The sequence below is a fragment of the Cervus canadensis genome, chromosome 22, assembly GCF_019320065.1.
Source record: "Cervus canadensis isolate Bull #8, Minnesota chromosome 22, ASM1932006v1, whole genome shotgun sequence".
In the NCBI taxonomy this organism is placed as follows: Eukaryota; Metazoa; Chordata; class Mammalia; order Artiodactyla; family Cervidae; genus Cervus; species Cervus canadensis.
Window position 1 is genome coordinate 42,313,374 of NC_057407.1, and position 275,278 is coordinate 42,588,651.

The window sequence follows — 275,278 nt, forward strand, 5'->3', positions numbered from 1 at the left end:
GAAAGTGAGGAAGAACTAAAGAACCTCTTGATGAAAGTGAAAGAGGAGAGTGAAAAAGCTGGCTTAAAACTCAGCATTCAGAAAACTAAGATCATGGCATCTGGTCCCATCACTTCATGGCAAATAGATGGGAAACAGTGAGAGACTTCATTTTTTGGGCTCCAAAAGCACTGTAGGTGGTGACTGCAGCCACGAAATTAAAAGACTCCTGCTCCTTGGAGGAAAAACTATGACCAATCTAGATAGTATATTAAAAAACAGAGACATTATTTTGCCAACAAAGGTCTGTCTAGTCAAAGCTATGGTTTTTCCAGTAGTCATGTATGGATGGATGTGACAGTTGGACTATAAAAAAAGCTGATCGCCGAACAATTGATGTTTTTGAACTGTGGTGTTGGAGAAGGCTCTGGAGAGTCCCTTGGACTGCAAGGAGATCCAACCAGTCCATCTTAAAGGAGATCAATCCTGGGTGTTCATTGGAAGGACTGATGTTGAAGCTGAAACTCCAATACTTTGGCCCCCAATGCGAAGAGCTGACTCATTGGAAAAGACCCTGATGCTGGGAATGATTGAAGGCGGGAGAAGGGGACAACAGAGGATGGGATTTTTGGATGGCATCACCGACTCGATGGACATGAGTTTGAGTAAACTCCGGGAGCTGGTGATGGACACGGAGGCCTGGCGTGCTGCGGTCCCTGGGGTCGTAGAGTCCGGACGCAACTGAGCGAACTGAACTGAACAGTACTAATCTGTTAAAAATACTGAAATATTCACAGATTAAATAATAAGATGTGCTTTAAAACAATTCTTTTGGATGGGGAAAGACTGACTAAACAGGATAGATTGATAGTATTTGGATTATTGTTGACACAAGCTAATGGATACATGAGGGTTGATTATACTATTCTCTCCATTTCTGTGAATGTTTGAAATGATCTGTTAAAAAAACAAAAATAATATGGGACTTCTTAACCACAGAATTTCAAGCCAGTCATGATCCCCCTCCCCGCTCCCTTTTCCTTCAATAAATTGGGTTGACTATTGCAGCATCCTCCTCTCTCTCTAATGGTTCATTTCACTCTTCCGCGGTTTTTCCGTGGTTCCTTCCTCCTCGTTCCCGCGCTGTCCACCTCCCCCCACGCAGTCCCAATGGTTTAGCCCGGTTTTCCGGGGGAAACCCCGTGGGGCGGAGCAGGAGGCTTCTGCGAGTGGCCGCGGTCCCCTCCCCGGAGACCACTTGGACCGCTCCGCGTCGGGGGTGGGCGGGTAATCTTGGGGCAGGACGCGAGTCTTGGGCTCCAATTGGTCAGTGCCGGAGTAAACATCCGTCTGGGTGGGGCGGGACCGGAAGTGTAAGGCGAAGGCGGCGGCTGAGGCGGCTGTGGAGATTCTGGACTTGTACTTGGTATCTGCAGGTGCCATGTGCTGGGCTGAGCCGCGCTGAGGGGGACGCGGGGCGCTGAAGGGGACGGGAGGCTGGGCCATGGCTGGCGCTCGGGCCGCCGCTGCTGCCTCGGCGGGGTCCTCGACTTCTTCGGGCAGCCCACAGCCACAGGAGCCAGGACTCGGGGAGCTGCTGGAGGAGTTCTCCCGGACTCAGTACCGGGCCAAAGACTGCAGTGGGACGGGCGGCTCTAAGGTGAGTACGGAGCAGCAGTGAGCACAAAGAGAAGGTCCCTGCCTTGGGAAGTAACTGAGGAAAGCCTAAGGTCAGGGGTCAGAGGACGGAAACAGAGGGAAGTTCCCAGGGTCTGGACTTGGAGAGTAAGGGTCCGGGTTTAAAAACCGAAAGGAGGAACTGGGGTCAGAGTGAACCAAGGAAGGACGACATTTTGGTTTGAGACAGAAAGGTTGGAGGCCAGGGATCAGCCCTGAGAGACCATGTTCAGAGATTAGAGAGGGGGAGCTGAAGGGTGGGGATAATTCTCTTGCATCAGGTATGGGGACAAAAGCCCTCAATTCTAGACTTTTTAAAAGAGGATTTCTGCAAGTCAGCCAGAGATTAGAGTGAAGGGGCTGGAGGGGTGGTGCAGAATGCAGCAAAGAGGTAAACCGAGTTGTGTTGCCTCCTTAAACAGTCTCAGCATTACTTAGAATTAGATCCATCCCTTTCCTTCTCCCATAGAGTAGGAAGACAGCCCACACTCTCTATTCCCTTATCAAAAGCAAGTCTTAGTTCCTCTGTTTTTCTACCCTTGGGATTCCCTTCAGTCTCCTTATTGCTAGACCTGGAAAGTTTCCAGTCTGGTCACGCCATTTCCATCTTAGGCACTGCCTGGCAGTCTGATGGGAATCTTGCTGACTCTACCATCTTTCATTCCTCACGTGGTTTTGGCAGGTGTAGCATCAGGTTTTCCAATGGAATTCTCTTCCATGCAGGGCCATGAAACTCTGGTTTGGCTCCATACCATCAGCATCACCTGGGGTGTTTACTAAAAATAAAGGTTCCTTGGTCCCACCCAGCCCTACAGAGTTAGAATTTCTGAGGTTGGGAACCTGGAATTTGTAATTTTTAATAGGCTTCTTAATGATGTTCATGTCCCTTGAAATTTGAGGATTCCTCATTCCTGTGAGTTTTTCCCACTCCATTGGTCTTTTGGGTGGTTACAGGGTCAGTGGTTTTCCTGGGCCTCTTTTCATTTTACACACCCATGAAGATCAGTGTTGTAAAAAGTTATGTCTGACTTTCACTCCAGCTGGCCTTAAACTTTCTGATCTTTTGCAGGCTTGTTGAGATGTTATAGGTTTTATGTCCTTCTTCTAGGGGGCCTTTCCCGAATTGAGCAAAATAAGAGCAGTTTTAAGGGAGCTGTTCCTTCTATTTCATAAGCAAATTGTAAGGAGACACCTTTGTCTGCAGCTTCTACTCATGACATTATTTAGAGCTTCTAGGTACTGTTCTCTGACTGGAGAATTGAGAAGCATCTGGAGCCAAAGGAAGATAATGTATTGATGCTGGTTAAAATAACCTAGAGCAAAGGTTCTTAAAATACTTAGGGATTGTGGACCCCTTTGAGAATCTCATAAAAGGTGTAGTCCTCTCGTTGGATGCCTAAGAAACACAGTTTCAACAACATTGAGGGCTTCAGAGTCCCTCCCTGCCCCCACCAAAGTTTGTTACATGAGTTCATGAACTGCACGTTTAGGGCCTATGATCTAACAACAGGTCTGTTCCTTGTATTGAATTATAGAGGCACACGATTATCCCCAGAGATTTCTCCAAGGCAGGACCCACCTAATTCTCAATCCTGGAATCTTCTTTATGTTCATATCTCCTCCTCTGTGCAGGTTGAGCGCATTGAGAAGAGGTGTCTGGAGCTGTTTGGCCGAGACTACTGTTACAGCGTGATCCAGAACGTGAATGGGGATATCTGCGGCCACTACCCACAGCACATCGTGTTCCTGGAGTATGAGAGTTCTGAGAAGGAGAAAGACACGTGAGCATCATGTCACCAAGGCGTGCCCTTCTGGGAAGGCCTTGACATCTCATCCCCAGGGTCAGGAAAGTCTGTCGTTGGGCAAGGCAGACTCACTTTTCCCAGATGTTAAAGCCTTGTTGGCATCCTGATAGCACAGCATAGAAGAAGGAGCTGGAAGTCATGGTCCTGGACTCCTGTTTTACTCTCACCCTATTGCTCATTGTCCTAAGACAGCTGACTTCACGCCTCACCTCCCTGAATCTCAGTGTTTCCTTTTTTTAAGAGTGAGTGGGAGGTATGCTTTGTGGACATGCTTAAGCACACGTACATGTATAGAGCTTAAAAGCCTGAGGTCAGTGTACTTGCTGGCTGCATCACTAACTTGGGCAAGTTGTTGAACTGCTTTGCTCTTAGTTTCCTAATCAGTCTCTACCTCTGTTTAGAAAAGTGGCTAGTGCAATCCCTGCTGATAAATGGGACTATTCCAAGCGTGATGTGTGTGCTCTAAGAGTTAGAAATAAGTGCTACTATTTATTGCTGCTGCTGCTGCTGCTAAGTCGCTTCAGTCATGTCTGACTCTGTGCGACCCCACAGGTGGCAGCCCACCAGGCTCCCCCATCCCTGGGATTCTCCAGGCAGGAACACTGGAGTAAGTTGCCATTTCCTTCTCCAATGCATGAAAGTGAAAAGTGAAAGTGAAGTCGTTCAGTCGTGTCCGACTCTTCGTGACCCCATGGACTGCAGCCTACCAGGCTCCTATATCCATGGGATTTTCCAGGCAAGAGTACTGGACTGGGGTGCCATTGCCTTCTCTGACTATTTACTGAGGACCTACCAAAGCCCAAGTGCTTCTCCCTAAGGTAACAGTTCACCAGGTACTAGTGACACAGAGCACCCAGCACAGGATGCAGCCCGTAGGCAGTAAGTAAACGGTAGCAGTTGTTGGACACTGATAAGTAATCAGGCTTATTACTTATAAGGCTTATAAGTAATAATAAGTACTTATAAGAGGCTTATAAGACTCTAGGAAGTGCTTCATGTTAATCTCAAAGTTTATTCTGCTAGACTTCCTGCTTGCTGTTGATTTTAAGGTAATTCCAGGAGGTGTTGCCAACAATATCTGAAACCCTGGCCCCAGGGAAGCGCTGTTATGAGAAGGGCTACAGTAGAGTCATTCTCCGGGGTGCAGCAGGCCATCATTGCTCACAGCACTGCTCGGAGCTCACTGGCTAGAGATTCTGAGTCCTGGGCTCCAGAGCCACTGGATCAAAATCGCAGCATAACAATACGGCCCATACATACATAGAGGTTGGAGAAGTGCTGCTGTAGACAAGTTGAGGAGAAGGGTAGATCCTGCCTGTTGTGTGAGTGTTTGGGGAGACCCTATGGTGGAGATGCCTTTCAGCTGGAATTGGACAGACAAGTAGGAATGTCCCTTAAATGTCCTTAGTTAGGGACTAGCTTGTATGGGGTCTTGATCTTTGGTCCAAGGAGTATGGACTTGTGGATGTTAGTGGTTATTGGGCTAGTACCCTCTGAGCACTCACTGAAATCACAGATTTCAGGGGCCCTAAATCAGAATTTCTACATCACAGAGAGCTTCCTAGATGAGTCCTTTGCTATAGCCTGGAACCACAGGGAGCCAGAGAGGGCTTTCACATAGAGAAGTTTGCTCATGTGTAAGATGGGAGATGTGTAAGTGTGCCCTCTAACCAGGTTGAGGTGGAGTTCCCTGAGAAAAAGGAACATATTGGGGGAATTAATTGTATGTAGATCATAGCACTTGTATGCCTGCCTCTTCTTTCTATCACTGCCAGAAAGCTCCCACTTTGCCTAGCAGAGTCTCACCTTCCAGGCCAGGACCACCACAGTATATCCCTAACCCTAGAGGAGTTACAGTCTGTTTTTACTTTTCACTTCTTGCAAGGCCTCAAAGTGATACTAAGTGGGCCATGTCTGTTGAAGAGAAGGGAATATGTGCATGTGTAGGTGAGAAGAAATAGAACTTTTTGCTTCTTTACATGCCTGAATTTGGTGTTAATATGACACTAAGTTAGACTGAGTTGCACAAGGTAGAACTAGATTCAGGAAGTGGTTTGGTTCTATTAACCCACCTCCCCAGTTTTGCCCATCGTCTGGGAATAGAAGCCTGGATGGGGCTCTCTTAATGGCCAAGACATGTGTTTGTCAGTAAGACAAACTACTGCCATGGGACACATCTCAGAGATCTAGTTGGAGACCCTACCAGAGAGATGAAATCCTTACCTTTATGTCTGGTGGGTAACACAGACCAATAAGTGAGCAATGCCATTGTAACAAAGGCCAGAATTAGGGCAAGTATAGGTGAGGCATTGGGAGACAGAGTAAAAATTCTGCACTTGATAATTCCCACTGGTGTGTGAGCATAGGGTAGCAGGGTTCCCTCATACTACTGATTTTCAGACGCCAGCTGTATGTTCTACAGTTCAACTCAACTCTGACACCATCTACCCAGAGATAGCTTCAGATCTACAGGTTAAGGGCTCAGTCCCACAAGACAAACATAAATATGTAGCCCACTTTCATTCCTTCAAATATGAGTATCATGTGTCAGACACAGCCCAGTGCTTAGCACAGTAAGAGGAAGATTCTAAGGCCAGGAAATAATAAAAATAAAAACAGGAACCACTGAGAACAGAAACTGAATTGGTTCTTTGCGTAGGGGACACAGGACAATAAAGCACCAGCTAGCCTAATGAAAAAAGTATGCCTTCCTCCACATAAGACTGCCCAGAGCCCTGAGGATGGAAATGCTGGCATGTTGTCTCCTTTGGTTTTGTGGAGCATTTGTTGAATGGAAGTATTCAGACTGGGAGACTCAAATGCAGTTTCAAGGCATTTAGAGCTGCTGGTGTGAGCTCAGAGTCAGTTAAAGCAGAAGGTGCTGGGACTTCTGGGCTCCCAGTGCAGGGGGCCTGGGTTCAATCCCTGGTCAGGGAACTAGGTTTTGCATGCCATAACTAAAGATCCCACATACCTCAATTAAGACCTGATGCAGTCAGATAAATAAAAATAATTTTTTTTTAAACTCAGCAGATAGTGCTGACCTCATCTATGCAAATGACCGGGGGCCACCAAAAGGTGGGAGGAAGACTAATGTAAGCAGTATTATGTGTATTTTTTTTATATTCTGTTGGCATCTGAGTTTAATTAGGCAATTATTTTGTACTCAGTTGCCTTTTTATTTCACAGAGTGAGGGGAAGGTGGTAGAACTTGGTTTCCAGTGAGCCATGTTTTTTCTAGGGCCTGACTGATTGGCCTGTGCCCGCTTCCCTGGTAGCTCAGCTGGTGAAGAGTCTGCCTGAAATGCAGGAGACCCCAGTTTGATTCCCGGGTCAGAAAGATCCCCTGGGAAAGGGATAGGCTACCCCCTCCAGTATTCTTGGACTTCCCTCATGGCTCAGATGGTAAAGAATCCACCTGCAGTGCCGGTGACCTGGGTTCCATCCCTGGGTTGGGAAGATCCCCTGGAGGAAGGCATGGCACCCCACTCTAGTATTCTTGCCTGGAGAATCTCCATGGATGGGGGAGCCTGGCGGGATACAGTACATGTGGTCGCAGAATCGGAGATGACTGAGCAGCTAAGCTCAGCACTCTGTACATACCATGAGGAGGCACTCCAGCCTTCTTCCTTCCTTCAGAAAAGAAAAAAATCTTGGTCGTAAAAATAACATGGGGACTTCCCTTGTGGTCCAGTGGTTAAAACTCTGAGCTTACACTGCAGGGGACACAGTTTTGATCCCTGGTTAGGGAGCTAAGATCCTGCATGCTGCACAGTGCAGCCAAAAACAGAAAGAAAAGGGAAAAAAAGTCTTATGTAGTCACTTCTCTATTTGAATTATAGTAAAGATGTAATAAATTTGTGACTTAAAATGCTTAGTAAAAATGGGCAAAAAATCTTAAATCATACCTTGCAGAAACATACACCATGGAAAGTTTAAGTCCTCTTCCTTTATCCTCTTGTTTTCTTTCTACAATCACCAAACTGCTGAGCCAAGTTATATTTTTATTATTATTATCTTTTATGCTTCCTGTACCTGCTTTCTCTAATCTGTATCCTCAGATAAGAGGATTTTTCAGTGATTATTTCTTCAAATAATTTTTCTCTCCCTGTCTCTCTTCTCTTTCTGAGACCCATATAATGCAAATGTTAGTACATTTGATGTTGTCTTAGGGGTCTCTTAAGCTCCTCTCATTAAAAAATTTTTCTTGCTGTTCTCATTGGGTGATTGTTATTTTACTATCTTTCAGATTGCTCATCTGTTCTTCTGTATCATCTGATTTGGTATTTATTCTCTCTACTGTATTTTTTATTTCAGCTATCCTGTTATTAAAATCTGATTGATTCTTATTTTTCTGTTTTTGGTTTTTTTTTTTTCTTTCTTTTTTTTGGATTGGAGAATAATTGCTTTACAGTGTTCTGGTGGTCTTTGCTTTGCGTCAGTGCAAATCAGTCATAATTATATATGGTAGCGCTAGTGGTAAAAAGTCTGCCTGCCAATGCAGGAGACATAAGAGATGCTGGTTCAGTCCCTGGGTAGGAAAGATGCCCTGGAGGAGGAAATGGTAGTCTGCTCCAGTATTCTTGCCTAGAAAATCCTGTTGCAGGAGCCTGGTGGGCTACAGTCCACGGGGTCACAAAGAGTCGGGCATGACAAGTAACTTCACACAGGTGCATGCACAAACATATATATATATCTCCCCTCTCTCTGGAGCGTTTCTTCACCTCTGCATTCCGCCCCTCTAGGTCATCACAGGGTCCCAGGCTGGGCTCGCTGTGTTACACACCAGCTTCCCGCTTGTTATCCATTTTACACGTGATAGTATATATATGTCAGTGCTGCTTTGTCAGCTTGTCCTACACTCTTCTTCCTGCTGCTTCCACCAGATCGTTCTCTATGTCTGTGTCTCCACTTCTTCACTGTAAATAGGTTCATCAGAACTATTTTTCTAGACTATATATCAGGTTTTTATTTGGAGACCTTGTTTTAACTTCAGTTTCAAGTCCTCACTTGATAGTAGTTATTTTGTTAGTAACTGGCTTGAGAATATATCTATGAAGGCTACTAAGAAATCAGCAGTGTTTTCAGAAGACTATATTTTTATTAATGCCAACGGAATTTAGATATGCTTAAAGAGATACCAGTGGTATTTAGGAGTCACTGAACTTACTCCTTCTGAAACAGTTATTTGTGTGCACGTGTCATGCAATGACACTAGCAGGACTGGGATGTAGGAGGGATGACGCCCTCTCGGACTCAGCCTGGAAACTCAATCCTTGTAAGGAAGGAGCTTGACTATCTTCCTTCCTTTTCCTCCATTACTCTGCATAGCCGGGAGAGCGTCCCACTGTTGAACTTCCTGCCTCCTGTTTCTCTTGGAACCAGAAGTCCTTACTGGCTGATGTGGAGCCTTTTGTTAAGAATCAGTGGGTGAAAAAAAAAAAAAAAAGAATCAGTGGGTGAATCTGTGCGAGTAGACCCTTATTTTAAGGGTCTGCTATAGGTGTGACTTGCTTAAACTCATTTCTAAATGTGTTTTTTTGTGTGTGTTCTAGAAGCTCCCTTAGCAGAGCTGGGTGCGTTAACTTCCATGCTTCTCAAGGCCACGAATAGCTTCTCTTTCACCACCTTTGTTCCAGCATTCCCTGCCCTGTTGACATTTTAGACTGTTAGTGTTGGTTGAAATGTTGATGATGTATCAGAGGCTCATAACCATATGGAGTGTGAACTTCATCATATCCTGCCCTCTGAAAGATCACAAAGATGGCCTCATTATTGCCAGAGGGTCCCCAACATATTTGTCCAACTTTTGGGGTGAAAAACTGAGCACCCTGGAAATGATCAACATTCAGTTTGCTCCCTGTGTTTCTTCATCTTCAGTACCATGTCTTCAGAGTTGCTCACTTTTTTGTTTTAATCTTAAAGGTTTTGAAATCAGGATGATTGCAGTTTTAGTACCCATAATCTAGCATTTTTTTTTCTTTTCTTGAAAAGCTTAAAATGTCTGTGATCTAGAATTTAGAAATCTGAGCATTTATTCAATTTGAAATGAATATTTACACACACACACCCCTGGCACGGGTTACACAGTACTCATGCACACGCAGCCTAACCTACCTCTCTTGCCTTGTGTTAGGTTTCAGAGCACCGTGCAAGTGAGCAAATTGCAGGACCTCGTCAACCGCAGCAAGACAGCCAGGTGCAGAGGACGGTTTGTCTGCCCGGTGATCCTGTTCAAGGGCAAGGTAAGACCTCCCCATAGCCACTCTCTCCCTCCCTTGGAGGTACCTGGCTTAATGCAGAGTGTACAGTTGTCTCAGCAGTGGCCACAGGACAGAAAAAGGTCAGTTTTCATTCCAATCCCAAAGAAAGGCAATGCCAAAGAGTGCTCAAACTACCATACAATTGCACTTATCTCCCATGCTAGTAAAGTAATGCTCAAAATTCTCCAAGCCAGGCTTCAACAGTACATGAACAGTGAACTTCCAGATGTTCAAGGTGGTTTTAGAAAAGGCAGAGGAATCAGAGATCAAACTGCCAGCATCTGTTGGATCATCAAAAAAGCAAGCGAGTTCCAGAAAAACATCTATTTTGCTTTATTGACTATGCCAAAGCCTTTGACTGTGTGGACCACAACAAACTGTGGAAAGATTCTTAAAGAGATGGAAATACCAGACCACCTGACCTGCCTCTTAAGAAACCTGTGTGCAGGTCAGGAAGCAACAGTTAGAACTGGACATGGAACAACAGACTGGTTCCAAATAGGAAAAGCAGTGTGTCAAGGCTGTATATTGTCACCCTGCTTATTTAACTTATATGCAGAGTACATCATAAGAAATGCTGGACTGGATGAAGCACAAGCTGGAATCAAGATTGCCGGGAGAAATATCAATAACCTCAGATATGCAGATGACACCACCCTTATGGCAGAAAGTGAGGAAGAACTAAAGAGCCTCTTGATGAAGGTGAAAGAGGAGAGTGAAAAAGCTGGCTTAAAACTCAGCATTCAGAAAACTAAGATCATGGCATCGGGTCCCATCACTTCATGGCAAATAAATGGGGAAACAGTGGCAGACTTTCTTTTCTTGGGCTCCAAGAAAAGTCACTGCAGATGGTGACTGCAGCCATGAAATTAAAAGACGCTTACTCCTTGGAAGGAAAGTTATGACCAACCTAGACAGCATAATAAAAAGCAGAGACATTACTTTGTCAACAAAGGTCCGTCTAGTCAAGGCTGTGGTTTTTCCAGTAGTCATGTGGATGTGAGAGTTGGACTATAAAGAAAGCTGAGCACCAAACAATTGATGGTTTTGAACTGTGGTGTTGGAGAAGACTCTGGAGCATCCCTTGGACTGCAAGGAGATTCAACCAGTCCATCCTGAAGGAAATCAGTCCTGAATATTCATTGGAAGGACTGATGTTGAAGCTGAAACTCCAATACTTTGGCCACCTGATGCGAAGAGCTGACTCATTTGAAAAGACTGTGATGCTGGGAAAGATTGAAGGTGGGAGAAGAAGGGGACGACAGAGGATGAGATGCTTGGATGGCATCCGATTCAATGGACATGAGTTTGAGTAAACTCCAGGAGTTGGTGATGGACAGGGAGACCTGGTGTGCTGCAGCCCGTGGGGTTGCAAAGAGTCGGACACGACTGAGCGACTGAACTGAACTAAACTGACAGTTGTCTTGTTGCCAGGCAAGTTTAGGTGGTTACCGGGTGCCTGGTGTGGTGGGAAGCAGGCCAGAGAATCAGACCAATTCCAATGCCACTTTTTTCAAGGGTGAGTCTAGGTAGGAAAGGGATGTCACAGCGGAGGACTCTACCCTGTGTCCTGGAGCCCTGCTGCCTAGGCTCTGATCCCGACTCTGCTGCTTCCTGCCTGTGCAAGACCTCCATTTCCTCCTCTGTCAAATGGACAAAATAATCATGCCTACATCACAAGCTTATGAATAGATTAGATCAGATAAGTTGTTTGTCCATTCTTTCAGTATTGTAATTTACCAGATATTTATTGAATATGTATCATATTCAGGCCTTAAGGTACCTCAGCATATATGATAAACAAAAATTTGCACCTTTATCAAGCTTATATTCTATTGAGTGTTGTTAATTTGGTACCCAAATAGGGTCTCATTTCACCTATTTTTATAATCCTTTGATTTATTAGATATTCCCGTTTTGCAGATGAAATGAAGGCTCAAAGTGGTTAAATAACTTCCCCAAGTTTACACAAGTTGAGAGCTGAGATTTAAACTTACTGCAAAACGCCCTCAAGTTACTACACTGTAGTTTAGGGCCTCATAATGTGGTATCAGAGGAACCCACCAAGATGGGCAGTGGTGTGGACTGACAGGCATGGCCTCATTAAGTGAGCGGGACTAGGCTACGAGCTTTGGAAGAAGAGTGGGAGGGTATTCCAGGCAGGTACCTGCCTGGGGACTTACAGTGAGGCAGGCATGAGAAAGGCTGGGAGACTACCTCATGGGAGTGGAAGTAAGTGGCGGAGCTGAGGTTAGAAGGGACTGAATGCTGGAGGCTCGATGCTGGCTGAAGTGTTTGCATTTGCCAGACAAGCCTCTGTGATTTCTGGGCAGAGAAATATAGGATACAAATATCATTTTGAGAAAGATTAATCTAGAAGAAGCAGATTACTAGCTTGGAGGAGGGGAGGAGAGCAGAAATGTCTGCCCCCTATTCTGTTCATCTGGTAGGTACCTGCGTGTGCTGTGGTCCTGGCGCCTCTGGGACTTTAGTTCATTCTCCCAGCATGAAGGCAAGGGCTGGGGCAGGGCAGTGGGAAAGAGAAATGCTGGACTGATTCCTCTGCCTTTGTGCCTTCATGTGACAGAAGAGATAGGAAAGGAGAAACAGCCACAGACTTTCATAGGGTAGGTCTGTTTTCTCTCTTCTGTGCCTTTCTTTCGTAAAGTGGAAGAAGGGCGAGTGTGACAGGTGAGTCAGGAAGCCACAGACCTCATGGAGTTGGTCTGTTTTAGGGGAAAGTATGTCTGGGAGTGAAGTTCCGGAAATTGATCATCTTGAAGCTTGTTTATTCTCCCTTCCCCCTTTGGAAAATTCCGTGTTGCTCTAAGCTCTGACACCTCCAGTTTAGATAATTGCTGTGTGGATCATAGTGTTTGTCACTAGAAATTATGTAGGAAATACTCAAACCAGTGCTTCCCACAGTGTGTTCCATAGAACAGTAGTTTAAGGATATGCTTGTGCAAAGCATTCCCTCTCAAATAAGATTGAGAGACATTGCACCCTAGATTCACCCTGACCCCCGAGCTCCAGATTGAGGAGGTACATTGGTAAGCGTATGTCAGTGTAGGAAAGGCTCTAAGAAGTCCTGAAGCAGAGGAATCTGTGTGGTGTTGTCAGGTCTGTTCTTTCTCACTCTGCAGACCTTGAGGAGGGAGTTTCCAGAATGCACTTGGGAAATTGCGGTGAGACTTGAGAGAAAGAGCCCCAAGGCAACACATTTCAGAGGGAGGGTGAAGAGTTGGAGGGATTATTCTTTTCTTTTTTTTGCTGTACCCCAAGGCTTGTGGGATCTTAGTTTCCCAACCAGGGATCAAACCCAGGCCTGACTGACAGTGAGAGCATGAGAGCTCTACCTGCTGGACTGCCAGCAAATTCCTTTGTTGGGGGCAAGGGTGGTATTATTTTGAGGAGGCTTTGACGCTAAGGGCTTCATCATTCATCCTGCTTTCTTCTCCATTTGCACCTTCTTGTCTGTTGATGTGATCCCATTGTGTTCCCTGTAGCTTCCCCTGACTCAGTCGTGTTCACTGGCTTAATACCTACTTACATGCGTTTTATTCCTATTGTGTTTGAAAATCTGCTGTCTCCTCTCTGCCGTAATCCCTATGAGGACAGAAGCCGTGTCTTATTACTGCTGTCCTCCCAGTGTCTAGCAGCTGCCCACCCAGCTGGTGTGGGCAAGCTCTCTAGGAAGACACTGCTCTTGGGTTACACAGTAGTGGGCTCTGTGCTGGGTTCTAGGGGGACAGGTGACTGAGACAGTCTTGTCACCCTGGAGCTCAGTGAGTGGGGAAGGCAGAGCTATGAACTTGAGGATCAGGAGATGAGGAAGAACAGGAGAGGGTCTTCTATTGTGAGGTGGGCATCTTGTCCTCAGGTGGGTTTCCCAGCAGGCCCTAACGAGTTTGGTGACAGCAGCGTTTTCTGTCAACATACCCAGCCAAGCTGGGCCGGGGAATGTATGCTCAGAAGTGCCAACTTCCTGCTTCCTTCCAAACTCAGTCCATTGTGACTAGTGCAGCTTAGGAACTAAATGTCTGATTTTGTTTCATTTCAATTAATTTCCATTTTATAATTGAAGCAATGTAGAAATTTTTTTGATTAAACACAATTTTCTTTTGAGGTAGGACTACATTACCCTTTAAACACTGAAAATCATCCTATTTGAGATGTGCTGTAATTATAAAATACATGTTGGATTTTAAAGACTTAATCCAAAAAATGTAAAATATTAATAATTTAAAAAGTGATTATATGTTGACATAGTAATATCTAGGGACATATAGGCTTTAAATAAGATATATTATTAATTTTTTAATAAAACTCAGTTCAAGCATTTAAGAGTAAGCTGTTCTCATGTGCCATTTTCTTCCCCATCACTTGTATCTGGTTTTTAGGCAATTAAAATTGGAACAGCTCCTCTTTCTCTCTGTTTCCTCCCTTAAGAAATGGGGAGCAGAGATCAGCTGCTTTTATTCTGCATGCCAAAGTTGGTACTACATTTACAAATCCTACAGAGCCATCTTCCTCATGCAACATTAGAGGTCACTCCTGATTAGGTAAATGGATAGCTTTCTGAGTGTATCCTGCTTTCTCAGTGAAGAGCTAAGCTTAAAGTATGGAATTGGTGGGCTGTGCATTGGAGCCGTGAAGCCCAGGAGCAAGGTCAGGCATGGACCCGCCCATGGGGTACGGCTTCCCCCAGACTCCAGTTCTTGGGACCTTCCTGTGGAGGTTGGTGCTTCACTTGGGAAGCCAGCCAGTCGCCCATCCTCCCCCACCTGTTGAGTCCCCTGGGCTGGGTGTGGCTGCCTCTGTGACCAAAAAAACAGGGACGGATCGAGGGGATTTGGGGAAATTGGGGAGCAGAAAGAAGAATCTGAGCCTTGAGAAGAGCTCTGAGCTCAACAGCTCAAGAGGGGATGTGTGTCTGCCTGAAAAAGATTTAATAGAAATAATGGAAAGAAGAGTGAGATTTGGTGCCACAGCTTGGATGATGGGGGAGGGGTACATGGTAACATGAGCTGGTCAAACTCAAACAACCACCCCCCGCCCCACTTGTTTGCTCATGAATCAGACCTCCCCCAATACCATTGGAATCTTGAGGGTCCTCAGCCTGAAAATGGACACTCCATTGCTGCAACTTCTAATTACTAGGCTGGTCCCTTCCGAGTAGAGGATGTTATTTGAGGCTGGAGAGGGATCTGTGGATGAATTTGGAGCTATAGGTAAACTCTGGCGTGTACATTTTTATCCGGAGACAGTTTGTCATTATCATCAGATTTGCAGAATCCTTTTGGACCCAGAGAAAGTGAAACATTCCCTCGTGGAGTGCATCCTACTCAGGCTAGCAGGACTCTGCCCAGGCCCTTCTTTACAGGCTTCCAGGACAGCCCTACCTCAAATGCGTTCTGTCCCAGCACTGGCAAAGCGCCCCCCGGATTGTAGCAGGTTGTTCTTCTATCATTTGCCGCCTGTCCTAAGCTGCCAGTGATGACCTGCCAGTTCCTACCATGCCCCTTTCCTGTGGCAGCAAAACTGTTTCTTTCCCACTGTCTTACAGGTGGAGAAGGAGACGCCCTCTAGCAATATTGTACAGTCTTCCAAGGACCCTCCTTATACTGCCAGGCTGCATGACCCAGTCAGAAATTTCCCCCCTCCCCCAGTTTAATCTCCCAGCCACCCTCACTGCCTCCCTCAGCCTGTAGCTAAACCCTGGGGTCACCAGATCTCAGATACCTCTTCCCATTCCCCCACCCCTGTTGGATCTCATCAAACACAATTTTTAAAGATTCAGTCTTAGAATCAGGTAGTGAGAGGCTTCCCTGGTGATCCAGGGGTTAAGAATCTGCCATGCAATGCAGCGGACATGGGTTCAGTCCCTGGTCTGGAAGTTGAAATCCCACACGCGGCAGAGCAACTGGGACCTGACACAGCCAAATAAACTTTTTTTAAAAATTAGATAATGAAGTTCACACCTATTGCCTGGTTTCTAGAGTTCTAGCTCTTGCAATGCTGCTTCAGTGATGAGCAAAGAGTAAAAGCATAGTTAAGCACAGTTATACAGTTACTATATTACTTTAGTACGTAGGAAAGAGAAGGCAAAATTTCTTTAAAAAAAAAAAAAAAAAAGCCCCCAAACGTTTCTCCCTTAATTGACCCTCCTGCTCCAAAGGTTTCCCTTCCCTGCGCTAAACAGTTGCAGTGACAGCACACAGGCTCTGGAGGGAGGTGGGCTCGGTCAGATCCCAGCTCACTCCTCACTGTGGGATCTCAGGCACTGCTTCATCTCCCTGCGCCCGTCACTCTTTTCATCTGTGACGCAGCAGCGGTGCCTGCACCCAGCCACTCTTCCCTCATGGGCTTGTGAAAACCCAGTGGAAAGGTGGTGCTTGTGTTTCACCGACATACTGACATGCACATGTGATAATCGCCAGGTCTTAACCCAGGTAAGACCACTTACACATGACAACCACTGAATCTACCCATTACCATTAGTGACACTCCGGTGCCTCTCGTTTGGGAGTGAGAACCCCTTGACAGAGGCTGTAGGTTAAAATCTAGGCTTGCTTCAGAGAGACTGCTGTCGCAGTGGCCCTGATGCTGAGAAGACTTTGGGCAGCACTCCTGCACCCATTCTGCTGGTCTGGAATGATCAGAAGAGTTCCAGGGCTTCCCCCCTACTGTGTGCACTTCAGAAAACCACCTGACTGTTGGTCAGAGGGTACAAACTTCCAGTTGCAAGATGAATAAGATCTGAGCGTCTGATGTACAGCATGGTCGTTATAGTTAATAACGCTGTATCGTATACCTGAAAGTTGTAGAGAGAGATGGTCTTAAATGTTTCCACCACACAAAAAAAAGAAATGGTAATTATGTGACCTGATGCAGGTGTTAGCTAACTCTGTGGTGGTAATGGTTTTGCAGTATGTTAATGATGCAAATCAGCATGTTGTGCACCTTAAACTTACACAATGTCGTGGGTCAATTATATTTCAAGAAAGCAGGGAAAAGTAGAACCAAAAAACTCCAGAAAACCATCTGACCCTGAAAATGTGATTTCTCTCCCAGCACATTTGCAGGTCAGCCACACTGGCTGGATGGGGGGAGCTGTATGGACGCACTGGCTACAACTATATTTTCTCAGGTGAGCCTTGAGCTGCAGCCTCTGTGACTAAGAACAGGAGCCCAGTCATGGAGAACAGCTACCCAGGGCCACAGCGGTGGTGGTGGTTGTGGGGATGGGCAGCAACCTGGGGCGGGGGCAGGGGCGTCTAGAGCCCCTCCCTTCATCATCTGAGAAGATGCTTGTGGTGAGAAGAATGCCAGGCATGTGGGGCATCAGGTCCTGGAAAAGGGAGGAGCATGGTCCTTGGGGTGGAACCAGGGGTCAAGCAGCCCTTGCGTGGAGCCCCTGCCACACCCCAAGTGCTGACCGCAGGTTCCTCCCACAGGGGGTGCAGACGACGCCTGGGCAGACGCGGAGGATCTCACGGAGGAGGACTGTGCTGTTCGGTCAGTGCCAGGCAGTTACGGGTCTGGGCATGGGTGAGGGGCAGGTGTGTGACCAGTGGTGGCCATTTTCAGCTGATGGCCGTGACATCATCAGTGGTCCAGGTGAGTGGATTGGCTTCCTTCGTCCATATCCCTGAAACAGAGTGGTTGAAGTCCGCCCTGTAGCCTCACTGCAGCTGACTTTATGAACTACCTGAGCAGTCTGTCTTTATCCTGGCTGCTCACCAGGACCCCAGAGAGAGTGCTCCAGTCCTGGGGTTCCTGGCACTGCAGGCCCAAGACATGGCGCAGACATCTATGTGTCTTCAAGCCCCATGGTTTCCAGGATGTTGATGTCCGGCCTACCAGGTGATGCCAGACACACTTGGCCTGGGGACTGTGGTCAACACATCGGAGATGCGGGCACCAGGAGTTCCGCAGCTGGGTGATTGGCGCCACGAGGGAGTACAGCACAGAGGAGTGCTTTAGGTCCCCTGAAAGGGAGGGAGGGGGCTGGCTCCCACTCTTCTACCTCCTTCCTAAATACTTTGTAGAAAATGACAGTAATGGTGTTTTGGAAAAGCTCCTTTGCATGGTCTGTGCCGCATGGAAAGTCTTTAACTGGTGTCAGGCATCTCTGGAATGCACATCAGCACCCTAGTCAGATCAGCTGCCCAGAATCACGGCTCGGAGCTTGAAAAGGCATCTCGCTGTGCCCAGCTTCTGCCTGCTGGTTCCACGAGCAGTGGCTCTGGCTTGCACACAGGAATGTTTGGCTCTTCCCCCGAGATCAGACGACCTCTGCCCCAGCCAGGCTGTCTTCCACATTGCGCACTGTTCTTGGCGAGGCATCTGCTGGGTTCAGCAAAGCAGTGGGCATTAAAAAAATAACGGTGACGGTTTATTTGTTCTACTTTTGCCTTTATCTGTATGACTGATCAGAAGCAGAGGGAATTCACTTGCTAGTATTTTACAGTCAGTTGATAAAATAGCTCTAAAAAGTCCATCTCCCAATGAGAATTCCAATCTGTTACATTTTGAGCAAGTCATATGGCTAAAAATGGTCATAAATGGGGGAGAGGGAGGAGGGTAGAGAGAGATAAACTCTAATGGAAGCTCAGAGACTCGATCAGCCACCAGCCTCCTGCTTTTTAGAACTCGGAGATTATCTTGAGTCTTCTGGCTTAATGTCAAGCAGCACCAGAAAGCCCTTTCCCGCCCCAGCTGCATATTGCTTCTCTTTGAAATGTGTCCCAGAGAGCAGGATAATCTCTTGGAAAGTCACCTTCCCTCACCTTCACTGGGACCGCTGTCCTGTCTGGCCCTCCCAGCCGCCCTGTCCTGGAGGAGGGAAACAGAAGTGCTCCTGTAGCTCCTGGACTTCCGGGAATGGACACTCAGTGCAGCTTCTCCCTCTGGCTGTCTGTTTCAGAAGTTCCGACACGCATCTCTTTGATAAGGTCAGAGGCTATGACATCAAGCTGCTCCGGTACCTGTCAGTCAAGTACATCTGTGACCTGATGGTGGAGAACAAGAAGGTGAAGTTTGGCATGAAGTGAGTGCAGGGCACCCCGCTCCAAGTGGGTGGAGGCCATGTCTTCACAGACTCGTGGGCTCGGGGATGGTGCAAAGCAGTCACCAGGGCACACTGGGTGCCAGGCCTTGAGCATCCTCTTCCTGTATCCTCACACAGCCCTCCCTATGAGGAGGTTCTCTTGTCCCGCTCATGCAGGGGAGAAACAAGCCAGAGAGGTTAACTCACTTGCTCAGGGTGGTCCAGTAGGCACCGAGGGAGCCGCCAACGTCTCGCGTACTCTGCTGCCGCTCCGCCATCTCTGGTGGATTAGTATCTCTTTTAAAGTGGATCCAAAAAAATAAGGTGGATCCAGAAAATCAGTATTCACTCAATTTTTATATGCTGAACCAAGTGTTCAGAGGACAAAGAAAAATGAGAAAAAATGGAGCCTGGGTTGGGGTGATGAATTTGCGGAATTTTCCCAAAGTGTAGCTTGTTTATTTTTTTTATAAAACTGACCTTTAATTATGCCATGTTTATCTTAGAAAATAAGCCACGCTGAGGCTAAGTTATAGCTCAGCTGTCTGTAGGTCCCCCTGTCCCTCCGTCATCTGTCAGAGTAGTCCTCCGTCTGTCAGATGCTGCGGGAGCATCCTCGCCTGACACTGGAGAAGACGGTGGAGAGGAGAGTCCCCCTCGGGGCCCCTCCTGAGCAGCGTCTCGGTTGTTTTGCTCTTTTCTCGCTGCGCTCTCAGTCAGGGCGGCTGTGCTTCCTTCATCTGGGAGGCTGATAGAGATTGTGGTTCTGTGGCTTCAGGTCCCACCGCAGGTGCTGTGGTGTCGGGGAGTCAGTGCTCTCACCTGATGACTTCGGGTAGGCAGCAGAGAGGTCCCGTTCATAATTGTTCAAAGTAAGCCTGGCTGAAGGGCCTCATCCCAGCTTGGAGAGAGGTTTCTGTAGCAGCAGGGTTGTCTGAGGCTGTGGTGGTGCTTGTGGGGACTGGCATGCGTGGGTTGTGATGCCGTAACACGTTGTGTCCTGTCTTGTAGTGTTACCTCCTCCGAGAAGGTGGACAAAGCCCAGCGCTATGCCGACTTCACTCTCCTCTCCATCCCGTATCCAGGTAGGGGCTCCTTCCAGGGTCTGGTCAGGGGACAGGCTTCCCAGGACTGGGGCTCTCGTGGCCACCTGCAGGCGCTGGCCACTCAGGTGCTCAGGTGCCCTGGAGCTCCCCGGTAGCATGCACTGCTGCTCAGTGTGGGACAGTGTGGTTCCCAGTCCTTGGCCCTCAGCTTAGGGTAGGACACTGTCCTGGCACGGGTTTGCCCTGGGAGGGGCCCAGGGATGGAGTCCAGACTCAGACCCAGCCTCCTGCAGCCTTGATCGAGTCCTTCACTGTGCCAGTCCCAGGTTTTCTCAAGCATCACTGGAAGTTGGTGAGGCTTAGCTCAGGGTCTTGTCGGATTAGGTGAAGTCAGGTTGATCAGCGTGCTCTGTGCCACTAACGTGCTGTTCTTGGGGTCAGCCACCAGTTGTGCCGTGCTGACTGTTACTATGGTGACGTTAGCGCTCTGTCCTCAGTTGGATGTGGTTGGTGGTCTCACCACATTGCAGAGCGCTGTGGTGAGCACGCAGCTGGCTGCATGTGTCTCTGGCACAGACTGTATGCAGTCTGTAGCCAGGGCAGTGTTCTCTGCACTGCATGGGTCCATTGGTAGCATTGTAGCCTTCTAGCAACACCTGCTTGTTCAAGGAGGTATGAGAGCCCTAACCTCAGCGCCAGACTTTGTGAACAGACAGCAAAAAGTGAACTCATTGTCCTTAAAACCTCTCTCCTGCTCCTCAACACTAGCCCTGCCTTCGGTCCTGTGCTGGATCTGTCTCTTCATCTTGGAGCCATGGGGCCAAGGGCAAGAGCAGACTGGTGACCCCAGGTTGCTGTCTAGCCACAAGTCCTTCCCTAGAAACTCAGGTTCGTCTGGTGCCTGGTGTGCAGAGGGTATCCTCATCAGTGTGAGCTGGCGGTGCCTGAACCGCAACCGCCAGTGGCCTGCTGTCTCACTCTGGCCTCATTCAGGGACTCTCCTCCCTCTTCTCTGCCGGCTCAGCATGTGGTGGCTTGTAGGACTGGGCGTGCATCTCAGCCACAGCACTGTGTCCTTGAATAAGTCCCCTAACCCTTCCGAGGATAAATGAGGATAACGCTGTTTATTTCTGGGTGATGTGCCAGGTCCAGCCCTGACAGGTGCTCGCTGACACTGGGCCGAGTGACGGGTGCGTGGGAGGAAAGGCTTGTTTTGGGCAGATACTGAACGGTTACACTGATGCAGTGGGCTCGGCAACATCAGAGCTGTCAAGAAGATGTCCCACCTGGGGGTCTGCATGAGGGCTTCCATAGTGTAGTTTTCAGGTTGGTTTTCAGACCAGGCTCCCCATTCTCAGGAGATGCTTCGGGGTCCCCAGACTGAAGTATTCTGCCTAATGGGAGAGCTCTCTGTTGGCTGAGGACCCAGGCATCAGCTTTCTGTATTTGTATTCAGGTTCTCAGTAGGACTTGGTTTAGAAAAAATTGTTTAGCTCCAAAACAGTGGCACAATATCCTTTCTGCTGTCATTGGGCAACTTGTTATAAGACTCCTGAAACTAACACCATTTGACCCAGTTATTCATTAGGCTGTAATCCAGCCAGCCTGGGCCTGCAGATGTTCATCACATGAGTTTATTTTTTTTGCCACACAGCATGTTAGTTCCCCAAGCAGAGATTGAACCCATGCCCCTGCATTGGAAGGCAGAGTTTTAACCACTGGACCGCCAAGGGAGGTCCCTCATCATGTCCATTTATACCCAGCGAAACATGGGTAATGTTTTCATTAATCAGAATAACAATTACATAAATAACAGCACAGCCACCCATAGTATTGTAGAATGAGATATTACACAGTCATAGAAAAATGCTTAGGCATTTTTCTTAAGCACAATACAAAATGAAATAGTAAAATCTCAACTGTGTGAGAGGAAAGTGCTTATACAAAGGATAAGAAAGAAATATGCCAAAATGGTAAGATGATACTATTTATCTCTGAATTTTTTTCCGTCTTCTTCCCAGAATATCATGGACTGGATCTGATAGTCGTGTGTGTGTGTTGAGGGGAGAATAAGGGGGGTGGGTAATCAATAAAAATTCAGAAGCCTGGGGTGGGGGAAGATGCCATGTGAGGGCACAAGAGAAGCACCTTTTACTTCCTGTGCTTATGTTCTTGAATTTCTTCATCTGCCTATATTACTTCATAACAAAATGAACATTATCCAGATCAAGTCCTGAAATGCACTCTGCTGCCATTTTGGGGGTCTCTGTTGCACCCTCTGATGAGTTTGAAGCCCAGACAGGAACTGTGGTGGTATCAGTTCTCTGTTAGACTAACTTAGGCTTCGACTGGCCCTTGAAAATGAGAAGTGTTCTGGGAGCACTTCCCTCAGGCCCCAAAATAGACGGGGCTGAAAACTCCCGAGCACAAGTCTAATTTGTTTTCTTCTCGAGTGAGCGCCTGCTCTCTCTTCACTTTTGGTGCCATCCCTTTGCTTCTCAACAGGCTCAGAAGCCCGTTGAGGTAATGAATGTCAGGCCTTGCCCTGGGTACCGAGGCTGTTTTAATTCCCTCCATTTCTCACAGTCGATTGCTTCTGTATCACACGCTGCTCAGAGCTGGCCCTGGAGCCTGCAGTGTTGATTTGAGTGCTTGAGTCTGAGAAAGCAGAGCACTTCACGGGAGCTCTGAGGAATAATTGGTGTCTCTTCTAAGCCTGGGCTGATAAGCTCAGGGCCTCTGTCTGATATTTATATTTCTTCTTTCTCCCAGTGAGGCACCCAGGAATAGGCTGAAGTGTTAGGGCTGAGTATTGTTGCCTGACTTCCCCGTCTACAGAGGGGCCTGGGGACTTAGAGTGAAGGAGGACAGAGGTGGGGGCTGGATAAGAGCCACGTCTCCAGGACACAGCGGCTCCGTCTCCAGATTTTTCCCTCGAGAGGAACCTTTCCTTTGTTCCCTGGGATGACCTCAGGCTGAGCGTGGCCCAAGGAGCTGGAGAGTTCCATGAGAATGTTTATGGCCTGTGGCTACCTTGACAGAATTCAGGCAGTTGTTCTGTTGCCTTTGGGGACCTCCGCAGAATTGGACCTGTGGCCAAAGGCTTGTGTCCTTCAGAGTTTGTGTTGGCTCCGGCAGAGGACCTGCGGAATGCAGGAAGCCTCCCGCCAAGCCCCCGGCCCTGGCCGTCCTGGCCGCGTGGTGAGGGCAGGCCTCACCCCCGCTGGATCGAGCGGCAGGGCTGCGCGGGGGCTCTTGCTTCGGCTCCAACAGGAAGGTGGCCCCAGTCTGCTGCTGCCTGCGGGCTGTCGGTGCTGCGCCAGGAGTTCTGTGTGTTACTCCGTTTCGTCCTTGACCACTGGCGAGTGAGAAAGTCAAGGCTGAGAGAAGGTAACTCGTTCATGGTCACAGAGCTAAGCTGAAGGCTGAGGCTTGAGGCTGGGGACGTTGGCAAGGCCCTTTTCACTCGTTTTCTCTCCGTTCCCGAGGTCTTACCTTGGTGGTGGTTCTTACCTTGGTGGCGTTTCACTTGTCGAGATGGGCGTGTGTCTGGAGCCCCTGTCCCAGTTCAGACACTGTCCATGGTCCTTCCCTGCATGTTACAGTGCTCAGTCCTCACTGAAAGCCTGTGGGCCTGCTGTAGGCAGACCTCATTTTCCTGCTCTTCAATTTATTACTCTTTACATAACACATCTTTTATAAACTGAATGTTTATGGGAACCCTGCATCAAGTCTGTTGGAACCATTTTTCCAACATTTGTTTACTTCATTTCTCTTTGTCCCATTTTGATAGCTTTCATAGTACTTCAAAATTTTTCATCATTACTACATTTGTTATGGTAATGATGATCAGCGATCTTTGACTTTACTGTTCCAACTCATTGTAGGCTTAGATTTTGGTCAGCAATTTTTAGGAATAAAGCTTTTTTTTTTTTGGCCACACCATGTGGCTTGCAGGTTGTTGGTTCCCCAACCAGGTGTTGAACTGAGCCCACGGCAGTACTCTTTTGAGTCCTAGCCACTGAACCTCCAGGAAATTCCCTCAAGTATTTTTTATATTTAAGGTATATTGGTTTTTTTAGACATCATGTAATCTCATTTAATAGACTATAATATAGTGTAAGCATGGCTTTAATGTGTACTGGGAAGCCAAAAGATTTGCATGGCTTGCGTTATTGCAGTATTTGCTTTATTGGAGTAGGAGCAGGGTGATCTTATGTGACTAGATAAGTTGCTGAGAAAGTGCTGCCAGGGTTCAAATTGTAAGTCCCGCTTTTGTCCTCTGGTTGTTGGCACTTCAGGGGCACATAGAGGAACCTGAAATGAAAGGAGAGGTGACCAGCAGCCACTGAGCACAGATGGAGAGAAAGAGAGGTGTGCAGGCGGGCGGGTCTCACCAGGAAGGGTCTGTGACTGGAAACCGGAGGAGCATCAGAGGCGCCCGCCCGCCCAGTCCAGTCCCAGCTCGTGTCAGCTGGTGGCCACCTTGGTCCTCCAGCACCCAGGGGTGTCTCAGGACACAGGGCCGGGAAGAGTGGTGTTGTAACTCTGCCCTTCTTTTCCAGGCTGTGAATTTTTCAAGGAATATAAGGATCGGGATTACATGGCTGAAGGGCTCATTTTTAACTGGAAGCAGGTATGAACAGTACCACTTGTCAGCTTGGGTCTTCTGTTCGTTTGTGAAGGGAAACCAGCTAGAAAATTTTGAGGGGAAAACAGCTATCCTTTTCATTTCTTTTCTCTTCCCTGAATGAGTCTCATTTTTTTTTCCTCCCTCTTCTCCTTATATATATACATGTTTAAATTCTTATCACATACTGTTCTCTCTCCCCCTTTAGTTTCTCCCTTTCTTTAAAAAAGTTTTCAGGGAAATGGTAGGAGAAGTGCTTCATCTTTGCTCCAACACCTTCTGTGGGAAGATGGGGCAGCCTTCTGGTCCTCCCCAGTGGGTGGGAGTAGCCCAGGAGCTGCTGGAGGCTGATTCCAGTCCATCACCTCTGTCTCAGAAGCAAACACTCAAATGGCCAACTGAAAAACTCCACTTGGCAGCAATAGCTGGTTCCTTTGATTTTTTAATCTTTCCCTCTCAGGGTGGCCCAGGCATCTGGCTCAGAGAAGGCGAGCGCTGTCGGGGGACACCCTGCCTGCCCATGGTAGCCACAACTTCAGGGTCTCTGCCTGTCACCATAGCGTCTCCTGGTGGCCAGCCTGTGTCTCACAGTGTCTTTTTGTCCCCAGGACTACGTCGATGCCCCTCTGAGCATCCCTGACTTCCTGACTTGCTCTCTGAATATTGACTGGAGCCAGTATCAGGTGAGGGGACCCCTGGTGCCCACCCCACAAGCCCCTCAGGCAGAGGTCTGAAGGCCTGGCTCACCTCCAGTCTCTGACAGCCTAGGAAAGGAGGAGCTGTTGTCTGACTCTCTCTCCTGATTTGCTCTTGGCCCAGAAAATCAAAGCTTTCTGAACATGACTCACTGAAAGATTTGCATCCACCAGGGGCTTCTGTTTCCAGAGGAGGACTGCATGGAGTTTGCTTTTCCGGCTCTGGGACTTAGTGACTTTTTTCATTTTACCTTTTAAATGCATGTTCCATCAGAGGAGGTGCAGCACTCCCTGACCTGATTTGCTCATAGAAACCTGAAAGTTGTTTCCATTGTGCATCTCTCTTGTCACTGTCTGCCGTGGAAGGGGCACCAATCTTACTGGATGAACCCATCTGTCTACCATGTCTGGCCCACACTGTACAAGCCTGTGGCCCATTAGCAGTCTCCTTGCCACCTGCTTCAGCCAGGACAGGGAGCCTCATTCTGCCCACTGCCTTCCCCACACCTATTCCCTCTGCCTGGCTGGCCCCCCCAGGCTCCTCTTGCCTGGCTGACACACTGCCTTCAGGATTTGGCTTGAGTGTCCACTCCAAGACGACTTGCCTGATGGGCCGCCTATCCCCATCCCTGGGGAGTTGGATGCTTGCATTACATTCCCTTTAATCCCTGGGCATGTCTGTCTGGGAGTTTTCCACTGAGCTCTAGTTACTGATTTATAATAGAGCTGCTTCCCCATCTTCTGTAGACTGAACACCAGGAGGATGGGGAACCACGGCTTGTGCATCCTAGAACTGAAAATGGCCTGGAGCCAGAAGGCTGAGCCGTTGAATACCTAGAAAACATTCTGCTTCCGTCCTCTTTTCATCTTCCCCCGGGTCTGGACAGTTCCCATTCAGCCTTGAGATCTCCCTCTCCCAGAGGCCCAGCCCCACCCCGCCCCCACCCCCCCGTTACACAGCTCTGTGTTCCAGTATCACCTTGGACTTTGTTATCCTAGTAGCAGATGGTCTGTAAAGGCAGAGGCCATGCTTTCCCTGTTTTTTTCTTGTACATCTGCCCCCGGACACAAGGCAGATGCTCTGTAACTATTGGCGTGAGCCAGTTATAGGCGTGTTGGGTCTTCTCTGTGTAGGTGTTTTTTGCAAGAGAGGGGACTTCGGAAAGAGAGCCGATAGGTTGTTTGTTGTGTCCCAGAAAGGTGGAACAGGCTGAGGAGCCTTGTTCCCTACTGCCAGGCCCCAGTCTGCCCCAGACAGGCGGCATGGCCAGAGAAAGTGGCAGGCCTCCTCCTGAATCTGCTGTGTGCAGGGCCCTCAGGCAGGCCCCACCCCGCCACCACCTCTCTCTCTGCTGGCACCATGCTTTGCCCTTGTGCATACGGATCTGAGAACCACCTCCTCACCAAATTCCCTACAACTACATCAGTGCTGTCAACTGTGTTGACAGTATTGATGCTGCCAAGGAAGTCTGTCTCTGGGAAGGGTCCCTTGTGTTTAGTGTAAAGAGGCCCTGGGTGTGAGCTCCTTCGGCTGTTCTCACGGGGCTGTGTGACCTTGAGCCAGTGACCTCACTTCCCTCTGAAAGCAGAATTGACAGCAATGTTTCAGAGCTGTGGTGAGGTTCAGATATGATCACTGCATGAAAGTGGTTAACGGAAATGCCGGACCAATTTAGTGATGATGATTAGGGGGCGACTCCTGGCTTGCTGACTCGGGAGTGAGCACTCATAAAGCCCCAGGCATGAGGGTAGGGGGCAGGGCTTCCCCCAGCCATGCCTGCTGTCTGGTGTTGGTCAGCCAGTTGGCCTCACTGCGCTTTGCGTCCTCTTCCTCAGCCAGGTATGAGCTCGGTCCTTTCAGCCCCTGCGCTGACTCTTCATCTCCCAGGTCCACCCATCACCACTCCCTTCACCCTCTGCCAGGTCACCCAGGCCCGGGGCTCTGGGCCAGGCCTCACTTGGCGATCTGCACCTACAGTCTTTCCCAAGTGTCCGGTCAGGTGGACACCTGAAAGTCAAGCTGCCCAAAATGGAATTGTCAAAACCCACAGCACTCCCAGGCCCTCCACCATTTACCCAGATGCTCAAACTCAAAATGTTGGGGATGGTGGTTCTTATCCCTCACATCGATGACTAGTTCCCATCAGTTCTCTAAGTCTCTGCCCCAGGGATTTTCTCCAGTCCTTCCTGCTTCCGTCTCATATCACTGGCCTAATGCAGGTTACCATCATCTAATGACTGAGAGTAGGGCCACATTGAGGGGCAGCCGACTGGAAGTAAGGAACGTAAAGCATGTGAACAGGGCCTGGTAGAGAGCAGTACTTAGGTGACGGGCCAAGATTGTCATTGTCACTCCGTCCTTCCAAATTCCATCTGACTTTTCCTGTTATCCTCAGAAGTCCAAGGACCCTCACATGGTCCACCAGTTCCACGTGGCCCGAGCTTGTTCTGGTGACTCATTGGCTGTCCCTTCCCTCTCCTCCAGCCACCCTGGCCGTCTTCCCTAGGAAAGATGCTCTCCAGCTTTGCACGTGTTGTTCTCTATGCCAGAAACACTGGGTGCTTTCCTTAAACCCTTTTCTCACATGCATGTCACCATCTCTAAAAAGCCTTACCTAATGGTCCCCGAGGATCAGGCTAGGCTCACCTCCCATTACATGGTTCCACAGCACCTTACAGGGCTTCTTTTAGTCAGCACGCCTGCAGCAGTTCACTTTGCCTTCCCTTCCCTGCGTCCGCGAGAGCTGGGGTTATTGTGTTCACCGCTGTGTCCCAGGGCCAGGCCCACTGTGGTGTTCACAGCAGTGTTCCCAGCGCACGAGGAGCAGTGCTGCCCTCTGAGTAGCCGAATGGAATGCCCTAGAGCTCTGCTTTTTCATTCTGTGCCCAAAGACCCCTTCCAGCCACTGCTTCTCCTCACACAGACCCCTGACCATGAACAGGCAGTGAAGGAACTTTCCAAGGGTACCTCCTAGTCCCTAAGCACTAAGCCTTATAGATGCAGAGCCCTCATTGGACTTGGTCTAGGAGAAGAGACAACAGCATAATTGTCATCTGTGTAGAAAGATTATTGGCCTATGGCTACAGAAGAAGACTCTCTATGTAGATAATGGGGCTAGGCCTTTGAAGGATGAGTAGGAGTTTGGTAGCCAGGGGAGAGTACTCCAGGCATACAAATGTAAGCTAGATATGTGGTACTCGGCTCTGCAGCCGGAGGCTTTTTCACGGCACACGTCGGGTGAGTCAGAAATGAGTGTAGATTTTCATGCATTTCCAGGGTCCTCTTCACATTCTATTCCTTCACATTCACATTCTTCACATTCTCCTTAGACATTGGTTTCCTCACTCTAGTATTTGAAGAAATAGACATCACAGTGTAGCGTGTGACTGACCACAGGCCTGGGTCCAGACCCCAGCTCAGCTTAGCTGTGTGATCTTGGGCTTCCACCAACCCAGGGCTCCCCAGTCTGTGGTTCCTGCCCCCGCCCTCGGTGCCATGGCCAATAGCATCTGCTGGCGCTTCCTGGTCATTGGTGTCCCCTTCAAACAGCTGCTGTGGTTGGGGGGCCCTGCAGCCTCGTCCTTGGTGGCCCCCTGCCATCTCCTGGCTGCCGCAGCCCTCCCCCAACCTGTCCAACCACCCTGCGCATCTGCCGCGAGTCTCCTGCCTCTCCTGCTCTTCCTCCCCTGGGATTCACAGTGAGGAGGAAATCTGGACAGTGGTGTGTCTGACACGTTGAACCAGACAAGCAGAGAGACCCCTAAGCTGCCATGGGTAATAACTTTATTAATGTGGCGCTGCAGCAGCTTTCTCTGGAGCCACTGAAAGTGGGTCAGGACTCTCCAGGGTCTGTGGGAGGGTCAGGTAAATGAGCCTGTTTTAAATTCCTGGGAAAACCATTCCAATTACAGGTGCTGTGTTCACCCTCCCCGTGGGGGCACTCCTGCTGGCATTCACCGCGGCCTCTCTGCACAGCCAGACGCTGAGAAGCAGTTGTGTTGCGAGACTGTCCCCAGCTCGGGGGGGAGGGGGCCACAGAACTGGGTCAGGCCCCTCCGTGGAGTCCCGGACTCCAAAGTGGGCTATTTCTCAGAGTGTTTAGTTTAGACCTTTTGTTTGGGCTAAAACAGAGGTTCCGATCTCTAATAAGCTTTTGCTTATTTTTTTATCTCCTGCCACATGGGCCTCCTGTTTTAAAAGTTTTGTCTGCCAGACTGCATTTGTTATTCATCGAAAGACAGTATAGTGAGTAGCAGTAAAGAAGCGATTGATGAGAAGGCAGACATTTTCCTTAGTTTCTATGATGTAATGGCAGATGAAGTGGCTCTTGCCGTTTGGTGATAATGGCCACAGGCTCGAGGTTCTTTGTTGACTTCTGTTAACTCCCTGGACAGCCGTGCTTGGAGCCCAGGACTCAGAGGAGGTTAATATCCAGCTGTTGCTAGTGGGCGTGGGGGTGTGGTGGCCCGGGCCGCTGATGGCTTCCCCTTCCTCACTCTCCCTTTGGGAGGGAGCACCCCGAGGGTGGGGCCCGTGGGAAAGGGGGCGGGGACATGTGAGAGTGAAGTCACAGTGCGTCTGGGACGGGGCCTGTGACCGTGAACTGGGGTACTTCTTGCCCCAAAATAACTCTTATTAGTCTTTTATTTTTAAAATATTTTATAAATTCTCATTCTGAGTTAAATACCTATTCCTGGAATCCTTTTCTTTTTCTTTTCCAACAGAGTTGGGACCTGGTGCAACAAACACAAAACTACCTGAAACTGCTGCTTTCCATAATTAACAATGATGGTGAGTCCGCTCCAGCCTGTCTCAAGCCCGTGGATGTTCGGGGTGTTCCCAGATCTTGACAGCACCAGTGTGTGACTATTGGAGCCTTTTGCTCTGTGGGAGAAGGATATGGGGATTGGCTTATCATTGGCCTATTTATTCCATGTCCTCGAAACCCTATAAAACAAAGTTATGAACTTACAATCTGAAGCACACACAGGATGTTCCTACACTGGCTCAGCTGGCCTTTGAGCTGTGACCCTCAGCCTTTTGTGTGAGGCTGCAGTGGCCTCTTCCAGTTCAGAAAGTTGGGAGAAAGTCAGTCTTGGCCTCTTCTTGGTCACACACAAGCCCATGGCAGGCCTGTTCTCCAGATGGTGCTCCAGCCAGTTTGACTGTTTTGATTGGATGAGCCCACAATGCTCAGTGTCCTGGGGCAGTCTGACTCTGACTTCTCCTTATCAGTCAGGACTTGTGTGAGATTGCACTTGCTTGAACAACATAACCAAGAAGGCCGAAGAGCAGAGTCAGGTGACAAACAGCAGAAACAGTCTCTCCTTGTCTCATATCCACTGTTTAGTTAGCTCAAAACCAGCAGTCGTTTCAGACTTGTCTCCTGCTGTCTTAACTCCTCCAGAAGAGAGACACGGTCTCTGTCCCAGAGCTCACACTCATTGTCTTCGTTTGGGTCAAGTGCCCATCCTTCAACAGTGGTGGGGTTGGCGGGACATCCCATGCCTGCCCCTGGAGCTATGCTATGGTTCTGGGGTATCCTGGATCTCACCCCAGGCCTGGGCGGTGGCACAGCCCCTTCTCATCAGCCTGTGTTTGCTTTTCTCCCGGGCCACCTGTCCTGTGTTTCTGCGTAGACGACAGCGGGCTGCTGGTGCACTGTATCTCAGGCTGGGACCGGACCCCCCTCTTCATCTCTCTCCTGCGCCTTTCCTTGTGGGCTGTGAGTACACATGGGCTGGGCTGGGGGTCAGGGAGCCTTCAGAGGCCTTTCCAGGGTCTACTCTTGGGGAGCGCTGAGTCTGTCTTCAGAAGCAGAGAGGATTTGGCATGAGGGACCTCAGGTGTCCAGAGCAGGAGTTGTAAAGTTTGACCCTCTTCCTGGGCTGTGGGGCAGCCTGGTTGTCAGGGGGTTGTGGGTGTGGTTCAGCCCCTGAGGCCAGGAGGGGGCCTCTGTCTGATCTGGACACGTCTTTTCCAGGACGGGCTCATCCACACGTCCCTGAAGCCTGCTGAGATCCTCTACCTCACAGTGGCCTATGACTGGTTCCTCTTTGGGTGAGCCTTCGGGGGATGGACGGCAGGCTGTGGGGTGGGGGCAGTGCCTCAGGAACCAAGTATGTGCGTGGGTGCGGGGGCTCCTGTGACAGGGTTGAAGGTGAAGACAGTCCCACCCGCTTGGGAAGACAGGAGGCACTGGTCAGGCCCCCCTGAGGCTGTGGGGCCAGAGCCATAGGCTCTCCCCGTCCTCCTGCCTGCCTGCTCCTGGCTTTGACTTCCTTGCCTTCTTGTTTCAGGCACATGTTGGTAGATCGACTCAGCAAAGGAGAGGAGGTGGGTACTGCTCACAGTCCACGAGCACGTGTCAGGGCTCTGCGAGCTCTGGCTCCTGTACCTCCCTGGAGAGGGACAGGATGGCGGTCTGTTTGGTGTCCACACTTTGGGAGCAGTTCCTTGCCTGGTCTGTGCTGGGGTCAGGCAACGTGGCAGGAAGAAATCCAGCCCCACAGCCCCCCGTGATGCACCTCAGTCCCCCACTCTCAGGAAGGACACTCACCTGTGACCTTCATATGTCAGTCCTCGTCCCCTTTCTCTGCCATCCTTTTTACGGCTGACCTTGTTTTCTGCACTCAGCTTTGGAACCAATTTACAAGTCGTTGCTGTGCCCCTCACCCTTACAGCTGAAACACAGAATCTCTTCCCTGGCCTCTGTCCTCATCACACCCACTCGGCACCTTTAAGCTCTAGGGCCATCCGGGCAGGCAGAGTCGTGCCTCCTCCTCACCACCAGCCCAGGCCCAGCCAGGGGCCCTGGGTCCCCTTCCTGTCTGGGCACTGTCCCTCCTTCCTCCTCTCTGCCCTGTCCACACAGCATCCTTTTTGTAACCTTCGCCTTGTTACTCTTTTTTCAGCCTATTTTCCCTATATGCAGACCTAGAGTCAGACTTGAGTGTGAACCCTAGTTGTGCCACTTATTACCTGGGTGACCTTGGAAAGTGTTATTAACCTTGAGTCTCCTGGTGTCCATCCTGCCGCCTCACAGGGAGAACGAGTCCAGATGCCCAGCGTGGGAGTTGCACGCAGTGCTGTCTCTTTCTCCACACCCCCACCCCCCATTTTTTTGAAGCATCCTTCTCCCCTCCTGAGGCTGCCTCTTTCTGGGATCTTATCTTGCACCTTCTTCTTTTGTTCCTCCCTCTCAGCTGCTCCTCTCCCCTTGCAAATCTCTTCTGAGCACTTATCGCATCTGCCAGAACTGCAGAGCTCATAAGCCTGTTCCTCAGAGGCCTCCGTGAACTGTCAGAGGCGGTGACTTTGGCACGGAAGGTTGCACACTGAGCCCTCTACAGCCTCTCGTTTTGAGCCGTGCCGGTGCCGATGCCCCAGGGCCTGCCGCGCGCCCACCGCCACGCTGTCCCCACCCGCTGAGGCAGGCCAGGTTTCACCTCAGGGACTGGGCGGGGGATGCGGCTGAGCCCAGTGGATTCTGGATTCAAACCCTGGCCATGTCTTAGTGTAACCAAGAGGGTCTCCTCAGCCAGGAGGGTGGGCAGAAGGTGGGCTTTTCTCTTAGCCCCCCTCTCCTCCCTCCCACTTCACACACACAAGATACCAATACTTTAAAAACATGCAAAAGTCTGGGACTTGTTAAACAGCCCTCTGTACCCTTCCTTTGCCTTTGAGATTCTCCGAGCACATTAGCATATTAAAGTCTGAAAAGTCTGTAATGATGACAGCTATTTCATTTTATGTAAGAGGGAATTTCCTGGCAGTCCAGTGGTTAGAACTCTGCGCTCAGGACTCCATGCCTTCATTGCTGAGGACCCAGGTTCAATCCTTGGTCAGGGAACTAAATTCCCACAAGCCAAAAAAAAAAAAAGAAATTATGTAACAAAGTTTTCAAACTGTACTGACCTTGGCGCCCTCCTTCCTCTTTTTGAGGAAATCTTACGGGGCTCTGGGATACTCTGTAGGTGTTTCTCCCAAGTTAGGGGTTGATGGACCACACCTTTCAGAATCACTGCAGAGACAGTGCATTGTGTGTACCTCGCAGAGGCTGGATGGACGTGGGTGCTGGCTGGAAGCAAAGAGGGCGTTTGCCCACAGAAACAGGGATGTGGATGTGGGGCCAGAATTCAGGGCCTCCGCCTGCTTTGGCCCGCCTCAGCCTTCATCCTGACCCTGGTCTCTGAGCAGTGCAGTCTGTGGGCCTGAACCACACTGTTCCTGAGTATTTCCCCTACGAAATCTGATTCCTTATCCTTCCATGGTGTTCCTGCTGTGTCTTGCCTCCAGATTCTCTCTCCCAGCTGTCCTTCCCTGTGACCCTGTCTGCATGGTGTTCTCAGGAGAGACTGAGGGGGAGAAGCGGCTATTATCTTCATCCTTTTCAGTAGCTTGAGAACACATGTGTTGAACTTGAAGATGGTTTGAAACATCCCTGGCTTACCCTCTAGTGTTCTCAGGAAGCAAACATAGTCCCTTCCTTCCTTGCCCAGCCCAGGCACGCCTGCCTGAACTGCTGTGCCCTCTCTAGCACCCATTCCGCTTCCACACCAGAATATCTGACAGGGTCCCCAGAGCAGGGCTGCTGTCTGGCAGGGGTGACCAGGGTCCCTGGATGCCCTCTCCTGGGAGTCTAGCCACCTGAATCCTTCTCCCCAGAGAAGACTATCTTCTCATGTGTGCTGGTTTTTGGTCTGTTTCTTAGATTTTTTTCTTCTGCTTCAATTTTTTGAAGCATATCATCTCTGAAGAGTTCTCTGCTCTGAAGACACAGAGGTAAGGAGAGACCTAGTCTTGCTGGAAGGCAGGTGCACTGCGAGGGGCCATGCTAGGGCGGGTGGTCTCCCCGCCCTGCTTCCCCGCATGCTGGGCAGGCTGGCCTTCCATCCCTGCCTTCCTTCTGAGGGCATGTAGGGGTAACTGGGGAGGGCCAGAGGGTGAAGAGGCTCATCTTGTGACTAGGGGTGCAGGGCACGTTGCTGGAGGGAAGGGATGGGGAGACCCCCAAGCTGCCCATGCCACCACCTCTGAGGCCAGAATTCTCCCTGAGTTGCTGCAGAGGTGTGTCTGTGCAGCCCCCCACCACGGAGCAGTGTGCTCACACTTTGGCACACACAGGGGTCTAGGCCTGGTGATTGCTTTAGGACCGCTGTGAGGGTTGCTGTCTATGCTGTGTTCCCTCACCTTCCAAGTCCAGGCCCCTAATGTGTTGGGCCAGACTTGACCTCTGAGGGGCCATGCTGACAAGAAGCAGGCTTTGCTGGCCTCCCAGAAGTGAGCCTTGGCCTTTTGCAACAGGCTAGGTAGGACCTGTCTCCACTGAGTTCAAGCTGCTTTTCCAGTTGGGCAGCATAGTGGGAGACAGAGGAGACCCCCAATCCAATCTGGAGCTCATTGTTCTGGGTTCTGTTTATAGGAGGAAGAGTTTGCCAGCTCGGGATGCAGGCTTCACCGTGGAAGATATCTGCATGCTGAGTGAGTTATGGGCCCCGGCAGACTTTCTCTGTGCATCTTTCTGAGTATAGACCACATAGGGATTGTTTGTTCTAGAAACTTCTCTTTCCAGTTGCATGGTGTAAAAGAGGTGGGGGACCCCTCATAGGTGAAGATAACGTGCTGACTGATGGTCCTGGCCTCTTTTCAGGGCGGAAGGACCGTGGCAGCACCACCAGCCTTGGCAGTGACTTCTCTCTAGTCATGGAGAGCTCCCCAGGAGCCGCCGGGAGCTTCACCTATGAGACTGTGGAGCTGGTCCCCGCAGGAGCACAGACTCAGGCAGCTTGGTGAGGGCCAGGCTGGAACTGAGCTTGCCAACAGCTGGGAGCCAGGGCTCCAGCTCCAGGGAGCCCCAGGAACAAAGGGGCCCCAGCAGTCGGCCTGAGAGCTCAGCTGCCTGCCCTGCTGTCTCTGCTGGGCCTCAGAGGCCAGCCATCTGGTTGGGGAGGGATGCTGCCATGCTGGCCCAAGAGCATCAAGGGCCAGTGTTCCCTGTGGGACAAAGGAAGAAGCTGCAGGGCTGGGCAGATGGGGTGGGGTGAGGGGAGGGTGTTAAAGGGACTTCGTGGGGGCACTCCCTTGTATCAGTTGCCTGGGAGGTGGGGCCAAGCTTAGGAAAAGAAAGAAGTACAGAGTACGAAATGATGGTTGCGGATCGGGAGCTTGTTTGACAGTCAGCTCCTTTGAGAATCAGATGACTTTTCTCCCTAGACAAAGGGCTCGAGATTTTGTACAACACTTTAACAAGTTTTAAAACTTGTTCAGAATCTGTTGCCCAGCATGTGCAGTGAGGCCAGTAGGTCAGTATGTTTGGACACCATAGTCCCTCTGTGAAGACCCAGCTCTCGCTGCCCATGGCCAAGCCCAGGGGAGTGCTGAGTGTGTCCACTCTCATGTGGTGAACTTTTTACTTTCCGGTGAAAGTAAAAACGGCCCAGAGACTCAGCTCAGGTGAGCAGAGGGTGGGCCTGAGGTGGTCCTTCACCAGCAGCCCTGTCTTCCCACCACAGGAGGAAGAGCCACTCCTCCTCTCCACAGAGCATGCTCTGGAACCGGCCACAGCCCTCCGAGGACCGCCTGCCTCCCCACCAGGGTCTGGTGGAAGCCAAGTCCTCCAGCTCCTCATCCTCGAACCATTCTGACAACTTTTTCAGGATGGGTAGCAGTCCCCTGGAGGTCCCCAAGCCCAGGTGAGGAGCTCCAAAGTCCTTCCCTCTTGATAAGGCTGGAGCATGGGATTCCAGGGCACGAGGCCTGGTAGGTGGTATATCCAGGAGACCAGAGGGGATCGACAGACTTGCAGGCTCCCCCACTGTTTGGAGGATGGGTTCATGTTTGGGTACAGAGTGAAAGCAGGTTCACAGAGCAGTCTGAGACCCCTCCTTCCTGGAGCCCTGGCTTATGGGGAGTCGGGAAGGTGGAGCAGTTGTGATGTGATGGACAGGGAGTCGGGGCGGCCACCGCCTGCTGCCTTTGCCAGGTCTCAGCCCCTGTGAATGCCACATTCCGATTAAAGAGACGGAGCTGGGTCCTCTTGAGTTGCTTCTGGCTCTCCCATTCCTTGTCTGAATTGGCGGGGCACGGAAGAGAATGGACAGTAGGGAATCAGGGTAGATGTGTGTGGCTGGGGCAAAGCTCATAAGATGTTCACCCAGCAAGAGAGCAACCCAGCCAGGACGGACAGGTGGGCCTGGAATGTGCTGCCGAAATGATGTTTCTCTGGTGAGATTAAAGCTGAGCGCCGGGCAGGCTTAGGATTGAGGGATGGCCTGGCATTTGGGGAAAGGATTTCCTCACTGACCTCATACCTTCCATGTCATACAGCCAAGGAAGAAATCCTGTGATTTATTTTGTTTTCTAAAGCCTTGAGAATGTCTGGTCCTTCTGGAAAGAACAGAGCAGTGTGCGACTTGAGAGGTCCTTAACAAATGCCATGGAGAAAAGACCTTCAGCAGAAAAATCATAAGTGTTAAAGTCCACTCCAGATTCAAGTCCAGCTCTGTCAGATTTTCCAGAATTTCAGGTCTTTCCTTGTAGCAGACATGTTACCAAAGAGGAAACTGAGCCCAAAGGTGGCAAACTTACTATATAAGAAAAGACCTGAAACTTTGGAAAATCTCCTTCCTTCGCCATCCTCTGGTTTTTCCTTTCTGGGCAAAGACAGGCACTGGAGGAAGGTGGGGAAGCGCACCCTCCCCTCGCAGGCTGAGCGGGTCAGCTCTAGGCGAGTAGGAGCTGCACTGTCCAGAGGGGTCACCTCTGAAGGTGAGCCCTTCAACTCCGAGCACCGCCATGTCTGCCAGGGCTGTAGCTGAGTCTGGTAGGCAAAGGCCGCAGCCCCTCTGTCCCCACGGGTTGGTGGAGGCAGCTGAGCAGAGGTGGCACCCGGCAGATAAGCCCCCCCGCTGTGCTCGCTCACATCCTTGGTGCCACCCCGTGTCCCTGTGTCAGCTTTCCTCAGGGCTGCTGGGGGGCTGCTGCGGCACGGCGTGACCCTCACTCTTGCAGGCTGGAGCTCTTGTTCACCATCCCTCCTTTTCTGCCTGTGCAACATTGCTGGACAACTGGGAAGGAAACCAGAAGATTCCCCTAGACTCCTGGGTCCTCCTGGTCTTAATTGTCCAATTGTTAGTGCTCCCCTACTGAGGCAGTACCCCACTAAACACCTTAGCTCTTTATCATTTTCTTCTTCCTGACATTCATTCCAATTTTGTGATCACTTCCCCTCTGTCTCCCCATTGGTTATCCGCCTGCACTGGGCTCAAATGCTTATGGTTGGTCCAGGATGGTCCAGAAGGCTGAGGAGGATTGGGAGGCTTGGGGGTGTCCTCCTGAACTTGGGACCCTGTGAGCTGCAGCCTGGCGGAGGCGGCTGGAATAACTGGACCAGAATGGGGCACAAGGCCTTGGAGAAGCATGGGGTGGATGGCTGTGTGGGCTGTTCTGACGGCTCTGCTGGGCTGTTCTGGCGGTGCTTGCTTGTAGCCAGGCTGGACTAGGAGACAGAGTTCCGGATTGGATGCTTGTTTGCCAGGGGTTTTGAAAGACTAGATTCTGATTTGGAGCATTCTAATTATAATTATGTATCTCCATTAACATTAAAATTAATTTAGTCTTTCTTATCTTAAAGTGCCTGAGGGATCCTGTCATTAGCTTTCCTGCTAATCTTCAGTAGCAATAACCAATCAGCTTTTTAATGCAGCAGGAGGAGCTGTGTGGAAAGCTATGTGTGACAGCCAAAATTCCCCTAATAATATGAATTCTCTGGGTTTCATATGCTGCAGAGTCCTAAATTCTACCAGTGTATCTTTTTTTTTTTAATTAAATTTTTTCTTATTTTTAATTGGAGGATAATTACTTGACAGTGTTGTGTTGGCTTCTCCCACACTACCATGTGTGAATCGGCCGTAAGTGTGCACTGGGCTGGGCTCACTACACAGCAGCTTGCCACGAGCTGCCTGTTTTACACATGGCAATGTGTATGTTTCAGTGCTCCTCTCTCAGTTCTTCCCACCCTCTCCTCCCCACCCACCCCACCCCCAACCACGTCCATATTAGCATAGCTCGTTTAAGGTAGGACTTGCTGGGAAAGAAATTGGGGGAGCTTTGTCCAGGGTTAAGAAATAGGTGTCGGGCCAGGAAGAAGGTTCTGTGGGGTGCTGATTCTGATCCAGTCCCAACCCCGTACCCCTCAACTGGTGGCCCTTTTGTATCCTTAGTTGTCACTACAGTAGCTTCTGAGTTGTGTTTTTGGACCACTGCTAAATCTCTTATCATCTGCAGGGCTGGGCTGGGAAGAGGCAGGACGCCTCCCTGAGGCCTGGTCAGTAAGGTGCCCCTCTCCGTACGGTCTTGGTCTCTGCTCCAGGGCCAGACATCTCGGGGGCTGGGAATTGCTAGCATTGCACCGTCCTTGCCTGGGGTGGGAGGATGCTATCGCTGGGCCCAGCTGGAGGCCAAGCTGCCTGAAGAGCAGGTGAACTTGCCTGAGGGACTTCCAGCAGCCTGGTTGAATGGCTGAGTGACAACATAGGCACCAACTCTGCTCCCCAGATAGCCACTCCTCCCCCATCCTTCCCCACCTACTAGCTGCTTGTTATAAGCAATGGACTATGTCCCAGGCTGTGTTTCATGAGGTGGGGAAGCCAGGTTGCTTTATGTGACACATAGGGTTCCTGTCCCATGTTTGATGGGTTCTTGCTTGGGGCTACAGGTCCAGACCAGGGATGAGTGGTGAGGAGCGTTAAGGCATGGCCAGCTTGAGACTGAGATGGGTAAGAGAAAACTTGGAGCCTCAAAAGTCTTCTCCTTGGGCTGCTGCAGGAATGCAGAGGTCCCTGGTTCACACACACACACACACACACACACACACACTTGGGCTGCTGCAGGAATGCAGAGGTCCCCCTGGATCACACACACACACACTTGGGCTGCTGCAGGAGTGCAGAGGTCCCTGGTTCACACACACACACACACACACACACACACACACACACACACACTTGGGCTGCTGCAGGAATGCAGAGGTCCCTGGTATACACACACACACACATACACACACACACAGCAATGCTTGAAGTCCAGGCTGGGGGAAACTTGATGATCTTTCAGATCTGATAAATCTTGTCCTAGCTGTTGCTGAGTTCGAACACTTCCCTTCTGAGCTCATTTTTTTCATCCCGTCATTAAAGTAGGAATAGTGATCTTTGTCTTCAGAAGTTTGGGCTTAAGTGAGGTGACTTTGGAAGCACTGTCAGCTTTACCAATTTCCAGTTTGAGGATGGCTTGGCCCCATGTCCCCTCCAGTCCTGTAGGTAGATGGGTGGAGGTGGGTGCTGTGTGTACTTGAGTTAAGGTGTAGGGCAGAAGGGCATGGGGCTTATTAAAGCTGCTTGCGTTACCTGTGCACTGGGGCTAACTTGAAGGTTTTCCCTCCTTCTTTCACTTGGCAGGTGCAGTTGCTTCCTTCTGGTGACTGTTTCCTGTCATCTTTAGGGCATCCCCTCTCACCAGCTAATTTTTTTTTTTTTTCACCAGCTAATTTAAATTGGCACTTACGAGTACCTCTGTGCTTCGTATAGCTCCTTGCTCTCAAACCCAAGAACTCAGTGGTTATGTTACTATGCAACCCTTTCTTTGACAAAAGCCTCAAATAGAAAGGTTCATTTGGAGCCTGTGTACTCAACTCTTGAAAAAGATGCAGAAGATGGTTGGCTGCTTGCTGAGATTACTCTGTGATCCCTGGGATCATGCATCCTGTTGCTATTTATGTGGCCTACTCCATGCCACAGCTGTCCCCTGGCTGCTTCAAGCATGGCTCTTGCCTGGCGGTGCTGCCTGCCTGACAGGGGAAGTACAGGGAAGGTAGCCTAGAAGACCAGGAGCCCTTGCTGGGAACCTGTCTGTAACCACATTCTACCTAGCTGTCTTTTTCCCATTGGAAGTGTGAGTCTCGATAGCCTTGGGGAGTGGGGTTAGGAGCATGGAACCCCCGTGTTCCTTGTTCTAGACGTCCCTCATCCTGCCCATCCTCCTCTATTTCACGTTACTTTCGTTCCCTCAACACTTTGCTGTCTAACAATTGTTTTCCCCAAAACTGGAAAAGAATGCTTATCTTAAACTTGGAGCAATAGATGAGGTTTGTGGAGCCAGGCTGACCTCAAGAGGGGTTGCACCGACATGAGACTCCAGCATGACCCAGAGAAAGCACAGGACTGGCCCCAGACTGTGGCCTGCAGCTTACTCTTAAGTGTTAGTCAGCTGTTTGATTTATAAACAGTTAAGGATCACCAAAGATACAGCATCTGGCCACCAAGCTTCTCCACCTGGGAAGAAGGAAGCCCTGCTCTGTCATCACCAGGGCTTCCACCAGGTAGCAGCCCACATCCTGTCCTCATCCACACCCTGTCGTCACATACCTTCCAGGGTAGACCAGGAGCAAGGAATATGGCAAGTCCCTGTGTTTCAGGAGATTCCAATTCATGGCAGCTTTAATATGGACAGCCATCTGTTTTCCCTGGTCTCAAGGTGATTCTGTTGTATGACAAAACCGTAATCAAACTTGGCTCTAAAAAATAAAAATCTCTTCTTGTACTCACTAAGTGTGGTGGAACCTTGGGCAAGTGTCTTCCCCTGTCTGGGCTGCCATTTCTCTGCCTCTAAGATGGAGATGGTTTAGGATTAGCAGAGATGTAATGCTGGCCAGAGCTGCACTCAGTTTGACCGCTGCTTGCGGATAAAGCTGGCCTGGGGACCCAGGGGACTATCACCTCAGTCTAGGAGTCCTTGACACCAGCCAGCTGGGTGGGCCAAGGTCAATTCATTTTTCAGTTCCCCACCCCCTAGACCACGATTCATGCCTCTGCTCCGTTTCTGGGTCCCTACAGGAAAACCTTCTGCTATTCTTGAATTAAAGGATAAAGGGTCAAGCATCAAAGATGATGCACCTCTGGGGACAGGGACCTGGTGTAGCTGATGGAAGGGCCTTGTCTGATGTTTCCCTATCTCCTCCCCCACCCCTACCGGCTGGGCCACTGTCCAGAGACGGCAGAGAAGGCTTGGCTGTGCGTGGGGAGCTGGTGGCAGTGGTATATTCCCAGTGCAGCTTTCCTTTCCCCACATCCCGCAAACCTCTGTTTGAAAAAGGTCTGGTGAAGCTGTCAGGTTGGCTGCCTGATTCATCCCTCCCCTCTGGGCATAGCCAGTGAGTTTGCTGGGTTGATGCTTGTGAATACAAACTTTGGCTCCTGAAAGGCACTGCAGAGGAAGAGGGTGGGGCTCAGGGCACCCGTCACCCTCCTTTTCAATCTAGGTCACCACGTCCACCATCCCCAGGAGACTCATTCTCTCATCTCTCCGATAGGACCTCAGTGATCCTGGGCTCTGCGTTGCCCACCCTGCCCGTCTCCATGCCAGGAATGTGAGGTGATCCTGCCTCGCTGGCTCCTGGAGCAGTCTTGCTCCCCTCCTTGTGGTGCTGTTGAGATTTTCCTTGTTCGGTCAGGCAGAGCAGGCACGCCCTGATCCCTGGCTTTGGTTGCTGGCTCACCTTTGTCACCATGCTTTGCTCTTGTTCTTTTGCTCCTGTGAATCTTTGCATGAAGTATTGTCCTCACAGCTAAGCCCGCCTTCTGGTCTTGACTCTTCTCTCTTGGTCATAAGCTATGCAGCAGTTTTTGCACTTTGGGAGAAAGTGGTTGACTCTACTGATGCTCTTCCAATAGGCCCCTGTGGCCAGGTCCCAGGGCTACCACAGCCCCACCCCCACCCCAACTGTTCCAGGGCCTCCCCTGTCAGGCACATGACTGACTACATCATCTCCCCTCTCTCTCCTCTTTGCCCCAGATCAGTGGACCATCCCCTGCCCGGATCCCCTCTCTCCACAGACTTTGGCAGCTGGCAGATGGTAACAGGCTGTGGCAGTATTCAGGAACGGGCTGTCCTGCACACAGACTCCTCTCTCCCTTTCAGCTTCCCGGATGAGCTCCCTAACAATTGTCTGTAAGTGTCTTGCTTAAGAAGACAGGATGCCCCTTCCCCTGCCTGTGTCAGAAGCCGGCAAGCAGTCAAGTGCTGGCCAGGAATGAGGTGGCAGCTGGCCCCAGGGAGCTGGCCTGGGCTCCCTGCCCCTCCTGAATGTCTCCACTACGTATACCTCACTGGTCTTGCCCCCTGAGGTGTGAAGGGGGCTGATGGGCTGCTCAGGAAGGGTGCTGGAGTGTGTTCACTCTCCCCGGCCTCTGACACCCATCCATGGGTGTCTTGGGGCACACCCCTAGGGAAAGCTGGCTGGACTCTAACTATAGAGGATGCTATTTCGGTCCAAGTCTTTGCCTGACATGAGAATCCTTTGAAAGCAGAACAGTGGGGTAGTGAAGGTGGGTGTATGGTGGAGACAGAGCCAGAATGGAGCTGGGTTAGCCCAAGGGCTGCGCTCCCAAGCAGAACCGAGGGTTCCTTGCTGTTCCCTGGCCCCTTTTGTCATCTGCTTTTGCCTCTGGTCAGGAAAGAATATTGGACGGGCATACTAAAGCCCACGCCTATAAACTCCTCTCCCTCCGAGGCTCCAGTACTGGGCCTCCAGCTCAAGCAGTGCATCTACCTGAGCAGCTGCCTCTCAGGCTGCCCTGCCCTCTGCCTGCTCTGCTGTTTCACGGGTGTCAGATGGCAGGGAGCCTCCGGTGGCCTGGGGAGCAGGATCTGCTTCTCGGCTGTGGCTGCCTGAGGGCCTTCAACTCCCCACCCACCACTGCCCCCGCCATGGGCTGAATGAGCTTCAGGTGCTAGGTGGTCGTCACCACCTTCAGGATCAGCTCATACTCTCCAGTACTGACAGGTTGGAGGCAGGTTGCCCTTGGAAGCTGAGACAGATTCTGCCTAGGGCAGGCAGGGGCCAGACCTTGGGATTCCCAGATGGTCCTCGCAAGCCCTGGCCCTGCAGCTCAGGAGTAGCCCAAGGACTCCAAAGGCCTCTAGGGCTTGGCACAGCCTTCTCTATAGCCACTCCCTTAAGCCAGAAATAAGATCTCTTAGAAAAATTAAAGACATAGTTCTCTTCGTGTTTCCGTAGGCTCTTGCTATTGAAGCCAAACACCCTAGGAGCTGCAGGAAGCTGACATCTCTGCCGCTGCATAATAGCACCCTCACTTACCTGGCATTAGCCACTGAAATGGGCAGCTTCAGCCCTGGATCCTGTAATTAATGCCTTAGGTAGTTCTCTGTGCTCCCAGCCATTCCTCAGGTTCTGGGTGGTTTCCCAGAGGAGGGCTAGGTTCTCCATGATCCCATGGCCTCTGAGATTGCAGGGTGGGCATGGGCTCAGGGTTGATAACTGGTGAGATCACATAGTATGTGGGTTCAGTGCTTTGGCTTTGGTGTCAGAGAGAAATTAAATCCAAATCCCAGCTGTTAGGTTTACAAGTTCTGTCTTGGGGTTGAACCCTTGACTGCTGTGAGCCTGCTCGCTCATATCTTGAGAGGGAATGACACTGGAGGAGCTCTGCCCACCTTGTGTCCTCAAGCGGATCACATCCTCTCTGGGCTCCAGGTATCTTGTTTCTAAAAGAGGTTGTGATCTTTTCCCTTTCTGCCTCCCAAAATAGGGGGCAGTGAAAATGCACACATATGGACCTTCAGGTAGTCCTGTGAATATGAACTACTAATCTGAATTTCTCCTGGTTATATGCTCTGAGGGAAAGCTAAAGAGGCACACATGGTCTCCAGCCTATGTGAAAACTAATTAGGAAGTAAAGAAGATCTAGGGCCTCGAATCTCCCCCACATGCCAAGAGAGACTTGGGAGTTGTTCATGGTATTGCAGGAGTCCAGGATCAGCCTCACTTCTTTGTGCTTCTGCTACAGTTATTTGACTTTTCTTCGCCCTAGAACTTGCTGCTACTTCTGCTATTGCTGGTGTTTCTCTCTCTCTCACACACACACACAAGCACACATAAACACACCCCACTCCCAGCAGTCTACTTTTCCGGGGTCTGTTATCTCCATACGTAAGCCCTGGACTGTCATTTATCCTCATACCTCCAATGTGCTCCCCAGGCCCCAGGTACCAGTCATCTGGACTTGGGAATTGGGGATATCGCTGCTGCTTCTGACAGATTCACAGGAAGAATTACCCAGACGTTGGTCTCTTAGGGGAAATTTTGGAGGGAGTTGGTGTTCAGGGCTGGTCTTGGTGCTTAGGTGGATAGGAACGTGAGAGCTCATCTCATGTAGGTCTGTGACCTTTTCCCTAATTCCATCCCTCCTGCCCCTAGACTTCATAACTGAATCCAGAGGTTGTGTGTGGTTGGTACCTCAGCCCTTTTCTATGAATGACCCTTCAGGTTACCAGATAGTCTCATGTGGAATTCACACTTTTTGTTACCCTTTTTGACTTGTGATAAGCGCCTGTAGAGGCCAGGAAAGGAAAAGTAGATAGAATCAGAAAGGAAATCCTGCTGGAAAAGCCAGCCCCTTCCTAGAGGTTTCCCTGGGAACTGCAGTGACTAAAGGTGAGGGCTCTGGCCTCTCCAGGTAGGAAGAGCAGCCTGAGGGAGAATTTAAGATGTGAACAGGACTGAATGTTTGGGGCCTGAACCGCACGGGCAGCATGGCCAGGGGCAGATGCTGGCCTTGTACTGGCGAATGCAGGACAGCCAGTGGGGCGTAAGGACGAGAATGATGGATCCTGCCCCGGGATAATGCATTAATTCTCTCTTTCCCTCCCTCCCCACAGACTTACAGCCCTGAGTGAACGAGAGACCCGGCTACAGGAGGTGCGCTCAGCCTTCTTGGCTGCATATAGCAGCACAGTGGGGCTTCGTGCAGCAGCCCCCAGTCCCTCTGGTGCCATCGGTGGCCTGCTGGAGCAGTTTGTCCGTGGCGTTGGACTCCGGGGCACCAGCAGCAGCACGTTATGAAGCAGCCAGCCCACGACAGCTTCCTGATCCTCTCTCACCTGAGTGGAATCAAAGCCATGCCCAGCCAAGGGGTGCTTCAAGGTCGGGGGGAACTTCCCTTCACCATCATGCACACGGCAGCCCCGAAGCTGAGCAGGACCGAGGACGGGGTTCTCCCACCCCCAGCTTCCTGACTGGTGTCTGCCGACCCACTCGTCACTGCCTCCCACCCACGTTAGTCTTTGCCAGGATTCCTGTCAACTCTCAGAACTGTGTAGCGTTTCCCTGGGGTCTTGGGGGAGGAGACCTCCAGTTTCCATTCTTGTGTCCTGGGGAGGAGGGGTCACCTGCACTGAAAATGAGGCAGTTTAACACAGATCACAAAATGAAATCAAAGTCTTTTTGAACAGCTACTTTCTTGCATCATCATTTGGTTGCTGTCTTTGTGGAGTTGATTAGAAGGTTCTCACTTTGCTTCCTTTTGCTAAAAGAAGGAGCTTTTATAGGGGGGATGGAGGAACATAGGAAGCAGGAAGAGATTGGAGACTTGGATGTGCCTCTTAATTCCTGAGCCATGAGAGTCTCCAGTGAGATGGCAACATATAGCAGTAGGCTGTTAAGGTGGGAACAGTGGTCCTCAGGCCTGAATGGGCCCCAGTCACTTGGGGAGCCTGTTGATCCATGCAGATTTACAGGGCTGCCTGAAATTTAGACTTGAAGTTGCTGAGTTCTTCATTAAGCTGGAAAAAGAGGTGGGGGGAATCTTTCTTTTTTTTTTTTTTGGCCATGCCCTGGGATTTTAGTTCTCTGGCTGGGGGTTGAACCTGCACCCTCAGCAATGAAAACGTGGGGATTCCTAACCATTGGACAACCAGGGAATTCCCAAGTAATCTATCATTAACAAGTTCAGCAAACAGTCTGCTCCTGGTACAGGTGACCTGCAGGCCCTGCATTTGGTGAGGAATTGGCTTCCAGGGCCTGGAAGGCAGTAGGTGATATGGGGAGGGTGAACCTGGCTGACCACCACCGTCATTTACTGTGTGATCTGCAGTGAGTTGCATCCTCACAGAGTGTCTTCATCTCGAACACCATGAAGTCATGTGGGTTCAAAGACATGGACAAAAGGTTTTGCACAGTGCACCGTTTACTGACCTCTGACTCTAAACACAGAAGAGGTCATTAGTGTGAATGCCCATAAGAGGGAAATAATACCAATGAACATTTCTTGAGTATTTACTGTTTATAATCCCCTACGTTAAATCCTGTTTATAGGTTATCTTGATGAAATTTTACAACACCTCAAGTATGTGCTATTATGGCCATTCTTAGCAGTGAACTGACTGAGCCAATGAGATGTTGTTGAGTAACTTGCCCAAGGTCACACAGCTAAGGAGAACAAATGTGTACCTACGCCTATTCAGAGACTGAGGAAGGGCCGGAGTGGCAAAGGGAAGAGCGGATTGTTGAGGGGCAGTTCAGGAAGAGCAGTCTACCCCGGTGCCCACTAGGTATCCAGGATGCCGGTCAGCATCCTGGACAGCGCTCGTGGGGGCAGGCCTGGCTCTCTCCTCGGGGAGATGCACTGGGAGGACTCTCCCACCTAGTGAGTTGGAGTTCGGATCTGTGTAAGGTTCCTGGCCTACAGGAGGCTGCTCCAATGGGGTGGGGGCCCCCCGCGGGGCCGGGCGGGGCTGCATTGCCATCTGGAGCCGCTGCGCGGCCGGCCACAGTGAAGGCGCGAGCAACCAGAGCGCACGCAGGGCTGGAGGGAGCACAGCCTCCGCCGCCACCGCCGCGGCGGCACATGGGCCGGCCCCGCCGTCGCCGCCGCCGCCACCGCCGCCCCTAGCAGCCCCCGTCTCGCAGCCTCCCGCAGCTCCGGCCACCCGACCAGCCATGTCTTTCAGCGGAGCCTCCGAGCGCAGCGTCCCGGCCACCAAGATTGAAATCACCGTGTCCTGCCGGTGAGCGGGCCGTGCTGGGGAGGGCTTAGGCATTGCCCCAGCACCACCCAGTTCAGGGGCTCAGCGCGAGCAGGGGGTAGACCCCAGGAGAAGAAGCATCCGGGCCGGGGAAAATCGCGGATGCAGACTCAGGGGAGTTGCTAGCGGACGCGGGGAGGGGGTTCCCTTGAATAGCCCCAACCACAAAAGAGGGCTCAGCCTGCAGCTTGAAGGGATGGGTCGCGGGGATCCAGTAGGATCTGCGCCCCAGCAGGGTAAAGTTCTGGGGGCTAACCCTCTTTCCTGGGCCCTTACAGGCAGTGTGGACGCGTCCAGTCGGCAGAGAAACAGCTCTTAGGCTGAGATTTCCGGTGTTGTCCAGGGTGCTGATAACGCGGGACCCCGGCAGGGTGTAGTTACGGGGGAGGGAGGTGTGATTTGAACCCCGTGCCTCCCTAGGTGCCCACCTCTGGGTAGGGTACCGGCAGTGGGCTCCAGGATGATCCACTCGCTGTCCGTCTGTTTGTCTCTTTCTCTAGAAACCTGCTGGACCTCGACACCTTCTCCAAGTCCGACCCCAGTAGGCGGCACCAGGGTCGGGAGGGAGGGAACTTGGGGTCCGAGAGCACCTGAGGGGCGGGGAGGGGGCGGCGGGCCGACCTGACGTCCTTCCCTCCCCGCCCCCGCTCCCGCTCCCGCCTGCAGTGGTGGTGCTTTACACGCAGAGCCGGGCCAGCCAGGAGTGGCGGGAGGTAAGTCCTAGAACCCTCACCCAGTCCACGGCCGTGCCTGGGAAGCACCTGTCCCCTTTAGCAGGCCCCGTGCTGATTGTCCACTCCCCATTCAGTTCGGACGGACCGAGGTGATCGACAACACACTGAACCCAGACTTCGTGCGCAAATTCGTCCTCGACTACTTCTTTGAGGAAAAGCAAAACCTGCGCTTCGATGTGTGAGCCCCGCCCAGAAACCCGGCTTGGACCTGCCCCAACCTGGATCCGCCCCCCAGCGGGCCCCCCCCCCCCCCCCCACCTGGCTCCACCCCCAGGCCCAGTTCGGTGGCACTTTGAAGGACTCCTCTCTAGGCTTAGCGCCGCCCCCAAGTCTAGGTTGGCCACTCCCCAGGCCTAGTCCTGCTGACAACCCTTCTCCTTAATTGGCTCCGCCCCTTTCTAAGTCCCACCTCTGAGGTGACCCTGCCCCCAGCAGGCCCCGGACTTGACCTCGCCTAGGTCTGACTCCCTCTGACCCCGACTCCTGTCCAAAGGAGGTCCAGGTTGAATTCCGGTACAAGACTGCCCCACCCTCCACCCACAATTTTAACCTGGACTCGAAATCGGACCCCTTTTCCAGGCTCTCTCCCACCACCCCCGCCCCATGTTGGTCCCACTCTCTTCCCAGGTACAACGTCGACTCCAAAACCAACATCTCCAAACCGGTGAGCGACCGTTCCCTCACGGGCAGGCTGGGCACACAGGCGGCGCTCACTGTGTGTTAAACGACCCTCCTTAGAACCCTCCTACCCCTCAAACCCGACTCGACCTTCTTCGGCCCCGAACCTGCCCTCCCTGCCCTCCTCTCCTGTTCCTGCCTCGGTTTCCCGCCTGTGCCTCTTACTCACTGCTACTCTTCCTTCTCGACTGCTGCTGGGACCCTCAGAAGGTGAGGCTGAATGGGGCTGGGCGGGGTCAGCGTGTGGTGTGTGTGAAAGGTGAGGGGTGGGATGGTATCTTGGCAGGGTAGAGGCCGTGGGCTCCAGATATCAGGACCAAGAAGGGCGGCTTGTCTGGCCGAATCCCTCCTCTGAAGCCCTGGCTGGGTGGTTCCACTGCCTCCAGTCACAGTGGTCAGTGCAGCATCATCACCAGGGCCGGGCTGGGACTCTCACCACCAGCCGCTCCTGTCCTCGCTGACTCTGTATCCCCGTGCAGGATTTCCTGGGCCAAGCGTTCCTGGCCCTGGGAGAGGTGATCGGAGGCCAGGGCAGCCGAGTTGAGCGACCCCTCACGTGAGCTGAACCTGAAGGGGAATGGGGGAGGGGCGGGCCTCCGAATTCTCCTAAAGATGCAGCTGACTGTGTATTGTTGGAGGCTGGGATTTCCCTGGTCAGGTACCTTCAATGGCTCCCATCACCTCCTGGGAAAATCCAATCTTCAGGGCTTTGCTCAAGTCACTCTCAGCCCTGACATATCTCCTCTCTCTCTCACTCTCTCTCCTCACTCTTTTTCTGAATCTGATTCAACCTTTAAGGTCCACTTCCAAGTCTTCCTCACTAAATCAAGTTCTCTGGAATTTACATTACATTCACTCACTAAATATTTATTAGCACATTTTGTATGCTATACCCTGGGCTGGGTACCAAGGATTTATCCATTCCACAAACACTACTGAGCATATACTCTATATGAGCCACTGTTCAAGTGGCTTGGGTTGCAGTGGTGAACGAAACAAAGGCTCCTGCCCTCAGGGAGCTTATGTAACAGAAGAGGGAGAGAAATAGTACAAAACTGAAATAATAAATAAGTAAATTACATAATGTCCTAGAAGACATGAAGTGCTGTGGAATGAAAGTAGAACAGAATTAGAGTGACCGGAAATGCAGGGTGATGGGTGCTGCAGTGTTCTACAGGAGGGCTGAGGAGGCCTCATGGAGAGGTAACTTCGGAGCAATAATCTGAAGAAAGTAATGGAGTGAGCTGTGCTGATATCTGGAGGAGGGATGTTCCAGGAGAGGAAACTGCCTGTGCAGAAGTCTGATGTGTTCAAAGAGCAGCACGGAGGCCAGTGTAGGTGGAACTGGGTAAGCAGTGGGGAGAAAGGAGGAGGTGAGCTTGGTGAATTCACGGTTAGGGCCTGGGAGCCACTGTGAGGACTTTAGTTTTTACTCTGAGTTGGGAGTCAGTGGAGAGTTCTGAGCAGAGGAATGCTTTAACTTGCTTTCAAAGGATGCTGCTGGGTTGAGACTACATCCTGCGGCGGGGGGAGGCAAAAGTGGAAATAATCTACGGTGCCAGCAGTGAAGGAGGAGAGAATTAGTTAGATTCTGGATATAAATTGAAGATGGAGCAGCAGATTCCTGACAGACTGAATATGGACGTGAGAGAATAAGAAGAGTCGAGGATGACACCAAGGCCTTTGGCCTGAACAAGTGGAAAGATGGAGTTGCCATAAATAGAGATGATTTTTTTTTAGGTGAGGGAGGAGTAAGTTGTGGGAGGAAGTCAATGAGGAGTTCAGTATGACGTATTGAATTTCATAAATTTTTATTAGACAAGTAGATGTGTCAAATAGGCAATAAGAAACATAAATCTTACATGCTCTTTTAGGACATGAGATTAGATGAGATCACTAAGGGAGTGAGGAGAGAGAGAGAAGACCAAAGACCAAAACTCCATGTGTTGGAGCTAGGAAGGGAGACTGAGAAGGAGCATTAATGAAATGGGATAACCGAGAGTGGGTGGTGCTGTCCCGGAAGCAAAGGACGTGCATCAATGACAAGAGAGTGGCTGATCATGTCAATGCCGTGGCAGTCAAGAAAGGTGAGGATTGGGAACTGGATATTGGGTTTAGCAAGACAGCAGTCGCTGGTGACTCTGCTTGTCAGAGTTTTGAAGAAGAGGTTTGGATAACAGCCTGGTTAGGGGGGTTTAGAAGAGAATGGAAGGGAGAAATGGGAATTAGGAATCTTTCAAGGAATTTTACTGCAAAGAGGAGAAGAGAAAAGGAGGGGTGGCTGGAGAGGGAAGTGAGATCAAGAAGAGGTTTGTAATATTTTAACCTGAAAAAAATTATATCACATTTGTATGCTAATAGGAATGATCTAGTAGAATCTGAAAATCTGACATAATACAAAAAGGGAAAGAACTTCTCTGGTGGTCCAGTGGTTAAGACTCTGTTTCCAGCACAGAGGGTGTAGGTTCGATCCCTGATCGGGGAACTAAGATCCCACATGCCTCATGCCATGATCAAAAAAAAGGGGGGGACAGTTGCTGGAGTGATGTCTCTGTACAGGCAAGAGGGAGGGTGTGGAATGTAGCACACAGGGGAGGGATAAATAGGCACATGGTAGTCATTTATAGCAACGGTAGGAAGGCCTCGTGTGGGAGAAGATACTGGAGGCAGGGTAGGTGTCTGGTGGGTCTGTGGACACTGTCTTCTGGTTGCTTCAGCTTTGTCAGTGAAGTAGGAAACAAGGTCATTGGCTGAGAGTGAGGATGGAGGAGGAGGCTTTTTGGGTTGAGGAGAGAGGAGGAGGAGTGCAAGTGCCATCTCACAGCACTGGAGAGTGAAGGGACTCAGAATGCACAGTCTGATTAAGGACCTTCTTGACCCTTTTGGTCACACATCTAAAATGAGTGTGGGTTTTCCTCTGGCCATATCCAGTTGCACAGGTGTGGTATGGGTTAGGCAGAGAACTGAATTTAATTCAGGCTGTGGTTCTGCCAAATAAGTAGACAGAAGTGAGAGAAGGGCTAGGGGAAAGGAGTAGGATGCAAGGGAGTGATTATTATAGTCCAGAGTGACTGGAATTCACACTGGGTGAGGAGATGAGGGAGAACATAAAGGAGAGAAAGAACAGTGAGAAGGCAGTAGCATCAGTGACTCGCTTCTGGGTGTGCAGGTGGAGAGTCCCTGCACTCATTACACGCTATCTTTTTAAAGCACAGAGAGTCAGAGATCAAAAGAGCCAACGAAATGGTTCAAATTCTCATATTAAAGATGACGAAAATCACATGGCAAGTTGGAATCAAAACTTGAACTGAGAATACTCCCAACCTAGCTTCCTCTCTGTCACACTTTGGCTCTCCTGGAGTTTAGGGTTGGCAGGCCCATATCCACAAGGCCTCTGACTGCTTGGAGACCCAAAGCAAGTTGGGGATGGGTGTCCAGGCATATGCAAGTGTCCCTTCTTGGATCAGAAGAGGATAAGGCTGCCCTGGTCTTTCCGATCTCACTCTTCACAATCTTCTGAAAGCACAGCATCTTTGACCTAACAAACCAGTCCTTCTGCCCCAGATCTGGGTAATAATTGCTCTTCCTCATTCAGGACTGTTGCATCACATCACGCTCTACTTGCCTATTGGCCTTGACATCCCACCTGCCCCTGGAAACTCCCTGAAGGCAGGGTCTGGCAGAGCTGGAAGGTGCCAACTGGCCAAATTGTACCTAAAACAATGCCTGGCATATAAGCAGAGTCTGCTTTGAGAAACAGAACCACCTTCATATCTACCAAGCTTACCAACTGCTTTTTATTCCATACATTCATTCTGATCTTTTCACAACCCTAAGAGGTAGACAAGATTCCCATTACATAAAGAGAAAACCAAGGGCCCAAGGAAAGGAAAAACAACTTGCCCAGAACTCTAAATCCTATGTTTCCCATGCTACCATTATGAGATGTCCACACAGGCTAAATTAACCCCTTCCTTCCAGACCAGAGACCCTCCCCAGTCCAAGTCAGGTCCTACCCCACCAGAGATGGAAACACTCAGGACAGTCAATAAACGGCAAACTGAATCCCCTGGCCTACCCAATCCCAGATTGGCCACCCCAATCCTTGTTTCCTACTCTCCCCCCTCACAAATAGGCTTTTTCTGCTTCCAGGGGTGTACCAGGCAAGAAGTGTGGGACCATATTGCTGACTGCAGAGGAGCTTAGCAATTGTCGGGTCAGTAAGGGCCACATGCTAGACCCAGGAGGCTCTCTTCTCTCCCCAAACTCCCTTTAGTGGGCTGTCTCAGTCTGGGGGCAATTCGAGCATCAATAGTCCAACCTCATCCACAGGATATTGCCACCATGCAGCTGTGTGCAAACAAACTGGACAAGAAGGACTTCTTTGGGAAATCAGACCCCTTCCTCGTGTTCTACAGGAGCAATGAGGATGGCACGTGAGTCACTGCTCCCTCTATTGCCGTGGGCCCATGAGGGCTCTTAGGCTGGGACATCGTAGACTCCATCAGGACCTGAGCCCAGAATTCACTTAAGGCAGCACCCAATATGTGCTTAAACCAAGCATATCAGGCCCTGTCTCTGGGCTCAGTCCTACCCCAAAGGCAGGTTCCAGTCCTCTTGTCCTCTCCAGGTTCACCATCTGCCACAAGACAGAGGTTGTGAAAAACACACTGAATCCTGTATGGCAGCCCTTCAGCATCCCTGTGCGGGCCTTGTGCAATGGAGACTATGACAGGTCTGCGTCAGTATAAGCTAAGGAGTAAGGGGACAAGGGTGTGAGAGTGGGGTTCTTGGGCTGAAGAATGAAGGTAGAAGTGCCATAATAGCACTGGAGGATCCTGCTCAGTGAGACAGAGTTTTGGACATGGAGATGGGTGCCTGGGAAGGCAGATGGATAGCCACATGGATGAATAGGTAGATGGACAGATGGATGGGTGGATGGATGAATGGATGAAAGGGCAAATCAATAAGTGGATGAGCAGATACATGGATAGATAATCAGGTGAATGGATAAACTGGTGCATGAATAGATGGGTATGTGGATGGATGTATAAGAGGACCAGTGGGTGGGATGGATGAATGGATAGCAGATGAATGAGTGAATGGACTGCTGGGTGGATTAGTGGATGGATAGACGATGGGTGGATTAATGGATGGATGGCTAAATGCATGAGAGGCTGGATGGGTATATGAGAGATCCATGGTTGGTTGGAGAGGCAGAGGGGTGACTGAAAAGGTAGGAGGGTAAACAGGTGGAATGACAGGTACATTAATGGATAGACAGATGAACAGGTGGTAGAGGGAATGGATGGGTGAGTGTAAAGTAGATGGATAGGCTGACCATATGAATTCACAAATGGGCAGTATGAAGATAGGTGAGTGGGCCCATAAATAGATGGTTATGTAGACGAGTGGTTGATTAGATAGACAAATACCAGATGGCTGAGTGTTTGGTTGGGTAGATGCGTGGAGATACAGATGGACGCTTGTATGTATCAGTGAGTCATTGAAGGGCGGGATGTATAGTTATATGGGTGATAGAGTTTAATAAGTAATTGATTGGTAAATTTGTATGGGTAAAAGGGTGATTAGATAGCAGGATGGATGGTTGAATGAACTGCTGCATAGGTCAGTGGCCATAAAAGATGACTTAGGCATAGCTGTTAAGAACATGGTCTTTGAAAAAAAAGAAAAAAAAAGAACATAGTCTTTGGAACCAGGATGTCAGAGTTTAAATCTCAGCTCAGCAATTTACTTGTTATGGTCCTTAGTCAAGTTACTAGTTTCTGGGCCTCAGTGTCCTTATTCAAAAGTAATAATAGTATTAATACTTGCTTTATAGAGTGCTTGTTAAATTAGTCAGTGAAAGTGCTGAGAACAGTGCCTGGAATGTGTGTGTGTGTACTCAGTTGTGTCTGACTCTTTGCGACCCTCTGGACTATAGCCAACCAGGCTCCTCTGTCCATGGGATTTTTCAGACAAGAATACTGGAGTGGGTTGCCATCTCCTACTCTAGGGGGTCTTCCTGACCCAAGGATCAAATCCACATCTCCTGCATTACAGGTGGATTCTTTACCTATTGAGCCATTGGGGAAGCAAAGGAATTCCCTAGTGGTACAGTGGTTAGGACTCTGCATTTTCACTGCTGAGGGCCTGGGTTCAGTTCCTGGTCAGGGAAATAAGATCCCACAAGCCATGCAGTGTGGCCAAAATATTTTTTTAAAATCAGTAGTAAAGAATAGTAATAGTGGTACAAATAGCAGCAGCAGTAGTAATAATGATAGTGTCAGTAGACAGCTGGGTACATTCGTGGACTGATAAATGGATAAGACAGATGGGAGGAAGGTTGACAGAAGGACAAATGGATGGATGGAAGGATGATCTGTGTATAGTCAAGATCATCTTGACTAGATGGGTGGGGGTGTCTCAGATTTATCCTACAAACCTAGCCTATGTTTATCTCCTACTTTTCAGAACGGTGAAGATTGACGTGTATGACTGGGACCGGGATGGAAGGTAGCACTGCCCTCTCCTATAATTAAACCAAACAGTTCCCTGAAATATGTAGCACTCTCGCTAGGAACCCCAGAGTAGCCCTGGGAGCCAGAGATGGTGACGACAGATGCCAGGTCCCCTCAGTTGTCTCTCGGGGACACCGTCTCTTCCCTTCTCTCCCTCTTAGGTTGGTCTCTCTTCTGACCCAAGGCCCAGTGCCTGGCAGACCAAGTAGCGGCAGGGGATAGTGAGGGTAAAAGATTGGTCTCAGGGGTGGCTCCAAGCCAGCAGCAGTCGCTTACCTGCCCCTGGCCTTATTGCAGCCACGACTTCATCGGTGAGTTCACCACCAGCTACCGAGAGCTGAGCAAGGCCCAGAACCAGTTCACCGTGTATGAGGTGAGAGCTCAGCCGCGCCCAGCTTTCCCAGGCCTCCACCCCAAGTGCGCTCAGTCTGTGCTTCCCTTCCCCTGTGTCCCACCATCACCGTTACCTTACTGCGCTTAGGTACTTAACCCTCGGAAGAAATGTAAGAAGAAGAAATACGTCAACTCGGGAACCGTGAGTACTCCCTAGAGCTCTGGCCCTCTGTGGATCCTTCCGTTTCTGTCCCCAGAATGGGGACACACAGCATGACCACTCGGTGAGGGTATGGGAGAGCTATGGGTGCAGACTACTTGCACATAGTGATGTTGGATACAAGGTGGCACCATTTCAGTTTTCCTTTTGTTTTGTTTTTTATTCTTGTTTTTCCCCTCACCTAAGGAAATTTGTTTGATCTTTAATCTTGCAGGTTTTTCTGGGGGGGAACCCTAAGTTTTATTTCATGATTTAATGTACTTTTGGAAACCCAAGTATGTTTCTGATGGCTTCCCCTCTTGCCCTTTCAGAAATCGGACAGGGTGGGTCAGGGGCTGGAGTTGAGTGCCTCTTTCCCTTTCTCTAGCGCAACCACCCTTTCCAAGTAGCAGGGCTGCCTCTTCTGTCCCACAGGTGACGCTGCTCTCCTTTTCTGTGGACTCTGAGTTCACTTTTGTCGATTACATCAAGGGAGGGTGAGTCACAGCCAAGCTCTGGACTGAAAGTCCAGCAACGAGTTTCTCCCAGTTCTGAGCCTCAGTTTTACTCTTCATTAATGGTCAGGATCCGATGAGATCTTGAAAACACGTGGCAGACTATAAAGTGCAAAGTGCTGTCCATCGTAGTTCTCTCCATAGGGCTGCCTTTCAGCCCTAGCTTCCAGCCCCCCTGGGAAGATGACAGACCAGTGGTCTCCCGTAGCCTTACTGCAGCCCAGACAGAAGATATGGCTAGGCAAGAGGGAGAGGCCAAGAGAGAAGGAAAAGACAAGCAGGCTGTAGGGGACATTTTCCTTAGTTTAGTGGATGCAAGCAGACCTCAGAAAGGTACTTTTTTTCTCTAAACCTGATTTTAATGTAAAATGGAGATGTTAATTACTACTTTAGGACTATAGTAAGGGTTAAATTAAATTATGCATATTATGTCATGAGGTAGGCATTTAGGAATAAATGGGGCATGTGGGAACACACGCCCCAAAGTGTGTTCCATGGGCCAACAGCATCTGCCTCACTTGGGATTTTGTTAGAAATGTAGAATGTCAGGCTCCACCCAGACCATCCAGATCATAATTTGCCTTTTAACACGACTCCCATGTGATTCAGATGCATACAAGTGTTTGAGAAATCCTGGTATAGTAAGTATTAGTCCCTCATTTCTCAATCCATCTATTTCCCCAACAGGACACAGTTGAACTTCACAGTAGCCATTGACTTCACAGCTTCTAATGGTGAGGCATGGATGGGGGAACAGGGTGTGGAGGGATTCTAAAGAAGTTGTTAGGGATAGGCCTGAATTAAAACCTGGGAATAAGAGTTAACCTATCCAGGAAGCCCAGCCTTGAGGCCAGGCCCAGTCAGGCTAATACTGGGGCAGGAGTGTTGTGGAGGTAACGGTGGGAGAGTACAGAAAGGTAAGTGGGTAAACGGACCAAAGAAAATTGAAAGGATAAATAGCTCTAGGTAGCTTGAGAAGTGGACGAGTAAATGAATGGATGGGAGGGAATAGAAGTGTACTGACAGATGAACAGGTAAATGGGTGGATAACTGTGTGGGTAGATAGATGAACAGTGTGAGCCAATGGGTCTGAGTGAGTACAATAGGCTGAAGAGGTGGATGCATGAACTGGCATGTGGGTGGACAAATGGACAGGTGTTTAAACTGGGAAAATAGATGAGTGGACAGGTGGATAGTGGATGGATCCATATGAGGACAGACAGGTAAATGAATGGGATGAATAGAGATGGATGAATGAGTAGATGGACAAAAGAATATGGTTATATGGATGGATGGGAAAGAAAGAGAAATGGCAGGTGAGCAAGTGGATAGATGGCAGGTTGGCTGGCTGGATGCACAGGTGGGTGGCTAACTGGATAAGAAGATGGAGAAGCAGATGGATAGAGGTGAGTAGGTAGATGGATTTATGGCCAGTGGATGGGTGAATAGATGTATGAGCAGGTGGATGAACTGATGGATAGATATAGGGGTTCGTACATGGATAGTTTGAAAATGAACATTTGGATGACTGAGTGAAATAAGAAGGAGTACATGGGTAAAGAGGCTTCTCTGGGGGCTCAGTGGTAAAGAATCTGCCTGCCAACACAGGTGACATGGGCTCGATCCCTGGGTTGGGAAGATCCCCTGGAGAAGAGAATGGCAACCCACTCCAGTATTCTTGCCTGGAGAATTCCATGGACAGAGGAGCCTGGCGGGCTATAGTCCATGGGGTCATGAAAGAGTCGGACATGACCTAGAGACAAAATACCAACAACAGCATAAAGAGTGGATGAATGGATAGGCAGCGCATAGATGCATACAAAGACAGGCAGGTGAACAGACAGATCATCAAGATGACCATGAGGTGGGGCTCCTGTTTCCTTACAGGGAATCCCCTGCAGCCCACCTCCCTGCACTACATGAGTCCTTATCAGCTCAGTGCCTATGCCATGGCCCTCAAGGCAGTGGGAGAAATCATCCAGGACTATGACAGTGACAAGCTCTTCCCAGCTTACGGCTTTGGCGCCAAGCTCCCTCCAGAGGGACGGATCTCCCACCAGTTCCCCCTGGTACAGTATGGGCCAGAGCCTAGACTCCACACTCTGGAATCTGGCCCACCCAAGTTGACAAAATTTTTCTGCTTAGATTTTCTTCTAAGGGTCAAGGACATGCAGAAGAGCAGGATCTAGGGGAGGGTGGCAGAGCAGGAAGGGGAGCTGGGTTGGAGTCTGGAGGGGAGTATGAAAGAGCGGTGGAGAAAGGCAAGAGTGAGCTGGGATCAGTCCAGCAGGGCATCTTCCCTGACAGAACAACAATGATGAGGACCCCAACTGCGCGGGCATCGAGGGTGTGTTGGAGAGCTACTTCCAGAGCCTACGCACAGTGCAGCTCTACGGGCCCACCTACTTCGCCCCTGTCATCAACCAGGTGGCCAGGTAAGGAAACTGGATGGACCTGGGGGAAATTAAGGGGACCAGACAGGGGATTGACTTCCCAAGGATAGTGAATTTAGGCTTTGGGGAAAGGGCGAAAGTTTCAGTGTTGGCCAAGCTCTGGTATGAGGAGGTTACATAGGCCTTATTCTGAGGCAGAAAGAGTGTCAGTGAACTGCCCCAACCCCACTTCCTGGGAACAACAAACCAGGCCTCATGTTTGGGGAAGAGAGAAGGACCTAGAGAACAGTGGATAAGGCGCACGCTTTGGCATCAAACCTGGGAGTGACCCTGGGTCCACCAGCCACTAACCTCATCTGACCTGAAGCAACTTAACTTCTTTCTAAGCCTCCATTTCATCCATGTAAATGGGTATAATAATGGATGATAAGAGCATCTTACTTTTATAGGGATATTGGGGATTTAAAATTAGGTAACAATATAAGAATAATTAGCACAGTGTCTGGCCCATAGTCAGTGCTCATGGTAGATTAAAATGAGCTCAAGTTGTAGATTAACGATGAAGAGTAACTTCTAAAAATAGAAGAGTAACTCCAAATTTTCAGAATAAAAACACAAAGCAAAGAAAATCCAACTTACATATCAAATGATTTTTAATGCAAATAAAATAAAATGACTGAACTAAAACCGAACATATGTCAATGAATTTAAGTTGGATAAATTTACCTATTAAAAGAAAAAGTTTCTCTGATTGAATAAAAAATAATAATTCTACTATATGCTAAGGGCTTCCCTGATAGCTCAGTTGGTAAAGAATCCGCCTGAGACCTCGGATTGATTCTTGGGTCAGGAAGATCCCCTAGAGAAGGGATAGGCTACCCACTCCAGTATTCCTGGACTTCCCTGTGGCTCAGCTGGTAAAGAATCTGCCTGCAATGTGGGAGATCTGGGTTTGATCCCTGGGTTGGGCATATCCCCTGGAGAAGGGAAAGGCTACCCACTCCAGTATTCTGGCCTGGAGAATTCCATGGACTATAGAGTCCATGGGGTTGCAAAGAGTTAGAGTTGCAACTGAGTGACTTTCACATACTTACTATATGCTAAATAGAAGAGACCCATGTAAAACAAAATACCTCAGAAAACTTGAAAGTAAAAAGATGAAACAAAAAAAACAATAAAAGTGGAAGAATTTCAGGGAGATATATATATCCAGAGACTCCCTTTTCCTCTAATAAAGATTAGTTTATCTTCTAATTCATCATGAGATAATAGTTTCTTTAATTACAAAAGTAATGTAACATTGCTGTTGAAATTTTAAGGATGGAGAAATTAAATAAGAAATGACCCAGAAAATGGCCCATGAGAATGTGGAGATACATACATATATATATATATATATATATATAAATAAAACTATATATATTATATATACAGTTATATATATAACAATATAACTATATATATGTGTATATATATATACATATATATAGTTAATGATAGTCTTTTCCTTATGTAGCCATAATGGCAGTCAAATTTGATGTAACATTTCACTACTGATCTTTTCACTTAATAATGGGACCTAAGCACATTTTCTTTTGTTATTGCTGTTAAACAGATTTAAACATTATCTTGGGCAAATTCACTGATTCACTCATTCATTTACTGATTCAATGAATATGCCATAAAGAAAAATGTAGCATGAATGTGGGCTGTAGAGCTAGACTAAGTTAATACACCCACTCTACTACTTAATAGCTGTGTCACTTTGGGCAAGACTCTGAACCTCTCTGTGTCTCTTTCCTCAACTATAAATGAGAATAATAATAGCTACATCATAGGGCTGTTGTGTGGAGAAGGCAATGGCACCCCACTCCAGTACTCTTGCCTGGAAAATCCCATAGACGGAGGAGCCTGGTGGGCTGCAGTCCACGGGGTCGCGAAGAGTCGGACACGACTGAGTGACTTCACTTTCACTTTTCACTTTCATGCATTGGAGAAGGAAATGGCAACCCACTCCAGTGTTCTTGCCTGGAGAATCCCAGGGACAGGGGAGCCTGGTGGGCTGCCGTCTATGGGGTCGCACAGAGTTGGACACGACTGAAGCGACTTGGCAGTAGCAGCAGCAGCAGAGCTGTTGTGAGGACTAACTTAATATTCGTCAGGCACATAGAACAGTGCCTGCCACATGGTAAGTGGTATAGGTGTGAGCTATTACGATTATTATCATTATTACTATTCAAAGGGCATCTGCATGTGCTCAGATATCTGCTGGGGCACTGGAGACTCAGATGAATCAGATCTAGTCTCTGCCCTTGAGATCTCCCGCCTTGGCTCAGGAGACAGAAATATAAATAAATCATTACCTTCTACAGGCCAGAGCTTCCCAGACTTTTCCAGCAAGTCGCCTATTGGCAAAGGCAAACAACTGCTTCCCCTAGGGGTAACTGGGGGCCCGGTTGAAAGCAGCCAACCTGAAAATGTCTTTGAAATCCCCATATTTTATCTTAACAATTCATGCAGATTTTACATGCTCTGACATTGTGTCCATATTTGCTATAATTTAAGGTGTGGGGAGGTGTGTTTTAAGTATACTTAGAGACATCTAGCTTTATCCACCAGATCATATAGTGTAATGGGTGCTTCAGGTATCCTGTGACCTTGGGTTCCCCTTGGCATACATGTTGGTACACTCAGGGGTGTAAGAACCCATGAAGGGCATGCAGCCCATCTTGGTGGGTGGCATCCAAGAGACCCAAGGCAGCCTAGTTGTGGAGGGACCTGACTGCTTGGCTGGGTGCAGAGGGCAAACTGGACTTTATCAGAGGAAGACGTGCAGAGCAGGCCTGGTGGCAGGAACTGCATGTGAAGAGCATAGAGGCATGAAGGGGCAAGCTCGGTAGACAGTGAACAGTACACCTAGATCAGAATGTGCAGTGTGCATGGAGGAGTAGCCAAAGAGCAGGCGGGAATGAAGCCTAGAGGCATCAAGAGCTCAGGCTTTAGGCTTAGTCTGTCAAGTGTGGACTGGGGCCCTGGCTTCACCACCCCTTTGGAATGTTATTACTCATGCCTGTACACTTCACTTTGGAGTAACAAATGTGCCCACCTCTTAGAAGGGTGGTGAGGATTCAATCACGTCACATATGTCAAGTGTGCAGCCATGATTTTGATGATCACAGATGCCGCTTCGTTGTCTGCCACCCCACAGACAGGTGGGGCACAGACTGGCTTTCCCTGGCCCGTCACCCAGCTCCAGGCCTAAATGGCCTTGGGGGTGCCAGGCTTCTGCAGGGAGCCACAGATGTGCCTCTCAAGTCCCCAAACCCTTCCGCTCCACCCCTCAGTGCTCCTGCTCACAGATCCCTTTGTGAGGGTTACCCATTACTCTGACCTCCTCCGTCTTCTGTAGTCTACCTGCAGCTCCTCGAACACACTCTCTATCGGTTTGCACACGCCATTCCTTCTCTCTGGAGACCCTCCCTTTACCCTCCCCCTCCCCCCACCCGACCTCTGCCTCCACCTCATCCTAGCTAACTCCTACTCACTGTTCAGGTCTTAGGTTAGACCTCATGTCCTCAAAGCCCTCGCCTCATGGCATCGCCGTGCTGTAAGCATCCGTCTCCCCCAGGACAACAGCCAATTCTCTGCTGCAGGCTCAGCACCAACTTGGTGCCTGACACACAGCAGGTGTGCAGTGATTATTTGCGGAATGAGTGAATGACAGGAAACGGGGGCAGCCCAAGCCTATAAAGAGGCCGCAGCCGGAATTCAGGAAAAGAGCAAGACTGCTAGGGAGGATCATGGCCCATGCCCACCCTGGGCCCCGGGCAAAATGAACTGTAGCTGTTTGAATTCTCCACTCCCACTATGCTTTCCTCTGGATTTTTTATATCAAGCTTAGATAGCAGCACTGTCCGACAGAACTCTCTGCAGTGATGGATGCAATGATGGAGATGTTCTGTGTCTTGTGATGTCCTGTATGGTAGCTCCCAGCCACATACAGATGGTGAGCACCTGGAGTGTTGCTTGGGCAAACAAGTAACTGAGATAATTTTATTTAACTTAATTTATATAAATTTCCATATGAGCTGGGGACTGTCTTACTGATAGTGCAGCTCCATCCTTTCCAATCCTCACAGGGCTTGAGACTGGAAGAGCCCGCGTCTGCCTTGGCCTTTGTGCTGTCTGAGGTCTTGTTTCTCTTATGTATAAAATAAGGGGACTGGTCTCAATGACTTCTGAACTCACTTCAGATCAAAAAATCTTGGGAGTCAAAGACTGATAGTGAGAGAAGGAAAAAGACTCTGGGAGCAGCTGTTACACTGGCTGAGGACCCAGAAGCCTAGGCAATGGCATATGATGAGCAGAAGGGAGAAGGGAGGAGGAGAAATGGGTGAGAAAGGGGAGAAAGAAGGCCTTCAGTCTTTGGTCTTGTTCTTGTATAAACACCAGGATCACTCCAGGGCCAACAAAGTCCTGTGTGATCTGGGCCCCACCCCATTGCAATCATATGGTCCACGCTGCTCCTCTCACTTTCTGGACTCCAGACAGGGTAGACTTCCTCCAGTCTCATTACAGGGACTTTGTCCATGCTGTTCCTTCTATCTGGAATGACCTCCCCCTCCCCTTCACTTAGCCTCCTCTCCCTCCTCTTCTCCTTCATCCTCAAACATTGTTTCCTTAAAGAAGTCTTCATTGACCTGGGCCATGTCAAGATCCGCTATGGGATGCTGTCATAGCAGTAGCTTTTCCTCTCCTAACTCTCCTCACAAATGCAATTCTTTAGCTATTTCTGTGATTGTTGGTTCACTGTCCATTCTCAAGAGGATTTGGGGGACTGTTTCTTTCTCACAATGCCTAACATAGCCTACCTAACACAGTAGCTACCATAGTAAATGCTCTGTGAGTGTCACTGGAGGGATGGTCGGAGGGGGCAGGCAGCCAGCTCTGGGGAAGGAGCGTGAGCTTCTGAAGCCCCAGTCCTTGTCCTCTGCTTACCGGACCGGCTGTGGATGTTTTAGGGATAGACATTTCTTTGGACTCTCTGGGCTTTCAGCTGAATTCTGATCTTAGCCTCTCCCCCAGGGCTGCAGCCAAGATCTCTGATGGTTCCCAGTACTATGTTCTGCTCATCATAACTGATGGGGTCATCTCGGACATGACACAGACGAAGGAGGCCATCGTCAGTGTAAGTCTGAGGAGGTTCGGCAGGGAGGGGTCACTGCTAATAACTGTCCAGGGGTGGAGATTTTGCCCTACATGCAAGCTAACAAGTCAGGCTGCCAATTTCATGGATGCTGGCAGTGGACACAGACTTCTGGATCAAAAGCAAAGGTGCGTGGGACTTCCCTGGCAGTCCAGTGGTTAAGACTCAACACTTCCACTGCAGGGGGCATGAGTTCAATCCCTGGTCGAGGAATTGAGATTCCACATGCCACTATTCCCAGCAATAGCAACAGCTCAACTATCAGCATTGGCTCTGATTCACTAAGTCCCACTTCCCAGAAGATAATGTGCCAAGGGCCAGATGACTAGTGGGTTGTATTATGGAACAGAAACCCTGAGTGTAGAAAGCCTAAGCCTTTTATCACGGGCAGTAAGCATGCCTGCCCTTTGTTCCAGCAGGAGACATTTTATTATACTGAACAGTAAACAAACCCACCCTTTGCTGTGTATAGGAAGACCCTGTATCTTTCAAGGCTGTTACATATGCAGACATACTTGAAAAGATAGTCTGGCACAAAGAGAAATCAGTGCCTCTGCTTGTAAGATGTGCCGAAATATCACACACAGAGAGAACTGTCCCCCAACAGTCACTTCCCTTGTTATGGCTGCTCACCCCAACCAGTTACCCTCTTTCCCCTCATAGGCCTCATCACTGCCCATGTCTATCATTATTGTCGGTGTGGGACCGGCCATGTTTGAAGGTGAGTAAGAGGGAGGTTTTCATGAGTGGGACCAAGAACTGGGGAAAATAGAGGAGGATCTGGGAACCCAGGCCTGTCTCATAGAGAAGATAGGATGGATGCCTTTGTCAGACCTTGGCCAAGTCAGACCTTCTCTGAACCCATTTCCTCATGATAACCAAGGTTGTTGATACAAATACTTCCCTCCTGGGGTTCCTAGGATGATGGAATGCCTGGGAGGGAATAATAATAACTCCATTACAATGCTTAATATCTGTAGGACTTTGATACAACCATTAGGTGGTCTCTTGATGACTCCAAAGGGGAGCCAAGAGGCAGAGGGTAGCATGGGTTGTTGTGGGAAAGGCCAATCAGCTGAGGGGTGTCTTTTCTGCAGCTATGGAAGAGCTGGACGGTGATGATGTGCGCGTGTCCTCTAGGGGACGCTATGCCGAGCGCGACATCGTTCAGGTAGACCTGATATCATGGGGTCAAAAGAAAGTCATGGGGTCAAAAGAAAGTCATGGGGTCAAAAGGCATGGTGGGAAGGAGGGGCTAAGTTAGCAGCCATTCCCCTTTACTGCCTTCCTTTCTTTTTTTTTCAATTTTTATTTATTCATTGGCTCTGCTGGGTCTTCATTGCTGCATGCAGGGCTTTCTCAAATTTATGGGAGTGGAGGCTACTCTCTAGTTGAAGTGTGTGAGCTTCTCTTGTTGCGGAGGTTGGGCTCTGTGACCCGTGGCCTCTAGACCATGGGTTCAGTAGTTGTGACGCGAGGTCTTAGGCGCCTCAAGGCCTGTGGGATGTTCCTGGACCAGGGATTGAACCTGTGTTCCCTGCATTGGCAGGTGGATTCTTAACCACTGGGCCACCAGCGCAGTCCCTTTACTGCCTTCTTAATCACTTACCCTTCTTCCCTTCACTTTCAGCCTTCCTACATTCATTCAACAAATTCTTTTTGAGAAACAGGCAGGTTGCTGCAGCCATGGTGGATTCGTAGTGTAAGAGATCCCCAAGGCACCTGCCCTCTAGTGGAGGCAGCCAATAATAATGGCACAGTTCATTAGATTGTGCTAAGTGCTCCAGAGGGACAGCAAATGCCACAGTAAGAGTCTGTAACTGGGATCTGATTAGGCAGGATTGTCAGGGAAGGCTACTACGAGGAAATGACATTGGAACTGAAATCTAAAGCAAGGTATAAGCATAACAAGCAGAGAGCAGCAGGTGAGAAGGCCTTAGGTTCGAAATAACTGGCCCAGTCGTGGAGAAGGCAAGAGGCCTGAGTGGCAGGGTCACAGCAGTGGGAGGAAGAGGAAGGCAAGGCCCTGCCAGTCATGGTGAAGTCTGGGGCTTTGTTCTGAAACAATCAGAAAGCTCTTGAAGGACGTTAGAGAAGTGAGATGGTCAGTCTCACATTTGAGACATGCAGAGAGGCTGCAGGAACGTGGACTGCAGCAGGACGAGGGAGAAGGCAGGGAGATCTGTTAGTGAGGAAGCCTTCGAAGCAGTCCAGGGATTTGGATGGGAATAGGAGCGGTGAGGATGGAGAGGAGAAACAGGTTCAAAAGACAATTTAAGAAAAAATGTATGAGAATTGAATATTTGATTAAATGGTGACAGGGAGTCAGGGGGGGCTTCAAGAATGATTCTTAGTTTCCTAGACTGAGCCCCTGGTGAGTGATAGCCTCACTTACTGGGAAAGGAAAGGCTGAGGAGGGGCAGATTTGGCAGAAAAGCCTAGAATTCAGCTGTAAACACACTGGGCTTGAGTTATCCAAGACAAATGAAAGGGGATGTGATATGGGCAACTAAGTTGTGACTCTGGGCCTTAAAGAAAAGAAGGTAGGGATGGATGTATAAATGTAGAAGTTATCAGGGAACAGGGTCTTTTTTTTTTTAAATTGAAGTACACTTGCTTTACAATACTGTGTTAATTTCAGTTATGTAGAATAGTGATTCAGTGCTTTTAGTTTATACTCCATTTAAAGTTATTACAAGATAAAAGCTACAATACCCTGTTACACAATTTATCCTTGTTTCTTATTTATTTTGTCTATATTAAGTAGTTTGTACCTCTTAATCCAGGGAACAGTTTGTAAATATGTTGAAAGTGTATGAAATCACCCAGGAAGAGAATTAAGAAAGAAAAGGCATCAGATTTAGAGATTAGGCAGACCTAGAGCATTGGGGTTGGTTCAGGAAGGCATCCAGAAAGGTAGAGAAAATCTAGAAGAATGTGATGTGTCAAGAGTGGGAAGTGTTCAGGAAGACTATGGTGAAATGTAATGGAAAGCTCAAGGGGAGTCAGCAAGATATGTGACAATCATTGCCTACTGGACTGATTGGGGAACATGGTGCTGTTGACTTCGTTAGCAAGAGCAGTTTCAGTAGACTGCATGAAGCCAAATTAGAGTGGTTTAAGGGTGAATAGAAGGTGGGAAAAAAGTGGGCGGGGAGAAAGCAAATGTAGAAAGTTCCTCTAGATAAAGTGGGAAAGAGAGTGATCCTTAGAGATGTTAGGGGTCAAAGAGGAAGCCTCCCCCCTGCCACCTTCCCCAGTCCTCTCTCTCCTGGCCACCCACATCTGATCGTGCCTGTCGCAGTTTGTCCCATTCCGAGACTATGTCGACCGGTCGGGGAACCAGGTGCTGAGCATGGCCCGACTTGCCAAGGATGTGCTGGCGGAGATCCCAGAGCAGCTACTGTCCTATATGCGCACCAGGGACATCCAGCCTCGCCCGCCACCCCCTGCCACCCCCAGCCCGACACCAGCTCCAGAGCATCCCTAAATAGCCCATCTAACCAATGCCCAGCAGTCTGCCTGCCTGCCCACCCATTGCTTCTGCTCAAAATCAGAGGCACCTGGAACCTTGGACCTCATTGGGAGGGCAGCTTGGAGGATCGGTATTGGCTGGTCGAGCCCTCTGCCCCATCACCCACAGAAGGGCCTGGCACTGTCACCACCTCCCTGCCTTCTTGCCAATAATAAAGCTGATCTTTACTCCACTTCTGTCTCATGGGTCTTGGGGAGGGAGGCTGGGACGCCCAGGGTCTGGGACACACCAAGAGAAAGATGGAGCAAGGACAGCTTCAGCTAGGGATCATCCCCATCCTAACACACATTCATCTAACCCTTCTTCAGATATTCTTCAAATACTTTAAGAAACAAGTGAGTCTTTATGTGTGTACACTTGCCCTGAGGAGAGAGGCCCGTAGCTTTTATCAGATTCTAAAAGGGATTCTTGACCTCAAAAGGGGTCAGCTTTAAGATGATTCTGTATAAATCTGCTCTAATCCATCTAGTTCAAGTTTTTTGAGTAAGGATATTTAAAAAGCTGATATTTTCTTTGAGTATTCACTACATATCAGACATTGATAAGTAATTTACATGCATCATCTTATTTAATCCTCACAGCAATCCTGTGAGATAAGCACTGTTTTATCTTTTGCACATGAAGAATCTGAGGCTCAGAGAGGTTAAGTCACTTATTAAACAGAACCCAACAGTTTGACTCCAGATGCCAAGATGTTAACCAGCAAACCTCTTCCTGGAGTGCCAAGATAAATTAGAAGTTTCCAGATGTTTTGGGCTTTGCCCCAGAACCCTGGCAGACCCTTTCACGCTCCCCGTTGATGGCAAAACTGGATAGGCTAAGCAACAAGTACTGTTTTACAAGTAGACTCTTCTTGGCACCAAGTTCTCAAAAGCCCCCCCCCCCAAAACTGACAATAGAGTTGTCGAGCTCAGCTTTACAAATAAATAATATGAGATAGGAAGACTTTAACAAATTACCCAAGTTCGCATAGCTACTAAGAGACCCAGTCACATTAAAAGTAGCTGTTTTGACATCATGAAGCCTTTCCCCGCCTACCTACAAGGTTCCAGCGTCTGAATCTTATTTTACTGACACAGTCCGTTTTACACCCAACCAGCATTTTGCACCGCCCCCAATCAGGCCGCTACTTTCAGATCCACACCTTTCCTCAGCCCTGCCCTTTTACCTTTTCCAAGCCCCGCCCTTTCCCTTCAGCCTCGCGTGGCTTTTCCCAGCTCTATCTTCTCCCCAGCCCAGCTCCAAGTTCCAGGCCCATCCAAAGCCCCACCCTTTCTCTTCTGAGGCCCCCCTCTTCTGTTTAGTCCCACCCCTCACCCCCAGTTCAGTCCCTATTCTCCTTACTGGGGCCTGATTTACAGATGGCCCCGCCCACTCCCCGCAAACCCCGCCCCATAGATTGGCTTATTCTCTTCCAGCCCCGCCCCGCCCCTACCCATAACTCCCGGTGCCCCTTAGGCTGCAGTCCGCGTCCCTCTTGCTCCTGGCCCTGCCCCCAGCCCCGCCCCGAGGCTCCGGCCCCGCCTCGCCGCCTTCCTCGGAGACCAAGGCCAGGTCCCTACCGCAGCCGCGGCGCCAGCAGGAGGGAGGGAGGCGGGGGAAGAGGCAGAGGGGGAAGGGAGAAGGGCGGGCTCCTTACGCCCAGTCCCGCGCTCACCGTCCGTGCCGGCAGATTCGCTACAAACGGCCCGACCACTCCGGATCCCAAGTAGCGCAACTTCTGTCTCCAGAAACTCAGATCTAAGATGGAGGCGCTAGAAAAGCCCTGTAAGGTGTCCAGGGGCCCTTCCGAATCCCAGAGAATGGCCTCTCGAGCCTCAGCGGGCGGGCGGGGATCTGTGGCGAAAGTGCAGCTCGGCAGCGCCGCGGCGCCAAGTTTACCCTGCGCAGACGCCGTCGCCGCTGCTGCTGCCGCCGCCGCTGCCACTGCCTTTGCCGCCACCGTCTCCGCCGCCGCCGTCCCCGCGCTGCCTCCGGGAGCCTCCATTGTTCCGGCGGCGCCGGGTCCCCAGACCCGGCAACCTAGGGGCCTTCGAAAGGGGCGGCGGCCGCCGGAATTGAGACGCTCGGGCGCCAGCGGGACTGGGAGCGGCAGGGGTCAGCGCGGGAATCCCAGGGAGCCGGGCCAGAGCGTGGGGCGGCAGGGGGTCGGGGTGGCGTGGTCTGCAGTCTCCGGAATTGGGGCTCTCCCTCCCCGGCCCGTCTTTCCCCGCCGGCCTCCCTAAGTGGGGTCGGAGCCCCGGCGGGCGTCCCCGGCGATGAGCCCGGACTCGAGGTGGCCGGTGAGTGTGGGCCAGGGACCAGGGCGGGAGTGGCAAGCCGGGAAGGGGTAGGCTAGTTTCGTGGGGCATGCACTGAAACTGCCCAGCCCGAGGTTCGGGCCACTCCAGCCGGAAGAAGTGACAGTGCATTCGCCCCCCGCCCGCATCCCTGGGCAACAGTGTATCCCTTCGGGGCTGCCTGGGTCAATAGCAGGAGGAGAGCCTTGTTCAACTTGTACACTTTGATCAAGGGGAAACGTCGCCGCATCCGGGAGAGGGCTGCGGGCACCGCCTGGGCCTGGCCTGATCGCTCTGGCCTCCGCCCCCTACTTCCTCCAGCCCCCTGAGAGCCTTAGGCAGATGCGGTCGTCATACCCCAGGGCCTGGGGCCCTCCCCACGGACTTTCGGGTCTAAGTTTCCGTGTCTCTTCTCTGCGCGTCTGCTGCTGAGTCCCAGCGGAACATTTGCCGGGGGCTCTGTGCTGCTTCGGGAGCTAGAGCAGCAGAGCTGCAGCCTTCACCAGGGACTCATTGAAACAGTAGAGTTTGTGCTTCTGATTGGTTTGTTTCAAGATAGCCACAGGTAGGAAGTAAGGGCAGTTTAAGTAGTTTTAATGAAATGGCAATCAGGGGTTTGGACAGAGGCTGGAGCAGTTCACTGGCAGGGTTAAGTCACAGGAGACAACTCTTGTTAGTCAGGGAGCTCAGGGTGGCTTTGCTTGGAATGGTGCCCAGCCCATAGTTAAATTGTTGAATTCAGCTGGGCCTGGAGAAATTGGGGCAATCTCTGACCAAGCTGGGCTTCCTGGGGGCTGGTGCCATCTGCTGTCTCCACTCACCCAGGAACACTGGAGAGAAGGAAGGGAGGGCTCTAAGGACCAGCATGGAGCTGAGTGTGCCTGGACTGCCATGTTCCTGTTTGTACTGTTAAGGCCTGGTGTCATCCCCAAGGCCAGGGCATAGGCTTACCCTAGAGGCCTCAGAAAGTCAACCATGTATTTCTGCTGGAGTCCAGGACCAAATCATCTTGGCCACCAATTCAAACTTCCACATGGGCTGACACTAGCCTTCATCCATCTCCGTCCCTAATCTGGTGATCCCTTCATTTAGCTATTCATTCAACAAATTATTCATTCATTTGCCAAAACAATATTGCATGCCAGGTTCTGGGGCTACGGAAGTAGGTAGGCTCTCGTGTCTGCACTGTACAGCTCCCAGTCTAGTGGAAGGAGACAGAACTTTCAGTGTGGTGAGTGCCGTGGTGGAGGTGAGGATGAAATGCTGTGGAAACACAGCTCTCTGTGAGAGAGACGAAGAAATCATAACAGAAGTGACATTTGAGCCATGTTTTGAAGAATGAGTAGGAGCTCACTAATCAGGGAGGGTGGAAGGCATTTTAAATAGAGATCATTTTGCAGGAATGAGAGCTGGTAACATTCAGGGAATGGCAGGTTGCCCTGGTTAGACAGAAATACAGCTATAACTGGTGAAAAGAAGGATCTAGAAAGGAAGACTAAGGCCACAGAATGAAAGGTACACCCTGACTGTCATCATAAGGAATGTGGATATTATCCTGAAATCAGTGGGGAGCATCAGGAGGCTTCTAATCAAGACACTGATATGATTAATGCTACTTGGTAGAAAGATCATTCTGGACACGTTTATGTGAGATAAAGCTAGAACTGAGACACAGGGCAGAATGATCAGACAAGAGGTAATAATGCCAAGACCATGGCCATGGTGTGGACGAGATGGCATTTGGATCTGCTGTAGAGGTTGGCTGGCCAGGACCCTTGGGGAGAGGGAGGGCTGGAGAGAGCGGAGTGGGTGGCCCGGGCCTACGCTAACTGATCTGTACATTCTAGATGTGACAGCATGGGGGTGGACTTTGACGTGAAGACTTTCTGCCACAACTTGCGGGCCACTAAGCCACCCTATGAGTGCCCCGTGGAGACCTGCCGCAAGGTCTACAAGAGTTACAGTGGTATTGAGTACCATCTGTACCACTATGACCATGACAACCCACCGCCCCCACAGCAGACGCCACTCCGAAAGCACAAGAAGAAGGGGCGCCAGTCACGCCCAGCCAACAAGCAGTCGCCCAGCCCCTCAGAGGTATCCCAGTCACCCAGCCGTGAGGTGATGAGTTACGCACAGGCCCAGCGCATGGTGGAAGTGGACTTGCACGGCCGCGTGCACCGCATTAGCATCTTTGACAACCTGGATGTGGTGTCTGAGGATGAGGAGGCCCCCGAGGAGGCCCCTGAGAACGGCAGCAATAAGGAGAACACCGAGACACCGGCCGCTACTCCCAAGTCAAGCAAGCATAAGAACAAGGAGAAACGCAAGGACTCCAACCATCACCACCACCACAACGCTTCTGCCAGCACCACTCCCAAGCTGCCAGAGGTGGTCTACCGGGAGTTGGAGCAGGACACCCCTGATGCCCCGCCCCGGCCGACTTCCTATTACCGGTAAGGCCACCTCCACCTCCCAACTCTGGAAAACTGGTCAAGCAGGGCTTAGGAGCCAAAAATAGGTGACAAGCAACAGATAGGAAATGGCAGAGGTGAAGCATAGCAGCAACACACTGGCCCTGCCAAGGCAGAAGTGCCCCAGCTAGTGGTGATGGCACTTCCGTACACTGCCACATGCCGGGCCCTGCCCTGGGTGCTTTATAGCCATTCCCTGTCGTATTCTCACAGCTCGCTCAGGTAGGTATTATTCACGGGTGAGGAAACCACAGTCCTGAAGAAGGACCAGACTTATGAGCAGTCACATGCCAGTAGATAGCTGAACTTGGATTCAAACCCATACTCCTCTGACTCCAAAGTGGCACTATTTCTACAGTATCAGAGGGCCCATTTGTTGTTCTTGACCCTTTCTACTCCATCACCGTGACCTTGGGAAAGGCATCTGTCTGGCTTTTGGTGTTCCAGTGACCCCATCTACAGTGCAGAAATAATATTCCTCTGCTAGCCTCAATGTAGAAGACTAGGGACATTGACTTCATAGAGTCCTAAAAGCTATTTGTAAATCTGCATACGTAATTTCCCCGTTACTTGCCTGGTTATTGTCACCCGTCCTTCAGCATGCAGAAGCAGTGTTTTCATCACCTATGTTTCATACTCCTCCAAGAACCCTTTTATTTCATTTAACTGTTTCTTGGTATTCCACTTCCTTCTAAAAATTTGTCACAGTGGCTCCTAATAAAAATCACAGTTGAAAGGCTAAATTCCTTCAACATGAGGTAAAAAAAATAGAGTGGGGGAAGTATGGTGGTGAAACTACATTCAGAAACCCTAGCTAAAGGATGGAATAAACACCAAGTGTGAAACTTGTTTCTGAGAGTCTTGGCATCCAAGTCAAAGTGGGCACTTGGGTGAGTTAGTTAAGAAGCTGTCTTTGGTATCAGCTAATCAGAAGGCCTGATCTCTGACAAGGACTTCTTAGAAAGGTTTTTATGTGAAAGGTAGTTTTTACCAAAAGTGCAATAGTAAGTACTAAATCTCAGTTCTTTACAAGCAAATTTTGGGGAACTCAAGTGATTTTCTTTCCTCTCACCTCTGTTCACATGCCAGCCTGTCTTTTCCTCCCCTCTTCCATTCTTCCATCTGTCCAGCCCAGCTCCATGTCCTGGCTTTTCACCGTCTCTCTTATCTCTTAGTGCTCACTGCCGTGCCCACCTCCCAACGCATAGACCCCTCTCCCCTCCTGATTCTTCAGCACTCTCTGCTCCCTGAGGCAGCACAGCTTAGCTCCTGTTCATTTTCTTCCTCCTTCCGCTCAGAGTCGCTCTTCCCTCCTGTGGATCAGATCTGTTCTCCAGGCAGCGGCTCTCGGCTGGCCCCCTGCCATCAGTCGGGAGGTGTGTTGCATGGAATTTGTTACCACTGCTAGCAGAACTGCCTGTTTGGGAAATTATTTACTTTTTATGTAAATGTGAGAAGATTCGAGGTCATCTCTCTAACAATACCACTGCTCTTGCTCGCATCTGATAAACTTTGTTGAGGGGGAGAGGGAGGGTGGAGTGTCAGTTGGTGTGTCGGGAATCGCACATGACACGCAGCCTACCTTATCTGCGCCACAGCCTGTAATCTGAGTGTACTGTGGGAGTGTGCTCTGCACCATCACACAATGTACGCGTGTCATGGCAGAGAAAAGGCTGAGAGCTGCTGCCAAGGCCTGGAATGGGCCAGATGGTTCACACTAGCCCTGAGCCACACCCTTTTTCAAGGATGAAGATGTTGCAGTCACCTTGGGGACGAGGTGAAGGGCTAAGCAAGAAGCTGCTTCTGACAGACACAGCACTTTAGTCTCTCTTCCCTTCCACTCTCAAAATGTCCTTCGCATGAACAACACTGACTGCCTCTTTCTGTGTGGTTAATCAGATATGGTCCTTGCCTCTATCCAGTAGTGGAGGGGTTAAGACACAAAAACAGTTATAATGCAAGACAGGGTCGGGCAGAGCTATACCAAAGCTAATAATCAAGCTAACATGTATTGAGTACTTGCTCCAGGTACTGTTCTGAGCACTTTATATTAACTCATCTAATGTTCCGAACAGCTGTGTGAAAGAGGTTCAGGTTAGTATCACCACTTTACAGATGTGGAAACCAAGGCCCTGAGAGGTTAGCTCACTTGCCTGCTGTCACCCAGAGCACAGCTCCGGAGCCTGTGCTTGCCTGGCCTGCTCCAGCTAGCAGAGTCACATTTTCCTTATGGCGAGCAGAGTGGAGGCCCGGGAACTAACATTTATCTAGGGCCTGCTATGTACCACTTGGTTTAGTCCATTCATTTTTGTAATTGCATGTAATCCTGACGTCTTAGGAAATGAGGAGTATTATCCTCATTCTCTCATCAATAAAACTGAGGTTTAGAAAAGAGCAGGGATGTCCTGGATGTCCCACAGTAACAGAGCCAGGACCTAACTCCAGATGTGTTAGAGGCCAAAGCCATGTTCTTTTCCGTCGTTGCTCCCTGTAGCTTTACGGTGGCAGAGTCAGGCCACCTGGAGTGCACACAGCAGGGGAGTGGGGAGCCTGCTATGTACCCCAGCGCCTGGAGCCGCCCTGGCTGCAGTCCCTCGGGCCCAGTGAGTGCTGTGGAGTGGAGTTTGAATCCTAGCTCTGCCACTTGCTGGCTGTGTGAACCACCTGTGTGGGGCACTTAACTTCCCAAAGCTTCCGGTTTCCTCCTCTATAAAGTGAGGGCAAGAAGAACATTGACCCAAGGACTGTGGGGAAGATAACTGTGATAACTTAGCGCAATGCCCGGTCATAGTAAATGCTCAGTAAATATTAGCTATCCTGACTGTTATCTCCCAAGGCTTTCCAGAGAGCAAAGAGTACCTAGATTCTGAGGGAGCCCTGAGCTGCTGCTGCACCAGCTGGGAGAAGATCTACAGCAGCTCCATTCAGGACACAGCCAGCTGGTACTCACACAACTTAAATGTAAATTGGCAAGTGAAAACTGAGGACCTTCCTGCCCCCGACTGCTTGTACCATCACCCAGACCACTGCAGTCACGGGTCCTAGCCGCCCCATCCTTCTCCCTTCAGGATCTTGCTGAGCCTCTGCATCTGAAAGGAGGCAGTGTGGCAGCTAGGACGTGAGCTTTGAGCTCGGCATACTTGGGTTCATATCCCAGCTCTTCCACTTTCTCACAAGAGAGCCGGGCCAGGTGAATTCACTGCCCCAAACGTTAGGTTTCCTTTTCGGCACAACAAGAATGATGACAGGCCTTACGGTGCCTGGAGTAAAGGTGAGGCTAGAGTGAGACAACATACACATCAAGGCCCGGGCCTGGAACAGGGTGAGTGCTCGGCAGATGTAACTCACGTTCTTTAAGGGAGGGAAATCTCAACCTTCTGATGCCGAGCTGCTGTGTGCACTGCAGGTATATTGAGAAGTCGGCCGAGGAGCTGGATGAGGAAGTTGAGTACGACATGGATGAGGAGGACTACATCTGGCTAGATATCATGAACGAGCGGCGGAAGACGGAGGGTGTGAGTCCCATTCCGCAGGAGATCTTTGAGTACCTAATGGACCGGCTGGAGAAAGAGTCGTACTTTGAGAGCCACAATAAAGGCGACCCCAATGCGCTCGTAGACGAGGATGCTGTGTGCTGTATCTGCAATGACGGCGAGTGCCAGAACAGCAATGTCATCCTTTTCTGCGACATGTGCAACCTGGCCGTGCACCAGGAGTGCTACGGTGTCCCCTACATCCCTGAGGGCCAGTGGCTGTGCCGCCGCTGCCTGCAGTCACCCTCCCGCGCTGTGGACTGCGCCTTGTGCCCCAACAAAGGTGGTGCCTTCAAGCAGACAGATGATGGGCGCTGGGCCCATGTGGTGTGTGCCCTCTGGATCCCCGAGGTCTGCTTTGCCAACACGGTCTTCCTGGAGCCCATTGACAGCATTGAGCACATCCCGCCCGCACGCTGGAAGCTGACCTGCTACATTTGCAAACAGCGGGGCTCAGGGGCCTGCATCCAGTGCCACAAGGCCAACTGCTACACAGCCTTCCACGTGACGTGTGCCCAACAGGCTGGCCTTTACATGAAGATGGAGCCTGTGCGGGAGACAGGTGCCAATGGCACCTCCTTCAGCGTTCGCAAGACCGCCTACTGCGACATCCACACACCCCCAGGTTCAGCACGCCGCCTGCCTGCCCTGTCTCACAGTGAAGGGGAGGAGGATGAGGAGGAGGAGGAAGATGAGGGTAAGAGTTGGAGCTCAGAGAAGGTCAAGAAGGCCAAAGCCAAGTCCCGGATCAAGATGAAGAAGGCGCGGAAGATCCTGGCAGAGAAACGGGCAGCGGCCCCCGTGGTGTCTGTGCCTTGCATTCCACCGCACAGGTACGGGGGGAGCAGATGGGCGGGCCAGGGAGGGAAGGAGCCCTGTTGGAGACTGACAGTCCCCTGAGTGGAGTGACAGGCTTGGGTTTTCTTCTTCCTGTCAGGAGCTACCTAGAGGTGGTGGTTGTTTTTCATATCAAAAGAGATTAGCTCTAGCAGGTCACCTGACTTTGACGTTAGGAACCAGAGACTTCAGCTCTTCTCTGGCCGACTGGGCAGGTGTATTTGAAACTGCCCTCCATATTGCTGGGGTGGTGTAAGTTAGGAAGACGGTGGAGTAGCCACCAGCCACAGTGGAAGAAATAGTCTGACTCTGAAGGGAGAACAGAATGGAAAAGAGGGAAGGAAATGCTCAAGGAGTTGTGATATGGCCACAACTGAGGGCTGTGAGCATCAGTTACTTTTCACTTTCTCTTGTGCTACCTAGACAGTTTCCTGTAGGTGACTGCCATGTTGTAGTACTTCATCTTAAAACCTTCCCAGACTCAGCCCGAGTTGGGTGTCCCAGGGTCAGTTAGAACTCGGGGCTGCAGTGACAATAAGCAGTCTTAGGGGCCAGGCTCACTCACCTCCCCGCCACCGGTGAACAGGGTTAGTACTGGGAGCTTGGCTTCCTGTCTCCTGAAGTGCCCTTGACATCCAGCTGTGTTTGCTCTTCTTTGCCCTAGCCCAGTGTCACAGGCCTTCTTGACGATAGATTTATTCCCTATTCAGCCCCACGCAGAAACTCTCATGAGCCAAAGTCCCCTGTTCTCCGTGAGAAAATCAAGGCCCAAGAGGTTTTTCTTCTCTTTGCTGTCCTGTTTCCCAGGCTCAGTAAAATCACTAACCGCCTGACCATCCAAAGGAAGAGCCAGTTCATGCAGAGGCTGCACAGCTACTGGACGCTGAAGAGGCAGTCGCGGAATGGGGTCCCGCTGCTGCGTCGCCTGCAGACCCACCTGCAGTCTCAGAGGAACTGTGACCAAGTCGGGGTACTATGTCAGATTCCCTGTGGGCTCTGGGAACTAATGCCTGGGGGATGAGGACAGAGACTTACATTGGCTTGTTTTTCTGTACCACCCAGCATGTGGGATCTTAGTTCCCCAACAAGGGATCAAACTCGTGCTCCCTGCATTGGAAGCACAGAGTCTTAACCACTGGACCACCAGGGAGGTCCCCAGAACAGAGATTTGTGACTGCAGTTTCCAATGCCTGAGGGCTTGGGCTGTTTGTTCCTTTAAACTAGACCTTAAATCAGGCTAAGGATGAAATCCTTACACATTATCCTTCATGCATTATTCCTTGTGTTCATCCTTTCATTCACAACAAGCATATACCAAGCACCAACTCTGCTGGGCTCAACAGACACAGTGCGTTGCAGAGTTTCCACATTAGCTGGCGAGCCTACCAAGAGATCACTGTGCTCCCAGCTTTGGCTTTTCCTGCCCTTGACCCAAGTTTCCTGGGCTCTCGTCACCTCTGGCTCTCTCATCATCTCCTGATCCCCCTTTTGCCTCTTCAGAGAGATTCCGAGGATAAGAACTGGGCCCTCAAAGAACAGCTTAAGTCCTGGCAGCGGCTTCGGCATGACCTGGAGCGAGCACGGCTGCTGGTGGAGCTGATTCGCAAGCGGGAGAAACTCAAAAGGGAGACGGTGAGTGTTCCCGGACCAGCTTTTCTTTATAGTGGAAAAAACAGACCCAGGAAAACAGAAAACACAGAAAAGTGTGCGTCCCCTGGCCGGGAAGGGATGCAGCTAATGTGAGAGTCAGGTAACCTGGAGCTCGGTTTGCTCGCAGGCTCATCAGAAGCAGAATGTCACAGGAGAGTTTTATGAATGGACTCCTTAATGATGTGATGCAGGTCGCTGGTTCTGGGAGTTCAAGGAAGGGGAAGTCCGCAGTAGTGAAGTGCACCCAGTGGTGTGGGGTGGGGAGGAAGCGAGTCCCCACACCAGCTACAGTCACCTCCCCTGACCCCTCCACCAAGGGACCAGCCTGGGCCTGGCTGATGGGGCCTTATGTCTGTCAGATCAAGGTCCAACAGATCGCCATGGAGATGCAGCTGACCCCCTTCCTCATCCTCCTTCGAAAAACCTTGGAGCAGCTCCAAGAGAAGGACACGGGCAACATCTTCAGCGAGCCGGTCCCTCTGTCTGAGGTAACCGAATTGGACGAAGTAAGAATCCCTTCCCCTCACTCCACCTTCTTTCTGTTCCTCTCCCAGATGGACCCTTGCCGCAGGTCTGGGCCGGGGGCTAGGAGGGGACCATGAAGAGAGGGGCTGGCGGCTCTGGGGCTCCGGGGTGAACCGGAGCCACAGGCATCATCCGGACTCTGTCTTGTCCCTGTCGTACCTCAAGGGCCCAGAATGGGAGGCAGTCTGCACTCCTTCCCCAGAGGCAGGGACTGAGTCTGCCAAGTGAATAAGCCCAGGGCAGGAAGACACTTTCCGGGTGCTGAACCCTAGAACGGAGAATTTAGAAGGCTCAGCACCTAAAGAACCATCTCTGAAGCCCTAGGTCCTGCCTGGCAGACTCTTCTCTCTAAAAGGTATAGAATGAGAGGCCTGAGGCAGCAGCCTCCTTACACGGCTTACTGAGAAGTCAAAAGAGCTAGAGGCATGCAGGGTGGTGTTACTTCCAGAGGACCCCCTAGCCGTTTTCTTATTAAGACCTCATGTGGCTCTAGGATTTGGCTATAATTTCATTACTGTTTTCCAAGCAAGGAAAAGAAGGCCCTGCGAGGCTAAGAGGCTTGCCAAGGTCACACAGCTTGTGACTGGAAAAGTCCAGACTAGAATCCAGCTTTCTTTTCCCCTGTGCTATATGCCTGCCTCTGACTATAGTAGGAGGAGGTTGCTGGATGCATTTCAAGGGAGGTTGTTAGGAACGGGGTCAGGGGGAATGAGGAACATACCTCCACTTAGCCACCTCCCGTGTTCTCCAGGTACCTGACTACCTCGACCACATCAAAAAGCCTATGGACTTTTTCACCATGAAGCAGAACCTGGAGGCTTACCGCTACCTGAACTTTGATGATTTTGAGGAGGACTTCAACCTCATCGTCAGCAACTGCCTCAAGTATAATGCCAAGGATACCATCTTCTACCGGGCAGCAGTGCGGCTCCGTGAGCAGGGTGGCGCGGTGCTCCGCCAGGCCCGGCGCCAGGCAGAAAAAATGGGCATTGACTTTGAGACGGGCATGCATATCCCCCACAGCCTGACTGGAGACGAGGCCCCACACCACACCGAAGATGGTGGGTGATAAGTCACACATACACGTAGAGGCCAATGCCAGGGATGAACAGCTTTCCAAAAGTCCCCTCCTGGGAGCAGGCAGTGTAGGCAGGAAGCAGCTAGTCTGAGCAGTGGCAAACTAGCCCCAGGAATGCTCTCGAAGCCAGACTGGGTGAATGGAGAGCAATCCCCGCCTTTCTACATCTTGGTGCTACTATTTTACAGCCGTTCCCGGTGAGAAGCGGAGGGGAGAAGAGTGACTTTCTGGTTGCCTGCCCAGGTTCACGGGGCCCAGCGGGCTGCCCTGAGACTGACCTCTCATCCCCTGTTCCCACCCCTCTGCAGCAGAGGAAGAGCGGCTGGTCCTGCTAGAGAACCAGAAGCACCTGCCAGTGGAAGAGCAGCTAAAGTTGCTGCTTGAACGGCTGGATGAGGTGAATGCCAGCAAGCAGAGCGTGGGCCGCTCTCGGCGCGCCAAGATGATCAAGAAAGAGATGACGGCACTGCGGAGGAAGCTTGCCCACCAGCGGGAGACTGGACGGGATGGGCCTGAGCGACACGGCCCCTCCAGCCGGGGCAGCCTGACACCCCACCCAGCGGCCTGTGACAAGGACGGGCAGACAGACAGTGCCGCCGAGGAGAGCAGCAGCCAGGAGACAAGCAAAGGTCTGAACCCCATGGCATGACGGACCCCAAGGCCAGCCAGACTGGGACTCTGCAGCACACTCTCAGCCCCTGCCACCCCCCCAGGCAGAGGTCCCTCCTGCTCAGCTAGCTGCACTTTCTCCCTCCTTCCCCCTTCAGGGGCCTCTTAGCTGCCTCTCTCTGGCTATTTGTGTGAGAGACAGTGTTCCCAACTCCCTGCCCCCCAAACGATCTCCCCTACTCTAGCTGAAGTTATGTCCTATATCCCTAGGGCCTACCGTAGACAGACGCCCTTCCACTTCAGGCCCCTCACCGACTCTCCTTCTCTCTTTCTCTGCTCCAGGCCTGGGTCCCAACATGTCCTCAACCCCCGCACTTGAGGTGGGCAGGAGAACCTCAGTTCTGTTCTCCAAAAAGAACCCGAAGACAGCTGGACCGCCCAAGAGGCCGGGCCGGCCCCCCAAAAACCGGGAGAGCCAGATGACCCCCAGCCACGGAGGCAGTCCTGTGGGGCCCCCCCAGCTCCCCATCATGGGCTCCCTACGTCAGCGCAAGCGGGGTAGGAGCCCTCGGCCCAGTTCGAGTTCAGACAGCGACAGTGATAAATCCACAGAAGACCCCCCAATGGGTGAGCCTCACCATCACCCAGCCCCTCCAATAGAGTGAGCAAAGCTGCCCTCCTTCCCAGTATAACTCCCACCTAGCCCTTCATTTGCCCTTAATATATCAGAGCTAGAAGGGCCCTTAGGAAGCCTGTCAGTCAACCTCCTCACTTTATAGCTGGGGAAACTGAAGCCCAGAGACACTAACCCAACCAGATTCCCATCCAGGGTGCCCTCCATTTTATCACTTCACCTTTTCTCTTCTCACTCTCCTTGGGGAAATCTCCTTTAAGCCACTCGTGTCCTAAGGCTAGTAACTGCCAAGGGAGATGCAAGGGGTGGTGCAGGGCTGTGGCCAGCAGTGGTGGACACTGCACAGAGCTGGCTCTGCTGGCCAAGGTTGGAGGAATTTTCCAGCACAGAACGGAAAGCCAGGCTCTGAGTCCCTCTTACCCTGGTAGATCTCTGATCTGCATCTTACTGACTGATTCCTTCCCTCCTGCCCCACCCCCAACCAAGACTTACCAGCCAACGGCTTCAGCGGTGGAAACCAGCCAGTAAAGAAGAGTTTCTTGGTGTATCGTAATGACTGCAGCCTTCCTCGGAGCAGCTCAGACTCAGAATCCAGCAGCAGTAGCAGCAGCAGTGCTGCCTCCGACCGGACCAGGTACCAGCCCTCTAGGTTTAAACCTGCCTCCAGGACGGCCTTCCAAATTTCCCTGTGGGGAGTGTGGTGGCAGCCATCTCCACCTAGGTTAAGATGGCTCAGACCAAAGGTTCTCTGCAAAATAAATAGAACAGATGAGATTGTCACCATAATGAAATAGAGGGGACCATCCTTGGTTAAGTTCATGCTTTAGAACAGAGGGCTTCCCTGGTAGCTCAGATGGTAAAGAATCCACCTGCAATGTGAGAGACCCGGGTTCGATCCCTGGGTCAGAAAGATCCCCTGGAGAAGGGAATGGCAACCCACTCCAGTATTCTTGCCTAGGAAATCCCATCGACAGAGAAGCCTGGCGGGCTACAGTCCATGGGGTTGCAAAGAATTGGACATGATTGAGCAACTAACACTTTCACTTTTCACTTAGAACAGAGTGCATAAACTGATTTGTGGTGACCTGGATTTGGCCTACAGACATATTTTGTTTGGCCAGCATGATATTTAAAAAAAAAACAAACCCAGAAGTGCCACATAAAATTCCCAGTTTCTGTATTCCCTTTAAAAATCAGACCTAGCAGTTCTGGCCACTATTGCCTTAAGATGGGGCATACACTCATCACTACTGCTGTATCCAGCCCACTTCAGTCAGATCACCCCCAAATCCCTGAGGGCACTTAAGTCTGAAATTATTCAAGTAGCCTCTGCTTTCCAAAAGTCTTAGACCTTAGGGGCCAAGAGAAGACACCACCATGCCATTCCCCACTCTCACCCTCCTCTTGAGTTGAGCATCCCTTTTGTCCACAGCACAACGCCTTCAAAACAAGGCCGGGGCAAGCCCTCCTTCTCTCGGGGCACATTCCCAGAGGACAGCAGCGAAGATACCTCAGGCACTGAGAATGAGGCCTACTCCGTGGGCACTGGCCGCGGCGTGGGCCACAGCAGTAAGTACGCCCGCCCAAAGCCAGGGGTGCCGGGGGCCTGGTGTCAGGGCCTTGCCAGACCCCTGGCTGCTGATCCGTCCCCTCTCTCCCATTCCTGTGAAGTTGTAAGGAAGAGTCTGGGCCGGGGAGCTGGCTGGCTATCAGAGGATGAGGACTCCCCCCTGGATGCTCTGGACCTGGTGTGGGCCAAATGCCGAGGGTATCCATCGTACCCAGCTCTGGTAGGCTTCTGCTTTTCTCGTCATACCCCTTGTCTTCCAGCCCCAAGACATACACTCAAAAGCAGCAGACCTCCTACTCTCTGCTGAGCTGCAGAGCACGAGTCTTGAGCAGATAGTCACTCAGAGGTCCCTCGTTAGTTTCTCTATCCATCCCTTTCTCTTCTCTTTGCCTCTTGGGCTCTGAAATAGTTCAGCATGGGAAGAAGCCGAGGGTCAGGATTGCAACCCTAGTTAGATGATTACATTTTTCTGTCCCCTCTTCAGAGGTAGTCTCCAAATTCTTGGATAGGGTAAGCCTGGGGGAAGGAGGAGACTGAACTAACCAAGGTCTTATTACACCCTTAGATCATTGATCCAAAGATGCCCCGGGAAGGTATGTTCCACCATGGGGTTCCCATCCCTGTGCCCCCATTGGAGGTGCTGAAACTTGGGGAACAGATGACCCAAGAAGCCCGAGAGCATCTCTACCTCGTCCTCTTCTTTGACAACAAGAGAACCTGGTAAGGGAGGAGGGGAGCAGTTGATGTGACTCACAGCCACAGATGCAACCCTGGCTATTGGGGGCAGGCTGCCAGGAAACTCCAGCACTGACAGCCTGGGCGATCATAAATCAGTGGGGGAGGGACTTAGATCGCTGAGCAAAAGGGTTGTGTTGACCAAGAGTCTGAGAGACTGAGTGGGCAGCAGCTGACAAACAGCTGTAGCTAGAAAACAGAGGACCATGAGTGACTGTGAAAAATGTAGGGGTGGCTCCACACCCAGACTAAGGTGGCTTCTAGATTTAGTTTTCCCACCTCTGCCTCCATGGTGACAAGATGTGGGGGATAAAGCAGACATAATCACTGGGTGTCTGAATCCCTGTTCTGTCACATTTACAAGTGTAGTCGTTTGTTGTTGTTAATTGTCTGCGGAAGATATCTAATGTCAGTTAAGTCTGCCTGGAGCCCATGGGACAAGGTATCTATTTCAGGCTAGGTCACGGTTCCTTTTTGCACTCATAAATACCCTGTGGTTATCCCCCGGTGTGACTGTCAACTGGGCTGTTTTCATCACTAGCCTGTGAGCAGTTCCTGGAGGGCAGGGACTGCATCTCTCGGTTTCTGTAACTCCTACCAGAGCCTGGCCCAGAATGGGCCCTTAGGAGTTTCTGAAGGAAGTAACAAGTGAGGGAGGCTGGTGCTTGTTGTCCTCCCAGAGATAAGAGATGACTTACTTAATCCTCGTCTCATCCTACAGGCAGTGGCTGCCCAGGACTAAGCTGGTTCCTCTGGGCGTGAACCAGGACCTTGACAAGGAGAAGATGCTGGAGGGCCGGAAATCTAACATCCGCAAGTCAGTCCAGATAGCCTACCACAGGGCCCTGCAGCACCGCAGCAAGGTGCAGGGCGAGCAGAGCAGCGAGACCAGCGACAGTGACTGATGCTGCCCAGCCCAGCCTTCAGCGCCCTGCCGCCTCTCCTCCCCGTGGCTCACCTCCTGGAGTGGCGCCAGCCTCTGCACTGACTCGTTCCTGGTCTTGGGGCCAGTCTCAGGGGAAGCTGGGTGGGGGAGGTCCCTCCCGCCCTGAGTGCAGCTGGACTGTACAGAACACTCCAAGGGCCCCTGGGGGCTCTGCGCAATGAGAGGGGAGGTCCCACAGGCCAGAAAGCTCCCGAGATCTCGCGGCATTATAGTGCAGGGTGGTGGGCCAAGGTTAGGACACTGTGTAAAACAGGCCATCCCACCACCTCTGCCTACTCGTGCCGGGAGAGTCCCTAACTGCCTAGTGGCCTGAGGCCCCTGAGGTGGTGTGGTGAGCGGGCATCCGCCCAGCCTAGCAGTGGGACTGATGTCTGTCCAGCCCGGAAGAGGGGCACTAGGTGACCCCCTCCCCTGCTGTTGTAAATACTGTAATTAGCGGAGAATTTAAATTATTCTCATTTGTAACTGCGTTTCCGGGTCGCGCCAGAGTCATTTGGTACTAAAAAAAAAAAAAAAGACTGGGGCCTGTCCCCACTTCCCTTCTTCCCATAGATTCCCCCACCTTTCAAACTGGTTTGTATTTATTTCAAAGGAAGAAAATATATTGATTCTTAGAAAATAAATGGTCTGTTTGGAATTCTTGGTTCTTGCCTTCTGCCAGGGCAAAGGGATGAAAAGGGAAGCTCTGTCCCTCAGGGATGGGAAATAATTGGGCTCAAGTGGTTGCTGGCTGTTGCATTTGTAAGACAAAGATAATATCACAGCTCCCATTCCCTGTGTATTTCACTGACTGGTAGACTGTGCTGAAGCACCTTTAGATCCACACTTTTGTATAGTCCTTGCAGTAACTACGGGGAAAGTTAACAGGATAGTTATTTCCATAAAGACACCAAGGTTTAGAAAAATTAAGTAACTTGCCTAAGTTCCCACAACAAGGAAGCTGTAGAGCTAGGATTTGAATAAAAGCCTGTCTGCAAAGCAGGTTCTGTAACCAGCATGCCAAACTGCTGGAAGGGAAGAGTTTAGTGCCCATGCCTTCTTGAACTGCAGATGCTTCAAGTCCTTTGCCCGTTGGATGGTCCAAGTACTTCTTCAGAGTTACTATAGCTGTGACCTTCCCCTGTTTAGCTAGGACTGAGCAGGAGTGCAGATTGACTCTTCATTCATTCCCCACCTTGACACCTTCTCTTCCACTTCAAACACTGACTGGAGGAATGCCCTCTTAAGTGCTAGGCATCTGAGGGCTGGTGTCCTACAGAAGAGACAAGCACAGGAAGCAGCCCCAGGGTCTTGCAGCTACTGAGCTGAGATGCTACCAGAAGGTTTACAGCCTTCTGTTAGATACTGTGTGGGAGAGACAGATAAATCAGCTGCCAGTCTGTCCGTTAAGGAATCTGCAGGCTGATCATTCAGATACAATAACCAAGAATCACTATGCTAGAAGGGGAGAAACCGTCCAAATAACAGTTCTTGTCTGTGGTTTTTGTGTCTTTCTCCAGGAGGGAAGAAGTTATATTGCTACATCTTCCCTGGACTAGGCAGCCGGCCCTGGCAACGGGGCTGCCCTGGGGCCACAGAGTTAGTGGTCCCGGGGCCTCTCTGGGTTGCTGGGCGCAGTCCTGGGGGGGCCTATAGAGGCCCCTTTCGGTAGGGCTTTCAGGTGGCTGGTGACGCCAGATGGGACAGTCCGCGCAGAATCCTAGGAGGCAGGCCTCTGATGAGGAAGTCAGTGAGGCCTAAGGTTGTTCGGTGTCGAGGCTCTGGGACAAGCGCTTGGAGGGCGGAAACTCAGAGAGCGAGGGAGTAGGCAGATTCCTCGGGATCCAGACGCTGTAGAGACATCTCGGGCTCGGCTGGCCCGGAGCTGCGATCCGGGCACGATTCTCGGTGAGGGGGATTCAGGGTAGGCAGACTGATGAAAGCGAGGATCAGCCAGAAGAGGCTCGTTGAGAAAGGCCCTAAGGATGCCGGGGGATAGCACTTGGTTCTGCGGGCGGGTAGGCCCTGAGGGATCGCAGGGCTCGGAGGAAATAAGGCGGTGACGACTGTAGCTTGAGGGCGCACTGCGCGTCTTGGCCGCGGAGCGCGGGGATGGGACGCGCCGGCGTGCCGAGGGCAGACAAATCCCACAGAGGAATGGCCAACAGCGGGCAGCGAGCCCAGCGCGCGCCAACCGCTGCAGCGCCTAGAAAGGCCCGCCCACTCGCCGCCACGCCCGAATCTCATTGGCGCCTCCTAACTCTCCGCGGATTGGTTACCTCTGGGTCCAATTAGCCTGGCCTGAGCCCTCCTTCCGGTGAGAGCGGTCTGCCCCCAGAGAAAGCGGAAGAGCGCGTTAGCGCGCGCTTCACAAAGTCCCGGTAGTTTGAGGGACTGGGTGGTGTGCCTAAAGCCTATGAAGTGCGGGAGGGTCGAAACAGAGTGAAAGGGAAGAAGCGTTGAGGGAGCAGGGCCTGCGCGGAGTGGAGAAATTAAATAAAACTGCGGGCCTTAAATTAAGAGGCTAGGATTTGGTGGGTGAGCCCTTGAGAGGCGTGGTCTTTGGGGCGAGGTCTTTTGACAGGTAGAGCCCCTTCCGAGTGAGCCGGCCCATCGCGGGGCGGGGCCTGGCTGGAAATGTCAGTCATCTCCCTTCTGCCGGGTAGCATGAGGCATCGCACTCTAGCCTCCTTCCCGGCCCTATGGGCCTCCATCCCCTGTCCACGCTCTGAACTACGCCTGGACCTGGTTCTGGCTTCTGGACAGTCTTTCCGGTGAGTGACCCTGGCTCTTGGCTCCTCAGCACCGCAGGCCTTGGGTGCAAAGGAACGTTGGGGGTGAAGGAAGGGTACAAAAGAGACCGAAGCACGAGTGATGACCCTGTTAACTCCTTTATAAGGTGGAAATAATTAGCCTGCGCGGTGCTCTTGCGAGGATTACATAATATAATTGATGTAAAAGAAAGCACTTGTGTTTTGCAGTTCGTGAGTCAGTTTTGTATATGGAGCAGTTATAGGATAGGAGGGCCCCAAAGGGTGCAGAAAGGGGCACTGATTGCTAGGCTGCCGTATGCCTGGGGGCGCAGGTGGAGAGAGCAAAGCCCTGCGCACTGGAGTGGCGTGCTGGCCGACCAGGTATGGACCCTGACCCAGAATGAGGAGCATCTTTACTGCACTGTGTACCGAGGGGACAAGGGCAGGGTTGGCAGGCCCACACGGGAAGAGCTAAAGGCCGTGCGACAGTACTTCCAGCTGGATGTCAGCCTTGCTCCACTGTATCAACATTGGAGTTCTGTGGACCCCCACTTTCAAGAGGTGGCTCAGAAATTCAAGGGTGAGTACAGAGCCTGAGGCAGAGGTTGGGTTGCTTGTGATTTGGTTAATGTACTAGGTTTCACCATCTGTAAAATGGGGATTATATCTACCTCAGAATTTTATGAGAATTAAAGATGCTAATACATATAAAGTGCCTAGAATAGTGTCTGACACACAGTAATTATTATTACTACTGTTAATGTCCTGCTGACCACCATAGTGGAGTGATGGGAATATTGAGCCAAATCCTGGCTGTGTGATCTTGGGCTGGTGACATCGTTCATTCTGTAAATGTTACAGAGCATCACCTATGTGACTGGGAATACCACAGTGAACAAAACAAATCCCCAACCTCATAGTGCTTACATTGTGCGTTCTTGTCTGTGGAATGGGATAATAACACGGACCTCACAAGATGCTGCAAAGAATGAGAGCTCCATTGTTACTGTCTTTAATAACGCTGTCCCTCATTGCCCTAGGCTCCCATTGGAGCCTAGGATCTGAGGGTAAGAAGAGCTCACTACCAACAGCAGGTGATTTCTCATTTCCCTACCTTTCTGGTCCCCAGGTGTGCGACTCCTGCAACTGGACCCCATTGAATGCCTTTTCTCCTTCATCTGTTCCTCCAACAACAACATTGCCCGCATCACTGGCATGGTGGAACGGCTCTGCCAGACCTTTGGACCTCGGCTCATCCAGCTTGATGATGTCACCTACCATGGCTTCCCCAGCTTGCAGGCCCTGGCTGGTGAGTAGCTGGGTCCCTGCCTCCAGGCCTTAGGACAGCTTTCAGGGTCTGTTGAGTTCTCCCATAATGCCTTTCTTCCATCTCACAGCTTCCTGCCTTTTTAAATACTGCCCTCATCCAAAACCACCCTGCCTGGTCTGGTCAGCCTCAGTTATACCTCATCTTCCCTGTCCCTGAAATGTCAGCACTTCAGTAGTATGTGCTTTTTGTGCATGAGTTCAATGGCTCATCAGAAGACATCTGTATACAGTGTACAGTAGTTTGGGCTTAAGATACATGTTCTAGAGATCGCCTGCCTGGGTCTGAATTTCCGCTCTGGCACTTGACTTCTGTCTATATGATCTTGAGCTCATTATATAGCCTCTCTGTGCCTCAGGTTCTTAATCCATTGACTGGGATAACAATAGCTCCAACCTGTCAGAGTTTCATGAGGGTTGAGTAAAGGAATGCACACAGTGCACCTAGCATAGTGTTTGGCATATAGGAAGAAAGCAGAAAATTCAAATTGTTATCTCTGCTGTGAACCCAACAATTCTGCATCCCAAAACACACATGTTCTTCATGGGAGCGCTGTGAGGGAAGTAGTTTACAGAGGCAAGTACATCAGTTGGCATTTGTGAGAGCCAGGCTGGAGGAAGTGCTTAGTGCCTGCATGGCAAAGACACAGCCCCCGCTGGAGAAAACAGGATGTCCTGGGTGCTTAGAAAACCCATCTCAGGTCTCAGCTCCCAGCTTAGTAGTCATAATACCTCTGGGAATTCATTCACTTCTCCAAGCTTCTCTTGGAATGGGAATGTGGGTTTGTGGAACGGGGATGACAGTTTCTATCCAGAAGGGTTTAAGGCATGAATAAGGCAGTCATCTGAGCCACCAGGGAAGTCCTGAGTTTCCCTGGTGGCTCAGACTGTAAAGCGTCTGCCTACAATGCGGGAGATCCGGGTTCAATCCCTGGGTTGGGAAGATCCCCTGGAGAAGGAAATGGCAACCCACTCCAGTATTCTTGCCTGAAAAAATCCCATGGACGGAGGAGCCTGGTGGGCTATAGACCATGGGGTTGCAAAGAGTCGGACACGGCTGAGCGACTTCCCTTCCCTAAGGCAGTCATGAGGTAGTGCAGTGCAATGGGTTAAGAGCACCGGCTCGGTGTCCTAGACCTCAGTGCAAGGTCCCATCTCTGTCATGTCCTTTCTTGAGCAAGTTACTTAACCTCCCCTAAGCACTCATTTCCTTCATCTGTAAAGTGGGAAGAACAGTAATATTGTCATCAAGGTCCTTGAGAAAAACATAATAGAAGCTGCTCCTGTTATTATGACTATTATTTTATTTATTTTTTAGATAATTTATCTTTGTCTGCTCCGGGTCTTCATTGCTGTGCATGGGCTTTCTCTAGTTGTGGCAAGCAGGGCCTACTCTTCCCTGGGGTAGTTGAGCTTCTCGTTGCGGTAGCTTCTCTTATTGTGGAGCACAGGCTCTAGGACTCGTGGGCTTCAGTAGCTGCGGCTCTAGAGCACAGGCTCAGTAGTGTGTTACACAGGTTCAGTTGCTCTGTGGCATGTGGGATCTTTCAGGACCAGGGATCGAACCCATGTCCCCTGCATTGGCAGTAGACTGTCAACCACTAGACCACCAGGGTCTAGTGTATTATTTTAGATCATGTGTATGCCCTGTGTATTATTTTAGATCATGAATGTGAATTCACACCCTTTGGAAAGGTTAAAGAACTCAACTGAGGAGTTCCTCCACGACAGCAAGTCCTTCTCAATCCCTGCTCCAGTGCACAGCACATAGTGCTCAGAAACATTTGTAGAGGGGCAGAAGAACCCAGGCTTAACCCTTTCCTTTGTATGTGCAAGTGTCCTAGGGTCTCCCAGAGGATGGCAAGGTAGGAGAAGGGTACTTAGGAAAAGCATACCTGTCGTTTGCAGGGCTCACACACTAGCCTGATGACAGGAAGGATTTGAGAATGTCTGACCCCTGTTCTCCCCACTCCCCCACAGGGCCAGAGGTGGAAGCTGAGCTCAGGAATCTGGGCCTGGGGTACCGTGCCCGCTTTGTGAGTGCCAGTGCCCGAGCCATCCTGGAAGAATGGGGTGGACTTCCCTGGCTGCAGCAGCTGCGCAAGGCCCCCTATGAGGAGGCCCACAAGGCCCTCTGCACTCTGCCTGGAGTAGGCACCAAGGTGAGGCCCAGGGTTGAGGGGGGCGGGTAGAAGCTACTCTAACTACCCATGAAGAGAGTAGCAGAGGAGGAGACAATGCAGTCCTGAGAGCTGGGTGTGGGCTTGGCTTCTGGAGACAGAGTGGGAGGGAGAAAGGATACCAGCAGATGTTTTATTAGAAAAAATGTAGAATGCAGAAAGGGTATAAAAGACATTGCTTTTTGAATGCATTTTTAGAAAGACCATTTGTTCAGGTACATACACACACTGCCTTATGTGTGCAGAAATTTCTGGAAGGAATCACAGGAAACTCAATAGTTGTTACCTTTGGGAAGACAAATAAGATGATGTTTCCAACTTTTTTTTAAACACCATACCATGTGACATGCAAGATCTTAGTTCCCTGACCAGGGATTGAGCCCATTCCCCCTGCATTGGGAGCTCAGAGTCTTAACCACTGGATCACCAGGGAAGCTTTCCACTTTTCATTTTGTTCTTCCCTTAAAATTATATGTACTTACAGAACTTTTTAAAAAAATTTTTTATTAAAGGATAATACACCTTCTTGTTTAATATCAAGAACGGTTAGGTATCAGAAAGATGATTGGAAATTTGGTATTTATTGTTTTCTTTTTTATATTTCTCTGTACTTTAAAAATGAATTTTTATTTAAATTACTCTTTTTAATAGGCTCTGAACTCCAGCCTAATATTAAATCTTGGTTCTGAGTCTCCCTGTCTGTGTAACTTTGTCCAACTCACTTCGCCTTTCAGGACCTGTTTTCTTATCTACAATAAACCTTCTTTTCAGGTTATGATGAAACTGGCACACATAAGATGTTTACCCAGTAGCACTCTCGTCACAGCTGTCTTTTAAATTATTAATAGAAAATATAGTAAGAGTGTCCTCAGAGTGGAGAAGGAAGCATCTGGCTTTGGGACTAGAAGCAGGTTGCTGACTGGACCCTGCCATTCCTCTGTGGCTTACTGTCTGTCTGTCAAAGGTGGCCGACTGCATCTGCCTGATGGCGCTAGACAAACCCCAGGCTGTGCCCGTGGATGTCCACGTGTGGCAGATTGCCCAACGTGACTACAGCTGGCACCCAACCACCAGCCAGGCCAAGGGCCCGAGCCCCCAGGCCAACAAGGAACTGGGTAAGGAGAGAGAGTGGGATGTCAGGGCTGGGATGTGTGGGCTGGGGTGGTAGAAATACACCTCTCCCTAAAACCCCACCCTTGTGGATAGGGAGCACAAGGGGCCATTTAACGTCACCTCACCACTTCTGGTTTAGGTAATTTTTTTTTTTTTGGTTTAGGTAACTTTTTCCGGAACCTGTGGGGACCCTATGCTGGCTGGGCCCAAGCAGTGAGTGGCTTCCCCTCCATCTCCAGTCCAGACCCCATAGGACTTCTCCCTGGCCCTGACCTATTTTCTTCTACCTCCATTGCTGTCCCAGTTGACCCTAAAGGACTCTCTACCCGCCCCAGCCCTGCCACCCATGAACCCTTCCAGCTGCCCACACTGTCCCACCAGTCCTGAGCCCTGCACCCCCCCCACTCAGATGCTCACCCCTCTCGCCCCAGGTACTGTTCAGTGCTGACTTGCGCCAACTCCACCGAGCTGAGGGGCCACCAGCAAAGCGCAGAAGGAGGTGCCCAGGGCCAGAAGGCTAGGGGGGCACGGAGAAAGGGATCCCTGAACACCCCTCCCTCCTGCTCCCTCCTGCCCGCCCCCATCCAGTCTCATGTTGGAGAAGGGACTTCCTGCAACTACCTCAGGGGCCAGGCACCCTCAAATCAAGCAGTTTGCACCAGCATGTGGGGTATAGGTTGTCTGAGGAGACAGAGCTGCCTGTGGTTTTGATCTCTTCCCTTTATTATAAGAAGGAACAATAAAATAGAAATATTTGTATGGAAAATGCAGTGGAGGGGTGGTACAGAAAGGGGTGTGGAGGGGGTGGGCAGGGTACCTCCCCAGTTCAGGGAGGGAGGGGGAGCAGGCCATCCCCAACCCTTCCTGCACAGCAGATCCTGACCCTGGATCCAGGCCTCTAGAGCTGGGGGTGCAGAGAGGGGGACAGTTCTGGGCTGGGCTCCACACAGCAGTCGCGACAGCAGCAGCCAGCCACCGGCCCTACATGGGAAGAGAGAGCGGAGCTGATCACAGGAGCAGACCTCCACTCCAGCCTGGGCCGCTCTCCACGGACCTCCCATGCCCTTGCACTGAGCCCTGTTCTCACCCCCGGCTGCTGGTGCCAGGAGCTCGCCACGGCTCGCTGTCTGTCCCTGCCCCTCCTGGCTGGTGCCCAACTGTAGCTTCCTCATGTGCCTCACCACAGCTGTGGCATTGAAGGCTTGCTGTGGAGAAAGGCAGAAGGGACTTTTAAGACAGTAGGAGATCGTGGGGCAGGGTCTGGCAGTAGAATTCTTAATAGCAGTTCTGTTATTTTCATTCAAGTGATATTGGTTGATCCCTAAAACCCCCTGAAACCTCTACAAGACTTCATTAAATTATATTCAATCATATTATATAGTTACACACACATACACACACAGATATAAAATGTATATATGTAGACATGTATAATTTTTCATATAATTCACATTCACATAATAGTCAACACTTTGTATAGCATTGTGTGTCAGATACTGTTCTAAACACTTAATAGATCATTTAATCTTCCCGAAAGTCTTTGAGGTGGGCACTATTGGTGTCAGCATTGTCAAAGGAGGAAAACAGGCACAGAGGTTAAATGACTTGCCCAGGTGTGTATCATTCTCTGTTCAACCTGTCTACTGATATGTCCGTCAGATTTACCATGTCCTAAATCAAAATCTCTCCCAAAACAAGTTTCTGGCCCCAGGATCTCCATCTGTACCATCATCCACCTTGTCCCCAACCAAAATCTTGGGCGAGCCCTGGACCTCTCCTCCTCTCTCTTCCAGCATCCATTCTAACATCACTTCTTGTCAGTTCGGCCTCCCAAACAACTCCTAGTCCAGTGTTCTCTGTTCCCACTGTCACTGCTCTGATTCAAGCCCTCACTGTCTCCTGACCACATCTCTGCCACAGTCCCCTAAAGGGTCTCCCGGCCTTCACCCTGCCTTTCAGCATCTTGAGAGCCCCTTGTAAAGGTCAAGTTTCAGCTGAAAATCCTTCTGGAGCTCCTCAGCATCCTTAACATCAAGTCAGTGCTCTACTGTGGGACCTGAGCCCCCAGGCAGCCTGGCCCCGACCGGTCTGCAGCCTGGTTTCCTGCCTATAGCCCCTTCAGTCCCGCCAGGCTTAGCACCTGCACTGCCTAAATGGCTGTACTCTCTTCTCCTGGCCCTTTGCACCCTGGTTCCCTCTGCCTCAGACCGTATTCTCCTGTGCTAGGCTAATTCCTACTCCGCTCTCAGGCCTGACCAGTCTGTCAGGCCATGACCACTTTACGCCCCTTCCAGGACCCCATAACTTGGATTATGTCTCCTTGAGAAGCATACACTGTTCTCCCTCTAGTCTTGAAGATCAGGGACCATCACTGGAATAAAGTAGGTGTCACAGCATTGCATGAATGAATGAGACCCTTCAGTAAGCATCCCTGAGCATTTACTGTGTGCCCCACTTGGTGTGAGCTGGAGGCTAAACGGGGGTCGTGGGCTCACCTTCCACTTGCTTTTGGCAAAGTTCTTCTTGATCTGCTCGCTCACCGACTGGTGAATATTCTTATCTAGGGCAGTATCTCCTGCAATCCTAGGACAGGTGTGTGTAGAGGGCTGTCAGTGAAGGGAGAGGCAGGCCTAGGGGACCCAGACCCCATCCTAGCCCGAGGCTTGTGGGATCTCTCACCAGGGGTGCTGCAAGGCCTGCTCACAGGTGAACCTCTTCTCTGGATCCTTCTCCATCAAGTGCCGGATGAAGTCTTTGGCTGAGCCCCCCAGACAAGAGCAAAGACAGCATGGCAGTGCCTGAGAACACCCCCAAGATAGAACCCACCCCCTCAGGTCTGGCCTGGCATCAAAGCCAGATCTGACCATGCACTGTCCCACCCCACCTGTACTCTTTCTCTAAGCCCCCCAACCCAACCCAGCTCTCCAGCTTTCTCCCTTAAGAATAACTTGTTCTTAGAGAAGATTCACACTGACGTGTAAATGATTGATAATGGCTTCACAGCTTTGCCGCCTAACTGGAGGCACAAAAGGACAGATGAAAACATTAATGGTGGTGTTTTAGGTACTAGGAAATCAGTGTGGGGAGGTAGTCTGAAAAATACTATGTCTGACCAGGGGCCAGGCAGAGAAAAGCACCCAGGGTGAGGTGTCTGGTCTTAAATTCAGTGCTTAATCTGGGGCTGGGGAATCTGGTGAAGTGAGGAGATCTTCCCCCCACCCCCCCTCTCCAACCCCCCCCAACCCCCCACCCAAGCAGATGAAGCAGGGACTGGAGGTAGGATCAGGGGAAGAAAGCAAAGCCCCAAATACCAGAGTCAGAGATGTCATCCCAGTAAGGAGAGTCAAACTCGTACTCGGCCTTCAAGATCTGTTCAAAGAGTTTGGCATCATTCTCGTCATAGAAGGGAGGATAACCACAGAGCCTGGGCAGGGAGAAACTCATTCTCATTTCCACTGTCAGTGTACACATTGGCTCCCAGATGGAGCTTTGGTGCAGTGTTGAGCTTCAGACAGGACCCCCAGGAAGGAGTTCCCCTTCTACAAAATGGGGGATCTAGCTCTCTGCCTTGCTCACTCCTGTCTGACCCCACTGGCTTTCTACTCCGTACTGTGCCACCATCTGTCCTTCCTCAGGGCCTTTGCACTTGCTCTGTGCTCTCTCTAAACCACTCTCCCCGAACACTTTGAGTGTCTGGCTCCCTCACTTCATTCTGGATGCCACTCAGGCCACCTCCTCAGAGAGGCTCCTGACCTTATCTAAAACAGCATCCATCCCATCTCCCTACCCTGCTAGATTTTTCTTCACACATGTCTCACCACCTGCCATTATTTTACAGATTTATTTATTTGTTTATTTTCTGTCTCCCCTACTACTAGCATGTCTGCTCCCTGAGGGCAAGCACTTGGTCGCTTTTGTTCTCTGCTCAATCCCCAGTGCTTGGCCACAGTGGCCAGAAACATAGTCTCTACTGAGTGAAATAATACAGCCATTAACTGGTAGAGAGAAATATGGATGGCAGGAAGGAAGAAATGGCACAGAGGAAGAAGAGAGCAAAGGAGGGGAGAGGAGAAGTCTGGAGTCATATCCGTAACATCCACGCCCCTACTCACAGGATATAGGCGATGACCCCAATGGACCAGCAATCCACAGCTTTGCTGTAGGGCTTCTGGGCCAGCACTTCAGGGGCTGTGGAGGGAAGGGGACATGGTATTAACAAATCTCTGCCCTGCAGTTCCCGCTTCTTCTCTGCCCACAGCCCCAGACCAGGGCCCTCCGCACCCACGTATCCTGGGGTCCCGCAGGCCGTGGAGAGCACACTGCCAGGGTCTTCCATCTTGGAGAGGCCAAAGTCAGAGATCATGATCTTGGAGTCTTCATCCAGGCTGTAGTAGAGCAGATTCTCTGGCTTGGAGGGTGGGAGGGAGGGAAGGGAGGGTTGGAAATGGTCAGAGGCTAGCAGAAGCTTCTGCCTCCACAAATACCCCAATGAGCACCCCCAAAAAAGCCACTGTAGTTTGACAGCTGCCATCTTGGCTGGAGGCACAAGAAACTCAAGGAGGTTCTCAAGGAAGCTAGAAGTTCCAAAAAGGACAAGGACCTCGGGGGTATGGGGGGTATCTCCTATAAACCTCAGGTGTGTATTGTGAAGCCCTGAAGAATTTTTGAGCACCTACTATGTGCCAGATCCTGTGCTGTGCTTGATTTCAGTTCATCCTTACCACGTCCCTGCCAGGCCACTGTGAATAATCCCTCTCTACAGATGAGGAAACAGATGCTTTGAGAGGCAAAGTGACTTGCAGTAGGGGATCTATAGTTAGGCAGTGGCTGGGCCAGAATTCAAAGTCAGCTCTGTTTCACCCCAGTGCTCTCCTCCTAGAGCAGAGTGCAATGTACCACCAAACATGCACCTCATCATCATCTCTGAGGTGTAGGGCTTTGGGGGTTGCTGGCTTTCTTCTTTGTGTTGTGCTGTCATCCAAGTTTTCTACAAAGAGCAAGTGGGAGTTTTAGTATCAGAAAAAACCTAAGATGTTACTGGGATAATCACCTTTGTGTTCATCTGAGTGTCAGAACTGGAATGGGCAGGAAGCAGTTTAGGGCTTATGCGGTCAGACAGAAAGGCCAGGCTCAGCAAGGGGTTGAGAGGTACCCAAGGTCACAGAAGTTTGTGGAGGCCCCACCCTTGGGTGCCCTAGCTCCCCACACATCCTCACACCCACCTTGAGGTCTCGGTGTACGATGCCCAGGTCATGCAGGTACTTGACAGCATCCAGCACCTGGAAGATGAGGCGGCTGGCATCCCGCTCCGTGTAGAAGCCTTTTTCCACAATTCGGTCAAACAGCTCACCGCCCGACACCCTGCAGCCAGGGACAGGGCAGTCTGGCCAAGACAGCGGTGGATGCAGAGAGACCAGGGAGGGGGCAGCAGGGACGGGTGTGAGAAGGGCTGACTCAGGGCCACTCACAGCTGCATGATGAGATAGAGGTGTCCCCCACTCTCGTAGATGTCATCCAGGGCTACAATGTTGGGGTGCTTGATCCTGAAAGGAGAAATGAGGTGGTTCAGAGCTGACAGTTCAGCCACCTCCCTACTCATCTTAAGGAAACACTGCCTGCAAACCTGGGCAGGATGAGCCAAAGATCTGGGTCCCAAAGGGAAAAGCTGCTTTACCACGATGTGTTACAGTGTCACGGGAGGCAGCCAAGCATGGAGGTTAACACGGCTCTGACATCGCACAGACCTGAGTCCTCATCTGCCTCTGCCACATGCTGTTGAGGGCAAGTCTTCTCACCTCACAGTGCTGACTGCTATAGGATTTTAACACTTGTCTGGGTTTATAAATCTGCCAGCCTCTCCCATCAGCATGTCACCTCTATAAGACCAGCAGCTTTATCTTGCTGACCACTGTTCCTCCATACCTGGTGCAGACTGCTACTAAGTCACTTCAGTCATGTCCGACTCTGTGCGACCCCAAAGATGGCAGCCCACCAGACTCCCCCATCCCTGGGATTCTCCAGGCAAGAACACTGGAGTGGGTTGCCATTTCCTTCTCCAATGCATGAAAGTGAAAAGTGAAAGGGAAGTCGCTCAGTTGTGTCTGACTCTTAGCAACCCCATGGACTGCAGCCCACCAGGCTCCTCTGTCCATGGGATTTTCCAGGCAAGAGTACTGGAGTGGGGTGCCATTGCCTTCTCCGGGTGCAGACTGAGTGCTCACTAATATTCACAGAATTGAGTATAACCTCTCCAGGCCTCGGTTTTTTTTAATCTGTAATATGAAGCCAGTGATAGTACTTCCCTCCAAGTATTGAGGTGAGGATCACATGAAGAAATGCAGGGAAGAATCTTGGCACAGTGCCTGGCACACAGTAAACACTCTAGAAATGAACCAGTGATGGTGAGTGAGTTTAATGGAAAGCTTGGCTCTGCCACAGACTTGCTGTGTGACCTTAGGCAAGTCCTTTGTCCTCTCTGGGCGTCAGTCTTCCCAACCCAGTGGTGGAAATGATTATTTCGTCCCTGCTTAGTGTGGTGGGAAAGCTCAGGTCAGAGGCTGTAAGTGGAGATTCTAAATGAGCTTTCCAGTGAGAACAGCAGGTTTCCCATCAGCATGAGCAGTTCAGACACCATCTGGTTGTTGTCAGGGCATCAGCAGATGAGTGTTTTTAAACTTGTGAGGTGGTGTAATATGTGGGGCAACTTGAGGTAGGTCTAGAGATAGCATCAGCAGAAATACATGGGTTCAAGACATGTTCAAGGATTGACCTTTAGATCTAACTGGACATTAAACCATTGTAAAGAAGCAGTGGCATCTTAATTACATCTGTCATGTTTGCTCTCGTGCCAGGCACTTGAAGTAAAGGACCTCTAATGCTCCCCCCATCCAACCAAGTGGAGATAATTACCCCCATTTACAAATGAGCAGTTTGAGGCTCAGAGAGGTTAGGTGATTTGCCCAAAGCAGAGAGAGGAGGCGAGTGGGACAGTTCAAGACAGGGTTGACCCAGGGCAGGGACAGAATATGCTCCACGCACTTGTGTAGGACAGCGATCTCGTTCTCCATGCTGCCCTCCTTGCCCTCCAGAGCCTTCTTGGCGATACATTTGATGGCCACCAGCTTCTGAGTCCTCTTATCTTCTGCCAGGATGACCTCGGAGAAGGCTCCTCTGCAGGGAGAGGGGATTCATGAGATGGAGAATCGGAACCTCAGCTTCCCTCCAGCCTCTCCATCCCCCTATGGGTTTCGTGACCATCCCCAGGACAAGGAGGTGGAACGAGCCTCCCTCTATCACCCATTCACCTCTCTGGTGCCAGAGGTGCCCCAGCCTAGCCAATGAGAGTTGTCTATCCCCTGGCCACAGTAACTGGGTCCTGTGATGTAAGCCAGGTTACTGGCACTTTGAGAATGAGGTGTTCTTTCCTGCTAAGTTGGTAGGATGTAAGCCTGGAGCTAGTGGTAGTCATCTTTGCCACCACTTGGGAAGAGAATGAAGCCAACACAAAGGAAATCAGAGCTAAGAAACAGTCAAAGACAGTTTCCTGATAACATCATGTGAGCCCCTGTACCCCATACCTGAAGTTTACCCCCTAGGCTTTTTGATTATGTGCATGACTGATTCATTCCTTTTTCTGCAAAAACCCAATTTGAGTCATGGCTTATTTAACACCCTTTAGAACCATGAAGAACATCAGCATCACCTGGTAGCTTTCCAGAACTGTGGAATCTTGGGCCCCACCTTAGACTTACTAAAATCAGAAGCGGCATTTTAACCAGATCCAATATTTAGGCCACCTGATGGGTAGAGCCAACTCACTGGAGAAGACCCTGATGCTGGGAAGAATTGAAGGCAAAAGGAGAAAGGGGCAGCAGAGGATGAGATGGTTCAACAACATCACCAACTCAATGGAGATGAATTTGAGCAAACTCCAGGAGATAGTGGAGGACAGAGGAGCCTGGCAGGCTACACACAGTCCATAGGATCACAAAGAATTGGACATAGAGACTGAACAACAGGTGATGTGTATGCTCACTGAAGTTTGAGAAGCAGTGCTTTCAAAGAGACTTAGGAGCGTACTCATTTTCACTAAAGTTCACTGGTTAACGAATGAGTGTTGACTAGTGCTCTCTAAAACTATTTGCTTTTCCTGGGACAAGAAGTCATAGTCAATGAACAGCATCTCATGGTGAAAACTCAATCATCAGACTAACTAGTGACTATGACAGCCTCATTGCTGGCTTCAGTCTTGTCCCTCTTCAATGTACCCTCTCTACTGTGGCCAGAATGACCATCCGGAATTGCAAATCTGCCACAAAGTCTTAAATGTTATCCTGTGGCTCATGAGATTAATTCCAGCCTCTATAGCTTGGCTTTGAGGCCTTACCTGACCTGTTCCTCTCTTTTCCTCAGTGTCTTCCACTCCTCCCCCCAGCCTCTGATTATAAGCTCCACCAGACTCTGTCTCTTTCCACACATAACATACCTCTGAGCCTTTGTTTATGCTATTCCTCCTGCCTGGAATGCCTTCTCCCAGTCTGACAAGTACTCTCCTACCCATCCTTCAATCCCCAGCTCTAATGCCCCCTTCTCTAGAAAGTTATTCCCCACACAGAAGCCACTGCTCTCTGGGTTCAACAAAGTCCTCATTTGCGAACTTCGCTAGAACACAGCACACACCCGGTTGTCATTTTCCGTGAGCCTGTCTCCCTCATATGTTTGGGATCAACTTGAGGGGCAAAGATCAGGTTTGAGTTATTTCTGGATTCTCACCATGGAGAACAGAGCCATGCCCAGCTTCAGTTCCAAAACCTAGGCCAGAACCCCCAGTTCTTGGCAGTCAGTTTAAAAAACTGGCTCCTTCATTCTCGCCTACTTTCTTCTTGTCACAGGGACCCAGAGCAAGAGCAGCCTCTGTTCTACCCCGTCAGCCAGAAGTGAAAACTCCGGGCCACTCGGGCCATACAAGGCCACCACAGAGCCTGGGCTGTAGGAAACAGGAAGCAGAGATCAAGTGGCCAGAGGAAGCACCACCCTGGACCCAGCCTCCCCAGCCAGCCAGGCCCAGAGTGAGGACCTTCGCCACCCCACCCCCAGCTCAGGGACAGCTCCCCCTTCTCTCCTGCCTCCGAGACTCACGTTCCCAGAACATCGCGGAAGTCGTAAATGTCTCTAATGTCCTCCGCCTGCTTCCAGCTGGGGCCTTCCACTGCCCCTGGCATGGCCCACTGCCCCCTGGCCACAGCCAGGGCTCCTGGGAAAGGGAACGGAAGAAGACTCAGCAGGGCTCAGACTTCCTTGTGGGAACTTAGTGAGGGCCCCATTGAGCACACATGTATTCATTCCTTGATTTACTCATTTGACAAAATCATCCAACATTCATTCACAGGCCATGGGTTCATTCAGCAACATCCATTCATTATATCCTTAAGCCTAGAGGAAAATCCTTCAGGTGGCAGCAAAATTCTTTGTTCAGTAAAGTCACTCATTCATTCATTCAGCTCACCTCCCAATTTCTCCCTCTCTAAATCCAAACAGACGAGGGGACACTGAACTCTAAGAGGACACCAAAGAAGACCCCAGAACAATTTGTAGAGACACACAGCCCCGGAGGATCCCCCTGTCCCCAGAACTAGCGATGTCACTGCCCCACCCCGGGAATTGCTGGAGTGTCTCCTCTCCCTCCTCCTCCCTTGCCAAGCCTCTCGGAAATCAGGTTTCCGGCAGCCTGGGCTTCCAGCAGTATCTCAGCCACGTTTTTAAATAGCTCCTTCTGCACTGTTGCCACAGCAACAGCAGGCACAGCTGGAGCTACCCAGGCCTCCTGTTACCCCTCTCCGTCCTGACTCCCCATCTGGGTCCCAGTAGCCTGAGAAAGGGTCCCCCGCAACCTGTCCCCTACTGGCTTCATCTCACCCTGATCAGCCTATACTTTTACTCTGCTGAGACCTCTGTCACAACCAGCAGTAGCGGGTGAGCACTCTCTCCCCAGTTATCAGACGGAGAATGGGGAGCTGAAGTTGAAGATAGATAGGATTTGGTTGGAGATGGATAGCTGCCCAATGAGGCCCCAGCTAAGCTCACTGAAAGCAAAAGCCTTGGAGGGCACTGCAGCCAGACTAGGACCCATCCAGAAAACACAGCCTCTCAATCCCATCATAAGCCCACGGAAAGGGAGGTCAAAACAGCCCAGTGTGCTGTGTGACCTCAGGGAGGGCACTTTCCTTCTCTGTTTCTTCTGCTGGAAAAAGAGGGGAAGGTGCCCTAACTAGAGCCCATGGTGTGAGATTCCACTCTTTGGATGGGACTTCGTTCCCGGGGGGCCTGACCACCCATCCCAGGGGCAGAAACTTCTAGGAAAGGAGACTTGATGGTAAGCTCCAGAGGGCAGAATTTTAAAATCCATCTGGAGGCCTGGTGAAAAAAAGAAAACCTCACAGTTCCACACATATCCCTGCACCAAGACCCACCCACAACCCTGAAACCAGACGCCTGCCCCCAGATCCGCACACTCCATCTCCAGATGAGTCTCTGATCACACATGTACACCCAGACATCAGCCCACATCAACTCACTCCCCCAGACACCCTCACACCCAGACATCTCTCCCACACCCCAAAACACATCCACACACACCAGGACAAGATGACACCAGACAGAACAGATACACACACACATACCTACCTCACCTGTATACCAGATCCTGGATTCCTCACACCTGTCACCCTGTAGCTCGTGTACACCCCGTTCAGTGGCTCAAATCATGTCTGAGTCTTGTGACCCCATGGACTGTAGCCCACCAGGCTCCTCTCTCCATGGGATTTCCCAGGCAAGAATACTTGAGTGGGTTGCCATTTCCTTCTCCAGGGGATCTTTCCCACCCAGGGATTGAGCCTGTGTCTCCTGCTTGGCAGGAGAATTCTTTACCACTAAGCCACCACAGAAGCCCTCCTATACACCCTAGAAGCTCTTAAACTCCAAATCCTTATACATCTAACTCCAAACATCCTCAGGACACAACTATATACCCCCCAACTCTGACTTACTATCCTTTGAGCCAGACCCCAGCACACACAACAGTTGGATATAGTCTGCAACAAGAACACGGATTCCCAGACATCCCCACCCAGACGGATACCCTTACACACCAACATGCCTGCAACTTCACATTTGATCCACTTGCCTGTGCTAAGACATTCGCACACCCCTAAACGGCTGCCACACATCTATACCTCCAAATGCTCAGTCCTTCCACAATCAGGCCCAGCTGAAGCTGAAGGCAGACACACACACACATCCCTCCTCACCTTCCTCTTTCACCCGCTCAGTTTCCCACTGGCCACCTGGCACCTGCTGGGCCTGGGACAGAGCTGGGAGAGAAAGGCCCTACCCTGCCCAAGTAGAGTCCAGCACGCCCAGGCACCCCCTCCCATCCTGGGGAGAAGGTACCCAGAGGATGGGGGGTCCCGCCGCCCTCCGGCGCCCACGGTCGTGGGCGGGTCGGCTCCCGGGCGGTACCTGCGGCTGCCCCGCCGCGGGGTTGGCTGGGAGGCCCGACTTGGCTGGGGCCGAGCTCCGGCCGCCGTCCGCCGCTGCTGCGCGCCTGGCCCGCCAGCCCGCTCTCTCGCTGGGGCTCGGTTCGGGCTCCGCTGGCTCCCTCCGCCCGCCTGCGGCTCTGATGTCAGTGGAGGAGGAGCCTGCGGCGGAGGGACTGGGGAGGTGAGGCCCCGCTCCGGGGCTGGGGAAGGGGCGCCCGGGGCGCGGAGGAGCCCCTCGGTTCAGTCAGCGCAGCCGCTGGACTCGTTCTATCTTTCGTCTCCCGGCGGGGTCCCGGTTTCGCAAAAGGAACCACTGAGGCATAGAGAGATGAAGGGTTCAGAATCAGCAATTGGTCAGAAGCAGAGTTGAATTCGAACCCGAGTCTGCTGTCTTCCGAAACGGAAGCTGACCGTTTTCACCCTGTCTCTAGAAGTTTCTTTGAGACCAGTTCTGTGAGCTTCCTTAGGGCTGAGCTCTGTCCCCCTCCCCTCGCCGCCCCGGGAATTAGTCCCTGGGAAGGGCTTGGGAGACTGATGGGGGTGGAGGAATGGGGCCGTAGGCAAAGGCCAGCGCAAAAGTAAGCAATGAAGGGAAGAGAGGCAGTCGTAGGGTGGGGGCCGCATTCCACTGGCGGGAAAACTAGAAGGTCCTTCTCTTAGGAAGAGCTGATGCTCTAATTCCCTACACCTGCCAGGCAGAACAGGTGTGGTGCCCGGAGGGCCTGGGGCGGGGAGGGGAGGGGAGGAGGGAGAGTTAAATCAGGATCCCGGGGGAAGTCGGCCAAGGAGGGCCACGTGACGGGGCCGGCGCCCGGGGCCCGTGGCTCAGGGCCAGGTTGGGGAGGGGAAGCCCGAAACCGCTCCGGGCCGGCAGGCAGGGGGCCAGAGGACCTGACTGACGTCATCCTGTGCAAGGCCTTCCTTGGGAAGATGGTGGGGCGGGGAGGAGCAACTCCCAGGAAGTCGGGGTGGGCCTGGACTGGAGCCAGCCAGAGGAGCCAGCCTGAGGGCCCCCGACCATCACGACCGAGTGCTGCCCCCAACTTTTGAATTCCCGCTTTTTCCATCTGGAAATCGGGAGTTGTGCGTTAGTCGCTCAGTCAGTCGTGTTGACTCTTTCTGACACCATGATTTGTAGCCCGCCAGGCTCCTCTGTCCATGGAATTCTCCAAAGAACACTGAAGTTGGTAGCCATTCTCTTCTCCGGGGGATCTTCCCCACCCAGGGATGGAAGCCAGGTCTCCTGCATTGCAGGCAGATTCTTTACTGTTTCAGCTATGGGGAAAGGACGAGGCTTACCCCCAAGTCAGTTCAACTGGTTTTTCCCTCTCTTATCCTAAAGACTGTGTTCTAGGGTAGTCAGTTTGTTATGCCTGTTTTACGGGTGAGGGAGGAAGATGGCTGAGGTTTCTAGGACAACTTACCTGGGTCACACTTTGTCTCCCTGAGTCTCAGTTTCCTCATTTGGAATATGGGAATATTGATGACTGACTCAGAGTGCTCCCGAGAATTCTATGAGCTGATGAATGTGAAGTGCCTGGAATACCATTGGGATTTAAAATATGACAGCTAAAATTTACTTTTACTTTAGTATAAACAGAGGCTCAGAGAAGGGACCTGATTTGTCTGGGAATAGGGGGCTAAGGGGCAATTTCCTTCCCCCACATCTCCGTTCCACCGGTTAGATTCTTTCACTTGTCAAGTGACAGAATACCCACTTAAGCCAGCTTCACCAGAGAGATACCTAGGGCTTAACATAGCTGAGGCAAGAACACCATGGCTCAGCGTCAGACTGGAACTGGAGACACAGTACTTGTAGGGTTTGCTTCCTCTCATCTCTCCTTGTCTTGATTTTTCTTTTCACTTTGGTTTCCTTTCCTCTGCAGAGTGATCTCCTCTACCTGGCAACAAGCATGGTGTGAGAGCCCCAGCTTTCCAACTGAACCCAGCAAAAGAGGAGCTACACCCAGTTTCGTGTATCAGTTTCAGGGAAGGACTATGATGGGCTCTGCTGAACTGACACGCCTCTGCTTTCACCCCTGAACCTGTTGGCAGAGGAATAAGGTACTATACAGGGTAAATGTACTGTCATGGGCAGCCCCACCAGAGTCACACGGAATGAAGACGGCTATATTGCCCAAAGGAATAGCAGTGCTGGGCAGGCACAACCAAAATCCATCCCAGCCCTGCTCCCATCAGTCAGAAAAAAAAAAATCAGTTAATATGTTTTGTTACGTACTCTTCCAGACTTTTTATAATGTGTATACATATACCCATTTCCTCCTATAGCCCCCATCTCCAATGAGCCCTCATCTTCAATGAGCGTATTTCAAGGTACTAAAAAAGTAAGTCAAGGAAAGTCAAAATATATGGAAACAAGAAAAGAAAAAAGTAAAGGAAGTAATTCCCTTCTCTCTGTAATTAAAAAATGACATAACAGCTCAGACATTGCCATCAGTTCTTGAATCCAACAGAAAATTAACCATTAGATGTGTGAATGGTCTTCTGAGATTAGAGAAAAATGGAAGAAATCACAAGGAAAAGATGGACAGGCTTATGTGCAAACATAAAAACCTTTTTTATTGAGGTATAGTTGATTTACAGTGTGTTCATTTCTGCTGTGAAGCAAAGTGATTCAGTTCAGTTCAGTTGCTCAGTCGTGTCCGACTCTTTGCGACCCCATGGACTGCAGCACGCCAGGCTTCCCTGTCCATCACCAACTCCCGGAGTTTACTCAAACTCATGTCCATCGAGTCGGTGATACCATCCAACCATCTCATCCTCTGTCGTCCCCTTCTCCTGCCTTCAATCTTTCCCAGCATCAGGGTCTTTTCCAATGAGTCAGTTCTTTGCATCAGGTGGCCAAAGTATTGGAGTTTCAGCTTTAGTGTCTGTCCTTCCAGTGAATATTCAGGACTGATTTTTCTTTTAGGATTGACTGGTTGGATCTCCTTGCTGTCCAAGGGACTCTCAAGAGTCTTCTCCAACACCACAGTTCAAAAACATCAGTTCTTCAGCGCTCAGCTTTCTTTGTAGTCCAACTCTCACATCCACACATGACTACTGGGAAAACCTTATATATATGTGTGTGTGTGTGTATATATATACACACACACACACATATATACTTTTTTATATCCTTTTCCATCATTCTTTTTATATTCTTATCCATTTTATCATAGGATACTAAATATAGTTCTCTGTACTATACAGTAGGACCTTGCTGTTTATCCATTCCATATATAACTTACATCTGTTAACCCCAGCCTCCATTCCACCCCTCCCCTCCCTGCCTTCCCCTTGGCAGCCATGTCTGTACCCTGTGTCTGTGAATCTGTTTCTGTTTCATAGATAGGTTCATTTGTGTCATATTTTATTTATTTATTTATTGGCTGTGCTATGGCACAGTTTGCACGATTTTAGTCCCCGACCAGGGTTTGAACCTGAGCCACAGCAGTGAAAGTGCCAGTTCCTAACCACTGGACCAGGGAATGACCAGGAAATTCCCTGTGTCATATTTTAGATTCTACATATAACTGATACTATATTTGTCTTTCTCGGTCTTAATTAACTTACTGTAATAATCTCTAGTTGCATCCATGTTGCTGCAAATGGCATTATTTTGTTCTTTTTTATGGCTGAGTAGTATTCCATTGTATATATGTACCATGTCTTCTTTATCCATTCATCTGTAGTTGGACATTTAGATTGTTTGCATGTCTTGACTATTGTGAATGGTGACATAAGGGTGCATGTATCTTTTTGGATTAGCTTTTCATCTGGATATATGCTTAGGAGTGGGATTTCTGCATCTTACAGTAATTCTATTTTTAGTTTTCTGAGGAACCTCCATATTTTTTTCCATAGTGGCTGTACCAGCTTATTTTGGAGGTTCACTTTTGTCCACATCCTCTCCAAAATTTGTTATTTTAGAGTTTTAATAATGGCCATTCTGACCGGAGTGAGGTGGTACCTTGTAGTTTTGATTGTATTTCTCTAATAATAAGAGATGTTGAGCATCTTTTCATGTGCCGGTTGACCATTTGTATTTCTTTTTTGGGAAAATATCTATTTAGGTCTTCTGCTCATTTTTCGATTGGATTGTTTTTTGTTGTTGAGTTGCATGAGCTGTTTGTATATTTTGGAAATTAAGCCCTTGTTCGTTGCATCACAATTATGAAAACATTCTTAACTTCTGTTGTTGGAAACAAACTCAAAACTCTACCTTATTCCAAGATCATAGCTAACAGTAAAAGGCAAACTTCAGACTGAGGAAATGTTTTAGTGACAATGGGTTAATATTTCTATTATGTAAAGAATACACAAAATTGATAACTAAGAACCCAATAAATGGTCAAAGGAGACAGATGAAACACAACAAACATGGAATATTCTCTACCTTGAAAGTAGTCAAGGAAGTACAAATTAAAAGAAGAAACCATTTATAGCTGATGTTAGTGTGAGCAATGGGTACTTCAGTATTTCTGGTGGAAAAATGACTTGCTAAAAATCTTTCTTTTGGAAAGCAATTTGGCAGTATGCATCAAAAGCTTAAATTAAAAAAAAAAAAAAAAGCTTAAATAATGTCCAGCCTTTTGACCCAGGAATTTCTCTTCTGGGAATCAATTTCAGGGAAGTAATCCTAAATTAAGGCAAAGCTATGTGCTCCAAGATGTTTGAAGAAATATTTTTATAACAACAAAATTTAGAAGAAATTACCAAAAAGAGGATGACTAAAACATATAAGGTACATCTACCAGATGTACTACTTCACAACTTGTAAATTGATGGTACCTGCAGCCTACTTAAGAGAGTTTTCCTCTCCTTTTCTAGACATTAGGTCCCCAAGGACAGCACTTTCAATATTATTTCTCCTTCCATTCTTGAAGGCCCACAAGTTCTAGTCAAGCCCCACATTTGGGGTTTTCCTCTGCCTCTGTGGTGCCTACCCCTACTTTCTCACCCAGGAACAGCCTATCTTTAGAGCCTCAGAGGTCCCTCTGCTGTTTACCAGATCTCACTAATTTCTCTTGGCTAACACAGGCATATTCTAGGGCACATATTCTTGGCCTTTCGCTGATTCTCATCCCACAGAACCTAAAATTTTGTATATGATGGTGCTGGCCAGCCCAGAGAGGGATGTTTATTTATTTATTTAGCTTTCTGAAAGATCTTTAATAAGGTACCTTGGGAACTCAATTCATTAAGGAAAAAACTAGGTTGGTTTAACTATAACTGATGTTTCAGTGCAGCTCCAAAAGTCTTTATAAATACAGTCATTTGGAGAGGTGGTCCTGGTCCTGGATCAGATTATTCCTTGTGTTTCTGAGAACAGTAAGAAGGGGGAGAGTTGTGATGTTGGGAATATGCTGCTGCTGCTGCTAAGTCACTTCAGTTGTGTCCGACTCTGTGCAACCCCATGGACTGCAGCCTACCAGGTTCCTCCATCCATGGGATTTTCCAGGCCAGAGTACTGGAGTGGGTTGCCATTGCCTTCTCCAGAGAGGGACGTTTAGAATAAGGCCTCTAAGGTCTAAGAGCTGGCTTACAACACTGACTCACACCAGCTATCTGATCTGGCCCTTCCCCTTTCTGTATCCTAGTTTCCTCATCTGTAGAGTAAGGGTAACAGTATTGCCTGCTCTGACATAGAGTTGTTGAGAGGAGCAAATTCATGTGCAGTGCTTGGCACCACCCTAGCTTCGGGGTCCCTTGCATAACCATTCTCCCAGAGTTGTTTTAACAGTATGTCCTGAGCTTTCATCAGAGGTTGGGATAAGAAATCACCATGTGGAACTCAGTCTCCTTTTCCTGTCACATTTATGGAGAATATTATCTACACATGACTCCAGTTGAGAAATTTCACCAGCATGACAAATTATTAGAATTTTTGTCAGTAAAACTGGGAGATGCCCTTTACTCTGATATCAAATGTTCTGAGACTGATTCATCATATTTCCATTTTGCACCTTAGCTTCCAGGAAGCTTAGAGCTAAATCTAATGGTTAATGACCGTGACGCCATTAAACCAGATGGGCTAACTTTATGAAACTCATTAGACACACCCTCAGTTATGTTTTCCCAAATTCTTTTGAAAAAGAAAGAGACGAAGGGAAGAGAAGGAAGCCGGTATAGTTCAAAAAGAGGGCTTGGCATGCCCCTTACTTTATCAACTAGAACATAGGTTTGGTTTCTCTAGGAGACACCCAAAATAATTGTGACTTAAAATAGAAATGTACAACCATCTGGTTACAGCAGTCTCAGGCTGGTACAATGACTACAAGGTAAGAGGAACCCTAGCTTTTTGTCTTTATACTCACCTGTTCCTATGGTGTCTTGGACCACATGTTTCGAGAAGCGTGGCCACCATGCCTCATCCCAGCCGTGGGGAGAAGGGAACATGGAAGGCACACCCCTTGGGATTCAAGCCCTCATAGTAACACACATCTCTTCCACTCACGTCTGTCAGCCAAAACTTGATCACATGATCATACCTAATTGCAAAGGAAGCTAGGATATTAAGTCTTTCGGAGGCACGTGTCCAGCTAAAAATCAGGAGTTCTATTACTATAGAAGAAAGGGAGAATATATTTGGGAGGACATCTGCCAGTTTCCGCCACATCCTCCATCTCAGATGTGATTCTTTGCACATGATTGCACTCCTGTCCACCCTCACCCCCTCTTTTCAGTGCAGCCTCCCTGCTGCCATCAGAGAACTTCCCGTTTTGGAGTGCTGTCACGGCACTGCCCTGTTCACAAACCACCCCTGACTCCCTACTGCCTAGAAGAGTGACGCCCAGACTGTAAAATGCATCAGGAATCACCGCAGGGCCTGCTGAAACAGACATCTGGGCCCCCCCTGGAGCCCTGCTGACTGGGTAGATCTGGGCCCTGGGAATTTGCATCTTTATTAAGTTCCCAGATGCTGCTGATGTTTCTTGTTCAGGAACCACACTTTGAGAACAACCACTGACCTTAGGAATAAAGCCAGTGAACCTTAACCTGCCATTCAAAGCCTGTCCCAGCCTGGTCTCAACCTACTTTATGCCTCATCTCTCATCCTTCCCTCCCCCTCCACACATCCAGGGCTCCAGTCACACTGAAGTTCTCACCTCTCTCTAAGCAAGCCAGCTGTTCGCACCTCTGTGCCTTGCTGTTCCTTTTGTCTGGAATGTCTTCTGACCCTCAACTTCCTTTCCACGTTCTCCCCAAAGTCTTTCCTCACCCTCTAAATGAAACGGAAGTGTTAATTGCTCAGTTGTGTCCGACTCTCTGTGGCCTCTTGGACTGTAGCCTGCCAGGCTCCTCTGTCCATGGAATTCTCCAGGCAAGAATACTGGAGAGGGGAGCCGTTCCCTTCTCCAGGGGATCTTCCCTGACCGAGGGATCAAACCTGGGTCTCCCAACATGGCAGGCAGATTCTTTACCGTCTGAGCCACCAGGGAAGCCCTCTGACCCTCTGAGCTGTTATTAAACCAGTCTCTGTCCCAAGTCCGTGCAGATTTTATACATTCTTCTGTCTGCTTTTATTGCCTTGTGTTTTGGTTGTCTGCTCAGCTGCCTCCCATTGTCACCCACGTGGCTTTTAGCCAGGGTAACAGGATCACTGAGTAAGGAAACAAAAGAATGAATGAGGAAATGGAGGCAAGTAGATAGAGCGATAAATGTTTTTATGAAGTGAATAAAGAGAAAAAGCAGTGAGTGAATTAATACATGAACAAGTGAATTATGGTCTGTTTATGCTTAGTTCTCTCCTTTGAGCCCTGAGCCACTCATCAGGAAAGGAATTTACTCTCTGACCATTTTTCCACAAACTTCCAGCCATTGCTTCCTTCTTTTTTTTCTTTGGCTACACCCTGTGGCTTGCAAGATCTCAGTTCCCCCGCCAGCAAATGAACCCAGGGGTCACAGCTGTGAAAGCCCAGAATCCTAACCACTAGGCCACCAGGGAATTCCTCATTGCTTCCTTCTTAGCAGAAGTCATGTGTGACCTTGCATCCCCCAGTCAGTTCCTCAGAGTGCTCAGGAGCTGAGAAGGCCTGGGGACCCACGCTAGGTCATGTTCCCTACGCCAGGGTTTAACCTCTACCCAGTCCTGTTCTCACTCACCCTGGTGTTTCTGAAAGTTAATTGTAAGGCATTGGGGACTCAGGCTAAACAATGGTAGTGGATGATTTTCAGGGCCAACACACAAAAGACATGTTTTTACCAAATTGGTGATAAGGGGTCACTGTCATTTCCAGTTAAAACTGTAGCCTAGGGAATTCCCTGGTGGTCCAGTGGTTAGAATTCCACACTTTCACTGCTGGGGCCTGGGTTCAGTTCCTAGTCGGGGAACTAAGATCCCACAAAAAATAAAAAAATTGGAGGCTTGAGGTGCCGAAACTAATCTCTCCCTTCTCAAAGGGAACCCAGCTTTCCCCAAAGCCCATAAAGGAGGCCTTCTTTGGCTCTAATGGACATGGGTAGGCCATCAGAAGGGACTCCCTGTCCTGTTGTGGTTGTCACCTGTCACTGGTACTAGCAGGGCTGTAACCGTTCTTGCACTGATAGCCTCAGAAGGCAGTGAACCTTTTTGAGCCTGGATGTCCTCCTCTGCAAGGTAGATGTTACTCCTCACCTTGTAGGTGTGTAATGAGCATCAAATAAGACATGGGAGCGAAGTGCCAGCATAGTACCAGGCAGAAGGTAGATGTGCAATAGAGAATAACTAGAATTCTCACAACCGATCCTTGAAAGTTCCGTTTTTTCCCTGATGAACTAGGCCCAGTCAGTCTTCTAGGGTTTTTCCTTCTATTTATAATGTCTACCTTCCCCTCCCCCAATTCTACCTAATCTTGGGACCTCAGCTACCATCCTTCCTCCTCTACAAAACCGTCTCTGTTCCTGGAACACTGTGCTAATGACGCCTACTATACTTATGGTCTGGTCTAATGGACATGGAAATGAGTCGTAACTAAGAACAGGTGGTCTGTAGGCAGGGCTTCCATGTATGGCCGTACAGGTGCACTACCTAAACCTAGAAGTACCATGCGCAGACTCTAAGGAAGTGGGGCCCTAATGTGTCATAGAGAGACTCAGTGTGCAAGTCAAACTGACTGAGCTTGAAACCATGCTCAACCACTAATCCACTACTTGAGCAGGCAAGGTATATCAACTCCTAAGACTTAAGTTTCCTCATCTGTGACTGGGATATTATTAGTACCTACATGAAGGATGTTTGAGAAGATTCAATAGCTTAAAAATTTAGCAATGCCTTGTACAAGGCCGAATTTATTGAGCACTTAATTTTAGAAATTAAGTGTGGGTGTTTCTCTCTCAGAAGGCTGTACAGAACCTCGGGGCAGTGAATCACTGAAAATCTGCAGCAGCACCTCCCCCACCCCCCCACCTCCACATAGCAAGAGGCAGAGCCTCCCTCACACTGTCCTCTCAGGACTGCACGCCACCCTTCTTTTTGCCAAAATCCACTTGTATGAGTCACATCTGTTCTAGTTGACAAATGACAAAGCTCCAAAGTAGATTAGCTTAAGCCGAAAGAAACATTTGTGGGCGAATATAACTGAACTCCAGTGGAGGATCCAGGGCATCAGCTGTATCGTTTGAGAGCTCTTGTCTTCCATCTCCTGGCTCTGCTTCCTGAATTGGCTGTATTCTCAGGCAGACTTTTCCATGTGGCAGGAAAATGGGTTACTGTGTGGTTCAAGCTTATATTGCGTTTTTTTCACTCAAAAAAGTCCTCCTTTCTTTCAGCATCCATAGAGCAGTCTTACGTAAGGCCTCTGATTGGCCCAGCTGTGGTCACTTGCCCACTCTTTGGACCAGTCATTGTGGCTAGAGGGATGGCAGACTGAGATTGGCCATACTGGTGTCACGTGTCCACCCTCCTCTGACAGCCCCACAGAGCCAGGTGGAATGGGAAAAAGGCGGCTCTCTAATAGGAGAGGTGTTGGCCGTCCTGGCCATCCTCCTTTAAGGCTCTATTCATAGGTCACTTCCTCAGGGAATCTCTGCAACCCCCCCTCAGATGTGGACCTCAACCTTCCCACAGTAAATTGCAAATTATTCTCTGACTCTCTGACACCGAAGTTTAGGAACAGTTGGAGACAGAGACAAGACTGTTTATTCATCTGTTCTACCCTGTCTCCCCACTGCCTTAGGCTTAGTGGGAAAGCAGACTTCTTTCTCATGGAGCGTGGTTTAAACACATTAGAGTCATCCCTTGCTAGTGGCTGGTTCAAGAATGGGCATGTAGGACTGAGATTGGGCTGGTGAGACCTAAGGGTGTCTGGGAAAGGCTTCTTGCTCTTTGGAGTTGGCCGTGGAAGCCAGCTGGTGCCTTCCTGCCCTCTCGTGCTGGACAGAAATAAGGAAGCATTTGGCCTCCATCAGCTGCTACTGGCTGCCACTGCACAGCAGGAAGGGAACCTACTTCAGGCAAAAGCTGCCACCACGGGCGTGTGGAGATACCCGGCCCTTTGGTCAGCCAGGGCAGAGGGGACGCCACCCTGCCCCAGGAGCACCAAACCCCTAGCTAACACGTGTCTTTACTGTCAAACCACCCTGAGCTGAGATGTTACCTGTGGCCACAGGTATCTTCAGAAAGTTCTCCCTGGATGGATGACCTGGGTGAGTGGCCACAGGCTGAGAGCCATCGAGCATGCCCTAGTCAACTCTGCCATTCACACCAGTTCCTCTCTACCCCACAGTAACAGACATGCAGAGATTCTGGGTGCTTTTTAAAAAAACCATGTTTCAGTCTCTTTATTCTTAAGTCTGCACTTTACAAAACCACAAGGGAGAAGTCCTTGAGGGTGAAAGGGGTGGGGAGGGGAGGGGGTGAGGATGACCCAGAAATGAAGCCCCCCTCTCATTTGGGGGACCAAGCAGAGACTGGGCCCCAGGCCAGCCCAGCAGGGCCTCTCATGTTCTGGCTGTATAGAGTTAGGCCAGAAGATGTCAGGGAAGGGCCCAGCCTCTAGAGACTGCTGCCATTTGACATTAGCTAGGCAGCCACAGGCCGAAGCTTCTGGAAGCCCAAAGGAAGTGGGCCTCCCCTTCCCAGGCCGGGGGAAGGCGGCCTGAGCAGGGGTGACAGCTACCCGTCCAGCAGCTTCAGGATGCTCTCACGCTCCTTCAGAGTCTTCCAAGCTTGGTCTTTCTCCTTCTTGGTGGGGGTCCGTTTCTTCTGCCGGGCAGCCATGATCTTGCGGAAGGCATCCATGACCTCATTGTCTGCCATGCGGACCCGCTGCCTCAGCTCCTGCCGGCTCACTTCCTCCTTCGCCAGCCTGTGGGGACCAGCCAAGCAGATGCTGTGGGAAGCCGCCCCAACAGGGGCTCCTCCCTCTTCCAGACTGAGCCCATCTGCTACCCAGGGACCCATGGACCTTTCCGTACCAAAAAGCAAAGTTACCAAGCCACACTTACGTGGTGCCCTGTGCCAAGTACTGCCTCTTCAAAGAGAGTATTTCAATTAATCCTCATAACAACCTTGTGAGGTAGGTACTACTATTATACTTGTTGCCAGTGAGGAAACTGAGGCTCAAGGAGGGTAAGAAATGCCCCAGGATCCCACAACTAGTGAGCAGGAGATGTGAATCAAGGCAGGCTGGCTCCCAACTATCTTTAAAAGGTGTCCTGGTGCCAGCAAAAGACCTGCTTACTTTGGCATCCAAATTCCAGAGCCACCTAAGGGTCCAGGCAGCCTGAAGTCTACAGGAGGCGAGTGAGACGCCAAATTGATGCCTCTGAACTGAACTTGACCTATCAATTCAATTGATGGTGGAGCTAGAAGGTCACTAAAGAGATCCACGTAGTCTAACCTGTTGATTTTTCAGAAGGGGAAGCTGCTGCTCTGGGCAGATGCCTTGCAGCCTGTCCACGCAGGGCTGAGGGGTACACGGTGGGCCTTCTGACAGCCAAGCTAGTTCCTTCACTGCCCCTGACTTCCACGTCTGCACAGCCCCACTTCTCTCTCTCCCCCTGCCCTCACCCTCCCTTTCTCTGTACTCTTTCATCTGTATTTTCCTCTTCTTGCCCTTGAGAGGGAACTAGAAAGAGGCTTTGGACTCAGCCTTGGGCTTGAGTCACAGCTTGGCTGTTTGCTGGCTGTGTGACCTTCGACAGAGCACTCATTTTGCTGGGCCTTTATTTCCTCATCTGGTGCAGAGGGAAAACTACCAGCTGCTCTCTGGGCTGTAGTGGAGATGAAGTAAGAGGGCAGACATAAAACCCCTGGTACGTGGTAGACACTCAGTACACCCTCATCCTTAAATACCCCAGCAGCTCAGCTGGGGTATCGGCAACTTTCTCTTCTAATGGTGCATGTCTTTGCCAACCACTCATGCAATGACCATAAGCCCTTTGCCCTGCCTCTCCTCCTAACCCCCAGCACCAGGTCTAAGAGACAGGCAATCTGGCCAAATGGATGAGTGTGCCCTGCTCTGTTGGGGCTCTGTGAGGTGAAGACACAGCACCTGCCTATAAGAAGCAAAGGGACTTAGTTGGGCTGTTTGTCTGTCTCCCCAATAACATGGCAGCACCTCCCGTGATCTCCCTCTGGTTACCGCCTGTATCCTTGTTGTGACCAATGCAAGGCAAGATGCATGGGAGTGAATACAAAATGAATGACATTGTACTTCAACACTGGTCAATTCCTGGTGAGAGGCTGATAATCACAGATGCCCAACTGAATGTTAACAGCTGATAATCTGAGGTAGAGAGTATATTGGTGTTTACTGTGCTAGTCCATCAGATTTTCTGCGTGTATGAAATTTTTCACTATAAAACTTGGGGGGAACAAAAGGTCTCTGGTTCGATCCTGAGTTTTGGCGCCAAAAACAAAGAACAAGAATTTTAAAAAAAGCATACTTTGGGAGAAAAAGAAAATCAGCATGGAGAGACTTAAAAAATAAGCCACATGACAATGTGAGTATAATTAATATCACTAAACTGTACACTTAAAAATGGTTTAGAGGGTAAAATTTTGTATTGTTTTTACCAGTTTGAGGTATATAAATAACTCACAGATGCCTCAGCTCTAGTCAGTGGAATTAGAATGTCTGAGATATAACCAGTGAGGTGGTGCCCAGCAATGACTTTTTTTTCAAAGCTCCTCAGGTCTTCAGAGGCCCTGCCAGGTTTGGAAAGCCTGTCGTCAAGCTCCCAGAAGGTGACCCCTGTGGCCGAGGCCTCACGGGCCACCTCCTGGCCCAGTCCTCCCGTCCACACTCACCTCAGCAGGTCGTGCTTCTTGGTGCGATTGTGGGCACTGAGCGCCTTCAGCTCAGCCTGCCGCTTGCGCAGCTCTGCCAGAACCTCGTCCTCCGAGTCCTCTGCGGGGCGGTCCTCAGATTCCAGCAGACCCTGGGCGATCAGCTCCTCCTTGATTCGGCTCTCCAAGGACTTAGTATGTGGCACGCTGCAGGGGGAGGCAGTGCTCAGCTCACGGGCCAGTCTGCGGGGGCCCCCTCTGAGGTGCCCAAGTTAGCAGACACCTTCCCTTCTCTCTGGGGCCCCCTCTCTGTCTATCTACATATCAAAATACAGAGACAGACACATTTGATCTTGTTTCAGACACAAGCAACAGATATCAATATATTATGTAAAATAAAATACGGGAAAACCTCTAATGCTAACAACCTAGAGAGAATTATTATTTTGTTATCTGTTGTTATTACATGCCATTTTCTTTCCATATGGTATATACATAAAAATATGTATTTTATGTTACTATTATATAAACACTATACGTATCCTAGATTGTGTTACATATTAGTCTCACTTTTTTTTTTTTTAAATCTTTTGGCTATACCTCACGGCACTGTGGGATCTTAGTTCTCTGACCAGGGATTGAACCCGCACCCCCTGCACTGGCAGTATGGAGTCTTAACCATTGGACAACCCGGGAAGTCCCTCTTCCCACTTTTATTATGGATTATTTTAGCTTCTTACCCACTGTGTACACACATTTAAATATATCTTAAATAAAAATAGGGTCATATTGTGCTACAACTGATGTTTTCCACTTATCACTCTACTGATCCCATCTTTTCATGTCAAATAACTATATTTCTCTAACTTGATTGATAGTTGCAAGTTATTTCATCATATGGAGTTACAACGAGTTAGCCAGTCAGTCCCCTCCAGTTGGACATTTAGGTTTACAGTGAGAACAGGGCCATGATGAAAAGCCTGAACTAAGTCTGTGTATGCGGAAGTGCTGGGCCAGCCCGCATATCTGACTTCTATTGGACTTTATCAAAATGTCCTCAGTCTCTCTATGAATATAAAGACCACCCCATGTTGGGATTGACAGAAGTCAACAGAAGCAGAGGCCAGGCTGTGGAGTGTGGACAGGATGTCACTCACCTGAAGGGCTTGTTCTGATTGCGGGGAGAGGTGCTTGCCCCATCCGCCCCCGATTCTTTCCCAGACATGTCTGGAATAGGAGAGTCCTCCATGGGGGAAATAATATTTTCCTAGAAGAGCAGAGAGATGTCAGAGGAAGAAAGAGCTGTAGTATTACCATTTTCCTGCTCCCCTCTAACCTACATGGACAGTCTTCACATACCGGAAATAATCTTTTCCTCTTTGCATTCCACCCACTCTGGGAAGTCTTCCCAAACTGGCTCCAAAAAGCTTTGATCATTTTATAAATTCTTGTTTTTGTACTGATACAAAAGGGAGCACAGAAGAGTGATGGCAACACTCCACAGCAGTAATGAGAAGAACTAGGGCTCGTTAGGCATTTGCAGCACACCAGGGGCTGTGCTGAGGCTGCTGGCTGTCCAAAAGCCATTCTCGCCTTTCTTCCACAGGAGCTAATGGCTGCCCAGATACACCCCACTTCCCAGCCTCCCCTGCGGTCGGGGTGTTCATGTGACAAATACTCTCCAGTGGAAAGTGATTAGAAGAGATAAGAGCCACAGCAGCAAGACCTTCACACACTCCTCCTTGCTCTCTTTCTGTGGGCTGGAGTGCCAGTCACATCTGGAGTGACCCTGTGCAGAGCGCATGTTGACGACAGCAAAGTGGGCTTCCCTGGGGGCTCAGTGGAATGCAGGAGACATGGGTTTGATCCCTGAACCAGGAAGATCCCACATGCCGCAGAGCAACTAAGCCTGGGCACAACTACTGAGCCTGTGTGCCCCAAAGCCTGTGCGCCACAACAAAAGAAGCCACTGCAATTACAAGCCCAAGCACCCCAACTAGAGAGGAGCCCCTGACTGCCACAACTAGAGAAAAACTTAAGCAGCAACAAAGACCCAGCACAGCCAAAAATACATATATACATTTTTTCAAACAATTAAAAAGCCAGCAAACCTGGGGTCCCTATCTGATGGTGTGGAACGGAGATCTCCCCCAACCTCAACTGACCTGGAGCATGTGACCAGAATGCTCCATGGGAGAGAAAGATGCTATTGTGTTTGAGCCAGAGGGAAAACTGAGGCTCATAAGGTGAAGAGACATGCCTTGGGGTAGCCATTGGGCATAAAGAAGGGACGCTGAACCTGGGGTTTGAATCTTGCTTCTGCTTATTAGCTGTGTGATGTCAAGAAAACAGTTCCCTTTTTTGAGCCTCAACCTTGTTCGGTGTAATGTGGGGTTAACCACTATCTGCTTCTAACAAGAGGATGTGTAGAAAGCCCTTTGCACAGGGCCTTTCACTAATGCTCCAGAAAAGGAACTGTGGAGTAGTGGCTACCCTGGAGGTGGGAGAGGTTAAACACTGGGAGGGGCACGAGAAGGCCTTTAAGGATACTGATGATGTTTTATTTTGTGATCTGGGGACTAGTTGTACAAGGGTGCTCATTTGTGAAAATCGATCAAGCTGTACGTTTATGAGCTATGTACCTTTCTAATATATATAATATACTTCAGTAAACAATTAAACTTTGAAACAGAGTGATAGTGGTTCCTGTTTTGCGTTGGGGGTACTCACCTCCACCAAGGCCTGCAGCAGGCGCTGTGTCAGGGCACCAAAGGGACACCCGTCTTCTGGCTGCTCATGCTGGGCCTCGGACTTCTTCAGCAGGGCATCCACATCTGAATTGGGCAGAGACACGGTAGACTGGTGGGCTGAAGCTCTGGGAACTCAAGTCCTAGCCTGTGGTGGGCACGGAGGTGAGGGACTTACCTTTAGTGTCCAGTTCAGTCAGGGGCCCCATGAGGCCTTTCTTCTTGTCAGCCACGGCTGCTGCCCGGGCCCCGTCCTTCTGCTCCTCCAGCAGGTCCTCCTGTGCCCAGCGCTGGGAGTAGTGCTTCCCCAGGGGCGGAATCTGTGGGAGACATCCCACCCAGCCCCGGAGAGATAAATACAGGCCAGCGATGCCTGGGGTGTGGCAGGGTCTCTCTGTGCACCTGGAACTGCCAACAGGCTCTCTGTTCACCCTCATTCCTTCATTTATCTGTCTCCCGAGTATCTAGCCCAGGGCTGAGGCCTGAGCCTCAGGTGAGAAGAGATACAGGAGATAAAAATCTCTACACTCACAGTTTAGTAGAGAAGCCAGGTACATAAACAACTACAACACACAGAAGGCAACACAGGAAAATTTCCACGATGTAAGGTGCAGAATGGTGTGTATACACAGACAATTTCAGTTGACAGCTATTATCTCTAGAGAGAACTACAGGCCTTAAAGTTAGAAGTGAGAGAGAAATAGCTTATGCACTGTTTGAACTTGTGACTGCCTGTATAGATTACCTTTTCAAATAAGTTTTTTAAAAATTCAGACAAGTGGAGTGACGGTAGGTTACGGTGTTGTGGCAGTGCAAAAAAGACAGACCAACCTCCTGCTGGGAAACCTGCAAAGCCATTCTGGTGCAGGTTACGTGCAATAAGGGGCTGGAAGGGTGTTAGTTTGCCAAGGGGAGATGGGCATGTGCAGAGGCCCAGAGACCAGAAAGGACCCTGTGTGAGCCGGGAGTGAGGGTAAGGTGCTTGGTGGGGCTGGCAAATAACAGCAGTAAAGAGGTGGTGTGGCCAAGGAAACTGGACAGGGGCACCTGGGCTGTGCTACCAAGGACTGAGGCCTGGACTTGAGTCTGTGGGTAATGGGAGCCACAAGAGGCTGTGTTATAAGCACCTCTGATCATGATAGCGGACCTAGGGGAGAACTCCCCTCCAACATTTTTCTGTATTTTCTACACTTTCTTTAACGGAACCTCTTTTATTTTCATCACAAAAACTAAAAATAAAAAACTTCTATATATTAAAAACATTAAAAAAGGGAGGGGGGATCAGGATGAGGAACACATGTAAATCCATGGCTGATTCATGTCAATGTATGGCAAAAACCACTACAATATTGTAAAGTAATTAGCCTCCAACTAATAAAAATAAGTGGAAAAAAAAATTATAAAAACATTAAAAAAGAGAGAGAGGAACTCCCATGGTGGTTCAGTGGTGAAGACTGCTCACTTCTACTGCTTGGGGTGCAGGATCGATCCCTGATCAGGGAACTAAGATCCCACAGGCCACGTTGTGCATCCAATAAAAAAGGGAGAGAGAGAATCCCTCTAGAGGGAAGCAAGTGTTAACAGGCTGTAAAGGTAAAAGCTGATGAATTTTTGAGCCAAAGCAAAGGGGATGACAGAGACAAAGGGAGGACCTCACTGAAGAAGATGCCTTAAGATGTAGCAGGGTAGAAGGGAGGAAGCTGAGAGCTAGAACCTGGGTGTCTGAATGGGTTAATGGAACTGTCAGGAGGCTGGGGAGACAGAAAGAGGAAGATGATATATAGCTGTGTGATCTTTGATTCTGAGGCATCTCTGAGCCCTCTTGTTCTCCATCATGTCTACCTAGGCCTGGGGTCTTTACCTTGTAATGTTCAGCCTCATCTTCTGGGGGTTTCAGCAGCTCCTCTAGCGTGCGCACTTCCTCACTGGTGATATCAGCACAGTATGGCTCCACCGAGGCCCAGAATCTACAGAGAGAAGCAGAGCCTGAGGGGGTGCCCCCTGCCCCACTAGCCTCAGCCCCAGGCCCCTCCACAGCCTCCAGTGCTCAAATCCCAAGGCCCATCTATGTTCCCGGGCCCAGAACCTGTTGGGGGCGTCATTCTTGGGGATACGTGGCACATCAATTGGGTCATCAGTGAATTCATATTCCTGGATCTTGGGCTGAAGGTTTTTGGATTTGGGTCGCCCAGGGCCAGGGCCAGGCCCATGTCCCGCCTTCCCTTCCAGTTTCTGCTTCTTGGGCTTCCCATGTTTGGGGGGAGCTCCAAGCTCATGGTCTCGACCCAGCTTCAGGAATCGTCGGTCACCTTTCTTATCCTGCCAGTCAGTGAGGATCTGAAATTCAAAGACTGTCACTGAGGGTGAGAAGGAAAGACACAGGACAACTCCATCTCCCCATAAAAAATTAAGATCTGGAACTCAAGAAGGCTCTAAGTCTCTCCCCTTCCTCCTCTTTTTATCTAGCAAACTCCTACTCATACTGCAAAACTCAGCTCCTTTTCTGTGCCCATCTCACAAGATTTTTTCAAACACTTGCCATCATTCCATTCACTTGTCTGTACTGATTCACCCCTGCAGCACCCAACCTGGTCACACAGTGTTTAGCAGGTCAAACAAGTAGATCACATGGCAGTGCATGTTAGCCCGAGGAAAATATGCTGGCAGTAACTTTCTATTGAAGGCACGCGTGCCTCCCAGCAAACCTTCACCTCAAATGTCACTGTGACTAGGAAGCCTTTTCTATATCAGCTATCTAGCTTCTTAGATGCTAAAAGACAACCAATTATGCCACAGCCCCACTCGAAAAGCTCCCATGGGTTCCCAGGGACCACAAGTTAATTTTATTCATCTTCTGAGGTTCAGTTAAAATGGCATCTTCTTTCTATAGGAGTCTCTGGTACCTTGCACCCCTAAGCCCAATCGTGTCATCTGGTCATAACTAGAATAAACAGAGTACCTTGTCTCTTCAATAGGACTATAAGCTATTGGGGACCAGGAAGTTCATCTCAGCCATTTCTGTTCCCCAGGTTCTGGCAGAGCACCTGGCACCCAGGGCTCAGAGGATGTTTATGCCATAAATAGAAATAATGAGAGTCAGACCAATAAATAACATTTGACATGCTTACTTAGTGTCAGACGTTGGGCTGAGCCTTTGCAAAAAATCTCTCTTAATCCTCACAAAAGTTGAGGGTAGGTCCTATTATCCAGCCCACTTTGCAGAAGGAGGACTGATCTGCAGAAGCAGGCGGTTAAGTTTTGCAACGTCACACAGCTCAGAAACCGCAGGATTCAAATGCAGGCCTCCCCTTCCAGTTCCCCCAGTACTCCTAACAAAAACAGCAATGCACCTGATATGTGTCTGACCTCCCCTTCCCTTTAGCTGGCACACTCCCCAAGGCCAGAACTGTCCTAATTAACTCTACAGACTCAAAGCATTGTGAGGAGTGGGGGTCCCTAGATGCTTAGTGAATAAGAAATCTCACAATTTAGAAGGATCATGCACTTTCTTGCATATTTTATGTGTCACACAAGCAATGTCTGGGTCTCTCTCTTCACCCCTGGGATCCTGTAACCTGGGCCTCAGCAGCTGAGGCTAACTCAGTGACACATCCCATAACTTGTCATAGTCCATCCCTGTAGTGGACTGTAGTGATGTCCCCTCTGTAGGGTATCACCTGGGTTTCAGCCTCAAGCACCCGCAGGCGCCGGCTGGCAGAGGAGAGCAGGGTCTCAAGCTCCAGCTGCAGGGTGTCCAGCTCCTCGATGCCGATGCCGTCATCCTCAGAGCGCGCCAACACCGCGGTGTAGCGGGGACAGACCTTCAAGTGGTCCACAGACTTGAAGTCGTGGAACTGCAAGGGGCAGTCCTTCAGCTCACTCATGGCTCAGGACAGGGGACCCTGTGGAGCCGGAGAGGAAAGGACCATTGATGGGGGGAAAAGTGGCACTAGAGAAATCCAAGGGCTCCTTCCATCCAGGGACAGCTTCGGGGAGAGTCAGGCTTCAGCACCCTACTGACAGGGATGATGGCTTAGCTCCTATTCTTTTTTTCTTAGCTCCTATTCTCACAGCACCTACTGTGTGCCAAGTGAGGCGCAGACATTCTACTGGCTGCTCACTGAATTCCTCACTCAGCCCCAAGAGCAGGGACCACACTCATTTTACAGATGAGGAAACAGACTTTGTAAGGATGCAGCAGGTCCAAGCTTACCAACATGCAATTTGAATCCAGGTAGTTTTGAATTTGTTCACCTAACTGCCATGTTATACCATACTACTATGCTTGTCTTTCTGATGCTCTTCCCTTCACTTCCACTCTTCTTGGGTTCTGCTGAACCCAGAGTTCCAAGCATCCGGTACTTATGCTAATATTCTTCGTGCCTCGCAGCCTCTTCCTGTCTCACCCCTCCCTACCTCTGCCCCTTCTCTTTGGCCCAGATAGTAAAGAGATACCTGGATCTCTGGACAGCCAGATACAGTGGGATTCAAGCCCAGGCTTGACCAATGTCTATGTAGCCCTGAACATGTTAATTAACTCTGAGTCGGTTTTTCTATGCGTAAAATGAAGACAAAAGGAAGCCTGAGTCTGTTTTTCCTTAAGTCTGAATCTGTAAAATGGGGTAATAATGGTACCTACCTCCCTGGGATGTTCTGAGGATTTAGAGTTGATGCCAGCCAAGAGCTCAGTTCAGTGCCTGGCACAGGAAAAGTGGGGCTGGTTAATGGCTGACCCCACCCATGGATGGTCCCAATGTTCCGCCTTCAGGATCCCAGTCCTCTAAGGATACCCTACCGCGGCCCCCGCCCCCTCTACCTCCTCCTTGCTGCCTCCAGCGGCCCCGGGGCCGCGGGAGGGGCGGAGAGTTCCGGTCGGTGAGAGCAACCGCCCCGGAACTGGCTATGTGAGGGCCCCCTGCAGTTGACAAGGGGGCGGGAAGACGCGAGTACCAACCCCAGTCTTTTTTGAGGGGGGGAGGGTTGCGGGCAGCGAGCTAGCCCGCTGCAGGTGGGATGCAGAAGGTATGCCCACGGGCGTACCCTAGGGAACCGCCCGGCGCTGGAGGGCGGGGCTCGGCAGCCAGGTTTTCGGCCCGGCAGTTAGTCTCGCCGAGCCCCAAAGGCTGCAGGTAGGAGGGGCCTGCAGATAGGATGGGGGCGCAGAACCGGAAGGATCGAAAGGCTCCTCCGCCTTGCCTTGCCCTAATATGGTGCCCAACCTGAGGTCGGGCTGCACCATTGCATGACTATGAGGGAAGACGGCGGGAAAAAAGACGAGAAAGCCAAAGTTATAAGCAAGAGCTCCATGGGGAACGGGAGAAGCTTGAGTAGTGATTTTAAGCTTCAGGAGCCTAAAGCTACTAAGACAGTGCTAACGGGAAAACTTTCGAGGGACCAAATGTTCTTAGCCTCGCCCTCCCCCGCTCGGAACACAGATGGCACGGTCCGGACGTCCGGGCGGAGACTGCGGCTGCGCTTCTGGGGAAAGGGCAGGCGTCGCGGGGCTGGCCACTTCCGCGCTTCCGCTTTCCGGCCCAGCCAGCGCCCGCGATGGTGAGAGAGCAGGGCCTCGGGCCAGGGACCCCCGCTGTTCTGCCTCTAGGCTCTGGGTCTGGGGGAGTTGCGACTTTGCAGCGGAGAGGCCCTGGGCCGAGGGATGCTGGGGGTGCGGGGGTACCCTGAGGCTGAGAGAAAGAGGGCGGGGCAGGGGCTGAGGTGAGGAAGGGGCGAGCGGGGGACGCCTTCGTAAGAAGCAGGCTTTGAGGCTTCCTATTCTGTCCTTTGAAGCTGGCGGGGGATACTGAGGCAAGAAGGAAGCCGGAAGTGGCTCCTCCTCGGTTTGTGGTAGCGCCTCGAAGGCACGTAGTAGGCCTTATAGCCCGTAGTAGGGCCGCTGAGGCATGTAGTAGGGATACCTCCCTACCCAGAGTAGACCTTCACTAAATACCCTCTTTTCTTTCTCGCTCGCTTGATCCCACAGTTCTCTGAGGAAGCCTCCCTACTTCCTTATCCCACTCCTCATGTTGCCACCAGCTCTTACTTTTACTTCACTGAAGGATCTCTCTTTTGCTGCCTCCACGCAGACCCCTTCCTGGTCAGAATTCAACCGTATCAGCCTTAATATGGAATGTTAAGCTCTGATGCCGCTGACCTTTCCCTTTCAGGAAGTCGTCCCTTTTGATGATTGTGGGTTTTTCTAAACGTCAGTTGAGTTTGGCTCACTGCCTTCCCCTTCTTTATCCTCTTCCTGTCGATACCTATTTAATGTAGAGGTCTTCGTGACCATATAATTTATGATGACTCCTAAGTCTGCCTTCCTAACTCTCTTTCAAGGTTCACCTGGATATCTTGAAGACACCTTGAAATTAGACATCTGAATTAAAACTCTTCTCTCCCTAAAGTTGCTTGTTCTCTTGTATTCCTTATTCTTGCTCTCTGTTTTCTTATCCCAGCTAGAAACCTGGGATATTCTGTTTTTGTTTAACTGAGGGGATGCCTCTTGATTTTTTTAAACATCATACTTGTTGAAGTGTTACACGAGAAGGTGCTTACTCCATTTGTGAAAGGGCAGACGTCATAGGGTTGACCACCTAAAATGCACCTTTTTCAGATTTGCTATGAACTTTGACAGATACAATCTTGCTTTTCCCTCATTGCCCCAGGCCAGGCTCTCATTACCCTACTTAAATAACCCTCTGCTGGCTCTGTCACTTCCCTCTCCTCCAATCCATTCTCCACAAAGTCTGCATACAGCTGTAGTTGTGTAACTTCCTCTCCAGAAAGCCCCAGAAGTTCCTTACCACTTTTAAGAGAAGAGCTAAACTTCAGTAGCCTGGCATTTGAGATTCCTCATGAATCTCTGGACCACCATTTGCAACCTCATCCATTGAATCTAAAATGTTTCCTGGCAACATTGTATTCATTACTACTTTAATACCCCTATTTGTTACTCTAATCTTGTTATTTTTTCATTCATTCACTTACTGTACAGAAACTGAGTAAGACAGTGTATAGGAAAGGTACTGACTGAGCAAGTTGCAGGGTATGTAAATTTGAATAGAATAGACACGGTCTGTTAACCATGGAGCTTTCAGTTCAGTAAAGGAGAAAATTACTTTTCTTGGAGCTATTTGAAGGGTGTATCATTGTAAATTATAATAAGTGCTATGAAAAGGGAAGTCAAGAAGGACCTCTGAGGAAAGAAGAGGCCTTCTCTGAATAAGCCAAGATCTAAACGATGACTTAGGCAAAGAAGGGGGAGAAAAACCTGCAAGATAGATGGTTCGGCATGTGTGAAAGCCTGGGGTGAGAAAGAACTTACCTAATGCAAGGAATTGAAGATAGTCCATTGTTTCTAGATGCCATTTCCTCTCCCGGAAATATCATTTTCGCTTTTATCATTATAAAATCCTCCTAATCGTATTTCCATTTTCAAATCAAAACCAGTTTCTTCTGCAAATATGATTTGTAAATCTTAACTATTTCACATTGTACCCATTGTATCATAGTTACTGTCTGTCTCCCTGACCCGGTTGAACTGTTTAAGGATAGAAATGGCCTTAGTCATTGAATTCCCAACCCCTCGTGTGCCTGGCACACTATATATACATTTGTTGACTCAAAGGGCAGATTGAAGACAGTCATTCACCTGTGTGCCTCTAGACCAGAGTTTCTCAACTTCAGCACTATTTGGGGCTGAATAATTCTGTTGTACATTGTAAGCAGTATCCCCGACTTCTGTCTATTCAATGCCAATAACTCCTACCCAGCCTCAGTTGTGAAAATGAAAAATGTCTTGCCATTGCCATATGTCCCCTGGTAGGCAAAACGGTCCCCTTTTGAGAACCACTGTTCTAGACTTGAAATGAAAGATGTCTTGAAGGCCTAGTCTGTTATGTTCACTGTTGTGTCTGAGAGCCAAGGACCTCAGTACTGCCTGGCTCCTGTGTAGCTGGACTATGGGATCAGTGGATTTTGTGAGACAGATTCTGATTGTCCCTTGGGCTTTTCCTCCAGACTGCCACTCTCCGCCCCTACCTGAGTGCCGTGCGGGCCACACTGCAGGCTGCCCTCTGCTTGGAGAATTTCTCCTCCCAGGTCGTGGAACGACACAACAAGCCGGAAGTAGAAGTCAGGTATGGGAGGAAAAGGGGTAGGGGGTGATGGATGCAGCACCCAGAGATGACTGTTGTCAGAGGGGGCCATGAACTTCCATTCTGGAGTTGTCAGAACAACTACAATTCACATTTTTTGTCTTGCTGCCAGGTAAATGATGGTTCCCAATTTGAAGTTCAGAAAATGGGGTCTCAGTGGGTTGACAGGGCAAAACTCAGGGGAGAAGCTACTCTGGAGCCGAGATTTGCTTGACACAAGTTGTGACTTCTCAACAGAGCCATTTAGGAAATATCTCCCAAGGAGGTACTGAACCCTCTAGCAATTTAAGGAGAAGACTTAAGAATTGAGTTATCTGAGATGCCATCTCTGCTCTTCTCAAATTTGAAGATCAAGGATCCCTCCCCTCAAAAAAACAAACAACTGGACTCCCATCCCCTACTACAAATATTCCATACTTTGGATTATTTTATCTGATTTATGTTTTGTAAATAAATTTTTCTTTTTCCCCTTTGACATTTAATGTGGTACATAGACAACAGAGATAAGGATTGTTACCACAGTAAATTGATATGATTTGAATGTAAGAAAACTGACATGTTAAAATGTGCCCTGTTATGCTACTTAACATATATGGTTTCCAGTAGGCTTTTTTTTTTTCCCACTAGGCATTTTTAAAGGATAATAGCTCACAGACACCACCAATACAGTTAACTACTGTCAGAGGGATTCAGAGGCATCAAAATGGGAACTGAGTTGAGAGGGGTCATAATTTTGATTAAGTGAATTATTCTGGATTGATTTTTAAAGGCGGCCAAACTGTTTGATTTTAGCTTGTTCTTATCGATAAGGCAGGCTCTCTCATTCCCTAAACAGTGTATGGGTTTGCCTATAGTTATGAAAATAGGAGCTGTCATTTGTAAAGCTCCTACAATGTGCCAGGCCCACTGTAAACTTGACCCTTTTTGATCTGTCTCCAAATGAGGAAGTTGAGATTCCAACAGGGTAACTTGCCCAACAGAAGTAACAGGAGGCTGAATTTCAGAACCTTTTCACACTGACTCCAGAGCCTGTGCTCTTTCTGCTGGAGAACATGCTCTCTGGCCCCCTTCTTGGAGCACCCCTGCTTGTGAGTCTCTTATTCCTTGGACTCTGTGGTCCCAGATAGTGATTCTAGAACCTGCCATGGAGTCTCCCTGACCATTCTGTTCTTTTATAGTACAGAGACCTCTGTCATTTTGTGTTCTCAGAAGTAGCAAAGAGCTTCTGCTACAACCTGTGACCATCAGCAGGAATGAAAAGGAAAAGGTTCTGATTGAAGGCTCCATCAACTCTGTCAGGGTCAGCATTGCTGTGAAACAGGTGAGCTCACCCCAGATCCCCTGCCTCCCTGGGGAGGCCAGGGACCCCCCATGTAAGAGGTCAGAATGCCAGATTCAGGGTGCAAAGAAACCCAGGTTCTCTTTCCAGGAAATAATTTGCTAAACTTATCAGATTAGTAGAATAAAGGAAAATCAGCCTTATCTTCTAGGCCTTGCTCTGGATTAGACAGCAGGTAATGTAGCAGCCAAGGCTATGAGCCAGTTTGGTGTCAGATCATAAAACTCTTCCTCATGAGTGAAGAATAAGTTCAGTTCAGAAAAATAAGTAATAGTATCAATTTGATAGCCATAAACTCCAAAAGTGAGATTTAGGGTAAGAAAATGAAGTGTAGTTTCATGTTTCTTCAGTGTTTCACAAATGTCTGACATTCTTACTACCCCCATTATTTCTTCCATGTTTATGGACCACTTGGATACTTCTTTACTTAATAGATTTCTTTCAATTAACTTATTTTCTTTTACTTAAATTTACCATAAAAAGAAAAACAATATGCCTTGCCAAATTGAGGACAACACTAAAATACAAGCACATTGAAAATAAAGCAGAGTCACACTTTTGCCTCCAAAAAGCTCTATCCCTAGGGCCTGCTCTTTGTTAAAAGGGGAGATTAATAAACGTTGGGGGCTGTTAAAGTCTTGCCAGCCCGTGATACAAAATTCTGTCATCAGGAATATTGAGAGTTCATCAGGGAAAAACTTTGGGGATTGTTTGATGTTGTTATTAAAGTGGTGACCATCTAAGGTCATCTGATATTCTTCATAGTGTGTATCACTGACTGGAAAATGTAGCACTAGTGAAATGAGACTGGAAAGGGCAGATTTGAATATAGATGTGGATTCTGGAAGGACTGGATAAGAGATTGGGGCTTGCCAGGACTTCCCTGGTGGTTTAGGGGTTAAGACTCTGAGATTCTACTACAGGGGACTTGGGTTCAATCCCTGGTCTGGGAACTAAGATCCTGCATGTCACACAGTGTGGCCAAAATGTATTTTTAAGTTAAAAAAAAAAAAAATGGGTTTGTCAGAGTTACCTTTCTGGAATGGTAAAGGCGAGATCATGATAATGCCCCACTAAGTTGGAGGACTCTAATGTAGTGGACCCTCCTTTTAGCTGGCAACCAGTTACTGCATGACTCAGACTTCAATACCCAACCCCAGTGTCTCCAGCGAACATGGGGGAAATCGGGGTCAGAAGACCAGGCTACAAATTTCTGTTGGCCTTTAGGGAATGACTTTAGGGAAACACATTTCTCTTTTGCTTTTACCAGGCTGATGAAATCGAGAAGATTCTATGTCACAAGTTCATGCGCTTCATGATGATGCGAGCAGAGAACTTCTTTATCCTCCGAAGGAAACCAGTGGAGGTCTGTGATCCATGTGTTGGTAATACCCAGAATTCCACTACTGAGTCCACTGTCAGTGGCCTGGAATTGTTTCTGAAACTGGGATTGCTTGCTCCCCCAGCTGTAGGGCACCCACAGCCTGAGTTGAGAAAAGAGTAAGGGGAATCAGCTTAGGAGGTTGGGTCTGTCTCAGCTGTGGAAAAGGCAAAAAAAGATGAGGCGCGTTGCTCACCTTCCCAGAGCCTATAGTGTGTGGCAGAAAGGGCATGATGAATCAGAATTCTAAACTCTGCCACCAACTGAGTCAGTCTCTCAAGGCCACAGTTGACATGGGGTCAGTTTTTGCCTGACTGTACTCGAGTGCTTGCTACAGATTCTCTGCCTGCTAAACTCCTGCCAGTGAGTAAGCAACTATCATGCAGAGCAGCAGACACCATTGTCAGACACATTAGTTGTTGGCCAGGCTCGCCCTCATCCTGAGCTGAAAATCTCTCCTGTTGCTAGATCTAACCTCCAGGGCCACCAAGAATAAATAAAATTGCTGTTCTACATACAGTCTGACCCATAATTAAAAACCTCAATCCTTCCTCCTCCCACAGCATCTTCTTCTCTCTCTGGACTAAATGGTCCTGTTGTTTGAGATTCTTCTGTAACAAGATTTCAAGTCCTTTCACTCTCCCTTGATTCATTCTGAACACAACTATTTATACCACAGATAGTCTGCCAGAGATGTCTGACAGACAAAATTTTCAATTGGGATCAGTTGATTCAGCTGTTAGTTCCTTGGATCCAGCATACACGTCCCCACCAGAGCAGATGGGCTGCTGCCTGAGGGTGTGTAGCTTGGGAGAAGGTCAGCTGGAAGCGTGTGGCTGAGCGACATGGAGGGCCTGGCTAGTGAAGTGCCCCAAGATGCTGATTCTCTCCCTCCTCTCCACTGTCTTCCTTTCCTAGGGGTATGACATCAGCTTTCTGATCACCAACTTCCACACAGAGCAGATGTATAAGCACAAGTTGGTGGACTTTGTGATCCACTTCATGGAGGAAATTGACAAAGAAATCAGTGAGATGAAGCTGTCTGTCAATGCCCGTGCACGCATTGTGGCTGAGGAGTTCCTCAAGAATGTAAGTGGAGTGTCCTTCCTTGTTTCCTTTCAGAAGTAGAAAGACCTAAAGGTCGTGCTGAGAACTTAGCATCTGGTGGGGAAATGGTGCCAACTGTGTGTAAATATTTTCTGAGGCTTTTAGGAACTCTGGTGGGCAGCAGGTCAGCCCCATGCCTTGGTGTGGGAGGGCCCCGAGATTCATCTTGGAGAGCTATAGGGCATCTCCAGGGCCCTAGGCAGTGCCTCTTTTAGTCATTCATTTCTACGTCTCAGAATGTATAGAGTCCTTCCATGAATCTAGTTCCGTCCCCGAGTGAGTCAAGTTAAATCCACATGTGAATTTTCTGGGAATGTAGGGCAGTTAATCATAGTGTAATTCCACTTCTCAAACAGACTCGAATAGTTTCCTTTAGTGTCTGTTTCTCAGGCTTAAAGTCATGATTTCTTCACTCTGTTTTCCATCATTTTCATGGCATCAGTCCTACAGATCCCTCTTCAGTTGTTTGTGCCTTCCTGACAGAAAGGACTGCAGCCTTCTGAGGAGGACAGATTGTTTACATTGATGAACTGATGACACAGTTCTTTTTTAGACATTCACAGCGTGCCGCCTTTTTTTTTCCTTCTTTTTCCAAACAGTCTTTGGTTTGTTGACATGTTCCACTCAGAGTTGACTATGATCCCTAGATGGTAGAATTAGTGTTTACTCCTACCCGTGCATACAGGTCCAGCCCAGAAGAAGCTCAGGCTCCTAAAAATGGAAATTACACCCACTTCCCCTGGGCCTTAATTATACTGAGGGCAGCCAATGTACAGAGTATGTGTGCTGTGCACCCAGGGGGGCACACTTGGTCAGGTCACACCGGTGGCAGAGTCAGACCACCTTTGTGTGCATCCGGGCCCACTGCCTCCTCAGGCATCTTACAGAACTTCTTGACTAAGCCTCAGTTTCCTCGACCCTGAAATGAGACTGTTAATTAATATATACCTTTTCAGTGTAGTTGAGCATTAAATGAGGAAATTTGTATAAAGCCTATCACTTGGTACAAAGTAAACTCTCCCTGTATTATAGCACAAAGGTTATATGGCCAGGGCATGGGGGCGTCTCTAAATTCAACTGAAGAAAACGAAAAATAGTTTTTGTCCCAATTTAATATTTGGCTCACTCATTCAGTAGTCATTTAGTTGTTATAGTAATTGCATTTCTATAGTAATATAGCTGAAAAAGCACGTATAAGTATCTCAGGGGGAAAAAAAGACTTCCCATGTGGTCCACTGGTTAAGACCCTGCACTTCCAATGCAGGGGGCATGGGTTCCATCCCTGATCAGAGAACCAGGATTCCACATGCCACATGGCACGGCCAAAAGAAACATCCAAAAAGCCAAGTATTGGCAATATCTCATTTAACACCTAAAACAATCTTTGAATCAGATGTTATCCTCATTTCATGGATGGATCAGCTGGGCTCGAGGTCGTCACATGTTTAAAGTGCCTCAGCCAGTAAGTGAGGGAGCCAGGACTCAGCTTTTCTGACTCAAAGATCTGAGATGGTATCATGACATCCAGCAGGGGTGACACACTCAGCTGCATGTGAGGCTCGGGCCATTATGTGCATGAGTGAGGTGGGTTGTGTGGGGACCTAGGGAGCACATGCCTCACCCTAGGAGGGTCACCACCGTCCAGTGCCAAAGAATCTCAGAATCTGGATTTGTGTGCAGTGTCTTCTGTATTTTCAAGTTTGGCTAATTCATATTCATAGCAACTAGTTCATAATCTTTTAAACACTGTGAGCCAGACAGTGCTCCTCTTTGGGCTGAGTTCGGCACGTGGGCCAGTAGTCCACAACGTCTGGTCTGTAAAATGTCCAGGGCGGGTCTGGGCACTGTGGGGGATATTTGAGGGCACAAAGCTTGTCCAGTGCCTGTCCTGCTTGGCAGACCCCTCAGAGCTTGACGCAAAGCACCAGCTCCTGAGTCCCTTTCTGAATCCCCAGGCATTTGCACATGAACCCCCATTTCTACAGAAGGCAACCTCAGTTCAGCAAGCAAAGCACTGTGACAAGGCTTTTTGGCTGCCTCCATGGCAAAGCCAAGGGGAGCTGTGGAGGAGCTCACATCACCTGTAATTTTTCTGCCTTGTCTAAAGCTAAGTTTTAGGGCCAGTGCCTGCTGATTTGAGACCAACTAGCGCATACCCACAGGGTGTCCTGAGACCCAGTCCTGCCCCACAGAAATGTGAGTATAGCTGCAGCTCACAGATCAGCCCCCCTCCCCAGAACAAGCCTGCCAGGATACAATAATAACCATTATTCACTGCCTCTTGGTTCTCTTGACAGTTTTAAACCACCTGGCTGGATCTCGCGGCCTTCCCCCTCAGGCTCCCCCGTGTCTCTGTGAAGTCATCCTGGAGTTAACTTCCCAGAGCAGCAGCGGTGACGGCGGCAGCAGCAGCGGAGGGGAGCTGGGTCAGGGTGGGCATGAGATGCGGGAGGGGGGTGGTGTGCTTGCTCGCTGGGCCACAAAGCAGCAGTGGACCTGCCCCGAGGCCACATGTGCCTGGTCAGGCTGGCTTCTGATGTTCAGTCCCCTGGGCTGGGACAGATTTTTTTTTTTAACGTCTTGAAACTTAAAACTCTGTGCTTGTAGGAGACTGTAACCTTTTTGTCTTTTTTTTTTTTTTTTTAAAACCAACAAACAATCTCCACCTCCAGTGGCTGTGACTGGTCCCAGTGATTGTACCGTATTGGTCGCTGTGGGTCTGGGCGGGCCTGGAGCCAAAAGGCGACTACTGTTCCTCCCCGGAGCCATCCCAGGTGGGAGGGAGGGAGGTTTCAGACTTGTGTTCCTCTCCCTCGTCCTCCTATCTCCTTAGGCTCAGTAGAAGCGGTGGGGACCCTCTACCAGCTTCCTGAGCCCTGCCTGCAGTTGGCCACCCAGCACTGGTTGAGGACAAGGGCTGGACTGGTGGCCACCAGCCACGCCTAGGAGCTGGGGCCTGGAAGCTAGGCAGCCTTTGGCCTCAGGGGCCGCTTGGTGCCCTCCCAGCTGAGAGGGGTCGCTGTTTCGCCTTGTCTGTCAGTGCAGTGCCTGTGCTAGAGGTGGAGAGGTGAGTCCCCCAGAGCGTCCCTGCCAGGGCCTCCTGCCTGCCCCGGCTGCTCCGCTCCCATGCTGGCTGTACCTTTTCTGATTCTGGTGGATCCTCCCTCCCCTAATTAAAGTCTCTTTTTGCCCCTCTGGGGCTGCATGAGGTCTGTGCTCTGTGTGTATATGTGATGGAAGGAGGCGGAGCTGTTCCTTAAGACCATGTGGCAGGCGCTTGGACCTGGGGGTCCCCACCACAGACAGCCTTGTGATTGGCCTCTGGACAGTAGCCTGCTGGAGGGCCCTAACCCGAGAGACCCATTGCAGTCCAGCTCCCCCATTTCTGAAACCGCTCTCTACCTGTATAGAGCTTTGACCCTTTTCACATAGTGAGCTCATTTGGGCTAGAATATAACATCAGAGAAATAATTCCATTTCACGGCTAAGGAACCTGAGGTATCATGAGATGCAGCAGCTTGCCGCAAATCTCCCAGCTAGTGAGCAAGAGGGTGGAATTCAGATGCAGGACATCTGCCTCTACCTATGCTATGATACTGATCACTAGCCACATGTGGCTATTTAAATTATTACAGTTAAAAATTTTAAAATTTATTGCCTCAATCCCACCAGTGCTCAACACTTAAATGCTACTAATGCCTACCACTTCACATGGTTTTAGATAGAATATTTCCATCATTGCAGAAAGTTCTGTTGGACAGGATGAAATTCTCTTAGCGACACCTTGAAGTGAAGTTAAAAAAAAAACACAACTTATGTTTGAGTCCTATTCTTATGAATTTGAGCAAGTTATTTATATTCTGTGCCTCAGTTTCTTAATCTATAAAGTGGAGATGTCAGACACTACCTGCCATTACAAGTAGTGAGTAAACAATGACTGATCTTTCCACCAGCCCAGTATCCAAGCTATTGGTAACTTCCATTATGCTGGTTGTTGGGAGTGACCTTATCCCTGTCTCAGAGAGACTTGGGGGCCAGTGGAAGTGTTGAGTATGTAAATAAAGAGGTGCATTGAAGTGTTTCATGTTCACTAATGGAAGTCAGTGGGAGCCCACAGTGGGGTGTCTTTATGGAAGAGGATGCCAAGAAAAGTTTGAGAAGGGTTGGGCTTTGCTGAGTTTTGAAAAGTTTCTTCTATATGGCCAAAAGGGGTCTCTTGAAACAGGACAAGGTAGTGTTTAAAGGAAGGAGGGGTTGGGGGTGGGGACAACTTGGACTGCTATCATCCCCTTTATGACATTACCTCTGTGACCTGCCCCTCCTGTCTTGCAGAATTAGGTGTGCCCTTCTGTGGAGCACATGGCCATAGCCTAGCTTTACAGTGATTGTTGCCCACGTGAAGGTGCGGTGAAGCTGGACATCCACTAGAGTATGGCAGCTGCTCACTCAACCCTCACAGGACAGCAATGCCTGGGTGAGCCAGCCAGAATTCTAATTTGTCACGGATCCATCTCCCAGGGTTCAGAGCTAAAACCAAATTTGCCGGCTGATCAGAACAGACTGGATGGTCTCCAGTCAGCCAGTCCTCTCCTGAAGGCATACCTTTTGTTCCCAAGAGAGAACTTTTGGGACTGCTCAGTCACCAGCCGCAGGGTTGAGAAAGTTAGGGTTGACTAGAGAGGTCTGTGGAGGACCCATCTTCACTTGTGTGAGCCAATCTACCAGTGACTGACAGATCTGGGTTCCTGGACTCTGCTTGAGAGGGCATTGCTAGAGTTTGCCTCTCACACTGTCCATTTGGTACCTGCCTGACTGATAGGCAGCCCTTATGAGTGATTATATGGACTTATGTTTAATAGTGTTTCTGTTTAAGAGTGGGGCTTTGGAGTCAGACCTGGGTTCCAGGGCTGCCTCTGCTATGCGATTTAAGACAAATTATTTAACATCTTGGAACCGTATTTATCTCACCTGTGACATTTGAGTGTGTAACAGTTTTCGTACTACCTCCAAAAAGGTTGCTTACAGTCTTGTCTTGAGGGCTGTTGCATAACTTGTTTTTTTGGTAGATTGAAACAATGATACTTATTTTCTGTTTCCAAGTGCTGTCTTTTTTTTGGTGGGGGGGCGGTCTGGGGGTTCTGCCCTTTTATTTTCCCCATAATACTGCCCTGGCTTTCAAATCTACCCCCAAGGACCTTACCCAAGCTCCATCTGCCAGGAGCTGCAGATTAGGTCAGCTTCCTTTTAGTTCCCCAGAGTAGTTCTTACCCTCTCTGGGCTGTTGCAGAGACTCCTCTCCCTGGAATGCTGTTCCTCCCTTGGCCAACTCCTCACCAATTTGCATTCAGTAGGTTTCAGTTTAAATGTCACCCCTTCAGAGAGGACATCATTGACCACTTTATCTGAAGTATAAAACACCTGTGTTATTCCTCTGTTGCTTGCTTTTTGTTTCTCTTCACTGGGCAGTAAGCGCCATGAAATCAGGGACCATCTGTAGCTTGTTCTTCTGATCCCCAGCACCTAGCCCACCACCTAGCACGTGGTCTTCGCTGAATACTGTGGAATAACTGAAGCCCCAGGAAGCGCTGGATAAGGAGTCAGGACCCTATTAGAAACTGGCAGGGCAGCCAGTGCTCTATGCTTCCAGCTTCAGTGCCCCATTCATGAAGGGTGTGGGGCAGGTAAGGCCCCGAGTTTGGCCCCGCTGGAAGTAGCCCCCGGAACCGCTACCTGAGGCCTGATTGTGCCAAGGGAATCGTTTCTAAGGCGACAAAAAACTGAGGGCGGGGCCTCAGAACGGAGGGTTGCGGGCCCCCGCAGGGCGCTCCCGCGAGACGCGACTGCGCGCAGAGGGGAGGCGGGCTCTGGGGCCCCGGGAATGCGCGCGCGCGCGCGGCGAGGGTCTTATGCAGGGGCCCACCGCGGCGCTGCTCCTGAGGGCAGGGGAGCTGGGGGCCGCAAAGCAGGACTCCACCGCCTGGTTTCGCCAGGAGAGGGGCCCCGTGTGCACCTGGCCACGGAAGCCGCAGCCGCTCGAGCTCCGCGCCACTTCCCCCGCCCCATGGCCCAGGGCACGCCACTCCGAGTTCCGGCTTCCAGAGGAGGCTCCGGCACACGGCCAAGACTGGGTCTGCAGTCCAGCCTCAGCGCGCCGCCTAGACTGCGCCCTCCAGCCCTCGGCCCACGACAGCCACGCCCAGGGCGCCGAGGATCCCCGCCCCGCTGGGCCCTCGGCTTCCCCGGCCCAGGAGCACGCCCCGCCCCAGGACGGTGAGGCCACTTGCGGCCGCCCTTCCTGGCCCAAGGCGAAGTCTTGGGGCGGACGTGAGAATCCAGGGAACCGGAGAAGAGCGGTAGAGGATAGGCAGCGGGATGAAGGGTGGAGAGAGAAGGGGTGCCTACTCCACGCCCACTCCGCATCTTTCTGCAGGTTCTCTCGTCCTTTGGCGAGGATTCTCCAAGGCGTCTCAACACATGGGCCGGCTCAGAAACGCCAAGATCCACGTGGAGAGAGCTGTCAAGGTCGGAGGGGGTTGGGGGAGGGGCTAGAAAAGGCCTGGAGGGTGGCTCACCCTGCCTCCTTGCACTATATTCTCCCCTGCTTAGAAAATAAAGAAGAAAAAACCTTGATCCCACGCCTGTCTTCAAATACTTCTCCAGTTTTCAACACGCTGTCCACAACCAAAATTCTAGGCAGAATTCAACTACTTTATCTGGGTTTCAGTCCTCAGCCCCCACCACGCTGGGTCCCTATCCTTCACCACTCTCATCAGGAACCTCTCTGGTTAAGGTCACTGGTAACCTCTAAGGAGCCAGATCCACCAGTCAGTCCCTTTTCTTTCCTGACCTTGGTTTGGCACCTGTGTCATTCTGCACCAGCACACCTTTCCTCTTGGCTGTCTGCACACTCCTGCTTTTCCTTTCTCCCTCCCAGGCAGCTACTTTTCAGTTGCCTCTGAAGACTTCCCAGGACATTCCTGTTTCCCTGGATCCCTCTCTACACTTGTCGCCTTGGCTGTGAGTTCAATCTGTCCTGCGCCCTTTTCATTCTCTCTCCAGCCCAGCCTGGCCTCCGTGGATCTAGTCCCCCACTTGATATCTCCATCGAGGGAACATCAAAGCATCTCAAACCCATGTCTTAGACCATACTCTTCATTTTCCTGCCCAGACCTGTTCTTCTCCCTGCTCTTTGGTCTTTTCCATCTCCCAGTTGCTCGGGCCAGGAAATGTGATCTTTCTGTTCCCTCAGTCACACATCTAATCCTAATAGCAAAACTAGTCTCTATTTCCGAAAGGAATTTCAACTCCCACCTTGTTCCCATCTCTGCTGGAGGCACCTAGAGAAACCACAACAGCCTTCTCACTAGTCTCCTTGCTTCCATCCTTGCCATCTGTTTTCCATAGGACAGCAAGCCACATTCAACAGCCTCCAACCATGTCACTCCCTCCCTTCACCTTATTGCTTCACGCTGCTCTTAATATAAAATCCAAGTTCATCCCATTTTTCTACTTGTTTACAGTCTGTTTCTCCTACTAGAATATATAAATTTCATGAAGGCAGAGACCATAGCTGTCTGACTCACCATTATCTCCCCTGTGACCAGCACTTAGGCTATACTTACTGAAAAAGTATTTTTCTGTCACCTTATAGCAGAAGAAGATCTTTATGATCCAAGGTCGCTACCCTGTGATCCGGTGCCTCTTGCGCCAAAGGGGCTGGGTGGAGAAGAAGATGGTCCATCACTTGGGTACCACTTTGCCACAGCCGCACAAGGATCTGGACAGCTCAGTAATGGGTGACAGTGACACGACTGAGGATGGTGAGATATCCCTCCCTTCCCACAGGCTGCTTGAGTCCCTTTTCTTTGGTCCCACTGTCCCAAGGTTGAGGCTTTGATGTGGGGCTGAGGGGCAGGGACCGGGGCCTTCCCACACCTGGGCTCTACATCTACAGAGGATGAAGATGAGGAGGAGGCATTCCGGCCACCACAGCTGTTTGACTTCGATGAGTTATTGGAATTTGATGACCTACATGGGACACATGCTCTGATGGTAAGGATCCAGCGGGCTGGATAGGGGTCTGCTTCTTTCAAGAGAAAGCACTAGAGTCCAGCTTGGTGACCCCAGACAAGCCGTTTTGTAAATCTCAGTTTCCCTATCTGTGGTAAAAATGATTGGTTCTCTAAAGCCTAGGTAGGCCAGTGGAGTGGTGAGTGACACAGATAAGGCTGGCCTGGGATCAGGGCTCTTTGCCAGGTTGTATCAGAAGCTGGCACAATCTCCACACCTGGTAATTTCCCCCTTCCAAATAAAACCCCATCTTCCTCCGTTGTTGGCAAGTGAAGGTTAGAAGGAAGGACTTAAAAAATTTTGAAAGAGGCTGATATGATGATGGGGAGGATATGTGTGTTGAGATCAAGACACTTGGCTTTGAATCTTCGTACCACCACTTTCTGAGTTGAACTATGCCAAACTGCCATTTTTGTATGTCAGGTGAGGTTGAGGACATTCCACATGGTCCAACATTGTGAACCTGGGACAAGTCCCTGAGCCTCAGTCCCCTCATCTGTGAAATGGGGATAATGGTAGCACCTACCACATAGGGTTATGGTGAGGATTAAATGAATCGACATGGAAAGCTTAAGCACAGGGCCTGACACATGGTGTTACTGGTTATCAGTAATCCTTCCTCCCAGAGTTCTAGGAAGGATGGGGAGAGGTGGCGCTCACGAGAAAACTTAGTCACATGCTCTGTGACCATCAGCTTAGAGTCACTGCCCTGCCACTGAGTAAGTCACTAATGGCCGAGACCCAGAACAAGGTGTGGCATTCAGTTGTGGAGTTTAGTCACAGCCTAGGGGCACCTGGTTGAAAGAGCTGCAAGCCAGCCTGCTCTGTTCACCAGTGTGTGCCCCAAAGGGAAGAGATGTCTTTTCTTTTTTTTTGTTTTTGAGATGTCCTTTCATAACTTACAAAAAGATGACATGTGAGCTAGAGGCCCCCTTGGGAGGATCCTCTCTCTCCATTCACCCACCTTGCTCAGCACGGCAGGGAGAAGCTTCCTCAGGCCTTGTGGTGCCCACATCAACCTTCCCTGTCTCCTCCCCTCTCCCCAGTCACGTATGGTTCGGAACGAGATCCCCTACTTCATCTGGACTACTCGTCGGGACATCCTGGACTGTCGCTTCCTCTCCAAGGATCAGATGATAAACCACTATGCTCGGGCAGGCTCCTTTACCACAAAGGTGAGCTCTTCAGAGCGCAGGCATGGCAGCTGCCAACCCCCCAGCTCTTGGGCTGGCAGTCCCTTTTTCTGCTCTCTTTGTCAGTAAGAGTTCTCAGGAGGTGGGGAGGTACGTGGTTCAGTTGGATTTGGACGCACCTGTGTTCAAATCCAACCTGTGCAGCATGTCTGGCACATATAGACACGGTGACTAAAATAGACTCCAGGAGCCAAATGGGGTCTAGAGTAAGAACAAACACCATAGCCAATGACTATGAGCAGGGGGACCCTTCTCTCCTAAGCAGAGACTGGTTGATGGTTGATGGTCTGGCTGATGGTTCTATTATATCTTGTCTTGGTTAAGTGACTTCACCTCTCTGAGCCTCAGGCTCCTCTTCTTTAAATGAGAATTCCAGTAAGACCTATTCTCTAGGGTTATGGCAAGAATGATAGGCTTTATAATTGGGACCTGCTGGTCTATTATTAGTGTGGACTGGGAAGGAGTTCTCAAAGAGGCAGGTATTTAAGGATGCGAAAAGGTGGCTAGAAGGATGCAGGGAATTCTGGGCAGAGGGAACCACATGGGCAGCATGTGGAGGTGGATATGAGCCTAGCAAGTGGGGCAGAGGCTCTGAGCCTGTCCACGCAGCATCCCCTTGAGCTCTCTGGGTGGGTGCCCAGTGTGGAGAGTCCCTTGGAGGCCCCCTGGGCAAGTCCCACCCCACCCCCTCAGCGGCTGACTCCATAGGTGGGTCTGTGTCTCAATCTCCGGAATTTGCCGTGGTTTGATGAGGCTGATGCCGACTCCTTCTTCCCGCGCTGCTACCGCCTGGGGGCTGAGGATGACAAAAAGGCCTTCATAGGTAAGGAGATACCATCCCCATGCCTGGCCCCTCAAGCCAAAGGAGGAGGGCTAAAGCCCTGGCTGGTGTTAGAGAGCAAAGGGCCTCTCTCATGCCGTCATCTACCCCAGCAGATTTCCTTCTCCATCCTCAACCCTCATCTTTCCCGTATGTGCCTCCCTTAATGAGCCCCCTACCTTGGTCACCCCAGACCTCCAGAAGAGCTGACATAGTTTATCTTATTTTCTAGAGCAGGTTCTAAAAGTTAGTCACTTAATTGAGTTTGGAATCCAGAATAAGTTTCAATCCCCTGTCAGATTCCGCTGACTAGATCGGGTTCCAAGTCTAGTTCCAAGAAAAGTTTCTAGACTTTGGGGCTCACAGACAGAGTAGGCTCCAACTCCAGCACACACTCTAAATTCAGGTCAGAATTTGGATCCACATTAGACGCTAGGTTTAAATTAGTCTCCAAATCCTATATAGCTAGGGGCCAAGGTCTGGTTCTCAGGCTAGAATAAGTATCAAAAGTGGATCAGGACATTGTAAGTCAACTATACGTCACATAAAAAAAATAAAAATTCACACACATGCACAATAGGAAAAAAAGGTGGATCAGGAACAGAGGAGGAGAAATCAGACAGGAGAATCACGCAAGATTCTGAAGGTGGAATATGAGCCAAGTCAGGTCAGATTCTGGGGCTCATTCCACAGTGGAAACAGAAGCCAGGTTCTAAGTGGGGTTCTAGAGTCAGAAACAGTAGTCAGGTTCCAGATCCAGAGTGGGGCAGGTCATGATCAGGTTCCGGAACCAGAACAGGCCCGGAGCCTAGGGGCTGAGGAGGGTATCCCCTGCCCCGGGAGCAGAGGACTTCTGGCTGACAGCTGCCCGCAACGTTCTCAAGCTGGTGGTAAAGTGCGAGTGGAAGTCAAACTCTGTCGAAGAAGAAGAGGCCCCAAGTAAGTACTGTGGTCACCTCTGCTCCCCTAACCATTTATCCTCCTACGCAGCACACCTCACCCATCTGTCATGGTATTTTTCTCATCCATCTGCCCATCCACCACCCCTTCCTACCCACTCTTCCGTACATCTCCCCTTCTTTCTGTCCACAGTCTGTTCATCCATCTGCTTCCCTACTTACCCACCCATCTCACATTCACCTACCCATCCACCCATCCATGCATTCATCCTTCCCCCCACTGTTGATCTGTTCATTCACCTCCTTCTGTCAACTCCACACTGCCTATCAATCCACTCCACTTTCCTGCCTATCTACATACTTATGCTTCCACAGACCCACCTCCCATCCATGTACTTCTTTTCCATCCTGCCATCCACCACTTAATCTATCCTCTGGCCCATCCACTCATCATTCTTCTGTCCCACCCACCCACTTAGCCACATGTCTTCCTATCTGTTTGTTAATTGACCCACTGCCTCGCTCGGTTCTCCGCTGGGCTTGGCATGTGGCAGAGTGCTCTAGAGAGGACAGACTTAAGAGGACATGGTCCGTCCCTGCCTGTGGGGAGCTCAGATCTGTGAGGAGAGGCAGCAGTAAAACCATGTAGTTTGATGTGGTCTGAGGACCGCTCGTGCCTTGTGACGGGGGACCCAGACAGTCTCTCCCTACTTGTCGGCTCAAGCAGCTGCTGGCCCTTTCCCTTTCTGGACTTAGCTCCCACCTTGCACTTCCTGTCCTGTAGCCCAGAGTTGCCAGAATTCCTCAGGGGTTTGGTGAAATGAGAGGCAGCTCGGCTGTGAGAAGGAAGCCCTGGCTCCTCCCGAGGGACACCTCCCTGGGGCTGTCTCCTGGTGTGTCAGGAGCGGGGCTCAAGGAGCCTCAGGTGTGTCAGAGCCCCCAAGCACAGAGAGGCTGCAGGTGTGTCTGCTGGGGCTCTAGGCGCTGAGATGTTTGGGGACATTGAGGGTGAGCCTCAAATGAATGACAGGTCCTGCACAGTGAGGGGCAAGGGCGAGCACTGGGACCCCAGATGAATTTAGAACAAAGCCCTGGGTGAGTGACAGGTTCCACAGCAGTAGGGGCTGCAGGTGTATTTCAGGTGAAGTCACGGGTAAGTGACAGGCCTTGGGGCAGTGGGAGCCGTGGAGTGTGAGATAGTGACAGCCCCCACCCCTACCCCATCTCTACAGGAGACAAGCAGCCGAGGAAACAGGAGAAAAAGCCAGCGTCGGTGTCCCCAGAGTTTGTGGATGAGGCTTTGTGTGCCTGCGAGGAGCACCTTAACAACCTGGCGCATATGGACATCGACAAGGACGTGGAGACCCCGCTCTACCTGAGCCCCGAGGGCTGGTCCCTCTTTCTCCAGCGCTACTACCAAGTGGTCCAGTGAGTGCCTCTGCAGCCCGGGCCATGGGGCGTGCTCTCAGGCAGCTTTCATGTTCATAGCTGATGGTCAGGGACAGAACCTCTCTGTCGAATGCCCACCGCCCCCAGCTCCTCCCCAAGTCTCCCTGTTTTCATTCACCCACTATTCTCCTTCAGAACCCTCAGGAGTTCTCACTGCCTTCATATCAGGGTCCTGACTACTCTTCCCCAGATCCCCGGTGTAGCATAGTGACTAAAATCATGGCCTGTGCTGTCAGACAGATCTGAGTTCAAGTTCTGCCTGTCCTATTTCCAAGTTCTGTGACCTTGGGAATCTCACTCACCTATCTGATCTTTGCTTTTCTCAAATGTAGAATAGGTTTAAAAATAATGTCTGCCTCAAAGGTAGGATTAGGGTAATTTTTATGATGTGCTCAGCACTGACTCATAGTATTCATTCACAAAGTAAGACTTGTTAAGTCATTTAGGTTTTATCCTAGAAACCAGCATTTCGCAAAGCCTATTATATAGAACACTAGTTCTACATGCTGAAATGGAGTTTATGAAAAAAGGGTTTTGTGGTCAGTCACATTTGGAAAACACTGAGTGGAACAAAGTTAAAATAGGTTTCCTTGACACAGGACTTTTCAGAAGATGGTGTAAACTCCCAAGAGGGACAGAGTATGCAGTGTATCCTGTACTTACGTGACCCCAGCCCCCTGCCCCAAGTATCCTTAGTGGTTGTATTCGCAGGACATTTTGGGGAAAGGTTCTTGAGCAGAGGAAAGGAGTATTGAGACGGGCCTGGGCCTGTTGTAGGGAGATGCTCTTCAGCACAGTATGTAGGAAAAACTGGCAGGAAGAGGGCCTGAAGGCATTTACTGAGCCCTTCCTATGTGCCAGGCATCGTGCCAGACCCAAGAAATGAAGCAAAATCCGTGCCCTCAGGAGCAGACAGCTCAAGCAGGGAGACTTGCAGCAAGTCAGGGGGCGGGCTAAAGGCCTCAGGTGGCGTGATGTTAGAATAGAAACGAACAGGCAGATTTAGTGATTGATAGGGGACACTGAAGAACTAGTAAATGAACTTTGAACGAATGACTTAGCCAGCAAACCCACATCATTGATGAATAACTCATTTGTATCTTTTTTTAAACACTAGAGAATGAAAACTAGGTGATCCCATACTTTCCCCTTAGCTGCCAGAAAACATAAAGCTGCCCTTCTGAAATTAAGAATCACTGGGGGACTTCCCTGGTGGTCCAGTGGCTAAGATTCCAAGCTCCTGATACAGGAGGAAACGGTTCAATCCCTGGTTAGGGAACTAGATTCCACATGCTGCCACTGAAAGAGCCTGCATGCCACAGTGAAAGCAACTAAAACCGAATACAGCCAAATAAATTAAAAATATTAAAAAAATAATGTCAGGACTGAGTTATAATAGTCGGTGGAAATAATGTCAGTCCTTTGCATTTCTGGATGTGGGGCAAGTCGAGGGCTGAAGGAACCTCTCAAAAGCAGGATTAGGAAATTTCCCTGGTCATGCAGTGGTTAAAACTCTGCTTCCAATGCATGGGGTGCAGGTTCAATCCTTGCTCGGGGAACTAAGATCCCACATGCTACATGAAGCAGTCAAAAAAAAAAAAAGTTAATTAAAAAAAAAAAATCAGGATTACATAAAATATTACCTCATGTAACATTGCACTGAATTGTTAGATCATTAGCATTAATTAAGTCAATATTTATTGCTGCTTCTCAGCTTTTAAAAACAAATCCACAGCTCACCAGCCAGGCTTCTTTTTTCCCCCTCCCCTGACCACCAGATCGACTTTCCACAGAACTGCTGGGTTTTTTACTAAATATAAAATCATACTGTCAGCCTGAATATGCTTTTTCAAATTGCATGTGTCCCTGCCACTGCCATGGACACTTTCCTGGGCCAGATCACAGATTTGCTCAGTAGATTCTTTATGCCACGGCCACAGAAACGTTTCCAGCAAACCTTGTGGAAAAAGAAGAGCCCAGGAATCATGTGTGAAAAAGAGGCCTTGCCGAGACCCCTCCATCTGATTGTCCCTGTTCCCAGCCCTGCCCAGCTGCCACTGCTGTGCCTGCCTTAGTAACGGAGATAAGTTCTCCGTGGCTGGAGACATCCAAGAGGCTCCAGCCTCTTTAATGTCCGAGAGATGTTAAAAGAGAGGTTACCATCTAGCGGAGGCTTCCTTCCTATTCACTCAAAAGAAAAGAAATGGGAGAGTTTGGCTGAGGCCACCATCTGGGATATTTTGTGACTTGGTTTAGTTTGAGGACATTTCGTGTCCTGTAGGGAACAGGTTCCTTTTTGTCCCCGAACTCTTACCCATACAGCCCAGTCGCTGCCAGAGACTTCCTTACTCAACCATTCATTCATTTAACAAACTTCTAGGGAGTACCTAATAAGTGCTGGGGTACTACTTGGGGATGGGAGAATAACAGAGAATAACAACTACAGAAATTATTCCTGGTCTCATAGAGTTTTCATTCCAGTGAGCAGAGACAGGTGGTGACCAAATAAGTGTAGGTGTCAGGTGGTAAGTGATGAGAAGAGAAATAAGTCTAGGAGATGTATGATACAGTTGTGCAAGAAAAGAATTAGATGAGGAAGGGGCCCGCCTACCCACCAGTGTTAGGTTAAAGATTAGGAGAGGAGTGAACTGCCAAAAACACTTGTGGATGAAAGATTCAGGCAGGCTAGAGTTTGCATCCTGGCTCAGCCTCTTAACTCAGTGTGTGGCCTTGGGCACATCCCTTAACCAACCCTGCAAGCTTCAGTTTATACTTCTCTAAGATCGGACCAATAACATCTCCTTGAAGATGGATTAGTGATAATGTATATAAAGCCCTTGGCACAATGCCTGGCATGTAGAGGTGCCTCATCATTTGATGCTGGTATGATTAAATTCTGCCAAAGAGCAGTTTTAATATAATAGAGAGAGAGGTGGCAGAAGGTGGAGTACTGGAGTGGGAGGGGGTACGGTAGGTAGAACGTACCATTCCAGCAGTCAGGGACAGTGCCCTGGGCAGGGTGGATCTGGGGCACAGCCTGAGGGCGGGGGTGGAGGATTGGGAGAGCCCTATCCAGGTCTCGAGGGGAAGTGTGTGACCAAAGCTGGTGGGACCATGGCCAGGGGGCTTGTGTCTCCCCTTGCCTTGTTCACCAGAATGCCCCCAGGCCCAGCCCTGCCCAAGTCCCATCATCTCCCCACAGCGAGGGGGCAGAACTCAGGTACCTCGACACTCAGGTCCAGCGCTGTGAGGACATCCTGCAGCAGCTGCGGGCTGTGGTGCCCCAGATGGACATGGAAGGAGATCGCAACATCTGGATCGTGAAGCCAGGAGCCAAGTCCCGTGGACGAGGTGGGGGTCTGCCCCTGCTTCCCCGTACCAGCACCCTACACCCTCCCCAACCAGAGGCTCGGGATGTTAATAGTACAGCCTCTGTTGGAGCCAAACTGCCTAGGTTCGAATCCCAGCTCTGCTACTGATACACATTGTGACCTTGAGGAAGTTATATCACCTCTTCGAACCTCAGTTCCCTCATCTGCGAGGGTTGATGATAATACCTCCTGTGAGGCCAGAATTAAATAAGGTAGTGCATGTACCACTCAGCACAGTGCCAGGCACAGGAGCCACCCCATGAATGCTGGCTGCTGTGATGACAGTAGGGCTTCCCTAGCAGCTCAGCAGTAAAGAGTCCGCCCGCCGATTCAGGAGATAATGGGTTCAATCCTTGGGTCGGAGAAATCTGCTGGAGAAGGAAATGGCAACCCACTCCAGTATTCTTGCCTGGGAAATCCCATGGACAGAGGAGCCTGGCGGGCTACAGTCCATGGCTTCGCAAGAGTTCAGACACGACTTAGCGACTAAACAGCATGATGATGATGCCAGCGCGTCCTCTCCTGCCCTGAGAGTTTAGGTTAACGCTTTAGGCAGGCCTGGTGGTACTCACTGCCGTTACTTGTTGTCTAAGGGCTCTCCGATTTGACTTAGGCATCCTTGTATGGTGTGGAACAGTGGTTTAAGGGTGTGGATGCTGAGAATCAGACTTCCTTAGTTCAAACCCAAGCTCTGCTCCCTAATATTTGAAAGAGCTGGGGTAGGTTAATTAACCTCTTCTGTGCCTCATTTTCATCCTTGGTAAAATGAAGCCAGTAATACCTACCCAAGAGGATTACATGAGTACAACATGGAAAGTGCTTTGATCCTATGCTTTTAGAGTAACTGCTATGTAAGTGCTGTTATTTTTAGCCACTATGTTGACTGCTCGGCATGAATGGAACTGAACAGGGCACCCAGCAGGCTGGGATGTTGCATTAGCCCAGCCTTTAAAAGATCGTTAAGGACTTCTGAGATATAAAAAAAACAGACTTTTGGCAGCAGATCACTTCACATACTGCCCTTGGGAGAATTTGTTCGTGTCCTAGTGAAGCTGTTGCAGCTTCACATGCTGTGGGACACTCTCTTGGGATGTTTCTCTAAAACTAGCATCACAGTCTTTTCTTCTTCTGTCTTGGAAATTGTTTTGTTGGTTTTTTCCAGGATTGAAAATACATATTTGTTATTTTTTTTAAAAAAAGATAAGACAGTACAGAGAAGTGGAAGAAACCAAGGGTGCCTTTGATTTCACTGAGATAACTACTGTTTACCTTGTGGTGTGTTTCTGTACTTGGGTCTATGCATGTTGGGTGTATGTGTGTTTTATTCTACATAAGAGCATACTACTCTGTAGCTTCCTTTTTTCATTATTTATCTTTCCATATCACTGAGTATCACTTGTTTTCACCTTTATTATTTCTTAATAGATCTTAGAGGTCATTCCATTTCAGTACATCTAGATCTGCTTCCCCCTCACCCCCATTTTTAGTTTATTGTTATAGTCACTTTCAAACATATACAAAAGCATAGAGAACAATACAGTGAATTCCAGTGTATTTCAATGTTTTCTCTCCATTTTTAGTAAAACTTAATTGAAATATGTATACAGTCCATTGACAAGGGTACACATTGTGAATATACAATTCAATGAATTGTCACATAGAGAACACACTCGTGGAAACAGCACCCAGATTATGAAATAAAACATTACCTTTACCCTAGAGGGCCCCGTGCTACCTCCTGGTCTCTGCCTCCCTGCAGTGGAAGCCCTTATTCTGACTTACAATACCAAGGATTAGTGTTGCCTGTTTTTGAATTTTGTATAAAAGTACAGTATATACTTTCCTACCTCATTCTGTCTTACAGCTGCACAGTCTAATCTTATTTATATGTACTCTCATGGTTTTACTTAATCCTTTTCTGTTGGATATTTAGATAGCCATCAGTTTTTTCCCTATTTATTTGATTATTGATTGGTTAATTGCTGTTAGCAACACTGATGAATATCTTGTGCAGACATCTTTCCATTTATAGTAGCTTTTCCACTTATTTCTTTAGGATAAATTCCTAAAAATGAAATTGCTGGGTCAGAGGTCATGAACAGTCTCAATCTGTGGCTACACAAGTCATCATGATATTGGAAATCTTAGTAATCACTCTGGGCTTTAGAGAAAGAATCTGGCCTGGGAACCAAGAACAAGTTGTTCTGTGCCATTGGCAGGCAGTCAGACTGTTTGGAGGACCAAGCAGTGAAGAAATAAGATTGATTTGTGAGTGTATGTGTTTGTTTGCAGTGTGATTCTTACTGTAGACCCTTGAACAACATGAATGAACTGCATGGGTCCACATATATGCAGATTCTTTCACTTTGTACCTACTTTAGTAGTACATGGGAGAAGGCAATGACACCTCACTCCAGTACTCTTGCCTGGAAAATCCCATGGACAGAGGAGCCTGGCAGGCTGCAGTTCATGGGGTTGCTAGAGTCGTACACGACTGAGTGACTTCACTTTCACTTTTCACTTTCATGCACTGGGGAAGGAAATGGCAACCCACTCCACTGTTCTTGCCTGGAGAATCCCAGGGACGGGAGAGCCTGGTGGGCTGCCGTCTATGGGGTCGCAGAGTCAGACACGACTGAAGCGACTTAGCAGCAGCAGCAGCAGCAGTACTACATGATCTATGGTTGAATCTATGGATGCAGAAGCATGGATATAGAGGACTACTGTAAAGTTATACAATAATTTTCAACTGTTTAGAGGGTTGGCACGCCTAATCCCTGTGTTGTTCAATGGTCAGCTGTATTTATCAGCATTAAAACGCCTTATTAGCATAAGATGCTTAACTTCACTTGTTACAAAACAAATAAAATAAGATACCATTCTACCTAGGAGAATGGCAAAAATAAATCATCAACAGTGTTGGTAGTATGTGGGCAAACATACAGTCTCATACACTCTTACTTGAAGTGCAAATTGATAGAACATCTTTGTTCTGTAAAGTGAAAAAATGCACATACGCTTTGAGCCAGCAAATCTATAACTAGAGATATTTTTTATAGGTAATTAATAATTATGATGAGTTAACATTTACTGAATGCTCACCAAGTGCCAGGCACTGTTCCAGTCCCTTAGGATGTTTAAATGCATAGAATGCTGTGCAACTGAGGCAGACACAGACTCTCCCATAACTTGTGTGTCCATCCATAGCACCTGGAAGCAGCACCTGGCTTCTTTGGAGCAGGAAATGTGTGTGTGTTTTTTTTTAAATTGTGTACCCTTTTGTACTGTCTACTTTTTGCCTGTGCTCTTTTATATTCTGTTAGTTATTATGAAAAACTAAGCAAAGTCATACATGTATATGGTTTTAAAAAGGCCCAATACTGTTTAAATTTTTATATGTGTATATATATATATATATATATATATTCCTTTCCATAATCAAAATTGGTTAATTTAAAAAAAAAATCCTTGGCAGATTCTCAGCTTTCCCAAAGGGAACATGGAGAAAGGCAGGCTTACCCACTCAGGCCTATCAATCCTTAGGGGATGTGCGCTTAGGAGGAACTGTTCATAGTCCCCTAGCCCATCTCCCAGCCAAAGCCTGGCTTGATCCCTAACCAGCCCTGTTTCCCTCTAGGTATCATGTGCATGGACCACCTGGAGGAAATGCTGAAGCTGGTGGACTGCAACCCCATGATGATGAAGGACGGCAAGTGGGTGGTGCAGAAGTATATCGAGCGGCCCTTGCTCATCTTTGGCACCAAATTTGATCTGAGACAGTGGTTCCTGGTGACCGACTGGAACCCACTTACCGTGTGGTTCTACCGTGACAGCTACATCCGCTTCTCCACACAGCCCTTCTCCCTGAAGAACCTGGACAAGTGAGCCCCCCACCCTCAGTCCCCTCAGTCCCAGGAGCTCCTAATCTAGTCGGGGAGCTGGCAAGGAACAGTACTTCCAGTGCAGTGCTGGGCTCCAAACACAGCCTTTGCAGGCAGGCAGGTCCGTCATCCATCCACCCATCCTTCCACCCAGCAGATGCCTACGGCACGTGTACCCTGTGCCATTCACTGTTCTAGGCACTTGGGACACAGTAGTGAATGAAATGAACCCAGCCCTCAAGAGTTCACATTCCAGCAGGGAGAAACAGACAAGCTGTGAACATAATCAATAAAATCATCAGTGGGTTAGAAGGTGATACGTGTTATGGAGAAAAGATATAGAGCAGGGTCAAGGGGGCTCAGGAGAAATAGAGAGGCAGCATTCACTTGGGGTGGAGAGGAAGCCTGTTGAGCCCTGGATTCAAGTTCCTTCTTTGCAGCTTCCAAGCTCTATGACTTGGGTCAAGTGAAACCCTGTTTAAGCTTCAGTCACCACCATCTGTAGAATGGAGCCAGTAACATGGAGCTCATAGCTGTCAGTTAACTGCGTGCTTGCATGTGACGAATGCTAAGCACTTCATGTATATGACCTCAGACGTTCATGAAAACCTGGCCAAGTGGGTACTGTTACTACCTCCATCTTTTACATGCTGAGAGGAGCACGCAGCTTAAATGAGTTATATAAGATTTTACCAGTCAGTGATGAAGACAGGACTTGAGCACCTGTCTTGGTGGTTACGGGCCCCGTACTCTGAGCTACCTTCTTCCAGGCACTGGGAGAGTTAACTGTGACCCTGTCACAAAGCACTTCACCCTGTGGGCCCGTACCTAGGACCCTCAGAGAGGCCCTGAGCACAGACTGGTAGCGGCCCTAGAAGACGGCAGTGAGGATTTTGTCAGCTCACGCTGCACAGTGCAGTGTGCGCGGGGCTGGTTCTGGGGCTTGCCTGCCCCCCAGCGTCTGGGCGGGTGGGGCACGGGGAGCCGGCCCTCAGCTTCCCGCTCTCTGTCCTAGCTCTGTGCACTTGTGCAACAACTCCATCCAGAAGCACCTGGAGAATTCATGCCACCGGCACCCGCTGCTGCCCACAGACAACATGTGGTCAAGCCAGAAATTCCAGGCCCACCTGCAGGAGACGGGGGCCCCGAACGCCTGGTCCACGGTCATGGTGCCCGGCATGAAGGCCGCCGTGATCCACGCCCTGCAGACCTCCCAGGACACCGTGCAGTGTCGGAAGGCCAGCTTCGAGCTCTATGGTGCTGACTTTGTGTTCGGTGAGGACTTCCAGCCCTGGCTGATCGAGATCAATGCCAGCCCCACCATGGCACCCTCCACGGCTGTCACTGCCAGGCTCTGCGCCGGTGTGCAGGCCGACACCCTGCGTGTGGTCATCGACCGGCGACTGGACCGCAACTGTGACACAGGGGCCTTCGAGCTCATCTACAAGCAGGTGAGGTGGCCAGGCCCAGGCGGGACCCAGGGAGGCCTCCCCATAGTAAAGCTCAGGGCTCTGCAGTCACACAAACCCGGTTTGGGTCCTGGTCTTGCCACAGTGAGTGGGTACAGACACTCCACCCTCTTGAGCCTCCATTTCCCTGTCTGTAAGATGGTCATGCTGTTACCATCTTTCTCCTGGGGTTTGGTGGATGAAATGAGTTAGTGTGTTGGATAATATTTCTAGAGGCTGGTAGCATACTCTTAGAAGCATAGACTCTGAAACCGTCCTGGGTTCAAATCCCTGCTCAAATAAATAACTCCTGTTCCATGAGGTTCCAGTAAAACAGCAGCCCTCAAAATTATAGAAGCCCTGCTGTTAACCAGAAGGCCGTGCAGCTCTGTCTTTTCACTCAAAATGTGTTCAAGACTGAATCTTGAGACCTATAGGTATTCTCTTGGGATGCTTAGAAGATGTGTAGCTGCTTTAAAGGGCCTAATAGGCATGGCTTGGATTTCTCTGAAGTTTTCTGTTTGTTTTTGTCTTTTTAGATATCACTGACATACAACATTGTTAGTTTCAGATGTACAACATAACAGTATTTGTATATATTGTGAAAAGATCACCACCATAGGTCTAGTTAACATATATCATCAAACAGTTACAAAAATTTTTTTTCTTGCACGAGAACTTTTAAGATCTACTTTCTCAGCAACTTTCAAATATACAACATTATTAACTATAGTCATGATTCTAAACATGACTTATATATTTGTAACTGAAAGTTTGTAATTTTTTATTCCCTTCACCCATTTTGCCCACCCATCTGTTCACTGTATCAGAGCTGTCTGTTCTCTGTATCAGTGAGTTCAGTTTGTTTTTGATTTTAGATTCTGCATATAACTGAGATCATACGGTATTTGTCTTTCTCTGACTTATTTAACTTAGCATAATGCACCCATGGTCTGTCCACGTTGTTGCAAATGTCAAGATTTCATGATTTTTATTTACTTTTTTGGCTGCACCACATGGGATCTTAGTTTCCCAATCAGGGACCAAACCGATGCCCTTGCAGTTCCCCAACCAGGGGCCAAATCTGTGCTCCTTGCAGTGGAAGCGTGAAGTCTTAATCACTGGACTGCCTGGGAAGTCCTGAGATTTTCTTCTTTTTAATGACTGAGTAATGTTCCATCATATAGTTATATATACACATTTTCTCTGTTCATCTGTCAGTGGATGCTTAGGTCACTTCCATGTGTTGGTTATTATAAATAGAGCTGCCGTGAATATGGGCTTACAGATATCTTTTCAAATGGTTTTTCATTTTCTTTGGGTAAATACCCAGAAGTGGAATTGCTGGATCATATGGTAGCTCTGTCATTAACTCCTTGAGGAACATCCATAGTGTTTTCCATAGTGGGCACACCAAGTTACCTTCCCACCAACCTGCACAAAAGTTCCCTTTTCTTTACATCCTTGCCAACCCTTGTAATTTTTTGTCTTTTGGATGATAGCCATTCTGACAGGTGTGAGGTGATATCTCTTGTGGTCTTGATTTGCATTCCCCTGATGATTAGTGATGTTGAGTACCTTTTCATGCACCTGTTTCATGTATCTGTATGTCATCTTTTGAAAAATGTCTACTCAGATCCTCTGCCCATTTTTTAGTCAGATTGTCTTTATATATTTTGGGGACTTCCCTGGCAATCCAGTGGTTAAGACTTCACACTTCACTGCAGGGTGTGTGGGTTTGATCCCTAATTGGGAAAACTAAGATCCTGCATGCTTCATGGCATGGGGGGAAAAAAAAGATTGTCTTTATATCTTTATATGTTATTAACCTCTTACAAGTGATTTGCATTTTCTCCCATTTGGTAGGTTGTCTTTTGGTTTTTGTTGATTTCCTTCGCTGTTCAGAAGATTTTTAGTTTCTTTATTTTTGCTTTTGTTGCCAAATCCAAAAAATCATTGCCAAGACTGAGTTAAGGAACTTCCTGGCTGTTTTCTTCTAGGAGTTTTATGGTTTAAGGTCTTATGTTCAAGTCTTCACTCCATTTGAGCTGATTTTTCTGTATGGTATAAGATATAGTGATTCGGTTCTTTCTTTTGCATGTGGCTGTCCAGTTTTCCCAACACCATTTATTAAGTGACTGTATATTCATGCCTCCTTTGTCATGACTTAATTGACCACAAATGTGTGGATTAATTTCAGGGGTTTTAATTTTGTTCCGTTGATCTGTGTGTCTGTTTTTATGCCAATATCATACTGTTTGATCACTATAACTGTGTAATACATTGATTTGGCCAAAAAGTTCATTTGAGTTTCCATATGTGCTTGCGGGGGGCGGGGCGGGGGGGAACTGAATGAACTTTTTGGCCAACTCAATAGTTTGAAATCGGGAAGTGTGATGCCCCCAGCTTTGTTCTTTCTCAAGATTTCTTCAGCTATTCGGAAGTCTTGAGTGATTCCATACATCTTTGGCGATTGATTTTTCTATTTTTGTGAAAAATGTCATTGGAATTTTGATAGGAATTGCATTGAATCTATAGATTCCTTTGGGTGTTATTTATTTGTGTCATCTTCAGTTTCTTTCATCAGTAGTGTACAGGTCTTTCACCTCCTTGGTTAAATTTATTCCTGGTATTTTATTTTCTTTGATGTTCTTTAATCTCTTTAAGTTAGAACAGCCCCACTGCTTTTTTCTCCACCCATATTTGGATCTTTTGAAGGCACAGACTGGTTGTTTTATGGAACTGTCTCACATTCTGGATTTACCTGATTGTTTCCTCATGGTGGTGTTTAACTTCTGTTATCTGAATGTCCTATAAACTAGAAGTTAGGTCACACAGCTTGATGAGGTTCAGATTACACATTTTGTCAAGAGCACTTGAGAGGTGATACTGGGTGCCTCCTACAGCATCACAAGGCACCCATTGTCAGACTGTCTCGTGATTGGTGATGCTAAGTCTGACCATGCGGTTAAGGTCATGCTATGAGATCTCTGCATGGTAAGTTGCATCCTTCGCTTTGCAGTGATCATTTGCTTTGTAAGATGATTCTTTGGCAGTGTGCAGATGACACATTTTCCTGTCATCCTTTTCACCTACTTGTTTTGATTCTTGCCTATTCTGTTAGAGTCACAGAATGGTACATTGCTATTTCTATCATTCTTTCTGCATTTATGAGCTGAGATTCTTCCATAAAGGTGAGCTTTTCTGTATCAGCTGGGCTTCCCATGAGCTCTGATATCTGTTATTTTTTTTTATTGAAGTATAGCTGATCTACAGTGTTTTATTAATTTTTCTATACAGCAGAGTGATTCAGTTATACATATACATACATTCTTTTTCATATTCTTTTCCTTTATGATTGATCCAAGGATACTGAATATAGTTCCCTGTGCTATACAGTAGGACATTAATATCTGTAAATTTTTAAAATACTTATTTATTTATTAGGCTGCATCATGTCTTAGTTGTGGCATGTGGGATCTTCATTATTTTCATTATGTTTTGCGGATCTTTTGCTGCAGGGCACAGATTCCTAGCTGTGGCGTGCAGCCTCAGTGGTTGCGGTCCAGGGGCTTCGTTGTTCCATGGCAGGCGGAATCTTAATTCCTTGACCAGGGATTGGACCCGCGTCCCCTGAATTGCAAAGCAGATTCTTAACCACTAGACCACCAGGGACATCTCCTGATATCTGTATTTTTAACAAGCTCCAAATGACACTGATGTTTAGATAGGTTCTAATGAGGATCTGTTGATGACATGGAAAACCCCTCAGCCTAGCTCTAGGTTAACAGGAGTGTTCCTAGCAAGATACAGGGGCTCTTCTGTGTCCAGTGCAGGAAGTACAGCTCGGCTTAATAGGAACCGAACATGGTCCATTCTCTCTGCCTCCCTCTGTATATTTGCAACTTCATTCTCTCCACAGAATGCTTTCTTTAAGGTTCTGCTTCCCTTGGTTCAGACGAGAATTTAGGCAGGCTCCAGGCCTCTTATCTGTCTGGGTGTTGTAATTCACATGCTCTCAGCAAAGAATCTGGCTCATCTCAGGAAGCTGTCCATTGACAGCAGCCGGTGGAGGAGAACACACACATTCCCAGCCTGGGAGTTGAGGAGGGCAGCGGGGTGGAGGGGTGGAGGTGGGGGCCTGGCTAAGACCACCCCCAACTCCGCTGGTTTATTCATCTCAGGGGCTCTGTAACCCTCCAAGTACTGATTCAGACCCCTTAGAGGACAGAGACGGGCTTTGCATTTCTCAGCCCAGAAATGTCTCCTGACCAGGTGCCCCAGAAGTTAATTCCATCTACCCCTGCCCTAAGTCTTTCTAGACCTAGGATTCTAGCACCACGGTCTGAGCAGGCCTTGTCTCCCCTTCTTCCCCACAGCCTGCCGTGGAGGTGCCCCAGTATGTGGGTATCCGGCTTCTAGTAGAGGGCTCCACCATCAAGAAGCCCCTGGCGATGTGTCACCGGCGGATGGCGGTCCGCCCAGCCCTCCCTCACCTGCTGGCCCCGAGAGGCCCTGGGGAAAGCAAGGACTCAGGAAGCCCCGCCCACAGGTCAGCTTCTAGGAAAGTTGCTGGGGCCAGAAGCCTGGGGCACACTGAGAAGCCAGATCCCACTGCCACCACCTCAGCCCCTGGAAAGGGGAAGAAAGGCAAGGCGAGAAGTGCCACAGCCCAGGGCCGCCCCAGTCTCCGGAAGTGGGACACCCCCAGCACGAGGATGGGCTGCCTTTTTACCATGACCTTAGCTAGCAGGGACAGGCATCCCCACTCTTTGAACAGATCGCCATTGAGTCTGAAGAACCCGCAGGCCCTGAGTAAGACCCTTCCCCCCAAACACCCCAGGGCCTCAAGACAACATTTCCCTGTTCTCCAAGCCCCTCCTGACCACCTGGGTTTGCCCCCACCCACAGCCCCACCAGAGAGTCACCGGTAGTAAGTAAAAGCCACTGCTTACAAAGTATTTTTAAAAACTGCACGACTGAATGACTGTGATCCACCGCCCACAAAGTAGTCACGTGGCGAGGCAGCTGTACTCATTTTGAAGATGCCAGGCCCAGTCCCAGGTTGATCTCACTCCAGAGCCTCAACTTTTCCTGCTGCAGTATTCTGTCTCTGCTGCCGTGCAAAGTTGCCTCTGGGGGAAAGGAACTAATATCTGTACAGCACAAAACAGTTTAAACTGTGTCACTACCGGACCAGCTCCTTTAGTTCTCACAGCCTAGCGAGGGAGGTGCTATGATCCCCATTTTCCAGCCGGGGTATCAGGAAGTGTAAGGAAGTTGCCCGAGGTTGCACAGCTCAGAAGGGGCAGAGCTGGGATGCAGACCCAGGTCTGTTGGACTTCATGGCCTGTGTCCTTCCCATGGCCTCTGGAGAAGGAACGGGGTGGGCTCCATCTGCACTCATCTCCCCCTGCCTCCCCGCCCTCCACGCACACCTCGAGGGGCAGCTGGTCAGCCTCAGCCCCTCCCCAGCCCCTCACGGCCCCTCTTGCTCCCACAGCCCCTTACCACTTCACAAGCCTCCACAGCAAGGCCCAGCTGCCTTCTCCCCATGTGCCCTGGCCCCAGGGGCAGGTCCTCAGACTACAGCACAGCAAGCTGGCGGGCACTAAGGCCCTGTCAACCACAGACAAGGCCTTGATGACTCTACCAACCGCCAAGGTTTTGATTTCCCTCCAACCTAACCCTGAGCTCAAGCTGGCACCCAACGCCCCGAAACCAAAAAAGGTGGGCCTCAAACCGTGACCAGTATCCCGCTGGGCAGTGCTGGCTACCCGGGTCAGGGCTGGAGGGCACAGGCAGAGGGTAGCCCCCAGGCTGGCCTGTGCCCCAAGGGAAGGGCTTGCATCCCTCAGGACCCCCTTCCCAAACAGATTCCTGATCATCTCTCCTCCTTCTCCCCTCCTTTCACACGGAGGCTCTTGCTCCCCAGCGCCTTCATGGTCCCCACTTTGGAAGTAATGTGTGGTCTCAACCCTTTGAAGACGGAACTCTTCCTAGCATCTATAGGAAGAGCAAGACCAAAGGCAAATGCAAGGCCAGACTCTGTGACAGACCAAAGGCCGAGACACACCTCGTGACGACACGGAGCCTTCCAGGACCCCTGGCCCTTATCACAGAGCGGGGTTTGGAGGGCATAAAGGACACGTGGCCACAGAAGCACTTGCTTCCATCATCACCGCCCTTACCCTGGATGCAGCGCCAAATAAAAAAGAGCAAATGAAGTCTTCAAGGCTTGGCTCCTTTTCTATTGGAGGGTGAAGAGAGGGTATAGTGTGACCCTGTACTCCAAGGCCCAGGAAAAGAGCCAGAGGCTGTCAGCATCTCCCCCCCCAAGCACAGCCCCGCACTCCCACCCAGCGACAACAGGAGACTCAGCCGAGAAGAGTGGACCTTGCCAAACCCCAGCCCCTCTCCTGAGGGAGCGGGCCCATCCCTTCCTCTGCAAGGGGCCAAGGTCACCTCAAAAGGAAATACCCAACAAGCCCCTCTCATCTGAAAAAAGCTCAACATTCTTTAGTTATAATGGGTTGAATGTTGGTATGTCTTCCTATAACCTGTGTGGATATGTCTATTTGGAAAAAAAGGTCTTTGCAGATGTAAGTTAAAGTACAGATTTTGAGAAGAGATCATCCAGATGGGGCCTCAATCCAATAACAAGTGTCCTTACAAGAGACTGAAGAGAAGACAATAGAGGAGGAGGCTGTGTGGAGAGAGGCAGAGGTTGGTGTGATGCGGCCACAAGTCAGAGGGTGCTTGAGCCACCAGAAGCTGGACGAGGTAAGGAAAGATTCTCCCGTAGAGCCTTTGGGTAGAGGACAGCCCTGTCAACACCTTGATTTTGGACTTCCGGCCTCTAAAACTGGGGGAGAGAATCTATTTTGTGCTATTTTAAACCATTCAGGTTATGGTAAATTTTTTTTTTCTTTCCTGTTTTTTGGCCGTGCTGTGTGGCACACGGGATCTTAGTTCCCCGACCAGGAATTGAACCCATGCCCCCTGCCGTGGAAGTGCAGTATCTTAACCATTGGACCTCCAGGGAAGTCCCCAGGTTGTGGTAATTCATTGCAGCGGCCCTAGGAAACTCACACACTAGTCAAATCAAGATAAATACACTCTGATGCAGAAATTATTGCACGGCTGAATGAGAAAACGCAGACAGGCAGACCCACAGCAGCACTGTGGTCACAGCGACGACCTAAGTGTCCATTAACGTTGGTGGATAGACTGCAAGCCCCAGCATTCCAACTCCATGCCACACAATGGATGCATTTCCCAGGGTGGAGCGAGAACAAGTCACAAAAGGATATATACAACACAGTTCCATTCCACAGGAGTTTGAGAAACAAGCAAAACAAAATACATTTTTTAGGGATGCATGTATATGTGGTAACACTTTAAAAAAACAGACAAGGAAAGAATTCTCTCAAGTCAGGGGGAGTGGTTTCCAACTGTGACTATACAATAGTGCCCATTCTGGAGCTTTTAAAAAAAAACGATATCTCCATCCCAGACTGGTAAAAGTATCTTAGGGGTGTAGTCAGGGGAGGCATGGGGATTTTTTTTTTTTAAGCTTTCCGAGGGGGCAGGGTAGAAGGTTCTAATACAGGGCCAGGGTTGAGAACGGCTGTGTTCCAAAATAGGAGAAAGATACCTCTGTTTTGTGCCAAGTGGTTATGTGAGTGTCACCTGCCAGTTATTCTTTAAATCACAGAGATGTTTTACGCACTCTTATGTTTGATATGTTACATGGTTTTTTAAAGTAAAAGATCTAACATCTAAATGAGTAGTCAAATTCATGGAGACAGAGAACAGTGGCTACTGGGGCTGAGATGGGTAGGGGATGGGCAGCTGGTGTTTAATGAAAACAGAGTTTCCGTTTGGGTGGACGAGAAAGTTCTGCAGTTAGATGCAGAAGATGGTTGCACCACCATGTGAATGTACTTAATGCCACTGAACTATACACTTAAAAATAGTGAAGATGGTAAAGTCTACTAAGTGTATTTTAGCACAAATTAAAGAAAAAAAAAAAAACTCTTTTAACATTTTCTCAGCTAGAATTGGGTCAGAAACAGCCAAACATAAAGACCACATGTTGAGCTCGGCAGAAAGCACAGTCCATGATAAACATTTTCTTTCTCATCAAATCCTGAAAATGATCCTATGAGGTAGGTACTTTTATTATTTCAAGCCCAGAGAGGTGAGGTCATTTGCCCAACACCACACAGCAAATGGCCTTAGGATGCAATCTCAGGTCTATCCCACTAGAGCGCCCAGCATCTGACACGTGGTCTGACTGTATGCTGAGCACTGACCACACTCTTGGGCCTGACCGCAGCCCATTCGCCTCCCACCCCAGCTGCTTTCCAGCAGGACTACTGGTAGTGGAGCCCCAGGCACTGCAGGGTCCTGGAGAAGTAAGAGGGCAGAGGAGCCAGAAGCTCAGTGGGTGGGTCCCTGGGCCTGGCGCCTGGGAGGTGAAGACAGTGCAGATGGAGGTGCAGGGGCAACCGGGCGGCCTGGGAGGGGGTCAGGCAGAGGCGGCCGAGGAGGGCTTCATCCAGGACCTGGGGTTGGAGAGACGTGTCAGCATCCAGCCAGGTGAATTCCAAGCAGCACTCAGCAAAACAGGAGCGAGGCAAATACTTTGTCCTCCCTCTGCATCTGTGTTCTGCATGCCTCTGCACATGTAAATACCTTCACACTCACACACTCACACTACAGCATAGACCAGCTAGGGGTCACCAAATCAGCTTCCTAGGCATTTCACTAAACTGCATTCCCCAGCCCCTCCTACAGGCTGGGGAGGCCGTGATTGAGCCCCACTCAGCGCAACAGGAGTGTTGAGTATGTGTCCCGCTTCCTGATGTGGCCCGAGAAACCGCCCCCCACTTCCACGAACCTGCCCTGTCTCCTCTGCTGACCAGATGGCAGCAGCCAGGGGCCACCCAAGTGACTGGAGCAAAGCCTGCCCCTACCCCATCCCATTAACTGGACTTCACACAGAAGGAAATTGTTGTATTAATACTCTGGTACTTGAGGTTTTTCTGTTAAAGCAGATAGTGTTACAAGAATACACACACACAAACTCTTACACCCGTTACAGAATGGCAGACTTAGAAGGACCTTTAAAAATCAGCTGGTTTGATTTCCTTATTGAACAGAAGAGACCCATAAGAGAGGGTGTCACTCAGGGCCACACAGCAAGACAGGGGTACTGGTAGCTTTGGAAGCCCAAATTGTGTAGCTGATGTCTGGAGATGCTATCCATCCCTCCACCCCCACAAGCCCCAGCCCACCCCAGAAGGCCGCAGGCAGGTGAGCTTGGGTACCTGTCTTTGGGGCTTGGTGCTCTCGACTGGCAGAAGAAAGCGCTGGCCCAGGACACTGCCCACGCGGGCAGAGTATGTGTGATCCCCAAGCACAGGGCAGAGCTGCAGGGCCATGTGTGCCTGCAGCTGGCTGGGAAACACTAGAAGACAGGAGAGAGGGGACAGTTGGCAGGCAAGCAGTTCATTCCGTCCCACCCAGTACTGCCGCGCCCCTCCCCCACCATGCTCTGGGGCAGTGCCACCCCCATTCTCAGATGGTGTGGTTTCAGTGAGGTGGACACTACCACCCCAGCCTCTGGAGCGAGGTCGGGGCAGGCAGAGCTGTCATGCCACCAGCTTTGTGGGACTCATCCATGAAGAGACGCAACCCTGAATTTTTTGTGATGCTTCTGGGAATGAAGAGCACTCTTTCCTGCTGTGGAGTGAGCCTGGAGCTGCTGGAGCGCCTGCATCTGCCTCCACGGGGGACAGCTGCTGCTCCTACGGGAGGAAGAAGCCAGCACGCGGGAGGTGCAAAGAGAGGGAGAAATGGCTTTCTGATGACGTCCTCCAAGCCTGGATGCAGCCAAGCCCGAACTACTTTTTTTTTTTGGCTGCACTGGGTCTTCACTGCTGCATGTGGGCTTTCTCTAGTTGTGGAGAATATGGGCTTCTCATTGCGGTGGCTTCTGTTGTGGAAAATGGGCTCTAGGGTGTGCAGGCTTTCAGGAGTTGCAGAACGCAGGCTCGGTATTTGCGACTTGCTGGCTCGAAGGGGCGAGGGCTTCAATAGTTGCAGCACAGGGGCTCATTAGTTGTGGCTGGTGGGCCCCAGAGTACGCACAAGCCTGAACTTCTAAGTTATATGAGTCAATAGGGTGATACCAACTTGAACTTGTTTTGGGGAAACTTAATGGGTATGAAATGGTTCACATTAAACTTACTAATACTCCTGAAAACCCTATAATGTGAGACCTAGCATCATTCCACCTTGCAGACAGGAAAACCGAAGCTCAAGAAGTAACCAGCCCACCACAGACTGGGATTCAAACCCAGGAACTGTCCCGTCTACTTTCATGTCTGGCAATAGGGTGGATTGGATAATTTAAAAACCCATCTTTTACTGACCACCTAGAAACACTGGAAAACTGTAACAATCATCCTTTTAAATACACAGCTGGACACGGAAAGTAAAGTCCCCTGGATGAAAATACAAAAAACAAATCCAGAGCACAAGAGAGTCAACATTTCTCCTCTTCTAGGGGTATTTCCAATCTTGGGGCCAAGGGGGCTTGGGTTTAAGTAGTGACAAGGGGCCACGGATGAGGCTGTGGTGCCCAAATGAAATCTGAGAGGCTACATCTTCCATGCAAGGGTGGACTAGGAGAAAAAGCCAGCCACCAAGGAAGGCAGATGAGCTCTGTAGGTATGGATGAGGGGAATGAAGATGATCTCCCAACTGTGAGCTGCTCTCACACAGGGTTCGGGTTCTAATACCACTTGAGTGATCTGTGAACTTCCAGCTGAGGTGTTAATCTCTAGATCCTGAAGCAGCGATGTGAGCCCACTCAGCAGAAGCAAGGCAGAACCTCTCAAGTCCCCACCGCCAATGAGGCAGTAAAGGATTTCCACAGATGAAGACCCAGCACAACCTGAACCACAGAGCAATGAGACATTCCACCAAGGGGAGCAAGCCTGCGGAAATCACAACAGAATTAGACCCTTAGAATCTCAAGACAAAAGAATTATAGAAACACCACATAGGTGTGCTTTAAATGAGTAAAGACAAGAACAAGTAATGAGAGAGAAAAACAGATGCCATCGCTAATTGGGTTCAAGGCTAGGAGAATGGATGGATGACAAGCACAGGGAAGGAGCTCATCAACAAAGAGGCTTGCCCAGAGCATGGACCTTCAGTTGATGTGTGTTCTTGGCCATTTGGGATTTATAGGTAAAGAAAAAGCTGACAGATCAGCAAGAGAAGGTTGCGAAGCAATCTGAAGACTGACCAGGTCATTTAATTCTTGGAAAAACTTGAGTCAGTGGCTGTTGGTCACCTTTACTTACTGGTGTGAAAAATAAAACCACAGGATGGACCACAGCAATCGGTGAACAGACAAAACTTTAAATCAGAAAGGCAGGGTGGTGGTCCATGGTATGTGCCATAAAGGTGGTTAGATGTGTAATAACTTGATCTCAGATCTCAAAGGATCTGAGATTCTTTGAGATCTGAGATTTTAGCATCATGCTTTATTGGGTTTGAATACTGTTCTCATTAGTTTTATTACAGTCTAGACAAAAATGTTAGGACTTTGGGAGTTCCCTGGCAGTCCAGTGGTTAGGACTCTGCTCTTCCATTTCTGTGGGCCTAGGTTTAATCCCTGGTCAGGGAACTATCCCCCAAGCCATGCCATGCAGCAAAAAAAAAAGGCTAATTTAATAAGAATGAGCAAAACACTGGTTAAAAAATGCAGGCAAGGGCTTCCCTGGTGGTCCAGTGGTTAAGAATCTGCCTTGCAATCAATAGACACAGGTTCCTGGTCAGTGAAGATACCACATGCGGCAGAGCGACTAAGCCTGTGTGCCACAACTACTGAGCTGCAACTAGAGCCCGTACTCTGCAACGAGAAGCCCCGGTGATGAGAAACTCGACCACCACAACAAAGAGAAGCCCTCACTCTGCAACAGGAGAAGCCCACGCACAACAACAAAGACCCACCACAGCCAAAACTAAAAACAAATAAATCAGTCTTTAAGAAAAATGCAGGCAATAAGTCTAGAAGTATTCTAAGAGTTCATTTACCTTGCAGTTGGCAGGATTGAGTCACGATTTTCAGGCTGACTTGTGCCTTTGTGTGGACTGGAGGAAAGCACTGCTCCCTTGCTGGGTGCAGTCCTGCCAGGGCCCACATGTCAGCAGAGAGAATATGGGCTGGTCTGTAACAGAGCTACCTGCACATGGGCAGCCCTGGCTGCCTGACTGTTAGACAGGAACACTCACACCTTTTGAAGACCAAAGATTGTAAATAAAAAATTTTGGGGGGGAGGCTATTTTTGTTAAAAGCATTATGCAAATTAAAAACAGTTTGACGTGAAAGAAAAAAAGATGCCTTTTTTTAAAAGGCCATCTTTATTTGTAAAACAACCAACTTGAATTTGTAGACACAAACAGTACAATCAATGGGTAGGCTAAACTAGCAGGTTAGATTCAACTGAAGAGAAAATTACTCAGCTGGAAAGTACATCTGAAGATTACCCAGAATGCGGAAAAGATAGACATGAAAAATATGGAAGCAAAGTTGAGACATAGCAGGTGAATGAGAAACTCAGACGCTATCAGGCATTCAAAAGGGAGGATGCAAGAGGCACAACATTTGAAGAACTTTTCAGGATGGATTAAACAGGTTAATCTTCAGATTCAGCAAACACACTGAATCCCAAGAAATAAAACTAACCCCCCCCCCAAAAAAAAACTAAACCCACACACCTGGATTCATCACAGTGAAGCTGCTGCTGCTGCTGCTGCTAAGTCGCTTCAGTCATGTCCAACTCTGTGCGACCCCATAGACGGCAGCCCACCAGGCTGCCCCGTCCCTGGGATTCTCTAGGCAAGAACACTGGAGTGGGTTGCCATTTCCTTCTCCAATGCATGAAAGTGAAAAGTGAAAGTGAAGTCGCTCAGTCGTGTCCAACTCTCAGCGACCCCATGGACTGCAGCCCACCAGGCTCCTCCGTCCATGGGATTTTCCAGGCAAGAGTACTGGAGTGGGGTGCCATTGCCTTCTCCGCACAGTGAAGCTAGAGAACATCAAAGGTAAAGAGAAGATGCTGAGAGCAGTAAGAAAAAAAATAGGTGAGTTGCAAAGGGGTGACCTTCAGACTGACAGGAGAAGCACTGCCCCCTCCAGGTGGAGCTGGTCACATACATCCTTGCAGTCCATCACAGACTTCCCAGGCTGCCACTGAAACTACCACCTTCCTCCCATTCCCTGCCTCCCCAACCAAATACAGTTTGTCAAGTCTGGCTGGGGCTCCAGACCCACCTGTCAGTGGCTGCAGCTGGACCAGGGCACAGCCAGAGCCCGTGGCAACCACACGGAAGTGGCTAAGGGTCTTCTTGACACCTTCCATGATGTCCTTTCGGGATGGGGAGTGCACTGGAACAACCTGTGGTATCAGCCCCCAAGAGTGAACAAGCGTCACACACACCTGGGAGCTGCCCCCCAACCCTCCCTGTTCCCACCAGGCTGAGGACAGGGCCACAGTATAGGCAGTGGTCATTCACCTTTTTGGGGCATGAAGGGCCAGCCACCCCATATCTATACCCTTGACTCTTCTTGAGGGGTATATGTCTGAGGGTCCCCTCTTCCCCACCCAGGCCCTGACTCACGAGATGGACCCCATCAATGTGTTCCAGTTTCAGAGCTGCTTGGATCTTCCCTTCAGAAGTAACTGGGATCCCATCAGTGACAGCACTGAGAAAGAGGCAGGAGGAGGTCACAGAGTTGTTTGCTGGGACCTCCCCGCTGCCCTGGAGCCTCCCAGCCCTTCTCACCAGTAGGTGGCTGTGGGTCTCCTGGCTCTCTGTGAGTGAGTGAAGAACTTCTGGAGGCGGCTTGCTGTCCGGGGACAACTGGAGAGGAGCACAAGCCCAGAGGCCTCCCTGGAGAAAGGAGACAAATCACAGAAGTTAAAATCCCCTGGGATCACCCGCAAAAAAAGGAGACCCTGAGAAGAAACACGGACCTGCTGAAGGCTGAAGAGAAACATCTGGACTACAACAGAGACCTCCTCCTGAGAAACAAGTAAGTCTTCCCCGTGTTTGATAATAAGGGTACAAAGCTTAAACGTGTTTCTCATTTTGCTCTGGCTCCCAGGGAGCTCAGAGCCAAACATCATAACTTACCACCAACTGCTTGACTGTCTACCAGTAGGCACTCTACTAGGAATTTCACATATATTAGCTATTAAATCGGTTTTTCTGGTGGCTCAGATGGTAAAGAATCTGCCTGCAATGTCAGAGATCCGGGTTCGATTCCTGGGTTGGGAAGATCCCTTGGAGAAGGGAATGGCTTAATTCCCCACAAACAAGCTTATGAGCTTGTGCAATTGCAGAAACATCTTATCTCAAGCACCATCTCTAACGATGGGTATTAGAGGAAAGAATATCACAGATCCGTTAACAATGCTGGCTATGAATACTGGACTGGAGAAGTGACTATACACTAAGCACAGATGTTATGAGCTCTGTTTTGTGATTAAAGAAACAGGCTCAGAGACACCTACGATCAGTTTGTGCATAAGGATTTGAACCCAGATCTGTCCACTTCCTCCTCTTTTTCCTTGTTTCCTACCTCTGTGATCCCAAAGCAGCCAGTGGAAAATGTCTGTTTATTTCTAAGTAGCTCTGCCCCCATCCCAAATAGATGCTTATCTTCCTACCTTCCTATCACCTCTACCACTTACTTCCCAGATGCTCGGACAACCTGGAGCTCCTGCTCCCCGAGCCCCAGGGACCAGCTTAGTTCTGGCAGCACTGACAGCAATGTCAGCTCTCCTGGTTTTCCTAGGGAAAAACAAAAGGAAGACTACAAGTTGCTCTCAGAGACCACATCCCTTCTCTTCAATATTGTCTGCTCTCAGACACATCGAAACCCCCCTCACTGCATCTCTTTTCCCTGCCATACCTGTCACTGGCAGACCGTGTGGCTTGTTCAATGTTACCAGAGGTCCTGAAACATATAATACATAAACGTCAGCAACAGCGAAAGCAGTTTACAAAGACTTTCTCAATTCATATTATCATGTGGTCCCCACACAACTCTCACACAGGAGTTATCAACCACACCCTGAAATAAGCTTCTTTCTGAACCTTGCATATGCTCAGCTTGCTGCCTCAACCTCAGGACCTTTGCACTTGTTGCTTTCCATGTCTCAGATTTTCATGTGGCTTGCTCTTTATATCATCATGGCTTCAATGTGATCATCACAAAGAGGCCTGAGTCTCCAATCTGATGTCTGCTCCTTTCTTGCAGATCCCTACCATCGCTGTTTTATTAACAGTACCGATCACTAGTAAGTACTTTTTTCATTTATTTTCTGGTTAATCATTTTCTCCCACTGAAATGCTGGCTCCCTGAAGGCAGGAACCATATTTATTTTGTTCAGCAGTAGACAGCCATGTTCTAAAGCAGTGCCTGGAACACAGCCTATGCTCAATATATAGCTGAGAAAATTCATAAGTCACTGGAGACTGAGGCATAGAGACATTGTTATTTTCCTAAAGCCACACAGCAAGCTGATTACAGAGCTAGATATGACTCCAAAGCCCGTTTTGTCCCTCAATATATTAACACTTTACTGAGAGCCTACTAGTGCAAAGCTCTCTGGTTATTTATACTCTCCCTCCCCACAGCTGTATCCCATGATGCTGAGGCAGAGAGAGTATCTGGCTGGTCCCAGCTAGTGAGGTTCGTGAGAGGGAGAACCAGGATTTGACCCCACAGGTTTTAGTAGGGTACCGAACCAGAGCCTCAGAAGGCTCAAGTGAAGATTCCTCCCCTTCCGGGTCTCTCGGCACCTGTCCCTCCCACCCCTCACCTTTACGGTCCACCACAGCCGCCCTCAATACATCGACCAGTTCTTCCCGACTGAAGGTCTCCGGTCTCAGCAGTCCTGGGAAAGGCTGGTCACCCGGGGGATCCGACGGTTTGCTGGCGCCTCGACGTTGCAGCTGATGCCTGGGAAGGTTAGGTAAACAATAGGGAAATCACTGCTTCCGGGGGTGCCGCTCATTCTTATCTCCACACACATCTTCCCAAACCCTGCGGCTGTTTTTGAATGCTCCAGGAAGCCTGGATTGAGCTTCCCGAAATCTCAGGTTCGATTGGCCCCAATGTACAGAAAAGAGAACTGAGGCTCAGAGAGGTCGACGGCTAGTTTAGTATCACACATCAGAGATGAATTAGAACCCACATCTACCTAACTCCAGATACCGCACACAACCTCCCCTAGCCCGTCTCCCTTCTACACAAAGCAGGGCGGGGGTTGTGTAATTACAGGGCCTTGGTGCCAAAGCCTGCGGCTGTGGGCGTTGCACGGATCCCCAGACCCCGCCGCCAGCCACCCCAGGCCTGACCCAAAACCCGACAGCCACCCATCTCCGGAGCGAAGACTGTGCGCCTGTGTCCGGAAGGGCTGCCCCGGGATCTCCCACAGCACGCTGATTGGTCAGATTGACTGTCAATCGGAATAACGAGGCTCCCGAGTGGTGAGAAAGCGGAGTTTAGCTTTTACCCGGGAAGGAAATGCAGACGTTCACGATCTGTGACTTTGAGGAAACCGAAGCACAGAGCCGAGGAAGTATTTACTGCAGGTCAGAGGACCGGTGTTAGGACAAAGCCAGGTTTTCTGCTCATCATTGCAATTCTTTGGAGTCTTCTGACTTAAAAAAAAAAAAAAAACCCGCCACTGTGCACAATTTTGTAAGGCAAATTGGAATAAAACAAAATCCGCACTCGTTTGTCCAGTGAACCTACTTCAAAGAATACAGCCTGGTGCATAATCCAAAAGTGAAGAAAAAAAAAAAAAAGGCCAAAGGCAGAAACAGGTTCACTACAGCATTATTTATAAAGGTAAAAATAAATCTCAAAACTGTAAAATTGTCCTGTGATTAGCTGCATAAGGACATAAATTCACCCATTCAACATTTTTTGAATGCTAACTCTATGCTATGCCTTGGCATTTATGAACTGGAAACAGATTAACAAAGAGGCAACTAAGATCCTTCATGCCAGGGCATGCAGCCAAAACAACAACAAAAAAAAACTAAGCCAAAATATAAAAGACTATGATTCATTAAAAAAAAAATTTTAAATAATAAAAATAAGTAGAAGTAAAAGACTTTAAAAGACCGAATTTAGTTACATGACCTTTCGGAAAAGTCTGGTTCACAATGACAAGGGCTGGAGTGGGTGAGGGAATGAGAATCTACTAAAAATGGGCATAAGGGAACTTTCTGGTGTACAATGATTACATATCTGTATAAATCTGCCAAAAACTTACTGAACTAAATCCCTTAAAAGGGTAGATTTTATTGGATGTAAATTATACCTCAAGAAACTTAATTTTTTAATTCAAAGATTTAAGTAGTCAATTTTTAAAAATAATTTTTAAGTTGATGTGTTGTATTTTCATTTTTATTCAGTTCAAGAAGTTTTCTTTTCTTTTTTTTTTTCCTTTGGCACTACGGCATGAAGGATCTTAGTTCCCTGAGCAGGGATGAAACACACCCACTGCAGTGGAAGTGTGGAGTCTTTTAACCACTGGACTGCTGGGGAAGTCCCTAAATAGTCAATTTTTAAATGAATCTGCACAAGTTCAGACAGGACTGGCAAGAAATTTGGCAAGGATGCAAGTGATTTTATTTTGTTTGGGGCTAAGACATAAGTGTGCTGTGTCAAAAGGCCCCACAGTATTTTAGAACCCCTCTTCTGAAAGATCTCCTGTGCATTCATAATTTGCAGCCTGAATAAAGATGGAGGGAGAGGACACAACCTACTTTGCCGACAGCAGACCTCTCCTCCACTGGCCCAGCTTGGCCCCAGGGAGGGCCATTCCCCGACTTGGACTGGCCCCTGGCCCTGCTTGAGGCTTGAGCTCCCTTGCTCTTTGGAATTTTCCCTCCACACGCCCCAGCCTCATCAAAGTCTGCCCTCTACTGTTCACTGCCTAAAACTGATGTGACTCCGTTAATCTCCAAGCTTCCCAAAGGAAAGAAAGAAACCTAATTTTCCCTAGGCTGAGAGGGCCCAGTGCAAAGAAACAGTGATCAGCCATTTAAGACTCACATGTGAAACTCAGATTGTCAGGAGGAAGGTAAGTTGGGACAAATTCCAAACTTTAGCCACCTCCAGCCCAATTCAGTTTATGACTAACTTCAGAAGAAGAGCAGGGAGGCCACAGACTCAGCAAGAGTTGAAAGGGAATAGTTTCTCTGCTGATGTAAACATCATACCTCATGCCAAAGGCCCACCCCATGGACCCAGGACAGTACTGAGCCAGCCCTCCAGCCATAAATGCAAGAGCAGGAAAGCCCAGAATAGAAATGTTCTTTGCTAGCTCTGGCAGCTTCTCCTACACATGGCTGCAAGGTATGGGTTGGCTGCAGGGAATGGGTCAGCTGCCAGAAATAACCCTTTACACTTTAACTTTGGTAACACAGGCCTTTGTCTTAGTATTTAATAAACCCAGGTAGGTCTTATAGTTAGTCAGAAATGACACGTATTTGAGAGACAGACTAAAGCACATTCACCTAAAAACTTAGCCTTTCATGCTTGTCTTGTTTGAGTTGCCCGATAATGAAAAATGCCACCTTCACTGAGAAACTAATACTTTGTGGCTACCCAAGAGTGCATTTTGAAATCCTAGGATTGAGCATTCTGAACATGAAAGAAAAACTGTCTAGCAAGGTAGGACGGCTTCGATGGAGAGTTGCATTGCAGATTGACTAGTCCTGTCCCACTTACACACTTAACAGATTGTAATAAAATATAACATTGAGAAATTAGAAGAGTGCCTTCATCCCACCCTCCCAATCAAAGCCCTTCTTCTTTTTAAAAAAATTTTTTTAAAATTGAAGTATAGTTGATTTCAAGGTGGCTCAGTGGTAAAGAAATCTGGTTGCCAATGCAAGAGACACAGGTTCTATCCCTGAGTGGGAAAGATCTCCTGGAGCAGGAAATGGCCACCCACTCCAGTATTCACACCTGGAAAATTCCATGGACAGAGGAGCCTGGGGGCCCTCTGGGGCCAACAGGATCACAAAGATTTGGACACAGTTGAGCACAAGCCCATAGCTGATTTACAGTGTTGTGCTAGATTCTGGTCTACAGCAAAGTTATTCAATTATATATATTTTCAAGAATACATATCTAATATATATATATATATATATCAGATTCTTTTCCATTATGTGTTATTACAAGATATTGAATATAGTTCCCTGTGCAGTAGGACCTTGTCATTTATCTATTTTATATATCTGTATATATGTATCTGTTAATCTCAAACTTTGCATGTATCCCTTCCTGCCTTTACCCTAACCATAAATGTGTTTTCTTTTTCTTTTTTAAAATTTCATTTATTTATTTTTGGCTACACTGGGTCTTTGCTGCTGCGTGCCGTCTTTCTCTCGTTGCGCTACAGGGAAGGTATTCTAACTGCGACGGCTGCTCTTGTTGCAGGGCACAGGCTGTAGGGTACCCTGTCTCAGGAGTTTCAGCTTCTGGTCTCTAGACGGCTAGCTCAGCAGTTGTGGCACAGGGGCTTAGTTGCCCCTAGCCTGTGGAATCTTCCTGAACCAGATTCCAGCCCATGTCCCCTGCATTGGCAGATGGATTCCTAACCACTGGATCACCAGGAAAGTCCATAAGTATGTTTTCCATGCCTGTAGATCAGTTCCCGTTTTGTAAATAAGTTCATTGTATCATGTTTTCAGATTTCACATATAAGTGATATCATAACATTTGTTTTTCTCTGTCTGACTTACTTCACTTAGTATGGTAATCTCTAGGTCCATCCATGTTGCTACAAATGGCATTATTTCATTCTTTTTTATGGCCACATAGTATTCCATTTTATGTATATACCACATCTTTATCCATTCATCTACTGATGGTTACTTAGGTTGCTTCCATCCCTTGGCTATTGTAAACAGTGCTATTATGAAAATAGGGGTACGTGTATCTTTTCAAATTTTCCATCTTTTCCAGATGTATGCCCAAGTGGGATTGCTGGATGATATGGTAACTTTATTTTTAGTTTTTTAAGGTGAAGTGAAGTGAAAGTCGCTCAGTCGTGTCCAACTCTTTATGACCCCATGAACTATACAGTCCATGGAATTCTCCTGGTCAGAGTATTGGAGTGGGTAGCCTTTGCCTTTTCCAGGGGATCTTCCCAATCCAGGGATCAAACCCAGGACTCCTGCATTGCAGGCAGATTCTTTATCAGCTGAACCACAAGGGAAGCCCAAGAATACTGGAGTGGGTAGCCTATCCCTTCTCCAGAGGATCTTCCTGACCCAGGAATCAAACCAGGGTCTCCTGCATTGTAGGCGGATTCTTTACCAAGTGAGCTATCAGGGAAGCCCTTGGTAAGGAAACCTCCCTACTGTCCTCCATAATGGCTGCACAATTTAAATTCCCACCAATAGTATAGGAGGGTTCCCTTTTCTCCATACTCTCTCCAGCGTTTATATTTGTAAGCTTTTTGATGATGGCTATTCTGACTGGTGTGAGGTGATACCTCATTGTAGTTTTGATTTGCATTTCTCTAGTAGTTAGCAATGTTGAGCATCTTTTCATGTGCCTATTCGCCATATGTATGTCTTCTTTGGAGAAATATTTGTTTAGATCGTCTCAATTTTTTATTTTTTTTTCTGTCGAGCTGTATGAACTGTTTATATATTTTGGAGATTAAGCCCTTGTTGGCCTCATTGTTTGCAAATATTTTCTCCCATTCCAGAGGTTGTCTTTTCATTTTGTTTATTGTTTCCTTTGCTGTGCAAAAGCTTTTGAGTTTAATTAGGTCCCATTTGTTTATTTTTGCTTTTATTTCCATTACTCTAGGAGATGGATCCAAAGAAAATATTGCTGTGTTTTATGTCAAGGAGTGTTCTGCCTATGTTCTCCTCTAGAAGTTTTATAATGTCTAGTCTTACATTTAGGTCTTTAATCCATTTTGAGTTGACTTTTGGGTATAGTATTAGAGAATGCTCTAATTTTGTTCTTTTACATGGAGCTGTCTAGTTTTCCTAGCACCACTTAATGAAGACACTGTCTTTTCTCCATTGTATATTCTTACTTCCTTTGCTAAAGATTAATTATCTGTAGGTGTGCAGGTTTATTTCTGGGCTTTTTATTCTGTTCCATTGATCCCTATGTCTGTTTTTGTGCCTATTCTGTGCTGTTTTGATTACTGTAGCTTTGTAGCATTGTCTGAAGTCTGGTAGGGTTATGCCTCCAGCTTTATTCTTTTATTGCTTTGGCAATTCTAGGTCTTTTGTTGTTCCAAATCAAAGCCCTTCTGGTAGGCAAATTTACTTGGAAACTGTCACTTACCATCTTGGTTACACAGTTTACTTAAGTCTAGTACTAGTTTCAGAATTAACTGCAATTTTGTTTTTGTTTTTTTTGTGGAAAAAGTGCTATTTCCTATAACCCCACATTATGGAGAATGGTTTGACAACAGAGTTCTGTCTTCCCTTAGACCTTTCCAGATAGAACCCTACTCTCACCTTGCAAAGAACAGAAGCACAGAAAATATATCAGCATATATAGTTTATTGTGACCTCTCTAACCCACACAAGTGGGTTGACTCAGGAGCATTTGAGATGAGAGACCGGGAGGCAGGCAGTGTAATGAAAGTAGCACGTGAAGACAGCTTGCTGAGGGGCAGCCTCCCTGCCATTGCCTGCTAGTGACGAGTCTTAGTCCGCTAAGCTACCTGGGGCCTGGAGCCAGGCCAGGCGAAGAGCCCTCCTTTCTCCTTTGGCTGGCCCAGCCCAGGTTTCAGGCCCTTCCCCCCACTTCCTCATTCATGGTCCCGTAGAGCTGAGGGAGATGTGGGAAGGTAAGAAGCTCTCTAAGCTGCCAGGCTTGTGGGTGCTACCAGCTGAGCATGGGGTCCCCAGTCTGGTCCTTGGCTGGGCTTTCACTGCAGCATCTTCAGACTGGTTGGGATGAGGGATGTGGCTTTGCCCTTGGGGGGCTGTCCCCGCTCTGTGGCATCCAGGAGCTGCTGCAGGTAACAGGAGGTGCCGAGCAGCATGTGGCCTGTGGCACGCATGCCGAAGAGGGCCCAGCGGAGAGCTTCCCTGGGTGGAATGCAAAGGTGTTAAGGTCAGAACACCAAGAAAACCCCTTCCTGCCTCCTCTAAATGCCTGCTCCCCCAGGCTCTGTTTCATAAACTGCAGAGTGAGGTGCAAAGAGAACAGATGTTGCCTTCCCTCAGCAGATGGGACAGGGTCTGCCTTAAGTGAGATGTCTGCGTATTCTCCTGCAAAATTCAAACTCCTTTAATCTTTCTAATATTGTTGATAACTTTGGATCAGCCAGATGGATCTACGTCACATAACCCTGCCCATTCACCACCTCTGTTCTAGACAGAAGTGTTACCAAGACATTTGTAATCTAGGTAGTTTTCAGAGTGCTGGATGTGAAGATCTCCCTGCCTGGCGCTGCGGTGCAAAGACAGCAGAACTCCAGTCAGACAGGCTTGAGTTCTCACCCAGCCTCACTGGCTGCGACTAGCTTGGCAAACTGCTATAGCTCTGGGCTGCAGCCCCCTCATCTGTGTCACACCACTTTGATCCCACACAGGGTTAAGGAGGTTGAAATAATATAAATCGTTTAATACAGGGCCTGATGTGTAGAAGAACAGGGGAGATGTCGGGTCAAGACTAGGTGGTTGAATGCTTGACTACTTTAACCAAATTCTTATCCAGATCTGTTTGAAAGAGGGTCACCACGGGTGTCTAGTCCTAGCAGGGAGAAGAAAACAAAAGGAAAATGAATTCTTCCTGGCTGATATTAAAATTTGTCTTCTGTTAACCTTCATTCAATAAATGAAACTTATGATTGAGGTGGAGGGGGACAGAAAGACAGTTTGAACCATGAACATCTGTACAGGAAAATCCTTCAGAAATGTAAAGGCTGTACCCGAGAAGAATACCCATTTCCCAGATTAGAGATCTGAGGCTTCAAACTAGCCATCTGGACATAGATAGGAATGAAATTATGACACATGCTACAATATGGATGAACTTTGAAAACATGATGCTAAGTGAAATAAGCCAGACACCAAAGGGCAAGTATTGTATGATCCCACTTACATGAGTTACCTAGAATAAGAAAACTAACAGAGCCAGGAGAACAGAGGTAAGTATGGCTGGGCAGGGCGGACACAGTGAGTATAATAATGGGTACAGAGCTATAGTTTGGGATGATGAAAAGTTCTGGGAATGTATGTACAAGTGACCATTGCACACTATTATGAATGTACTTAATGTCACTGAATTTTATACTTAAAAAAAAAAAGTGGTTAAAATGGTAAACTTGATGGTATGTCTATTTTACCACCATTAAAGAAAAAACACTTACTGACACCCTTAAATCATTCCAGGGATTCCAGCTTGCTATCATTATTGTTTTTCGGTACCAGTATGCCTTACTATGTTTAGGTCAGAGTCCCACTTCCCCTAGATGGACAGAGTTTAAAGACTGAAACTTCTTGCTCTAGATTTTGCAACCTGCAGACTGTTGGCAGCAAGCCCAGACCAAGAGGGGACATGATATGGGGCAGGAGGAAAATGGAACGTCTTGCCACAGAACCAGGCCTGAGCCTGCCGCTGAGTGTCATCTGTGGCAGGCAGAACCCCGCAGCCTCAGGTCCCTCATTGCAGACTGGAAATGCAGAGAATAAACTCGGAAAGCCAAGAAGGTCTGCTATGCTCTAGCCTTATACCTTCTGGCAGAACTCTGGAGACCCAGAGGAGGATTTCTCAGAAGCCCACTGTGAATGACAATTCATATGTAACTTCATTGCTTCTCCCATTATTTGAATTATTGCTGTGTTACCAGCTGACACAGCATTCTCCAAGGAACTGGAGGCTACAAAAATTCTTGCCCTCTGGGCGGTTGCTCTGACATCTTGTTTATCCCTGCATCTCTAGCTCACAGCATAGGGTCAGGCACACAGAGAGTGCTCAGTAAACACTAAATGAAGCAACTGGGAAGCGGCATCTGTCAGAACTAACTGGCAAGAGGCCAGCTTTGTGGTTTTGAACTAGTTGGCTACATTTGCTTAATGGGGTAAGAGTTCTCTAGAGCACCCCTTGGAGCAACTGAATTTGGGAACCACCACCATAACTGTACTTTAATTACATATTCCCATGCTTCCTTCAATACTTGATTAGACTTTCAAAAGTAAAGTAAAAAGATTTTTTTTAATTTATTAGACATATAAATGATGATTACCTATAAATGGCAGATTAATTCTGATCTATGGAAGGACAGTTATTTCATCCCTCCCACACCCATGGAAAAATCCAGGTTTGTATTTATAAATTTAGCTCAGCATTCTTGATGAATCTATACATGGGTGGGATTTTGAACTGATTGTAACTTCTTGCTGGTTCTCTCCTTAATTGGGTTCAGTAAAATTTTTGACACATGTTCACTTTTTAAAAGTCAATTAGAGGATTACCTAGGAAAAGTTACTACTTGAGGTGAAAAATAATTAGTTGTTATAGTGGAAGGTGATTAGGAAAGCTAAATGTATCCAGATTCCACCAGCAGGAGTGTATGAATCCCTTTGGTATACACTACTATAAACTAAAACATGAACGCAGCCATGAAGTCCTAGACAAATGCTAACTGTCATGGTTTGTCAGCATCAACACCAGTCCCAGGCTCCCAGAAGGCTGAGGGTGCACGGGAGAAGATAGGGCCGCTCCCATTGCTGTGTACCCACCCCAGCCCCAGCTAATCCCAATTCACTCACGTCATGATGCGCTTGGCCCCGGAGCAGTGCAGATCATAGGAGAGGGAGTATGTGCCATAGAGAGTTGCCTTCACGTTCAGGCAGCCAATGAAGTCCTGTGGGTTCACCTTGTATAGGTCGAAGGTTACTCGGGCCACATCGATCTTGGCAGGCTTGCGGGAGAGGGCGAGCTGGTACCTAGTGCTCTGCATCAAGACAAGCGTGTGGTTGGCATCCCTCAAGGATTTCTCCTAAGCTCCCAATATTCTCCCACGCAGGTGGGATGTCACCTGTTCTGATGGGGGCTGCCATTTCTGCCCCTTGTGGAGGACCATGAACACGGTGTCATCTGCCAGGGATTGGAAATACTCTTCTGTCTCTACAGTTGTGCCATCTTCCTCCAGCACCAGAAAGAAAGGCTTGTCTGCCAGCATCAGGGTATCCCGGACCTGGGGAATAAGGTAAGTGATGCTCTTGCCGTCATATGTAGCCACAGAGCTGGTTGCTGCCAGGACAGAATGAGTGAGCCAGGTTTTATAGGATGGGACTGAAACCCAGAGTTCTTGCTGTGGGGTCACCATCCAAAGAACCTATGTCATGGTATTCCTTATCTGACTTCATGGCTAATATTCTAGAATAGTGCTGTCCAATAAAAATATAATGGGAGTCACATATATAACTTTTAATTGATATTCACATGTCATAAAACTCACTCTTTGAAAAGTACACAATCCAGTGGTTTTTTACTATATTCACAAAGTTCTGCAGCTATCACCACTATCTAATTTCAAAACATTTTCAATCCCATTTTTACTCAAAGAGAAACCTAGTACCCATTAACTGTTACTCCTCATTTCCTCACCCTTGGCAACCTCTCCTCTTCTTTCTGTCTCTATGGATCTGTCTGTTCTGGACATTTCATATAAATGGCTTCTTTCACTTAGCAAGTTTTCAAAGTTAATCTGTGTTTCAGCACGAATATTTACTTTTTTATGGCTGAATAATATTCCACCAAATAGATATGCTACATTTTTAATCCATTCTTCAATTGATGAACATATAGGTTGTTTCTACTTTTTGAGTATCATAAATAATGGTGCTTTGCACTTTCGTGTACACATTTTTGTGTGACATATCTTCTCAATTTTCTTGGATATATACCTGGGATTGGAGTTTCTGGGTCATGTAATAACTCTATGTTTACTCTTCTTAGAGAACTACCAACCTGTTTTTCAAAGCAGTTGCATGATTTAATATTCCCACTAGCAACTTCTCCACATCCTTACCAACACTTGTTATTATCTGTCTTCATTTTAGCCATTCTAATGTTATGAAATGTTTTTTATTTTCATTTTCCTAATGACTAAGGATGTTGAGCATCTTTTCATGTGTTATTAGCCATTTGTACATCTTCTTTGGAAAAACATCTATTCTGATTTTTTGCCATTTTCAAGTAGATCCTCTTTTAAGAGTTCTTTATATATTCTTGATACTGGACCCTTATCAGATATGTGATTTGCAAATATTTTCACCCATTCTGTGGATTATCTTTTCATTTTTTGTTAGTGTCCTTTGATGCACAAAAGTTCTTAATGTTGATAAAGTCCAACTTTTTCCCTTTGGTTGCTTCGAGGTTTAGTGCCATATCTAAGAAACCAAGGTTATGTACTCTTATTCCTATGTTTTCTTCTAAGGATTTTATAGTTTTAGCTCTGCATTTAGGTGTTTGATCCACTTTGAATTAATTTTATGCATAATATGAGGGAGGGATCCAACTTGATCTTTGGCATTTGCATAGCCCATTGACTCTGCACCATTTGTTGAAAAGACTACCCTTTCTTCATTGAATAACCTTGGCATTCTGTCAAAAATCAATTGACCACAGATACATGGATTTATTTCTGGACCTTCAGTTATATCCACTTGATTCGTATGTATTATGGGCTAAATGGTATCCCCGTGAAATTCATATACTGAAGTCCTAATCCCAAAACCTCAGAATGTGACTATAATTGGAGATAGAGTCTTTACAGAAGTAATTACATTAAAGTGAGGCATTAGAGTGGGCCCTAATCCTAATGAGACTTTAAGAAGGAAAGGTGTCTTTATAAGAAGGAATGATTAGGGGCTTCCCTGGTGGCTCGGTGGTAAAGAATCCTCCTGCCAGTGTAGGAGGCACAAGTTTGATCCCTGGTCCGGGAAGATCCCACATGCTGTGGAGCAACTAAGCCCATGTACCACAACTATCAAGCCTCAGCTCTTGAGCAACTGCTGAAGCCCCAGCACCCTGGAGCCCATGCTCTGCAACAAGAGAAGCCACCATAAAGAGAAGCCTGCACATCACAGCTAGTGAGTAACTCCTGTTGCCTCAGTTAGACAAACACCTTCGCAGCAACAAAAACCCAGTGCAGCCAAAAGTAATAAATAAATAATTTTTTTTTTAAAAAGAAGGAATGACTAGGATAAGTTACTCCCAACCAAGTGGAGGGGGAGCATGGAGATGGGGAAGGGTGTCATTCTTGCCCACTGTTACTCCCACCCATCAGTATTATGTGTCCTTGGTTTCCTCTCTGGAACCTTACTGATCAATAGTTTTCATTTTTTTTTTCAATTGAAAAAAGTTTTTTTTCTCCATGCTAAGGGGCATGTGGGACCTTTCCCCCTCCAGGGATTGAACCCAGGCCCCCTGCATTGGAAGCACAGTCTTAACCACTGGACCACCAGGGAAGGCCAAGATTTCCTTTCTGATGGCAACTTCAATAGGCTGATGGTGCCCGTCTGGAGTCTGTCTGTCTGGTGACAGGAAGAAGGCAGTGCATTACCATTTGATACTAACAATAGACCAGTGGTATTTTTCAGAGCATGTCTTTCTTATGAACTCAATCCCTACTGAAGTCCTACCTCATGACACCAAGGCCAGAGGCAGCTATCAGCTGCCAACTCTCAACCAAGGTCCCCATGGTGAGCTGTGTGGAGGCAGGCCCGCCCCTACCTTGACATGGAGGTCTTCAAGACTGTGCGCCATGATGCCCTTCCTCACACTCCGGTCAGCAGTGGTTACTCTGCAGGGCCGGGCCCTGGAGGCCTCTGCACTGGGCTCCGACAGCTGCTGCTGGGTCACCACCGAAGTGCTCACTGCCGTGTACCTGGGAGTCATTGGGAGCATCAGCATGAGCTGTCTGCTGCCTTCCAGCCCTTCCACCAGAGGGTAACTCACTCCCCAGTTCTCTAGGCTCAGCTCAGCATGCTCCTCTTCCCCTGTCATCCACCCAGTCTGCTCTGCCTAGTCTTCCTCAAAAGCCTGCTGGATCAGTGCATCTTAGACTTTCGTGGACATATATGTCCCCTGGGGATCTTGTTAAAAATGCAGGCTCCAATTCAGTAGGTCTGGGTGAGGTCTGAGATGTTACATATGTAATGAGTTCCCGAGTGACATTGATGCTGCCGGGTCTCAGACCGTGACAAGTAGCCAGTGACAGAAGGTGGCCCAGCCTATGCCCAGTTACTACTTTCCTCTCTCGGCCTCCTTCTTATCATCTGTAATGTGAGATGAAACGGCAAAGCTGAGGTCAGGATAAGAGAGTTTTGAACTCAGATACACAATGGAGAACCAAAGGACTGCAAGGAACCTAGGTTTTGGAGTCAGGCAGACCCAAGTTCAAATCTTGGCTTCACTACACATTTGCTCCAAGAGAGTGCCCACCCTGTGCCTCAGTTGCCCTGCCTATTAATCTGGCATAATAATCCCCGCTTCTCAAAGTTGTGGTGAACTTTAAGTGAGATCAAGAATCAAAACCTTAAGCAGTGTCTCCATGTTTCTACTCAGGGTGTGATAGGAGGATTGGGAGGAGGCAGCAGCCTTAATATCTCCTGGGGACTTGTGGAAGGATCCCACTCCAGACCTCCTGAATCAGCGTCTGCATTTGAAAAGATGCCCAGGTGACTTCTCTATCAAGGTCTGCCCTACAGAGCACGTTAGTTCTCCTTCCCTTCCCCACTTGGCTCTCCTCACCTGGAGAGGGACTTAGGGTAGAGAAGGCTGAGGGACTTCATGGCGTATTCCATCCTCGTCAGCTGGATAGTGTTGGGCCTGGAAAGGAAGCAGAGATAGCCCATTGCAGGGGATGAGAGGCTTCTCTCTATCTTTTTTTTTTTTAATGTTATTTTGGCCACCTCACTGGGCATGGGGGATCTTAGTTCCCTGATTAGGGATTGAACCCCACCCCCTCTGCAGTGGAAGTTGGGAGTCTTAAACAATGGATGCCAGTAAAGTCCTCTCTTGTTTTTTGAAACAGTGCAACCCCACCTCCATCCATCAGGCCTCCACTCTGGTTTCCCCTCGCAGCTCAAACACACCTCCCCCAGCCCTTCTCCTGTCCAACCCCAGTAGACCACTGTGACCAAGTTGGAGACCCCCTCAGTGCCCAGGCTCAGCCCCCTTCAGCAGCCATGCCTCCCTCCCCGGCACCACTCACTCCATGTCTCTCTGACCCCTGGTTCCCATCACACTGATCGGGGAGCCCAAGTCGAAGTGAAGAGGCCCTGCTCAGTTAGTTTCCGTCCTTGGGGACAGAGTCCACTTTATGCTGGCAGGAAGTTAGTCACACCACCTTAGTGCTGGGGACCTTCCCTCACCTGTCGTCCGGAGACCTCCCAGGCCAGGCACCCCGCAGACTAAGCCTGCTCTTTCCAGTGGCTCCTTGAGCAATCCAAACCCCTCCGAAGGCTTCCCACTGGCCAAAGGGACTTTCTACCATGGTGGGTTCTATATCTGTTCTAATACTGGAGCTGCTACCCTAACATGGCTATTGAGCACTTGAAGTGTGCCTAGTATGACTGAAAAGCTGGATTTTAATCTTATTGAACGTTAACTGATTTAGATGTACACAACCACCAGGGCTGCGAGCTGCTGGCAGCCATTCTGGGCAGCACAGCTCTAGCCGACAGCCCTGGGCTGACCTGCCAGCCCTTCTTTCCTGAGCCTGCCTGATCCAGGCCTTCCTGCAGCCAGTTCCTCCACCAGCAGTGCCTCCCTCCAGCCCAGGGCTAAAGCTTTGCAGCCTTGAAGGCTGAGTTTCACTGCATTCTGTGATCGCTCACAGAATTTCCCCTCCATCCTGCACTTCCTTCTTCCCAGCCAGGTGGGCCTCGGTGTCCGCTTCTGCCACACTCCCTCCAACCTCTCCCTGGGTGCCTCACCCTGAAATGCTCTCCTGTTCCCACCCCAGCGCAGACCGCAGACCAGGCCTGGTGCAGAGCAAGGGGCTCAAGGAGTATATGGAGCACAGGCCCCTCCCTAGTCTTTCCTTTTGACAATGTGGGGGCCTCCCCAGGCCAGCCTGACTGTGAAAGCCCTCTGCCCCGACTTAGCACTTTCCCCTTCAGCTTGCTCCAGCCTCACTCCTCACCCCCAATCACAAAACTGCCAAGCCCCACTTCACCTGTACTCCAGGAGCCAAAACCAAACCTAAACCCAAACAAAAAAACCCAGAATATAAAACTCCTTACCTCCAGCTCACAGCCTTTTAACCTTCCAATCCTGCCCTGCTCAGCCCAACCCTCCCTCCACTTTATTTCCAGCTCCCAGGGCAGCCCCTCCCCTGGCCTTCAGCCCCAGCTGGAAGAGAGCATGGGCACTGAGTGTACGACTCTTACCCTTGGGATGGCAGGCCAGCCTCACTTCCAGAAAAAGCCAGAAAGGAAGGGTGTATGCATGTTTCGAAAGCTTTGGGGCAGGGTATGGCCCAGAACATCGCATTGGGTACAGAGGGCACAGGAAACAGGCCAATGTGAATGGTGATCCCCGCTCTACTTGTGTTTGAGTGTAGACAAGTTGCCTTAACCTCCCAGAGCCGCAGTCTCTCTCATCCGTTCAACAGGGATGACGATTCCTGTCCTAAAGGGTTAAGGTAAGGATCTGTATTAATACAAGTAAAGGGCTTTGCAACAGAGATTCTTAATAGATATAAACAAATATTGGTGTTACTGATAACATAATTATTTAATAATAGCAGAGGATTTAATAATAATAATTAACACCAGCTGAAATATGTAGTGCTTAAGAATAAGATCTGTGATCCAGCAATTCTACATATACATAATATTTGGAGTTATATTTGAAGTTCCAAGGGAAATGAAAATCTATATCCACACAAAAACTTATACGTGAATGTTCATAGTGTTATTCATAACAGGCAAAATGTGGTTTCCACAAATGGAATATTATTTGTCAATCAAAAGTATATATGCTGCTACAGTACATGGATGAACATTGAACACATTGTGCAAAGTGGAAGAAGCCAGTCACAAAAGATCGCATATTAATATATGTTTGTATCATCTCATTTGTATGAAATGTCCAGAATAGGCAAAATCATAAGGACAAAAAATTAGTCAGTGGTTATTTAGGGCTGTGGCTGGGGAATGCAGAGGGAATGGGGACTGTTAGTGGGTATGGGGTTTCTCTTAGGGGAGACAAAAAATGTTTTAATTTATTAATCTAATCCTCGTCTATTTTGGTGATTGCACCAAATCTATTTGGAGGTTACACAACCCTGCAAATATAATAAAAACCAATGGATTGTACTCACCTAAGTGTGTATGGTATATGAGTTCTCTCTCAATAAAGCTGTTTTTAAAAAAGGGGTTCAACCTCATCTTTCTTTTTAATGATAGATTTTTCACACTAGTGAGTCAGAATCACATGGAAGATTTGTTAAAAATCAGATTGCTGGACTTCATCGCAGAGTTTCTGACTCAGTATGTCTGGGGTGGGGCCTAAGAACGTATATTCTGATTACATGGTGATGTTCCAAGGTTCCAAGGTGATGCTGAAGCTGTGGCTACTTAGGGACCCTATTTTGAAAACCAGCAACCAGCACTAGCTGTCTGATATAACTCATCTCAGCTTCAGTTGGATCTGACCAATAGGGATTAAAAATAGCTCCTACCCCATTGGGTTGTCATGAAGAATAATCATGAAAAGTACTTGATATAAAGCTTGGTGCACCTTCAGGCTCAAAAAATAGCTATCATCATCACCATCTTATTACTACATCTAAATCCTTCCCTAGAGAAGCTTGCAGACAACCATTATTCATTCATTCAGCAAATACTTATTAGGCATTTACTGTATACTACCCCTCCTAGGGCTGAGAATACAGCAGGAAACAAGACAAACTTGTCACATACTTAAAGAAGCTGACATTCCTGGAGGAAGGGGGAACTCGGACCATGAACAAGTATGCAGATAATCAAGATAGTTTCAGAGAATGATGTTCTTGGAAGAAAACAACACAAAGTGATGTGACAGCAACCGGCTGGAGAGCTAGATTGGCCTCTGGGCTCAGGAAAGACCTCAGAGGTGAGCTTTCAGCTAAATGATGACTGGCGAGAAGTCAATCCTTTGAAGATCTGAAGTGTCTTGGTCTATTTGGGCTGCTATTCAGAAAACCATAAATTGGTGACTTATAAACATCAGAAGTTTACTTCTTATAGTTCTGGAGGCTGACAAGTCCAAGATCAAGGTGTTGGTAGATTCGATGTCTGGTGAGGACCCACTTCCTGGTTCCCAGACACCTGTCTTCTCTCGGGATCCATACCTGGTAGAAGGAGCAAGGGAATCTCTTTCATTAGGACACTGATTCCACCTCCTGAGGCTTCCTTGGTGGCTAGTGGTAAAGAATCTGCCTGCCAGATTCCAGAACCTGCAGGAGATGCAGGTTCGATCCCTGGGTCGGGAAGATCCCCTGGAGAAGGGACTGGCAACCCAGTCCAGTATTCTTGCCTGGGAAATCCCATGGACAGAGAGCCTGGTGGGCTACAGTCCATGTGGCCACAAAAGAATTGGACACGACTTAGCAACTAAACAACAATCCCACCTCCCCAAAATCCCACCCCCAAATACCGTCACATTGGGGATTAGGTTTCAACATACAAATGGGTGTGGAGCAGGGGGACACAAACATTCAGTCTATTGTGTTCCACCTGGGACTGGAAGCCAGTCTTTTGAAGTGCTGGGGTCGGGGGGGGGGGCAGTGCATTCAAGGCAAAGGAAACATCAGTGCAAAGGATTTGAGAAGGGAATGGGCAGGGTGAGAGGACAGGAACACAAATCACTAAACTTTAAGGCAGACTAAGAGCAGAAGAAAAGTACTGATACTTCAGGGAAGAAGTTCTGGGGAAACTGTTAGGGCCCCTCCCTAGAACATTCATGCCTCAAATATTTATTGAACATCCAGCATGTGTTTAGTGTCTCATGATAAGCCAATGGATGACTCAGAAGCAGTCTGACGAACATCATGGAAATCACACACAGAAAAGACCAAGATAAGCACAAGCTAAAGCCAGAGGAGTGGGGGTGGGGGTGGTGAAGAATTGCTGAGTGACCCTGAGGATTCTTCATGGTCCTTAGAAGAGGATGATTTTGGATCATTTGGAATTTATGTACTCAGCGAGTATTTCTTAAGTTTTACCCTTTGCCAAACACCTGGGCTGATAACTTGGTTCATATCTATCTCTTCAGAGCTCACCTCTAGTTGTGGAGGCAGATTTCTGAGCATGGTTCTCAAATGCTGAAATGCATAAAATTATTTGAACATCTTGGAGTGGAGGACTCTAGTTCTGAATCAAAATTGAGAAGCAGAGGGAGGTGGGAGGGGGGATCGGGATGGGGAATACATGTTAATCCATGGCTGATTCATGTCAATGTATGACAAACACCACTACAATATTGTAAAGTAATTAGCCTCCAACTAATAAAAATAAATGAAAAAAAATTGAGAAGCAAAAAAAGAGAAGATTATATATTCAACCATATTAGAAAACTATTTTGCATCTTAAACTTGTAATACCATGAGTAAAGTCAAAGGACATACAATGCATTGGAAAAATATATGGCAACTAATATTAAATAAGAGATTCTCTATCTCTGCTATCTATATAAATCAACAAGACCAACAATGCAGTAGAAAAAATGGACAAAGAATATGAACACAGTTCAGCGAAATGAAATGCCAATGACTCAACATATGAAAAGATGCTTCAGTTTTTTTCAGTAAATGTAATTTTTAAATTCTTATTTTACGTATTTTTTCTTGTGGTAAAATGTACATAACATAAAATTAACAATTTTTAAGTGTATAGTTCAGTGTCATGAAGTTTATTTACACAGTTGTGCAACCATCAGCACATTCACCTCCAGAACTTTTTTCATTTTCTTTCTCATGTCTGTACCCATGAAGCACGTCCCCATTCCTCCTCCTCCCAGTCCTTGGCTACCACTGCTCTGCTTTCTGCCTCTACCTAATTTCTTTCATGGCCTTTTCAGTTTTAAAAAGTATAGTCCAGTTACTTTGTAGAATGTCCCTCAATTTGAGTTTATCTGTCTGTCTCTTCATGATTAGATTCTGGCCAAGTATTTTGGGCAGAAATATCAAATAAGGTATCAGCTTCCCTGATGGCTCAGTTGATAAAGAATCCGCCTGCAATGCAGGAGACCCCTGTTCGATTCCTGAGAAGGGAAGATCCGCTGGAGAAGGGATAGGGTACACTGCAGTATTCTTGGGCTTCCCTTGTGGCTCAGCTGGTAAAGAATCCGCCAGCGATGCGGGAGATCTGGGTTTGATCCCTGGGTTGGGAAGATCCTCTGGAGAAGAGAAAGGCTACGCACTGCAGTATTCTGGCCTGGAGAATTCCATGGACTATCAGTCCATGGAATGGCAAAGAGTCGGACTCGACTGAGCGACTTTGACTATCATCACATTAGTGATGCTGGTCCTCAGTTGTATCAGGAGGCATAAGGAGTCTGTCTCACTCGTGGGCAAGTATTTAGTTAACGGGGTGCCTGCCAGGTTTCTCCACTGTAAAATTACCATTTCTTCTTGCAGAGATTAATCTGTGGGGAGATACTTTGAAACAATGTGGAAGATGCATGCTCTTGAGAGAGAGTCACAGATCCCTTCCAGGCATCAGTTTCCCCATCTGAGAAGTGGGGACAGAGACGTATGAAACTTGAATTCGAGTTTAAGGAAGTGAACGTACTCGAGAGACTGGAGAATCATCTCCAGCCCTTGTCAAAACCCGCAAATGCTAGGAGTTAATTTTCTGAGCTCTCCAAAGGCTGGCGAGAGACGGCCAGGGCGGAGCGGAGACGGGAAACGCTCGCGTACGCGTGCGCAGGGACGTGACCACAGAGTTGGTCCTCCAGAGACAGAGAGGCCGGAAGTTGTCTTCAAAGAGGCGCTAGACTGTTGGGTTGGCTGAGCTGAAGCTATACGAACAGGGTCGGCAGGCAGTTGGGAGCAGTAGTCACGGCAGTTCGTCGGCGTGAGGGGCTCCAGGAGTCTGGGCGGGGAAGATGGCGTCTCGGGCAGGCCCGCGAGCGGCCGGCACTGACGGCAGCGACTTTCAGCATCGGGAGCGCGTCGCCATGCACTACCAGATGAGGTATGAAGTGAGGCGAGGAGCTCGCAGGGCCAGAAACGCAATGCCGGCCTGGTCTCAGGGTTTTGCTCCCCAGCCCGCCCTCGGGCACCTCCCAAGTCCCCTCCTCCTGGCATGGTCCAGGACCCGCCCCCAATCCCGGGAAGCCCCGTCACTGCTGTGAGTTCCACCCTTTGATCCCCCTTGTACTTTGAGGGAGTCCGGGCCCTGGGTCGCGGTTATGTTGGCCCGGCTCTCCGACCTCGGGAACCTAATTCTTAATTGAGCCTCACTTTAATCTACTTTTTTGGTCTTGAGGAAGAATTACTGAATCTCGTGAGAATGTAGCATAAAATCTAGCACAGAAGTCTGCCCAGTATGCGGTAGCTGTTAAATTTTGGGTCGTTTTGGGGTGTGGACCCTAAAGCCGAGACTTTGTCTGCCTCAGATGAATTTTATGGAACACCCCTCCCCACCTCCCAAGCCCCGTCATGTAAGGGATAGTTCTGCGTTCATTTATTTGTTCAACAAATATTTATTTACCTTCTACCCATCATGCATTGTGTTAGGCACTGAGAATATAATAGTGAAAGCAACCCTGGTCTTTGTATTCATGTTATACCTTCAGTAAAAATTTATTGACAAACAACAAATCTGATCCCTACCTTCATGGAGCTTGAAGTCTACAGATGACTAATTCCCCCCCGCCCCGCCCCCGACACACACACACCTTTCTTCACTTTCTATTAAATATCTATATCTATATCTATATTTTTTAATTTAGAGGTTTTCTATTCCTTAAATCCATTGAAGTTTCTCAGACTCTTTTCCACATATTTTTTTCCAGAGTTTTAAAGAATGACAAGCTCTTTGGAACCTCACTTTATTCTTATGCTTAGACCCTGTTCAAGGGAACCTCACAACCCAAGCTAGCATTTTCATGCCTGTCTAGAGCAGAAACTCTGCCCTCTGGAGATGTGAAGGGGATATATTTAGGACCTAAGAAAATTCAAAGAATAAGGGAAAATTTGCTTATTTTAGAAGAAAAATGTTTACCTGAAGAAGTATGGACAGCCTGAGTTGGTTTCTTTGCTGCCAATACCTCATTCCATAGGCTATACTCTATGCTATCATCAGAGTTCTCTTTCTTTTTTTAATGGCCACACAGTGCAGATTGCAGGATCTTAGTTCCCTGACCAGGGGTTGAACCTGGGTCCTTGGCACTGAAAGCACAGAGTTCTAACCACTGGATTGCCAGGAAATTCCCCAGAGTTTTCTTTCTGAACACAGCCCTGAGTTACTCTTCTGTCTTTCAAATGACTGAGTCAGTCTTTGCAACTTCATATCCCGCTACTCCCCTCCCTGCCACAGTGTAGTCCTTCCATACCCAGCCGTTTGCTCTCCTGGAACACAAATGTTTGTGCCGTTTTGCCTACATGCTATTACCTCTGCTCAGAATGTCTTATCTCCACCTACCTCTCAGAGCCTAGCTCAGTCATCACCCTTGTCTAGATAGCCTTCTCAGTCAACTCATTTCAGTCAGAATTGATTACTCCTTCCTGTGATCCCGTATATTTTGCAACATAGATTTACAAGAGTTTTTCTAGTTCGTTTGTAATTACCTTTTTCTTCCTCTACCTTGTTCCCAGCCTCCAGGCAGGAACTATACCTTATTTATATCTGTATCCCTGTGTCCAGTACAATTGCTTGAACTATAGCTGATGTCAGAAAACTCTGAATGAAAGATACTTCTCCCTCTGCTCTGCCCCACAGTGTGACCCTCAAGTATGAAATCAAGAAGCTGATCTACGTGCATCTGGTCATATGGCTGCTGCTGGTTGCCAAGATGAGTGTGGGACACCTGAGGCTCTTGTCTCATGATCAGGTGGCCATGCCCTATCAGTGGGAATACCCCTATTTGCTAAGCATTGTACCCTCCCTCCTGGGCCTCCTCTCCTTCCCCCGCAACAACATTAGCTACCTGGTGCTCTCCATGATCAGTATGGGGCTCTTCTCCATTGCTCCCCTCATTTATGGCAGCATGGAGATGTTCCCTGCTGCACAACAGCTCTACCGCCATGGCAAGGCCTACCGCTTCCTCTTTGGTTTTTCCGCCGTCTCCGTCATGTATCTGGTGTTGGTGCTGGCGGTCCAAGTGCACGCCTGGCAGCTATACTACAGCAAGAAGCTCCTAGACTCTTGGTTCACGAGCACACAGGAGAAGAAGCGTAAATGAAGCCTGCTTGATGGACTGCTATGTGAGGTGAAGCCTGGGCCTCCCACCCAGTGAACTGAGAGGGTAAAGGAGCTGCTCTAAAATCTCCTTTGGTGGCTGTGATGTTGGCAACTAGTGCAAACTAAACCTGAGTTCTGCAGAGCCCCTTCTGTTGCCGTCAGCTGGTGGTGGAACCGTTTAATTTATTCCTGGTTGGTGGAACTGGATGATCAACAGCTGTGAAACAAACTTCAGCTGGTTGAAGTTGAGGTCCTTCTGAGTTTTTCATCCTGACGTCTTCTTGGTCATTCTCTCCACTTCCATCCATCACCCCTTCCCATCAAAACTGAAGGAGATAGGAAATCAGTCAAATTGTCCTTCAATCAATGGGTCATGGAGCAGGAAACATCTGGAAGGCTGCTTCCCCTGCAGGCTTTGGTCTCTACTGTGAAACCTTTTCATTAAAAGAACCTCAATAAAGTTACAACTGCCTAGTCCCCCCCTGTTCCTTGTGTTGGGGGTTTGATAGAATGTAAAAGTGTGTTGTTTGATGGCCTTAGACACTTGGAGGTAGGTAGAGGCTCCCTGAGAAACCTGGCAGTGGCCGCAGGGAAGTGAACTGGGCACAGGGAACCTAAGTCATAGGTGAAACCCTGCAGCCGATGGGCAGGAGCTACCAGGGGCCGTAAGGCTAACCTCCACCTATAAAATTGTCCATGCTCATTTATGCAGCTTGGGTTATGGGCTTGTCTTTTGACTGGTATTCATGTTTATCATTCAGTGTTAACCATGTCAGTTACATGTGTAATACTGTTTTATGGTATCCAAATGAATTTTAAAGTATCCTACATATAGGGAATTTGCAATCTCCATGAAACATAACATCTTGTGAAACATCCAGTGAACACAGTATGTAATGGTGTGGAGCAGGTAAGTGTAAAATGGATGTGGGAAAGAGATCTGTGAACTAAACCCCCTGTCGTCTGACACATAGTAAATGTTTATTGCTTGAAGGATGAGTGTCCCTTTGCTCTTACCCGCTTGACTTTATCATGTCTGGATGACGCCCAGATTCTAACTGCAGATCTCTGCCCTCCAGAGTCGCTCTGTTCTATAAACATTATATGTACTCAATCTCTATTAGGTACTGGCAGTACTTCTGTGTACCTAAGTTTTAGATGTCCTGATTATCTTTTCAAACTCAGTGTGTCCTGAATTTAACTCTTTGCCTTCTACCTCATATCCATTTGTCTTTCTGCCTCCCTGTGTGCAGATGAGTATACCAAGAGCACAGCTGTGAATCATCAAGTCCCTTACTATGTGTCCTTGTTTTCTGAACAACCAAAATTCCTTAATCCCTTTCAGACCTATCCAGAGTGTGATCCCAGTGCTTTATCTCCTGATACCCTTACACACTGTCTGTCTCAGTCAGGAGAACCTCTTATGAATCCCCATATCAGTTCCATGATTTCCCAATTTCCTTAAAAATTTTCCTTTCAAAAAACAAAATTTTCCTTTTCTATTTCTTTACTACTTACTTCTCTTTCGAGACCTAGTTTATATGGTAATTCTGGAGCCTTCTGGTTACTTCAGTTCAAGGAGTAAGGTTTCTTTCTTTGAATTCACATGTCACTTTATCTTTTCTATTGACAGAACTAACATTTTTTTCTCACCCCTTGCTGAGTAGCTAATGTATTGTGTGCTTTCTGAATTTATTGAGTGAGTTAATTTGTCCTACTGTAGACTAAAGTCATAGCAAAGAACTAGACTGATGCATGGGTAGGATTTGGAGAGCAGAGAGGTGTAGATGTAAATGAGTGGATAATGGAGTTATGTACACTGGGTTTTCTGTTTGTTGGGATTTTAACTTTTCTGGCCTCTCCAATCACTTTTTCCCCCTTGCCTCATGGTTGTAGTATTGCCTGAAGTAAACAAGATTCCCTTTGAAAAGGATCTTGATTTAGTGGGAAGAGGACTGTATTGGATCAAAAGGCAGGTTCACATACCAAGATCAGCCCTGCCTAATTCACAAGAATGTTGTGAAGATCAAATAAAGTCTTGTAAAAGTGCTTAAAGAACTCTCTGTAACACTATATAAATGTGAGGAATCCCTGATTTTATGGAGCTAAAGGATGTAGGCATTGGAAGAACCCTTAGTGAGCATCTAGTCTGTGGGAAAGGCAGTGTGGTGTAGTGGAGAAGCAGTTTCTGATACTACACTGACTCAAATCTAGCTAGACGTTTTGCTTCCTTTTGCCTTGATTTGAGCCTCGGTGTTGGATCTAATGTATGGGGGATCATAGTATCTACCACACATGGTTGTTGTGTGGGTTCAATAATGTATGTAAGTGTGTTCGTGCTTGTGCTTAGTCGCTGAGTCTTGTCTGACTCTGTGACCCCACGGACTGTAGCCTGCCAGGCTCCTTCTGTCCATGGGGTTCTCCAGGCAACAGTACTGGAGTAGGTTGCCCTGTCCCCCTCCAGGGGATTATCCTGACTCAGGGATCAAACTTATGCCTCTTGTATCTCCTGCATCACAGGAGGATTCTTCACTGCTGAGTCATTGGGGAAACTCCGTGTATGCCATAGTATGTGCTTAGCTTAATAAATATCAAAATCCCTCCCAGTGATGAGCAGTGTTGGTGCTTCTTTCTCACAGTGGGAGTCCCAGCCCCTTCTCTTCAGCATAATTTCTTGCCTCCATATTCTGGAGTTTGATTCCTTCTGGAAGAGCAGGAGTAAGAAGGACACTTGTGTACTCTTGGTTTTTGTTGGCCTAATTTATTGGACCTTCTTGCCCTGGGTACTCTGATTGTAGGCACAGTTGCCTCAACAAATCTCAGGAATCTGCCATTACAGGAAAAGCCTAGAGACTCAGCTACAGTTGTCTGACCAGAGTCCACGCGTGGATAAGGCTTTGTCAGGAAAAACAGCTGTCCAAGGCCCCCACAGTGTACTCTACCTGAGCACGTGTCAAGGCCTGCCATGACCTCCTGAGTGCCTGGCTTGGTCCCCAAGTAAAGGTTATTGGAGCATGAAGTCTGGATCAGCTCATTCAGACACAAACCACAGGTGAGACAGGCCTTGGCCACTTTCCAAAAGGATAGGCCCTAGTGCTGCAGGCCTACCACACACCACTGTGGCCATTACTCCAGTTGGCCACCTCCTTTTCCAACCACAGAAGTATTCCTGCTCCTCCCTTGTTGACACTTGCCAGACAATCCCTGTTCCCCTAGAATTCTGATCACTGATAACTCACTCCCATAAGATATACGTATCCTTCATTCTTTCCACCTATTATGATTTCTTCCCCTACATTGTTAACCCTACCAACTCATCACATCGTTCAGTCTAGTACTTCTGTGGACTATGGGGCCCAGAAACCACAGATCTCCCTAAAGCAGTGTGTTCTGACAAAGAGGTAGAAAGACATGGGGGTGAGTCTCCTGTCTCCGTTTTGTGTTTAGTTAAGTTACTTATGGGCATGAGTTAGAGTAAACTCCGGGAGTTTGTGATGGACAGGGAGGCCTGGCGTGCTGCGATTCATGGGGTTGCAGAGTCGGACACGACTGAGCAACTGAACTGAACTGAAGTTACTTAATCTGCCCGGTGTTCCCAAGTCTGTAAGATGGTTTGGTAAGACTGACCTCAAGGGTTATAGACCAGTAGTATGAGATAATGTGGGCCAAGTGCACAGCCCAGAATCTGATGGTAGGAGTTCAGCAAAATGTTGGTCTTCCCAAGGGTGTGCTGGAATTCACCCACTGTACATTTTACTTTAAACTCCTTTTTGGGAAAGGCTCCACAATAAATGAACTAGCAAAACAAGAAAAATATAGACTTCCTTTTCTCCCTCCTTTCCCCTTTTCTTCTGTCTTCTGCCTTTTTTACATGCTCTTTTTCTTCCCTTTCTTTCTTATGTATGTGTATGTGTCTCTGTTATTTTTTTTCCACTTCTCCTCCCGTACCTTAGCCAGAGTCAGGGAACAATTAACCAACTGTTAAATGTTTTCATTGTGAGAATCAGAAGGTGAAAGTGAAAGTGTCAGTCTCTCAGTTGTGTCCAACTCTGTGACCCCATGGACTGTAGCCTGCCAGGCTCCTTCTGTGCATGGAATTCTTCAGGCAGGAATACTGGAGTGGGTAGCCATTCCCTTCTCCAGGGAATCTTCCCGACTCAGGGATCAAACCTGGGTCTCCTGCATTGCAGGCAGATTCTTTACCGTTTGAGCCAACAGGAAAGCCCAGAAGATAAAAGGAGTCAAAAGAGATAAGTGTTTGAGAACGGAACCAGCTTTCTCACGTGGTGTCCCCGGCATTAGAAACACATTATCAGTATAGATCTAAACCATTGTGGGCTAAGTGAAAAATTAGAGGGAAGACTCTGTAATCTATCTGAGCCACCAGGGAAGCCCAAGAATACTGGAGTGAGTAGCCTATCCCTTCTCCAGGGGATCTTCCAAACCCAGGAATTGAACCAGGGTTTCCTGCATTGCAGGTGGATTCTTTACCAACAGAGCTATCAGAGAAGCCTTAGTATGGCCAGACCACCCTTTTCTCCCTTCACATCTTACCAGTTTGTTTGCAGTGATGGGCTCCAAGGCCAGAAGAACTTGGTCAGGTAGGCCCTTAGATGTTCTCAGGAGCAGAGGGGCATGAGGCAGTGGTAGGAGAGGCCATAAGGATGGTAGAAAACAGAAAGGAACCGTGAGAGGCTGGCAGAATTGGAGTTGGGCTTAAAGACCTTGACCAAATCATTCTCCTTTCTGCTTCTTATTTCTCTCCTTAATTCTTACTTACCTGTCTTGTAAGGTAGTTAAGAAAATCAACTCTGAAAGTGCTTATGAAATGTGAAGTAAACTGCTTAGGTGAAACATCATAGTTTACATTTACTCAACTACCAAGCACCTATTTCATGACATCCACTCTAGGCACTGGAGAAACATAAAGAATAAGAAAAGATCTTTCTAACTCAAGAGTTAGTATTTTTAGGATAATGGGTACAATGGGGTCTTCATTCAGTGGACCTGAAGACTTAGAAACTGTTGATAGAATTGGCCTAAAGATAGCTATGGTCAAGCTACTGAAAGGTACAGAGGGCTAACAACAGTCCCAAGGTAACTTCACCCAGTAGGTGTGCCCCCAACTTTTTTTCCACTGTGTGTGTCCCCAAGGTGAGTGCTGAAGCAGCTCAAATGCTCCATGAGCTGGAGGAAGCCGTGGGACGCTGGGGAGGGTCCCCACAGAGAACGGAGCCTCGTCAGCATCGGAAACCACAGGAAACCAGGTCAGTGCGTGGGGCCCGCTCCCCCTGCTCCAGCACTCGGCTCTGAACTCTAGGGCCTCCTGAGCAGACTGTAACTGATTAGTGGATCCTTGAAGCTGGAAGCCCTTTGGCAGAAGAGCTAGAAGAACTGGCCAGTGGGTAGTCAGAAAGCTACTCTGTAATCCTGAGTCAGCCAGGTAGGGGCCAGGGTGCGTTGGGGGATGCGTGAGCTTTATGTGCCTGCTTTAATGCTTTCTTGTTCCACTCTAAATAGTGCTCAGTCACCTCCGTCTCTGGCACCCAATGCACAGAAGTGCTTGATAGCTCTGTCAGCCCCCTAAGTGAGAGGATGAAGCATTTGTCCAGGGGAGATCCAAGTCCAGGAGCTGCAAAGGGGCGGGTCCCATCTACAGGGTGTTGCAGGAGTAGGAGGGGTTAAGTAGATCCCCTAGCCCTGTACCCGCCTCTTTCCTGTTATTTCTTTGCCAGAGCAAGAGCCCCCTTGCCGTCTAGGTAGGGGAGCAGCGGGGTTTTCTGAGGGGCAGATGTCCCCCAGTCCCTGTGCTTGAAGGAATGTGGCCTGGCTGGCTGGTTGGGATCGAGGAGGAGCTCTGGGGCAGGGCGGGGCAGGGGCAGGCTGAGGCGAGGGCTCCTGCTGGCACCGCACTCCCAGCTGCTGCGCAGCAAGCTGGCCCAGGCCCCGTCGCCCACTTTCGGGCCGTGCAGCCATGCACTGGGCGCCGTGACCCCACGGAAGCCCATGGGGAGCCCCAGACTGGCAGCCCTGCTCCTGCCTCTCCTCCAGCTGCTCACTGGCCTGTCTGCCTCCGCTGGGATTGGCTGCCCCCTCCTTCCCCGCTGGAGAACCCGCGGTCTGCTGGCCTCACGCATGGTAAGGTGCGCCTGCCACTGCTGGTGGGGACACCTGGCACGCACAGGCTCATAAAACCCCCACTCTCCTGCCTGTCCTTTCCTACCACCCAGGTTCCTAAGCTCTGATGGCAGCATCAGCGTGTCCTCTACACCATCTTGAAGGGATAGCCATAGTCCCAGGGCACCGAGGGCCTGGGCAGGGTGGAGCTGGGAAGAAGAGAGCCAGAGTGGATGGGCTATTGGTTTACGGGTGTCAAAATTAGGTGATGTGAGGCCAAGGCTGCAGGGGGAACACCCCTGTGAGAACCTCTACTAATTATCCTTCTGTCCTTTCTTTTCCCTAGCGGGCCCTGTGCTTTCAGGATGGCAGTTTCACTGGTGAGTCTCATTCCCTGCCCTGCTCCCCTTCCCTGTTTCCTCCATTCTAATTTTTTGTTCTCTACTTAACAAGTGGCATAGTATCAAGGGAAAAGCACAGGGTTTAGAGTGAGGACAAGCCTGGATTTGCATTGCAATATTGCCACATACTCCACACATGGCTTCGGGCAGTGCATGGGTCTGAGGGGTACAGCAGCACAGTAGAAATGATTGTACAATGAAAACTGTTGTCCCTGAGCTGTGGGGAGGATTAAATGAGAGCCAGGTAAATCTCCAGGCCCTCCACCTTGACTAGTCCCTCACCAGTCAGTCGTACAACAATGATCCTCCCTATTTTACGCTACCTTCTACTTTACAAGATATTTTCCCATGTATTATCTTACTTGAGCTTGACAGCAGCCCCACTTTATGAATGAGGAAGCTGAGGCTTACAGGAGTCTGTAACTTGCCTCAGGTCACTTGGCCAGGGTGTAAGTGGCAGTGCTCAGCCTCAAGTCCAGCTTGTCTAAGGCAGAAGGGACCTCCTGGGACCTCACCATCTGACTTCCTTTTCTTCTGTCACAGGAAGGTCTGCCCAGATTCCTCACCACACCCAGCCGGCCCCTCCTCTCCCCCCAAAGCCTTGGCGCGCCTGGTGGTGCCACTGTCCCCACTGCTGGTGCCTGCATCTGGGGTCAGGCCCCTCGGGTATGAGAAGCAGGCCTTTGGGCCATTCTTAGTGGAGACGGGAGTTGGGGGAGTTTGGGGTGAGCCAAGTAAAACGTATCATACTAGAAGAGACGTTGGTCCTGTTGTCAACCTCAGCAGAGACTTCGGCCATCCTGAAATAGCACGCTGTGACTGATGAGTTCTGTTGTATCATTTTGTGAAGGTGTTTCTCCTTTCAGTTGGCACCAATTTTGGGGATTAAAATGTTTCAGTTCTATGAATTTACTACTATTATGTTCTGGTTGTAAGGCAAGATCTGTCTTGTAAGAAAGAACAGACAGATCTTATTCAACTCTACGTTTTTCTTGCCTACCTCAGTGCCTGGGACATATTAAATTCCCACACACTGCTTAAGAATTGACAGTTTATAATTTTTCACTGTTATAAAGAATGCTACTATGAATTTTTGTATACACATAGATTTTTCTCTACTTAAGAAATTAATTCTCTTTGATCGTATCATAACTTCCAGGACTATAGAAGTTTGGGATCATTTACCCTCCCTGATGTAAAATGATTGACCATCCAACACCAGGTCACATCTCCAGATAGGGGAGGGACTGTGAAGGGCTGGATAGTAAATGTGTTGTTTCCTGTGCAGGTCTTCAGTGGGGTTGGCTCCACCTCCTAGTGCAGAAATCCAAAAAGTCTTACAAGTTCTGGTTCTGTAGGAGACACAGGATGCCAGCGTCTGCTCAGGTACTCCCCCTGCCAGTGCCAGCCCTGCCCTACGCCCCACAGCCCTTCCCTTTCTGGCCTCTCCTCCTGTTCTCCAGTCTCCCAAGAGAGGGGGAAAGTGTGGGGCTGACGTAGACTATTCTGTCCATTACACAGTTAGGGACACGAAAGCTTAAATGTTGAGCAGCTTGCCCCGGGCTCCACAGACAGGACTAGAAGCCAGAGTTCCTGATTCCTGCCCTGAGGCCAGCCTTGCTGTCTGCCTGCAGAGGAAGTTGCTGAGCAGCTGCTGCCTGTCTGAGAAGGGCCATCACAACTCCAGCCCCTCCCCGGATACCTCCCACAAGGGACTGCGCTCCAAAAGAACCCAGCCTGTGGATCCAGAGGCAGGGGAACGTCTCTCCAGATCTAACTCACAAAAGCTTGGAGGTAGGCACGTCGTGTGACTGGAGATGGTGGCGCCAAGTAGTGGTGCCTGTGCTAACGCCAAGAGACAAGGCCACCAAATCCCCCTTCTCCCCAGGACCTGAGTTCTCCTTTGACTTGCTGCCTGAGACAAGGGCTATTCAAGTGACCATTCCTCCAGGCCCAGAGGTCAGTGTGCGTCTTTGCCACCAGTGGGCACTGGAGTGTGAGGACCTGAGCCATCTCTTCAATGCCCAGGTATGAAGTGCCATCTGCCCATAGAGCCAAATCACATAGGGCTGGAGCCAAAGGACCTACCCATTGTACAGATGAGGAAACTGAGGCCCAGAGAGGAATGGTAATTGTCCAAGACTTCTTACAAGTCTGAAGTGCCTATCATGAAGATTTCTTTGAACTAGAGAGAATACAGGGGGCCATGTCTCCTGGCAGGAGAGGAAGGAAAGAGGGGGTAGAGACCTGGGACAACCATGAATGCCTAGCAAGGAAAGGAATATGGCACTTAACCTCAGTGCGATGATCCTCAGTGAGATTCAGGTTGCCTTTTCAGTTCCACCAAAAAGTTGTTTTCCCTGAGAAATTAATAAATTGGTCACATCTGTCTTGATACCCTTCGATCTCCCTCTTTTTTGTCACTGCTCCTCAGGGAATGAGATGTCCCCTGTTCGCCCAGCCTATGGCCTGACATCCCACCTCAACCTCCAGTTGTCATGGATACTCTTGTATACAGCTGGAGCCATTTGCAGGGACTGATGCTGTACCCAAGTCCCTCAGCTCTCCACATTTAAAATGTAGATGCCTCCCGACATCATCATGATGCTCTAGCATTTAATGCACTGAGTTGGTGCTTCTAGCACCTAGCACCCTCCCCAGCATACAATAGGGGCTCAGTAAATGTATATTCCTTTCCCCAACTCCTCCCTCCCCACATTCCATGTATTGAGACACTTAGAGTAGATGGTCAGACTACAGGACAGAGATCCCTTGAGAAGAAATTTGTCAGTGAAAGAAAGAAGCCTCAGATAAGAGGAAAAGCAGGATGTATGGTGGGTAAGTTCCCAGCTTCTTCCTGCCCTTGTCCAGGGTGCCTCTGCTCTTTCTCAGGCCCCTCTTCATCTCTCCCTTTGCTGAATTGTCCACAGAAAATTGTGCCTGGGGGTCGCACTGTAGACCTGCCTTATGAATTCCTTCTGCCCTGTCTGTGCATCGAGGTAAGCAGAGGAAAAGGTGTGGGTGGTCCCTGGCTCCACTCCTAGGCCACCCAGACAGCACAGTTGGTCAAGTGTATCTCCACTGAGTCCAGTTTTAAAAGGGTTGGTGTTAATGAGATGCTGGGGGAGACTGGTGCCAGCCTAACAGTGAGCCTCACACTGGGTCAGGGGTGGAGGTGTCCTGCTGATCATGGGATATTCCTGGGGGTGATTCCAACCTCAGCCCCACCCAAACCCACCTTGCCTTTGTTGAGACCCAGCCTCAGCCTACCCACAGCACAGAACAGACAGCTGCCTTCACTGGGTGTTCTGAGCCGTTAGGGTGAGGGCTCATGGCCACTGCAAGGTTGCATATGGCTCTAGAAGTGCCATTCCCACTAGCCCTACATGGCAGTCCTCCTCCTCTGCCTGTAGGGCTGAGGGGGCCTAGCATTATGACTTCTTTTAAGGGACTTCCCTGGTGGTCCAGTGGCTAAGACTTTACACTCCCAATGCAGGGGGGGCCAGGGTTTGATCCATTGTCAGGGGACTAGATCTCACATGCTGCAACTGAAGATCTCCCGCGCTGCAACTAAGACCCAGCACAGCCAAATAAATAAATATATTTTGGAAAAAAGGCTCCTCTGGGCTAGACAGAGAAGTCTGGGGGCCTTGTTACCAGGAAGGAGATGAAGGGAAGGTAGAAGGCAGAGACATGTAATGAGGAGCGCCTGCGAGGGGTACAGCCTCTGGATGTTGGGGGGAGAGGCCTGTCAGGGCACTTGGCAGCTTGGGGATCGCTGAGAAAGGACACCTGGGAAGGCAGAAGTTGAGGAACGTGGACCTCATGATTTGCCTCTTTCTGGAGCTAGGTTCTCCTCTCCCAGAGAAGAGGACTCAACCCCTCCCTCACTGATCCCGCTCCTACAGTCTGGAGTTCCTCCCCAGGCGCCTCCACCCTGGCCCGCACCTCACACGGCTCCCCCTCCTTGGTGCCCAGCCAGCTCAGGCAGCTTGAGCTGGCTTTGCATTCCAGGCAAAGGCAAGCCAGAATGAGTTTCAAGTCTGAGTGATGTCAGGAAAGCCAGTCCTCTGACCTCCATCCCTGTTCCCTTCTCCCACAGGCATCCTACCTGCAAGAGGACACCGTGAGGCGCAAAAAATGTCCCTTCCAGGGCCAGCCTGAAGCCTGTGAGTGTTGCTCGTGTGACTCCTGTGCACGCACACATACACACACATGCACACACACATACATACAGATGCACACACATGCACACCCTCTACACTGGTATGGGAGGAAGTCCGCAGAAAGCTTGCGGCACTTTCTCTCTGGAATCAGTGCAGAGGCAAGTCATGGACTACCATGTCTGCTAAATCGGACCATTGAACATTGTCTTAGGCACTGTGGGAGGTTCAGAAATACCCATCTCAGGAGGCAGTGTCCTAAGAGGGTGGATCAGAAGACCTGGGCTCACATCCCAGCTCTGCTACTCATTCTTCTCTGAGCCTCAGTTTCCTCATCTGTGAAATAATAGTACTTGTCCTGCCTCACTTTCCAACTCCTTATGAGACTGGAATTCAATATTTTATGTGAAAGTGGTTGGTGACATCTATGCATATCGTTGAGCCCAAATTGCAGAGACAGGATGCTCAAACATGACAGATGAGTAGCAGCAAGCAGCCCATGGTCCAGGGCAGGATTGCATCTAAGGAATAGGCTATAGGGCATGATCTGTGTGGACAGAGAAGCCCATGATGGTTGTCTCAGGGGAGGGAGAAGCCCATGGTAGTTGAATAGAAAAGGTCTCCTAAAGGAGGTGACACCTGAGTTGGGCTCAGAAAAAGGGCGGGATTTAGAAAGAAGAGAAGGGAGAATAAAGCATTCCTAATTCTGAGAGGAATGTAAGAAAAGATATGAAGATTTTTAGTTTGGGGAGCAGCAAGTAGTTGGCCAGAAAGGAGGCACAAGAAGGAGAGGAGATAGCTAAATATAAAAGGTAACAGGCGGGGCTGGAAGCGGCATGCTCCTTTACCACTTAGGCAGACCATGGCTGTGCCAAGCTCCTTCAGAAATATCATCTAAAAAAAAAAAAAAAGAAATATCATCTCCTGATGCCCTGGGGATCGGGATCAGTCTCAGGCCTCCTGGGCCTCACTCTCTGCCCCCGCTGCCTGCCCAGATGACTCGGACTTCTGGGAGTCAATGAACTTCACTGACCACAGCCAGCATAATCAGATGGTCATGGCCGTGACACTCCGCTGCCCACTGAAGCTGGAGGCCTCCCTGTGCCAGAGGCGGGGCTGGCCCACCCTCTGCGAAGACCTCCCCAATGCCACGGCTCGAGAGTCAGAGGGGGTGAGTCAGGCCTTCCTAGGGCCTGGGCGAGCAGGGCTAGGGCCTGGGGCCCTGCTCTCACCTCCCTTCTCCCCCCACAGTGGTATGTCGTGGAGAAAGTGGACTTGCATCCCCAGCTCTGCTTCAAGGTACCAGCATGGGCAACAGGGGCCGGGAGGGTGTGCGTGGTGCCTGGAGCTTGCTGACTTGCTCTTCTTGGATTTCTCAGTTCTCTTTTGGAAACAGCAGCCACATTGAATGCCCCCACCGGACATTCGGTGAGCCAATTAGTGACCCTGGCTGGGACCCCTCTCCCACCATTTCACCCTCAGACAACTGTGGTCAAGTCAGACTCTATCCCTGCCCTAGGCTTCTCTGTCAACTGCAGCCCAGCTCCTATCACCTCCCACAAAACATCATCTCTCACCTGATGCTCTCCCCTACCTGCCCCCCTCCCCAGCAGTCCTGTCCTGGAATGTGAGCATGGATACACAGGCCCAGCAGGTGGTCCTCCGCTTCTCTTCAAGGACGCATGTCACCTTCAGTGCTGCCTGGAGCCACCCAGGCTCGGGGCGGGACAGCGTGGTGCCCCCTGTGTACAGCGTCAGCCAGGTACGGCCTCGCCAGAGTTTGGCTCCCGGGGACCTATTGATTAGAGCGCATCAGGGAGAGGCAAGCAGGTGTCTGACTTACAGCATCTGCTGATTTAATGACTTGATAAGCCTGTATTCAGCTGCCTCCTCTGCCAGTCAGTGGAGTCTTCGATGGAGCAGTTTCTAGGCCTTTCCTTTTCTAAACCAACAGGGATAAACAGGCAAGAGGCTGGCCCTCCCACTCCCAGCTGCTCTCTGACCCACTCCAACTGCCACCACATTTTGTACTGATCCCCTCTCCTCAACCAGCTATCCTCCACACATCCCTGCCTGCCTCCACAAGGCATCTGGCAGGAGTTCTCTGTGTCTGGGAGACAGAGCCCCAGGAAGCTGAAATGCTCTTTGCAGAATACTGTGAACCACTGACAGATTTAACTCTATCATGTGAACTAAAAACAGCTAACTAGCGGACTCTCTTCTGTGTATCTAACATGAAAACCACCATCAAATGTATCCGCAAAACCACAGCACCAAGCTGACTAAGCATGCTCGCTCTCTTCAGTTCTTTCTCACTCACATGCAGCTTGTTCATTTGTTTCATATTCTTTGAGGGCTCCCAAGCAGACAGATGGTAGCAAATGCTACAGATTTAAGACGAACTCATGTGGGATGACCTAAAATAGGGAGCTATATCCAGGGACTCCTTTACTGCTGTGAGCTGGGAACATCATTGAGTTTAACCATGGTTTGAGAGCCACTGTATCATACCCACTCACAGCTGGTTGGAGAATGGGGGCTGAGGAAGGACTGGGTCAGGGGGTGGAGGGTGTTCCCAAAGAATGGAGATTGATCCACCCTAACCGACGCCCAGAACACAGGGTGAAGCCACATCCTGCCCGTAGACGGAGGGCCGTCAGTTCAGCATGCGTTTATTCAGTGCCTGCTCTGTTGCCACTCTGTAATAGGCCCTGGAGAGATAAGAAAAGTATGTAACACAGTCTCTGCCTGTAAGGAGCCTATCCTGTAATAAATAAGCACTGCTACTAAATGAATACATGCTACACTGTGTATTATAATGGCATCCACCTGTATATTCCCGTGTGAGGCTTTCAGTAACCCAGTAAAATAAGGATTATTATCCATTATACACAGATGAAGAAACTGAGGCTCAAGGAGGGAGGTAGTCTATCTCGATGCAAAGATCCCCCTGCTAGGGACCACAAAGGCAGTAGTTAGCCTGACTTTTGTTAGCTGTGGTCTCCTGACTCTACAACTTACACTCTTTCCAATGGACAAGCTGCCCCTCCAGGTTTGCAGGGCAGAGATTAACCTCCTGGTTTGTGAGCTTCTAGAGGACAGAACCAATATCTGTGCCCACCTTGTTTCCTCAGGGCTTGGTACAGAGTCAGTACCCAGAGTATGTTGATGAGTGCCTGATTAACGTGTATCTGTGCCACAGTTCAGGTCTGGGAATGATCAGCAGGATCTGGGAATGAAGCCTGGGAAGGCTTCTTGTTGGGGTGGCACTTGGTCCTAAGCCTGGTAGGATTTGGGGTGGGGGTGGCATGGAGAAGGGAAAAACACCACATGGGCAAAGGCTCAGGGCTGAACAGAGCCAGATTTGCCTCTATGGGGACAGTCATTCTGCTCTTTGTTCCCACAGACTCAGGGCTCAACCCCAGTGACCCTAGACCTCATCATCCCCTTCCTGAGGCCTGGAGGCTGTGTCCTGGTAAGGAATTCTGCCCTCACTCTGCATACACACCACTGGCATCTACACCACAGGTGGCACGTGGGGCAAATCCAGTTGGTAAAAATGTTTGATTTGGCCAGCATAGTGTTCAAAATTGGAAGTAGTTGCCACCATTTAATTGGTGGGAGAAGTCATATTTTAAAAAGTTGACTTTCGGCGTTTTTTGAAAACTCAGAAAACCTGGTGCTTTGTGAAAACAGTCAGACGTGGTGATTGGGATGGGAGCTCAGTGGTGTCTGATTGCTTCAGTCAGGACTTGTGCCCCTCCAGCTCCTCGTGGATACCCTGGTCCACTTTGGGTTTACTTTCTGAGTTTGCCAAAGCTGGCCCAGACGCAAACCCTGTGCTAGAGGAATGCCCTCTCCAGGGTCCACTTCTCCATCCTCCCACCTCATTCGGCTTCCCCGGGGAGGAGGGTTTACTCCGGCTCATAAGGGTGGGGGGCTCTGTGCCCTCAGGTGTGGAGGTCAGATGTCCAGTTTGCCTGGAAGCGCCTCTTGTGTCCAGATGGTGAGTTCCTGGGAGGGCCCGGGGAGTGAGAGGGAGGCTGGGCGCTGAGGAGCTGGGCTTCGACTCACGCTGCTTGACTCAGCCTCTCACAGACGCCTGGGGCTCCTGATCCTGGCGCTGCTGGCCTTCACCACCCTACTGGGAGTTGTTTTGGTTCTCACGTGCCGGCGCCCTCTGTCAGGTAAGCTCACTGGGAGGTAACCTGAGGACTTTTTTGGCTCCTAGGCCAGTTGCCCTCCCATTCCTCCCCTGCCCAGGATGCCTTCCCAAAGAGCCTCTTCCCTGCCGTGGGCACCAGCCCTGTGTTACCAAGGCTGTTAGCTTTAGGCCCCCTAGTGGGCAGAGATGGTTAAAGCAGGACAAAGGTCCCTAGAGACGCCTCCGCGGCGTCTCTAGGCAAGAGGCAAGTGGGGTGGAAATGCAGCCAGCGCTGCACCTGTCGCCCTCGCCTCTTCCGGGGCACCTTTATCTAAATTAGCCCAAAGGTGCCCTATAGACTAAAGCTGCCTTGGGTACCCAACCCTGGCGCAGATGAGGAACGGGGAATGTGGTGGGGGCGCGGGGAGCAGGGTGACGTTCAACCCTATCAGGTGGCCCCCTTTAGCCCCCAACCCTGCTCATCTGTTGCTCCCGCCCCCAGGCCCGGGCCGAGCACGGCCGGTGCTGCTGCTGCACGTGGCAGAGTCTGAGGCGCAGCGGCGCCTGGTGGGAGCCCTTGCTGAACTGCTGCGGGCCGCTCTGGGCGGCGGGCGCGACGTGATCGTGGACCTTTGGGAGGGCACACGGGTGGCGCGCGTGGGCCCCCTGCCGTGGCTCTGGGCGGCGCGGGCGCGTGTGGCGCGGGAGCGGGGCGCCGTGGTTCTTCTGTGGAGCAGCGCCGGCCCCAGCCCCACCGGCGGCCCGGATCCTCGCGCTGTGCCCCTGCGCGCCCTGCTCCGCGCCACCCCGCGCCCGCTGCTGTTGCTGGTTTACTTTAGTCGTCTCTGCGCCAAGGGCGACATTCCCCCGCCCCTGCGCGCCCTGCCCCGCTACCGCCTGCTGCACGACCTGCCGCGCCTGCTGCGCGCCCTGGACGCTCGGACCTCTACCGAAGCCACCACCCGGGGCCGCTTCGTCGCCCGGCCGCGCCTGCGGGGTCGCGTGGAGCTGTGCCGCAGGCTGGAACTGGAGGCCGCCAAACTTGCCGACCAAGGCTGAACAGAACTCAGCGCAGTCGGGATGTCTGTGGCTGCGGGCGTAGGGGAGCTGGCTGGAACCCCCTCACTCGGCGTCCCCGCCTGCTCCACACTTCGCCCCCCCCCCGCTCATGCTTCCTCAACCCTCAGGGACAGTCTCTCTTTACTGAGAACTCCCTTGACCTCAGTCCTGCGGTGGGTGGGGATCATCACACTTCCTCTCTCCACAAGTTCCAGAGAATCGTGCACGTAGGCTCCAGTCCACACCGGAGAGGCTGGGACAGGGCTTGAGGAGGCAGAAGAGATGGCATTTCTGACTGGGAGGCGCCTCCAGACGGCGTACGGGGGCGGAGGGGGGCTGTGTGTGTGTGGGCGGGGGGGGGCGCAGAACACCCCTTTGGGGCTAAGGATCTGCCTTTTCCAGATGGGGGCCTTGCCCACAGTCGGAGGGAGGGAGGGCTCAGGACCCAGGGAAAGAATCTTTGGCCCTGGGTGGTGGGGCAGAGATGGGACAGTGGAGACTGACAGAGAGGTGAATAAAAGAAAACATGATGGGTAAACTAAGAAACACAGGGTGCTTCTTCAGTGTGCCCAGGGTGCTGAGCTGGCGGAAGGGTCAGCAGTACCCTACCCAGGGGTGGTTATACATCATTCTGTGGGCCCAGATCCTCTGTGTCCACATCCACATCCACGTTTGTCACGTTCTCACAAGCAGTGCCTCTGAAAAGGCAAAGAGGGATCTGCAGATTTTGATCCTCACTGTGATTCTTCAGAGAGAAGAAAGGAGAACAGGTGGTGTGGGTCCATGGTTGTGCAGCTAGCCTGTGGCAACAGCACAATTAGGACCCTGCCTTCCTGCCTCTGGGTCCTGGGTTCCTCCCCCCTGACCCCACACTTCAGCATAAGCCAATCGGTGATGAGAAGCCCACTTTCTAGTGCCTTTAGAGCTCCTGTTCCACAGTGAGGCCCAAGGAGAATGTGGGAAGGGACCTGGAGTCCCAGAGTCATATGGGAAGTGAAAATGCCCCAGGATTGCCCAGAACCCTCCTCCTTAGGGACTCCCAGAGTGAGTAAGAGCTCCCTTACTCACCCATTAGGCCACCACCCTCTCCAGGGCCCCTCCCAGCCAGGTGTCAGCAGAGAAGGAGGAGGAGGAGGGGAAGAGGAGGAGGGACTGAGCCACCGCTCCAGTCCAGGGCTGCTGGCTCCCAAGTCTGGTGTTGGTGGGAGGGACCGGGCGGGGCGGGAACAGACGGCTGCCTGCTGGGAGCCAAAACGAAAGCACTCTGGCTGGGACTGGCCCGGAGTCAGGACTCCCGGGAGAGGCGAGCGAGAGCGGGCCAGCGCCGGGACCCCAAGGCTGAGGAGCGATTCCAGCCTCTCCTGCCCCGAGGCCCGCGGCTGAGTGGGCGCAGAGGTGTGGTGTCTGCCCCCCCTCGGGGGGGCAGGACAGGGCCTCAGGCCTGGGTGCTGCCTGGCACCTGGAAGATGCCTGTGCCCTGGTTCCTTCTGTCCTTGGCACTGGGCCGGAACCCCGTGGTCCTCTCTCTGGAGAGGGTTGTGGGGCCTCAGGACACCGCCCGCTGCTCTCCGGTGAGTCTGGGCACCTGGGTGGGCTGAGGAAGGCTCCAGGCTCAGTCCAGGGCTGAGGCCCTAGCCTGGCTCCTGTCACTGCCATCCCTGTCAGAACCGCCCTGGCTGGTCTGTCGGGTGCTGATGGGGTAAGAGAAGAATGGGGAGGGGGCAAGAGCTAGATCTGAGTTCTTCTGGGAGGGACTCGAAAAAAGGAGAAAGAGTCAGCGGCGGAGGGAATGTTAGGTTGGGAAGCATAAACTCTGACTTGTCTTTACCTCTCTCCCAGGGCCTGTCCTGCCACCTCTGGGGTGAGTAGCTCTACTTTCAGAGAGGAAGGGTCTTCCTGGGTTGGCAGCAGGGAAGAGGGCTGGGGGCTGTTCAGCCCAGGGAGAGCCCAAAGCTCCTTGGCCCTCTGGGGGTGTCAGGTGTATCCGGACTCCGGGGTCTGAGTGGTTTCAGCACCCACCCCACCCCTCACACGCAGATGGTGACGTGCTCTGCCTGCCCGGGAGCCTCGCGTCCGCCCCAGGCCCCGTGCTGGTGCCCACACGCCTGCAGACAGAGCTGGTGCTGAGGTGCCACGAGGAGACTGACTGTGACCTCTGTGTGCGTGTGGCCGTACACTTGGCCGTGCACGGTGAGCCTGGCATCCTGTGACTGGGCATTGGGTGCACGTGAGTGTGTCCGATGTGGACACGAGGGTGGGGGAGTCTGTCAGGCAGCCTGGGGCATCCTCAGATTCTCCTGGAGGACATGGGCCAGTGCACACCCCCCAAGTCAGCCTGGTCTCACCGCCCGTCCCCCAGGCCCCAGGCCTGGCCTCTGCTTCCAAGCACCGAGCTTCCTAGAAGGAAGCCAAACCCAGAGCCGAGGCTGGACCTGTGCCTTGCTCTCGGGCCCTTCCAGGGTACTGGGGAGATCCTGACAAAGAAGAGAAGTTCAGAAGAGCCGCTGACCCAGAGCTTGAGGAGCCTAGGAACGGTGAGGAGAAACTGGCCAACCCAGCTGCCGCTGCCCAGAGCCTTGCCCTGGCCTCCTGGGCCTGACCGCCGCCCTGCCCTGTTCACAGTCTCTCTCCAGGCCCACGTCGTGCTCTCCTTCCAGGCCTACCCTACTGCCCACTGCGTCCTGCTGGAGGTGCAAGTGCCCGCTGCCCTGGTGCAGCCTGGTCAGTCTGTGGTACGCAAAACAATAATAACGCTAACCACTTCCTAAAGATGAAATTCATGAAGTACTTTCACGTGCACTATCTCTTTAAGTAAGTCCTGATTTCGGCAGGGCTGTGGGCAAGTCGTTTCAGTCCTTCATGCTCCAGTTTGCCTATCCATAAATAAGGATAGTCCCACCTCGGGACTTCCCCGGCAGTCCAGTGGTTGGGACTTCCAGCTTTCACTGCTGAGGTTTGATCCCTGGTCAGGGATCTAAGATCCCACAAGCCATGAGATGTGTGCCTCCCCCACCAAAAAAGAAAAAGGAGAATAGTCCTATCTCATATGGCTGTTGTGAGAATTAAATGAGTTGATATATGTAAAATACCTGGTATAATGCCCAGCTTGGAAGAGTCTCAGAAAGTTTAATCTTTCTTCTGTAATCCCTTAACTGGCCCTGCTGCCTCTCCTCCTGAGGGTGTGTGCTTTAGCACTAGAGTCCTTGAGGACACGTTCACGATGGAATCTGGGGCCATACAGTATAGTCGTTGGTTGGGAATAGGGCAGAGGGTGAGTGGAGAGGGTCCATGGAGAGGATTCTGAGCCTTATACCACCAGCCTTCCGCCACCCTCTCCTCACAGGGCTCTGTAGTATTTGACTGCTTCGAGGCTGCCCTGGGAGCTGAGGTGCAAATCTGGTCCTACACTCAGCCCAGGTACCAGAAGGAACTCAATCTCACGCAGCAGCTCCCTGGTGAGTGACCCCAGAGCCTGAGGGGCCCCAAGTCTGGCCCCTTGTCTCTCTCCCCACTGGCCACTGCCCCTCTACATTCACCCCCTTCCTTGTCCCAACTCCACTCAGGCACTCTCACCCCCAGCCTCCCCAGGTGACATTGCTCCCCAGTGGGCGCTGAAGTGGATATGGGTGATATTGAGGGGACAGGGAGTCTTCCCAGGGGTTGGTTTGCCCCCCTCCTTTCTTTGGCCCCTAACCCCACTGGAGGCTTTTCTGTGATCTCTCCCCAGACTGCAGGGGTCTGGAAGTCCAGGACAACATTCAGAGCTGCTGGGGTAGGAGCTAGGTCCAGCTGGGAGGAGGGAGGGGCTTGTTCTGGAGTGGGAGGGACCCTGGGAGTCAACTTCAGGTCTGGCTGCCACACCCCACAGGCTCACAGAACTCATTCATTCATTTATCACACATGATCTGCAGTAGCTCTTACTCAGTGCCAGGCATTCAAAGGTGAATTCTCACTCCTTAGAACAAATATTTATTCATACCAGGGACATCCAGAGGTCCAAAGCATGGTCAGGATTATGGTGTAAACCTCCCCCTAATATATCAAAATAAAAATAGCTTTAAACCATAAAATAAGGGCTAAGGATCTCAAGGTTCTGATGTTTTTCACGTGCACTATTTGGACTTTTGTTCCTTTTAAAAAAAATACTTTATTTATCATGGTGTACCATACATACAGAAAAGTGTAAAGTCCACTAATTTTAATTCCAGTTCAATTAATTTTTACCTATGTGTACACTTGTAGAACTACCAGCCACATCAAGGTAGAAACACTGTGGTGCTTCTGAACTCTCAAATTATTTCAACTTCATTTTCTGCTTAGTTTCTTAAACTTAAGCTTGATGCCTCTTTGGTAATTCATTTAAGACTGCTCAGCACCAGGGCTTTGATATACAGATACACATCACGGATTTCATGTCTTTATTCATTTAGTAGACCTTGATTCACTTAGTCATCAGATATTTATTGAGTAATTATTCTGCCCCAGGAATATCCCTAGGCACTGGAGATAAACCAATTAAAAAAAGAAAACCTGACAAAAATCCCTGCCCTCACAGAGCTGACATTCTAGCTGGGAGTCAGGGTCACGGTAGAGGTGATGGAGGACAAAATAAACATGTGGAAGTGTGAAATACACAATAAGTTAGATGGTAATTAATGCTACAGAGAAAATTCAGGGAAGAGGGATATGAAGGTTGGGAGTGGCAGTGGTCAGTGGTCAGTCAGCAGAAGGCCTGAAAGAGGCAAGGGAGGAGCCATATGTGTATCCAAGGGGAGAGGGTTCCATGTGGAGGGAAGAGCCAGCATGAAGGGCCTGAGGCAGGAGTGTGGCTGGTATGTTTAAGTATTAAACACACTGTTAAGGAGGACAGTGTGTCTGCAGCAGGTGAATAAGGACACGAGTGCTAGGAAATGAGATTAGAGGGGTCACAGCAGCCAGACGGGAGGGACTTGCAGGCATTGTAAGGACCCTGACTTTTACTGTAGGAGTGAGGTGGTGGGGGCAGGCATCAGAAGGTTCTGAGCAGAGGAAAATGCTTTATTTTAGTGGTTATGGGGTACTTTCTGGCTGCAGAGGGAGAAGCAAGGAGAAGAGCCATCTCCAGACCCCATACTGGGGTCTGCACGGGCTCCATCCTGGGGTGCGGCCAAAGTCTGGTTCGCGATGGAGACACAGGCTCTGCCCTCCAGGGGCCCCCTAGTCTAAGTGGTTTGAAGGAAACTCCAAAGGGCAGTGGGTGGGTATGACCCAGGCTTGGCTGTGCAGAACAGGTGAGGGAAGACTGTCTGTCTCTGCATCCCCCCACAGCCCTGCCCTGGCTCAACGTGTCTGCAGATGGCGAGGATGTGCGCCTGGTGCTGGATGTCTCTGAGGAGCAGCACTTCGGCCTCTCGCTGTACTGGAACCAAGCCCAGGGCCCTATAAAACCCTGGTGGCACAGTAACCTGGTGAGGCCTCCCCCACCCCAAGTCCATTCTCACCGTAGGCTGACACCCATGCTAAAGGTGCAGGTGCCTTATCACAGGGGACCCTTGAAAAGGACACAACCACCCACAGTCAAAGCAAGGATCATAAGTGGGGGAATAGCTGCCCGCCTCGTGTCCTTAACTTTGGCCTGCAGCCTTCCTCCTACTCATCTTCTCCAGCTTCTCCCCTTCTACTTGTCCCACAGACTGGGCCACAGACCATTACCTTGAACCACACAGACCTGGTGCCCTGCCTCTGTATTCAGGTAGGAGCAGAGTCCGACTGGGGGCCTGGGGAAGGGGATCAGGGAATCGGTAAGAGGGTTGGTCCTCACCTTCCTGGTGGGATCTATGGCTCCTAGGGGGGCTGCCCCCCAACCTGCCGACCTTTGCTGTCCTGAGTCCTCTTTTTGTGCATGCCTTGAACACTCTCCCTGCTCTTTGAAGGCTTCTGCTACTCCTCCAGTCCCCTCTCTGGGCCTCCCTGGAGAGTAGAGCCTGTGTTGTGAACTCAGACTTACTTGAATCCTGATTCTTGCCATTTCCTAGCTCTGTGACCTTGAGCAATTCACTTCACCTCTCTGAGCTTGTTTCCTATAAGTAAAATGGGAATAACAGTACCAGCCTAAAAGGGCTGTTACAAGGAAGTGTGCCACTTCCAGTTTATATATGCTATAATAATACATTCTCCCTCTGATTGTACACTTAATTGGTCATCAGGTCCCATGTTCTCCCTCTAAGATTCATGTCTCTCATTCTCACTACCTGAAACACCCTCATTTCCTTTTCATAAACACTAATCCTTCCAGTTCAAATGTTACCTCTTTCCCAAAGCTTTTGTTCAAACTCCTGGCCTCTCCTATGTCCAAAAGTTCTTGCATTTCTGTCCTTTCTGCTCATTACTTATCATTTCTTTTGTTATTTGGGCACCTGTCTCTTCTTGCACACCACAGATCCTCGGTAAATTGAGTGCTTGATTTATTAATTTGTTTTATTTTTACTACAACTGTGAATCTGTAATTTCCCTGAAGGCAAGGAAATAATTCTATTCCAATTAAGTAATTTCCCTGGAGCTTTGCATAATGCTGGGCATGTACTGGGTGCTAATCAAGTTTGTTAAGTTAATGAATTAATGCGTGAAACTACTGCTTAGTACAGTGTTAGGACATATAACAGACACTCATGAAATGTTTGCTATGACAAACATTTCTCATTTGACAAAAATGTTCTCATTGCCAAGCACAATGCCTGCTACATAGTAGGTGCTCTTAAAGGTTTGCTGAATAAATTATTATATTTCTCCTGTGCTTAGAACAAGGCTAAGCCAAGAATGGGTGCACTTAAAAAGTCTATTGAAAGAACAAATGGAGAATAAATGGATGTGTTCTTCACACTTAGCACAGTACCTGGCAAGTAGTATATTCTCACAAAGTGATTGTGGATTTAATTGTTGAATGTCCCCATGCCTACCATAGTGCTAAGACACATAGTAGGTACTCATTAAAAATTTGTTGAATGAAGATGTTGCCAGATCTTGGCATGGGGATTGCCGACAGAATATATGTGTGCAATTCTAGGACTTTGCAGAGAACAAGAAGACCATATGTTTGTGAAATACGTCCTCCCTCTATATTCAGTATCCTAGAGGGATTAGTTCCAGGACTTCTGTGGATACCAAAGTCTGTGATCCTCAAGTCCATTATATGATATAAAATGGTGCGGTATTTACATATAACTTACTCACATACTCCAATATATTTTAAATCATTTCCAGATTGTTTATAATACCGAATACAACCTAAATGCTATATAAACAGTTTCCTGTAGATAAATTCAGGTTTTGCTTTTTGCAACTTTCGGGAATTTTCTCCCCAAATATTTCTGATCTGAGGATGAGGGAAGGTGGATAAGGAGGGCCAAGGAGGGCTGACTGTTTGGGGCTGAATGAATGCATCGCCAGGGCTTTAAGCAGAGGGTTGGCTGGGTTGAAATGACCTGCGGAGCTCTCTTTCCTTTCTAGGTGTGGCCTCTGGAGCCCGATTCTGTCAGGACCAGCATCTGCCCCTTTAAGGAGGGTGAGTGAACAGGTCCTGCCAGGCTGGGAGCACTGCGGGAGGGACCTGCTGGTGAGCAGTACAGTGACCTGGTCCTCTGCCTGCAGACCCCCGTGCACACCGAAACCTCTGGCGCGCTGCCCGGTTGCAGCTGCTTCCACCGCGGGGCTGGCGGCTAGACGCGCCGTGCTCGCTGCCCGCCGAGGCCACTCTGTGTTGGCAGGCACTGGATGGGGGCCCCTGCCTGCCGCTGGTCCCACCGCTGCCCCGAGAAAATGTTACTGTGAATGTAAGTGAAGCGGCAGAAGGTTTCTGGGGTTGGGGAAGGAAGGGGAGCCCAGGAGCCCACTTTCATGACCTCATGAATTATCCTCTTTCCACAGAAGGTTCTTGAGTTCCCCTTGCTGAAAGGCCACCCGAACGTCTGTGTCCAGGCAAGAAGGGGGTGCCAGAGAACTGAGCTGGGGACAGGACCGCACGGACCCCCAGTCTTCTGGATCCACTTTATCCTTGGGTCCCTGGAGCAAAGTGGTTACCAGCTTCCTCTTTAGGAGCTCCACTATTTACTTTAGCAGTGCATGGCATGAGAGCCTGGGCACTTCACCTGTCTGAACGTCAGTCTCCTCATGTATTTAATGGGGATGATGATAGTAACTACTTCATAGAGTGGTTATGAAGATTAAATAAGTGCTTCACCTTGGTGACTGGCACAAACTAAATGTTCAGCAAACCTTAGCTGCTTTGATTAATTGCTATAACTATCCCATTTCCCTACCTGGAGAAATGGGTTGCTTTACAACCTCAAAGGGTGGTTATAAAAATATTAATTCAAGATTTATTGAGCAACTACTATATGCCAAGCACTGTTTTAGGCTCTTGGGATAGCTGTGTCAGTGAATAAAACCAATAAATATTCCCACCTTTAGAGAGCTTATGTTCTAATAGAAAAAGACAGACAACAGACATAATGAGTAAATTACATAGTCTGTTATAATTGTGTATAATTGCTATAGAAAAAGATGGGGAAGGATAAAGGAGGGTTGTAGTTGCAATTTCAAGAGGGGCAGTCAGATGAGGCTTCTTTGAAAAGGTGGTTAGATGAGAAGGGAGTATATAAAGTGCTATCAGAAATGAAAAGAGTAGGGACTTCCCTGGCAGTCCTTTGCATTCCAGTGGAGGGGGTACAGGTTTGATCCCTGGTTGGGGAGCTAAGATTCCACATGCCTTGCAGCTGAAAAACCAAAACATAAAACAGAAGCAATACTGTAGCATTCAATAAAGACTTTTAAAATAGTCCACATCAAAAACAAATTTTATTTTTTTAAAGAAATGAAAAGAGCTAATTTAGGACTGGGTTTCCCAGGTGGCTCAGTGGTAAAGAATCCGCCTGCCAACGCAGGAGACATAGGTTTGATCCCTGGGTTAGGAGGATCCCCTGGAGAAGGAAATAAACCCACTCCACTATTTTTGCCTGGGAAATCCCACGGACAGAGGAGCCTGGTGGGCTACAGTCTATGGGGTCACAAAAAAGTTCAGACACAGTTTAGAGATTAAACAGGGAAGCAATTTAGGGCCGTCAGGCCCTTTAGCACAGATAACCTCACAAGGCTGAGGCTGAGAAAGATGGAGTGATTCCTCATTAACCAGCCTTGAACCTAGATCTGCCTAAGTTCAGGTCCAGAGTCCAGACCACCTCCTCTCCCAACCTGACAGGCCTCCCCCTTGTCTCTCCTTCCTTCTCTTCTGATTTTTCTGGCCTCAGCTTCTCTCTTCCTCATGTCTCTAACTCTGGCCTCTTCTGAGCAGGTGAGCACCTGGGAGAAGATACAGCTGCAAGAGTGCTTGTGGGCTGGTGAGTGGGACCTCGGGGGAGGCTGGGGCAAGGCCACTGCGATGGGGTGGACCCAGGAAGTGCCAGCTCCTGGGTGAAGGTCAGGCATGGAGCAGGGTTGGGCTGGGTCTAACTCAGAGTGGGTCTCACCCTTTCCAGACTCCCTGGGGCCCCTCAAGGATGACATGCTGCTGGTGGAGACACGAGGCCCCCAGGACAATGGTTCCCTCTGTGCCTTGGAACCCAGTGGCTGCACCCCACTGCTCAGCAGGGCATCCACGGTGAGGGATGGCGGACCCTCCTCCATGTCCCTTTCCAGCTCCATCTCATACCTGACCTCAAATTTTCACTCTCTTCACATTCCCCTCCTCTGAGCCAAGCCCTGTGCTGGTCTCTGGCAATGTGGGGGTGACTTAGACTTGGGCCTTGTTCTCACTGGCCTCTCAAAAGTCTCCCAGCACCACCGCCTACCCCCCCCCAACTATTCTGCCCACCTGTAGTCTGGTGGTCTCCTAGGTGTGGTGCCTCTAGGTGACAGCCCCCACTCCTTGGCTTGGCAGAGGGCAGCTCGCCTTGGAGAGCAGTTACTACAAGACGTGCAGTCGGGCCAGTGTCTACAGGTAAGTAGGTGGCAGGAGGGCCCTTCCCAATGCCAAAAGGTAACAGGCTTCAAACCCTGTCTTAAACCTCTTCCACCTCTTCCTGTGCCTAGCAGGAAAGAGAACCCTCCTGGGGCAGGGTTCTCCTCACTGTCCTCTAGCACCCATCCACCCATGTGCTTATTTTGTGTCTAGCCCAGGGAAAGCTAAGGGTTGAGCCACTGTCCCCAAGTTGCTCACTGCTGGGTAAGAAACCAGCAAACAGATAACCACTGGGTTAAGACAGTCAATAACCAATGTGTTAAGCTTTGGGTTCCAGGGGACATTCAAAGAAAGATCTCTTTTTGTGGGCCAGTTCTGGCACCAGGAGGAAGGCAGAGTCCAGAAACCAGGCACAGCATGAGCAAATCAGAGCAGCTTGTGGCAACCTGCTGTGTGTGGGGAGATATGCATGGTTGAGGCTGCAAATTTGGGACCGGAACTTGGTGGGTGTGGAACACCAAGCTGGGGCCCTGGATTTGCTTTTGTTTGTATCTTACAGCTGTGGGACAATGACCTGGGAGCACTCTGGGCCTGCCCCATGGACAAGTGTGAGTATTACAAGAACTGCCCTTGTCTGTACCGGGAGCTGGAATTTTGACAGGGACCATTCCCAGGGAAGCACACACAATGGCCTTGTCCTTCCCTGGCTAAGATCAACCAGAGGGTAATTCCTTAATTCACAAACTAATCTGGTGATCCCAGCATCACCAGAGACACAATCCTTGTCCTCACGCCAGTGTCCAAAGCCCTGAATGCTTATAGAGGGGAGCTGACCTAGGTCAGGTGAGTTCAGGGGAAAGGTTGGACATGAACTCTGAAGGCTGAGCTAGATGAAGGGGGTGGGTAAAGATGCATTTTTGTGAAGACCCTGGGTGATTTTTTGAGGAACTCCAAGGTGGCCAGTGTGACTGTGTTTTGAGAGGTAGACCTCTGTCATGAGATGAGGACATGAGGGCCATTGTAGGGCCTTGGGAACCAATGTAACCAATTTGGATTTTATATTAAGAATAGCAGGAGCTTCCTGAAAGGCTATAATCAAATTTGCATTTAAAAAGATCTCGGGCTGACATGTGGTAATGAAAGTGAAAGTGAAAGTCAGTCAGTTGTGTCCAAGTCTTTGGGACCCCATGGACTGTATAGTCCATGGAATTCTCCAGTCAGAATACTGGAGTGGGTAGCCTTTTCCTTCTTCAGAGGATCTTCCCAACCCAGGGATCAAATCCAGGTCTCCTGCACTGCAGGTGGATTCTTTACCAACTGAGCTATGTGATAATGAGTTAGAGGCAAAAAAGAAAGAGGTCAGGGACACCAGATAGAAGGCTGCTGCAGTCATCCAAGAGAGTGAGGTCAAGAGTCCAGCAACCCTAGCCTTGGAGTGGGGACAATAATCTTAGCTGACATCTGAGCACTTACTGTGTCCATCCAGCATTATGTTCAGTGCTTTATGTGGGTCAATACATACAGTCCTCACAAGAATCCTCTGAAGTAGATACCATTGTTATCTCAATTTTACAGAGGTGAAAACTGAGGCAGGTGAAGTCACTTATCCAAGGTCACCCAAGTAGACTGATCTGTGTTCATACCCTGTACTCTGACCCTGTGAGCTCTGACTTTGGGCAACTCACTTCATTTCTCTGAGCCTGTGTTTTTCTCCTTTGTTAAGTGGGGGTCTCTTAACAAGCCCATCTTCTCCCTTCATTCTCCTAGACATCCACCAGCGCTGGGTCCTGGTCTGGCTGGCCTGCTTACTCTTGGTCGCTGTGCTTTTCCTTCTCCTTCTTCTCAAAATGAACCATGTGAAAGGTGAGCGCTTCCCAGCTCCCCATTCCCCAGGGGGCAGGACTGGAAGTTGGCCAGGAGAAAGCGGGGACCGGGCTGACCGGCTGCCTCCGCTCCTCTCCCCTCGCAGGGTGGCTGAGGCTCTTGAAGGAGGACATCCGCGCGGGGGGTGAGTGTGAGCAAGAGCCGGGCGGGGCCCGCCCCCAGCGGGCAGGGCCTCGGGCCAGCTCACGTCTCCCTCCCGCTCTGTTCTCTCCCGCAGCTGCCGCCCGGAGCCGCGCGGCTCTGCTCCTCTACTCCGCCGACGACGCAAGCTTCGAGCGCCTGGTGGGCGCCCTGGCCTCGGCACTGTGCCAGCTGCCGCTGCGCGTGGCCGTGGACCTGTGGAGCCGCCGCGATCTGAGCGCACAGGGAGCGCTGGCCTGGTTCCACGCGCAGCGGCGTCAGACCCTGCAGGAGGGCGGCGTGGTGGTCCTGCTCTTCTCGCCCGGGGCCGTGGCGCTGTGCCGCGAATGGCTGCAGGATGCCACTTCGGCGCCCAGGGCGCACGGCCCCCACGATGCCTTCACTGCCTCGCTCAGCTGCGTGCTGCCAGACTTCTTGCAGGGCCGTGCGCCCGGCCGCTACGTCGGGGCCTACTTTGACAAACTGCTGCCCGCGGACGCTGTGCCCGCCTTGTTCCGCAGCGTGCCAGTCTTCTCTTTGCCCTCACAGCTGCCCGACTTTCTGGGGACTTTGCAGGGGCCCGCCGCCCCCCGCCCCCGGCGGCTCGCGGAGAGAGCGGAGCAAGTGTCCCGGGCCCTGCAGCCTGCCCTGGATAGCTGTTTCCGGCCCCCGGCGGCCCTGGGGACAGGACGCGGGATGGGGCCTGAGGCAGGAGACAGGACTTGAATAAAGTCAGACGCTATTTTTCTACCCGTGTCTCCAGTGTGTCTCCTCAGCGACTGTCCACCAAACTACCAGCATCCGGTATCCCCGCGCCCCTTTAACTCCCGGACAGGTGCAGTCCGGAGACGTCTCTGGTTGGCTGGCATGGGGTGACGCAATAGCACATGGCCCGCTGCCATTGGCTGTGGCGTGGGTTCCGCCCCTCCCGGCTGCGGAGTAGGCGGTGGGTGCACGTCTTACGCAGCCGCTGCGTTGGGGAAGACTGAGCTGCTGGCGGCCGCGGGCTGGGTGGGTAGTCTCTTTCTCCTCCTCGGCCTCTGTGGATCTGGATCCTTCCTTGACCGCTAGTGGGCCACGCCTTTGCCGTCTGAAGGCCCTGGACCTGACCTCTTCATATCCGGATCCGGGCTCCTCCACCCTCCCCCACACCGGGGTTCCGGACTCCTCCCCCCAAGACCGTTCATCCGGAGTCTTCTCCCGCAGTATTTAGGAATCTGACCAGTTCTCCATAATTCCGCTGATTCAGCCTTTTAGAACCGTATTCCGACTCTAAAACGATGGGCTGACTCCTACCTCCTTGCCGAGGATCCTGGCCATCTCCCCCCCGCAGCGGCGATGCTAACTTATTACCGTCCTGGAATTTTAGAATAGCTTCCTTTCCCTAACTGCCTCCCCTCCCTCGGACTTAACCCAGTCTAGCCTTCTTTTCTTATAACACAGATCTGGGCCCCCAGACCCGCAGCACCGCAGAACCCACCCTTTTCCTTCCCACTTGGCTTCCCTAGTGAACCCTCCCCATATCCTCTGTCTACAGGTCCCCAGCCTGGGAAAAGATGGCCCCAAGATCCTCAAGGGGCATGGCCCCAGCTCTGCTCTGTGGTCTGAGCCTCTTCCTTGGCTTCCCAGGCCTGGTCTGGGTCCAAATTTCTGTGCCTCCCCAGTCTTCTCCCCACACTGAGCCCCATCCGTGTCACACCTGCCGGGGACTGGTTGACAGCTTCAACAAGGTGGGTGCGTCAGCAATGTAAGAGGAGGGGCCAGCTACTGTAACACAGGGGTTGAGAGTTTGGAGCTCTGGGATACAAGTCTGTATGGACTCATGTCCCAGCTTGGTTACTTGCTGTTTGAATAGACTTGGGCAGGTTGCCTCTCTGCCTCAGTTTCCTGGTTTGTGAAATACAAGTGCTGGAATGTGCCAGGCAGTGTACTTAGCTATTTAATATTACTAATTTTCTCCATTTCCAGGGCCTGGAGAGAACCATCCGGGACAACTTTGGAGGTGGAAACACTGCTTGGGAGGAAGAGAAGTTGTCCAAATACAAAGACAGGTAAGAAAGAGGCTGGAGGGGTGAGTTTGTATACCTAACATCCCAGTCTCTGCTATGCTGGTGGAGGCCTAGAGACTCGTGGCCAATGTCTCTGAATACAGGACAGCACTAAACAAGCCAATCAGAATCCCACCTTCAAGGAGCTTACGTTCTAGTAGAGGAGACAGTGAATAGATAAGTTGTTATTGTTTAGTCACTAAGTCACTTCTGACCCTTTTGCAACCCTGTGGACTGAAGCCTGCCAGGCTGCTTTGCCCATGGGATTTTCCAGGCAAGAATACTGGAGCGGGTTGCCATTTCTTCTCCAGGGGATCTTCCTGACCCAGGGATCAAATCCACATCTCCTGTATTAGCAAGTGGATTCTTTACCACTGAGCTACTAGGGAAGCCCAACAAATTAATAAAGTCATATCAGGTGAAGCAGGATGGACTGCAGATTGGTGGGAGACATTGCATTCAGCGTATGACATTTGAACAGAGACCTGAGGTGCAGAAGTAGACTGCAACAGTTCAGGAAAGGGTTTGGACAGAGTGGGACTGAGCTTGATGTATTTGAGTAGCGGTTGGATTTGGAGTGAACTGAAGGGAGAATGGCAGAAGATGAAGGCAGAGGGCCCGGAAAGTCACAGACAGACATTTAGATTTTGCTCTGAGTATATCAGGAAGTCATCAGAAGGTTTGGAGCCGGGAAGTGATAACAGTTTTATTTATACCTACAAAAGGTCTCTCACAGGGACAGATTATAGGGGGTGGTGGTGGAGGAGCAGGAAGACCAGTTGGGAGGCTAGGTCATAGACTAGGCATGTTGGCAGTGGTGGATATGGTGAGAAAGGGTCAGTTTCTGGGTTTATTTTGCAGATAGGATAGGACATGATGATGGAATCATTATGAGGTGTGAGAGGAAAAGAATAAAAGGTGCTCACTCCGTTTGGGGCCTGAGCAACTGGGTGAATAGTAGGACTGTTTTCTGAGATGAGATAAATGGGTCTAGGGGAGGCATGGAATGAGGTGTTCTCTTTGGACATATTGGGCTGCAACGTCCATTAAATAGTCAAGTAGAGTTAGATGTAGGAGTCAGGAGTTCAGGGGAGAAATAGGGCTGGAAACATGAATTTGACAGTCATCAACATATAGTCAGTTTATAAAGCCAGGGAACAAGATGAGATTTTTTTTTTCTTTCTCTCCATTTATTTTTATTAGTTGGAGGCTAATTACTTTACAATATTGTAGTGGTTTTTGCCATACATTGACATGAATCAGCCATGGATTTACATGTGTTCCCCATCTCGATCCCCCCTCCCAAGATGAGATTATATTGAGAGGAGAGGCCCGAGTCCTAGACCCTTTAGCTTTTCAAAGTCTAATCAGGGATTGGAATGCCATGCTTGAAATTAGGCCATGTTGTCAGTTGTGATCCTTTGTACCTACGGGAAGATAGATCACTTCACCTTTGATCCTCATCCTTATCCGTAAATTGGGAGTATTAAAGTCAATCCAGTTTTATATGATTGTGGTAAAGATTAAACTGTGATTAAACCGCTAGAAAGAAAAGTTTTGTTACTATGTAACATTGGTCATTTTCCTTTCCCTCAGTGGGCCTCAGTTTCCTCATTTGGGAATGAGGGGGTTGACCATGGTAACCCTAAGGGCCATTCTAGCTCTATAACGGTTCCTGTTTTTTGGTTTTATTTTAAGTCACCACCTCCTATATGCCAGGCACTATGCCAGACCCTTTAAGCATAATGTAATGCATTTTTTGTATTGTATATACATTAAACATTTTTTTTATTGTTGTAGAATGCAATAACATAAAATTTACCATTAGATAAATTTACCGTTAGATATACCAATGTATATTAAATATTTAGTATATACATTTAGTATATTCAGTGTTTTGCAACTATTACCATCATCTAGTTCCCAAACAATTTCATTCCCCAGAAAAGAAACTCCATCTCCATGGAGCATCATTCTCTCTTCCCCCGGCTGCTGGAAACCACTAATCTGCTATATGTCTCTGTGGATTTGCTGATTCTGTTGGAATCATACAATATAGCCTTTTATGTCTGGCTTCTTTCACTCAGCATAATGTTTTCAGGGTTCATCCACTTTGTAGCAGATATCAGTACTTTATTACTTTTTAAGGCTTAGTTATATTCTGTTGCATTAATAGACCACATTTGTTTATCCATTTATCAGTTGATGGACATTTGGGTGGTTTCTACCTTTTGGCTACTGTGTATAGTATTGCTGTGAATGGTTGTGTACAAGTTTTTGTTTGAACACCTGTTTTGCATTCTTTTGGCAAAGTATCCAGGAGTGGAATTACTGAGTCATATGGTGATTCCATGTTTAACTTATGGAGAAACTGCTGAATGGTTTCCACAGTGGCTGCACCATTTTTCATTCCCACCTGCTATATAGGAGGGTTCCAGTTTCTCCACATCCTTGCCAACACTTGTTATATGATATGTTTTTAAGCACATCTACCGAGCAAGGCTATCATATTATGTTGTACAGATGCAGGGACTGAGCTGTTTTCCAGCAAATCTGCAGGGGAGTCACTGTCCCCATTTTACAGATGAGAAAACATGCTTAGGAGAGATTAAATGACCTGCCCAAGGTCACACCACTAGACTGGAACCCAGCTCTGTCTGACTCCCAAAACTAGTACCCCTTGGCCTGTGGCCTTTGACACTGTGGCACCAGGTGGGGGAAGGGATTATAAGGAGGGTAGTCGGTGGGCTGGAGAGTGTTCCTACCACCCCTGCCTGTCCCGTCAGTGAGACCCGCCTGGTAGAGGTGCTTGAGGGCGTGTGCAGCAAGTCGGATTTCGAGTGCCACCGCCTGCTGGAGCTGAGTGAGGAGCTGGTGGAGAGCTGGTGGTTTCACAAGTGAGTGACGGGGGCCTTCCTGGGAGGGGCTAAGGCCAGGCCGGCTGGTTAAGCAGGGGGTGGTGAGCTCGGGGTATGTCCTCCTTTGGCTCCTTCCTCCAAACCCACATGTGCCAAGGACTGCTGGGGAGCCAAAGCTCCCTCTCTGAGCTGCAGTCTACAACTCTGCCAGACAAGATGAGGGCGGCCTTATGGGTCCTGTGCCCAAAATGGCTGTGTCACAGATGCTGTGGGAGGTTGGGGGGTGGGGTGGGCAGCACCTCTGACACTGTCTCAGCCCCTGCACTGTCCCCCCACCTCAGGCAGCAAGAAGCCCCCGACCTCTTCCAGTGGCTCTGCTCAGATTCCCTGAAGCTCTGCTGCCCCTCAGGCACCTTCGGGCCCTCCTGCCTTCGTGAGTTTTTCCAGGTCCTCTTGGGGGCTAGAAGGGAACTGCTGGGGCCAGGGGGCCAGTTGTGGCCCCGCCCCTGGCTGGCTCTGTGAGCTCAGGCTCCTCAGATCACTTCTCTGGACGTGTCTACTCACCTACCTCACAGAGCTGGTTGGTGAGATGAGCAAATCAATGGGGAATGACTGAAAAGAGATATGGGGCTAGACTGAGTCAGATGGGACCATGGTTTCTATCATGTATTTGAAAAATCCCCCCAGCCCCAGCCCCACATTTCCCATGCCTGGACTAAGGGACTAAGGTACGACCTTCTTAGGGACAGGCCTTGAAGGCCCTGCTCTCACCAGTTTTTTTCCACACAGTCCTGAGACAGGAGCTGAACTTACTACCAGCCCCTTTTAGAAAAATCTCTCTTGCAGCTGCACATATAAAGAGTTAGCAACAAAGATGGGCAATGCAGTCTTCCTAAAAGAAAAGATTTGTGATTAACCTAACCATTCCACAATGGAGTGGTTAAGTAAATTTCATAAAGTTTTATGACAGAATATTATGGCATTGTTAAAATGGTTTCCTCTCCAAAAATGTTTACTGACATGGGGGAAAATACTCTCTACATAAGAAGTTGTATTTATGATCCCACCTGGTTCGGTGTCTGCCCACAGCCTGTCCTGGGGGTGCGGAGCGGCCCTGCGGTGGCTACGGCCGTTGTGAAGGGGACGGGACTCGAGGGGGCAGCGGGCTCTGTGACTGCCAAGCTGGCTACGGGGGTGAGGCCTGTGGCCAGTGCGGCCTCGGCTACTTTGAGGCGGAGCGCAACGCCAGCCATCTGGTATGTTCGGGTAGGTAGCCCAGAGGCGCGGGGCCGGGCACGGGTGAGTGGGATGCCGGTCTGCCCACCCTCATACTTCCCCCGTTGCGCCCAGCTTGTTTTGGCCCCTGTGCCCGCTGCTCAGGACCTGAGGAGTCACACTGTTTGCAGTGCAAGAAGGGCTGGGCCCTGCATCACCTCAAGTGTGTAGGTGAGTGGCACCCTGTCTGGGAGGGCAGGCAAGGGCTTGGTGCCCCATCAACACACATATCTCTAGGCTCGACCAGTCCAGTCTCCATCTTCATAGAGAAATATCAACCTGGGTGGAAAAGCGGGAAAGCAACCAGGCACTTTCAGTAGAGACCTATTGTTGTACAGCGGGAAATGTGTCTCATCCAGTTTGGTGGTGGTGGGGAATCAGGAAAGGCCTCTTGGAGGAGGTGTCAACTGGGCTCTGGTCTTGAAGATTGGAGAAGGGTTACCCAGGGGAATGAGGATACTGAACTTGGGGTCAGGAAACCTGTGTTCGAGACTTAGTTTGGTCCCTGTCTTGTCATTTAGATAGATCGAGGGTAAAGGCTAAGCTGCTGTAACAGAAAGATCCCCAAAGACTGTGGCTTAGTGAATATAGAGATTTCTTTTCATCTCATATCAGTCTTGAAGCCAGTGGTCCAGGCTAGCAGAAAAGCTCCGCTTATCATGGTCATTAGGACCTGGATTCCTTCTGTCTTCCTGTGCAGTCCTCCCCTGGGTATTGTCTTCCTGGTTGAGGCTGGATCATGGGCACCTCTTTGTCCACCACCTGGCACTGAGGAGGTGAGGTAGAGAACGAAGGGCACAGAGCATCTAAGTCCGTTGTTTTAAGGCCAAGCGAAAAGGGCAGCATGTCACTTTTGTCTGCGTCCCATTGGCAAAAACTCGGTCCCAAGGCCACAGTTAGCCACTAAGTTGAAAACCAGTAGTCTCCAGGTGGCCAGCCCGAGTCCAGCTGCACCCCTGTGTCCAGGTGGCGGACAGCCTGCTGTCTCAGCCACACTCTTTGAGCCCGGGCAAGTCCTTTCCCAACCACCCTGGCCTCAGCTTCCCTGTGAGTGAAATGGGGACTGAAGTCTCCACCCTGCCGGCCTCTTCGCAGACATTGATGAATGCGGCACGGAGCGAGCCAGCTGTGGAGCCGACCAGTTTTGTGTGAACACGGAGGGCTCCTACGAGTGCCGGGGTGAGTGTCTGCTCCTGTCTTCTGGGGACAGCTGTGGGGAGGGTGGGAGGGGCTGCCGACGCCTTTCCCCACAAACTGCTGCCTTCCCAGGTGCCCCAACCCCCCCACCCTAGGTCCCTTCTGGAGCAGCGCTCCCCCAGGCCACGGGCAGCTCGCCCTCATCTCTCTCCCTGCTCCAGACTGTGCCAAGGCCTGCCTGGGCTGCATGGGGGCGGGACCCGGCCGCTGTAAGAAGTGTAGCCCTGGCTACCAGCAGGTGGGCTCCAAGTGTCTCGGTGAGTGTCCTGCCACCCACGAGTGCCTCGCCCACCACGAATCGACAGGGGCTGGACTGTGGACGGGGTGTGGGAAGGAAGGGCGGAATATTGCCTGGGCCAGGGCAGCGGGGTGTCAGGATGTGAGTGAGATGGGACCCTGGCGGTCAGGGCTCTGAGCCCTCCTTGCCCTCCTTCAAGATGTGGACGAGTGCGAGACGGCGGTGTGCCCAGGAGAGAACCAGCAATGTGAGAACACCGAGGGCAGTTACCGCTGCGTCTGTGCCGACGGCTACAAACAGATGGAAGGCATCTGTGTGAAGGAGCAGATCCCAGGTGAGCCCCAGGAGCCCGGGGAGGGGAGTTTCCCATACAGGAGGAGGGCCGGCAAGCCCCTCACCTGGGCAGCTGCAGACCTTCCCTTCCCCACCCCTTCACGAGGCTGCCCTGGCACAAGAACCCCACCTTCCAGGCTGGCCTTTGGTGGCCTCACCCTTCCCAGGGTAGAAAGGAAATCTGACTTGGCGTCAAATCATTCTGCCTCCCTAAGCCTCTTTCCCCATCTGTCCTTGCCCAGCTGCTGAGGGCTGTTGTAAGCTGTGGGTGTGATGAGATGAAGGACAATCACAGTGATGGTGATAGTGACCATCTGCATGGTTTCGAACTACATGTCACATGCTGTTCCAGGCATGTTGTACATACTGACTGATTTCACCCCTAAAACAAACCCTGTGTGATAGGTCTTATTCTCATCCCCACTCTGCATAGTGGAAACAGGGACACAGAGAGATGAAACAGCTTGCCCAGGGCCCCAAGGTAAGCAGGTGGCAGAGCTGGTGTCAAATCCAGGTGCTCTGACTCTGGAGCTGGGCTTGTACATGTGCTCTGACATGACTGTCTTACATGGCCTTGGGCAAACCTCTCTGCACCTCAGTTTTCCATTTAGTGAAACACGGATAATAACTGCCCATCTGGGAGTTGTTCTCAGTGGCGAATGATGCCGTGTGGTGGCGTGCCCAGCGGGCATGTATGTGGCAGCGATGATCAGGCGTGTAGGAGGCTCCAGAAAGAGGAAATGAGTGACAGGCGCTTCTCTTGCTCAGAGTCAGCGGGCTTCTTCTCGGAGATGACGGAGGACGAGCTGGTGGTGCTGCAGCAGATGTTCTTTGGTGTCATCATCTGCGCACTGGCCACACTGGCTGCCAAGGGCGACTTGGTCTTTACCGCCATCTTCATTGGAGCTGTGGCAGCCATGACTGGCTACTGGTTGTCAGAGCGCAGTGACCGTGTGCTGGAGGGCTTCATCAAGGGCAGATAATTGCTGCCACACCTGCATCATCTCCTCCTGCCCAGGCTGCCCTCAAGGTCAGGACTCTCCCATCTGGACACTTGAGGCACTTGCTTTATTTTTGAGAGTGGGGTAAGCACCCCCTCCCCACTTCATAGAGCAGCCCAGACACCAGGCCCCTGGGGTGAAAAAGTAGCCCAAAGGGCGGGTGCCTTGAGATCTTGACCTTGGGGCACTGGGCCGGCTTCACAATGTGTGAATTTTTTTTAAACAGTGTCTCCTCGTTGTGGCTGCTGGTGAGCTTTGGCCCTTGCCCAGGGTGGGGTGGGAGAAGGTGTCCCTGCAGGGGTGGGCCCTTCACAGCCCCCTCCTGCCAGCTGCATGCTGCCAGCTCCTGTTCTGTACTCACCCCCCTGCCCCTCGGCCACTGATTTATTTATTCATCTCAGGAAATAAAGAAAGGTCTTAGAAAATGGAGAAGCTTGTCTTCCTACCTGTTCCCACCTGCCATGGGTTGGCTTAAGCTACTGAGAGCCCTCCACCCTTGGGGAAGTTTCCTAAAACCCTAGGAAACTGAAGGCTCTCTTGATGGGAGGAGTAGAAGGAAGGCAAAGGAGAGCCTTGGCCCTGAAGTATGTTAAAGAGGAAGGGGGATGGCGGAACCAAAGGAATGGAACTTTCTCAGTTCAGTACTACCTATCATTTGCCAAAGGACCCTGACAAATGACTCTTCTATAAAATGGGCATGATAATGCTTCCCATTCAGGCTTAATGTGAGAATTAAGGTGATGGATATAAAGAGCTGAAAAGTGTACAGCAGATAGATATTCCATGAAATATTGGTAGCCATTACTTCTAAAGCCTCCAAGGGGACTTCCTTGGTGGTCCAGTAGTTTAGAATCTGCCTGCCAATGCAGGGGACACGGGGCTCGATCCCTGCCAGGAAGATTCCATGTGCTAACGGGCAACTAAGCCCATTCACCACAACTACTGAAGCCCCCGTGACCTTGAGCCCATGCTCTGCAACCAAAGTAGCCCTCCCTGGCCACTGGCCAAGACTAGAGAAAACCCACACACAGCAAGGAAGACCCGGTGCAGACCAAGAAAAAAAGCCTCGGAGAGTTGAGTGCCCTTTCCTTTGGAATTCCTCCCTTCCACATTACACACAGGACTTGGAATCACTAGGTGGGTGGGTGAAGGGGGCCATCTCCTCTAAATAGGAACCTGGCAAGGGCAGAAGGAGGCATGAGCCAAGTCCTAAGGGTTTATTTCTTTGGCACAAAGAGGACAGTCTGGACAAGCAAGACTCATCTTCACCCTGGGGAATCTGGAGGGGATGTTTTCGGGCACCTGTACCCTGTTCCCCATCCTCAAATCCGTGCATGTCCACCCTGTATTCCGTATAAGTCTCGGCCTCTGTGCAAAATACCCGCTGAAAAAAATAGAGATATTTTAAAAAACAAAAATCCTGGGCTGGGGGTGGGTTCATGTCTGGCTGTCTCCGGAGGTTGCATTCAGTTGGAAGCCCAGGAATACTCCTGGAATGTCTTTCAAATGCTTAAAGTCCCAGAAGGTTTGCGCTAGGGCCCCGAGGGAGGGGCCCTGGTCCTGAGTTTCTGGACCCCTCAAAGCTCGATGGTGTCACTGGAGGCGCTGCGCGAGTCTCCCGTCTTGCAGCGAGGCTGGATCCCATTCTGGGGCTCCCCAGACCGCGCGGGAGCCAGGGCAGGAGCTGGGGTAGACAGTAGCTGCACTGTGCTGGGCAGCTCATCCAGAGGCAGACTATCCACCGATGACAGCCCGTGACGCCACGGGTTCCAGCTGATCTTGAGCGAGCCCCGGGAGAAGCTGTCCACGGAGCTGCCGGAAGCCGCCGCGTCAACTTCGTCCACCACGTGTGGCGGGACCGGGCCGCGCATGCGCACGTCGCTAAGCGACCGGCTTCGGCCTCGGAGGAGCGAAGAACCCAAGGCGTCGAGCTCCGCGTCGGGGTGGCTGCCCCGGCGCGACCGCAGCGCGCCCCCGGGCGGCGGGGAGGCCAGGCAGCGGAGGCCGCAGCGTCGGAAGACGCTGTCTTGCACCAAGTGCTCTCGGAAGAGCGCGGCATCGATGCTGCGGCTCAGGTTGATGGGTGATGGCGGCCGCAGGTCCAGCTCGCTTATCGATGGCGCCGGCCCCACGCTGCTGCGGGACAGTCCGGGGCCACCCTGGGGACCGCGGCTCAGTGACGCAGCCGAACCCCAGGCGCCGGAACTGGGCGTGGCTGGAGGCCCACCCTCCGCCGGATTGCGGATGAGGCTCTTGCTGATGTCCAGGGTACCTGCGCTGACGCCACTGGGCCCCGCATAGCAGTTGTTGGGCCGCTCCGGCACCTCGCTCTTGCTAGAGGGCGTGGGGCACGCCAGGCGCAGCAGCTTAGCCCAGCAAGCGTGCTCTGTGGGCGGCCTGGGCCGCGCGGAGGCCAGAGCGGCCAGTGCCAGGGTGAGTGCCCATGTCAGCTCCAGTAGGCGCAGCCAGAAGTGGACGCCCCACCAAGCCCACGAGAAGCGGCCCACCCGGCCCGGGCCCGGGTACAGCCAGAGCGCCGCCGCCAGCTGCAAGCCGCTGGCCAGCAGCCCCAGCGCGCCGGCCACGGCCAGCAGCCTCGGGCCCGGGCTGGCATCCCAGCCCCTCGGCCCGTCCAACAGGCGGCGACGGCACAGACAGAGAGTGCCCAGAGCCACGGCCGCGCCCCAGGCGCACGATAAACCCTGGGCCAGGAGGTTGAGCGCAGGCCTCGCTGACAGCAGGTCTGTGGCGAGCAGCCCCAAGCCGTGCGCCAACGCCAGCGCTCCCAGGAGGAGCGGGTTTTGCAGCTGCTGTGGCAGCCCCACGCCCAGACCCAGCAAGGTCAGGGCCGCCAGCGCGGTGAGTAGCAAGGGGAAGGGCAGATTGTAGAGCACCAGGCCGGCGCGCAAACCCAGCCGTGCCTGCGAGCCATACGGGTCGGTGAGCATGTAGGCGGACCGCAGCCCCGCCGCTACCAGCACCAGCACCGCCGCTACCAGCGCCAGCCGGGGCCCAGCAGGGGCGGCTGCCAGCGACGCCAGTGCCAACAACGCGGGCAGCAGGAAGAGCACCCCCACCCCGTAAACGTGCAGCTCCCAGGAAAAGCTCAGCACCCGTCGCAGAGGACCCCAGCGCAGAGGGGGTGCCGTGGCGTTGGCTGGGGGGCTGGAGGCAGGGACTGATGCCGTGGAGCTGGCTGAGGGCTCCGGAGGGGGTGGCTGGCCCAGGGCGCGCTGCGTGGTGACCCGAATGAGGCCCCGGCGAGACGTCGAGGGGGCCTGGACAGGGGGTGCTGGGGGATGGCTTTGGGGGCGCCCCGGCCACTCCTCGGCTTCATCTGCAATAATAACAATATTAAAATAGCCCTTTGAAAAGTGCTTTTGATTTCCCATCATGCTCCGGTGTGGTGAACAAGTTATATAACTTTGCCAAGCACATCTGTAAAGTGGGGATAGTTAACAGCATCCTCCCCCCCCCCCCCTTGGGTTGCGGTGAGGATTAAACGTTTAGCATCGTCCCCAACACCCACTAAGGGTTAAATGGATGTGTCCTGTCATTTTTATTGACATAACAGCAGTTCTCAATAGGGGCTGCATATTAGAATCACCTGGAGATCAACTCAATCAGAATTCCTCTCGTTGGTGCCTGGGCTTTGGAATTTTTTCAAAGCTCCTCCAGTGAATTATGGGAGTTGGAGAATCTCTTGCACTAAATAAACCCATGTTAATTTAAGACTTTTCTAGTCCCCAGAATGCAAATGACTTCTCCCAGAGTACCCAGTGAGTAGTAGTTTATTATCCTAAGTTGTTTGAAGTTGTTGGTCAGTTCCTTTAAGGAGGTATTCATCCCCACTCATTCCCCACCCCTCCCCTATATACGTCACACAGGTTCTTTTATTCCAGAGTACCCGCTCTCGCCAACCCCCCAGCCATGCCCTCACCTGGCTTCAGGGATCCCACAGGGCTCTCTGTTCGGTTTGCAGTTGGGCCAAGGTCCAAGGGGCCAGGGATGAGGGACTTGGGGGTACCTGGGGCCTCCACTGCACCTCTCACCCGCTGAGGGGAGATGGGATCTGCTCCATTCACTGCTGCCAACTCTGAAATAAAAAAAGCAGTCATCGCTTTGCCTGACCCTCCAGCGTTTCCCCAAATACAATCCTCCAGGAGAGAGGCATGATCACCCTCCTTTGCCAGAATGAGGTAAATGGGACCCAGAGGGACCAGAGGTCACACAGAAACGGGGACACCCAGTTGCCCTGGAACACTGCCCCTCCCAGCCCTGATCAGCACCCTCACTTTGATACTCACCTGGCTTGGGCTGCCCATCAGAAGTCTCTGAGACTGGGGGATCTGATGGTTGAGGTCCTGGTGAGCCCCTGACATCAGGGAGGTGAGCCTGTTTGGGGGAGGGACTTGAAAAACTGACTTCCCAGGCCTCCCCACCTCCAGCCGTCTTGGGCAGCTCCATGGACTGCTCCTCAGTGGGAGGAAGGCTTCTGGCCAGTGCCAGGTCTGGCTGGGACTCAGGCTCCTGAGAGGATGCCCCCTCAGCTGGTGATACTGAGCCAGTATCAGGGGCTGCTGGACCCTGTTGGGTGGAGAGGGGGCCTTGAGCTGCCTCCTGGAAGTCCTCTTCATCCCCACCCTGTTCTTCCAGCCCTGGCCTCGCCACAATATCCGGGTGGGGCGCAAGAGTTGGGGAAGGGCCCTTGTGGTCCCAGGGAAACGTCTCTGAGACCCTGGTCTTGCCTTTGGCCGATAGACCATCTCTAGGTGGTAGCTGTCCCACTTGGCCTCCAGGTTCCGCCGACGTGGGAGGAACTGTGGCTAGCCGGAGTTGGAGTCTGGGAGTCGTGGGGAAGAAAGGGAGGTGGGGGGGCCCCAGTGGATAGGGGATTGGTGCTTCCTGATCCATAGGCTCCTGTGAGTCAGGAGGTCCTGTCCAGCCCTGAGAAATTGGCCCTCGAGCCACCTGGAGGTCGTCGGTCACTGAGAGTCCTTCTCTCTGAGCCCCATGGGCTGCTTTAGGTCCATGCAGGGCTGGGCCAAGGGTGTCTTCGGGCCTCTCTGGCATCTCCTCAGCAGGGACCTGGGCAACACTGGTGTTCCAGGGGCTCTGGTCTCGGGGCTTCTCCCCGAAGAAGTTGAAGGCCCGACGCTCCATGTCAAGAGGGCCTCTGTCATGGGCTCCAAGGGTCAAGTGTGGTTCTGAGTCCTCAAGGGGTCTGGGAAGGCCCCGGCCCAGGGCAGGGCTGGTCCCCAGGGACAGCAGGGGCAATAGCAGCAGGAAGCCATCCATGCAGCCCCAGGGGCTGGGGGCCATGCTCCACGCTGATGCCTGGGCCTCGAGCCCTCTGCTTCCAGTCCTTACCGAATGAGCCTGAAAAAAGGAGAGAGGGATGGCGATTGAGGGTGGGGTCTCCCACGGCTACCCCACGGGGGCTGGTGGGAAAGAAGCAGCTTCCTCCTCTGCCCGTTCCTTCCTGTTCAGCCTCTGCATGCTACCAGGAGTCCTTTTGACACTACCTCTCTGGTCATGCCACCTGCCGAACTGCAGAACCTTCGATGGTTCCCCATCACCCTCAGGAGAGAATATAAGGTCCTCTCCTGGCCTCCCAAGGCCACACCAGGCTGCTCACCCATCCCTCAGGACCCACAGAACTGCCTGACACTCCACCCCTTCGATACCGCTCTTCCCTCAGGCTGGAATGCCATCTCCCTTCTCCTTCACTTGCTGAAATCCTTTACATATGAATATATATATATATATATATATATATATATATATATTTTAAATCCTATTCTTGAAGGCCCAGCTCAAAAATTACAGAAGTGGAGAGGGAGAGGAATACGCCCCTGCCTTTGAGGAGGGACTTGGGTTTGAATCCCAGCTTCACCAGTTTCTGGGTGACTTACTTTTCCCCTCCGCATCATGGTTTTCCCATCTGTAAAGTGGGTATAATATTAGTACCTAACTCCAAGGGCCTCTTATAAGACATAACAAAACACATGATGGGCCAGGTCCATAAATGGAGCTGAATAAGCATTAGAGCCCTCTGACTTTTCCTTTTGCCCAGAAAGCTTTCTTTCTCACCAACCCTCTAACCATGTCAACAAATAATTGGAGCACATACTGTGTGCCAAGCCTGGGGGATAAAGCAGTGAACAAGACTGGCAAGTTCCCTGCCCTCACGGAGCTGGTGTTGTGAGTGAAAGACAGACAATGAATACTTTTAAATAAGGTGGGCTGTGGAGAACATAAAACAGGGGTAAGAAATAGAAGAATGGGGGACGGCTTTACACAGGAGTGCAAGAAAGGCCACTCAGGTGACATTTGAGCTAAATACAGAACGGGAAGAAGGAGTCATCCATTAGATGATATCCAGAAAAAGCATTTGCTGGAGGAAACAGAAAGTGCAAAGGCCCTTCACAGGAGAAAGGAGCAGAGAGAGATGAAATCAGGGAGGCAGGGCTTTCTCAAAAGCCACAAAAAGGCACCTGGATTTTATTCTGTGTCCCACCTAGGAAGCCGAGGAAGATGACAAGCATAGACGTTACAAGGGAGATCTGAGAAGTGTTTTAAAAGGGGGAGGGAGGCCAGTGCAGAAATCCAGGTAGGATATGACAGTGGCTTGTTTCAGCTTGAGTATTTCTTTCCCCGACACCTCCACCCCTTCCCATCACACCGGTCACAGAGTATAGTAATCTCCTGTCTCCCCCACCCGCCTGGGGCTTCTCAAGGGCTGTGTATTTCATTTCTCATCTCCAGTCACTGCATATGCCTAGCCCAAGTATATTCCCTTACAGTTCCCCTTCCTGAGAGTCCCTAATGTAGGTGGGAGGCAGGGAGGGACCCCACAGCCAGGAGAGGGGGACAGCGGCTGTGAGAGCCAGTGCCTGGGTGAGTTTAAGGGCAGAGACCCTGTTCGATTCCTCTCTGGGGACCACTTGTGCTCCAAGCTCCCAGCTTCCTCATCCTTGGTGGCTTGCAGATACCTTGAGAAGCTGAAGAAAATGCCAGGTGGTCTCCCCAGGGAAATGTCTAGGCTCACCAAAGCTTGTGGGTAATTTTGGGGGGAATCAAAGACCCCTTAAACCCACCCCCCAAACTGAGTTTAGTTTCTGCCTCGTTAGTTCTTCTCAAACATGCACGGAGCCCATGCTCTGCTCCTGGCCCAGGCTAGGTGCTGGGGACCAGAAGAGAAGGCTCAGTTGCAGTGTCCGGAGTGGGATCGAGCTGAGGGGGAAGAACTGGAAGGCCACGGACACGGGCGCTGGTTAATAACAGTTCTCCTTTGTTGAGCTAGTCCCCACTCAAGTTCCTGTGCTAAGCTTAGCTGCATGTCCTCGATTTCATCCACCCCTCCTGACACAAGCAGGTGTGGGTATATCCATTTCATAGGGGAAAAAAAGCAAGGTTCAGAGAGGTTGAGCAACTCAGCCAAGGTCACACAGGCTGCCAATGGTTATAGTAGGGGCTGTGAAACCCGCACTGGCTCAGTTTACCCAGGGGGTCCGAGAAGATTTGCAGAGGAGGAGGCAGGCGAGTTGGGCCTTCAACGATAAACATATGCCATCTGCTCACCACCCCCGATCCAAGAGATGTAGTCATCTCCGGATGAGCAGGGGGCTGCCCAGCTCTGGAGGCCAGCTGCTGAAGAGATTTGTTTTTTTTTTTAGTGGGGAGGGTGTTCTCCCTACCTCAGGGGCTGGGGAGAGGCCGTCCTGGGGGAGGATGCGGGCCGCCGCAGGGCAGCCTCAGGAGCCGGTCCATCTCGGGTTACCTCTCCTTTTCCTCCATCTCCTCTCCCCTGGCTCCGCGCCTTCCCGCAGTGTCCCGGGTGGGGGTAGGCGCTAGTGCAGACCCTGCCGCTCGCACCTGAGAGGGGGGCTGCAGGCCATACCCCCTGCCGGAGCCCCTCCACTGCCCGCCCCTAGTCCAGCTCCTCACCTGGGCGCCAAGCTGGCAGCCCCCGCGTTCACCTTGCGCGCGTCCCTGAAGCTGCGCTCCACGCCGCATCCTCCGAGATGCTCAGACTTGGCTAACAGAGCCCCGCGCTGCCGATCGGGGAGCCCGCCCACAGGAGTGCCGTCCCAGCTTAACCCTTTCCCCTTAGCGGTGGATTCTTCTCCCGGTCCTAAGCTCCTCTCTCTGAGAGATTCTCAGGGCTAAGTAGAGAAGCGAGGTAACCTCGGAGGGATGTGGAAATCACTTCCGCAGCATCCCTGAAAACGGGGCAGTCAGTCTCTGCTTGCATACCTCCTGGGACGGGGAGCTCACTCCCTTTGTATCGCTAGATCTACGTCCTTATAGGGAGACATACATTCTAGGGACCTCCTACAGGTAAATCCCACCTACAGCTTGATGTACACCCTTCAGCTTTTTGAAGGCACAACCACATACACATTTTAAATAGAAATGAGATCATACTGTACATATTGTTCTGTAACTCGCCTTCTCCTTCACTTCCCAATATATCCTGGCATATTTAGCATGTACATTTCTACAGTTCCATCTCATTTCTTGTATTCAGCATGGAGAATTGCAACATATGATCAGCCTGTCATTTTTACTTAGCCAGTTCGTGAAGTCAGACATGTAGGTTGTTCCTAGCTATTTGCTAGCAAGAATAACAAGGCACCAGCATTCCTGTACAGACATCTTTGTGCACATACACTGGTGTACCTATCATAATTTTCTGCTTGAGGCGTGGGTAGGTCATTGTCTCTGCACATTTTCAGGTAGGTCTGTCAGAATGCTCCAGGTCCCTGTTTGGACAGTTGCCGATGTATCAAATGGCCACCGGAAGGCTCAGCACGTTAAGGAAGATCCACACAAGGAATCCATGTGGTCATGAAATATGGTGTGGGGTCTTTGATGGCATGGAGACATGTCGAGAGTAGACTGGTGTTTATTTATTTAAATTGCAGTCATTTGAGTCATAATATATGCTGAAATTATCCCAATTCAAGCAACATAGAAATGTTCAAAGAATACAGGGACTGTCTTACCCTTGGTCTCTCCAGCTCTGCCCCCTGCAGATGTACCCACCATTAACATCATACTGTTTTCTTTGCATCATATGAAAATATATAAGTGCATGCATTTCTACAAAAATGGGATCATACTATGCATATTATTCCATAAGCTTGTTTTGTTTTAAGCAGATATATGTTGGAAACATTTTGAAGGCAATACATACTAGCTCTGTCCTTTCTTTTAATTAGCTGTACAGTTTTGCATGGTGTGGATGTTCTGTTAGTTTGTCAGACAGTCCCAGTATTCCCCTACTGATGAGTAATCAGGTGATTAACAGCTTTTTTCCCCCTAGAAACAATACTGCAATAAGCATCCTTACATACTAATATATACATTATTATATGTTGATACTCTCATTTCTCTCAGATAATTATTTGTATGATCCCATTTTTGTTAATATCCACCAATCAGTCCATCACCTATTCTATCCCTAAATATTAGAAGGTAGATAGTGATTGGTGTGTGTGTGTGTGCTCAGTCGTGTCCGACTCTTTGCCCCATGGACTGTAGCCCGCCAGGCTCCTCTGTCCTTGGGATTTCCCAAGCAAGAATACTGGAGTGGGTTGCCATTTCCTTCTCCAGAGGATCTTCCCAACCCAGGAATTGAACCTGCATCTCCTGCATTGGCAGGCAGATTCTTTACCACTGTGCCAACTGGGTTACCAGGACATGACTGAGCGACTGAGCCCTCATGCAGATCGTGGTTGATATAATTTTTATCTAATTTTGCTTTTCTGTTTACCAATGTTTTATACAACCATGTATTTCTTTTGTAATCAGAGATAAGAATGATAATATAATTTTAAAAAGAAAGAAAGAAAATCCTTCCTAGGGTTGAACTGAAGTATCTCTGCCAGTGCTTTCCTATCTGTAGCTCTCACAGAAAACCAATCCTCAGCCCTTATTGTGTCTCACATGCTGTAGTGTGAAGAGTGGTCACTCTCTAGTAGCTGGTAAACAGCGGAGCCTGAATCTAGCTTTTCTGACTCCGGGGGAGAGTTCAGGCTTTTCCCATTTTCCCATATCATCTGACCAGCTTTACTATTTTTTCTTGCGGGAACCCCATCAGGATTGTAAAGTCATCTGTTATTTCTCCAGGATTTTCTTCTCCAGGCCAAACCCTTCCAGTCGTCTTAGCCTTTCCTTGAAGGACAGGGTTCTGAGATCTCACCATGGTGACATCTCTCCTCTGTTTGTGTCTTACCAGGTCAACAATATTCTCTTTGAAGTATGACTCTTGGAACTGAGAGAATAAAACTGAATGTTCACCTCCCCTTTCCTTGAGTCTACTCCTCTATTAATATGACCCCACCTATTAATATGCTGAAGTAATGTTTCTGGCAGCCACATCACTTTATTCTCAATATTGACCGGGTCTTCCCCATCTCATTGTGTGCAGTTGGTTTCTTTTTTCGTCTCTTGGACGTATCCCATGGCATGTGGCATCTTAGCTCTCCGCTCAGGGATGGAACCTGTGCCCCCTGCAGTAGAAGTGCAGAGTCTTAACCACTGGACCACCAGGGAAATCCCCGCAGTTAATGTTTTGATCCTCACTAGAGGATTCTACATTTGTTTGTTATTTATCTTATCTTGTTCGATCTAGTCAGTCGTTCTGATCTTGGGGGAAATTATCTAGATCCTGTTTCTATATATAACAGATAGTTGGCATTTTTTGGCATTGTCCAAGATCTCTCTCCTGACAGCATCCTAATTTCCTTTGAGGGACCTCTGTCTTTTCCCCTGTGGGCAGTCTTGGTGGGAGGGCAGTTCGAGGGGCCCATTATGGAAGCTGTGGGATCCAGGTCCCTCCTTTCAGTGACTTCTGGGAAAACTCACTGATGAGTCTCCTTTGGAAACGTCAAGATTCCCTCAGCAGGTTCGGGGCTAGCTTGGTTCCTTTCCTCAGTTTCCTCCAAGGAGGGCAGGGTTTGTGTGCTTGGACCCCAATTCATGCCCCTGCAGAGTCTCACTGGCTTGGCGGCGCCCCAGCCCCCAATTCCCTCAGAATCATCAGACTGCTGCTCCCCGGCTCTGGAGCCCCAATCCCATTGTGTTTCCAAACTGCGGATTGGTAGGGACTTTGAGATTCCAGACAAAAGCAAGGAGATTATGATCCCTTTGGCCAGAACCCATGATGAAAGCTGATCCAAAGGAAAGAGGAGACTGGCTAGCGGTGGAGGTGAATGTTAACTGGGGAGCATGGGGTGCCAGTTATAGGTGGGGAGTATTCTGGCTGTAAAAGAGGTTCCTTGCCTCATCCTGGAGCGTCTGGGACAGCAAGGATGGGTGGGGGGTGATTCCAAGCATAGCATACGGGGTATGGTCAATAGCTTTGTTTATCAAGCTCTTGGTCTGCCAGGAGCTGTGCTACACACCTTACATGCATGATTCTTTCTAAGTCCTGACAACCACCCTATAAATTATTTGTTTTTCCAGTTAGGTTTTGTAAAAAAAAAAAAAAATGTGTTTATTTCTGGCCATGCTGGGTCTTTGTTGCTGCACAGTCTTATTCTAGTTGCGGTGAGCGGGGGCTCTTCCAGAGTTGTGACGCACAGGCTTCTTAGGGCAGTGCCTTCTCTTGTTGCAAAACACAGGCTCCAGGGCGCATGAGCTTCGGCAGGTGCAGCACGTGGGCTCAGAAGTTGTGGCACACAGGCCCTGTTGCCCCGCAGCATGTGGAATCTTGCCGCATCAGGGATCAAACCTGTGTCCCCTGCATTGGCAGGTAAATTCTTAATCCTGGACCACTAGAGAAGTCCCCGTAACCCTATATTATTATTATTATTATTTTAATTTATTTTTAATTGGAGGACAATTGCTTTATAATATTGTGTTGGTTTCCACCATATGTCAACATGAATGGGTCATAGGCATACATATGTCCCCTCTCTCTTGAACCTCCCTCCCACCCCATCCCACCCCTCTAGGTTGTCACAGAGCACCGGTTTGAGCTCCCTGAGTGAGACAACAAGTTCCCACTGGCTATTTTATATATGGTAATACACGTGTTTCCATGCTACCCTCTCGATTTGTCCCAGCTTCTCCTTCCCCCACTGTGTCCACAAGCCTGTTCTCTGCCAACAACTTGATATATTTTTATGCTTTCCATTTTACAGCCAGCAAGCTCAGGGAGGTTATGTAATTTGTCCAAGGTCACACAGCAGATGAAAAGCCAAACCATAAGGGCCAGTGGTCTCAAGAGTGATGACACTACCCTGCCCCTCTGGAAGAATCGCAGAGAGAGAAGGAGAGATGAAAACCCCAGGCTTTCCCGGTGGCACTTACTGTGCTAGGAGTTTGAATCTGAAAATAGGCCTCCAGTGCTCGCTTCGGCAGCACATATACTAAAATTAAAAACAGGCCTCCGACTGGGATCTCCGAGGAAAGGAGAGCCAACCACCAGCTTTGGGAATTTTTGAGAGCTCCTACCCCAGAGTACCTTGGAAGCTCCCAGCAAAGGGGAGAGAGAATAAAAAGGCAAAGCCATGGTGAAATCTCCTGCTTGGACAGGACACTTGGCTGCCATTTCTGTTCTGGTGAGTCACTATGGTGGGAAAGAGCAGAGAAACTAAAGGCAGCTTGGGAGTGGGACTGGGGGAGATGGTGCCGTCTGGCAGACTTTGTTCTCGGCCAGTCTTAGCTCTGAGGGCAGGAACAGTCACACTCCCACATTGAGCCTCAAGGGTCCCTGGAATCTTAATTCATTCTTTCTCAGATTTTAGCCTCCATGGATACCAGCTAAATGAACCCTATTTTTAAAAAATATATATATATATATTTAATTAATAAGTCTGATGATCCAGTACACACTGTAAGGATCAACTGTCCTTTATTTTATTCCCTCTCACTCCCAATTCTTTTCAACTCTTTATGGTAGTTCTGCTTATTTCTTTGGTCTTTATATGTATTTTCTAATTGTCAGACTTATATTGCTAATTTTTTTTCAGCTTTAGGTTTTACCTCTTGACTACTGCAAAGGAACATGAAGATTTAGCTCTTATATTGCCTTCCACATTTTCCTGTGCCGCTTTTGTTTATATCATCAATCTGCATTTACAATAGTCCAACTGTGAAACAAAGTATCCAAGCTGAATCAGGAGTGTGCTATGATTATAATTTGTTTGCTAGATGTTCTGCTTTTCCTGGGGTAAGTGTGGCTTGGGTTTTTATTTACTTAATTGTCTATGCATCTGTCACTAATTCATTCCCCATAATCTTTCTTTGAAGCGAAAAACAATCTAAAGATTTGGTCTCCCAGGTGAGAATACTTTCAAAAAGGCATACAGACTTCTATAACAAATACGTAGTTTCTTCAACAAATTAACAGCTTGAAAAAACCAAGGGGAAGGGAAAATGTTATAAAAGACTTGAGTCATAGCAGTCAAATGCCATGTGCGAGGTCCTTGTTGGGATCCTCATCCAGACAAAGCAAAGACACAAAGGTGTTGGAAGATAATTGGGTAATTTGAACATTGATTGGGCCTTAGCATGGACTAAACAATAAACCTGTTTGGACTCGGTGAATAATGGTATTATGGGTTATGTTTGATCATTTCCTCATCTGTCAGAGCTACTTACTAAAATGTTTTTGTGTGAGATGGTATCGTGTCTAACATTTACCGTTGAAACACTCCAGGAAAAAAAAAATGCGTTTGGAAGATACATGAAAGATTGACAAACTATTATTATTCATTATCAGTGAAGGGAGATGGGTACTATCCTCTACACTCTTGTGTATGGTTGAAATTTTTCATAGTAAAAAGTTTAAAACAAAAAAGAAATTCACAAAGAAATGGAAGAAAGGAAAAGATTACACAGGGCTGCCTGTACAATTGGTGAGCTGGTTGTAGAAATAAAACCTTTTACATATTGAGTACTAGCCCGTTTTGTGTCTAGTATGCATTTTGGGTCTAGTACACGGATATAGAGCTCGGGTTTCTGAAGCCTGCGGACCTTCCCAGGCTCCTCCAGAGCCCGGGAGATGGGGATGGTGGGACCAGGGTGAGTACAGGGTCAGGAGGGCTGCCAGAGCTGACGTTAAAGCGCAGGAGAGGCCTCGGGACATGCTGGCAGGCCCCTGACACCCCTCTGCACCCAGCATTCTCAGATGTCTCCTCCATGCTATCCTCGTACATCCTGGATAGTCTCCAAGAGCCCCTCGTGTCCATGACCTTGAGAGATCTTGATGTCAACAGCCAATAGGATGTAACTCACCTATTTAAGGTGTTCTATTCAGTGGTTTTTATTATAGTCGCAAGGTTGTGTAACTATCACAAGTACAAAACATTTTATCATTACCTTTTATTACTGAAGTACCGTGATTTACAGTGTGGTTTCAGGTGTGAAGCACAGTGATTCAGTTATATACACGAGTGCAGGTTTGGTTGAGGGCTATTTGGGTTGTTTCCACTTTGTGGCAGTTATGAATAATGCTACTGTGTTTGTGTACACGTTTTTGTGTGGACATATATGTACTCCTTTCTCTTGGGCTGTGTGTCTAGGAGTGGAACTGCTGGGTCACATGGAAACTTTGTTTGAGCTTTAGAGGAACTGCCAGACTGTTTTCCACAGTGGCTGCAGATCTGGGCTGGGGTGACTTAGAAGCTCTCTGCCAGCTGGCCTTGCCTCTGCCTCATCGCATCATGTCTTTTTTGTGTATTTTTTTATTTGGCTGCATTGGGTCCTACTTGCAGCACACGGGATTTTTAGTTGAGGCGTGTACTGTGGCATGTGGGATCTAGTTCCCTGACCAAGGATCGAAACTGCCCCCCCCCTGCATTGGGAGCATAGAGTCTTAGCCACTGGACCACCAGGGAATTCCCAGGGGTGCTTTTCACTGAGGTTACGAAGCTGGTGTCTCTGTGAGAAGACAAACTGCCTGAGAATAGAAAAAAGCAGACTTGAGAAAGCAACCAAGTCTGGATGATATCATTTGAGGCCCTGGCTCCAGTTACACTGAAGTAACTGACCACTGGGCATTTTAGTTATTGAACCAATTTACATTAAGGAAAAAAAAGAAAACTGCTTAAGCCAGACTGAGTTCTGTCAGTTGCCACTGCACTGTTCCTCACGGAGTAACCCCCCATGTCTCCTACATATACCCCTGCCCATCAGGCTCCTCAGACCATACAGGGGGACCAGGCTGGCTTTTGCCTCTAAGCACAGGTTTACCTGCTGTCCTCCAGTCTAAGTCATCACTATTTTTCTGAGTTGTGTGATCACTGACTGTCGATCTTTAATCTTCCATGCAAGGTGCCTTTCATACCACCATTATCAATAAGTGGACATTTCACGTTGCTCTAAATGGTTTCGGGTGCTAAGTCCAGGGTGATGGTAAAGGTGGACTGCTCACCTAGCAGTCTGATCCAAACTAAACTCCAAGAAGCAGACATAATAAGCAGTGCTCCTTGAACTTGCGTGCTGGTTCTGAGAAGAGCCTGCCAAGGCAAACTTGGCTTTTCCCTTTGACTTGCTGTAGAGCTGGTGCCAAGGACATACACATTTACCACCATGATGGGTGAGAACAGTCTCACACATTTTACCCACCCAACTTCACTACAGGGAAGACAGACTGTGTGGGTCAAGAGGCAGACCAAGGACACGCTGTAGGAAAGGGGGTCCTCCCCTCAGTCCCCGTATTGTCTCCATTCCTGCCTGATTCAGACCTTTCTGTATATACCATACCACTCCCCACTTCGTCAGGAAGCAGTGAATTGTAGACATTTTCATCTGCGGGCTTTGACTGGTTCTCTTCCCTTTGCTTGGGATGCCTTTCTACACTGCAGAACTCTTTCAAGACCCAGAGCAAAGGTTAGCTTCCCTGGGAATCTTTGCTCCTTTAATATTTTAACAACTGTTTTAAATATTAGCATCTCTTAACTTTGGGTCAGCGTGTCACTATGAATAGGCTTTAAAGGGTCTATCAGTGCTCCTGGGGTTACCCTAGAGGTCTATGCTTCCATCAGATTCTCAAAGAGGTACTGTGACCCAACGAATGATTAAGAACCACCAATTTCTCATGTGTCTCTCTTATGAGTTCCTGAGGACAAGAGTCCCATTTTTTCCATTTTAGACTCTCCAGCACTGGTCCACAATACATACTCATAACTGTTGGCAGAAGGCTGTGAGTGACCCACAGAGGTAATGTTTGTACAGGTAAAGACAAAAAGACAGGACGATTTAATTTGTAGAGTTGAGTTGTTTGTTCCTGATTACAACGTTCAATGTGTAGTTACATTTCACCTCTTGGTACAGAGAAGGCCCTCTGCCACCTCCCTGGGACAGTTAATCCAGACAGAATTATTCCTGGGCAACCCTTACCTCTGTGTCTGCCAGCAATCACCCTCTCTCCCTTCTTACAACCACATGTAAGCTCTCTCTCATCCAGAATAACTCGGACATGGGGTCTTTCGTTCAGTGGAGTAGCCATGTATAGTGCAGCTCTACTGATCTGACAGTGGATTTAATATATTATGAATTCCAGATGAAGACTTCACATTACTTAACCACTGAAGTCTTTGAGCATCCCAAAGGCATTTGAGGATCTGGCAGTGTCTCAGGGTCACCAATTTCTACTTGATAGTATTAAGACAGAGAGAAGGTTTGCTAAGTCTGTCCTGGCCCTGGGCATTTACTCTGGAAAAGAGCTTGAGTCAGGTTTTGACACATTTGCTTTTCATGTCATTTGCAGGCGCAAAATGAACAACACAGAGAGTTTCATTTTGTTTATCCATTGGTTCTAAATTTTCAACAATGAAAATGTATTATTTGTGAAAGGGAAGTTATACAAATACTAACAAAAAATTTAAGGTGAAATGCAGGGTGTTTGGATTCCAAGAAAACAGGAGTTTACTGAGGTTTAGGTGTCAGAATGACTGCACGTAATAATTAGGTTTAATTGACAATGCTTTTTCCATAGACTGAATTTTTGCCGTTTTTTAATATTATCACTAGCTTGAGTGTCCCCCCTTTCTCTTACTTTTATTACTAGAGTCACCAGAAGGAACATTTAAAATATTTAAAAAATAGCTGTTTCTGGGCAAGTCACCCAGCATACACTCCTCACGTTTCCTCTGGGTTCAAACATGAAGGGGAGCCCGCCTCAGACAAGAACAATCCTTGCTGCACCCCCGCCAGCTCATGCACCCTCCTTTTCATTCCAAGAGGCTCCAGCTCAAATGAAAGTTGTAAGGTTAAGCGCTACTCCAAGTTCCAGACACAGCTAGCCCCTGCTTGGTCTTCAAAAAATAGAGGTCTGTAATTCCTTTTTGAACATGCCTTCGAAATGGAGGTCTTTGGCCATGAGCTCCTCTTCAACGTCATCCAGTGCCCACTGGTGATCCGTCAGTTCCAGAGCTTCCCACTCTGTCTGCAAAGGAAGAGAAACATGGGGGCAGGGAGAGAAGGGCTGTTACAGGAGCAGTGCTGATATGCTCAGGCCTGGAGCGGGATCAAGCTCTGCACATGTGACACTCACTCAATCCTATGAGGGAGGTGCTGCTGTCCGCTCACCCACCCCCGCCCCTAAGTTACAGACAGGAGACTAGGCTAAGAAAGAAACAATCTGTTCAGGTCCCTGGAGCTGGCAACTAATTACATTTCTCAAGTATTCTATTAATGCTGACTACTTCTGCCTTTAATTAGTAGGTCTTTAAAAATGCTCTACAAAACTTAATGTGCAATATAAATGTTAGCTCACAGGTATGGGTTTTTAAAAACAATAATTTACACAATCCATCCCTTCAATGTGTGCACTCCAGTGGCTTTTAGTGTGTTCATACAGATGTGCAACCATCACTGCTGTGGAGTTCCAGACACTTCTGTCACGGCAGACTCCCTCTACATCAAACAGCAGATACTCCCATATCCCCTCCCCAGCCCCTGGCAACTACTACTTCATTTTCTGAATCTTGTCATCTTCTCTGGATGCACTATGTGGCCTTTTGTCACTGGTTTCTTTCACTTAACATTTTAAAAAAAATTTATTTTGTTGAAGTATACTTGATCTACAGTGTTGTCTTGGTTTCTGCCATACTGCAAAGTGATTCAGTTATACATATACATTTAGTTTTTTTCATCCTTTTCCATTATGATTTATTACAGGATATTGGTTATAGTTCCCTTCTCTTAGCATGTTTTTAAGGTTCCTCTCTGTTGTGGCATGATTCAGCACTTCATTCTTCTTTATGGCTAATATTCCACTGCATACATTCCATTGTCTAGACATTGCATTATCTGTTCATCAGATGATGGACATTTGGATTGTTTCTAGGTTTGACTATTATCAGTAGTATTCTGAACATTCTTGTACTCAGTTCTTGTGTGAAAATATGTTTTCAGTCTTGGGTGTTTAGCTGAGAGCAGAACTGCTGGGTCATATGGTAAGTGTGTTTAATTTTTTGAGGATAAGACTAAGAACTGTGTTCCAAAGCAGCTGCATAATCACCAGCACGAATCAGGGTTCCAATGTCTCCACATCCTTGTCAACACTCGTTACTGTCCATCTTTTTTATAATAACCATACGAGTGAGTGCGAGGTGGTATCTCACCGAAGTTTTTTTTTTCTCACTGAAGTTTTGATTTGCAAAACCCCCCGATGACTAATGATGTTGGGCATCTTTTCATGTGCTTAGCTTATTGGGTATTTGTTCGTCTTCTTTGGAGAAATGAGCATTCATATCCTTTGCCAACTTTTTACTGGATCATCTTTTTATTGTCGAGTTCTAAGAGTTCTTTATTCTGAATCTTGGACCCTTACCAGATGTATGATTTGCAGACACTTTCTCCGATTCTATGGGCTGGCTTTTCACTTTGTTAACAGTGTCTTCTGAAGCACAGAAGTTTTCATTTTGACAAAGTTCCACTTATCTATTTTTCCTTTTGTTGCTTACACTTTTGATGTCATATCTAAGAAATCATTGCCTAATCTAAGGTCACAGACATTTACACCTATGTTTTCTTTTACGAGCTTTCTAGTTTTAGCTCTTATATTTAGGTCTTTGACCCATTTAAAAACTTTTATTCACAATGTTTTTTATTGTGGTAAATATTCATATACATATGAAACAAAATTTGCCATTTTTAACCACTGTTAAGTATACAATTTAGTGGCATTTTTTAGGTTCACAATGTTGTGCAACCATCACCACTATTTCTAAATTTTTCATCCCCTGAAACAGAAACTCTGTACGCAATAAACAGCAAAACTATTCTTTCCCTCACTGAATTATTTTGGCAGCTTTCTCAAAAATCATTTGACCTACATGTATGAGTTTATTTCTGAACTCTCAATTCTTTAAAAAGAAAAACAAAACTTTTTTTATTTATTGGCTGCACTGCACAGCATTTGGATCTTAGTTCCCTGGTCAGGGATCGACCCTGGGCCTCCTCCCCTGGAAGCACACAGAGTCTTAACCACTGGACCGTCAGGGAAGTCCCGACTGAATGGAATATCAGCTCTGTTCCATTGGTCTGCAAGTCTGCACATCCGGCAGTCCCACACAGTCTTGATTACTATAGCTCAGAAGTAGGTTTTCAGATCAGGAAGTCCTGAGTCTTCCAACTCCGTTCTTATTCAACATTGTTTCACCTATTCTGAAGCCCTTTCACTTCCGTATTATCTTCTGGATCAGACTGCCAATTTGCGCAAGAAAAGTTGGTGGGATTTTGAGTCTGTAGATCAACAGATCAAGGAGTACTACCATCTCGATAACAGTAAGTCAAGATAATATGTACATGGATATATTTGCATTTATTTAGGGTTTCTTTAGTTTCTTTCAGCAATATTTTTCAGTTTTCATGGTACAAGTCTTGCTGTTTTGTTAAATTTATTCTTATCCTTTTTGATACTATTGTAAATGGAATGATTTTCTTAATTTCTATTTTTCATATTCTTTATTACCAGTGTGTAGAACTATGACTGATTTCTGAAAATCTTGCTGAATGTATTACATGTAATAGTTTTTTGGTGGATTCCTATTAGGATATTCTATGTAAAAGATCACATTACTTGCAAACAAAGACAGTTTTACTTCTAAAACTTTTTTTTTTTTTTTAAATTTGGCTGCACTGTGTCTTCACTGTGATCCATGGGCCTCTCTAGTTGCAGCATGTGGGCTTAGCTGCCCTGTGGTATGTGGGATCCTAGTTCCCTCACCAGGGATCGAACCCGAGTCCCCTGCATTGGAAGGCAGATTCTTAACCACTGGACCACCAGGGAAGTTCCTGCTTCTTCCTTTCTAATCTAGATGCTTTTTATTTCTTTTTCTCGCCTAACTGCCCTGGCTAGAACATCTAGAATAATGTTGAATAGAAGTGGTCATAGTGGACATCTTTTGTCTTGTTCCTACCCTTAGGGGCAAAGCTTCCAGTATAAGTATGTTAACTGTGGGTCTTTCATAGGTATCTTTCATCAAGCAAATTCCTCTCTATTTCTAGTTTTCATCATGAAAAATTAGTGAGATTTTGCTGTATAAAATTATATTGGATTTTACAAATTCAAGAATCATTTATGAAAGGCTCAAATAATTTAGGTTTTTTTGGGAGCAAGCCACATGGCCTGTGGGATCTTTGTTCCCCCACCAGGGATTGAACCTGGGCCCTCGGCAGTTAAAGAATGTGGAGTTCTAACCACTAGATTGCCAAGGTATTCCCAATTTAGATTTTACTGAATGAAATTTATATCAGGGTCCAAAAAAGTTCAAAATATTCCAAATGTCTACCTGGCATCTTTGATTGGGCTGCTTTTATAACTTCATTTACACTGTGGATTAAATTGGGTGAGCATTTAAAAACCACCGAAAGTACCAAGAATCTCTAACTTACTTATCAGATGATTCTGTCTCTGGAATATGAGACATGTAAATGCAAATACATTTTCACTCAACTTAAAATGATGGAACCATATATATACCACACTCACTTCAGGGAATTCATCTTTAAAAGTAACTCTGGTAACACCTTTGAGCTTCGGTGAAGCTGGGAAGAGAAGTGAGTGTACCTTAAAAGCTTTGTTGGTGTCTGCGGGCATGGCCATGGCTGCTCCAGTCATCTGCTCCTGCATCATCCGAGACTGGTCAGCAGCTGCAGCGTAAGACACACCCCGGTGAATGCCAGGGCACAGCCCGCACCCAGGACCCTCAGGGAAGCGTGGTCCTCACACAGCACTTACAGATGCTTGGCAGTGGGTTAGAGAACCATGGACAGTTCACTGGCCTTGTCACACACTTTGTGAAAGTCACTTTACCTCTTGCAAACAATGGACGTGATAACAGCAGGAGAAAGAAGATTAACTAAAGGAAGCTCTAAACTTTATTTCAAATTTAAATAACACGAGCAATAGCTATGAGTTACTGAGCAACACCAATATGCCAGGTACTTCACTAAGTGCTCCATGTATCTACCTTATCTACTCACAGCAAACCCAGAAGTCAGTTATTAAGGTCCCTATTTTACAGGTAGGCAGAAGACTGGTGTGGTTAAGTAACTACCCAGGGTCCCAGCTATTTAAGTAAGAGAGCCAGGACTGGTACTGGTCTCTAGTCAATGGGCGAACTGATCAAACCAGCCTTCTCTCAGCTTCAGGCTTACATTTACAGGCTTACATTGCTGGTGCTGGGTCCCTCATTGGAGGGTATCAGACTCTGCATAACTAAATACTGTCCCCGTGATTAATGAGGAGAATTCAGATCTTCAGTCTGACCTTGGGATGCTTAAGACTCTTTCAGAATACCTCAGAAACTTAGGAATAAGTTTAGGGAATGAAGCACCATATTTCACTCTGTTCAATACAACACAGCCTACATAATCACTCTGGCCCTGGTATGAATGACTCAGCTATTGAAGTAATTGCCTCTTACCATTATCTTGGCCCAAAATCAGAGAGTAGATGCTCCGAAGCCCAAAGACATTGAGGAAATACCAGGATGCAGAACTCACCCTAGGAAGCAAAAGTGAAACAATGTAGGTAGTTATTTCAGGATAAACTAGTTCATACATTTCTACCACCCAAAGTTGTTCAGAGTATATAAAGGAATCACCTGGGGTCAGCCAGTAGTCATCCAGAGCACAACCAAAGAAGAAACACACGTGAAGGCCATGTTACAAATATTAATAGTTTATAGCTCTCTGCAGGCAAACAGCTGAGCCTTGTGGATAGACCTGGGTCAAATCTCAATTCTTCCACTCACTTCAGAGAGTTGCCATGAGGGTAAAATGAGGTAATATATGGAGGCTAACAGCTCCTTCTTTGGCATTCAGTAGCAGGAACTGAACTCACAACTGGTGGGCTTCATTTTATCAGGGAACATGAGTTTTGTTTAATTATCCTGCCTACATAGTGAGTTTTCAAACCATTTATTATTTGTAATCATGACAACACCACACACTTGTTATTGATGTATATGATAATTGCAAATAATACTGAAGTTCATAAGATATAAATTGAAAGAGGCTTCCTGTCCTGAATCCCATTCTCTAAGGAAACCACAAGTGTTAGCAGGCTTCATATTGAAGACTGTGGTGGCTGGACAAGCCATTTCAAGTTTTGAACTATATCCCAAAGCTCTCCTTAGGTTAGGTTTCCCACCTTGCCCCAATGAAGTTAATATGTTTGCATATAATAAAAAAGTAAAATGAGTGTAAGAAATGATACAGAGGGAAAGGACCCACACTTCATTCCAATACTTGGGTCACACTCATCTGTACATAATATTTCAGACTGGTAAGCTAGTTCATATGTGGTTCCAGGCTCCTTTGTCCACACGAGCATGTCAGAAACATACTTGTCCAGGTGCTGACAAAAATAAAACAGCTTTTCTCCAGCCCATGAAGTTTGTGTTTACCCACAGGAGACTGGAAGGTCCAAGTTTAACAGTTGTGCTACTCGTAGGAAGTACAGCTTTTCTCCTCTCAGGGAAGTGTGCAGGCCCAAGACTCTCCCAGCGCAGGGTCTATCGTGTCCCTCCCAAACAACCACAAACTGCTCCAACTGCGGAGTGAGTCAAGATCGGCAATGGTGACCCCCATTGCCCATTCTCCTCCTCCTGCTGTCTGGCTATTTTATTTTATTCTAGCCTACTCAATTTTATTTTGGCTACGCTGGGTCTTTGTTGTGGTGGGCAGGCTTCTCGAGTTATGGTGTGCTGGCCTAGTTGCCCTGCTGCAGTGGGATCCTAGTTCCCTGACAAGGGACTGAACCCGTGACCCCTGCATTGGAAGGTGGACTCTTAACCACTGGACCACTAAGGAAGTCCCTGTCTGGTTTCCATTAGACACTAGTCTCTGGGAAGCCATAGCCAAAATAATCTTGGAGAGACCACATGAAGAAGCGCTACTGTGTTCCAGAGACTGTAGCACTGTCCTGAGAGCTCTTCATATTTGGGGTTTTATTACTCTGATATAAAAAGCAGAACGGTAAATAAGACACAAGTGCTGGATTTGGACAGACTTGTGGTCAAATCTCAATGGCTCCACTTGATAGGGTTGCTACGAGAATAAAATAATATATGGACTGTATCTAGCACAGTGACTGGTACCAATGAAAAGGATTAATGTTGTTATTTGAAGTAATGTATTTTGAAACAAATAATACCAACATCCACTTCCATAAGCCCCAGGGCATTTATTGTTAAAAAGTCTGCTTTGTCCAGAATTCCTGCCTTTAACTTTTTTTGGGGTGGACACATCTACTTTTTTGAGCTCTTAAGACCCAAGAAGCTAGGGGAAAGAGCTTGATACATTCTCTCCTTTTGCAAGAAAGCTTATGTAAAAGTTACCATAATCTGTGGCATTCTGAGTGGAGTTTCAATGAGAAAAACTCCAAAAACCTATTCCAGTGAAGCAGGCAAACTGGAAATCCTGTTGTTTAAAGAGATCCCTGTTTTAGATTTTGGTTGGTGTTTTTACTCAATAGAAGAAAGTCCTTACCAGGAGGCATCTAATGTAAGTAGTTCAATTCCTTGCTGTAGCATAGGCTTAAAACGGAGGGTCAGTGGAAACGGGACCTTGGCTGCAGAAAAGCAAGAAAAAGTTCAGAATCATGCCCAGCTTCCTCTGTAGAACAGTTTAATAAGTGTGATGCACATATCTCCCTGAGGAGATGGGAACTCTGTACCATACAGTGTTTAGAAACTTATTTCCACAAAGAGACTTATGTCACTTTCTGAAGAATTAACACTCAAAAGTCACTTGATTCTAGTGCTTTGAACAACACCAGATTGTCTAGTGCTTAAGAAGTAGGGGCTCAACCTGAGCTGTGCCCCAAAATCTGGAAAAGAAACCAGCACAAGTCTGTTAAACCCGAAGTGGAATATATATGCACAAAGAACGACATTCCTAAGACACCAAGTTCATTTAAATAAAAGCGGCTCAAACAAATCGACAAGCAACTGACCCAACACCTCAAAGATGAAGTCAAGACAGGAACAGGCTTCCCTGCCGCCTACTCACTAGGACACAAAACTAATTTTGGATGCAAATTAGTCAGCCACTTGTTCGAGTCCCTTAGTAGAAAAGCATCCGTGTCATCAATGTATGAACACTTTGGGATAAGAGCCGGGAAATCAGAGCATAATCAATTTTTTTGTTCAAGGACTATTATCAGTTTCCACTCGAGAACATAGGACCTGGGACAGTAGTATGTCAGCAGCACCTGGATTTCTGAGTAGGGTCACGGGAAAGGATCAAAGATGAAGTAAACCTGAAGTCTTCTGAGTCTGTAACTTACTTGTGACAAAGCCTGAAAACGTCATGTTGATCCATCCGCCAATAAGAATCATAGGCAGGACATTGGTGACATTGCCTTTCATCATGTCTGTGAGCATGGTGGGATCTAAGACAGAAAAACAAGCAACCAATAGCTGTTACCACTGTTGGTAGGGATTTATTCCTTGTTTTTTGTAACTTTTAAATTTACTTGATAAAATTAATACAAGTAATACAAGTTCATTGTAAAAAATTCACACGACATATAAATACAGGATGTGGAGAGTTCCTCTGCCTACTGTCTAAACACTTTTAACTATTGTATATTCTTCTATCTTTATATGTCAATATAAATGTACATATATACCTATACATGTATATATGTATATACACACAATAGTTTCTTTCTGTATATATATACATGAAGGGATACTATGCTTACTATTCTGCTTCTTAATTTAAAAAATTAACATATTGTGACATATTATGTTTCCATATTGGTGTAATATGGCTTATTATTTTTAATGTCTGCATAGGCGTCCACTGTGGTCACACTCATCACTTCTGGTTAGACCAATAGATTGTTTATTGGCAAAAAAAAAAAATGTTGCCAACAACTTCCTTGTACATAAATCTGCAAATTTGAGTAAGTGTTTCTGTAAGAGAAACTCGTAGAAGAATTTTTGGACCAAGGGATCTGACCATTTAAAACTGACTTTCAGCAACAGTAAGAGGACTTCACTTTCCATGACCTTGACAGTAGCAGCTTTGGTCAAGCTTTTCTTTAAAAAAAAAAAAAAAAAAAAATCATTATTCTTGTTTATCAAGCTGAGTATGTAATATATTTCAATAAATGCTTTCATAACTTCACATCATCAATTAAGGAGAAAGGACATGTTTTGACAAAGAAATCGTTAGTTCAAAGTAAAATGCTTCATTGCTAATACTCTACATTAACTAGTATGCTTTAAAATTCTACTATCCTACTCATCTCCCCACACAAAGTGATGGCATTAATGTTACTAAAGATAAATTTTTGGTTCACTAGATGAAAAAGGCATTTGAATTTAAGAGAAGTACTCTTCAGGGTCAATCTAACATTCCCATAGAAGGCCCTCAAATTCCAGTTTAAGAAATAAATTGTGTGTAGTCGGTCGCTAAGTCGTGTCTGACTCTCTGCGACCCCATGGACTGTAGCCCACCAGGCTCCTCTGTCCATGGGATTCTCCAGGCAAGAATACTGGAGTGGGTTGTGGTCAAGCTTTTCAATCGTTTCTAATTTAATGGGTTAAAAAGGATACCGTGTTTTAATTTGCATTCCACTGATTTTAATTATGTCAAATATCTTCCATATACTTATTGGTCTTTTGTTTCTTATAGATTTGCTAAAAGACTTATTATTGAAATCAATTCCAGTACCTTCTGTCTGGGTTTATGATACTGGTTATCTAACCTAAAGAAATAGGTACTGAAATAAATGGATAAGTAAAACCAAATAATATGTTATTTTTGTTTTACTTTAAAGATGATGTATTTTTCACATGACTGGGATCAGAGGAAGTAAGAAATCTGTTAGAGGAAAAACTGTAGGGGGAGAACAAGCAATCATGTCTGACAAGGAAATGAATCACCGAGGAAAGCAATTAGGCAGAATCTGGGAGTCATCTGCCAGCAACAGGATTGCACTGGGTGGGACCTGGGACTGGAATGCTTTCCAGCCGTGCCCCTCAGAACCCTGGGTCTTGAGGAACAGCAAAGGGGAGAGACCTGGGGACAATGGCCCTACTCCCCGTCCCCTTAGCCGAGAGCTCTTGCTTTTAATTCCACTTTATACATTGGAGTTCTCAAGGTATAAGATTTATTTGAAAGAGAATCCCCTGTTTGTAGATCCCTGTATCAGATGATCCCTAAGTTCCCTCAGATTACTGTCTTATACCATTTAAATTTCAAATAAAAGGACATCCTCCCTGCTCATCCCCCCATCATGTTAAAAATCTTCCTTAAAGATGAGAGAGGGGAATAAACATACCAGTCATAGGAGAAGGCGGCACAACCTTCCTTTTAGTTTTTTTGAAAAATCCATCCTCCGGGTTGTTGAAGTAATATTTTCGTGTCAGGAAAGACTAGTAGAAAAAAGAACTTTTTAAGTCTTAAAACTGTGACCAAAAAAAAAAAAAAAAACCAAAAAAACTATGACATAGAACATTGTCAAATTATTTCCCCGAGGTTTAGTCAGAAGGCCCGTGGAATATGCTATTACATTCAGAGCTGGCAGCCTACTTGGCAGCCGACCTGACACTTTAGCTGAGTCACATTTGAAAACAATTTCCCAAGAAGAGCAAGGTCAAAATGACAGCAAACACCACTAGGCCACAGCTTAATTACTGACTTGCCTGCTTTCAGCTTTCCCCAAAGAGTCCCCTTATAAAACATTCAGATATCTACTGTCCTCAACAGTGAATCGTGGAGCTTGTAATAAAAGATAAATGAGTACCTGTTTGGGAATGTATTTTCCATTTTCCCTGAGGACTCTGCTTCGAATTAGGACTTGACTGAAGGGAAAAAAAAAAAAACCAAACCAAGACAATGAGATTTTTAAAAGTGAAACTCTAGAAGAAAATGAGAGAATAAAGTAGAAAACCTATTTAAACACAAGAGAAGGCCTATTTGGCAATAGCTCTGTGTGGAAACTTTTCAAAATACAAGTGCCCTTAACACCAACAGGACATACTTAACCCAACACAGCTTTCCACAAGAAGTTTTCAGGAGTGACTCTTTCTGAACAAAGATTTCTGAAGAAGGCACATTATGCTTTTTCTTACTTTATAATGAGCTAAGAAGGAACTTTTCTCTGAGTAAAAAGAGTAGCAGTTGGATGCTTCTCAAAAGACCTGGGGGCAGAAGGGAGGAAGGGTGAGGATAAAAGAAGGAAGTTTAAAAAAAACACAAAACCAGAGAAATGATTACAGGGCATGACAGGGTTGTTACCTGAAAGACAACAAATACAAATTCTACTCAGGGTGCAGATGTTGGTAAGCTCTCAGTAAACACTTACTGAATTAATAAATGAAATTATCTGGTGATATTTGAACATAGTTGATCCTTACAGATAACAAAGTGTACCAAGTGGGCGGTGTCAGAACAAACACCAAACAGAAGAGATCAAAATGCTAATTTTTCTAGGTTTTCAAAAGTTGTTTTAATGAGGGGAGGAAAAAACCTCCTTAATGGAAATCCTCCTTGAAAAGCGAAACAAAACAGAACACTGTAAACACAAGCCTAAAGAGTTGAGAGGTGAGACGTTCCATTCCCTGGAGGTGGAACTAAAGCTACTCAAAATCCGGCCTGTGTTGCAACGCTGGTCTGTGATGAGGTGAGAACAGACACCGAGACTAAAGGTTTAGAAACTTCTACAGTATGTGACATTGTCCAAACATCCAAATATGTGATCAAAAATTTTTACCAAAGCACCAGCCAGTGACAGACTGAAAATTAAAAAACCAAAACTGGTCCTTTACCATGGACAGTATAAGTAGCACTGGGTCTAGAATAATGAGTAGCAATTTAAGCTCTGGAGTTGGACAGATGGGTTCGAATATTAGCTCTGCCACTTGTTATCTATGTGATTCTGGGTGAGTCCCTTAAAATTCCTACATCTCCATTCATATTATACACAGTAACAGGCTTATTCTCATTGAACAAATACTTTTCGAGCTTCTGGGTGCCATGGTAGGTGACATGAACAACAGCGATCAAAAAGCAAGTATCTTGGACCTCCCTGGAGGTCTGGTGGTTAAGAATCTGCTCTTCTGCAGAAGGCATGGGCTGGATCCCTAGTTAGGGATCCTGTATGCTGCGGCCAAAAAAAAAGAGGCAAGTATCTCAAGAAGGTTAAAGCCTAGTAGGGGAGAAAAAACATTAATCAAATAACCACAGGAATAAATATCAAATCCATTTGTTACATACCAGGAAAGAGAGACGGATAATGTGAGTGTGTTAACAGGGGGATGTGACGGAGTCTAAGAAGTCAAGGTCTTAGAGAAAGCTTTCCTAAGGGGGTATCATTAAGCTGAAATCTTAATGAGAAGAGACAACCTTGGCAAAGAGCTGGAGCATGGGCAAAAGCCCTGAGGCAGGAGTAAGCACTGCTGTTTCTGGACCAGGGAAAATGCCATATGGCTGGAAGAAAGAGGACTACAGAAACATGGTGAGACAAGGCTTGAGAGGTTGGCAAGAGCTAGACTACGTCTGAGTCTCAGTGCTATTTTTAAAAAATTGGTGTGAAAAACATCAACATAAAATTTACCACCTTAACCACATTTAAGCACACAGTTCAGTAGTGTTGAGCATATCCACACTGTTATGAAACAGATCTCCAGAACTTTTTCATCCTGCAAACCTGAAACTATTCTCATTGCACAATAACGTCCCCATTCCCCATCTCCCAGCCCCTAGTAACCACCATTCTACTCTGTGTTCCTGTGAATTTGACTATTTTAGATACTTCATATAAGTGGAATCATATAGATATTACCATTTTGTATCTGGTCTCTTTTGTTTAGCCTCATGTTCTTAAGGTTCATCTGTGTTGTGACCATGTGACATGATTCCTTTCTTTTTTAAGGGTTCCACTGTATTTTAATCTTTATCTTAAAAGCAAAAGGAGGGAGGAAAGGAAACCCCTGTTGGTGGGACTGTAAATTGGTACAACCTTTATGAAAACCAATATGGAGGTTCTTAAAAAAAATAAAAATAGAATCACAGCAACCCTGTGTTCATTGCAGTATTAGTCACAATAGCCCAGATACAGAAACAACCCCGAGGACTTCCCTGGTGGTCCAGTGGTTAAGAATCTACCTGTCAATGCAGGGGACATGGGTTCGATCCCTGGTCCAGGAAGTTTCCACATGCCATGGGGAACTAAGCCGGTGCACAACTACTGAAACCCATGAGCTCTAGAGCCCAAGTGTGGCAACTCCTGAAGCCCAAATGCCCTGGAGCCTGTGCCCTGCAACAAGAGAAGCCACAGCAAGGAGAAGCCCATACACCACAACGGGACAGCAGCCCTCTCTCTCTGCACACAGAGAAAGTCTGCACACAGCAAAGAAAACCCAGCACAACCCCAAATAAGTAATAATTCTAAAAAAATCCTCAAAGGATACAGACAACATGATATATGTGTAGACACACACACCAGAATATTAATTCAGCCTTGAAAAAGAAGGAAATCCATTCACTTGCAACGACATGGACAAACCATGCATACATTATACAAAATGAAATGAGCCAGACCCAAAAGGACAAATACTATATGATTCCACTTATATGAAGTACCTAGAGATAAAGTAGAATGATGGGTTTCAGGAGTTGGGAGAGAAGGAAATGAGCTACTATTTAATAGGCTCAGAGTTTCTGTTAGGGGTCAGGAAAATATTGTGGAAGTGTATAGTGGCGGCAGTTGCACAACAAGGTGAACGTACTTAATGGCACTGAATTGTATACTTAAAAACAGTCAAAGTGGGGCTTCCCTGGTGTCTCAGTGGTAAAGAACCTGCCTGCCAATGCAGGAGACATGGGTTCAGTCTGGTTAGGGATGAACCCACATGCTGCAGAGCAACTAAACCTGTGTGCCACAGCTACTGGGCCCACACACTTAGAGCCAGTCTTCTGCAACGAGAGGCTACCCCAATGAGAGGCCTGCGGACCACAAGTAGAGAGTAGCTCCTGTTCACTGCAACTAGAGAAAAGCCTGTGCAATAATGAAGACCCAGCACAGCCAAAATAAATACATTTAAAAAAAAGAAAAAAAGAAAGTGGAAAATTTTATATATATTTTACCATAGTTTTTTAAAGAGCAAAAAGCAAATATTAAAGAATTTTAAGCTCAATTTTTCACATATGTCACTTAAGGTGATTACCACTGTAGTTAGCATGCCCTGAGCACTAAAATAATAGTATTTCCTATTTTCTCTTTGCATGTTTTATCACTTGGACTAAAACTCCCTGAGAATAGGGTCTTGTCATATTTTGTACCCCCTAGCATACAGCACCGGAGAAGGCAATGGCACCCCACTCCAGTACTCTTGCTTGGAAAATCCCATGGACGGAGGAGCCTGGTAGGCTGCGGTCCATGGGGTCGCTAAGAGTTGGACACAACTGAGCGACTTCCCTTTCACTTTTCACTTTCATGCACTGGAGAGGGAAATGGCAACCCACCCCAGTGTTCTTGCCTGGAGAATCCCAGGGATGGCGGAGCCTGGTGGGCTGCTGTCTATGGGGTCGCACAGAATTGGATACAACTGAAGCGACTTAGCAGCAGCAGCAGCATACAGCACAGTGCAGGGCACATAGTAAGTCGTCAAGAAAACCTTGTTCACTATAGAGAATTCAGGACTTCCACAGGCTGAACAGAAATTCAGATAGATCTCTATTTGTATTGCTGAGCAATTTTGCAAAAGTGGGGTTGAGAATTATGTGAGGCATTTAAACCCTGAAATAAGACCAACTTAAATTATCCTATATATTTTAAATATTCAGTTTTTCTTAAGGTCTGCAAATGCTACAAGAATTTTTGAATTTTGCATTTTTATTTCCATTAGTATCTAAAAATAAGTCCCTGCTCGGCTAAGCACAACAAGACAACAACTGGTGATAAAGGTAAAGCTTATCTTCTGCAGTCATAATTTGCAAGTGAAAAACATTTTCTTAAAATAAAACTCTAGTTTTCAAAGTCAGTATTTTTCAAACTGGAGTTTCACATTCTTAAAGATCTATTTGTTTTTCCTTTCCGAAATGTCACTATATTCTACAAGCTTGAGAGTCACTTTTTACATACATTCTATTCCCAAATATGGTCTAATGTTTTTTTCATTTATATATTTCTCAATTTTCGTTTAACACATTTTAGAAAAATTTTAGTAATTTCTGAGGCAGCAAAACCTTATTTTATGAAACCAAATGTCCCATTTGTGATCATTCAAGCTCATGGAAACTTATACCGTATCTAGAGGAAAGTTTTACAGACATCATCTAAAATTTAGTCCCCACTCCTGCTCCATGAGGCATGTCCAGTTATCATCCCCACTTCGCAGATGAACAAGTGAAACACAGGGGTAACTCAGCCAAGGAAACTCAGCTAGTGGGGGCCTGATGAAGCCGGGCAAACTGACATAACCCCTGTACTTTCTTGCCCAAGGTCACGAGAGAGTGAGACTGCCGGAGAAGGGAGGGCGCTGACCTGTCGGAGACTTGTTCCTGGGTGAGCTTCTTGTCGCTCTGCAGCAGGATGGACACGTAGTGGCGGATCATGCCCACGAAGAAGGTGATGATGACGATGGGCAGGACTACCCAGAGGCGGATGTTGGAGTCAAGCAAGAGCTCCGGCCCCGCCATCTTCACGGAGAGTGGGCTCCCGGCCGAGTGTAACCGGGTTTCTTTCCGTCTGGGAACCGGGTCCTAGTTGAGGCCGCCTCTGGTCCTTCTCACGCCCCTCAACCAGGCGAGCCCCGGACCCTACGGCGGCGGTGTCCCTTGAATCCTGCCCCTAGCCGGGCCGCCGGGCCGCCCACTTCCGGCGCGGATGTTTTACGTCACGGCGAGGGCGCGCTGCAGTGGCGTCAGTGTGGCGTCGTACCGGGCGGGAAAGTCGAAGAGGAGGCCCGGCGACGCCGCCTCTGTGGGTGAGTGGGGGCAGCGGTCGTCGTCTCTCGAGGCTTCGCGACCTTACGGCCTGGTTTCTCGGTCCCAACAGAGTCTGGCCTTTACCTCTGAGCCTCCGTGCCCTCAACCTCAGCTTCTTCAGCTGTCTAGTCGCGGGATAATACCTCGAGGTACCTTCCTGAGTCATTAAAAAGACGAAGCGAGGAGAGACTTTACCCCCATCCTCGCCCCCCGCCCCTCCCCGGAGAACCTAGTCCAGGCAGCCCTCCTGGTTTCCCCGGGTTTGAGGCTGCTGGACGGGTTAGCACGTGTTAAGGGTGTGTTCCCTGAAGTCCTGAGGCCATGACTTGCCTTAGTTTTTCCTTCTGTAGAATGGTTGATAATGCTTATAAATAGTAAACGAGGCAAAGGATAAAGAAAATGCTTAGCATGACTCTTGGTAAGTAGTAAATGGTAAATATTGTTGGAACTATATATTGGGTGGTAGTTAAGAGACAGACAGGTCCTGGAGCCGGATTGCTAAATTGGAATCCCAGCTCTGCCACTGGTCATGGAATTTTCCAGGCAGAAATACTGAAGTAGGTTGCCATTTCCTACTGCAGGGGATCTTCCCGACCTAGAGATTGAACTCAGGCGTCTTGAGAGTAATGGTACCTACCTCAAAAAGTTTTGGGAGAAATAAACGAAGTATTAGATATAAAAGACTCAATAGTTTTTGTTAGATATTAGTATTTACCTTCCTGCCAGCCATTCTCATTTAGCAAATATTCTCAGAATTTTTTTTTTTTTTAATGCTAGGTACCATGCTGGGCCCTAGGGATACCCAAGATAAACAACACTGGATTCCTGCTCTCAAGGAGCCCCTCAGTCTAGTGTGTCCTAAGGTTTCTTACATATACTCTGGAGCAGGAAAGCTGGAGGAGTAATCTCCTTTGGGGATAGGAGTCCAGTTTTCAAGGAAGAAGACATTTGATTGAGACTTTAAGGAGAAGGAGTAATTTGCAGGCAGAGAACAGCATTTCAGTTGCAGCAGGAATCATTTTTCATTCACAGATGTAACCCCAACACCTAGCCCAGGCCCCAACATTGGAGTTTTGGATTAATGAGTTAAAGGAGTAGTAGATTGGGGCTAAATGGTGAAGGATCTTCAATGTCAGAGAACTGTGGGTTTTATTCTTCAGCAAGAGAAAAGTGATCTGGCTAAAGAAGCAACTAGGTAAACAAGTCGTGAAAATAAGCAAGTATTGACCAGAAAGAGGAGTTGAAATTTTCTCAAGATCTGGCTTAGAGAGCATTTTGTAAAGTCCTTGGTTTTGGATAGAGCATTAATTGTTTTCTTCGAGTTAATATTTTTAACTTCTCAGAATTTATCTAGCTTCTACAGACTAACTTATGTTCTCTGATTTGTTCTGCAAAGTAACTTAACTGAAGAAGACTGGTCAGAATGATTTCCAAAAGAAGACTGTCAGTGTCAGAGGATAAAGAGAGCCTGACAGCAGATACCTCTGGTAAGTGTCTAATCATTCATTGCTTTATTTTTGTAGCAAATGTGTGAGGCACTAAAAGGGATATAAAGTTCCTCCTTTGAAGTGTTGGAGTCATCAAGGCTTAACAGGTAGGACACACAGAATCCTGTGTCAGGAGATTTGGAATTTCTACCTCTAATTGCATGTATGACTTTGGGCATGCCCAGGAAGATCCCCTGGAGAAGGAAATGGCAACCCACTCCAGTACTCTTGCCTGGAGAATCCCATGGATGGAGGAGCCTGGTGGGCTACAGTCCATGGGGTTGCAAAGAGTTGGACATGACTGAGCGACTTCACTTTCACCTATAGTCTGTGAGTTTCAGTCTCCACATAAGAGGAATCTGCATACATAAGAACTTACCTATCGTACATCCTTTAGGTGCTGGGACACAAAGATAACTGCATAGTCTGTGCTTAGTCGCTCAGTCGTGTCTGACTTTTTGCAACCCCATGGGCTGCAACCCAGCAGGCTCCTCTGGCCTTGGGGATTCTCTAGGCAAGAATACTGGAATGAGTTGTCATGCCCTCCTTCAGGGGATCTTCCCAACTCAGGGATTGACCCTAGGTCTCCCACATTGCAGGCAGATTCTTTACCAACTGAGCCATCAGGGAAGCCCAAAACATCCTATTGTTGTTGTGTTAGTCACTTAGTCGTGTCCAACTCTTCGGGACCCTCACGGACTGTAGCCCACCAGGCTCCTCTGTCCATGGAGTTCTCCAGGCAAGAATACTGGAGTGGGTAATCATTCCCTTCTCTGGGTATCTTCCTGACCCAGGGATTGAACCTGGGTCTCCTGTGTTGCAGGCAGCTTCTTTACCATCTGAGCCACAAGGGAAGCCCCTAACCCTTTAAAAACTATGGTCATCTTTCCTCCCTTAAAAAAATTAATGATCTGAATAAATACTGTGATGGTGATATATAAAGGAATAGCATCATATCAAAGCAAACACACCAGAGGCAAAGAAAAAGGACAGAGTCTGTCTATAATGAGAATGCAATTGACAGAAGCCCTAAGTATTTCTATGAGAAGTAGTTGATTGTCTTTTGTGTATTATACTCATCCACTCTATTAAGGCAATTCTAACATTGCTTCATTAAGGGAGGAGAGTAGATAATTGTACTGAACCTCACGTACCTTTTTGTTTATGTTTGCTTATTTTTTTAAAATTACTTCTCATGGGTTGAAAGCTTTGGGATGAAATCAGTCTGGACTTTGTACTCAAAGATATGAGGTAGGAGAATCTGCCATATTCTTTCTACCTCTGCATCCTGATCATTGGTTCCTAAGCTTCGGTGCAAGTAAGGATTATTACCTGCAGAATATAAATTATTAAAAATTTTGATTCCCAGGCTCCAGCCTTGAAATTTTGATTCTGTACATCTGGGATGTGACCTAAGAAAATTGGAAGAATATTGCTTCCAATAAGCTTCTCAGTGATTCTGATGTAGTGGTTTGTAGAGTACATGAGAGACCCTGACTGCTTTAGAATTTGGGTGGAAAACATTTCTGTGGTTATTCTTGTTAGAGGTGGCATGTTTTGAATTCTTCAAAAGAAAACTCGATAGGTGAAAATAATTCTGTTTGTTAATTGTTTTGTTTGTAAGCCATTATTGTTGACCCTTGTTAGAGATAAAATTTCACTGCAGCATCAGTTCCAGTATAGTCTCTCAGGAACCCATCAATTATCCTAGGGTTATTGTTCTAGGGTTTACATTTAAAGCTTTGTTCTACTCTTTGTTGTATTCTTGAAATTTTTTTCTATTTTCAGAAGCCAGGAAGCAGCCACTTTCCAAAAAGACAAAGAAATCTCATCTTCACAATGAAGTTGAAGAAAATGACAGTGTCTTTGTAAAGTTTCTTAAGACATCAGGAATTACTCTTAAAACAGGAGAGAGTCAGAACCAACTAGGTAATATTTTAATGAAAATCTTTTCTCTGGGTATAGTGAAAGGGCTCAGAACTGAATAATGGATTTTCTAGAGAGGCAGTGAAGATTAGAAATGGGAGCACCATCTGTCTTGAGACAAGGATGAAATTGAAATTACATTTTAGTTAATGCATGTTAAGTGAAGTATGTCTAATTCTTTTTTTTTTAAAGAAAGAATGTTATATATAGTATTACTTTTTTTTCTTGTGACAAAATAAATACCCATAGAGTATTTATCTGGGTTAGAATAATTGCAGAGGAAAATTTCTAAATAAAGCCATATAAGGCCCTACTTTGGGAACATAGATTATTCCATTCAGCTAAGGTTATGGCATCTTTTTTTTTTTAATACTTAGTGGCTATCCTTTACTAATGCTAATTCTGTTTTGCTGTGGGTTTATTAGGTTGAGAATACCTTTATTGGTTTCATCAGACAGGAACGTAGGTCTTAGGAAAGGGAGACTATAGTCAGAAGTGTTCAAGACACTGGGGACCAACTAGTCTTCTTTTCTCATAGCTGTGGATCAAATCGTTTTCCAAAAGAAACTCTTTCAGACTCTGAGGAAACATCCTTCTTATCCCACAGTATGTATTTTCTCCCTAGTACTTTTTTTTTTTTTGCCAGCAGTACTCTTCAGTTGGGAATTTAAAGTCACTGGCATTAAGTTGAATGTGCTAGAATCATTTTTACTAACCCACAGCAAATGTTAAACTAAAATTTTTACTTTTGTTTTTTTTAATGTTACCAAGATAATAGACGAGTTCATTAGTGGCCTGGAGTCTTACATTGAGGACCAGGATAGTTTCAGGAATTGCCTTTTGTCTTGTGAACGTCTGCAGGATGAGGAAACCAGGTATGGAGATGAGTCATTGAGTCTTGGTGAAATTTTACACTAGTTGGATTGAGGGGTGTGGGGAGGTTAGATAGAATGCAATTTTTTTTTTTGAAGTTTGCTTTTGATTTATAGCTCTCTTTTTCTCAGAGTTTTAGCCTAACTTTTAAATTATTAAGTTCAGGATACTGAGACTAAGAATCCAGAATGTTTTCTAGAATGTATGTCACCTCTGTTGGTAACAATTTCAACTCTTTATTTCTCTGTGACTTAAGAGCTGTCTTCTCATGTGCTGTATTTCTTCTCTAACAGGATAGTTTCTCCTAAAAAACTAGATATTTAACCAATTTTATGGACAAAGGATAATAAAAACAGTAACACAAAATAGAAAACAAATTTCTCTCTCTCTTTTTTTTTTAACAGCATGGGTACATCTTACTGTAAGAGCCTGATTAAACTGCTTCTGGGGATTGACATATTACAGGTAAGGCTGTGCCACTTTTTGTGTGAACATCTTATGGATTTGAGTTGTGGTGCATGCCCAAGTATAAATGGCTGGAGCACAGGATAGAGCAGGGTTAATAGGAGCATTTGAATTTGTAGCAGTTTCCCACAGCCCTGTTGCTGAGATGAATCTGGAGAGCAATATCTGTGGTTTGGACTGAGCTGATTAGCGTATTATATCCTGAAGTCTTGTTTGTTCGGTCAGCCTCTGCTTCCTATTTTGTAAAGCTTCATGCTATGTGCTCTGTATACCACATATGTCTCTGCTATATTCACATCTGCATCATCTCCCGTTTAGCTTTGTATTTGCTTATTAACTAGATTTTGCCATTTTCCTCCTCTTTGTCTCTCTATTTAGTAGACAATTTCTCCCACTGTTAATCTTAGCATTCTCTCTTCCTTTTCATTGGAAATCTTGAATATCATTTAGTTCACTTAAATCTATAAGAGCTCCCTTGTTCTCCTGAAGAAAAATCTTCTTTATTGCAAACTATTTGATAATCTGTTAAAATTTGCATGTCATGGGTTAACAGTTGTCATTATAATTAATCATACGATTGATTATCTGATTATTTTAGTATTGCCTTGGTAGTCATTTTGCAATTTTTCAGAGGGTGGATTATTGATAAATTTTTGTATTCCAATATGTTCTGTTCAAAATATAGGAAGCATTCAGGTGGACATTCTTAAAATGAGGATTTCAATTATAGCAGGGTTTTGCCTCCAAGAATCTTGATGGAGAGAATTACCACTAATTGTTCATTTCTTTTGTACATTCGAGACCATCTCCTAACTCCCTGTGTCTTCTTTTTTAGCCTGCCATTATCAAAGTCTTATTTGAAAAGTTGCCAGAATTTCTTTTTGAAAAGTAAGTGAAGTTATATACCCTGTTGTACTTATGTTTCTCTGAAAAGATTGCTCTGAAACATCATTGGTCATATTTATCATGACTCCTGATTTTTAAGTGACTACTCAAGTTTAACTGTGGTGACCTTGAAATTTTAGTAACATGTCTATGTTTTCCTAGAAGGATACACGATAAACTGGTGGTAGTGATTGTTTCCAAGGAGGGGAGCCAGTTGGTTGGAGTCAGATGTTGTCTTAGTACTATTCTTTACCTTTTCAGTTTTATACTGTACGTGTGCTACCATTTTTTAGAAATGTACTTTAATGGTTAAGATTCTAGGCTTTCACTATCAGGGGCCCAGGTTTGATCCCTGGATGGGGAACTAAGATCCTGCAAGCCATGTGACATGGCCAAAAAAGAAAAACAAACACAGTTTGTTTGTTTGTTTGATTTAAAAAAATAAGGAAAAAAAGAGCAGCCTAATAGAAAAGTAGATAAAGATCATGAATAGATAATTCACAGAGAAGAAATATAAGAGCATTAAATGTTTTTTAATGCTCAAGTTCATTAATAAATCAAAGACAACAATTTCAAATAATGTTTTTTTTTACTCTCAAAGGATCTCCCTTGTTGAGTGTAATGAACAAGCCAGTTCGTACGTCACTGGTAAACAAATATAAAGCAATATAATCACTCTGAAGATCAGGAGGTTGTGTGTATCAAAACCTTAGATTTTGCTTTATGTTCAGCTATACCTCCTAATTTATCCTAAGGTAGTAGCTCTGAATGAAAGCAGTAATGAATATTATTACTGTTTAAAATAAAAATTGTAAACAGATTTTCGAGTATAAGGGATTGGTTAAGTAAATTAGTATAGGTATATCATGTGGATATTAAAAATTATAAAAAGGATTATATAATACCATCTAATTAAAAAAATTCAGGTTGCAAGTCATATTTACAGTTCACTCAATATTTTGTTACAAAAAATCATTCACATACATTTACATAGACATGTATGTCAGTGATGGACATCTCTGGATGAGAGGATTCAGGTCATTTTTTTCTCCTTTTTAAAATGTGCTTTTTCAGTGTCTTATATGTATTAATAGTAAACTTGAAGGTTTATCTTTAAAAATTCATGCTTTGCCTGAATAGATTTCACTAGATGATTTGTGTCCTGGCTAGTCTTTTTTAGTAGTTAAACTTGACTATTATAAACAAAAATTGAGTGTTGTCAAGAAGAGGAGTTGCGGGTAATCCAAAACTTAGACACAGGAGGCTCGGAAGAAGGCAAAGACTGTCACCTTAGGGGATATAATACTGAGCCAACTTTTTTTCATCCATATATGGATGGTTTTTGATACTTCCACAGACATAATCTCATCTGACCTTCTAGGTTTCTATACCAGTAAAAAATATTCTGCTGTTTCAGTACTTATCACATCTAGGTAATTAGTTTTTACCTTTTAAAATAATTTCTCTTGCCCAATTTATTAATAATCTTTATTTTTAAAATTGTTTATGTATTTTAAGAGATACTCTTCAGACCTTTCTTCCCCTCTCAACCCTCCCCAGGTATAGTCACTAACAGTTCAGTGTGTCTTCTTCCAGACAGCTTTCTCAACATACATGCATATGTCTTATGTTTTTTTGTATCACCTGTATGTCTACCGCAGTGTGCAACCTGTAGGTTAGTGTTTAGTAAATGTTAATTGAATGGCTGAGATGTTAGATGCAGTATTAATGTTTCCTGCTGCATAGGTCAGACAGGCTACGTTCCTGATTTCTCATCTACCCTAACATTTCAGAGTGAACAGTGATGGAATCAGCATACCTCGACTCATCATCAATCAGCTGAAGTGGCTGGACCGAGTTGTGGATAGTAAGGTAGGCTTGGGGACTTTTTTGGTCTCTTGTCTTTAGAGAGTGTGTTTTCTACACTTAACACCAAACCTTTGGAATTTGCAGGGTTTTTTGCCTTTCTAGACAGGAAATTCATATTTTTCTATCCATTAGCTTTTTTAGCTTTCGTAGTTTGAAAATCACGGTTATTTCATTATTTAAATGTCTTCAAAAAAAAGAAATATATCTCACTGTGATGGAAGTGAAGAGTCTTGTCCAACTCTTTGCAACCCCATGGATAGTCCTTGGAATTCTCCAGGCCAGAATACTGGAGTGGGTAGCCTTTCCTTTCTCCAAGGGATCTTCCCAACCCAGGGATCAAACCCAGGTCTCCTGCATTGCAGGCGGATTCTTTATCAGCTGAGCCACTAGGGAAGCCCATATAGGTATATCATGTGGATATTAAAAACTGTAAAAGCCCATAGGGAAGCCCATAACTATGATGACTGGATGTGATTTATTAAATTAATTGTTTGGATGGAATTCACGAATTTCTCAAAATACAGAGATTATTATGTTTTATTTTTCAAAAAAAGTGAGATCTGAAACCATCCTACTTCACTGCAGATGTTTTGATTTAATTACATATTGAGGAAAGTTTCTTTGGGAGTTTTGTTATTAAGTACCTTGGTAAAGATTAATCTGTTTTGAGCCTTGTGCTTACTCTTCAGAGTTCTTAAAATCATTCTACTAAGTTTTGTCACATTCAAAGGCTAAGTCTTTATTTGGAAGAACATGAGTTTTGGAGTCTCATCTGGGCTAGAATTTTGGGTCTGGCACTTATTAATTGTGTATCCTTGAGCAACACAGATCCCTACCTTTTAAAAAAGGGAATAGAGGTGTAAATATTAAGTGAAATAAAGATACTAGATAATATGCCATCCAGCCTACTTTTTTGTTTCTTTTTTTTAATATAGATACCGTCTCATTTGTGAAAAATCTCTAGGTGATTTACTTCTGATTTTAGATTTTGAGCTTGGGTGTATGTGTAGTTTACTCTTGCCTGGAAAATCCCATGGATGGAGGAGCCTGGTAGGCTGTAGTCCATGGGGTCGCGAAGAGTTGGACATGACTGAGCGACTTCACTTTCATTTTTCACTTTTATGCATTGGAGAAGGAAATGGCAACCCACTCCAGTGTTCTTGCCTGGAGAATCCCGGGATGGGGTCGCACAGAGTCAGACACGACTGAAGTGACTTAGTATGTGTAGTTGTCAGATTGTACACAAAATAATTCCAGCTCTATATTTTGTGAGTAGGAAGTCTTTCTCTCTTCTGGATGCTGTGTTACAGTTCTTATAAATAGTGTCCTCCACTGCAGGATCTCACCACCAAGATCATGCAGCTGATCAGTGTTGCTCCGTTGTACCTGCAACATGACTTTGTCATCAGCCTACCTGAGATCCTAGGGGATTCCCAGCATGCTGATGTGGGGAAAGAGCTCAGGTGGGTAAGCACCTTGTTGCTATCTTGAGCAAGACTTCACTGTGGGAGCCTGTTGCCGCAGTATAAAAAGAGTAATAATATTGTGTTTCTTTCTGTATAAAAGAGAATAATACTTGTCTTACTGGGATATTGAATTTGACTTGTTTTTCTAATAATATATATTTAAGTAGATCTATGTATCTGTTGTGAATATGAAGTCTGGCTTAGGATTAGGTATATAAATTTGATCTGTGGAGACGTAAACTTTCCTTTGTTTATTAGCATTTTTTTTGTTTTGTCAGCATTTCCTCTACCCACGGGTGTCCTCAATCATGACTGCACATCCACATGGTTTATGGAACCTATTAAACAGCAACGTTCTTTGGTCCCTAAATGATTCATTCTCATGCACATGGTTGTGTCAGATCCATTGCAGAGATCCATTGCTTTCTAACATTTATGTGAAAAATTCTAATTGATAGAGCAGTAATGAAGAAAGGGTAATGCAACTGTGTATTTATCCTAGAAGTAATTAAAAACTTCGATTTGTAATACCTCCTTTTCTGTAGTTATCTGTAAATCTATCTCCACAAATGTCTAGTGATTTCGTTCCTTTGTACTTTTGGGCAGACTGCTCCTTCTGTGTGTAGCACTAAACCCCTCACTTTGCCTGCCTGTCCTTTTGTATAACTTTCTTTTAGAATCCATTGCTATCCTTCTCTACTCTGTGCTGCTGTAGCAGCCTGCACGTATAGGTGTCATATTTATCATACTTCATTGTGATTGTTGTGGCTTTTCATTTTCCTTTTCTGAGGAAGGATATGTACCAAACTCAGCAGTGATTTCCTCTGAGTAGTGGGGATGATGAGATAGGGTTTCTTGTTGTTGTTTGAATTTTTCAAAATGTGCATGTATTATTTTTACTCAGAATTTTAATGAAACATACTACAGATAGAATTTAATGGGAGCTAAGTATATCCTCTCTTTGCATACCTTGGATGATTTTCCCAAGTCATTACTTGCTCAGTTCTGTTAAAAGTTGCATAATTTGTTTTCCACTGTTCCCAGTGACCTTCTAACAGAGAATACTCTGCTCACCGTCCCGATCCTGGATGTCCTTTCTAGCCTCCAACTTGAGTCAAAGCTCCTGACTAAGGTAGGGAGGACTCGGTTCTCCAGAAACAGAGCTAGTCTTCTTGCCTCCCAGAACCAATGTCAGTCATTCATTGCCCTGGACCAATTGTATATAATGAAAATTTCATTTTGAAACAGTGCTGAATGACACCTACTCTTTTTTTTTTTTTATGAATTTCATATGCTATACTGTGATATATGAACTGTTTTGTTTTTAAGCAGTAAGTTTTAGTGGAAATCTTCTGTGTTGCCTGCGTATTTACAAACTGCTCCCATAGGAATAACAAATTTTTATGCCTTTCTGTAGCCAGTGGAAAATTCAGGCTCCAAAATGTAGGATAATAACACCTCTATATTTATCATCTGTCTGTTTTTTAAGAAGCTGTAGCATTAACAGTTGAGAGCTTGTAATTTGGAAAAAAATAAAATGTGTTTTTCTTCTGAAATTGCAAGTGAGAAGCTGAGTGAAAGAAATAATTTTTCTAATTTTACCTAATGATTGTTACTAGATTGAGATATTAACATGGAAATATGTAAGATTTTTGTGTTTTTATGTTTAGGTCCGCCAGTTAGTGATGAGTAAGCTGTCATCTGTCAGTTTGGACGACTTACCTGTGATCATCAAATTCATTCTTCATTCGGTAACCCCCACAGATGCACTTGAGGTACTCTGCTGTTTCCCGACAAATACTGTAGGGTATTATATCCTGGAGAGTACAGAGAATAGCTGTGGTGCTCTTGTGAAACTCAGCAGTCAAAAGAAGCCTAACCTAGAGGAAGATATATCAAGATACATTGTTTAAAAGGTTCTGATTGCTCTGCTCTGTCCTGAAACTAATTGATAATGCTGATTAGTCCAGATAGTATTCAGGGGAGAGAATGGATGTACTAGTCAGACTTATTGTTCTATATAAGCTGCTTTGGTTATATTTGCTATTTCAGTGTAATGCCTCAAGGAATTCTGGAATTTTAAGGAGCATGACATACTGTAGTCGCATTAGTTATTTTCATCAACTGTCTTTTTCTAACTGCCTTGTTTAATAATTCATTTAATTTAATAATTCTTTCTCAGTCTTTGAGGAAAATGTTACTGTTCTTCTGTTGGAAAAATAAATTGTGCCTAGCTGCTATGAATGATCAGAACACACAGCTAACACATTTATTTGCTGTAGGTAATTTCTGAGCTTCGAGAGAAGTTGGATCTGCAGCACTGTATTTTGCCTTCACAGTTCCAGGTTTCTCTAAGCAAGTTGAGAAATAAAGGACAAGCAAGGTATAAACTCATGGACAGTTATCACCCTTTTTCTCACATGAGCGGAAAGTTTTCTGACATTTATTGTGGAGCCAGGACAGAAGATGTTAATATTTACAACTACAAATTATGTAGTAATATCACAATAATGTACTGCTATTGTTTTTCAGATAATATTTATAAGTATGTATATATACAAGAATGTGTTTGTGTGTATTCACTTTGCTATTCACATCAATCCCTGATAGACTGCAATAAATTTTTATTAGCCATTTTACGCATGAAGTTGTGACTAGTTTTAAGGCACATGCCTAGGAAGCAGGAATCCAGATCTTACAGGTTCTTCTCTGGTAAGAATGATTTCCTTTCCCTCTGCTACTTGTAGTTTTTCAGGAAATCGAGAAAACAGCGGTCAAGACTGTGTTACTCTTCTCTTTGATGTAATAAAGTCAGCTATTAGATACGAGAAAATCATTTCAGAAGCCTGGATTAAGGTGAGTGAGACCTTTGAACATTGAGGAAGAAGTGGGTGGCAATCAGTGACGGATGTGTAAGTAAAGGTAGTTGAAATAAAAGTCTTGAATGTCAGTCAAAAAAAAAAAGAAAAGAAAGTCAGTCAAGTAGAAATAATAGATGATGGTTTGCCAGTTGAGCAGATTGGTTCAAACGTGTTCTTATGTGTTGTAATATTTTTGTGACCCTTGTTTTTCCAGGCAATTGAAAGGACCCCCTCGGAGACTGAGCACAAGGTAATGTTCATCTTCTGTGAATTTTAAATATTATAGATGTAAAGTTAGTGATATTGCCTGACTTTCTCTTCCCTGCTGTTTGCTCTGACATCTTCCAGTCATGCTTTTGTAGCTGCTCTAGTAAACATTAACTGCTTGAGAAAGACGATCTGAAGGGATGGCTTGCCAGATGGTCTTTATTCTGGCAATACAATGAAATAAAATATCCACAAGAGGAAATAGTAATATTCCAAACAGTCACAGTGAATTGCAGTCAAAGAAGCTAAGTCCCCTCCCATGAGGAGATGAGCACTAGAGTCACCTGGGTCATGAGTCAAGTATTTAGGTTCCTCTGTCTGATTGTCCTTCCTCCAATTTCACATGGAGTTGTCAGGATAGTAGCATTTCATGTTTTACTTTCTTTTACTTGATGAGTGAACCAAACAGCCCATTTGTTAGTGGGGTGATGATACTGAATCTGTCTTAATTCTGGAGATGTTTTCTTCAGTCAAGAAGACAGATGATTGAGTTCCTTATGTGCTCATTGGTTCCGTTTAGGGATTTTCTTTAGTTGAAATCTCTTGTTTTGGAGGGTTTTGTTAGTTGGATTATCCAGTTGTTGGATGACTATTCTAAAAGCTGTTGTGATATTGAATAAAATAATGAAAAACTCAGTGTTTTGTGTGGTGGCAGGATAGGAGGGGGATCAAAATATCCAAGACAACTATTTTATTATTGCATAACCCTTGGCCTCCTGCATAGCTATTTTTACAGATTTCTATTCATTGTATAAATATAATTTTGTGTTCTGACTTTTTTTCTCTTCACATTGTATCATCAGCATTTTATGTGTTTCTGCGTTGTCTTTATTTTCATTTTTAACAGCTGTATTTTCTGCTGTAATCTATCCTAATTTTGGTGTCTGAGTTGGGCCATCAGTGAAAGGATGTCCCAAGTAATTTGTTGTTTTTTGTTTTTATTAATTAGAACATCTAACCTTTTTAAAAATATATTTTACTGTTAATTGAGATAAAATTGATAAACTAATAATATTATATTAGACATACAATGCAAGGATTTGTTATTTGTATAAGTCATTAGCAAAATGATCACTACAGTAGTTGGTAATGTTCATCACTGTACGTTGCTAGTACAAGTTTTTTTTTACTTGTGGTACGAACTTAAAAGATCTACTCTCTTAGCAGCTTTCAGATGTGCAATACAGTATCATTAACTATATTCACCATGCTGTATGTTGCATCCCTGTGACTTATTTATTTTATAGCTGAAATTTGTACCTTTACTCATTTTACCAATTCCCTCCCACCACCTCTGGCAACCACCAATCTATTCTCTGTATCTGTAAATTCATTTTTGTTTTATTTTTTAGATTCCACATATAATTGAGATCATACAGTATTTGTCTTTCTCTGTCTGATGTATTTCAGAATGATACCCTCAGGAATCATCCATGTTGTTGCAAATAGCAAGATTTCATTGTTTTTAGTGGCTGAATGATAGTCTCTCTGTATGTCATATGTCACATTTTCTTTACCCATTCCGTCAGTGGACTCTTGGGTTGTGTCATGTCTCAGTTATTGTAAATAATGCTCTAATGAACATGGAGGTACAGACATCTTTGCAAATTATGTTTGTTTTCTTCAAATGCATAATCAGAAGTGGAATTGCTGGACCTTAGTAGTTCTAGTTTTATTTTTTTGAGGCCCCTCCACACTGTTCTCCATAGTGGTTGCATCAATTTACATTCCCACCAACAGTGCACAGGGTTCCCTTTGCTGTACCTCCTTCCTTATTTTTGTCCAACATTTGTTATTTTTTGTCTTTTTGATTATAGCCATTTTAACAGATGTGACGTGATACTTCTTTGTGGTTTTGATTTACCTTTCCCTGGTGATTAGTGATGTTTTACATCTTTTCATGTTGGTTGGCTGTATGTATGTCTTTGGAAAAAGAACTGTTCAGATTCTCTGCCCATCTTTTAGTTGGATTGTATTTTTGCTTTTGAGTTGTGCAAGTCCCAAGTAGTTTGTTCTTTTCTTTTTTGTCCTGCTTGGCTTTTTAAACTCTCTCCCTCTCCTTTTTTTTTTTTTTAAATTAAACACAGGTAATACAAGCCAATTGGGGAGGGAAAAACACCATAAGTATCTAAATATCTGTAAAATAAAGTTTACTTCCAATCTCTGTGCCACTCTTCTGGATTATCATTCTTCCAGATTTTTCTTGTTCATACCCGAGTTGTATATGTGTGCAAACACAAGCATACTCACTCTTATACTTACACATATTTGTACTTGTATATTGTTTTTATAAAAATGGAATCTTACTGTGATTATTGCAGTTTGCTTTTCTTTTGCTTCACAATATAATGTGAATGTCCTTGTCAAAAAATTTAGTATATCTCATTTTTAATGGCCATATAATATGTTGAAAATGACCATCATAATTTATATAACCATGTTCATATTGACAGACATTTTCAGTCTCTAACTTTTCACAAAGTAATTTTCCTAATGATAATGAAAATATATACTGAATTTGGCAAGTGATTTTTTTTCCTTAATAAATGTGAAGCTATTCAAAGTTGTTTCTGTAATAATACTACTTTTACTTGTATTCCAATATTTTTAAAATAATTTTATTTGTTTATTTATTTTTGGCTGTACTGGCTTTTCATTGCTCCACGTGCTTTTCTCCAGTTGCAGCGAGTGGAGGCTACTCTCTAGTTGCCCTGCTCAAGCTTCTTATTGCAGTGGTTTCTCTTGTTGCAGAGCATGGACTCTTGGGCTTTTGGGGTTCAGTAGTCATGGCTGTGGGACCCTAGAGCACAGGCTAAGTAGTTGTGGCACATGGGTTTATTTGCTCTGTGGCATGTGAGATCTTCCCCCATCAGGAATTGAATCGTGTCTTTTGCATTGGCAGGCAGATTCTTTACTACTAAGCCACCAGGGAAGCCCTTCAGTGTTTTCCTAAAGTATACCAGTGGCTAATAGTTGTGACAGTTCATTTCTCTGAAAAATCTTCTAGGTTTTATGAAAAATGTAGGTACTCCCATGGGATTATGTTGAGCTAATGCGTAGTCTTAATGGAAAAAGTTGAGAGCTGCTGTTTTGTTGTAGTAAATGTACGGATTTAGTAAACTGTTTTTCTATTGGTGCATATTTATTGACAACAGATTTTTGACCTGGCAATGCTTCTCATCATCTATAGCACCAACACTCAGACAAAGAAGTACATTGAAAGGGTGCTAAGAAATAAGATTCGATCAGGCTGCTTTGAAGAAGATCTACTACAGGGTACATTCTATATTCATTACTTGGTAAGTTGTCAGAGAAATCAGGCAGCATTAGTCTGAAAGTTATAGAGGTTCTTTTAACCTTTCCTACCTTGTGTGGAAATCATGACACCGCCACCTTTGCTGGGTGATAATCTTTTACAGGGAGCTTAGTATATTTCAAAACATAGTGGGATTGTTACCACCTTGACTGTGACATAATAACTATTAATACAATCAAACTAAGATTGGTTTTCATCTTTTTAGCAAAAAAAGCACAAAATTGGTTCAACAATTTGTTGAACACTAGACTCAAACCATGTATTCTCTCTTTTTTTTTTTCATGTATTCTCTTTTATAGGAAATATTGTAATTCTGGTCTTCTATAATTTCATTTTTGACCTAAAGTGGAAAACTTCACATCTCCCTTAGAAATCGTCATACTAGTTTTAACCCATTGTTCAAGTCCATTGAGACTTTTGAATCTTAATTTTATATTAATCATTTTAATCGTCTAGCTCTCTGTGATCTGTAACTTTTGACAAACCTGCCTTCTGTTTCCTGTTTTAAGTAGTTTCTAAAAACCCCTGAGTATAACATTATCAGAGGAATGCTAGTAGAGACATAATTATATATCTATTGAATTATCACTATTTTAGCCATTCAGCATATGACCCTTGTGATCATTCTTGTTGAAGTATAAACCATTTGATATGGAATTTTATAATCTAGAAATGGTATTTTCCAGGTGAATATTCAGGATATTAACAGTGTACACCTTGGAAAACTGGGTGAACCAGAGGTTTGGGACTTGGCTTAGGAACTAATGAGAATATGTAGTTGAGTCTTAAAACTTTATTATTTAGGAATGGATTTAAAGTTTGTATTATTTTATCTTACAGTCTTTTCTGTGCTTATTTGTGCCCTGATACGTGTTTTGGTCTATAATTTTGCACAGGGCAGAAACCATATATAATTTTTTATTGCATCTTCCTCAGTAAAGCATTATACCCATTTAAAGAGACTGAACTTAATAACTGCTTGTTTATTCTGGTTCCATTCATGTCCACCTGCTGCCTTCTTGTTACGACATAATCAGTTCTCCTCTTGATGTACTTTAAAAGTAATCAGTTTAATTAGATTGAACCTTATAGACTGATTTAAAATCATAACCAGGGAAGAACAGGCCCACTGTATCCCCAGGGAAGCAATATGATTAAGTGAGGAAATTTGAATTTAGAAGATTTGGG

At 48.3% G+C, this 275,278-nt stretch overlaps 17 protein-coding genes and 1 long non-coding RNA gene across 67 annotated transcripts in view; 12 read left to right on the top strand and 6 right to left on the bottom strand.

Moving 5' to 3' along the window:
• The first annotated feature begins 1,340 nt into the window (after positions 1-1,340).
• MTMR14 (myotubularin related protein 14) lies at positions 1,341-45,458 on the top strand. 3 transcript variants are annotated; one of them, XM_043442392.1, is made up of 19 exons: positions 1,341-1,639; positions 3,289-3,437; positions 9,598-9,706; positions 16,799-16,874; positions 17,182-17,242; positions 18,654-18,776; positions 19,788-19,861; positions 24,388-24,458; positions 25,061-25,135; positions 29,873-29,939; positions 30,788-30,873; positions 31,132-31,208; positions 31,448-31,484; positions 33,862-33,932; positions 34,573-34,631; positions 34,801-34,939; positions 35,663-35,842; positions 41,997-42,152; positions 44,883-45,458. In XM_043442392.1, the coding sequence occupies exons 1-19, from the start codon at positions 1,484-1,486 to the stop codon at positions 45,064-45,066; spliced, it is 1,950 nt and encodes a 649-aa protein (XP_043298327.1). In that variant the 5' UTR covers positions 1,341-1,483; the 3' UTR covers positions 45,067-45,458. The 3 variants fall into 3 exon arrangements, with proteins under 3 accessions (XP_043298327.1, XP_043298329.1, XP_043298328.1); XM_043442394.1 differs by having other exon boundaries at positions 42,002-42,152; positions 44,883-45,021; XM_043442393.1 differs by lacking the exon at positions 41,997-42,152.
• A 147-nt stretch (positions 45,459-45,605) lies between these two features.
• Positions 45,606-67,313, top strand: CPNE9 (copine family member 9). 4 transcript variants are annotated; one of them, XM_043442396.1, is made up of 21 exons: positions 45,606-47,009; positions 47,306-47,419; positions 47,528-47,568; positions 47,694-47,740; positions 47,836-47,939; positions 48,389-48,425; positions 48,647-48,649; positions 48,919-48,995; positions 52,592-52,655; positions 52,772-52,875; positions 53,070-53,174; positions 54,914-54,955; positions 55,258-55,333; positions 55,442-55,495; positions 55,928-55,989; positions 56,695-56,741; positions 57,895-58,076; positions 58,315-58,442; positions 63,486-63,588; positions 64,270-64,327; positions 66,911-67,313. In XM_043442396.1, coding segments are annotated over exons 3-21 (1,677 nt in total). In that variant the 5' UTR covers positions 45,606-47,009; positions 47,306-47,419; positions 47,528-47,567; the 3' UTR covers positions 67,294-67,313. The 4 variants fall into 4 exon arrangements, with proteins under 4 accessions (XP_043298331.1, XP_043298333.1, XP_043298330.1 ...); XM_043442398.1 differs by lacking the exon at positions 47,306-47,419 and adding an exon at positions 64,704-64,777; XM_043442395.1 differs by lacking the exon at positions 47,306-47,419.
• Positions 67,314-69,075: 1,762 nt separating this feature from the next.
• BRPF1 (bromodomain and PHD finger containing 1) lies at positions 69,076-84,634 on the top strand. Of its 6 annotated transcripts, none has more exons than XM_043442579.1 (14): positions 69,076-69,423; positions 71,268-71,876; positions 75,301-76,260; positions 77,072-77,234; positions 77,765-77,896; positions 78,274-78,420; positions 79,191-79,500; positions 79,826-80,146; positions 80,469-80,753; positions 81,247-81,394; positions 82,193-82,329; positions 82,432-82,550; positions 82,896-83,050; positions 83,787-84,634. In XM_043442579.1, the coding sequence occupies exons 2-14, from the start codon at positions 71,278-71,280 to the stop codon at positions 83,968-83,970; spliced, it is 3,660 nt and encodes a 1,219-aa protein (XP_043298514.1). In that variant the 5' UTR covers positions 69,076-69,423; positions 71,268-71,277; the 3' UTR covers positions 83,971-84,634. The 6 variants fall into 6 exon arrangements, with proteins under 6 accessions (XP_043298514.1, XP_043298515.1, XP_043298512.1 ...); XM_043442580.1 differs by having other exon boundaries at positions 78,274-78,402; XM_043442577.1 differs by having other exon boundaries at positions 82,193-82,550.
• A 1,115-nt stretch (positions 84,635-85,749) lies between these two features.
• Positions 85,750-100,861, top strand: OGG1 (8-oxoguanine DNA glycosylase). 5 transcript variants are annotated; one of them, XM_043442601.1, is made up of 7 exons: positions 85,750-85,898; positions 86,657-86,764; positions 87,076-87,323; positions 87,873-88,052; positions 90,050-90,231; positions 91,214-91,364; positions 91,526-92,072. In XM_043442601.1, the coding sequence occupies exons 2-7, from the start codon at positions 86,658-86,660 to the stop codon at positions 91,747-91,749; spliced, it is 1,092 nt and encodes a 363-aa protein (XP_043298536.1). In that variant the 5' UTR covers positions 85,750-85,898; position 86,657; the 3' UTR covers positions 91,750-92,072. The 5 variants fall into 5 exon arrangements, with proteins under 5 accessions (XP_043298536.1, XP_043298539.1, XP_043298538.1 ...); XM_043442602.1 differs by lacking the exon at positions 85,750-85,898 and having other exon boundaries at positions 85,912-86,764; positions 91,526-91,575; positions 91,794-92,072; XM_043442603.1 differs by lacking the exons at positions 85,750-85,898; positions 91,526-92,072 and adding an exon at positions 100,254-100,861 and having other exon boundaries at positions 85,911-86,764.
• CAMK1 (calcium/calmodulin dependent protein kinase I) lies at positions 92,065-103,030 on the bottom strand. Of its 2 annotated transcripts, none has more exons than XM_043442605.1 (12): positions 102,880-103,030; positions 100,501-100,615; positions 98,401-98,532; positions 96,831-96,905; positions 96,585-96,723; positions 95,644-95,770; positions 95,475-95,550; positions 94,674-94,786; positions 94,042-94,120; positions 93,858-93,945; positions 92,450-92,567; positions 92,065-92,343 (listed from the first exon to the last, which is right to left on the bottom strand). In XM_043442605.1, the coding sequence occupies exons 2-12, from the start codon at positions 100,581-100,583 to the stop codon at positions 92,261-92,263; spliced, it is 1,113 nt and encodes a 370-aa protein (XP_043298540.1). In that variant the 5' UTR covers positions 100,584-100,615; positions 102,880-103,030; the 3' UTR covers positions 92,065-92,260. The 2 variants fall into 2 exon arrangements, with proteins under 2 accessions (XP_043298540.1, XP_043298541.1); XM_043442606.1 differs by lacking the exon at positions 102,880-103,030 and adding an exon at positions 102,669-102,793.
• A 458-nt stretch (positions 103,031-103,488) lies between these two features.
• On the top strand, positions 103,489-117,846 carry LOC122424610. Its single transcript, XR_006264482.1, has 3 exons — positions 103,489-103,603; positions 104,786-104,963; positions 117,722-117,846. It is a non-coding gene; the product is annotated as an uncharacterized LOC122424610 (long non-coding RNA).
• TADA3 (transcriptional adaptor 3) lies at positions 113,633-124,049 on the bottom strand. 5 transcript variants are annotated; one of them, XR_006264481.1, is made up of 10 exons: positions 123,502-123,672; positions 122,540-122,764; positions 120,949-121,199; positions 120,724-120,829; positions 119,041-119,182; positions 118,846-118,949; positions 117,273-117,382; positions 116,137-116,322; positions 113,888-114,190; positions 113,633-113,795 (listed from the first exon to the last, which is right to left on the bottom strand). XR_006264481.1 is itself a non-coding variant. In XM_043442596.1 (10 exons), exons 3-10 carry the CDS (start codon positions 122,744-122,746, stop codon positions 113,998-114,000), a joined length of 1,299 nt encoding a protein of 432 aa, XP_043298531.1. In that variant the 5' UTR covers positions 122,747-122,764; positions 123,502-123,559; positions 123,903-124,049; the 3' UTR covers positions 113,633-113,997. The 5 variants fall into 5 exon arrangements, 4 of the variants coding, with proteins under 4 accessions (XP_043298531.1, XP_043298533.1, XP_043298532.1 ...); XM_043442596.1 differs by adding an exon at positions 123,903-124,049 and having other exon boundaries at positions 113,633-114,190; positions 123,502-123,559; XM_043442598.1 differs by adding an exon at positions 123,817-123,835 and having other exon boundaries at positions 113,633-114,190; positions 123,502-123,559.
• Positions 124,050-124,297: 248 nt separating this feature from the next.
• ARPC4 (actin related protein 2/3 complex subunit 4) lies at positions 124,298-134,050 on the top strand. Its single transcript, XM_043442608.1, has 6 exons — positions 124,298-124,415; positions 126,879-126,997; positions 128,225-128,336; positions 129,625-129,720; positions 130,654-130,824; positions 133,140-134,050. The coding sequence occupies exons 1-6, from the start codon at positions 124,413-124,415 to the stop codon at positions 133,143-133,145; spliced, it is 507 nt and encodes a 168-aa protein (XP_043298543.1). The 5' UTR covers positions 124,298-124,412; the 3' UTR covers positions 133,146-134,050.
• Positions 134,051-134,472: 422 nt separating this feature from the next.
• Positions 134,473-158,203, top strand: TTLL3 (tubulin tyrosine ligase like 3). 12 transcript variants are annotated; one of them, XM_043442591.1, is made up of 13 exons: positions 134,473-135,316; positions 136,360-136,523; positions 137,273-137,364; positions 138,494-138,662; positions 138,797-138,894; positions 139,959-140,087; positions 140,814-140,928; positions 141,772-141,864; positions 143,057-143,252; positions 146,476-146,624; positions 150,282-150,525; positions 151,541-151,976; positions 156,353-158,203. In XM_043442591.1, the coding sequence occupies exons 3-13, from the start codon at positions 137,317-137,319 to the stop codon at positions 156,905-156,907; spliced, it is 2,232 nt and encodes a 743-aa protein (XP_043298526.1). In that variant the 5' UTR covers positions 134,473-135,316; positions 136,360-136,523; positions 137,273-137,316; the 3' UTR covers positions 156,908-158,203. The 12 variants fall into 12 exon arrangements, with proteins under 12 accessions (XP_043298526.1, XP_043298527.1, XP_043298524.1 ...); XM_043442592.1 differs by having other exon boundaries at positions 138,497-138,662; XM_043442588.1 differs by lacking the exons at positions 134,473-135,316; positions 136,360-136,523 and adding an exon at positions 136,537-137,166 and having other exon boundaries at positions 156,353-156,525; positions 157,477-158,203.
• A 1,935-nt stretch (positions 158,204-160,138) lies between these two features.
• RPUSD3 (RNA pseudouridine synthase D3) lies at positions 160,139-168,485 on the bottom strand. Its single transcript, XM_043442607.1, has 9 exons — positions 168,347-168,485; positions 167,888-168,027; positions 166,975-167,019; positions 166,754-166,853; positions 165,843-165,950; positions 165,678-165,762; positions 165,331-165,454; positions 161,309-161,448; positions 160,139-160,543 (listed from the first exon to the last, which is right to left on the bottom strand). Exons 1-9 carry the CDS (start codon positions 168,445-168,447, stop codon positions 160,352-160,354), a joined length of 1,035 nt encoding a protein of 344 aa, XP_043298542.1. The 5' UTR covers positions 168,448-168,485; the 3' UTR covers positions 160,139-160,351.
• A 5,125-nt stretch (positions 168,486-173,610) lies between these two features.
• CIDEC (cell death inducing DFFA like effector c) lies at positions 173,611-182,418 on the bottom strand. 3 transcript variants are annotated; one of them, XM_043442819.1, is made up of 6 exons: positions 182,337-182,418; positions 180,841-180,918; positions 179,821-179,974; positions 177,119-177,277; positions 176,850-177,034; positions 173,611-174,161 (listed from the first exon to the last, which is right to left on the bottom strand). In XM_043442819.1, exons 2-6 carry the CDS (start codon positions 180,891-180,893, stop codon positions 173,999-174,001), a joined length of 714 nt encoding a protein of 237 aa, XP_043298754.1. In that variant the 5' UTR covers positions 180,894-180,918; positions 182,337-182,418; the 3' UTR covers positions 173,611-173,998. The 3 variants fall into 3 exon arrangements, with proteins under 3 accessions (XP_043298754.1, XP_043298755.1, XP_043298756.1); XM_043442820.1 differs by lacking the exon at positions 182,337-182,418 and adding an exon at positions 182,270-182,324; XM_043442821.1 differs by lacking the exon at positions 182,337-182,418 and adding an exon at positions 182,028-182,064.
• Positions 182,419-182,561: 143 nt separating this feature from the next.
• Positions 182,562-206,525, top strand: IL17RE (interleukin 17 receptor E). 8 transcript variants are annotated; one of them, XM_043442825.1, is made up of 19 exons: positions 182,562-182,737; positions 183,978-184,191; positions 194,640-194,752; positions 195,537-195,628; positions 195,949-195,982; positions 196,547-196,669; positions 197,292-197,389; positions 197,638-197,797; positions 197,892-198,031; positions 198,934-199,002; positions 200,106-200,172; positions 201,162-201,337; positions 201,418-201,465; positions 201,546-201,594; positions 201,777-201,928; positions 203,573-203,641; positions 204,121-204,172; positions 204,255-204,353; positions 204,813-206,524. In XM_043442825.1, exons 3-19 carry the CDS (start codon positions 194,668-194,670, stop codon positions 205,367-205,369), a joined length of 2,070 nt encoding a protein of 689 aa, XP_043298760.1. In that variant the 5' UTR covers positions 182,562-182,737; positions 183,978-184,191; positions 194,640-194,667; the 3' UTR covers positions 205,370-206,524. The 8 variants fall into 8 exon arrangements, with proteins under 8 accessions (XP_043298760.1, XP_043298761.1, XP_043298764.1 ...); XM_043442826.1 differs by lacking the exon at positions 183,978-184,191; XM_043442827.1 differs by lacking the exons at positions 182,562-182,737; positions 183,978-184,191 and having other exon boundaries at positions 194,734-194,752; positions 195,537-195,623.
• JAGN1 (jagunal homolog 1) lies at positions 187,039-189,962 on the top strand. Its single transcript, XM_043442831.1, has 2 exons — positions 187,039-187,274; positions 189,024-189,962. Exons 1-2 carry the CDS (start codon positions 187,186-187,188, stop codon positions 189,484-189,486), a joined length of 552 nt encoding a protein of 183 aa, XP_043298766.1. The 5' UTR covers positions 187,039-187,185; the 3' UTR covers positions 189,487-189,962.
• A 67-nt stretch (positions 206,526-206,592) lies between the features above and the next one.
• On the top strand, positions 206,593-218,054 carry IL17RC (interleukin 17 receptor C). Of its 8 annotated transcripts, none has more exons than XM_043442450.1 (19): positions 206,593-206,940; positions 207,209-207,230; positions 207,407-207,559; positions 207,829-207,903; positions 207,992-208,101; positions 208,713-208,824; positions 209,097-209,141; positions 210,677-210,816; positions 211,041-211,100; positions 212,855-212,909; positions 212,996-213,177; positions 213,272-213,322; positions 214,695-214,740; positions 214,879-215,000; positions 215,280-215,339; positions 215,860-215,908; positions 217,068-217,163; positions 217,270-217,308; positions 217,402-218,054. In XM_043442450.1, the coding sequence occupies exons 1-19, from the start codon at positions 206,836-206,838 to the stop codon at positions 218,028-218,030; spliced, it is 2,151 nt and encodes a 716-aa protein (XP_043298385.1). In that variant the 5' UTR covers positions 206,593-206,835; the 3' UTR covers positions 218,031-218,054. The 8 variants fall into 8 exon arrangements, with proteins under 8 accessions (XP_043298385.1, XP_043298386.1, XP_043298387.1 ...); XM_043442451.1 differs by having other exon boundaries at positions 213,275-213,322; XM_043442452.1 differs by lacking the exon at positions 217,270-217,308.
• Positions 218,055-218,197: 143 nt separating this feature from the next.
• On the top strand, positions 218,198-226,683 carry CRELD1 (cysteine rich with EGF like domains 1). Its single transcript, XM_043442459.1, has 11 exons — positions 218,198-218,315; positions 218,842-219,034; positions 219,273-219,355; positions 222,139-222,249; positions 222,552-222,643; positions 223,300-223,476; positions 223,561-223,656; positions 224,581-224,664; positions 224,844-224,939; positions 225,120-225,254; positions 226,022-226,683. Exons 2-11 carry the CDS (start codon positions 218,861-218,863, stop codon positions 226,234-226,236), a joined length of 1,263 nt encoding a protein of 420 aa, XP_043298394.1. The 5' UTR covers positions 218,198-218,315; positions 218,842-218,860; the 3' UTR covers positions 226,237-226,683.
• Positions 226,684-227,456: 773 nt separating this feature from the next.
• PRRT3 (proline rich transmembrane protein 3) lies at positions 227,457-234,300 on the bottom strand. The gene is made up of 4 exons (XM_043442449.1): positions 234,205-234,300; positions 230,562-231,633; positions 230,195-230,350; positions 227,457-229,591 (listed from the first exon to the last, which is right to left on the bottom strand). Exons 1-4 carry the CDS (start codon positions 234,271-234,273, stop codon positions 227,832-227,834), a joined length of 3,057 nt encoding a protein of 1,018 aa, XP_043298384.1. The 5' UTR covers positions 234,274-234,300; the 3' UTR covers positions 227,457-227,831.
• Positions 234,301-243,004: 8,704 nt separating this feature from the next.
• EMC3 (ER membrane protein complex subunit 3) lies at positions 243,005-258,403 on the bottom strand. Its single transcript, XM_043442405.1, has 8 exons — positions 258,233-258,403; positions 253,490-253,547; positions 253,025-253,118; positions 251,018-251,122; positions 250,219-250,300; positions 248,151-248,230; positions 247,292-247,374; positions 243,005-243,661 (listed from the first exon to the last, which is right to left on the bottom strand). The coding sequence occupies exons 1-8, from the start codon at positions 258,385-258,387 to the stop codon at positions 243,533-243,535; spliced, it is 786 nt and encodes a 261-aa protein (XP_043298340.1). The 5' UTR covers positions 258,388-258,403; the 3' UTR covers positions 243,005-243,532.
• Positions 258,404-258,548: 145 nt separating this feature from the next.
• Positions 258,549-275,278, top strand: part of FANCD2 (FA complementation group D2) — a 51,910-nt gene continuing 35,180 nt past the window's right edge. For 2 of the 4 annotated variants that reach the window (XM_043442401.1, XM_043442404.1), the window contains exons 1-15: positions 258,549-258,674; positions 260,072-260,162; positions 261,951-262,091; positions 262,627-262,694; positions 262,860-262,963; positions 263,366-263,426; positions 264,262-264,314; positions 266,105-266,183; positions 267,519-267,643; positions 268,691-268,778; positions 269,317-269,421; positions 269,929-270,029; positions 270,394-270,502; positions 270,722-270,757; positions 273,930-274,073. In XM_043442401.1, the coding sequence (XP_043298336.1) occupies positions 260,099-260,162; positions 261,951-262,091; positions 262,627-262,694; positions 262,860-262,963; positions 263,366-263,426; positions 264,262-264,314; positions 266,105-266,183; positions 267,519-267,643; positions 268,691-268,778; positions 269,317-269,421; positions 269,929-270,029; positions 270,394-270,502; positions 270,722-270,757; positions 273,930-274,073 (1,278 nt within the window). In that variant the 5' untranslated portion in view covers positions 258,549-258,674; positions 260,072-260,098. Of the gene's footprint in view, positions 258,825-258,889; positions 259,094-260,071; positions 260,163-261,950; positions 262,092-262,626; positions 262,695-262,859; positions 262,964-263,365; positions 263,427-264,261; positions 264,315-266,104; positions 266,184-267,518; positions 267,644-268,690; positions 268,779-269,316; positions 269,422-269,928; positions 270,030-270,393; positions 270,503-270,721; positions 270,758-273,929; positions 274,074-275,278 lie in introns of those variants that run through there. The other 2 variants (XM_043442402.1, XM_043442403.1) reach the window with 2 other exon arrangements.

Coding starts and splice junctions, on each gene's coding strand:
- MTMR14 (XM_043442392.1), top strand. CDS start 1,484: ATGGCTGGCGCTCGGGCCGCCGCTGCTGCCTCGGCGGGGTCCTCGACT. Junction 16,875..17,181: donor CTACAACTATATTTTCTCAG/GTGAGCCTTGAG, acceptor TTCCTCCCACAG/GGGGTGCAGACGACGCCTGG. Junction 30,874..31,131: donor TGCGCCTTTCCTTGTGGGCT/GTGAGTACACAT, acceptor CGTCTTTTCCAG/GACGGGCTCATCCACACGTC.
- CPNE9 (XM_043442395.1), top strand. CDS start 46,942: ATGTCTTTCAGCGGAGCCTCCGAGCGCAGCGTCCCGGCCACCAAGATT. Junction 47,741..47,835: donor CCAGCCAGGAGTGGCGGGAG/GTAAGTCCTAGA, acceptor CTCCCCATTCAG/TTCGGACGGACCGAGGTGAT. Junction 56,742..57,894: donor TGACTTCACAGCTTCTAATG/GTGAGGCATGGA, acceptor GTTTCCTTACAG/GGAATCCCCTGCAGCCCACC.
- BRPF1 (XM_043442577.1), top strand. CDS start 71,278: ATGGGGGTGGACTTTGACGTGAAGACTTTCTGCCACAACTTGCGGGCC. Junction 77,897..78,273: donor AGAAACTCAAAAGGGAGACG/GTGAGTGTTCCC, acceptor TATGTCTGTCAG/ATCAAGGTCCAACAGATCGC. Junction 80,147..80,468: donor CAGCCAGGAGACAAGCAAAG/GTCTGAACCCCA, acceptor TCTCTGCTCCAG/GCCTGGGTCCCAACATGTCC.
- OGG1 (XM_043442599.1), top strand. CDS start 86,628: ATGTCAGTCATCTCCCTTCTGCCGGGTAGCATGAGGCATCGCACTCTA. Junction 90,232..91,213: donor TGCCTGGAGTAGGCACCAAG/GTGAGGCCCAGG, acceptor TGTCTGTCAAAG/GTGGCCGACTGCATCTGCCT. Junction 91,365..91,525: donor CCAGGCCAACAAGGAACTGG/GTAAGGAGAGAG, acceptor TTTTTGGTTTAG/GTAACTTTTTCCGGAACCTG.
- CAMK1 (XM_043442605.1), bottom strand. CDS start 100,583: ATGCCAGGGGCAGTGGAAGGCCCCAGCTGGAAGCAGGCGGAGGACATT. Junction 94,787..95,474: donor GGGGTCATCGCCTATATCCT/GTGAGTAGGGGC, acceptor CTCCCTGCCCAG/GCTCTGTGGTTATCCTCCCT. Junction 94,121..94,673: donor GGATGACATCTCTGACTCTG/GTATTTGGGGCT, acceptor TGGGGGGCTCAG/CCAAAGACTTCATCCGGCAC.
- TADA3 (XM_043442596.1), bottom strand. CDS start 122,746: ATGAGTGAGCTGAAGGACTGCCCCTTGCAGTTCCACGACTTCAAGTCT. Junction 119,183..120,723: donor ATGAGGCTGAACATTACAAG/GTAAAGACCCCA, acceptor TGTCTCCCACAG/ATTCCGCCCCTGGGGAAGCA. Junction 117,383..118,845: donor TGCTGCAGGCCTTGGTGGAG/GTGAGTACCCCC, acceptor CTGCTCTTCTAG/GAAAATATTATTTCCCCCAT.
- ARPC4 (XM_043442608.1), top strand. Junction 128,337..129,624: donor TCAGCATTGCTGTGAAACAG/GTGAGCTCACCC, acceptor TGCTTTTACCAG/GCTGATGAAATCGAGAAGAT. Junction 129,721..130,653: donor TCCGAAGGAAACCAGTGGAG/GTCTGTGATCCA, acceptor TTCCTTTCCTAG/GGGTATGACATCAGCTTTCT.
- TTLL3 (XM_043442594.1), top strand. CDS start 136,749: ATGCAGGGGCCCACCGCGGCGCTGCTCCTGAGGGCAGGGGAGCTGGGG. Junction 150,526..151,540: donor TCCCTGAAGAACCTGGACAA/GTGAGCCCCCCA, acceptor TCTCTGTCCTAG/CTCTGTGCACTTGTGCAACA. Junction 151,977..156,352: donor TCGAGCTCATCTACAAGCAG/GTGAGGTGGCCA, acceptor TCTTCCCCACAG/CCTGCCGTGGAGGTGCCCCA.
- RPUSD3 (XM_043442607.1), bottom strand. CDS start 168,447: ATGGGTGGCTGTCGGGTTTTGGGTCAGGCCTGGGGTGGCTGGCGGCGG. Junction 165,951..166,753: donor GTTGTCCGAGCATCTGGGAA/GTAAGTGGTAGA, acceptor TCCTTTCTCCAG/GGAGGCCTCTGGGCTTGTGC. Junction 161,449..165,330: donor CCAGCTGCAGCCACTGACAG/GTGGGTCTGGAG, acceptor CCTGTCTTCTAG/TGTTTCCCAGCCAGCTGCAG.
- CIDEC (XM_043442819.1), bottom strand. CDS start 180,893: ATGGAATACGCCATGAAGTCCCTCAGCCTTCTCTACCCTAAGTCCCTC. Junction 177,278..179,820: donor TTGAAGACCTCCATGTCAAG/GTAGGGGCGGGC, acceptor CTTATTCCCCAG/GTCCGGGATACCCTGATGCT. Junction 177,035..177,118: donor GGCAGCCCCCATCAGAACAG/GTGACATCCCAC, acceptor GTCTTGATGCAG/AGCACTAGGTACCAGCTCGC.
- JAGN1 (XM_043442831.1), top strand. CDS start 187,186: ATGGCGTCTCGGGCAGGCCCGCGAGCGGCCGGCACTGACGGCAGCGAC. Junction 187,275..189,023: donor GCCATGCACTACCAGATGAG/GTATGAAGTGAG, acceptor TCTGCCCCACAG/TGTGACCCTCAAGTATGAAA.
- IL17RE (XM_043442822.1), top strand. CDS start 195,305: ATGTGGCCTGGCTGGCTGGTTGGGATCGAGGAGGAGCTCTGGGGCAGG. Junction 195,983..196,546: donor TCAGGATGGCAGTTTCACTG/GTGAGTCTCATT, acceptor CTTCTGTCACAG/GAAGGTCTGCCCAGATTCCT. Junction 204,173..204,254: donor GCGCCTCTTGTGTCCAGATG/GTGAGTTCCTGG, acceptor TGCTTGACTCAG/CCTCTCACAGACGCCTGGGG.
- IL17RC (XM_043442450.1), top strand. CDS start 206,836: ATGCCTGTGCCCTGGTTCCTTCTGTCCTTGGCACTGGGCCGGAACCCC. Junction 214,741..214,878: donor GCAAGAGTGCTTGTGGGCTG/GTGAGTGGGACC, acceptor CACCCTTTCCAG/ACTCCCTGGGGCCCCTCAAG. Junction 215,909..217,067: donor GGCCTGCCCCATGGACAAGT/GTGAGTATTACA, acceptor TCATTCTCCTAG/ACATCCACCAGCGCTGGGTC.
- CRELD1 (XM_043442459.1), top strand. CDS start 218,861: ATGGCCCCAAGATCCTCAAGGGGCATGGCCCCAGCTCTGCTCTGTGGT. Junction 222,644..223,299: donor CTTCGGGCCCTCCTGCCTTC/GTGAGTTTTTCC, acceptor GTCTGCCCACAG/CCTGTCCTGGGGGTGCGGAG. Junction 223,477..223,560: donor CAGCCATCTGGTATGTTCGG/GTAGGTAGCCCA, acceptor CGTTGCGCCCAG/CTTGTTTTGGCCCCTGTGCC.
- PRRT3 (XM_043442449.1), bottom strand. CDS start 234,273: ATGCGGCGTGGAGCGCAGCTTCAGGGACGCGCGCAAGGTGAACGCGGG. Junction 230,351..230,561: donor TGATGGGCAGCCCAAGCCAG/GTGAGTATCAAA, acceptor TTTTTATTTCAG/AGTTGGCAGCAGTGAATGGA. Junction 229,592..230,194: donor TGTGGGATCCCTGAAGCCAG/GTGAGGGCATGG, acceptor TTATTATTGCAG/ATGAAGCCGAGGAGTGGCCG.
- EMC3 (XM_043442405.1), bottom strand. CDS start 258,387: ATGGCGGGGCCGGAGCTCTTGCTTGACTCCAACATCCGCCTCTGGGTA. Junction 251,123..253,024: donor GCCGCCTTCTCCTATGACTG/GTATGTTTATTC, acceptor TTTCTGTCTTAG/ATCCCACCATGCTCACAGAC. Junction 243,662..247,291: donor ACACCAACAAAGCTTTTAAG/GTACACTCACTT, acceptor CTTCCTTTGCAG/ACAGAGTGGGAAGCTCTGGA.